General features: G+C 42.8%; 3 protein-coding genes and 1 non-coding gene across 6 annotated transcripts in view; 3 read left to right on the forward strand and 1 right to left on the reverse strand.

Annotated features, from left to right (window-relative positions):
- The first annotated feature begins 116,105 nt into the window (after positions 1-116,105).
- PHF21A (PHD finger protein 21A) lies at positions 116,106-223,201 on the forward strand. 3 transcript variants are annotated; one of them, XM_056851620.1, is made up of 16 exons: positions 116,106-116,231; positions 122,106-122,138; positions 123,402-123,467; positions 188,171-188,338; positions 193,991-194,245; positions 195,451-195,540; positions 196,811-197,110; positions 199,426-199,524; positions 206,810-206,861; positions 207,785-207,864; positions 208,422-208,482; positions 210,999-211,162; positions 218,736-218,891; positions 220,255-220,330; positions 220,615-220,718; positions 222,343-223,201. In XM_056851620.1, the coding sequence occupies exons 1-16, from the start codon at positions 116,178-116,180 to the stop codon at positions 222,595-222,597; spliced, it is 2,013 nt and encodes a 670-aa protein (XP_056707598.1). In that variant the 5' UTR covers positions 116,106-116,177; the 3' UTR covers positions 222,598-223,201. The 3 variants fall into 3 exon arrangements, with proteins under 3 accessions (XP_056707598.1, XP_056707599.1, XP_056707600.1); XM_056851621.1 differs by having other exon boundaries at positions 195,454-195,540; XM_056851622.1 differs by having other exon boundaries at positions 193,994-194,245.
- A 10,856-nt stretch (positions 223,202-234,057) lies between these two features.
- Positions 234,058-247,022, reverse strand: LARGE2 (LARGE xylosyl- and glucuronyltransferase 2). Its single transcript, XM_056851161.1, has 14 exons — positions 246,874-247,022; positions 244,282-244,541; positions 243,655-243,737; positions 243,112-243,235; positions 242,346-242,517; positions 241,951-242,055; positions 240,077-240,189; positions 239,504-239,629; positions 239,149-239,304; positions 238,413-238,576; positions 236,189-236,467; positions 235,616-235,762; positions 234,372-234,567; positions 234,058-234,266 (listed from the first exon to the last, which is right to left on the reverse strand). Exons 1-14 carry the CDS (start codon positions 246,989-246,991, stop codon positions 234,069-234,071), a joined length of 2,241 nt encoding a protein of 746 aa, XP_056707139.1. The 5' UTR covers positions 246,992-247,022; the 3' UTR covers positions 234,058-234,068.
- TRNAI-GAU (transfer RNA isoleucine (anticodon GAU)) lies at positions 238,888-238,958 on the forward strand. The gene has a single exon. It is a non-coding gene; the product is annotated as a tRNA-Ile (tRNA).
- Positions 247,023-283,560: 36,538 nt separating the features above from the next.
- PEX16 (peroxisomal biogenesis factor 16) overlaps positions 283,561-288,358 on the forward strand; it is a 13,091-nt gene continuing 8,293 nt past the window's right edge. Inside the window, exons 1-2 of the mRNA XM_056851430.1 lie at positions 283,561-283,690; positions 286,430-286,465. Of these exons, the coding sequence (XP_056707408.1) occupies positions 283,561-283,690; positions 286,430-286,465 (166 nt within the window). The remainder of the gene's footprint in view (positions 283,691-286,429; positions 286,466-288,358) is intronic.

Consider the following 288,358-nt stretch of genomic DNA (forward strand, 5'->3'; position numbering starts at 1 on the left):
AGGCTGACTGATTTGTTAAGCCTGGCCTTCTCAAGGACTTCATTCTGGAGTTCTGCCAAATTACTTTTTCACAGGTTCCTTAAGTTCCCCGTTCAAGAATATATATTCTTATGTTGCCCGAGCAATATAACTAATTAAGGTCAAATTGGTACGGTCCACTGTTGTGGAATTAGGTGCACTTTATTTTGAGGAGAATTGATTCTGCTGTGCATTGTATAAATAAGTATAAATGTACTTTATTATGCTACAATAAGAAGAAAATTACGCCATGCATGCTTGGATGCACACATACGAGCACGCGCACATGCACAAATGAACACACAAAGGATTAAATCTGTTGTTTTATCTGCCTATATAAGAAATTCCCTATTACTTTCATAGATTTGTTACAGGTAAGGTGGGGCTTATTAGAAGAGATCCAGATTTCTGCAATAACCATAAGAGGAAGTAGGAGAACATAGCATGATCTCCTGGCAAAAGAAAATTGATGAGCTCTCTCAATTAAACTGAACAGTCCCATCTACAAGCATCTGCAGGATATCGGTATCCAAGACAGAAGCCAGAGGTACAACCCTAGCAAATTCCAGTTTAGGTTTTTTAATTAATTCTGGTCGTCTTGTTCCCTTTTTGGTCCTGGGGTCAATCAGCCATTTACTGCCTGGGGAGAAGTTTAATTAAACTCAGATAGCATAAAAGAGCTTCCAAGAATGCAAGAATCTCCCTCTCCACCCCCAGTATATATGTCCCCTGTGCACATCTGGATAAAAGCTTGCACTCAAAAGGAACAACAGAAGCATTAGCTTTGGGCATCAGGCCCCCAGAACAAGGCAGCGCTCCCAAGTTCTTGCATTATATGGCAACTACACAAGGAAGAACTTCTAGGACAGCAGAAAGGGTCCCCTGGCAACTGCTCCTGCCACAGAGTATGATTGACTGAGCGATGGAAGGTGCTTTGTTTCACTGTTTTATTCATCGATCATCATTATTTATTTGCATTACATCAGACGGGAGATAAGATATCCGTCTCAGTCTTTAGAATGCTGATATTGCACGGAATAAAGGGCCAGCCACTCAAAACTGAACTGACAAACTGGGATGTGGCTACTCAGCTTTACTGATGCCCTAAAAAGGTGGGGTCCAGACACACTTCCTCCCCCATTCCCCCACAAGCATAGAAGGCATCAGTGGAATGTTCCTAAGGAATTATTCTCCATTGGTGGAAGTGTAATAAATTCCGTTGGCTATGATATGGCATTTATTCTGCGAAAATTGTTCAAAAGGCAAATGTGTATGACTGGCTTCAGCTCACAGGCAGTGCTGGCAGACAATAGAAAGCCCTGAAGAGAGTGTTTATTGACAATGAAGTCCTTGATTGAGCAAGTAATCAACCCTCTTTACAGTGCTTGTAAAATGCTGTTTTATGGTAATTTACTTTCTGGATGTCATTTATGGGATAGGAAATTCACAGGCACTGAAGGAACATAGCCACCATTGTGAAGAGCTTGCTCATCATTTATGAAGTGAGGTAGACTGAAGTTTGGCAAACCAACGTAATAATAGGTATTTTATGTAGATAAAAGACAAATGAGTATGGGAGAAGAGCCAATGAGGGCACCCACATTCCTTCCCATTTAAAAGTAGAAGTGATTTCATATTTCTGTTTCAACCTGAAAACCCCCATTTTGATCATCCTTCTCCCTTGTGCAAATTGAACACATTCTTTTATATATATCACTCCATTTTATTTCCTTGCACCAAATTTACCCCCATAAAATCTATGCATTTTTCAACATTATTTCCACATTAATGCATTATGTGTATATTGTAAATACAAATAACATGCACTGTGATGTAAATATCATATAACTTGCATGTTAAAACCATACAAGGTTCATAAAAACCATTAACAAAATATAAAAGAATATAAAAAGAATAGGGATGATTCTTACATTTCATAGAGATCTCTTTAATTAACATTCCCAGTTCTTTGCATGAATGCTACGCAAAGATGTTTATAGCTGTTCTGGATTTGTAAAGTGGAGCTTTGGTCAGACATTGTCATATCATGTGGGGGTGTACAATATCTTGTCAGTACTCTCCTAAAATACTATACTACTTATACATCCCAAATTGTAGTACTTGGCATCTCTGGATATGCAGGTGTGTGTGTGTGTGTGTGTGTGTGTGATACATGATGTGTGGCTAGTTTATCTTTTGCATAAATGCTATTTCATGTTAGTGTTCATAATTCACATTAGTAAAGGATAACAAGGTAAAGGGCAAAAATTAACCCTTGTTACTCATTCCTCTCCCAACCCAGGGCTACAGCATACATTGGATTAGAACCACAGGCACAGGAACCAACGTAGGATCTCTCTGTGGTCACAGTCTGGCAGAAGATAAATCTCCTGAAGTCAATTAATTTTTATGGATTTTGGTGCACTTAATTTTCTGTTGGATAGCACTTCCATAGGTCCAAATGTATTTGATTTCATCTTTTGTTTTTAGTCTAATCCAGCCTCATCTCAGTGTCTTGGAAGCAGACACAGGAAGAAGCCTGTTCGAGGAAGTTTCACATGAAATGGGGAATATGTGGACCAGCTGAAGCATTGAGTTCCCAGTAGCTGCTTTCTCCTTGTAGTTTCTTTGAGCTGGTTCCCTCTTGCAAATGCACTGTACAGATAAAGAAAGCTGGTGTGGTAGAAAATGGAGAAATTAAATATGGCTGTCTCTGCTGTCTCTTTTTGGCACACATGGAGCTAATGTGTATATGTGTATATTCATATGCCCAGAGGCACATGTCCATCTGGATATGTGTGACTGTGAGAGAAAGCACATTAATGTTCTTTAGTGCAATCCACTGGCCCATTTCACATTTGTGTTGTGGCTTCATGCTACGTTAAACAATGATAGGGTTTTGTAAAAAGGTAAAGGTCCCCTGTGCAAGCACCGGGTCATTCCTGACCCATGGGGCGACGTCACATCCCGACATTTTCTAGGCAGACTTTGTTTGCGTGGTGGTTTGCCATTGCCTTCCCCAGTCATCTTCCCTTTACCCCCAGAGAGCTGGGTACTCATTTTACCGACCTTGGAAGGATGGAAGGCTGAGTCAACCTTGAGCCGGCTACCTGAAACCAACTTCCGTTGGGATCGAACTCAGGTCGTGAGCAGAGCTTCGACTGCAGTACTGCAGCTTTACCACTCTGTGCCACAGGGTTTTGTAGTGATATAATTAATCACACATACGTTTAAGTTTGCATCACAATCAGAAATTGTTAGGCTGTTAATTGGGGCAGCTTTCCTATTTAGGCAATTTTACACTGGGTTTGGCTTCAGAGATTAACAGAGTAAAGCCAACCTATGTATGACACTGAGGTGTTTGTGGTTTTTCAGCAAATCCTTTTTTCCTCCAAATTCCAGTTGGAAAGGCTGTAATATGCTTCAGAAGACTAGCACATGGAGGAACAGTGGCTGTGAGGAGAGAAATACACTTCTTAACTGTTTCTGATATTTTTTGCACTAAAAATATCACCTCAACTGCTTTTTCCCTTAAGGGGAAAAATATACTGGGAGAGATTTTTCATGGAGGAAACCTCAAAAGGGTGAAGAACTTTAGAGATCTTCTGCAGCAAACCACAGCCTCTTCGGTTGTATTTTGCTTTTAAAAAACCTTGTTTTTTGGTGCTTAAATTCAAGCAATGATCAATCTGCTTTATGTGGGATTACTAGGATTTTAAAGTTTATACAGAGCTTGGAAACATGGTCTGTGCTTCTTTTTTATGAGAATATAGCCACCACATCCTGAATGTGCGGGAATTTTATAGGAACTTGGCATTGAGCGTGGTATCTGCTTGTCCCTGTGCTCTAAGACAACTGCACTACAGTCAGAACATTTAATAGGTTGGGGAGTTTGTTGTATGGCTTACTTAGCCTAATAGTTAATCCATCCCTGATGAGGACATTTCCATTAGCGGAAATGTATTAATTTAATAAGCAGACCCAGGAAGTTGAACTTATTGAAACTAGACTTGTATATAGGAGGCCCAGGGCTTCTTCAGTTCAGTGATTTATTTTTAGTTAATTTGCAACATCAGTGATTTCATCTATCAAAGTTGTGAAGATATATAAGCCATAGAAGTGTTTAAAATAACACGCCTTGGGGCAATATCTGTCATCTGCAAAATCAGGAGGCGGAGTGAAGCTTAGGGTACGTGAAGTTCACTTCATTTGTTGCGCTGTCTTTGAGTCCTCTTGCTGCCTCCTCAGGCACTTTTCCTCTGACGTTTTCTTCACATTTTATACCCCAGGAACAAAGCAGTCAGGAAAAATGAAGTAATCCTCATCAGACTTAATTAGATTTCCTTTACACAAAATAACTCTTGCGAAAGAAATTCACAGGTCACTTTCGTTTTCTTTTCCATCTCTTTGGAATGAGAGGAGATGAGAATTTTGGCTTTTTTTTTATTATTATTCCTATGCTGTCTCCTTCTTTCAAAGGGCAGTCACCTTACAAGAACCAGTCAAGAGCACAGCTGCTAGAGTAGATATAAGAAACTGTCTTTTGCTAAGTGGTAGCAATAGATCATCTAGCCCAGCCCTGTCTTCTCTTACTGGCAGCAGCTCTCCAAGACAAGACCTCAAGCAAGGAACATCCCCAGCCTTGAGACATGAACCTTCTAAAGCTTGAGATGTCAGATTCTGAACTAAGGACTGGATACGCATGTGCGTACAGCCTCCCTTTCTCCATTGCTCTATCCATGTACTCTTTTCTTGGCGCCAGCTGGCAACCAACAATGAGCTACTCTAGGGTTGCCAGATCCTTCTTTGTCACCGGTGGGAGGTTTTGGGGCGGAGCTTGAGGAGGGTGGGGTTTGGGGAGGGGAGGGACTTCAATGCCATAGAGTCCAATTGCCAAAGCGGCCATTTTCTTCAGGTGAATTGATCTCTATCGGCTGGAGATCAGTTGTAATAGCAGGAGATCTACACCTAGTACCTAGAGGTTGGCAACCCTAAGTTATTCCCAAGTAACAATAGACATGTTTAGTGGCAGGTGAGCCTTTGGCAGTAAAGAGTTTGGGAGAAGGTATTTTAAACAATTGGATTAACTTCTTGTGAAATGGATTTGTGTATTTACTAACAGCTCAATGCAGATGTTCCTCAAATGTACAAAACAGTCAAACAGGTCTCGTTAAGTATAATTCAATCTGAAATTCATGGTTTTAGGTGTGGCTGATTCCATGTTGGATTGCACTCACTGTCTTTTATTTATATATTCACATCCCATCTCTCCTCATGGTTCAAGGCAGCTTACAAGCCATAGTTTAAACATGACAATTTAAAACCAATAGAATAAACCTTGAGATGCCCAACTCCCTCCCCCAAAAGATGCCTAAGCTTTGTACCCCATTAAAAGCCCTAGTGGATAAAATGGCCTGCTGCAACTCATGAAGGTTTTTAATGACAGTGTTTCTCTCACCCCCTCAGGGAGCCCATTCCACAAAGTGGGGAGCTACATTTGAAAAAAGGGCAAACCTGATGGGCCACCTTAAGTAGGGGAACAGCCATTAGGCAGCAGCCTGAAGACTGTAATTGGTGCACAGAGATATATGGGAAGAGATGGTCCCTTGGATAGGTGGGTCCTTGGCTACAGGCTTTAAAAGATCATACCTTGCATTGAACTTGGAAGCAAACAGCAGCCAATGTAGCTGTGTTGGCCAGCACCTGACAATTATCAGGGTGCCACATTCTGAACCGACTGTAGTTTTCAGATTGTGTTCAAGAACAGCCTAATATAGAGCACATTACAGTGATCTAACTATGAGGTTACTAAAGCATGGGCCAGTGTGGCCAGATTGGCTGAGGAAGGGCGGAAAGAACTGGAAAACCAGGTGCAAATGATAGAAGGCTCTCTTGGCCGTTATGCCAACCTGCTTTTCTAACAGCAAGGCTGTGTCCATCAGCTCTTCCAAACTCTAACCGGCTCTGCAAAAGCCAATTCCACTCCAACCACTACTACTGCAGAATACATACACAAGAGACAGACTGCCATCTCTTGGTAGATAAATCTAATGGATGACTAGAGCCAAATGAAACTCTAAATGACCTCAATCTTGGATAAAAAGGAGTGCAATCACCACAAGTTCCTACTGTTATGGACACTCATGCAGTGAATTTGGAGAACAGGAGCTTCAGAAGTTTTGTGTATGATAACTTCATATGAAAGAGCTAGTAACACTGCAGACGTTTGTGGATTGCCAGCCTTTTAATTTCTGAGTATGAGATCCCAACACTATCTTAATGAAACTGAATGAACACATGCACATACATGTGATGGCGACTGATCCTTGAAATTCAATGGAATATACTAAGTATATTAAATGGAATATACTAGGAGGGTTCCCCAGTTTAGTGCAGAAGTATAGAAAAGCTGCCCTCTGCTGGCTGGACAAGGCACACATCACATTGCTCTTGTCTCTGGAGGCATATGGTCACCAAGGGTTACATATGAAGTTTTCCTGCATGGAAATTTAAAAGAACAAACTCTGTATGCTGTCATTTCTGAAATGTAGCACAAATGTTTATTTTGCATGATCACGAGGATCAAGAGGCTTGTGTGCACGGGACACAGTATACAATCTTTGCACACAGCAGTTAGCTCTGTGTAAGAAAAACATTCTACGGGTAGCATCCTTGGCCCTTTCCGACTTACGAATTTTCTGCTGGTGATAAATTTTGGAATGATGTTCAAATAATTGAGGCTTTCAATATTTTATTACAATCACAATAGCGCAGGAATAATGTCCTCAATTGTTCACTAATGCTAATTGATTCTCAGTTCTTAGTTAATACAAGAAATTTACTGAACAGAAAGGATTCTGAACTTCGTATATCAAACCCAAAGAACACAGGAGAATTTGAAGGGGACATGTGAAAGAATATTACCGGTAAGCAATATTCGAGTGCTTCTAAAATGTAGAATAAGTTGGAGAATAGCTCTTGTGGCAGCTCCCCCACTCCCAACTCATATACTGTTAGGGCAGGCGTGTAACCAGCTCAGTCTGCCCCCAGTGCCCTCATTCACTTGACTCTGATGGGCAAAACTTACAATACAGTTATTTATTCTATGTTACTTGGCCACTTGCAACTACATAGCTGCAAAAGTCTTGACAGGGAACGGGTGACAGCTAAATACGCTTAGGAACAGCGGTGGTGGTAGGGGAAAGGAATAAAGCACTGTATGTGCAAAAAACATATCCTTAGCTGCCTGCTTTTAAGACTTTTTAACATTAAACTAACCTTGGGGGAACATCAGATTTTCCTGGCTCAGTTTGAGCATGTTCAGCTCTACTTTCCTTGGCTCTTATTACACAGTTCTTCAAGTGCCAGAAATGGAGACATTCAAAACCTTTTTAAAACAAAAGCAGAATAAATACTTCTTGTTCCAATGGCTTGGGGGATGTTGATTAAGTAGACACTGCAAGATATGGGCCTTTTTAAAAAAATTAAAAAATGTAAATGGTCTTTTGGGAGCTTTTAAATGTGCAGGTACTATAAAGTGTGATAAGCCTGACCAATCACACAAATAATAATAAAAAAGAGGGTATCCCTTCATGAGATTTTTAATCCTGTTTGTTCCAACTTTTACCAGTAACAAAAGCCCTTGCTCTTTACCTTGGGCTTTGATCCCAGTAATAAATTCATAAAAAGAGATGTTCAGTGGTAGTAATTAGAGTTTCAGACTAAGACCTGGGAGATCCAGGTTCAAATCTCCACTCTACAGTGGAAGCTCATTGTGTGACCTTGGGTCAGTGACACATTCTCAGTCTGGCCTACCCAACAGGGTTGTTGTGAGAATAAAATGAAGGCGAGGAGAATGATGTACAATACTTTCGGTTCACATTGTGGTGGGTAGGAAGGAGAGAAGGTTATGGTGACTAGCTGCTATGTGATTTGCATGACTCACCCAGGCCAAGCTGCTTGCTACTGTTCAACAGCAGCCACTCCATGACAGCCAGTGTAGTGTGATGGCTAGAGTATCAACCTAGTATCGCAGAGACCCAGGTTCAAATCCCCACCCTGCCATGGAATCTTGTTGGGTGACCTTGGGCCACTCATACACTCTCAGCCTAACCTACCTTATAGGGTTGTTGTGAAGATAAAATGGAGAAGAGAATTATATATGCTGCTTTGGGTCCCCTTGGTGGAGAAAGGTAGGATATAAATGAATTCAATAAATAATTATGACTGAAAATGAGGGGGCAGATAAAAGGTAGGTTGGCTGGTGGGTAGGAAGAAGAGCAGGAAGCAGGAAAAGTGAGAGGTTATGGGGGCTTTCAGAGAGATGAGAGAGGAAATAGTGGGAGAGGGTAAAATGAAATGACCCCCCCCCCCCATGTCCCTTTGAGTCTGCTGCCTGCATACTCATATTCGCCACAGTTCTGATTGGACACACCACGAATAGATGGTGTTTCCTTAGATAGCTGTTTCCTCTTTTGACAACTGGTGGGGGGAGAAGCATTTTTTTTTTAATTCAAGGTTTTTCTTTTCTTTTTTTAAATGCTTCTATGTACTGCAATTTGAAAATCAGTGGGAACAGTTTTTGAACACCACAGAGAGCCCCAAGTATTACTGCGTTCCAAAGCGGCAGGCTTGCCTCTGAAATGTCTGGAAAATTCTGAGAAAGCCCTCTAGAATCCTCCAACCGACCACGTTCCAAAGGCAGGACTGACAGCATGTGCCCTAGACTGTGGTCACGGACCTTTAAGGCTGCAATCTTAAGCACACTTACTAGAGAGTAAGTCCCATTGAGCACAGTGGGATTTGCTTCTGAGTAAACATGCTTACAATTGCACATCTCCCAGCGCAGCAGGAGGGCAGGCAGCTGCAAATCCTCTGTAGTTTGCCATCCATCCTCCACCTTTACCTGCTGTGTGACATACCTGGAGTTGTACTTACCCAGCAGGTGAGGGAGAGGGGCAAATGACAGAACAGGGGAGGTAATAAGCAGGAGGAGCCATGGCTGTCTTCTCTCTTGCTGCTTTGGGGAATGTAATAGCTTGTATCCAGCATCTGCGTTCTAAGGTGGCAAACCTATATAAAGGGTCCCCTTAGCTGTCAGGGTATGTTAGATGGATTTTGCAGAGTAACAGTCCTGTTTCTTCACTAGTAGAACAAACAGACAAAAAGGCTTGGTAGGTCATGTCCCCAGCTCTGCTGCTTTTTGGGGGGCGGGGGGAGCTATTTGATGGCACTGCAGGCAGAAGCAGTGGCAGAAGCTGATAAGGAACTGCTGTTTCCTTATCAGATAGAACTGTGTTTCCCAACTTCCTGACAGCTGAAACACACTCTGCCCCCCCCCCCAATTAAAAGTGGAGGAACGCTACCCAGTTACACTCTCCATGCTTTATTTTTAGAGCGGGCCACAGCCATCCTCTGTTTCAGTGCTTCCCCCTACCTGGAAGAAAGCCAGCCCAGGGCAGGACAGAGGCCCAATGGGTAGGCTCCTCTAAGGGAGACCATTTCTATCTCTAGATTAGTGAGTTGTTAGTAGTTAGGGTTGGTGGTTGAATGATCCATGCTGTTGCAGAGGCACAACAGAATAACTACTCCAACAGAGGCTAAGTGGAAGAAGGTACATTTGGGGGAGTAAACCCTACAGAGAGCAGCAGGCAGCCTTATCTATAGGCTAATAATTTTGGGGTCGCAGGAGCCTTTAATGGTTTTGTGGATTTCCTACAGCATTGCTCTTCTGACAACGTTTTATGTGTTCTGTCACACAGTCTAAGAATTATTGAAAGCTAGGCTTGCCCACTCCAGGTTGGGAAAGACCTGGAGATTTGAAGGTGAAGCCTGTGGGGTGGGGTTTGGAGAAGAGAGAAGAAGAGAGGAGAGGGAACTCAGTGGGTATGATTTTATGTCTGTATTGACTTCACTTATACTCCGCCTTTCTTCCCAATGGGGAGTCAAAGTGGTGGACATCAATCTCCTCTCTTCCATTTTATCCTCACAGTAACCCTGTAAGGTAGGTTGGGCCGAGAGGGTGTGACTGGCCCAAGGTCACCCAGCAAGCTTCCGTGGCACAAGTTGGGATTCGAACCTGTGTCTCCCACATACTAGTCCCACACTCTTAACCACCACACCACACTGACTCTTGGCCAGTTTGCCGGAAAGTCCACAGAGTCTAACTTCCAAAGCAGCCATTTTCTCTAGGGAAAAGGATGTCTGTAGTCTGGAGACCATCTGCAATTCCCTAGAGGTCGGCAGTCCTAGGAAATGAAGGCCAGTGTACTCATTACATTAGTGTAGCTTGTCTCCAATCTTGCCAGATTCACCTAAAGCAGCTGGGGAGGGGGTTAATGTGCAGTACAACATCCGAGCCGCTTCCTGCCACCCCCACCCCGCCTTATTTCCCCGCCAAAACTGCTTTTCCTCAGCTATTTTTCTCCCAGAGTGTGGACATGGAAGGCTCACTTATGCCCGGGGCCGGTGCCGCCATTAGGTGAACTAGGCGGCCGCCTAGGGCGCGGACCTCAGAGGGATGCAGAATTGGCCTGAGGGGCACAGTTTCAAACAGATTCGTTTCTTGAAAAAAATGCAACTGACAATTTATATATTTTTTTTAATTTTAAGATAAGTACCACAACAGTTGCAGAGGAAGGCACTGGCAAACCACCTGTTAGTCTCTTGCCATGAAAACCCAAAAAAAGGGGTCGCCATAAGTCGGCTGCGACTCGACGGCACTTCACACACACACACACACCACAACAGTGCTATGGAATATAATTAATCATAACGTCTTATAAAAAGTTTTGCAGGAATGCATCAGGCTTTTATTTTTTCCTACAAGACATCTGTTTTTGAAAATGGGTTAGCAATGGCGGGGGGGGGGCACAAGTAGTTAGCCTTGCCTGGGGCGCAAAAAAGACTGGCCCCGACCCTGCTTATTCCTGCCCCTGATGCACTTTAAATGCCACCTCGCTCATTCCGCTAGATATAAATTCGGCAGTGGCCCTCGTTTTACAGACTTTTCCTGCCGCCGTGATGCCTGTACACACAAGGGCAAACCGAGGCATGGCTTCTTGCTACCATTTCAGCACATTCCCCCCGCTGCTGTTCTTAATACTTTTTGTTTGTCTCGTCATGTGTTATCAGCAACAGCCAACAGAGGGCACCAAAAGAGTGGAAATTGTGACACCCCCCCCCCACACACACACACAAAGTGTGTAGGGGGGGAAAGGGGTCGGAGAGAGTATAGTGGAGCTTTGTTCTGTGTAATCTGCTCCCTGCTTGATTCAGCAGACTGCTGCGCTTGCCTTGTCTTTCAAGTTAGGGTTTGCAGTGTCACTGAGTGCCAATTTCTGTCTGTCAACACTTGTGCTTTTTCATATGGAAACTCATCTTATCCCATTGAATATTCAGACATTCTGGACCAAGAGCCCTGCAATCTCTTGGCGCCGAAGAAAAGCGACCTCACAGTGGCACAGTTTCGGCCTGTGCTTCTTCCCCACAGTGGAAACATGAGCGGAGCACCTTTGGGCCTTGTTTGCCCCCAGCACCTTCTGCAGCTGCCTGTGCAATGAATTTGGGCCTTTCAACTCTGGGGTGCAGTGGAAAAGTAGCAATCAGAGTTCATGAAAACACAAAGATGCTTTAAGTGTTGGGGGTGGTTTGCCTGCCTTGACTGCGCAACACACACACACACCCCTTCCAGTTATAAAGTATAATCTAACCCCACCTTTCTAAAAGCTGTATCACTTTAGCCAGGGTTTATGGGGACTAAAATGCGGAACCTGTTTTGTATATCAAGTTTCAGCCTAGGGTTGCCAGGTCCCTCTTCGCCACCGGCTGGAGGTTTTTTGGGGCGGGGAGGGGCTTGAGGAGGGCAGGGTCTGGGGAGGGGAGGGACTTCAATGCCATAGAGTCCAATTGCCAAAGCGGCTATTTTCTCCAGGTGAACTGATTTCTATCGGCTGGAGATCAGTTGTAATAGCAGGAGATCGCCAGCTACTACCTATTTCAGCCTCAGAATATAAAGTTGCTACAAAAGATTGGGATAGGGTTGCCAACCTCCAGGTGGAGCCTGGAGATGTCCTAGAATTATAACTGATATCCAGACTACATAGATCAGATCCCCTGGAGAAAATGGCAGCCTTGAAAGGTGAACGCTATGGCTTTACATCCTCACTGAGCAATGTCCCTTTCCCAAACCCTGCCCTTTCCAGGCTCCACCCACAAATCTTCAGGTATTTCCCATTGGGGAGCTGGCAACCCTAGACTGGGATCTCCTTCATAAGGCCTCTCACACAGGGCCACATTAGTTGAAATGTGATGTCTAGAGCTGCCAACTCTGGGTGAGGAAATTCCTGGAGATTTGGGAAGGGTGGAGTTTGGGGAGGGACCTCAACAGAGTATAACGCCATAGAGTCCATCCTCCAAATCAGATGTTTTCTCCAGGGAAACTGATCTCTGTAATTTGGAGATGTGATTCTGGGAGAACTCAGGGGACCCACCTGGAAGGGTGGTGACCCTATTTGCTTCTCCACCCTGATCATTTAGACCATTACTGCTTCATCCTGATAAATGTTTCCTTATTTTCATCTTGTTTAGAATAACTGTGATATGCACTTGCAAAACAAATTCCATGGAATTAGAGTGAAGAAGGGAAGCTTTATGGACCCTCATACAAGTAGGCAGGTACAAATTAAGGAGTCTCTCAGCATCCTACCAGGGCTTTCTTTTCAGGCCCTTGAGGGCTTGCCCCACTACAGTTGGTCAAGCTACCACTGCCCACTGACTCACAGTTTACCTTTAAGGCTTCCTGACCAGACACCTATCCTTGTTGAATCTTCAGCCAAGGAGGCCGTAAGTACATGCCTCATGCCATGGTGTGGCTTTTAATGTCAGTTCCCGGACACTGGCAGGAGTTGAAATGTAGCTCTCACATGCAGTGAGAATCACTTCTTATTGTTTTACCATGTTTGGCAAAACATACATTGTGTTGATTTTAGAAAAGTTAATAATGAAACATTGTGCCACTGGTGCCCTGTACGTTAGATCAGACTGTGATCCAGTTATGGGTCTTAACCCAGCAGTTAAAGACTAAAGGCCTAACCCAACCCTATGCAGTGTCTTCCACTTTTCTGCATGTGACTTGTCTACTAGATCTCTTCAGCGCCATCTTCTGAACTGTTTACAATTTGCGATCTTGAATTGTAGCACTTAAAACTAAACAGTACTCCCAATTGACCTCTTGGTAGAGAAAGGCTACTAAATGGAGCGGTAGCACCATTTCCTGAGTTGGATACAAAGCTTCTCTCTGACATGAGCTTTTTAATGCAAAGTTACTGCTGGCACATTATCCATGCTATGCTTACGTATATGTTTTTCCTTCTGGGTAACACTCTACATTTCTCGTTGCTCGCACTTTATCTGAAGCATAACATCATCTGAGAAACAACACCAGAAACAATGGAAATGGCACAGTAATCCCTAACATCATGCTTCAGGACTGATTCTGTAGTGTCTCAGAATCACCTCTACTGAATCATCACCCAGATTTCCTGATGCACTCATGTGTTCACTCTGAATTACCAACACAGTGCAGTCATAGTTTGCAAAATTTGCATGAATCATGGGAGTTTGGGATGATGGCAAATTTCCCTGTGAAGAAGCATCTGAAGCATCAGCTGATAGAACTTCAGACTTTAACTGAGGAGTCCTGGAAAATGCTCTGGCTCCAAATACTTTGTTACACCATCTGGAATTATTTAGCATGGAAAGATCACTACCATATTTACATTTTAAAAAAAGAAAACCACTTGGATGGCTTCGACCCACAGAAGTTTGAAGAATCACTGGTTGCAGATGTCTGAGGGTACCACCAATCCCAAGACTTCCTTGTTCCTTGTGCGTGTTCCTACAGTTGTGATTTCCGCAGTGAGAGGACAGATCAAAAAGACAGAGTGCTCCTTCCTCCCCCCACTCTCTACCTGTTTGGATTTCCATGCATTGCACAATGTATATTAATCTGTGCCCATCACAGCAGATATCTTGCAGCAAAGCAATCCCAAAGAAGCAAACATTGCTGACTGATACCTAGTGCAATTGTTACAACAAATAACTTCTTTGTCCCATTTTACACAGATTAGAAACAGTTCCACAACGTAACAGACGGAATGCAAAACTGCAGCAAGCAAGAACACGAAAATGCTCAGTCCTAACTATTCAGCCAGAAGCTGTAAAAGAAGAGTAGCCTTCTATCAAAGACCCAGGACAAGTATACACACATACCTTGTATACAGCGTATCAATATCTGTCATCCAGATTGCACAAGCTACACTCTTTCAATTAAACTGACAATGATTTTCTACAACTTGGTTGGTTTAACCAGAGAGCAAGGGGAAGAAGAAAACGGGAAGGAAATGGCTATGCCACAGATGCCAACAGTCATTCAAAAGGTGGAGGAATCAGATAAGAGGACCAGGCTCTGCCAGTTAGTAGTGTCAAACATGGTGCTTCTGTACAGTGAGGATGAGTTAAAATGTGTGTCGGGGGGTAGAAAGTACAACTGTATGGGGAAAGAATGGTAGATGAGAACTAACAATCCAATTCAGATAGAATGAACTGGTGTTTTAAAATGCAGGAAGACTGAGGTACATTTATAAATCCACTTTCCTGCATGGCCATCAATAGATTAAAAAAACTGATTTAAGCACATCTAAAGCTATATGCCTGTCTTTTGCAGTATATACCAACAGTGGGAGAGGAGCACCTTTTGTGAAATTTGTCTTTGACATAGAAGTTAAGTTGGGACTGTATATGAAGAAGAAGAAGAGTTGGTTTTTATATGCTGATTTTCTCTACCTTTTAAGGAGAATCAAACCGCCTTACAATCTCCTTCCCTTCCTCTCCCCACAACAGACACCTTGCAAGGTAGGTGAGGATGAGAGAGCTCTAAGAGAACTGTAACTAGCCCAAGGTCACTCAGCTGGCTTCATGTGTAGGAGTGGGGAAACCATCCTGGTTCATCAGATTAGAGTCCACCACTCATATGGAGGAATGGGGAATCAAACCCGGTTCTCCAGAACAGAGTCCACCACTCTTAACCACTGCACCACGCTGGCACACTATTCTTTCTAAGGAGGTTTGTGTGGTTATTAGAGGAAGCATGAGCTGTTATCTTGTTGAATCAGATGTAAATCAAAGCCCAAAACAGGGTGTTTTTTCCTATTAAATAATGGGGAAAAATAAAGACGTAAATGAACAAATTAACAAATATTGGGAAATGAAAATTGCACATCCTTAATCATTCCCAATTTCTTCTTTTAGCCCTGCAGATACGGATAGTTTATATGCCATAAATGTCCTTCTGCCTGGTGGACAGGGTTAGAAAGTGGCATTGAGAGCTAGCATGGACTAACAGATCAAGCATCAGAATGGTACCATGATTAACAGGACCAAATCTGTATTAAACCATGATGCCATGGTCAGCCTGGCCTTACAAAGTTGTTGTGGATGGGAAAATCCCACATATGCCACTCAGAGCTTCTTGGCAGAACTCAAATAAATTAGCATTTGAAAAAGACTATCCTAAACATCTCTGGGATTGGCACACCATATTATACACAGTTTCAAATTAAATGTCAACTGAACCTTGAATGTAAGTTTCCAGACACCTAGTGGGTGGGAACTGAAATCTTTCCAGAACATTGAAAAATGTACCTTTTACATGTCCTCCATGGTGTTACACAAACAAGTACCAGGTAGTTAAATATATACACACACAAACATACATATTTCAAAACTGTTCCTTTGTTTCAGATATCTAAAGAAGATAGACATATGTTTAAAATGGATGTGAGAAGGAAGTCTGGTCTCCACACTGAAGGACAATGTTAAGAAAATTATCTCATAAACATGGAACAATGTCACCTTTGCCACAATAAATAATCGTTTTTCCTTTGAAGCAAAAATGACAGTCCACCTCATACTCAAGAGCATAAGAAGAACCCTGCTGGATCAGACCAGTGGTCCAGCTAGTCCAGCATCCTGTCTCACACAGTGGCCAACCAATTATTCTGGAGGCCCAACAACAGGGCACAAAGGCTGAGGCCTTCCCCTGATGTTATCTACAAGTTTACTGCCTCTGAATGTGGAGGTTCTCTTTAGTTACTATGGCCACTGATAGCCCTATCCTCCATGAATCTGTCTAATCTCTTTTTAAGGTAAAAAACAAAATAGTAATACCTATAATAAAATATTTATGCATATATATTCAAAACATAAATCACTGTTGGTTTATACAGTATATAGATTTCCAATGTTTAACACAAGTATACACTATTAAAAAATAACCATTGATTTATTCAGTATAAAGGCTTCCAATGTTTAACACAGTTTGTTAATATAGATACAACTTATATATTTCTTTAAATCTATCAAACATCTTTTTGTTAGTTATACAAAAGAAAATGCAAAATACAAAGTAAATCCTAATAGTATACAAATTCAAAATGATATATTCTCTTATTGGCTTGGAATTTCTAATCAAATTGAAATCTTATTTGCTAAATTCATCAGGTAGTTAATTAATCAGGTAGAGTTCAGAAGGTCAAATTGCTATAGTTTCTTTTCCAGCTTAAAGTCTGTATTATTCTAAATATTCTATTATAAAATGGAAGTCTGTGTCTGCTGTTAATTTCAAGTAGTGAAATCACCAGGTAAAATCAACTTCAGGTAGTGAGATCATCAGGTCAAGACAAGTTCCCAGGTTGCACTTGTTTTGTTGGATTACTTCATCAGTGAATTATCATCTATTCCTAATAAAATATGTTTTAAGTAAATTTATTCTATAAGTATTTTTTTAAATAAATGGAATGGTAAAAGGTTTTTTACCTTATTGAAAACATGGTAGGGCGTGTTAATAGGGCAATTGCTGCTCTGTAATTCTTTCAAAACATTGCTATCTGTAAAAAATGATCTTAATAAGATGATCATTAAACAAAATAAATTCTTATGTAAATAGATCAAATTGTTAACTATAGTACCTGAGGTTATATGGTATGCTTCTATAGCATCTCTCATGCAGCAACGTCCTTCTTAGCACCTTAATTACTGATTCATCATCTGTGTTTTAAGGTTTCATGGTTTCTACTTGGTACAGGTGGGATTATTTAACATAAGGATGGTGTAATTAGGGTTACATAATTGTGATGCAAAATAGTTTTTTACTTATAAGTAGCGAGATAAACCAAATGATGCATTTAAGCCCATAGGTTCCAGACTACGCCAACTAAAAATTAAAACATTCAATAAAATGCAATAAATCTAGATTTAAAAATTAGAAAATGATTCAGTAAAATGGCACAGTATATAAAATAAGCAATGCAACAAAACTCAGTTTTTTTCATGAATGACAGCTATACTCCCTTTATGAAAATGGCCTCCTAAATACTTCTGTTTTACACTAGGAATACATAAAGGCTTGCCTCTACCCCCACCTTCCGAAACTCAAACAGGAGTAGGAGTCAGCAACAACTACAGAAGTGTGATTGATAAATTCCATCCCCCAAATTATAATTTTAACTGAGCTAAGTAGCCATTTAACAACCAAAGCAGAAAATCACACCCAAACTCAGGACACAAGCCTTTTTTTTTTGTTATTGTTATTGTTGTTTGCAATTTCCATTTTAGCAATAAAACACTAAACATATAAATAAAAATGAAGAGAAGAGCAGTTGAAGGAAAGACCAGCACTCCCTCTCCCCCCCCCCATTTGGATAACTCGGTGGTAAATTGCCCGAATTGGGGGGGGGTCGAGGGAGCACTGGGTCTTTCCCTCAGCTGCTCTTCATTTCTATTTATATATTTAGTGTTTTATTGCTAAAATAGAACTCACAGAAAATAAACAGGCTTGTGTCCCGAGTTTGGGTGTGATTCTCTGCTTTGGTTGTTAAATGGCTACTTGGCTCAGTTTAAAAAAATCCCCCCTTGGTCAGTTTCACAGCAAGAGTTTTCAGACTTTGGGGATTGAACACAGGCTGATTTCTTCCTGCCCCCCACCCCCCAGTCACTTTCACAGTGAGGGTTTTCAGACCTCAGGGATTGAGTAGAGCCTGGCTGATTCCCACCCCCTTTATGTGTGTCCTCTATCAGGCCTGAAAGCCTGTGTGTGTGTGTGTGTGTGTGTGTGTGAGTGATTACCGATGGAACGATTAAATGGAAATGACCATGCAAGTGTTTTTATTTTCTTATGACCCTTGTACTGTGATAGCCAGAAACAAATTGGTTGGGTGTGTGTATTTATCTAGACCTTTCTCTGCTTTGGCTGTAAAATGGCCACTCGGTTCATTTCAAATGAAAGAATCCCACTGTGGGGCTGGCAGGGGCTGGTGATGTATTTTTTAAAAATACACTCCAGCCAATTACAAAGCAGTGTTGTCAGGGGGAAAGACTCAGAAGCTCTGCATTTTCACTGGGGATGCATAATTAATCACAAGGTGCTCCTGGAATTTCTTCAGGGCAAAAAGACCCCATGCCTAGAGTTTTTAGAATTCAGTTGAGAAAACTGTGCATCTAGAGAGTGGCAAACCGAACACAAACTTCCCATGTATAAAAGGCCTGAGAGGGAAAAAGAGACAGGATGCTGGACTAGATGGATCACTGGTCTGATCCAACAGGCTCTTCTTATGTTCTTACATTACCTGAAGAGCTCCTGGTGATAACCAGCATAGAGAAATTGCAGGATTGTAATTGCATTGTTTAATCATACACCAAATTGTAGAAGATTTATATAAACTCAGGTTCACTTTAATTTGGCTCAGGATGAAGATTTTGTGCAAATTGCCCCATTGATTAACTATCCATCAGCCATTACAGAGATTGGTCTTTGTTGCATTTTGTGGATTTCCAGATCTAGCTGGTATTTGGCAGATTAACCAGGGGTTGTCATATGGACATTTTGTGACTTTGTAATACAGATTTCATTTTGCAACCTGGGTATCAGGTTTTTGTATATTATATTAATGGATCCTATAAAATAAATGTGATCACCCCCCAACTTCATACCCCAATTGAAACCATTATTTCCAATTATTACTGTTGCTGGCATTTTTCACCTTCTGGCTTACAGTTCATGGAAGACAATCTCCTCTTTGTGTTTTGGTTTGAGTCTTCTCAACAGCCTTCTCAGCACAGCATGTTCCTGCTGTATGCAGCCTCTCAAAGCTCTGGAACGCTCCAAGCCAGACCCTTACCACTGACAGCAGCTATAGATGTAGGGATGGCAAAATGTTGCGAGGGCCTCTGCCGTAGGTCCTCACCTGGATGCCCACCAGCTTGAGCAGCATTTGACTACTGAACTCCTGGCTGGGAAACACTGCTTTGTACCATGTATATGGGGGGTGGTTAGTTTGTTTTCTGCCTCACTGTAGTGCCAGGAGTTAAAAATACATCTTTTTAAATATATATATATTGAAAATTTAAACATTACAAACACATACACATACATACAGTCTAGACCTCCTTCCAAGGAAATCGGTAAATAATTATAAGTGAACCAGTAAATAATCAGAGAACGCTCGTTTAAGTCACACAGTGGATTTATCTTAATGATGAACTACTCTAAATTACATATACCGTATAAGCATCTTGCTCTTTAACTAGACCAATCTTCTAGTTAACCAAAACTCTAAATTATAAAATTATAAACAGTATCAAGTATTGCTACACTTGGCTATACTTGCCATCCCTATTTTGATTCTACTGTAAATATTTTCTCCACATTTTACTGCCTACTTTTCCCATTCATTTCTTGTTCAACTATCTTCATCTATCCTCTACACACACTATACTTGGAGTACAAATTATCTTATTTTACACTTTCACCTGGATGCCCATCAGCTTGAGCAGCATTTGACTATTGAACTCCTGGCTGGGATACACTGCTTTGCACTATGTATATGGGGGGGGGGGATGGGATTTAGTTTGTTTTCTGCCTCATTGTAGTGCCAGGAGTTAAAAATACATCTTGTGGATGTGGAAATAGCAGTAGAAAGTTGAGCATCTGGAAAATCTGATTACAGGCATGTAGTATCCTTCTATTATGCCACCGATTTGAGGGACAAAGTCCATGGTGCATACAAACGTTTTTTCTTTAAACCCCTTTCCCAACTACCTTTCTGACACAACACAAGTCTTCCCTCCCCGCCCCCACACCCCTATCCATTTTTTCCCTTCCAGATATTTTCAGCAAACACATAGCTGGAACCCTGTATGAGGATAAAATGGCTTGGGGGAAGTTGAAATGGAAAAGTGATGAGCAGGAACAAGGTTAAGCATTTCCTCTTCTTTGCTGAAAACTGTGCCTTCCTGAAAGTACTATGCCTTAAAAAATAACCTGCAGGTTTTTTTAATACATGCATTTATGTTTAACATATAGTTTGAACCTCATATTTATGCTCTGGGTTCTATAAATTACTTTGGTAATTCTTGTATTTATTATTTACATTGTTTATAGTCTGCCTTTCTGAGACTTGAAGCATATTACATAATGAAGCGGCTTGATCCCAAGGGCCTCCGTGGCAGAGGTACCCAGCCGCTGGTGCCACAGTGGCCCTGCAAGGCCATGCTCGCAGCCTCCACACAAACCCTTTAAGGACACACCTCCACCAAACAGAACAGCAACAGCAACATGGGGAGGGGAAAGGGGCCCCTATCACTCTGCACACTGCTGTCACCCAAGGCATGCCTGCACCCCCAGGCCTGTCTGGGCCCAGCCCACTAAGTGCCGTCCCAGGGCCACAAGGGGGCCAGCCATGGGTGCCTGGTGATCAATGGTGGGGGTGCAACACAGGCACATTGGCAACTCTGGCCTCAGGGGCTGCCTCTGGGGTCCCCAGCTGCCATCGTCGATGGAGAGGGAGGTGGGGGCCACAGGTGTGAGACCTGCTACAAGCCCACAAAGCACTGCTGACATGTCCATGAACAGCCCCTTGGTGCCCGCCTGCTGCCTGTCTGTGTCCTCGGGGACAAGCACAAACCACTCAAGGTGGCCAGTAGCTGACCCCTGAACTGCTGCAAGGCCATCCAAACACTACTGATCCTGGAGCATAGCATCCCTCCACTTGTGCCTGGTCCCCAGCTTCTTCCTGTCAGTGGCTGCCCATATGGATGAAAAGAAGAAGAGTTGGTTTTTATATGCCGACTTTCTCTACCACTTAAGGAAGAATCAAACCAGCTTACAATCACCTCCCCTTTCCCTCCCTGTGAGGTAGGTGGGGCTGAGAGAACTGTGAATAGCCCAAGGTCCCCAACTGGCTTCATGTGTAGGAGTGGGGAACAAATCCAGTTCACCTGATTAGCATCTGCCACTCATGTGGAGGAGTGGGGAATCAAACCTGGTTCTCCAGATCAGAGTCCACTGCTCCAAACCATCGCTCTTAAACACTACACCACGCTGGTTCTCAAGGTTGGGGGATGTTCTGAGCAGGCTGCATGTCTCATGCCTGAGGCTGGTCAGCAACCTCAAGACCACAGCTCCACCAGGGACAGCACCTGGGACCAGCCCAGGGCACTGCAACATCTCACCAGGTTCCCCATCACCCACAACTCCCACCCCCATCCGAGGACATGGAATCTCCTCACTGCGACACCTTGGCCACGCACATGTACCATGCAGAGTCCTTGATGCCCAAGGTCTGGAGGATGACCAACTGAGCTTCCATGGCCCATATTGAAGGGGGGAAGGCAAGAAGATGCTCCATGACACTAGCAGAGGACAAAATAGCTGTGTGTGTGTGGGGGGGGGCAACACATCAGTTGGAGGAGCCTACCTGTGCCACATGTGGGCCAACAGACAAATTGGGAACAAATGGGATGTGTGGATGGGGGGGGGGGCTTTGAGCTGACCTTGCTCCATGCTGGGGCATCCATGCCATGACTCCTAGTCAAGGTTCTGCTGTTGGGTGGTGGGCTGCTTCCTTTGCTCCTCTGGGCCAGCAAACCTGCAGAAAAGGCCTGGAGTGTGTCCTTGGGTACTCTCTCCATGGGGGGAATCAGGTCTGCAGTGGACTAATGGTCCTGTGCAACTGGTTCCCCCCCCTCACACACACCATCCTGTCAGTGAGTTGTATGGTACCCTCATTCCCCCAGTGTGTGTTTGAGCCCCCACATGGTGTGAGATGCCTAAGTCCTGTGGTCACAGAGCTGATGGACATGGGCCAGTGCCACATGACTGGCCTGCCTGTGCATGGACTGAAGTTCGTATTGACCTCTAGGAGTCAGCATTGGCCATGTTGGGGGGGGGGGGCAGGGGTTCATTTGGAGGCCAATGGGTGTGGGCTCTGGTGCCAGTCAGCCTCTTGTGGTCCTTAGGGCAGCAAGGTAGTGGTGGCTGGTCAGGAGTTGTTTTTTTCAGACTCAGTGGGCACTTACGGGGTATGCTGCAGTGCTTGTGGGTGTAGCTCTATGATTTTGCTGGGTGGGGGGGGCATTCTTGGACTGAGGCAGCTCAGTGTGCTTATTAATTCTTGCCCACTCCCTCAACAACTGGTGTAGAGGTTTGCGCCGGTGGAGCGCTCCGGCAGGGGGTCCAGCATCGCTGCACCAGCGCTTGGCAACAGTGTGGTTAGCACGGGGTGGCTTCACTGGCATATCTTTGGGTTTCACTGGCATATCATAGGGATACGTTGGCATGGCAGCTGATCAGCTCCCAGAGCTCCTTCAGCACCCTATCAGGATTGCCCTGTTAGTAAGTACAATCAACAGGATAAGGAGACATCTGATAAACAATGCAATAGGATTGGATTGCAGAAATCTGCAACAAGGCGTAAGTATTAAACATGACTTTGTAAACAATGCAATAAATGATATTACATAGGTAGAAATATAATGCAGCGAGACCAAGTTAAAAAAATACATGGCAACATATAACACATATTAATAGTATGGTCCACAGTCACATTCCCTCTACTGAAACATCTGAATTAACTGAACTAATTAAGTTGATTCTGAAGGGAGACCTACTGTAGGTAAAGTGCGTTAGAGTTGCCAGTCTGTGTTACCATGACATGGATCCAGATGGCCAGGATATCTGGGAAGCACAGTGCAGCAATGCCATTGCATTAGGGGGCGTTCCCAGGCTAAAAGGGGTCAGGAAGCTGCCTAATGGCGGTTCCACCCCCCAGAACGCCTTGGGAATGTCTCCCGGCATGCTGGCATGGGGGACTTGCACCGAGAGAACATCGGTGAGAGGCAGCGCTGGTGTCAGGAGGCCATGCTGCTGCTGCATTCCAGGGGGTCCAGCATAAGTGCCCCTACACCAGCATCCATGCCAGTTTGCATGGCCCAAGCGACACAGACACTGGCATAGGGGTCCTGCAGCCTCATAAGACCATTTGCCCCCCCTTCAGGAATGCACTGTTTTTGTTTCAGCCACTAAAACAACTATTCACTTGAATTTAATTGTTATTGTTAGTTTTATGATTAAAAATTTTTTAACATTGATTTGGGTGCTATTCTGCTGCTAGAAAATGTGATATGTTCAGTTAAGTCAAATAGAGGCTGAAACATCATGATTACTTATATATGTGAAGGAGCAATCATAGGTTAAACACCACAGAAAACAGATTCATATCACTTCCAATATAATACTTTCAAACAGAGGAAGGTCAGACATTCAGCTGCAAGACATCAAGTATTAAATAGTCAAGCAACAAGAGATCAAATAATACATAGACATGTCTGAACTGGCCATTGTAGCAACCACAAAGCACAAATGTTGTGACTAATGATTCATTCCTGTGCTATATTACTGTGCTGTGAGAAAGCATAACATTACTATTGAACAGGCAAAGGGAGCTGACCCAAACCCCTTGATGTTCTTGCATGAACGTGTTATGTTACAGGCATTTAGGTACCATAAATGCCTGTAACATGTCCAATGTAAAGATGGTAAAGGTATTATCAATATAACCATCATTCAAGTTTATGCCCCCACTACAGATGCTGACTAGGAAGAAATTAAAAGCTTTTATGCAAGTGTTCAGGAAGAAATTGATCACACACCTAAACAAGATGTGCTGATAATCATAGGTGGCTGGAATGCAAAAGTAGGAAACAAAGCAGAATCAAATATTGTTGGCAGATTTGGGGCTAGGAGCATGAAATGAAGCAGGAGAACTACTCATAGAATTCTGTGAAGACAACCATTTGTTCATTTTGAACATGTTTCAGGCAACCGAACAATTGTATACATGTACATCACTGGACGGCCAATCTTAGTCTTAGTTCTTAGTCTAAGTACTTGTTGGCAGGGATTTTCCTGACAGGGAGAAGACCAGTCATCTGCTCCATATATGTGCTCTCTCTCTCTTTTTTTAAAGGTGTATTGACACAAGGTCTCATATCTGTTGTGGCAAAGAGGATGTTTAGCATTGGGCTCTCAACTACCTTATCTGCAGAAGTAGACAACTCCTTTGTGGCCCACTACACAGAGCCAGTCCTCTCAAGATGTCATGATACAGGTTTAAGAAAACTAGTGAAGCCATATAGACATCTGAAGAATTTAGGTGATACTTCTATATTTTTCTACACAACTGCTCAGATAACAAGGACTGCACTGAGACTGTATCTGAAGAAGTGAGCTGTGACTCACGAAAGCTCATACCCTGCCAGAAATTTCATTAGTCTTTTAGGTGCTACTGGACTCTTGCTCGTTTCTTCTGTATAAGGAAAAACAGGTATTCTGTAGTGGAGAGTTTGCTTTGTGCTGTGCTGTAGATACACAAACTGTGAAAACAGTTTTCTGTATTGAAAAATGAAATGTATGAAGCAACCCAGGCAACAACATTTGAAAGAATGAATTGCAGCTGAAGCAAACGTTGCTCACAAGTCATAGGACAAGGGAGATGCAGCATAAGAAGATACAGCATGAGTGTCTAGGATTCTTCTGGGTCATAGAGGCCTGGAATGGTCTTTAGAACCTGAGCATCTCCCTTTAAGAGAGAACATGTTTTTGGCCTTCATGGTGCAAAGAATATACACTTTCAGTTTCTCCAACATGTTTCGTGATTAAAGGTTGTCTGGCTGATGGCTTCAGGTCCCACAGTTGTGTGCTTCTGCCACAGTACATTGCTAGTGCCATCCTAAGCAACATCACACCTGCTAAGTCCACTAAAGTCCATAGAAGGGAAGAACTGTACTTAGCATTACACTATTAGTCTCTGCTTTTGTCCTTTGTCCCAACCATTCTTCTCTTATCGTCAGAAAAAAAGAATAATTCTAAAACCTATAATTCAAACCACTAAATTTGGATTGTGTGTGTCTCTCTGTGTGTAACATGGTAGTACTATGCTTGGGGAGGGGCTGCATCTGCTCGGCATGCAGAGGTTCCCAGGTTCATTCCCTGGCATCTTCAGTTAAAGGGACTAGGCAAGTAGGTGATGTGAAAGCCCTCTACCTGAGACCCTGGACAGCCGCTGCCAGTCTGAGTAGACAATACTGACTTTGATTGACCAAGGGTCTGATTCAGTATAAGGCATCTTATAGAGGACATGTTAATCTCAAAATATTAGGTTACAATCTAATGTTGCTTTTCCGTGATATTTTCTTTACAATATGTAGCCATGGAACCTTCCATCTGCAGCAAAAGACCAGTGCGGAGAGGGAGAGGGGTTTCTTAATCCTCTCCGCATTATGATTCTTCTGCTAAAACTTGCTCCCCTAAGCTGCTTTTCTCTCCATGGTGAAAATGTTAAGTCATTTGCTCTATGACCTCTAGTGGGAGAGAGGAAGCATGCAGAACTAAGAGACAGAGAGTAAGCAATTGTGTTGTTGTACGGGGAAGATGATATCATTGCTTGTGCGTGTGTGTTTTGAAAAGGCTAGATATAAAGGAGTAGGCAAATCCAGGGTACGGCAATAATCAGTTCTACAATTCCATGAATTGGTTTACGAATTATCAAATAAAACTTTTAGGAATGCAAATAATGTAGACACAGGAGGGGCGGCAATTGTGTCACTAGTGACATCACAAGCTAAAGTCAATTGGTACCCATGACACATGAACATAACTCACAGTGTTCTTACAGTTACTATGAGGAGCCTGTCATTTCCCCCAAAATGTAATGGTCTCTGTTTTGAGTTCTGGGAAAGTGCAGATCTGCTGTTGTGGGGGAACAACTGGATTTACACTGTATTTTCTACATGGAAAAAACATTCCATGATTTGGAAAGGCCACAAGCATACAATTTGCCTGCTATAGTTCACAGGCAGAGAGAAAACTCTTCTTGAAATCTAGTCATGTAGTGAACACAAAAAGGAACACAGAGAAGTCAGGAATAGAGACAAACCATTCTAGGAGAAAAGTCATCACTGAGTCATGTATTACATTTTGCAACAGTGATTCATATATCTACTGTCTTTAAAAGTTTCACAAATTTGGATAGAAAAAAAATGTTATCAGTATATAACTTCACAACCTTTCTGGTGATGCCCCTTGAGACATGGAGAGAACTGTAGGGATGTGACCAGTGTCTCATAATCAGAAGATCATGATTGGAAAGGGATATCGAGAGAACACAAGAGTTGTATATCTAAGGGCTCATTTCTTTTAAAATGGCAGGCAGAGCCATAGAATAAAAACAACACACTACAGCCAGGATGAATCAGGGATGGGCAATTTCTGCATCCTTAGTTTTCACCACTCTGTTTCTTCAGAAATTATTGGGGCGGGGGTGGGGTGAGATAACCATTTTTGCAATGTGACCCAAACTCCTTCTGGGTAGTCAGGATCTAACAAAACTGAGAAAGAATAGAAGCAAGGGGTTTCAGGGAAGCTAAGCACAAGCTTCTGGCCATGATGAGGACATCACACAGGACAATGAGCTTTGCACTAAAAAAATTGGCTGTTCAAATTCATGTGTGAAACCCACACTGCTGAGTGGCAGGAGATGCCACAACTGACAGAATCCCCCTTTTGCACAGCTTTTAAATGCACAGCATTTCTTTTCAGGGTCTAGATTCTTAACACAGCTACTTTATTGCCCCTTTGCTCCCTGGCCAGCAGTCCCCATCCTTCCAAATTTCCTGTCTTTGAATTTCCTTCTTGACCAGTGAAAGGTTTTTACACTAACCTCATTTTTTCCTCAGCTCTTCTTGTCTTTATGTTCCCACCACTAATAGTTTCTTCATGTTCTTGTTTTTCATTTCCTTGCCTACTTTGTCCTGCATCTGTTAGCCACAGTCTCTTGGCCAGCCTCTCTGCCCTCTAGCATGCAACACCTCCTGACTTAAGTGTGAGACAACTTCTGCAGAGCCCCTTATTTCATTCATTCATTCAGAACATCTTCACACCATTCTCTTTCACCACTCCTTTTCAGGTTCTATTGCCTCCCAACTTTTAGCATCTCATTGTTCCTTAGTTTTGCTACCATCTGAGATTCTCTCTTCCCAATCATCAGCTCCCCCCATAAAATTAACCTGGGCTCACTGATTTGTATGAAGTGTCAGTCCCATCCCAATTGAGAATCCCCCCCCCCGACTCTAGATTGCAAACATTTGTTGTTTTTTGAGTAACCGGAATGTTTGTGAATATTCCATGTCAGTACACCAACAGAGCAAATCTATACCAGAAGCTTTCCACCAAGAGTACAATACAATATAAATGAAGCTTTAGGAAAGTCCTAACAAAGTTTGAAGGCAATTTCCTTTTCCTTTGTAGTGATACAGTGGGCAAACATTTTTTCACACCTGGAATAAAATGTGACAAGGCTACTGTGGGTCAAAATGATTAGTTCTGCTCATAGGTCAACAATTGTTACTCCTCTGCATAAAATATGTTCTTTATTTCAAAATGCCACTCTTCATCAGAGGATTCCAAATAGCCACACTAGACTCACATAGAAAGAACACTCAGTTTCTCTAGAGTGTCCTTCAATTTAGAAATGTTGATTTGTCTATTCTAATAGTGATTTCAACCATCAAGTCCATGCAAAATAAAACTAACTAGGTGCCAGCCATTGGAACATAGCAAATTGGGACTGAGATCACTTTATTGACTATTTGTGTATTCTTGGAGAGACTGTAACATCTGTATTATAACAACAGACCAGTGGGATCAGACCAGTCCAGCGTACTGTTTAGCACAGCAGCCAACCAGTTGCCCTGATCAGGGCATAGAAGCCAATGCCTTCTCCTAATGCTGGCTCCCAGCAATTGTATTCAGAGATTTGCTGCCTCTGTATATGGAGGTTCTCTTAACATGCTATGACTAGTAGCTATTGATAGACCTCTCCTCCATGAATCTGTCTAACCCCCTTTTAAAGCCATCAACACTCCTGGCCATCACTATGTCCATTGGCCGTGAATTCTACAATTTACTTATTTGTTTAACGATAAACGTGCTTGGTTGTATGTCTGTGTTCTGTGAGTTGATCCACCGAGAGAAGCTCTTGATCTTGAAAACAAGAGGGTGAGATGTTGCTCTCAGCTTCCTCACAGCTCGAGATACACAAGTCCAATGAACGAGGGTGAGGTCATAAGAACATAAGAAAAGCCATGCTGGATCAGACCAAGGCCCATCAAGTACAGCAGTCTGTTCACACAGTGGCCAACCAGGTGCCTCTAGGAAGCCTACAAAACAAGACAACTGCAGCAGCACCATCCTGCCTGTGTTCCACAGCACCCAATATAGTCAGCATGCTCCTCTGATCCTGGAGAGAATAGGTATGCATCATGACTAGTATCCATTTTTACTAGTAGCCATGAATACCCCTCTTCCATGATCATCCCCACCCTTTGCCCTAGTGTGGAAGGCTAATTACAAAAAGGTAAGGCCTTTGACTGCAAAGGACAGACAGTACTGAATGCCCCACTCCTACGCACATTGGCTTGGGACAATTCCTTACACTTAGGAGTGGGCTGTAATTTACATAGTCATTAATATCTAGTTTGCAAGTTCAGGCAAGTGAACATGGCTGGTAACTCTGGTTAGTTGACTCCTTCCTCTTCCCTGTGTTTAAGACTGAACTGACTGAGAGGTGGTGGCATTGTCTGCAGATCTGTGAAGACAGCCTGCTTACTGGACAAATGGGTCTTCTGTCCTGCAGGCTGGCCAGGACCTTTGACCTCTCCACCACAGCTATTCTCTTTGACTGCTTTTCTATATGATTTGGACCTGCTGTTCACACCTTCCACCTCCACCACTGCTAGCTTCCCTTTCAGCTGCAGCAATGGAACAGACACACAATTCAGTCCCTGTTCATGGTGCCCTGATTTCAGGAACATGTGTGTGCACGGCCAACAGTGAAGGAAAATGGAAAGGCAGGAACATACAGGGGACTTTTTGGATAAATGCTAACAAGCCTCATTTACTCAAATGCATTCTTTCAAGATTTGGACAATTTCACAGAGCTCTGACTCATGATTATTGAACACTTCGGGCTTGCAACACTGAAATAAATATCTGTGCACTTCTGCAAAACACCTCAGCATGATGTGGGAAGACTCAAATTAAAGAGTCTAATTAGCATGTTGACCAGGCATGTATTATTCGCACACACTGAAATGTAAAGAGTACATGTTTTAACATTTTCTTACTTTGCGACACCACCATTTACTTTGTGTCATTCTAATGATGCAATCAACTGATACTTGCTGAGTTTAATCATAATCTTACTCAGTCCTCCTTGGGTAAGTTAACCAAGCTGCAGAGGATGGAGATGATGGGCTAATCCGCCTATTCCTGATTCCCCCCCCCCTTTTTGAAAGAGATTTGAAATTCTATGGCAGCCTACAAGCACCAATAATACTCTGCACAATCCTGACAACAGCTGTGCAAAGTAGGCCAGCATTATTACCTTTCCAGGGGAGAAAGCTGAGGTAAAAATGTTTTAATTGAAAAATTATGCCCATATTACAGATGGGAGGAACAAAATATGAACCAATGACCACCTAAAGCAAAGCTCTTACAGTGCAATCCTAACCAGAGGTACACTCTGCTAAGTCCATTAAAGTCATCTTGGCACAGTGGGGATTTGAACTTGGGTTACTGCACCATGTATCATAACAAAGTAGCAATCATAATTTTAAAGTACAGGAATCACAGTTCCCTTCTGTTACAGTCCTTTAGATTGTGCTGAGTTTATTCCTTCACCGTCAATATCAATGTGTAGATCTTCAGTTATTTATAGAGGTGGTCCATTCTCTTATAAAAATAATTTTGACTATGTGCAGAGACTGCTCCATGCTTCTGCTTACAATGCTATTGTGTGAAAAATGGAGGGGATTGGAAGACGTCCCTAGGGGATGGCAAACAACAACAACAACAACACAGAAGAGGTTTTTGTAAGATTAGAACAACTCTTTCCAAATAAAAGGAGAGAAATTGGTCATCTACATGTGAGGAATGCCTAATAGGTAGATATATACAAAGTCAGCTGTTTTTATTCTCATTTATTTACTTATTTATCATATTTATAAGCCCACCTTTCTCTTTAGCATCGCAGGATCCGTCAGGTAACAGCAATGTAAAAACTATTTTATAAGACAGACATTAAAACAACAGATATAAGAATACATTAAAACTTATTGTAAACCCATTTCATGCCATCCCACCAATGAATATCCCCAGTTTGTCCAGGCTCAGGCATGGTAGAAAGGAACTCAAGTGAAGAAGGAAGGGCAGAATAAAGGGGCATTATGTGAAGTTGGTCCAGATCAAGGAACAGCCCTGCAAAGCGAGGCCCTTCTTGATGGATAAAAACACTGATACTGTGAAACCAGAAAGTGAAGCACTAACTGGAAAATGACAGAATAAGTTGTAGACTTCAGAAGCTATCTTTGGTATTTTCAGACATATATCAGATGAAGTGGAAACATACCCATGTCTGTGTGTAAAGTGCTGTCAAGTTGCAGCCGACTTATCGTGCCCCCTTATAGGGTTTTCAAGACAAATGACTAACAGAGGTGGTTTGCCAGTGGATTCCTCTCCATAGCAATCCTGGTATTCCTTGGTGGTCTCCCATCCAAATACTAACCAAGGCTGACCCTGCTTAGCTTCCAATATCTGATGAGATTGGGCTATACCATGCTGCCTTCCCTCCCTCCAAACATACCCATAAAGGACTACAACATGGAGGCCAAGATGGATGTGATGGATACAGGGTTAAATGTAAGCACTGAGACTAAGGAGTTCTGTCAGTCAATGCCAGAAGGCAATGGGAGGAGTCTGGTGAGCCAACAGGAGTCTTCTTGGAGGGAGAGAGAAGTTCTTGATCCTTTAGCTCTGAGCTCCTGAACTATGTAGTTGTGTGTAGAGATTCTAAGAACCTGTGTGTTCATATATTACCTAGCGTGTATAAACCAAACCTGAGTGGTGACAAGGGGAAGATTGTGGTAGAGAGATAACCCTTTCTTCAGTCACTAAGTGGGAGGTGGCTCCTGAAACAGAGAGACTCTCCTGGTTTGGAGAGAAAGATTTGTTTTCCACAGGAAATGGGCAAATCTGAGGAGTGTGAAAGGTTGTGGATAAACCTCCACTCTCTGGTATTCTCTGTGTTTTACTAAGCGATAGGGACCCCAAGGCTACATTGTCAGTGGCAAGATTTGTTTCAATCCTTATATCCCTCCAACACTAGATATATGCTGCTCAAGATCAATTGATCAAGGAGCTTCTAAGGGATAAAAGGAAGAAAAAAAAGGTATTCTGTGTGCTAGGGTAAATTGAGTCTACACTTATATTGAGTATATGAATATATTGAACAACATCTGAGTATTTTACTGAATAACCTGAAGAAACTGTACTGAGAACTAAGTGCTGTGCCTGTAACCATTTAAGATTTGAACTGCTCGTAACAAACTAAGCGTTGTGCCTCTCTTGAAGACAATCTAACTACCTCTCTGTAAATAAACTTCAATTTATATTAATTACTATATAATCAGTTACAGCCTCTAAGCCTCTCAATTTCACCTGGGGGGAGGAAAGGGAAGCTTTCTCCTCATGCAAACAAAGGTGACAAGGTGTGTGGTTTAAGAAATACTAAAAACCCTCACAGTTATTGGTAACAGCAGAAAAATTTGTGAGGGTTCAAAAGGGAAGGAGGACCCCTCACATGGACATTCCCTTTTTTCTTTATTTTTTTATTTCTAGAAACCCCATCCTCTCATCCTCAGACTTTTAAGGGGTTTGCTACTTATAGTATCTCAACCTATAGTCAACCCAATGACCTTTCCTATGTGGAGGTTCTTCAATCATGTGCCAATTCTGACAATGAACCTCCTTTTGAAGTACAAAGACAAGGTTCCCCCCCCCCAGCAGTTTTCCTTATAAAGGCAAAGTTCCAAGGAAAAAAAGAAACAAAATAATATTTATTTTCCATAGAGACTCATGTGGATGTTCACTTGGAAGGCTAAAGCTACTGTCATTGAGCACTGCTCAAGGGGGAAGGGGATTTGGAGGGAATCATAAGGGAGAGAGAAAAGGCACTGGGGCTGCAATGTACAGGTTTTTAGCTACTGGGTGGATAATAGTATCTGAGGTGGATGCTACTACTGATCACATCACTTGCCTGTGCTTTGTTTACCACTTAGTAGCTGTGCATCTGCAATGCTCTGCTGCAACAGTACTAGTGTTTCTTTAATGATTCTGCTCGAATGACCAATAGGTCTTAAGCAGGACCACACTGAAGCACAAAGGCCAAAATATTTAATATATTCTCCTTATCCTTTAAAACAGACAGCCAATATCTATATTTATATATTATATATTTATATATATATATATATTGCAATCTTTACCATCTCCAATTTATTTGGTATTTTAAAAAATTCAGGAAGGGTGAACGCCTTCTTTCCATTATCAAATGACTCCACCAGTCTCTGTCTATCGCCCTCAAATAACAGACAATGAAAAAAACATTGTACCTATACTGCCAGACCCACAAGGGCAGATCTTATTGGAAAATGGAACTTGCCATTGTTTCTGTTGCCATGTGCAGATGCCCTCCAATAAAACCCCCCAATTCCTTTCTCCCTTAGTGGCCGCAGCATCCTGCTGAATTACCACATAAGCTGATCCTGTTGGAGGAATTAAACAGTGTGTTTTTTAAAGAAAATAAAATTTACCATCCTATCTGCATTATCAAGGAGCCCTGTGGCGCAGAGTGGTAAGCTGCAGTACTGCAGTCCAAGCTCTGCTCGTGACCTGAGTTCGATCCCAATGGAAGTTGGTTTCAGGTAGTCGGCTCAAGGTTGACTCAGCCTTCCATCCTTCCGAGATCAGTAAAATGAGTACCCAGCTTGCTGGGGGTAAGGGGAAGATGACTGGAGAAGGCACTGGCAAACCACCCCGTAAACAAAGTCTGCCTAGGAAATGACGGGATGTGACGTCACCCCATGGGTCAGGAATGACCCGGTGCTTGCACAGGGGACCTTTACCTTACTTATCTGTATTATGTGAACTTAATTTCACAGGAGGTCCAGTTAAAAGTGTATCAAGTAACAGGGCTGTGAACAACTCCTGCCCAAGTCTTTTGGGAGAGCTTCTGCCAGAAAGTAGATAGTACTCAGCTAGATGGATGTCTTGGGGTGGTAGTCCTATTCCACCACTCACCTGCTCCAAAAGAAGGGAACGGTCTTGCCAATTACCACTGAGGCTGCCAGCTCAACCAGAGGCTGTGGGGAAGGAAGCTAAGATGAGGCCACACCCAGAAATCCACCAGCAGTAGCCTCAGAGCCTGGCAGGCCCAGTACATGCCTCAGAAGGGAGCTGGGGCTCAGTCAATGGATAACACCCGGGAACAGGCCAGATGAGAAGACTACCAGAAGCTGGGTCCTCTTGGGGCCTGTAAAGGCAGGCAGAACAGCCTCTTAAAACCTTAGGGGAGGGCAGGGCAGGAGAAAGGAGGCAAGGCAGCCATTGGCAAAGATTCCCTTCACTCATCCTAAAGAGAGGGCATTGGGTGACACCCACCCCTAGATAATCCTTTATTAGGCCAGCCCACTGCCAAGGTATTCTGGGAGAGGCATTTGGGGGAAAGAATGAAATGAATACCACCACCCCAGCTCTAGACTTCTCCTCCTCCTCCAACATGGCTGGAGAAAGGGATACTGGAGGGCATTGCAGCCCTGGACTTTGTCCCAGCATTCCATCTCAGCACTAGGGGAGTCTGACAATGGCTCAGTGGTCTGACTCAGTATAAGGCAGATTCAGTTTTTTTCATACTCCCATACATATAGGCCTCCTCCCTGGTTTTTGGTGTTATGTGTGTTTATATGATTTTGTCAAACTATTGTATTGTATTCATGCCATCACATACCCTATTACTATGTATGGGTGTAAAAGCTGGACAATGAAGAAAGCTGATAGGAAGAAAGTAGATTCCTTTAAAATGTGGTGTTGGAAGAGAGTGTTACGGATACTGTGGACTGTGGGTTATAGGTCAAATCAAGCCCTAACTGACCCTAGAAGCTAAAATGACTAACTGAGGCTATCGTACTTTGATCACATTATGAGAAGACAAGACACACTGGAAAGGACAATCATGCTAGGAAAAGTTGAGGGCAGCAGGAAAAGAGGAAGACCCAACAAGAGATGGATTGACTCTATAAAGGACGCCACAGCCCTCAATTTGCAAGACTGTTAAAGATAGGATATTTTGAAGGACATTGATTCATAGGCTTGCCATGAGTCGGAAGCAACTTGACGGCACTTAACACACACACACACACACATATGTGTGTGTTTTAAATGTTTCTCATATTGAAATGTTTTAATGGTTGATGTTTGCCATGGGGACCCTATTTAGGTGGAATGGCAACATAGGAATGTTTTAAATAAATAACATGAATGCATCTTGTCTGAGGAAGAGTATAATCCCTGCTACAGAGGAAATAGCCACTGTTGTCCAACCTCTTAAAAACCTGACTCAGTGTGTGCTTCACATTCCCCAGTGCCTGCTGGGCTAGCAGCCCATGCAGCACTGAGCGAGGCCAGAGCTGAGAGTCATCTGGAGATGGGAGTCATCTGGCACTGGATGGCGGCAGGCATTAGGTACTAAGCAACAAACGTCAGATCCCCAGATAGCGAGGTCAAATTCTGTAGGACCTGGGACAGCTCCTAAGCCTGATAGATGCTGATTTAACTGTCGCCACAGAGCTCAACAGAACTTATTTATTGTGAAGGAGACCTGTTGAGTGCCCCAGACAATTCCTTATGTGTGAGCTAGCAGGAATCTAAAGAGCCCTGGCTTGGAGCTATGCACTCTGGCATTACTGGGTGTCTTTCAAGTGTATCTTCTATATTTTCAGTAGGGAATTTACTGAGAAGTCTTGGAAGAAGAGAGCTCTTAATAGAACTGAGACTAGCCCAAGGTCACCCAGCTGGCTTCATGTGTAGGAGTGGGGAAAACAACCTGGTCCATCAGATTAGCGTCCGCCACTCATGTGGAGGAGTGGGGAATCGAACCCGGTTCTCCAGGTCAGAGTCCACCACTCCAAACCACCACTCTTAACCACTACACCATGCTGGATGGTTTGTTGCATATCTGTTTGTTACAGCTCTTTCTGCCGAGGAGCTCAGAGTAGTGTACATGGTCCTTCTCCCTATTTTATTCCCACAACAACTCTGTGAAGTAGGTTCGCATGAGAGAGAGAGAGAGGCTTCAATCCAGTGGTGATCTCTTCAACCGGTGAGATTTCTCTAGTGGAGCAGTCCTTCCTCACCCACTGTTGCTTCAATCCAAAATGGCCCCCAAAATGGTACTCATGGAGGATGGGGGACCCAAAGGACAGAAAGGGGTCAGTTGGAGGTCTGCAGCATGAGGGAGAATTAGTAATAATCACCCCTCTCATTCATGGAAATCCTTTGCTGGATCTAAGTGGGTAATTGTCCCAGTTTCACCCAGTGAGCTTTGTGGCTGAGTGGGAATGCCAGTGTGGGATTCCCTGCTACTGGCTCAAAGCTATAACTACTAAACAACACTGATTCCCTCACCAAGTACTAGGGGTACAGGAGGTGCAAATTCTGGTCCCTCACATAAAGAGTCAAGGGCAGAGTCAGAAATCAAGTCTCTTTCCTCAAGGCAGCCTTCAGAATATTCATCTCAGATTCCTCCATGATCCCCAAAGGAGACTCCCAATGACCTATCTTGGAGAACCATTTGGAGAAAAGTCAGGTTTATAAATGTTCTTAAATAAATCAACAGGCAAGCAAATCTGGATTCCTCAGAGGACTAGTTTTCATAATCAGCAGACAATGTGATAAAGTGGTGTCTGGACTTCTCCACTTTAGACCAGATGTGGGGGCTCCAATAATTGAATCTATAAAAATAGCATGGATAAGGAAAGCTAGTTTTTGAAAGAATGGTTGCAGCCTTCTCTCTGCCACATTACTTTTCTATGTGTAGGATTCCCCACCCCCCCATGGTAGAGCATTCCATCATGTGAGCTCCCTCTTGAAGTCTGGAATGGTACAGTCCATAGGCAGGTTCACTATTTCAACTGCTTTTTTGTGAGACTTAGTCTAGGGACCCCGTCTGTGGTATGACACAAAACAGGAGAGGAGAAACCCATATTGCTAAAGTACTAAAAATAGTAATTTAAAATTACAAAATATTGAAGGCATTGAATAGATGGGTGTATCCTTATAGCCCATCATTAATTATGTCAGCGACTGTATCCTAGGGTCTTGTGACATTTCTAACAGGCCACACAGCAACTGCAACGAAAGCACTTGAATCAGGGAAGAAAGAACTGCATTTCCCCAGGTACCAAATACTGTGCTTGAAGTCTTTGAAAAGATGCGATGTCCCTTGAAGAAGTGCAATCTCAAAGGAAACATATGCAGCAAAAAAAGAAACAAATATGAGATTATTTCACAGTAAACTACTTATGCGGCAAAGCTTTAAGGAAGACTTAGCTTGAGGACTAATTGCCTTATCTGAAGGTTGGCAAACTTTTCCTTCTTGCTTATATTATTGATTTGTAATCGGTGGCTCATATATTGCAAATATCTGAACTCCGCAAAGTGCTCTGCCCTATGGAATTTTGTTGTTGTTGATTGTCATGCAAAACACAGCGGACTCCGTACATTCTGGAAGGGCCTGTTGAACTCTCCGTTGCAGCAGACCATTACAGACTTGTGTGGAGACCTCGTTCACTTTGAAATGTGGTGATAAACTTTTTGGCAGGCACCAAAATCAAACAGTTCTTGGCAGCTCACAATAGTGTGACATAGTAGGGAGCCTATTCCAGGCATAGAATTTGTCCTCCTCTCCCCATTGGATTCCAGAGCAGGTTTCATATTGTCTGACCTCAAAATCTGCCTCTAAAAGCCAAACTAGCAAACCTTTGCAGCTGCTTACCATGACCTCTCTCTACCCTTGAGCCCATCTCTCCCTTCGACTTTCCCCTGTCTTCTTGCCTGGGGTAGAAATGACATTTAAGTGCTATTCAAAACATGTTGGTTTCCTTGTATCTTAATAACTTTTGATACTAATGATTGAAGTTGTCCCGTGACGGGACTCCAGACGGGAGTCGCGGGACTTGAGACAGCCGTCTGGCCCCCCTCTGAGGGCGGCACCTCCGACGCCGGCAGCAGGAGGGGCGTCGGGGAGGGAGTTAGTGGGCCAGAGGGAGGGAGGCAAGTCGGGGAAAGCAACGCGAGCTTACCTGATCCCCCTCCTGTCCCTGCAGGCCGACGGACTCGGGGAGAGACCGGCGGATGCGAGCGGGCGGAGCCGGGGAACCATGGAGATGGAGGCGGGCGAGCCAGGGAGCTAGCGGGGCGGGGCCCGCCTGGAAGACAGCTGAGTGGCGGCCGGGCGCAAGCCGGGAGAGGGCGGGGCCGGCCAACAGCCAAGGAAGGGAACACCCAGGAGGCGGGCTCGGAGGCGGGACTCTTATGGGCTCGGGGGCGGGCTCCAGGGTGGAGGCAGACCCTAAATAGGTGAGGGGCGGAGGCCAATGAGGAAGCTGCGGCTGGACTGAAGCTAAGCCCAGAACGCTGGCGGACTCCGGCGAGGAAGGGAGCACAGAATCCTCAACGGAGTGGTCTGAGGCCGAGGAAGCCCCTTTCCTGAGGGGGGTGCGAGAAGGGGGGACTGGGGGGGCAACGGCGAGAAGCCCCAGTCCTTCCACAGTGGTGGAGAATGCGGGCAGTAAGGTGGGGCCAGCGACAGTAGCCCCACCCTTACCGCGGATCCCGGCACCGCCCGGCTGGAAAAGCAACTGACCGCTCCTTCAGCCGCCCCGCCTCCTGCTACAAACGAAGGCTACTGCCACGATGATGGACCCACCCGACCCCAGCGGGGGCACCCCAGCGGACGTAGGGCAAGTGGGGAAATGGCTGGCTGAACAACAGGGTCGCCTGATGCAGGAGTTGATGGGCCAACAACAGGATGCCCAACTACGTCTCATCAGAGAGCTGTCCCTGCAACAACAAGAAGCCCAGGCAGCCCTGATGAGGGACATGTATAAGATCCTAGAAGTAGGGAGGGGCTCTGGAGGAAGTGGCGGCACGGAAGGACTCCCCAGCCGGATGCCGCCCATACCCCTGGCAAAGCTAGGGCCTGACAACGACATAGATGGTTATCTGGACGCTTTCGAGAGGACCGCAGAGGCATCCGGTTGGCCCAAGGAACGCTGGGCCTTCATTATAGGGCCTCACCTTACGGGCCCAGCACAGGCCGCACTGAGAGCCATGTCCAAAACAGACAGCGCCAACTACGACCGGTTAAAAGCTTCAGTGTTAGAGCGGTACGCCATCTACGAGGAGACCTACCAGCAGCGGTTCCGGTCCATGACGTGGAAAAAGGGGGATGTCCCCTGTTTCGACAGGCCCAGAATCAGGATCCGACACTGGCCGCCCTACGGAACATGGTTGCAGTGAGTGAGGGACAAATCCGAGACCCACAGCGGGCGGGGAGGTGGCCCCATATTGAGGTGAAAAATGGGAACTGGTACCGTATGGTGCAGACCGCCGGTGGGGAAATAGGCCAATTGTTGGTGCCGCAGGGGTACTGGGGAGAGGTTTTACGCTTAGGGCATGACCACTCTTGGGCCGGACACCAAGGGGTCAAAAACACTCTTATAAGGATCACAGCACAATTTTTCTGGCCCTCCATATCCCGGGATGTCAAGGCCTTCTGCCGCTCCTGCCCTCGGTGCCAGCAGTGGACGCGGCAAGCCCCCGCTAGAGCTCCTCTCCAACCGTTGCCGGTCATCCAGACCCCCTTTGACCGCATCGGGATGGATTTCGTGGGGCCCCTGGCCCGGACGGCCCGAGGTTTCCGCTTCGTGCTCGTTATAGTCGATTACGCTACCCGATTCCCGGAAGCGGTGCCCTTAAGGACAATGCAAGCCTCTGGGGTGTGCAGAGCGCTAATTAACCTTTTTTCAAGGGTGGGATTGCCCAGAGAGATCCTGACAGATCGGGGCGCCTCGTTTACGGGATCCCTCACGCGGCAGTTATGTAAGGTCCTGGGAATTCGTCAAATTTTCACGTCAGTGGCCCACCCTCAAACGGATGGGCTGGTGGAACGGTTTAATCAAACCCTCAAGGGTATGTTGCGGAAATTAGCAGGGGAAAGGCCGCAGCAGTGGGATCTCTTTCTTGACCTGGTCTTGTTCGCCGTGTGAGAAACGTCGCAGGCTTCCACAGGATTCTCCCCGTTTGAATTATTGTATGGACGGAACCCTCGGGGAATACTGGCTGTCATGGAAGGGCAGTGGGCAGGGCAAGGGACAACCGAGGAAGGGCAAGACACCCCAGAATACGTGCGGCAATTGCAGGAGCGACTTCAGGTGGCCCAAGAAGCAGCAGCCCAGAACCTGGCCGAGGCACAACAGACTCAGAAGAGGGCCTACGACCGTAACACACGAACCCGTGAATTCCAAATAGGGACCCAAGTGCTGGTCCAGAGTAGGGTGTTCGGGCCCGCGACGGGGAAGCCTTGGTGGGGTCCTTTCGAGATCACAAAAGTACTGGGCCCTTGTACATATGAGGTCCAATGTGGGCCTACCCGGCGGCAGCGGAAACAAATACACATCAACGACCTCCGAGAGTGGGTACCCCGACATGACAATGCCGACTACTGTGGGTTGGAAGGGGATGTATTGGAGCTGCCAGAGGGCGACTTGCCCTGGGGGAACGACAGGAAGGGAGATCGTCTGCCCCAAATAGACGACGGCTTAACCAAAACGCAATGGGTACAAGCCCTGGAAATGTTACAGCGGCAAGCCGCCGTATTTTCTCTTGTCCCGGGCCGTACCTCAGTGGTGGAGCACATGATACGAACCCCCAAGGGGACGGTGGTGAGGGCCCCCTGGAGGCCCATACCCCGAAAACGATGGCAAGCGGTCGAAGGCGAGGTGACGAAAATGTTGAATATGGGAGTCATTGAACCCTCTTACAGCGCCTGGCGCAGCCCCATCGTGTTGGTCCCAAAACCGGACGGCAGTATCAGGTTTTGCATCGACTACCGGGAGGTTAACAAAACGGCCCAGTTTGATGCCTACCCTATACCCCGGGCAGACCTCCTGATAGACCAACTGTGTACGGCCCAGTATGTGTCAGCCCTAGATCTTACCAAAGGGTACTGGCAAATCCCCATGCGGGCGGAGGACCAGGAGAAGACAGCGTTCGCCACCCCTTCGGGCCTGTATCAATTCAAGGTCATGCCATTCGGCTTGCATGGGGCGGCCGATACGTTCCAACGCTTGGTAGATAGGGTCTTGGCACGTTGTCACCAATACCCCTTGGCCTATATCGACGACATCGTGATATTCAGCCCCACATGGGAAGACCATCTGCAGCACTTGACGATTGTCTTGCAGGCATTGGCCAAGGCGGGGCTAAACGTTAACCCATCCAAGAGCCGCATCGGGTTTCGCGAATTGAGAAATTTAGGGTACGTCGTCGGACAGGGGATGTTGAAGCCTCTGCCGGATAAGGTGGCGTCTTTGGAAACCATCCCGGTCCCGCACACAAAACGGCAATTACGGAGGTTCCTCGGCATCGTCGGCTATTACAGTCGATTTATTCCCCACTTTGCCAGTAGAGCAGCCTCCCTCACGGACTGCCTTCAGAAGACACAGCCCCAACGGATACAGTGGTCAGCCCAACGGTTACGGGCCTTCCGAGATTTGCAACAGGCCTTGTCTCAACAGCCAGTCTTGTGAAACCCCGACTTCGAGCGGCCCTTCATCGTTCACACCGATGCTTCCGCGACAGGTTTAGGAGCAGCCTTGTTGCAAAGGCATGAGGGGCAGGAACACCCGGTCTTATACCTCAGTAGGAAGTTGCAGCCGACGGAACGGCGCTATGCCACCGTAGAACGCGAAGCTCTCGCCATTTACTGGGCTGTCGGGGCCCTTCGCTACTACCTGACTGATAACCCTTTTTCCTTGGTGACCGACCATGCTCCCCTCCAGTGGCTCAGTAGGATGAAGGACCACAATGCGCGGGTCCTACATTGGTATGTGGCATTGTTGCCATTTCGCTTCACGATTCAGCATCGTCCGGGCACACAGAACATCCTTGCCGACTACCTATCTCGGGCCTTCGATGACTCGATTGTCGCCTCCAACAGGGACCCCGGAAGGGGGGAGCTGTGTCCCGCGACGGGACTCCAGACGGGAGTCGCGGGACTTGAGGCAGCCGTCTGGCCCCCCTCTGAGGGCGGCACCTCCGACGCCGGCAGCAGGAGGGGCGTCGGGGAGGGAGTTAGTGGGCCCGAGGGAGGGAGGCAAGTCGGGGAAAGCAACGCGAGCTTACCTGATCCCCCTCCTGTCCCTGCAGGCCGACGGACTCGGGGAGAGACCGGCGGATGCGAGCGGGCGGAGCCGGGGAACCATGGAGATGGTGGCGGGCGAGCCAGGGAGCCGGAGGGGCGGGGCCCGCTCGGAAGACAGCTGAGCGGCGGCTGGGCGCGAGCCGGGAGAGGGCGTGGCCGGCCGACAGCCAACGAAGGGAACACCCAGGAGGCGGGCTCGGAGGCGGGACTCTTATGGGCTCGGGGGCGGGCTCCAGGGTGGAGGCAGACCCTAAATAGGTGAGGGGCGGAGGCCAATGAGGAAGCTGCGGCTGGACTGAAGCTAAGCCCAGAACGCTGGCGGACTCCGGCGAGGAAGGGAGCACAGAATCCTCAACGGAGTGGTCTGAGGCCGAGGAAGCCCCTTTCCTGAGGGGGGGTGCGAGAAGGGGGGACTGGGGGGGCAACGGCGAGAAGCCCCAGTCCTTCCACAGAAGTGTCCTTCAGAATTGCCTTTCTGAAATTAGACTAGGTGGGGTTCAGCCCTTTGCAGAGGGGAGATTCCAGAATGTGCTGCTTGGAAAGTGCTGCTCTGCTCTATGCTTTTATGGTTACAGTGGCCACAGGGTCCCATATTGTCTTCCTTGCTACATGAAACTACTGGTGAAATTTTCTAGAGATTTAGGATGTGTATTGGTGACACTGAACTCTACGTCTCCTCTACCTTTCATTAAATTATTGGGGGGGGGGGTTTGAGGCATGGAACAGGTGCCCACGATCTGTGATGAGCTAGAATGGAGGCTAACACACTGATGGTGAATCCAGACAAGAAGCAAGCATTGCTAAATGGGTTGATCCAAGAATAACTGTACAATCTGGCTAGGTGGGGTTGCATTTTCCCTTGGGTATCCACAACTGCATCTGGATTTTCAGGTGGCAAAAGTTACCATCTTAGGGTGCTTTACCAGATGTGTCCCTTATATGACAATTTATGCCCTTTGTGCTGTCTTTACTAGACTATTGTAACATGTTATGCACGGGGCTGCCTTTGAAGAGTGTCCTCAGCTGGTTCAGAGTTTGGTTGCCAAAGATATTAATAGAGCATACTGCTAGGTGGAATGTAGGGCATAGCAAGTTCATGAGCTTCATGAGATTGTTTCTGGGCCCAGTTTAGTTTTTGCCTTTAAAAGTTAAATGGTCTGTGTCTAGAATATCTAAAGCAGGGTGTCAAACTCAATCATTACAAGGGCCAGATATGACATAAATGTCATTTGGTCGGGCCGGGCTATGCCTCGCCAGCCCAGACCAGGACTGGTGGAGGGGAGGTGGCTGCCTCGGATGTCTCACGGGCCGGATAAGAGCTGTCAAGGGGCCAATGGGTCTTATGTTTGACACCCCTAATCTAAAGGATCTATCGCACAATAAAATCTTCTTTAGAGGACCTGCTCCACAGATTCCTGCCATCTACAACATGGTGAGGGTATGGAGCCCTCTCCATGCTGGAACCTCCTGGCTTGAGGGCCCTGCTGGCTTGGGGGGGGGGGCAGTGCTGACTCGGTATCCCTTTGGGGAGGCCCCGAGACACCGAACTCACAGGGAAGGTCTGCCAAGATAGAGCTTGGAGACAGGTTGTCCTTCTCTTCTGATTAAGACTCAACTTCCCATGCTAAACCAACCCTGTTCATCCGCTGTCATGTTCACTTTTTCTGTTTTTATTGCTTTTAACTTGTGCTGGAGTTTTTAATTGGCTTTTCTGGTCTACCTTCTGGGTTCTTCAACTGGAAGACATGATATAAATATTTTAATAAATTATATTGTTGTGACAGAAAGAACTTTCTGGGCACATTTAAATTGTTAACAAAAGTTTCTGCTTTTTTTTTCTTTTCCCCCTTCTGTCTGTCTTTCCTTCAAGTTTTCCACACTGTTCACCAACGTGCCTTTCAGGGATGCTCAGCCAACCCTCTGTTCAGATCATAAATTGTTCCAAAACTGAAAGAAAAATTATTGCTGTCTTCTGGTTTTAAATACCTTGTGATCTGCCTTGAGTGTCCTTTGAGAAAGGTGGATTATAAACACTGTAAACGAAAACAAAAAAATAAACAACCTTGAACAAATGTTTGGTTGGTACTCCAGCATCTGAAATAGGATTGAAAGCATTCAGCATATGCATGTTCTCATGCCCCTTTCTCCATTCTTGACCTCACCCATTTTCTTTGACATATGTTAAAAATCATTTGCAAATAAATAATTGTTACAGTTTTGTGGGTGGTGGGTGGGTGGTTAGGACTTCTGTGGCTTGTCTCTTTGTTCTTATCTGGCCTCTTTGCTGCCTCGATGTTTGCCAGGCTCTAGCTGCAAATACTTTGCCAAGGATGTTCCCCTTCCCTTCTGCTCACCAAATGCATCAATCAGGAACAAAATTTCAACTTACAAAAGAGGTGGCTTCCTTCATGATCTCAGTCCTGCTTTGGTGGGTGAAGCTGTGTGGCTTGTCCCACTCGTGCCTCCCTGCCTGACTCCCAGGCTTGTTCTGTTTATCTGTATAAATTGGATTCATGTGTTTTGCACTGTCCTGTGGGAACTGTAGTTTGATCCTGTCAGTTCTGAGGATGCGTCAGAATGATGAATGCAGCCAACTGTGTAAGTGCAAAAACAGCACATACACTGTGATATAGTTGATTGAAAAATGGTGCACGGTTTGCCCATGATGACCCTGAGATATATGTCACCCAAGCAAGGCAGCAACCTGAGATTCTGCATCAGCAGTGCCTACCCAGTCAGCCATGCTGAAGGCCACCACTGTGCAGACTCGGAGCTTCTTGAATGCTGTCATCGGTTTGGAGTTGCAGCAAATTGTTGCAGTGACCCTCGTGCTCACGATCTGGGCTAGTGGCCTGACCAAGTGACATTTATGTCATATCTGTTCCTTGTAACAAAATGAGTTTGACACCCTTGATGTAGAGGATAGAGCACTGGAATAAGACTGGGGAGACTCAGGTTCATATTCCCTCTTGCCACAAAGCTCACTTAGTGATCTTGGCCCACTCACTTTCTCTAAGTTTAACCCGCCACCCAAAGTTATTATTTGACTAAAAGGAAGGAGGGGAGATGTACACTGACCTTAGCGTTTTGGAGGAAGGGTGGGATAAAATGTGACAGACAGGAGGTAAGTTCCTTAATTCCAACAAAACAGAGATGCTACTCGTGGGAGGAAGGCCTGTCCCAGGAAGTAAGGTGTCTCCTGTTCTGGATGAGGTTGCATTCCCCCTAAAAGAGCAGGTTCATAGTTTGGGGGTATTGCTGGATCACGGCCTCCTGTTGGATAAGCAGGTGTTGGTAGTGGCTAGGAGCATCTGTGGCTGGTGAGCAGCTGCAAACTTTCCTAGGCAAAAAAGATCTTGCCACTGTGATGTATGCCCTGGCAACATCAAGATTTGATTACTCCAATGTACTCTACGCGGTGCTACCCTTGAAGAGTATCCAGAAGCTATACGGTAATTACTATGGAATGGTGTGGCCAGAATGCTGACTGGACCTTCAGCATACCTGAAAGACTGCCTATTCCCTTACGAACCTACCCAGGCAGTGTGGTCATCTTCTGAGGACCTGCCTTCTGATATTAGGTGGGTGGCAACCCAGGAGACAGCTTTCTTGGTCATGGCACCAAACCCCTTCTGCTGCCATCTTCTGCCGGTGGGTGAAAACTTTTTTGTTTCATCTGGCATTCCCTCAGTGATCCTTCCTTCCTGCCCTGTGTTTTGTCGTTTTTCTTTTTACATGTATATTTTAGCTTTGGTTTTAATTGTTCTGTTTGGTATTAATAGTTTTTAAGGTGTTCTAAGAGTGCTGGACTAGGATCAAGGAGACCCAGGTTTGAATCCCGACTCTGCTGTGGAAGCTCGGTGGGTGACTTTGGGCCAATCGCACCCTCTCAGCCAATTAAAATGGAGGCGAGGAGAAAGATGTGAGCCACTTTGGGTCCTTGTCCTGGGAGAAAGGCAGGGTATAAATGAAGTAACTAAAATAAAATAAATTATGTATGTTTTAAATCTGATAGCAGCCATGGTAGACCTGATGTGGGCAGAAAGGTGGGGTATAAATGTCGTAAATAAATAAATAATACATAAAGCAGCTTATAACCATGAAAAATTAAATATAAACAAGCCAGCCAACAAAAGCAACAACAAAACAATCTGAATCTTGGGCCATTCCTGGAATCAGTGGCTGGTTCTTCCAAAGGCCCAGGCTGTAAACCATTTGGCTCAAGCCCAAGGGCTCATGACTCTGGTCATGTCCAAGTGCCTCTGGGAACTTCTCACCACTCAGAGAAGTGAGAAGAAGAAGAAGAAGAAGAAGAAGAAGAGTTGGTTTTTATATGCCAACTTTGTCCACCACTTAAGGACGAATCAAACCGACTTACAATCACCTTTCCTTCCTCTCCCCACAACAGACACCCTGTGAGGTAGGTGGGGCTGGGAGAGTGTGACTAGCCCAAGGTCACCCAGCTGGCTTCATGTGTAGGAGTGGGGAAACAAATCCAGTTCACCAGTTTAGCCTCCACCACTCATTATTCTATAGCTTGGAACAGAGGGGTTGGGGACTGAAAAGAACACTTATGGCTGAGGAATGGTAGAAAGTGTGCACTCTTAAAAAGAAAGGCAAAGGAATATTCACATGAAAGCAATTTTAGCCTAGAAACTGGGGGGTGAGTGGGAGGGAAGCAAGAGAGCTGAATGGTCCTGATTGATTAGAATAAGTATTCAATAAGGGAGCTTTCACTCTCGCATGCTTATACCCCAAAAATCTTGTTGGTCTCTAAGGTGCTACTGGACTCAAATCTAACTGTTCTATGGCAGACCAACATGGGTACCTTCTGAAACTTATTTCTTTCTTGCATCTCTTGATACCAGAGGTAGTAAGCTGCACACCCAATGTGTAAATATGTGTATCTTTATAAGATTTTGATGGGATACATCAATAAGGAGTCACTATAAAAACCTGAAGATGGGCCTAAAATGCCTTAAGGCCGTGGATCTCCAACTGCATTGAGATGGGTTGCAAAATCAGGGGAAAGGAACAGTGTGAGCCGGGAGAAGAGGCACAACAGCAAACTGGGTGCCTTCGTTCACTACACAAAATGGCTGTGAAGTACACTTGTTGCTTGGTAATGCTATATATTTGTATCTACAACAAATGAAAAAATGTCCAGTGTTAATTGATATGGGATTCTTCAGCTTTTATGTTGTGGATGGAGAAAGTAAAGTGGCCCCCCAAAAGTACAGTATGTGTAGTTGCGTAACCCACTTCAAAAAATTTGACAGCAACTTCCTTAAGGCAATTTCTCTCATGCTTCTTCAAAATCATTACAGTCTGCTGGGGGAGCCTTCAATATCTTCCTTCATGTAGCAAATGAAATGGTAAGAACATGAAGAAATGTGTTTTCAGAGGTGGAAGGTGCTACACATCCTGTTTCATCAAAGTTTATGCCTGAACCTTTTCATCAGTTTATATGGTGGCCTGTATATCTGTTTCGTCCAGCGCTTGCTGGAGTGAGGAAATGATACTATGCCAGAATAAAGAAGCCCAGCAACTTTTAACATCTCTTCAGGAACAGCACCCTGGCAAAGAATTCTGTAGACTGAATGAATTTGTGTTGTTACCGTTGTTCCTTTTTCCTGACAGGGGCTTTGTGTCTCTAGCTACTGGAAACTGGACAGAAATACCACAGGGGCAGCTTTCCCCTGGCAGGTCAATACAACGGTAGGGAAAACTACATCTGTTGAATCAGCCTGTCCCACTAGAGGCTGAAGGCCACTCAAGGAAAAAAGATGACAGGCCTAGCTTGTGTTGTGAGGAGGATCCATGAACTACATGGGCATGGCCTCTGCTACAGGAATATCGAATAGCGGAATGATTTTTTGGGGGAAATGCTATGAAACGAGACTCTGCTTGACCTCTTGTTGCAATTATCTCTGTGTGAAACTGGCCGTCTCCTGCCTTAGATGTTAGCAGCCCCACTGTGGGAGACACCATTTATTATTTTGCAGGTGGTATCAGAATGTTTAGTCAATCAACGTGAGTGAGTATTCTAGGATAATTTGTACTAATCCTTAATTCATGAGTGGATAAATATAAATTTGCTAGGGGGGAAAAATACAGTTTAAAATGCAAAAAGTTAAAAAAGAAACACCAGGCAGTTTAAAAATAATGCCCCCTTACAGACATACCCATATTATCAATTCAATTTACTCAACGGAATTTGAATAATTTAAAAACAATTTAATGTGTGAATGCAGTCAATAGTATTGATCTTTACTATATGAAAGTTATTATTTGATAATGGGAACACATTCATATTTGGTGAAATGTCAGTGGTTAAAGCACTGCTCAGTATGCTGCAGTAAGTCATGGCTAAGGTTGTCAAGTGATCAGAAAGTAACAAGCCTGCCCTGCTCTTGTGCCTTTGACAGCTGTTTGAGGCATAGAAATATGGAGATAACTTTTACTGCCTGCTAATGTCTGCAGTTAAAGGTTCAGGACAAGGAAGCTTGGGGGAGGGACATTTCTCTCACAGAAAGAACTAGAGCCAATTACAAAGCGTGTCAAGAGGCAGGGATTCACATGTTTCCTGCTTCCTGGGAGTTCTTTCTGAGCAGAAGAGAGGCATTTAGAAACCAGGGTTGGGTTTCTCCCCCTCCCATTCCTTTTAGGGAGCTCCATTTTGGTTTTGGTTTTTAAAATGCTTTTTGACCTGGCACTTGGGTTTCTTTGGTGGGGAGGGTGACTTTTAAGCTCTACAGCCAACTACAAAGTGGCATTTCAAGGGGCGAGGGCTCACAAGCTTCTTGTTTTGAGCTTGGAGGCTGCTGGTGCATAGCTTCGCGAGAAGAAAGTGTGGGTCCAGCAAGCAACGAATTTCAGGTAAAACTCCCATGAATGAGTGACCTTAGTATCCCTGTAAATAGTGTTCTGTCTATGACAGAGGAACTTTGGATCCCTTTATGGAGAAAAGCAGAATACAAAACATTAAATACACAATTAAATACATGGATCATGGATAGATTGACCCATAGTGATCAAAAGCCAAGGCTGCAACAAGTTCCACAATGGACAAATAAGACAAACACTTTTGGAAACATACATATCATGCAGGTATACTAATCTGACAGCCAGGGCTGACTGCAGCTCCCTGTGTTTTCTGACATGTAATACAAAAAAATATCTTATATGCAAGCAGTTCAAAATGTATTGTGTTTATTTTATAATTTAAAGTGAACTATTATTATACATTTCTTTTGATCTTGAAATAAGATCTACATATTTTAAAAATGTGTCTTTGCTATTGTTTGGAGCATTAAAAGTGCATCCAGTGGTGCCTACTCACAAAAAACTGCATAGATTTGTAGCCCCAGTATATGTCTTAGCTTTTTTTAAAGAGTAAAGATGAAAACAAAATTCAGAGAAAGAAGGCAACTAAAGTTTATGTTGTATTTAATAATCCACAGTACAATCAGATTAAATTGGAGACAGAATTAATGGCAAAACTGACTTTCCTAGTAAAAAGAGACATTTAAACTTTGATACAGTATGGTTTGTCACACAAGCACATAAAAAAACACAAAACCACACACTAAGTAATACATTGTTTTTTTATTTTATATAGAAAGCACAAGCACAATACAGAATACAGTTCTTGCAGCCCAGTTCTAAAACCCTGATGCTGGCAGGGTACCAGGTTAGGTGGGCGCCAATACAATTTTCATTATAATTTTGGATCTGGAATTTGGGGATGACACCTTTACAATTTGTTCCTGATGTTTGAGTAGGACAGTACCAGTCTGCAATCCAAATCCGTGTTTGGGGGGGTGTCTAGAATTTTAGGACTTTTATTTTCTATGGGGGAACCTATTTGAGGGTTTGATGTAGCTGTTTTTAAAAACAGAGGCACCAAATTTGCACCACCCTTCCCATCCCATCACTGCAATCTTTGAAACAGTTCAATTTTTTTAAAAAAAAGAGAACATATGTATGCATGATTGCATTTGTTGAATCAATCATCCAATTGCTATGAAACATGTCTTCATGCTGGGCTGTGTGTGTCTGTTAAGTGTCATCAAGTCGCTTCCAACTTATGATGACCCTATGAATTAATGAACTCCAAAATGTCCTATTGTTAACAGCCTTGCTCAGGTCTTGCAAACTGAGGGCCATCACTTCCTTTATTGAGTCAATCCATCTCATGTTGGGTCTTCCTCTTTTCCTGCTACATTCAGCTTTTCCTAGCACTATTGTCTTTTCCAGTGACTCTTGTTTTCTCTTAATGTGACCAAAGTATGATAGCTTCTAGGGAGAGTTCAAGAGTTCTTGATAGGTAGGGGTCTCACATTCTTCAGAAAATGTTACGCAGCTCAGGGCAGCAGCTGTGAGCCTTAATAATTCCTTTTCTGGGGCTTTTCTCCAATGTTGACTGGCTAGGAGAGTTCTCCTGATCCCCACAAGGATCTGATTGGAAAGGAGAAATCAGAAGAATCAAAGCAAAACAAGTTGCCTGCTGGTGCTAATGATGGAAAGCACCCAAACATGAAAAACAAAACAGATTGTTTTGGATGGAGGTGCTGTTGGGAGGGAAAAATGAAGCTGGGGAGAACTATGTATTCCACCCTGAGCTCCTTGGAGGAAGACAAGGTAACATTAAGGGGATAGATTTTAGGCTGGTTCAGTGCTGATCTTTCATAGCCTTTTAGCCTAATCAAATGGAGCAGATAGATGAAAATATATAGCCAAGATGAAGACATTATAGGTGATACAATTCAGATAAGTTTCTATATCTCCACCACAACAAGGTCATAATGCAGTGTGGCCAGGTTTGCATAGAATTGGGCTGACAGTAAGAATGTTTAAGGGGCGTGGAACTCAGTGGGCTTGCATAGGTCTTCAGGAGAGGGAATTTCCACAGTGGTGAGAAATTGAGAAGATCACCCTTATGGCTCAATCATTAAAAACTTACAAAATACAACAAAATCCCTTTAACTCTGTTTCCAAGAAAATTCCAGAAGCTTAAACCCCATTAAAAGTCCTTGCAAAAAAAGTGACCTTTCAGTGCATCCTAAAAACTTGTAAAGCCAGTACCCCACTCACCTCATCAGGGAGCCCATTCTACAAGGTGGGAGCCTCTATAGAGACCAAGTGACCCACTTTAAGTGGAGGAATGCCTAGAAGGTGGTGCGCTCTTGATATCTTGATGGGGCCCATATTGTTAGGAGGCTGCTTTTGCCGTGAATGTGAGGTAGCCAGCATGGTGTAGTGGTTAAGGTATCGAACTAGGGTCTGGGAAACCCAGGTTCAAATCCCCACTCTGCCATGGAAACTCGCTGGGTGACCTGGCCAGTCACACACTCTCAGCCTTGACCCTGGAAAGTATTTGGATGGGAGACCTCCAAGGAATACCGGGAACATGGAGGCAGGCAATGGCAAAACACTTCTGAAAGTCTCTTGAAAACCCTCCAGGGTCACCATAAGTCAGCTGTGACTTAATGGCAGAGAGAGAGAGAGAGAGAGAGAGAGAGAGGTTCCAATGTTTCAGCTTGGCCTGTATATCTCTGACAGCAGCTTGATCTGCAGACATGAGCTGATGTGGTTTATCTCCATGTTGTGACATTTTTTAACCTGCAGATCAAGCTGCTGCTGTTAAAGTCACAACAACAGGCTAAATAGGTTTTTCTCTGGTAAGTTGGCAATTTTTGGAGAGCTCACTGAAGATGTCTACGGCCTCTATTTATGTACAAATATACTGGCTGCAAAAGTATCACAGCAGCACAGAAACAAGTGCACACGCTAGCAATGCTAGTCCCAAAGCAACATCAGGGTTATAAACTCCAAAAACTGCTTCTGTGCATTTTAAACAACTAACTCTGCTGGGCAACAAACCAAACGGCTGCTTTTCAGCTCTCTGTGCCCATGTTTTCCAGGGCAAAATCAGTTCCCAGACCCATCCTGGCATGTGGCTTTTATTTTCATCGCAGGTGCTTAGAATAGCCAACTGCCCATTGCCCCTGCCCTGAACAAATACATTATAAGACAGCCTGAAATGAGGGCCACATTGTACAACAAAGGACCATATGACTGGCAACAATGTGTTGGGAAACAGCCTAGAAATAAACGTATATGGCAAATATAGCAAAGTTCTAATAGCCTGATCTTCAAAGAGTCTTCACTGTCACAATATGTGCTGATGGCTGTGGACATTAAATATGCCAAACAGCTCTTAAAGTTGTGAGGGGTTTTTGCATAAGTAGAACTCCATATGCAGCAAACAGAAAGACACCTGCAGCCCCATCCTAACTATATTTTCACAGATGCAAGCATCGTCAGACTAAGTGGTCTCCAGATCATGAAGCTTATGCCACAATATCTTCACTAGTCTTAAGAAGCCATAAGACTCTGTGATTTAGGCTACAGTGGCCTCTAGAATTGAAATCAATGATACATTTCCAAGTGTGCTTAGGATTGCAGCCTTACTGGTTACCAGTGGGAATTGCTGCCTAATTATCTTACTCTGCAGCCTTAGTTTTCTTATTTTGGATTATGTGAGCATGCTGCCTGACCCTACAGATGTTTCCTTGGGAGTAGATTCCACTGAGTTCAACGCGACTTACTTGCAAGCATGCGTGTTTAAAATTGCATTTCTAAGATAATGACCTTGTACTGTAATCTTTGAGCTATTTATTTTAGAAAAATACCCTTGAAATGAATGAGTTAAATCCATGTAGGGTTTTGAAGTTGTGGCCTTAGAAAATTCCATCCCAAACAAAACCCACTTGGATTAACTGCAGCAAGATCAACACAGTAAGAAATGTTTATATCTGCAAGTGTAGATTATTTCCCAATACACGACTGCTTCAAAATGGTGAAGAGATCGCTTTTATAGACAGTTGGAAAAGATATGGTACCAGATGGATAGACAATTGTAAAAAATACATATTTTATTTTATTTTATTGAAAGGGAGATAAATTGTAACAATGCGTCTTGAGCGATTATTTTAAAATTTTCAATGGTCAGAATAAAATTATAATAGAAAACAGAAAAAATATTTGCAAGAAACCTGTGGCCAGCTGAATGACCCCATGGGGACTGGATGGTAGGATTGTCAGGTAACCCCTGGCCTCTGGTGGGGGATGGGGGTAGGGTTGCTAGATCCAGGTTAGGAAACTCCTGGAGATTTGGGGATAGAGTCTGGGGAGGGCAGGGACCTTACTGGGGTACAATGCCATGCAGTCCACCCTCTGAAGCATCCATTTTCTCCAGAGGAACTGCTCTCTGTAGTCTAGAGATGAGCTATAATTCTGGGGGCTCCCCAGGTCCCATCTGGATGCTGGAATCCCTACTGGGTGGTGTTGGGGCACACAGCTGACTCAGCTGGAAATAAACATGGCTGGATTGGGGGGGAACATTAGGATGCTGCTGGAAGGGCGGGCTTCATTCTGGCCACCTGCAACGTTAAAGGCAGCTGTGGGTCAGAAGCAAGAGGGAGGAATGCCGAGGAGGCAACAGAGGGGTGATGCAGGCCAGAAGAAAGCAATGTCAACCCAGGAAAGGGCAAGATGGTTGTGGAAGGGGTAGCACACACACCTCCTCCTAAGGAGACATGGCAGGAGCCAAGGAAGGTTTCAGGGAACAGGGTGATTGGAACACCTGGGCTGGAAGCCTCAGAAGCTGGGTGGAATGGCTTGGGGAGAGCCGGCCGGAATAAGGACAGCTGTGGTTCAGGACAATCCTTGGAACACCCAGGCAAGCGTAGAAAGGCAACAGCATCTGGAGACTCCTAGTGGCAATCCAGCAATAGAACAATTGGGGCACAGATGTATGAGGGAGCACAAGGAGAACTGTATAGCCAAACAGATGATGGGCAGAGAGGCTGAGGAAGAACCTGGGAGGGAACCCAGTTACAATATGGGTGAAGGGTCCCTGTTCTGAGGCCCTGAGTGTCAGTGACAAAACCCTTTAATTACCGTAATTAACAGTCTGGGAGACTGTGAGAAATCATGACAAATGATGGAGAATTTCCCTTCTCTCCCAACTCCAACACAGGATTTTGTAAGCGTTTAGTGGCTTGAACAAATCCATTTCCTCACCTCTTTATTTTTCCCCTTTAACTAACTCAAGACTTTTGTCAGCTTTCTAAGGGCAATGAGCGTGCTCAGTTGTCACTAGGCTGATTTTGTGTGTGTGTGTGTGTGTGTGTGTGTTTGTGTGTGTGTGTTATTTTTAAATATATTTTTTCTGAATACACTGAGCATGCAGCACCCCAACTTTGTCTGCATGATGACAACTTTAGGGGCTTTCATGATAGCACTTGGCCATGATGTTTCTTTTACAGGGAATAGATTGAGGCCAAGAGGAATCACGAAGAAAATAAATTATTTGGAACCCCACCCCCAACCAGCTTGTGTATACCAATGTCCCTATTACCCTTTATTTATTTATTTTTCTCCTTTAACTGCTTGGCTTCTCCAAGTGTTTGTGCCTGCTAGAGCATGCTCAGTCATCTTCAGGTCATTTTTGAGCATTGGTCTCCCTTTTTTAAAATGCATGTCTAGGGAGCCACTGATTATGAAGAAACCTTCAACTTGTTTATGGGAGATTCTTTTTGCTGCCTTCATGACAGGAACTAGTTTTGCAAATAGACCTGGAGAAAAATGCCCTGTCTCTTTAATGGCAGCTTAATGTGTGGAAGCCCCGAACTGGATAGCCCAGGCTAGCTCAATCTTGTCAGATCTCGGAAGCTAACCGAGGGTCGGCCTTGGTTAGTATTTGGAAACCACCTAGGATTATCAGGGGTGCTACGCAGAGGTACAGCACATTCCTAACTTCTGAGGACAAATGTCCTCAGGAGGCCAATAAGGTGTCCTGGCTACTTACGCTGCCATAAGTGGCCCCAACGCTGGTGGGGAGGCCCGGATGCCTGTCCCCTGGCACTGCCATGGCAGTGCCAACCTGGGATGCCGACGGGGCCTTCTGCTGGTGTAAAGGCCCATGCCGGTGTTCTGGGGTGTGTGTGTGCCAGTGTCCCCGGGGGTGTTCCCGGGGTGTGCCGGGGGGCGGGAGCTGCCTGTATGCAGCTCCCTGTGCCCTTTCAGCCCAGCATGCTGGAGGCGAGAACGGCATTCCTGTGCCTGCTTTTTAGCAGGCGCAGCATCGCTCTTCTCAATGGAGCGAAAAGCCCCATTAAAAAGAAGAAAGACACAAAGGCTTTTTCCAAGGTTTTGGCAGGTGGGGAACTGCTTAGGAGGTGCCGTGGCAGCACCTCTGCCACGCCGTCCCTGCACGCCGAAAGCTCAGGAATGAGCTGGTAGGCAATGGCCAACCACCTCTGAATGTCTCTTGCCTTGAAAACCCTGTAGGGTCACCATAAGTCAGCTGCGACAAGATGGCAAAAAAAAAAAAGTGTGGAAATGGGTGACTGAAACATTTTATGATATGGAGGTAAGTCCCCATTAAAGGAACAGGTTGCCTATCAGCAACCTTAGCACTAAACCGTGGAGTTTTCTTTTGGAGGGAAGAAGAAGTTCCTTGAAGAACTGAGAGAAAAGAGAAAAGTTGGAAATTCTCCCTTTCCAGGAAACTGATTTCTCCTTCCACTGTTTCTTTTAACGAACACTTCGCTGCTACCAACATTCTGTCCCTTCTGGAGTGTTAATTTTGTTACCACCTGTCCTTTTTTTAAGCTTCTCTCTTTTGGTTAATTTACAGTAACATTTTTTCTGCATGCCTGATGAGTTCCTCAAATATGTGAGGAACTACACCTTGTCTGTGCAGGGCCTGTGGTATGGCTTTCTTTATCCAAAGAGGGGGTTGTCAATCTACTACTAGTTACAGCAATGATGATCTACCACCTAAATAGCAAGCAAGACACAAGGCATATACCATGTTGGGTAACTAGTAGTTTTAAGAGCGAGTGCTACCTCTGCATTCACAGGATAGTCAGTTGTAATATATAAGTTATTAACATTGCAAAAGCAATCTTTTCATAGACCTGCCTTTTTAAACATTAACAGAAATTCTATAATTATAACTTTAGTATTTTCATCAAATCCCTACCATCCCTAATTCATCATGACTGCATTATAGCTCTTGTTTCACAACTTAGTAATATGTTCAATTTTGCTCCTTGGGTCATCTACAGTGATTACGTGGCCACAATAAATTTACAAAAACAAAGATCAGGCTTTGCTACTGAGATACTAGAGTATATACAATGTTACTCTTTCTTCTGAAGAGTAGAATTTGTCAAATATTCGAGCTCAGAATTTATGGTTGCTTCCCAAAATGCTGTGACTAGTTGAATTGAATGAATTGAATGGTTTTATTTGCATTTAGCCATAGGCCATTACAAACATATCAAGGATACCACAAATACATAATAAAATATTAGATTAATAACATACTGGATTAATAATAAATATACATAATAAAACTTTGCTAAAACAATGCATACAAAACAACAAAATAATAGCTAAAAATTGTGGTGGTGTCCCAATTGGCCAATGGGACCTAGTGACCATTAAAATCAACTTGAAGGATCTACTCCCTTAGCAGCCATAGTGACCCTTATTTTCTTAGCTGCCAGAGCTTTTGTATCTTTTAACAAAAATACTAGTTTCTCGGCTCTAGGACAGGTGTTTAGGCCAGAAACCAACCCGGCAAGAAATTTAGCCCTGGGTTCCAGATATAGAGGGCATTCAAATAAGTAGTGGTATAAATTTTCTAGAGCAGATGTTCCACAGATGCAAAAACGCTGGTCTTTTGGAATTCGGCAATAACGCCCGGACAGAACAGCCGTTGGCATTGTTTGAAACCGCAGGGATGTAAAGGCTGCTCTAAGCTTGGGGTTTGGTATATTGACTAAATAAGTAGTTCTAAGATGGTCAGTTTTGAAAAGTTTAAACTAAGGAGCAGTTCCTGATTTCAGAATCTGTGTTCTGTCCATCAGGGCATCTAATTTGTTGGGAAAAATCTGCTGATAGCCCTAAAAGGTCATCTGGAATTGAGTACTGAGATAATATCTTATTTAAGAAATTAAGGCGCGATGGATCTTTGTGACTAGTTTAGCAATTACTGGACCTCTGTTGTCTTCATCCTATACTTGCCATTGCCTCATTGGGTCTCTTTGGATCCTGCCTATTGGCATATTTGTCTACAAACTAGAATAGAATAATTCAAACAGTGTCACAAATTGTGACAATACATAACCTCAAGTACCCAACATTTTAAGGGAGACTCCACCAGAAAGCTGCTGAGCTTCATATGTAGATTTGGTTTAGCTCACTAAAGAAAATTCATCTCCTTAATTTATGTACACTATTCATTTATGTACACTTATTATTTATGTACGCTATTACATCCTTAATATGTACACTATTATCTCCTTAATTTATGTACACTATTCAGGCTCACCTTACTTCTTTTACAGGTGGGAGAGGATTTATCCATTCTGTTTCATTTACTCTTCTGACTGGATTTAAAAAAAATCTGTACTCTGTAATGTAACACACCCATATATTGAGAAACTGGGTCTTCTGCCACCTTGGTGCAAACACATGTCACCACTGCCCCACTCTTCTGTTGCTTGAATCTTTGTGTGTGTGTGTTTGCATCTCTGCCTACTGAATGTCACTCTTCAAACAGCTCATGAAGTTACCTCTGATTCACAAAACCTATGCCACACACAGAGAAGGTTGTCTTTAAGGTGCCACAAGATTCTTTTTGCCAGCATTTGAAGGCTCGTTATACACACCAACAAGTCTTAGGGCACTTAAAAGTCTTAACAAGTTTAGATGCATGCAGGTAAAGAAAGATCAGATTCAGATGCTTCTGGAGTAGGCTGCAACGTTGACCATGCCATCCTTCTAAATCATTTGAAGTCAATGGGGTTACAGAAGTATAAGTCTGCTTAGGATAGCACTGTAAATCTGTAAGTCTTTGAGCTGCCAAAAGGCTCTGTTATTTTTGCTGCAACAAACTCAGCTACTCTCTTAGATGTCCTAGACAATCCTTTCCACAAATAATAAATGTGCCCTGGTACCCAGAGATGTTTTCTTAAGATGATGCTAATGCTGCCAGGTTATCACTTTTTTGAGTTCTTGATCTGTGACTCTTCTTCCTTAGTGCCTTTATCATTAGGGTTGCCAGCTCCAGGTTTGGAAATATCTGGAGATTTTGGGGGTGGAGCCTGAGGAGGGTGGGGTTCAGGGAAGGGAAGGACTTCAATGGAGTATAATGCCATCAAGTCCACCTTCCAAAGCAGCCATTTTCTCCAGATTAACTGATCTCTATTGTCTGGAGATCAGTTACATATAGTGGAGATCAGATATATACACACATATATCTGGAGATCATATATATATATATACACATCCTTATTTACAACATAAATTTATTGTAAATTATAAATTGTTGAAAACTTTGTGCTATGGCCAGTCCTACTAAGTTTCTCAACACTCTTAAATCATAAAACAAGTTAATATGAAAAAATTAACCATATGTATGTCCCACTAAAAACAATGGAATAGGATTTTAGTAGCAACCATCTTAAAGCCCACTGATTTCTTTTTACCGAATTACCATTTAACTAAAATGGGTCTCTTAGCATGTAATTCAGAATTAGCTACCTACCACACAGCCTGTTTAAAATTAAATAGTAAACTACAAGAAAAGCTGTCTATATTTTTATGCCGTTATCTATAATATGCAAATTTTGGAACAACTTTACCACATCACACTTTGCATAGAAGTTATACCTTCAAGTTTAAACTTTCAATATTTTTTTTAAAATGGCATGCATCTAGAGACACTTGAGGGGCGGGTTTTCCATTCTTCATGGAGTCCATGAACAAAAACAGAATGACTAAATAGAACATTTTAAATAAATCCAGCCCCCGGTATTTTAATGGCATCAGGAAGGAAAAGAATATTGATAAAAGGAAAGACACTAGATTTTGCCTTATAGCCGCATAAAGTATAGACTTTAATTCTGGATCGAACGACAACAGCTGTAGTTGGGGCTGAGACTGTTATGATCCGTCCCTTCTATTTCGCTTTGGCACCTCAGCCAACTACCTCACATTGGTTTGAGATGACGTTGACGATCCCGCCCCCTGGTTTAATTTCTACCAAGCACATTTGCCCTGTAGTAAGTTCCATTAATGTTAGTGGTGTTGACATTTTCCACTATGTAGGTTTCGGACTGAAGTCCCGCCGCCTAAGAAAGCTCTTCTCATTTGTGAGGATGGTATGTATAGTTATTTTGGTTCCTCCCCCCCTCCTCACCCGCTTGCTGCCCTGTTGCATCAACTTCCTGTGCAAAGCTCCTCGCTTTGGGATGATGCTGATTCTTGTGCTTTCCTCACACCCCTTTCCCTCCTCTGGTATGTCCGCTTCCTGTGCAAAATCCCGTACGTTAGGCGAAGGATGCTTGTGTGGCTGCTGCTTTGGTGCATTCAACTTCCTGTGCAAAGCCCCTTGCATTGGGGTGATCATTCATGCTTCGACTTCTGCCCTTGGTGCATCAACTTCCTGTGCAGAATCTTTTGCAAATGGGGAGGGGGGGAGGTGAGAAGGGCTGCATGTTTATCGGACTACTGTGTGCTTTGGTGGGGGGGGGGCGATTGCCCTGGTGCACTAGCTTCCTGTGCAGAATCCCTTGCACTTGGGGCGGGGTGGGGAGGGGGGGGTGAGCGACTGAGGATGCTTGGCCGTGCTTCTCCTCATTCCTCGGTGTATCCGCTTCCTGCGCAGAACCTCTCGCATTGGGAAAGGGGGGGGAAAGAAAAAGAAGATGCAGGCGCTTCTGGTCTCCTATCGCTGTCGCCACTGCCTGCCCTGGTGCATGATCCCTCCCCCGCCACCGCTACTGCTGCTCTACTAGAGTTTGCTGCCCTACTTCACTCTACTTTAGTTTCACTCACTTTACATCCGGGTTTTTTCCCTAGGCAATGGGGGCCGCAGCACAGCCCGTTCCTTAGGCAAAGGGAAATAAATTCGCCGCACCGACACGTCAAGTAGTCCCTCAGGAGAAGCCTTGAGGCGCCCCCTCCTCTTCCCGAGGAGGCCGGCCACCCCTCCCTCCTCATTCACAGGGAGAGAGGGTGGGGAGCCTGGTCGGGGGTGGGGGGGGGGAACCCGCCTCGCTCTTAGCTTTTGTCCCCTCCCCAGTCTCCTCCTCCTCTCCGAAGAGCGGCCGGAGTAGCAGTGTGCGCGAGAGGAGTTGTGTCGGGGCCGCGCGGCGAGCGGGTCGGGAGCGCGCGCCTCCGGCAGGCCAGGCCTAGCGCGGCGAAGGGAGGCCGGTGGCGGAGTGATCCAGGCGTGCGGGTGCTGCGGCCGGGCCGGGTGAATGGGATTGAAGAAGAGTTCAGCTTCTCGGCTTGTTTTTGTGTCACAGTTTCTCTCCTCCTGCGCCTCTCCTGCCTCGTTCCTTTCTTCCTGCCCGTCCCCTCCTCCGGCTGCAGGAGGAGGCCCCCCGGGGACAGGGGGAGGAAAAGGACCCCCTCAGAGGAGAGAGAAGAGGAGGAGGAGGAGGAGGAAAAGGGAGCAACCAACCAACCATCTTCCACTCCCAGCTTAGATTAAAGAAAGTGAGAGGAGGAGGAGGAGAGAGGAGCCAAGAAGAGGGGGACAGGGAGGCCCAGAGGAGCAGCTGCACCACCTTCTCCCTATGAAGAGGAGCCCTTTCCCCTCAAAGAGAGGTCCTGCCAGGGGGACCCCAGCCAGACATCAGCAGCAACATCACCACCACCAGCAGGGTGTAGTATCCCACCTTTTGGATTCTCTCCTCCTCCTCCTCCTCCCTGTTTTCTCTTTCTGTTCTCTCTTTTCTCTCTCTCTCTTCTCTCTCCCCCCCCCCTTTGAGTAGGGTTAGTCCGCCCCCCTCCCATTCTGTTTTAGGGAGTTTATTGGGGATGGCTTTTTTTTTTTAAAAAATAGAAGGATGTGGGGGGAGGGGGAGGGCGCAGTCCACCATGTAAGACTCCTGAGCCAACTTGGAGACAAGGAGCAACAACTTCAGTTTAAGGCTCCCCACCCTGATCTGTATCGCCCAGGGATGCGGGGAAGGGGGCTTGTTCTTTCTCTTGTCACCTGTAAGGATTGAAGTAAGTTTCTGAGAGGAGGAGGGAGGGGGGGGGTCAGTGACACATTGGATGGGGGAGAAGAGATGACACATTTGAAGAGGGGAGGAGAGAAAGATTTCTCCCATCTGGTTTTCCTCGGGGTTATTATTTTTTTCCCCCAGGCCATTTTCCCCCCCCTGTTGGGTTGATTTTTCCCCTGTAATGCTGCTGGGGAAGTTTTATTATCTTGGAAATGATGCTGCTTTGATGATTGAGGATTCGTAGTAAAGCTGCTGCGGCGGCGGTTTCCCCCCCCCCCTTCTCCCTCCCCCTTCTTCCCTTTGCCTTTAATTTGTCTTGGTGGCCCGAGTAGTGCTGGGAAAAATTCCGTTTCTTCAGCAACTTGTTATTCTGAAGTCTCGGTTGCCCCTCTCACCCTGGGGCAGCCCTTTCTGCACAGATATAAAGCTCGGTGCAAGGACACCTTTGGGATTTCACACTCCTACTCTGGCACATGTTTGCAGTGACTGGAGATGCATCTCCCCCCCCACCCCACAATTTCTCTGTGTGTTATGTAGGAGGAGTGGGATTGTATGTGGGATGCCATTTAGTATAGTCCTGTTGTGCATGCGGATCTCGTTACTTTTCTCGCTGTTTGCTTCTTTGTTATTCTGAGCCTTGCTACGGATGGGATTCTTTTTCTCCTTGACCGTGTTTGCAGTATGGTTGATGCTTTCAGGACTGCACTGTTAGACTTTTTATTGTTGTGGATTGGATCAACACGGTTCACTCAGCTGTCGCAGAATGTGGTTTGCATTGGTTGGGATACAAATATACATTTACAGGGAGTGCTTTTTAGAGATTGGAGTGGGGGAAGGTAGCAAGGTGATTGTTTTGTTGTGCGAGAATGCCATTGCGTTAAAGTTACAATCTGTAATAGTCTTGATTTTAGACAACAAATTCGGATATTCAGACCTGCTTTGGAATAAGTCCTAATACAACCAGTGGGACATACTCTCCATTAAACATGGTTACGCCATAGGGCTATATTTTTCCATGTTGTATATTGTATGTGATGAACTTCGCCTCTGTGTGATTTGTAAACTTATTTTTAAAGTTATCAATTTTTTAAATTCCCTGTGTTGAGGCCCATGTACTTGACAATGCATTTAGTTTTATTTACCGGGTTCTTAAAATATGTTTCAAATAGGGGTATAATGGAAGTTGTAGGTATATTATGAAAGTTATGGGTAATAGGTCTCTAGTTTGAGGTAGGTCACTTTTGAAATAGTAGTGTTGACAAAACTTTATCACTGATTAATATTGGGCTCATAATCAAGTACACTTGATTGTGTCAATCACAGCAAGACTGTTATGTTTGAGGAGGAGCTGTTCATCACTGCATAATATAGAACCTTGGCCAAACAAAAACAAAAAAGTAAAGGGCAGAAACTATGAAAAAGGGATTGCGAACCCTCTGCTCTTAGAATACCAAAATCTATGTTGTTAACAAAATATCATAGGCCAAGACTTTTAACACATACTATAGCATGTTTACTAAAGCATGTTTACATTGAAGTCAGTTCCACTGAGTTCAATAGGACTTTCTAACAGCATTGTTTAGGGTTACAGTATTACTTGAAAATAAACTACTCTGAAGTCAAAAGGTTTTACAGCAACAGTTGAATATTAGGGACTCTGGTTTGTTAAATAAAACATGTAAGCAAGCAAATGTATCATTTGTTTTGCGATACTTAGGTGTTTAGTTTCACTTTGTGGGCAACTTAATTTCTTGTATTTCCATGTAGCATTCACCAAAATCTGACATTCTTTAGTTCCCTGCAGAACCAGGGAATGATTAAGTTTTCCTTGTATCACATGCAAGGTAAAATGAAGAAATGAGGCTGAATTCATTTGAATATAACATATTTGGGGTGGGGGAAGCTGAAGGTCAGTGTTATAAACCACTTTATAATCTCATTGAAAATGTGAGGTTACTTTAGACAACCTTGCTGATCCTGAACCTTGACAGTAATACATGCTATTTAACATAATGTACTTGACAGTACATGCTTTTTAACATACTTTTAAACAACTTTCTGCATTATGTTTAATGGCTTAAAAAAACTTCTTAACTTTCTATTTTCAACTTCTTATTAAGTATACTGATATTTAATAGGCATTCTGTTAAAAAAGGAAGATCACCATTATTGTGTTTCTTGATGAACAGGTTCTTAGAATGAACAACTTAGAGCTCTAGGTTTTTGTAGTGCGTAGAACACTGAGTTTTCTGGGAGTAAGCCCCATTTATTACGTTTCAGAAGGATTGTGGGTAGACCTTTGAGTAATATTTCAAGGCAATGGTGTCACTTGAATATCTAAAATGAATATCAAAAATAAATACGTTATACTTAAATGTCTTATCTCAGTATAAGATTTTATTAACTTAGCTCCAGTTTTCTGAAATTAGAAACTTTCATGTTTAAGATTCAGTTCTATTGCATAACAGTAAATGCATTAACTGTTAGGAGTGAGAAACACATATTTGTGTTGTGCTTTGAGAAACTAGTCATTTTCCATTTTTTTAATATGCAGTTTTGTTCTTGTTGGTTGGTATAGTAACTTCTGTAAATTTAAATAACTGGTTATTGGAGAGTTTATGGAGAAATAAAGGGCAAAGTCCACCCTTATGCTGCCTGGCATACGTACCAGATGTTAGGAGAGTTACTTGTTTTAGTAAATGAGCATCATCAGCTGGAGGTCTAGTGCATTTCACCACTTGTATACTCTGGTCTGCAAAGCTGAGTATCAACAAATGGTAAGCTTCCTTACATGGCAGACTCTTTTCTCTCTCCTTTATTTAAGCTGTGTCCTATCAGTAAGATTAAGTGTGCATGGAGGAATGCTTTTGCATCATAAGCACAAATATTAGTGGTAGTGCTGAGAAATATTTTCTAGATTATATTGGAAAGATTGATCAAATGAAGGGATTGACCCGTTTCTCTCTTCAAGTATGTCACTTGCCCTCTTTATAAGCACTTATAACCAATATGTATATTGTTTCAAGTTCAATAGTGCTGTTAAGCTTCCTAATGATTTTCTAGCAGTGAACGTGTTCCCTCTTGGAGTGAATTTTCCATATAATTCAAAGTTTTTGAATTTGAGGGAAAGTATTTGGATTCTGATCCATAGCGTTGCCAACTGCCTGGAGGAAAAAAGTTCCATCCCTTTAATAGATGCCTAATAGGATACTAATAGGGAGCCCAGTGGCGCAGAGTGTTAAGCTGCAGTACTGCAGTCAAAAGCTCTGCTCACGACCTGAGTTCGATCCCGACAGAAGTCGGTTTCAGGTAGCCTGCTCAAGGTTGACTCAGCCTTCCATCCTTCCAAGGTCGGTCAAATGAGTACACACTTGCTGGGGGTAAAGGGAAGATGACTGGGGAAGGCACTGGCAAACCACCCCACGAACAAAGTCTGCCTAGAAAACATTGGGATGTGACGTCTCCCCATGGGTCAGGAATGACCCAGTGCTTGCACAGGGGACCTTTACCTTTACCTTTTTAATAGGATATTATTTACCAAGTGATAATGTTTATCTCCATGTTGTTTATCTCCATGTTGTATAAAGCTGATTTTCACACATTAAACCTCTGTTACTAGAACAGGACACTTTTCTCCAGGCCTGTTGGCAATTCCACTTTAAAGTAAATTTAATCATGTTCTAATTTCCTTTTATTTCAGTGGGAGAGATGTGAGCACATGCTGAACTTGCCCATTTAAATAAGTGGAACATTAATAAAGGAGTTATTGTTCCTGTTGTGTAGAATATATATGTGTACTTTAAAAGTACTGTAGAATTTGAAGAGCAATCCTATGCATGTTTTCTTGAACATAAGGACCTTTGTGTTCTTTTGTGTTGGCTTCAAGGGAAGTATGTACAGGACTTTAAACTATAGTCTTATGAACTTGTTTGTCTTAAACTGGAGGAACTCTGCCTAGGATTGCACTTTGTCACACTTACCGGTAGGTTCTGTGTACCAATACTAAGTTGTACTGTTGTATTGTTTCAGTTGAGTGTGCAGTGGAACAACAGTTGTAGTAACTACTAAGAGTTCCCTTGAAATTTTTGTACTCCCTGTCATGAAAAACAAGAATGGGACAAGCTGCTTTACTATCATAGAAATTTCCTTACCACTGGAATTACTTGATGGTTTTAAGTTTTTAGGGATACTTCATTGTACAGTTCTAGGGGAAAAGGTTAGAATTAATATGAAGGGGATTAAAGTTAATATTTTAAAGAGAATACCTGAAAACCTGTAAATTAAAATGAAGCTACATTGTGCCATTGTGTATGCTTGTTATTGCATTGCAATTGGGCAAACTGTGGCAATTAACTTCTAGAGAAGAATTCTGCTGATGGTTTTAAAGTATGGGCGCCATTTTAAAACTTTATCGCCTTCAGTATCTCCCTCTATCTTTGTCTTCCACTGGTGCTTAAAGACTTTTTTGTTTTGCCTTTTCTTACTAATTCTTATTAGCCCTCCTTCCTATCTGTGTGTCATCATGTGTGTGTTTTTTTTAAATACCTTATATACATTTTTGTATTTTTAAATGTTTTAATGTTTGAAATGTTCATAGCCTTGGGGGCCCCGAGCTAGGTGGAAAGGTAGCATCGAAATGTTTAAAATAAATATTTAAAAATTAAAAAGTGATTATTGAACTTTAAGGGTGTATATAGTTTTACCCATTTTTGATATACAGAGCATTTAACATGTTCGGACATAAAGTACTGAACTTCATAACACTACTTTGAAAATAAGGTGGCGGTTGCTTTACATAGTTCCAAGGGAATCTTGTAGGGCAGATTTGGTCCCTTATCTCTTATTGTGGATATGCCTTGACCATATACATTTCTTTCCCTAGTATGTGCAGTGCAGAATAGTGCTAGATGATGGACTTGCACTTTTATTTGCAAAACTACATAATATTTTGGACGAGGAGCCAGAGTGACTGTGCAAAACCTATTTTGTGTGTATGTGGTGTGAGTGAGGGTGATTACTTCAGTTCTGAGTAGTATCTACATTTATGAGGCCAAAGTTGTAGCTCAGAACTTGGGGTGGTATACTCTGATTCAAAAGTACATGTTGGGATATAGCTGTGTGTATTGGTTGCAAGTAAAGGATGTTGCCATATCTTTCCTCTCAGCTGAACATATTTGAGTACAGCATGTTGTAGGCCACACATATAGCTGCTATGGTTGCAAGCGTATATCTTGGTGCATGGGCAGGTAGCTTTGGAAATATGGATCAGTAACTGAATAAGGATGTTGGTTCACATTTGGAAGGTGTTTCTTCAACTGTGTTTAATGTCAGTTTGGTGTGGAATGAGACAGTGGTTCTTTTGAGAAAGAGATAAGTGCAGCAATGAATGAATCAAACCGAAAAGAGACTTCAAGCTCTTATGGCACAGCTTTATCTGCTCAAGTCTCCTAGGCCTCTGAAATAAGGCCATATGGCAATTCCAGGAGTAGAAAGTTGAATTAGAGATGCCATTTAATAACTCATTGTCTGTATTACTGACATCTACATTCTGATCCAGGCCTGCTGCTTTATTTAAACTTTGCATCCATCTCATGTTTAAATGAAAGCTGAGACTCTCAGTTAAAAATGTCTGCTTGCCTGTATGAGAAAAGGTACCCGATGTATGGAATACAGTTACTTTACTTTTTTGTTCTGTTTTCAGATATTCAAACACTGTTTTCAACAGTATATCAAATTTAGGATTCAATGTTACATTATTTTCAGCAAAATTGAAATACAGTTGGCACTGTTACTTTATTGACCCAGAGTAGTACCAAACTTGCTTCAGGTTTAGGCAACTGCTGACTTCCCCTCCAGTTATATGTTCACTACGTAAACATTTTGTGTGTTTTACTTCTAGAATTTAATGTGGAGTTTTATATGTATATTGCTGTGATTTAAAATGTAGGCCCGTAGAATAAAAAAGGAAGAGCCCCGTGGCGCAGAGTGGTAACCTGCTGTACTGCAGTCAAAAGCTCTGCTCACAACTTGAGTTCGATCCCAACAGAAGTTAGTTTCAGGTAGCCGGCTCAAGGTTGACTTAACCTCCCATCCTTCCGAGGTCGGTAAAATGAGCACCCAGCTTGCTGTAGGAGTAAAGTCCAGGGGAAGGCAATGACAAATCACCCCGTAAACATAGTCGGCCTAGTAAACGTCGGGATGTGACTTCACCCCATGGGTCAGTAATGACCTTATGCTTGCACAGGGGACTACCTTTACCTTTTTAAAGTAAGAAAGGTGATGCTGGATGGGTTATTGAAGTGTGTTATGATTGGATGGTGGCTGTACCCTAGGGGGTGGAGTTGACTGGTTGGTTCTGTGAAGCTTTGTGTGAGGGACAGTTAGTGGGGTTTTGTGTGGAGGGTAGAGATTGAATGAGGCATTGTAGCATATGAGAAAAATCTGTGTTCAGTTCTAAGTGGCAAGTGAAGAAAATAAGTCTTTGTGGCTGGGCATATTTAAGGAACTTTAGAGAAACAAGAATAACTGTACCCCTATCTGAAACCATTACACTTATTACATTATATAGAAACTGTTATACTTCTAAATAAACTCTGTTTGTGTTTAAAAGAGAACAACTTTTATTTAGAGCAAGGATCCCCTTTTGCCTCTGAGCCACCCCCACATACTGACTGTTCTGTCATTCTACTAATTATAACTAATCCATCCTGTTCTTTAGGTCCAAATAAGAATTCTAAGGCAAGAGCCTTTGGTAGCAGTGAAAATAAGCGGGGAATGCTAAGGAAGACAAGGTGGCAGCATAATAATATGTCACCTCAGAATACTACAGAGAGGTGCCTTTACATGTGTTCCATATAAGGGGTAGCTGAAAAAAAGAGCAAAAATATTACACCTCCCAACACCAAATTTTATGCTTCCTTGCTGTCATCCTTCAGTGATTAAAAATTTAGTAATGACATGTGTTTAATATCTTGTTGCTTTTTCTTGCTTTAAATAGCTGTACTCTCCATGCATTTGGAATGGGTCTTTAAAATATCTGTTGATTAAACAAGAAAACCATGTGGAACTATTAAATGCATAAATGCTAAAATGGAGCACTGAAGAGGATGGTGCCTAATATGTTGAAGCTTAACACTCCGATAGCACTTTTTGGACTTTGTCAGTAGGCCTAGGAAAAAGCTGTGACATCTAAGCCATGGTGGGTATCTGTTGTTTTGTTTTGGCTACATACAGAACACAAACTGTCAGTACTTGAAAAGAAGGAGCACTAGCAGAAAAGCATTGATTTCTTTTTTCCTCTTCACCTCCTGCTGTGTATCCAAGTATTGTTAACCATGTGCTACTCTACAGCAATGTACTTGCATGCAAAATAATAGTTGATCTCCTCAGTCAATTAGCAATCCAAGTCTAGTACCTTTTAAACCCAAACTTCTGAGCAATCGTAATATTTTTTTCTGATAAACTGACTTATAGTAGCCATGGCAACAGCTGTCTTGGCTTTTTATGGACAGTACTGTTGCTGCATCTGCAGGCTTCATCAATACTTCTGCTGCCTACAGAGGGAAGTGCAATAGAATGTCTTTCTGATGGTTTTAACAGTATTGCATTGTGTGCCTTTCATATCCCAAAACTTTATGGAACCTTGTTTCTTTTTTCTCTTTTTTGCTAAACGGTTGTACAAATACTGATGATGCCACTCTGACAGAGTGTTGAGACAACTGTCATACTTTCCAATATAGATTCTTCATTAGCCATGAAATGGTTATTTCAAATGAATTTGCTGGGAGTATGTAGCAAACATGTTACTTCCTTTGGTGGAAACATAAAAATGGCTAGCCAAGGGGAACTTCCCTTTCATCTGATGGACCAGAATTCAGCAAACACTTCTAGAACTTTCAGTAATGCTACGTGCCTTTTTTTATTACACAAAACCCAGATTCCTATGTGTTATTGATGTTGACATTATTAGGCCAAAGGTTGCACGAATCTCTCAACAATGATTGTTGGATATTATAGCAACCCAGGCAAGACTGCACTGACAGCGCATTCCTGACTTCTGAGGACGAAAGTCCTCAGGAGGCCAAGAAGGGGCTGCGCTGGCATTGGGGGTCGCCACGCCGGCTTCTGGGCTACTAGCCCCACCATAAGTAGCCCCAATGCTGGCGGGGAGGCCCAAACGCTGGTCTCCCAGTGCTGCCATTGCAGCACCACCCCGAGACGCTGACGGGGCCTTCTAATGGCATCCCACCAGCATGAAGGCCTGCGCCGGCGTTCCAAGGGTTGTGCCAGCGTCCCTGAGTGTGTTTCTGGGGCGTGCCAGGGGCAGAGCTGCCTGTAGGCAGCTCCCTGTGCTTTTTCAGCCCAGCACACCGGCGGCGAGAATGGCGTTGCTGCGCCTGCTTTTTAGCAGGTGCAGCATCACTCTTCTCAATGGGGTGAAAAACCCCATTTAAAAAGAAAAAAGCAGCAAAAAGGCTTTTTTCAAGTTTTTGGCGGGCAGGGAACTGCTTAGGATGCGCCATGGCGCCGCCTCTGCCACGCCATCCCCACTCGCCGGAAGCTCAGGAATGAGCTGTGAGATAGTTAAAATTCAAATAAGCTGAGAGGCTTCTTCCAGGGAGGATTGTCTGTTAATGGTGAAGGCAACTTGTTCTGCATCAAGAGCCATTGTGAAGTTGCTCTTGAATTGGAGAACTCCATGTAATGTATAGCTTCATCTGCAAATTGTGAACCCTTTTGTATCATTGATATGAATGTGATTTATGGTAAACTCTTGTGTATTCGTGACAGTTATTATATATGTTTGGAAATCCAAGTCTGCTTTTCATATATGAAATGGTGAAATTAGAGAAGCAATGTGTTGGTGCTTTTTTAAATTGCCTTTTGATAATTTTCCCTTTAGCAGAGATGGCTACTGAGATTAGTTTTAAGAAAAATTGTTACTCTGCATAATGCTACAAACAACTTAAAAATGAAACTAAAGTTTCCAAGCTGTGGATTCTCTCATCTTGCAGAAATTACTTGGAAATATTCTATCTAACAATTCATGAGGTTAACAAAAATTTTGAAGTTCAAAAATGCTGTAGCAGTTGTCTACTTGGGGGGCACACATAGTCTTCCTATGCTGTACCCTTTGGAGTTAGTAGAAGTTAATGTTTCTGTTCGTTAGGAAGTTTTGAGTAACATATGTTAATGCTAGCATTTAATTTAATTAATAATAGGAAAAGGTGCTTAACTGCCTAGGTATATAGCAATTTCAAATAGTGTTCCAGCCCTAGTGAACTTGTTCAGTTTATAAGATGTTGATAGACAAGTAAAATTGGTATGGAAGTAGACACTGATGCATCTGGACTCTTGCCTTGAAAACGTGGACCATTGCAGCTACGAGTCATATTCTTCATTTAACATAAACAGCTGGCTTAGATAAAAGTGAACTACTGTTTTTTTGAAGCATGGTGTTCTAATGGGCTAAAACATATAGCAGTCTGAAAATAAAATAACTTGGCTGTATTTTTAAAATAGATGTAGCTATGAAGTTCTGAGCAAACTGCTTAAAGAGCTATCAGCTAGGCAGTTTGGAAATTCTTACAGCATATTAAATGCAAAATTTCCTTATGTTCAGGCTCAGGGGACTAGCCAGTTGAAAGCAATTACTTGTAGAACTTATCATTAATCGCTATAACCTGTTTTATTTTTATTTTATTATAAATTTACAGATATTTTTATGTGTTTAAGTAATCCATGTTATGGATGGTGAGCATAGTACACACTGCTCAACTAGAAAGGTAAAACTTCTGGAGATTTTGAAGTAATTTGGGGGGAAATGGAATTTTTGGGAAGAATTGAAATGCAGATAATACTTAACCATCTAACATTATTTCTATATCAAAATATATCACATAACTTACCATAAAATTGTACTACTTGACAATTTATAGTATTTAAAGTATATCAGTTCTTCCCATATATTAGAGAGAGCTGCAAACTGCTATACTCTATGCTACCTTAGCATGTGTTGTTGCCATCTGAGAGGCTGAAAGTAGAAAACAATTTGTTGGTAGCAAACAAGAGTGTATTGGGACTGAACTGGTTTCATATAGTCATAATAGAAATAACAGCATATTTGGCTATCTAGTTAAACTTGTTAGTATTGATTTTAAAAACCTGTTTAGTGGTGTGCATACATTATTATGTAGTTAACAGCCAACTGTACCCCGATCTGTGGATTATTAAATCTGCAGATCAGGGCCCGATGGAGAGCAGGAAGTTTTTCCTGCAGACTTGGGAGGGACAGGTTTGCAAAAAAATCTAAAAATCCAGGGGGGATAGTGTGTGTGTTTGTGTGTCTGCGCGCGCAAAATGCTGTCAAGTCACAGTAGGGTTTTTAAGGCAAGAGACTAACAGAGGTGGTTTGCCATTGCCTTCCTCTTCATAGTGACCCTGATATTCCTTGATGGTCTCCCATTCAAGTACTAGCCAGGACTGACCCTGCTTAGCTTCTGAGATCTGATGAGATCAGGCTAGCATGGGCTATCCCGGGCAGGGGGGAAAGTAAGGAGGGTTTAAATCCCCCAAAACAGAGGATCATTGTCTGCACATGTGCAGATAACACTTCTCTGTTGGAGCTGCTGTGAGAAGGGCCATAGGCACATGATGAGGCCAACACAACTTTACCTGGCTTTGATGACAATGCCCCCGGGCCTAGTGCTGCTCTCGCTGCCATGGCTCTTGCCATCACTGTCATGGTCCCCTGGCCCACTGTGGTTCTCACCATCACCAGGACAATCCTAGCTGCAGCCAGAGACACAGAAAGAGGCTGGCCCTCCCTCCCCTTGGATGGGGGTCAAGCAGCTGGGCAAAGTGCAGAAGTTTGGGGGAGAAGGTAGGCAGAGCACTGACAATGGGGTGGGTGGTAGAGGTAATTGGAGGGACTGTGCAGGTAGAGCAGTGAAGATGGGGGTGAGAGAGGAGAGGAAGGAAAAGTAGGGGGAATGGAATGCCCCCTGCCAACAAGTTCCTTGCAAGTCCTTGCTTGTAGCATACTAAATATGGCCAAAGTTAGTTAATAAATGTATATACAGTACACCTGAATCTTCATGCTACACACTTTCAGTAAAAACAAAAAAGCATTTCATTCAATTCAAAAAAGAATATTCCATAGGATTTGTTGCAGTTCTTGAATACGACAGGGTAGCCATCTATTGCAGATGATCTAGCTTTGGATTTCCTGCCTTGAGCAAGGAATATTAAATGGCATATAAGGTCCCTTCCAGTGCTTTGTATGAGGATATTTCTATACAATTCTTAAACTGTACACTGAGGTGTTTGGAAGCAGAAGTAGGTAGGAAAGTATGTATCCTGGGCTGGTTTAAATTGTTCTTCATGGATTGGACTCAGAATTGCTGTTGGAGAACAGCGACCTTCAGTGTGGGAGCTGTCTTGTGGGGTTCCACAGGGCGCCATCTTATCTCCCTTGTTGTTCAGCCTCTATGTAAAGCCTGGAGGAGAAATCATTCATAGCTTTGGAATTGGATGTCATCCGTATGCTGACGACACCCAGTATTATATCTCTCTAGCCAAATCCCCTGGTGATGTGGTAGGGGTCTTGAGCCAATGCTTTACTGGTGTGACTAAATGGCTGAAACTGAACAAACTGAAATTGAACCCAGACAAGATGGAAGTGAGGCAGGTGGGAAAGGCAGAGATCCTGAAGGACACTGTGCTTTCCATTTTTGATGGGGTTCAGCTGACCCTTGTGACTTGGTTAAGAGCCTAGGGTTTATACTGGATCCGGCATTGCTGTTAATGCAGCTGCAAAAAACACTATCTTCCAGCTCAATCTAGCCTGGAGGATGGCCCCCTACCATGACATGGCTGATACGGCCATATAGATCCACACTACGGATATCCCATTCTGTCAATTGTGTTCCATCTTGAGTCTCCATGAGAAAGGTGGACTTCAAATAAATAAATAACTATCTTGATTGAAGCCCATTAACAGTCACGGGAGTATGTTTAAATGAATCAAATTCAACCTCTAATATTGGTGTTTGTATTTCAGTTTTTTCAAGGTTAGGCATTCAAGAATTAAGGACTACCATAATTATCCAATTCTATAGTTGCGTTGGGTAGATAGGTACATTCATTTTAAGGTCTGTTTTCTGACTCTGCTGCTTGGAATTAAAAAGCTATTGAAAAGTTTCTTCTTTGTTTGGAAGAACTCTTTATGTTTAATGTGTCTCTTGTAAATGCTTGCAGAACTGATAGTTTATTCCTAGAAGGATGGCTAACTTCTGTACTGTTAGGACCACTCAATTCTCCAGGCTTCATAAGTAAATTGGTGTCATCTAGTAGAAAGGGCTTCACAGTAATAGAATTATGTACTCAAGCACATAATTCCATTATATTACACACACACTCTTATGTTTGCATTACATACAACATAAAAAGATGTGATATAATCAGGCAATTGTTATACATGCCTTTAATAAACTTCAGTATTAGTCTACTATAATATGTTCTTACATGGAGCGCCCTTTGAAGACAGCTTGAAAACTTCATTTGGTTCAGGATATGATCACATGTTTATTAGCATGTGTGAAGTTGGGGTATATGATGTGCTGAAAAAGTAGCACTGATTTCAGAGTGCAGTTCAAAGTACTGGTGAGCATTTAGTAGTTTGCATTATTTATTTATTTAAAACATTTATTAGCCGCCTTTCTTCCTTATGGAGCCCAAGGTGGCTTAAAATTAATAAATTGGTTACATAAAAAAACTTAACCCCAAAATTTAAAATCACAATTCTGGACTGCTGTAATCAGAGGCAGTCCCAAATCTGTCTTCAGCTGCCTCCTGAAGATTGAAAGTGAGCGAGGGGGCCAGGTGCACCTCCTTGGGGAGGTTGTTCCATAATTATTGTTCCATTATTGTGCAAAGACATGGATCTTTTGCATTCTTTTAAAGATGGAATGAAATATTGTAGAATTACGTATTTGTCATATATTATAATTTTTTAAATGAACATGCAATTAAACTATCTGTGTGTGTGTGTGTGTGTGTGTGTTAAGTGCCATCAAGTCGCTTCCAACTCATGGCGACCCTATGAATGAAAGTCCTCCAAAATGTCCTATCTTTGACAGCCTGCTCAGATCTTGCAAATTGAGGGCCGTGGCTTCCTTTATTGAGTCAGTCCATCTCTTGTTGGGTCTTCCTCTTTTCCTGCTGCCCTCAACTTTTCCTAGCATGACTGTCTTTTCCAGTGACTCTTGTCGTCTCATGATGTGACCAAAATACGACAGCCTCAGTTTAGTCATTTTAGCTTCTAGGGTCAGTTCAGGCTTGATTTGATCTATAACCCACTGATTTGTTTTTTTGGCAGTCCACAGTATCCGTAACACTCTCCTCCATCACCACATTTCAAAGGAATCTATTTTCTTCCTATCAGCTTTCTTCACTGTCCATATTTCACACCCATACATAGTAATAGGGAATACGATGGAATGAATTAATCTAGTCTTGGTGGCCAGTGACACATCCTTACACTTCAAAATATTTTCTAGCTCCTTCATGGCTGCCCTTCCTAGTCTCAATCTCTTTCTGATTTCTTGGCTGCAGTCTCCCTTCTGGTTGATAGTGAAGCCAAAGAATAGGAAGTCTTCAACAATGTCAATTTCCTCATTGTCATTCCTCATTGTGTAATTCTTCTGTAGTCATTACTTTTGTTTTCTTGATGTTCAGCTGTAGTCCTGCTTTGGCACTTTCTCTTTTAAATTTCACAAAACTTAGACTATAGAAATTATATAGACCTTTAAAAATTCGCTTGTATCTTACCATCCCATTAACAAAAGACACTTTTCTGTTTCTATTCATGCAGCCCTTTCTGACTCCTAGGAAGATCATCCTGGGGTTGTAAGACTCACACAAGATAACTACCGTATATACTTGTGTATAAGCCGACCCGCGTATAAGCCGAGGTGCCTAATTTCACCCCAAAAATGGGGGAAAATTAAGCACCCACGTATAAGCTGAGGGTCAGCTTATACAACGCCCCTGCCCCGGGTCGCCCTGCCGCTCGGGCCCTCCAGTCCCACCCCGACCCCAGCGCCAACCCCTCCCGGGCCCTCCAGACCCACCCCGACCCCAGCGCCACCCTGGGGGGGAGAGGGAAGAGCCCCTGAACCCCCTACTCACCGGGAGAGGCAGGAGGCGATCAGCTTGAGGCGGTGGTGGGGGCGGCGGCGGGGCCCTGCCTCCGCGCAGGAAGGCCCCGCTGGCCGCTCCAGGCCGCAGGGAAGGCGCGCGGGCCAGCGGTGGGGCCCTGCCTGCACGCAGGAAGGCCCCGCTGACCACTCCCAGGCCGCAGGGAAGGCGCGCGGGCCGGCGGCGGGGCCCTGCCTGCTGGCAGGAAGGCCCCGCTGGCCGCTCCCAGGCCGCAGGGAAGGCGCGCGGGTCAGCGGTGGGGGTGGGGCCCTGCCTGCGCGCAGGAAGGCCCTGCTGGCCGCTCCCAGGCCGCAGGGAAGGCACGCGGGCCAGCGGCCTGGGAGCGGTAAGTGGTGGTGGTAAGTTCCCCCTCCCTCCCCCCCTCCCCCCTACCATATTGACCCGCGTTTAAGCCGGGTTGGGTTTTTTCAGCCCTTTTTTTGGGCTGAAAAACTCGGCTTATACGCGAGTATATATGGTATTTGATGGAGAAATCAACAGAGCTTCATTGATGGAGCAGCTTCACACCCTTCTACAGTTGATGCCCATTTTGCATAGCTAGTTTTCTGCATGGGTCCTTTGACCTCAAGAATTATCTTTCTGCAGACCATAAGGGCTCTAGGAACAGTGAGGAACACTGGAAAATCACTCTTCTCATGCCCAGGTGGTAGGATATAGGCAAGTTTTTTGTTCATTGTTGAACAAAAAAATATGCAGCGTGGACATTAGGAAAGTGAAACACATAACAAAGGAAATGTTTTTGAACAGTTGCAAAGCAAACTTTTAAAAGAGTGAAGTGTGTAAAACAGATAATTTGCCTTACAATGCAAACTATTCACATCATTCTGTTCAAGCTGGTCCTGTTGCATTAATTGCAGATGAAACTAAAGACATATGTAAACAAACAAATTTCAGTAGTCCTGTTATTGCTATAATGGTAGTGTAGTTTTAATGTTTTACTGGCTTCTGTCCATTTCATTCACTTGAAGCTTCTTAAATTAGATAGCTACACAAAGAACACTTGAGCATGTTTGTGATATAAATGTCAAACAGTGATAGCATAAACCTGTGATGGAGTGCAGGCACTATTTCTGAAAGAGGCAGCCCAAATAGCCTGTTGGTTTCAACCAAAGGTTGAACTTAATTGTTGTTGTTGTAAATTTCTTTAATCTGCTTCAACAACTGTATGTATTTGTATCACACTCATTTGTGTATTCAAGTTTCACTGAATTGCAAGGAGAAACAGAACTATTGAAATGAAAAATTTGTCAGACCCTTGTGGGGGTACATCAGATTGCATCTTGCTAAGCTGTTAAATCAACATTTCTATAATTGTTTCTGAATATAATCAGTAATGAATTGAATTTTGAAAAGTGGTGAAACTTATCGAATTCTAAATTGTATTTTGGCTTTCTGTCTTGTTCTTGGATCTTTTTAGTGAGATTACTTGCCGAAATCAGTTTTTTGCTTGTTTGTGGCAAGCTTATTGGTTAATTCTTTGATTAAATTGCAAAATCGGAGGGCTCAGGAGATTTTCAGCAAAATTTTGGTTGTTCAGATTCTTATAGAATAAAATTCCCATCAGAATGGCAACCAAAGAAAAGATAATTCATTGGCCTGGGTCCAACAATGCAGTTCCAAAAATTTAAAGGCATTTCAAAGAGAGCATCAATTTTCACCAAGTCCCCTGTCACTCCTCCTCTAAAATGTTCCTGGTGGCCAACATAAGCAAAGTGGAAGTCTGCAAAGGTAGGGGGAATCAGCAGAAACTGCCACCCTCTTGGCAGAAATTTTACCCCTTTTGAAGAAAACATAAGTGTCCTTATCTTCATGATGTGTGGTTGGCTGCAGGTCAAATTTATATGAGCTCCTTCTACTCACTCTGATGGATCTGACCCAAAGTTCTTCTTTATATGGTTGAGCACACAGTTAGTGAACTTTAAAATGTTTGTAGACAACTCAAATGTTTTGAATGACTTAGTGCTTTAAATCCTGAGTGCCAGTATTTTCTTGATCCAGTAAAACTTACACATTTTGCAAGGAATTCCATGTATGATGTAGATGGACATGAAGCACACCTCAGTCTACTTCTATGAGCTCTGTAGCCATATGGATGAGAGAGACACAAAGGCCATTTATGCATGGCTGTTTCCTCGCAGTCACCCCACCAACTATTTCTGGGCTTTGCTTTGATTATGCTTGCATTTTCTGACCATCAGAGGTTGCCTCGCTCTTCCAGCACATTTTCCCCATGTTTTCTGGATGCTGGCTAAACACAAATACAAAAAACGTGGGCAAAATAGGCAGAAATGCACAGGGAGAGTGGGGCGACCTCTGACGGTAAGAAAATCCAAGCATAATCAAAACAAAGCCCCGAAGTAGTCAGTGGGGTGACCTTGAGGAAACAGCTGTGCATAAATGGCCTAACTGTCAAAAAGAACTAAGTGATTAATCTTCTTGAAGGACTGAAAGCACCTTTCCATGAACTCCACAGTTTGTGTAAGGTTGCTGTTAAGATATCTCCATCAAGTGCAGACTGTAAACAAGTATTTTCTTGCCTCTGGCAAATTAAAGCCTATTTGAGGAAGAGTATAGGTACAGCATTGTGATACTGTCAGTAGAAAAGAGCTCAAGACCATGCAGCTTTAAACCATTTTTGCCCACTTGCATAAGAATTGGTGGTTTCAACTTCTGTAGGTCATCTATACATGATGCTTTGCTTCAGGTTACTCTCCTTTTAAAGGAAATGCTTGATATGGGAGCATTCATGTGAAATACACTATTGTTTATCTTTCAAAAATACCCCCCCCCCCGCAATACTGAGAAATCTTACTCTCTTTCTGTGCAATGTTGGTGTTTCCCTAGGCCTGTTTCTAGAACATTTTTTAAAATTCTAAGCTAAGTATCTGGGGGTGGCTTTGCCTCCCCATCCTTGTACTTACCACCGCAGGAGCAGCCCCAAGCTTGGGGAGCCCCTGGGGAACTCAGCAGAGCAGGGGATGGTGGAGAGGCGATCAAACCTGGCACTGCTGCAGGACATGGGAGGGCGAACAGGGTCAGTGCTGGCAGTGGCAAGGAGTCAAATGCAGCTGCTCAGCACGCAGAAGGCAGGGAAAGTGGTTGGGAAAGAGGAGGAAGTGGGAAACTTCTGGGAGGGCAGACTGTGGCACCTGAGAGGTGTGTTGCCTTGCCCTTCCTAGGCTGAGGCTGGCCTGAAGCTTGGCCCTTTAGAGGTGCATGGGAGGCGGTGGAGGGAAGCTGCAGGTGCAGTTAGCTGGCTTCTCATGAGCCCAGGAGTGTACCAGTCAGGTGGGCCCTGTCTCCCAAGAAGGGACAGTGAGCAAACCTGGGAGGCTCCACCTCAAGGAGGGGCTTTAAAAGCTGGGATGGGGCCAGGCCTAGGCGGGAGAGCTAGGCCACAGCCCAGAAGAGATTGGGGAGTGTGCTGGAGTGAGCAGGAAAGAGGGAACTGGTTGAGATCCCCCTCCCCCTTTTGCTTTCTGAGGCTTGCCAATCAACCTGTCGGGGGAAAAAGTGAACCCTGGAAGGCTCAGTCTCATCAACTCATGCTGGAACCCCCAGATGCTGACACTAAAATACAAATAAGTACCATTATAACTGAATATTAGTCACTTACCTTGAACATTCTTTAGAGCTGTGTTCTGGGACCCTCTGGTTTGTTTTTTTTAATGAGGTGAGGGGGAAGGTTCTGCCCCTTTTTATACTGGCTACCCTGAGACAGGCACTCATGCTCAGTAGGAAAAACGGCAACAGGTGTCAAGATGCTTCCTACTGCTCTGGTTTTAGAGGCACAATTTGCAACTGTACCAAGGACAGTTTATTTTATATACGACATCCATATTTAATAGTGGAAGCTGACACTGGTGGAGGATCTTTCGTAGACAACAGCAGTTCCACTTCAGCTAACCCTGGTTAGTACTGCACGGAGGAAAACAATGGTAAACCAGTTCTGATATTCTCTTACTTGAAAACCCAATGATGAGACAATCCAAAATAAAAAGAGATCTAGTGCTGGAAGACGGAACCCCCAGGTTGGATGGTACTGAATCAGCTATTGGGGAAGAGTGGAGGACAACTACGAGTAGCGCTATTCGTAATAACACACAAAGTCCAAAGCTGTTTGATGCATATAATGGGAACATGGAATGTGGGAAGTATGAATCAAAGTAAGCTTGAAATAGTATAATGAGAAATGAAACATTTAAACATTGCAATCCAGGGAGTGAGTAAACTAGAATAGATGGGATTAGGACATGCTCAGTGAGAAAATTCTTCTGTGTTTTCATTTCTCAAATAAAACACTTGGTAAACAGAGTTGATCTAATAGTGAGGTGAGATGTAGCGCAAGCAGTTGGGCTATAATGCAAAGTCTGACCAAATATCAATCAGACTTCATGGAAAGCCTATCAATATAACCATCATTCAAGTTTACACCCCAGCTACAGATGCTGAAGAGGAAGAAATTGAAAGATTTTATGCACGTGTCCAGGAAGAAATTGATCACACACCTAAACAAGATGCGCTGATAATCATAGGTGAATTGAGCACCAAAGTAGGAAGCAAAGCAGAATCAAATACTGATGGAAGATTTGGACTAGGAGCACAAAATGAAGCAGGAGAGTGACTTATAGAATTCATAGAATTAAGAGTTTAAAGACCACATAAAGAGCAAATTTGCATTACTATGTTCAAGTGAACATGAACCAGAAGAACTATGGGTTGAAACCATAGATATTCTCAAGGAAGAATGTGTAAAGACTATTCCTGTAGCCCCCCCCCCCCATTAAAAGCCTTGATTGCTGGCTGATGAAACTCTTAAAATTGCTAAAGATAGACAAGAAGCAAAAGTAAAAGGTAACAAATAAAATCAGGTCCAAATGCAGTGTTCCAGCGACTGACATGGAGAGGCAAAGAGAACTATTATAATAACCAGTGTAAAGAAATACAGAACAAACAAAAAAAGGAAGAACGAGAGATCTGTTGCACAAGATCCAGGAATCAAATTTAAAAGCGTGGTTAGGCGTGCTGAAAGATCAACATGGAAATTCATTAATTTAACAGTATAAAATAAAAATGGGATCAGTATACAGAAGAGATGAAAGAATGACAGATTCCTTCAAAACAGAAACTTTTGATGGAGAAACTAGAGTTTTAGGAAGTGAAGTGAAAGCAGCACTGAACACCATTGGTAGAAACAAATCACCAGGAACAGATGGGAAGTCAATAGAGCTATTCCAAGTCACAGAAATGAAGACTATCAAAATATTAACAAGGCTATGCCAACAAATATAGAAAATAAAACAATGGCCCACAGACTGGAAATGGTCACTTTACATTCCAATACCCAAAAAAGGAATGTCAAAGACTACAGCAACTATCAAACCATCACATTAATATCTCATGCGAGTAAAATGATGCTCAAAATCTTACAACAAAGACTGTTACCATATATGGAGCAAGAAATGCCAGATGGGCAAGCTGGATTCAGAAAAGGAAGAGGCACTAGACATCATAATCCAAATTTATGTTGGTTGTTGGAGAAAATTTCAGAAGAAAATCAGCTTGTTTCGTAGATTGTAGCAAAGCTTTTGATTGTGTGGATCGTGAAAAGCTATGGTTGATTTTAAAACAAATTGGTGTGCCTCAATATGTGATTGTTTTGATGCACAACCTGTTCTGTGGACAGGAGGCTACTGTTAGGACAGAATATAGGGAAATAGCATGGTTTCTAATTGGGGAAGGTATCAGACAAGGATGTATTTTATCTCTCTGTCTGTTCAATCCCGACCTGGGTGATTCAGTCTAGCCAGATCTCATCAGATCTCAGAAGCTAAGCAGTGTCAGCCCTGGCTAGTAGTTGGATGGGAGACCACCAAGGAATACCAGGGCTGCTGTGCAGAGGAAGGCAATGGCAAACCATCTATGTTAGTCTCTAACATAGAACCTTACTTGGTTGCCATAAGTCGGCCATAAGTCCCCTGCCACGGAGAAACTGCCAGCCCCCAATCGCAGCAGTAATAGGCTGCCTGCTGAGGGTGGGTAGATCAACTCTGGCCAGTGTGCGGGCAGGGCAAAAGCAGCCAGGGAGAAGATGGAGTGCAATTGGTGGAAGGAACATTAACAATTTGAGATATGTACATGACACCACATTACTGGCAGAAAATAGTGAAGACTTGAAATGACTGCTGATGGAGGTTAAAGCAGAAAGCATCAAAGCAGGATCATAGCTAAACACAGACAAAAGTAATGACTACTAAGGAATTACACAGCACAGCAATAAGGTTGACGATGAAGAAACTTAAATTGTTAAAGATTTTCTATTCCTTGTCTCTCTCATCAACCAAGTGGGAGCCTGCAACCAAGAAATCAAAAGGAGACTGGGAAGGGCAGCAGTGGAGGAGCTAGAAAAGATTCTGAAGTGTAAGGACATGTAGTTGGTGACCGAGATAATTCATCCCATAGTATTCCACATTACTAAGTATGGGTGAAAAAGCTGGACCATGAAAAAGGCTGACAGGAACAAAAGTCGAATCCTTTGAAGTGTGGTGTTGGGACAGTTTTACATGTACGGTGGACCACCAAAAAAAAAAAGTGGGTTCTTGATCAAATCGAGTCTCAACTCTCATTAGAAGCATAAATGACTAAACTGAGCCTATCCTACTTTGGTCACTTTTTTTTCTCAGTGCGTAATTTGGCTTCTGTGAAATATGGGGAAAGGCAAGACTGAAGTGTTTCCCTGACTCTTGGAGTACTCTCCCTCCCACAAGGTTTTTTAAAAAATATTTCGATAGCTATTGGCTATTCACTGGCCAAGCCTATTTTCATACTCATAAGGGTAAGAGACCTGCTGCTTCTAAGAAAATTTGTGATCTAGTGCTTAATTTGCCTTGGACTCTTACAGAATCATGGCAACACGCACGGGGTTGAATACAGCCAACTTTTCCATTCATCCCAATTTCCATCCTTACTACAGCTCCCATTCCACATGGCCTTTGTACATGCAGTCCCATGAATCCCCAACATAGCCTTTTTTTTGTAGTCAGTGGGGGCACCGCCTTATGTTTCCATGAGCAGAAAGCTGATTGAACCCAACCCATAACCTCTGCTTCGGTTTTACTTTCCTTTTGTTCCAATAGGATAGCCCAATGTTGGGAGCCTTGTAACAATTGCCAACTGGTCATAAGCGTGATCTTTTAAATTGCTTAGAGATTTGTCTGACAGGTTTCTTGTAGCGCTTCATACTCTCAAACAGTCACTCTGATCAGAGAAGTATTTCTTGAACTAAGTTCTGGAAATGCCTGTGATCTATGAGGATAATTTAGGAGTGGGAGAGTCCTTTGTAAGTATACATGGTTCATGTATACTTTGTAAGTATACATGGTTCATGTATACCTCTCATGTTCATCCAGCTAAAGTAGAAATGGAACCTCTCGCTTTTCTAGGTTTGGGGGACATGGGACGATCTGTTGGTCTGCATTCAACCTGTTTGAGTACTGTACTTATTATCATTAGCCCCTTTGACCTTTTCTGTTGAAAACGAAAGGTGACTATATTTCACCTTCTGTTTTCAACAGAGAAGGTCAAACAGGCTAATCTCTTTGATTCAAGAGCCATATTTGATTCAAGGGTGGGAGGGGCCTTGGCTTGGCACTAAAGCATCTGTTTGAGAATGTCCCTGGTTCAATCCTCAGCATCTTCAGTTGAAACGATCAAGTAGTGGGTGATGTGAAAGACCTCTCCCTGAGACCCTGGAGAGGCACCGCCCGCCTGAGTAGACAATACTGACCTTGATGGACCAAGAGTCTGATTCAGTATAAGTTCATAGTTTAGTTCATAGTTGAGTTCTGACTTGGTTAGATTCTTATTTGCAGATTGTTTGGGGTTTCAGTACCTCTTGGATTTCCTTCATGTGTGAACTGGCCATATGTATGGAAAATTATTTCATTAATTTTGTACGTCTCTGTGGTACAGTATATGGCTTAGAGATCAAGTTAGTCCTTGAGCAGATATGTTTATATCATTGGAACTGTCTTTTTATGTATTATTTTCTGGCAGCTGTGTATTTCTATGGAGGCAACATTTGGATAAACAAAGTCTTGCTATAGAAATGTTTGAAGTAAAACTCTTTATAGGGAAGAGTAGAAAGTAAAAAATCTCTATTGCATAAAGGATGCTGAAGATCATGATCTGAGTTGTGGGATAACTGTAAAATGTGCATGTAGTTGAAAGAGAAGCTATTATGTGATATTTGTTTCTTAAGTCTATTAAAATACAAACAAGTTAAATTACTTACATGCAGCATTTGTGGTCACAATCTGAATTAGTCCCCACTCACCGAGGAATTAACTTTTTAAAAAATCACTGAGAGCTCTAGACATGGAACTCTCCAGTGCACATCTATTTTGACTGTTGGCTGAATATAACAGCTGTATGCTCTCTGGCCACCCTCCCTAGCCATTGTGCAGAGAGGTTCATATTGTGTTATCTATATATGTTCAGTGTTAATTGGTTAAACAATCGTATGGCTCAGTTTATGCATCGTACCTAACCATATAGTCTGTGAAGGTAACTTAAAATCCAAACTGCAGTTTGAATTTACTTACATGTAACTGGCAAACAGTAATTTAGAACATCTTTCTTGCTTTCATTTTTCTGTCCCCTCCACATGTAGCTTCGTAGGGTTCAATGTAGTTCCCATTGCAGCAGCCTTTGGAGGTAGTGTGATGGCAATAAAAGTTTGTTTATTTAGACGTTATTGCAAATCATTCTTAGCACAAACCATGATTTGCAGTCCAATGTATTGTTCAGGTTCTGGTTTGCTGGCTGATTTGCGTTGTCCATTCAGAGAGACTAGACATCATACCACATCATGGTTTCACGTTATGTCTGGATTGAGCCTTGTAACTTAAAACTAGAAATGTGTACACAAAGCCAATAACAGAAGTTGCTGTGGTAAAGCCATCACTTCCTCTAGTCTGCCTCTTGCATGTTATTTGATTGCTTTTTGAGTTTTTTTTTTCCTGTTTGGTGTGTTTTTGGGAAGGCAATGTATAAGATGTTTAAAAAGTTTAAAAATTGGGCTGCATAACAACTGTATTCTTACTGCTTTGTTTCTGAAACATGTATTCTGCACTATTAATATATGGTATAGTTTAATCCAATTCATGAACATACACTTATCAGTTTTCATAGAGGGCGGAGTTAAGAGTTGTATTCCTACTGACTGAAGAATGTTGTGAAAACAAGATCACTGAATCAAATTGGGTATGGCAAGTTATTTGCTATGTATGTTAATTATGAATACAGGTAGAATCGCTAAAACTTCAGAACAGCAAAGAAGCATACAAACACTAAGAAGTAACTAAAGTGTTCGGTATTCCTATGGCAATGTGCTATTGGCTATTAAGGCTCTTAAAAGTGATTTTAAAAGAGAAATCAAGTTGTACAGCTGAATAAAATAAAGCACACAGTAAAACATTATCTCGATGAAGAAGAAACTGTGTTATACTAAGGAGGTCAAATTTAACTAATTACAGTCTTGGTGCCATCAACAAATACACAATTGGCATGTGTGCAGTATGTTTTGGCTTGCATAAAATGTAATTATGATCTTTAATTATACTCTGTAGGGATTGGTGTGTATGTATTTTTTTGTCATGTTTGGAGAACGGAAACTTCTTATGGCAGTGCAGAATCCTTCAACTCTGGTTACCTATTACATGGGGATAGCCATTTATGCCCTTACCTCTTGGGAGAGGGGACTGCACGTGGATTAAAAATACACTTTTAACTTTTGAAGGATTGTTTGCATCCTTGATTACCTAACATAGAATTGTAGGTGCATAGGCTCTGTATAACCCATAATGTAGCCCTGGTCATTCTGTGTTCACGTCTATCTGTTATGTGATCCCATTGCCTGTTGTTTTTATGTGGTTCTATTGTCCATCGTAATTTACCTGGTTTAGAGAAGTCAGAGTTAGAAAATAGAATGTATTGAGAACTGAGATTCAAGGCAGCTCCTCTTCATCTGGCAAGGAGCTGGTTCTCTTTGTGATGCCAGCAAACTGCCTATCTTAGCCCCTTTAGAAAGCATACTGGGAGGAATTTACAATTCCATTGTAGCTTAAATGGCTTATCTCACTGCAGGTCTAAAACTGATTCTGAATCCCAGTAAAATAATGCTTTACTTAAATTAGAGCTGGAAGAATTTAATATTTCTGAGGACTTGTATGTATGTATTTGCTGCATTTATATCCTGCCTTCTTTGCATTAAGGGATCTAAAGCAGCATGCATATGGTTCCCAAACTGAGCAGACCCTTACTTGCTTAACTTTAGCAAAGTCCTTAGCATATATCAATGCCATTGATATATGCTACATCATAATGTGTACATCATCTGAACTTCCTGACACAGGGAATATTAAAAGTGGCCATTGGGGGGGGGGGGAGTGCAGAATGCACCATATCTGTAGTTTCTACTAGTGACAGTAGGGAAATGGGCTTGATAAAACTGTCCCTTGAATATGGGTGACTGGGCCAAAAATTGACTTTAAAAAAAAATCCTTAAATGATAGTACTCATTTAGCCTATAGGTTTTGAGTAGGTACACATTAGTTCGGCCTAGTTTATGTGGATTCTATAATCTTAAAATAATTTTTGACTTGCTATAGCGTATGGAAAAAAATTGACATCTGATGAATATTTGTTGTTTCCCTCTTAGACTACTTCTGCTGCTCACATAAGCTGCAGCGTCTTCTCAGCTCACACTGCTGATGACAAAGAACCTTTAATTTTACTGAGAGCAGACTGAGGTCAGGACTTGTCCTCTTCCCACCCTCTGCTTCTTAAGGAGCAGAGAGCCATGAGTGTTCTTTCTTCCAAGAAGGAGCCAGACCTGACGACCACACCTGAAACCAGGTTTTGCCCCTTGGGAGTAGCTATAATTGATCATATTCTTGGTGACTATCCTTGTTCTCTGTGTTGACTTGCATAGATGGAATTGAACACAAGAGTAAACATTCCTCTGACATATGTAATGGTTCAGTGATGTTGAGATGTAGTGTGATGTGTTTCGGGGGGAGGTGCTGTTTAGGCCATCAGGAAACCCACATGGGTTGAATTTCACCAAAATAAAACAAGTTCGGTGACACCTTAAAGACTAATAAAATTTATTTCAGAATGAGTTTCTGTCAGTCAGAGTTCACCTCTTCGGATGCTTGTGAGTCGTGACTTATGAAAGCTGGTGCTGGAATTAACTTGGTTAGTTTTTCCGGACTTCTACTGGACTTCTGTTTTATTTTGCTTCTGTAGACTAACACAGCTAACCTCGGGAATTACTTGAATTTTACCAGTCAGTTTGAGTAGTGCTAGTGTACTCTGCTGGTGGAAGATCCTCTTCCACTCCAAAATGGGCCCCCCTGATTCTGTGTTGAACAACTACTGAAATATTGAGTGAAGTCAAAACCTAAGGAGGTTTAAATGGCTTTAGTTGTATTAAGCATAAGGGAAATAGTTGTTCATCCTTTGTGACACAAAACTACTGTTGACTTGTCCATGGTCTCCCTCAGCGACATATTATGTGCAGTTCCCTTGAACCATTTAGGACCATAGTGTTTTTGGTGCAGAACGTGTAATGTTAGGTCCTTCAAAGCCAGGGTACCACATCAACTGAGACATCATTCCCTCTGCATAAATAACCACCTGTGCTTCACGAGTCCAATTTTAAATGGCATTATTGGAACATCTATTTCAGGTTGTTTCCAAGCATGATTCGACTCTTTCAAAGTGTTTCTAGGCATTAGTTTTTGAGCAATATGACAGTATGTTTAAAAAAATTGAATACATATGGACAAATACCACTTCTGCACCAATTTTAAGAAGACCCCATGAGGACACCGTAAGCTAGGTGAAACAAGGAATCGTAGAAACCCTGAAATATTGCCTTGGAGTCATTAAAGCATTCTTAAATTGCTTTGTAGTAAATTTTGTGTAGTGTAAATAGGGCAGATAGTATTTTGCCAGAAGCTAACCCAAATTCTACATCAAGCAGAATTTGCAAGGTACATTATAGACCATAGTACAACCAAAGAGTAAATTACTTTTTTTGTTAGTGTTTGTGTAAGACACTTCAATTAAATAGAAATACTGTTAGGTGCTTAGATATCAAATGACCAGTTTTGTTAACCTTGTACTTTCCAGTGCTACTGAACTATGCTGAAAAGTCTTGTGATTACTTTGGGTTTTTTTAAAGGAGAAAGTGGGCTTTCAGAACTAGGCTGTTATTGACAGATTACTGAACTGATGATAACCCAATCAGTTTCTGATTAGGAAAGCCTGAGATGGAAAGGTCTGCACTGTTCTTCTGCTCAATGATAACTTTTTCTGTTTATATAGTCATAGACTGTTATATGATTCTGCTCTCACATGGAGAATATGAACTGCATATTACAGCAGGAGGGAAAGTTGCAGCTGGTTCCTGCACCTATAAGGAAGTAACAGTTCATTTTTGATTGCGCGGGGGGATGTCATAAAGTTGTAACACAGCTTGGCAAAATCTCATTTGTATTTAATAAGCAAGAGAGTTGGGTACTGGTAACAGTATAGCTGTTAGGCAGCATCTGTAGAGGATGGAAATGAACACACAGAAGGGAGGAAGTGCAAAACTACTTGCATCAAAGAATTAACTCTTCAGCAAATGCATGAAAAAAAGTTAATCTTGCCTGGTCTGGTAGCCCAGGGGGTTACTGCATTATGTATTCCCAGCGATGTATTAAGAGTTTGAAACTGTTAAAATACTGTTTGCACCTTGTTTGGCCCCTTTAGCTGTGAAGACGTCTTCCAAGCATTTTTTAGTTGTGGCGTCCAAAAACCCTTTTAAAGCGATGTTTTTTATAACATTTTCAAACTCTTGATACATCGCTGGGAATACATAATGCGGTAAACCCCCCCCCCCAAGTTGTTAATTGGAACTTCATCCCACTATCTGTTATGTGTAATAGTATACATGAGCTGTTCTGACTTGCTTGGAGCTTGAGATAACTTTGGGAATCCTATGATAGCCCCACACATTTGTTATTTTTTGATTAAGTGTACCATGTACGCTTCCTTACCCTTCTTTATTGGAGTAAGCTGTTCTCACCTGAACTCTGAGCAACTCAGCACCTTAAATAGCTTGAAGTATACAATAACTGCTATTTCTCACTCTGAGGGGGAGGGCATGTTGACACGGGTGATTCCCATCTGTCCATCAAAGTGGCAGGCCAAACATTTTCCAGACTTACTGGCCTTTTATGCATGGGTTGTTTCCATTGCGCTTACCCCCTGACTACTTGGGGCTGTGTTTTCATTATGCATGTCTTTTTCAATCTTTAGAACCCACTTTGCTCTCTTCCCGCATTTCCCTGTGTTTCCCCCGCGTTTTCTGGATGCTGCCAGAAACAGCAACCAGAAAATGCGGGGAAAACACGAGGAGAGAGCAAAGTGACTTCTAAAGGTTGGGAAAGACGTGCATAATGAAAATGAAGCCCTGACGTAGTTGGGGGTGGGGGTGATCGCCACAAAAACAACCCATGCATAAAAGGCTGCTGTGTCCTGGGCGGAGTTGCCCACTTTCCTCAGTTCTCTTCCTGCCTTGTTAAAGAGAGTAGGCTTTTGTAGGAGCTGCTCAGCAAAATCCCTGCAACTCGGCAGAAGGCACCTAATACTACTATTTCTAGAGTTTTATACCTACTTCTAATTTCTTTATATACCTCAATTCCTCCTTTTGGCCTACTCCTCGACCCTCTTTGAGGGTGGAGTGGTTGAGATAATAGCGAAACAACAAAAGAGAGGATGATGCCAGATCCCCACAAGTGGGAGGAAGATTATCCCATTTCCTCTCCCTGTGGAGTTGGTCCAACATGGACTAGTGGGTAATGGCCATAATAAAAATGGGATGTCTAGTAGGAGTCAAATGTTTTCCATCAGACAGGTTTCTTCTTTCTCCAGAATCCAAACACAGGAAGAAACACTTGCCAACTATGGAAGCCATTTGTCATCTAGTAAAGATTGAGGCCACAGAACATGTTCCTGACTGCGAAGCATCATCAGGGGTTTAAGCCATTTTTTTCACAGTCCCTAAGAGAAATGGGGACTGGAAGGAGATTCTAGATTTAAAGTAAAAGCATATTATGGGCCACAAACTCTTCAAAATGGAGACACTCAGATCTATCATGGAAGTACTTCTCCCGCAAGACTTCATGGCTTCCATAGGTCTCACTGAGGTATATCTCCACTGTTAGGTGGATCTGTAACTGGTTGACAGATCACACCCAAACAGTGCTTGTTAATGGTTCCTTATCCTCTTAGAGAGGAGTGAAAAATGGAGTAACTCAGGGATCTGTCCTGGGCCCTGTGTTGTTGAACATCGTTATAATATGGAGGAATAGAGGGGATTCTGATTAAATTTGCAGATGATACTAAATTGGGAGGAGAAGCAAATACAGTAGAATACAGAATCAAGATACAGGATGATTTTGACGGGCTAGAAAACTGGGCTAAAACTAACAAAATGAATTTCAACAGAGATAAATGTAAAGTTTTGCATTTAGGTAGAAAAAATCAAATGTAAAATTATAGGATGGGGGAGGCTTGCCTTGTCAGTAGTACATGCGAAAAGGTCTTAGGAGTCTTAGTAGACCAAACACTGAACATGAGTCAGCAGTGTGATACAGTAGCTAAATGCAATTTTGGCTGTATCAACAGAAGTATAGTGTCCAGATCACACGAAGTGATGGTATCGCTTTACTGTGTTCTGGTTAGACCTCACTTGGAGTCTTGTGTTCAGTTTGGACACCACAGTTTAAGAAGGATGTAGACAAGCTGGAATGTGTCCTGAAGAGGGCAACTAAAATGGTTAGGGGTCTGGAGACAAAGTCCTGTCAGGAAAGGTTGAAGGAGCTGGGTATTTTTAGCTGGGAGAGAAGATGACTGAGAGGTGGTATGATAGCTATCTTCAAGTATTTGAAGGGCTATCCTATAAAGGATGGTCAAAGTTATTTTCTGTTGCCCCAGAAAGTCGGGTCAGAACTAACAGGTTGAAATTAAAAGAGTTTTTGTCTGAACATTAGGAAGAACTTCTTGACAGCTAGAGTGGTTCCTCAGTGGATCAGGCTTTCTTAGGAGGTGGTGGGCTCTCTAGAGGTTTTAAAGCAGAGGCTAATTGGTGGCCATCTGAGAGCAATGCTGATTCTGTGAACTTAGGCAGATCGTGAGAGGGAGGGAAGGGATGAATCAGTGCTCGGCTCTCCTGGCCCTTTCTTACATGGCCAGGGTAATAATGATTGCCACTTTGGGGTCAGGAAGGATTTTCCCACTAGGCCAGATTGGCAAGGGATCCTAGAGGTTTTTTGCCTTCCTCTGGGCATAGAGCAGGGGTCAGTGAGGGAGGTGGGGGGGGGACCTAGTTGTGAACTTCTTGCGTTGTGTAGAGGATTGCATGAGATGACCGTCAAGGTCCCGTCCAGCTCTTTCTTTGTTTCTACATTCCCATTTTTCCAGCTCACCTCAGGTTCCCGAGACCACCCTACAACAAGATACACTGCAGGTTCAATGCCCTACCCAAGGGAGTTCTGCAAAGTAATGGTGACCTTGGCAGCTCTTCTCTGTCATCAGGGAATCCATGTTCATCCATACCTGGATGACCTGTTGATCAGCTCTGCAACCCCAATACAAGTGCACATGGACATTCTGTCCACCACTCAATACCTAGCCCTCTATAGGTTCCTTATCAATTAGTCCAAGAGCAATCTAATTTCATTACAGTGGTTGGAACAACTGGGATCACAACAGATTCCCCTGTAAACAGGCTGTACCTGCCAGAGGAGAAGATGCAGAAAATCTCAGGCATGGCAAGACAACTGATACATTTCAGGTCATCATCATTAAAGACTCTGGCCCAATGATCACTTGTCTGGACTGGGTTTCTTGGGAGGGCAAGGTTTCTCTCCCATCCTATGCAGGGGTTCCTGAGATGTTTCCAGCTACATCTTTCAGATGACAGACATTCCTTTGCCCAGGCTAACCTGATCCCGTCAGATCTCAGAAGCTACGCAGGGTTGACCCTGGCTAGTATTTGGATGGGAGATCACCAAGGAATACCAGGATTACAACACAGAGGCAGGCAATGTCAAACCACCTCTGAATGTCTCTTGCCTTGAAAAGCCCTATGGACTTGACAGCAAAAAAAAAACAAAAACAAAAAAACCTCTTTGACAGGACCTCAAATGGTGTACCCAATGATCCAGTCTGACCAAGGGAAGGAACTCATCAAACCCAACTTAATCCAGGATATTAACAGATGCAAGCTTATTCCATTAATACCAAAGATGCTGAGGAAACCGAGACAAGAAAAAACAACCCTGATCTGCATAGCCCCCAACTGGCCATGCAGTTTTCAACATTTGTGAAGTTAATAGAAGATCCTTGGCAGATTCCAGTTTGTCTGGACATTCTTCAGCAAGGGCCACTGTGGTACCCAGACCCAATATGGCTACACTTGACTGCATGGAAATCAAAAGGGAAATGCTAGGCTATTCTACAAGGGTCATGAGCATCATGCTGGCCTCTAGAAGAGTTTCTGTAAGAGTGAATAACTCTTCATGGAAGGTGTATGCCAGATGGTACAAATGGAAAGACCTACTCATTCAACTCTACGTTACACCAAATCCTAGAGTTCCTTCCCTCAGCTGATGCAGCCTTTGGAAGGAGAGTATTACAGCAAGCGGTACAGGTGGACTGATTTTCCCACCTGATGTCAAGATGCCTTCCTCTCAGAGTGAGAAAGGAACATTGGCACTTACCATGAAGGTTCCTTCTGCTCTGAGAAAGGGAGGGTATCTCATCCCACCCTTATTTAACCAGCTGTTTGTCCATGTTAATATCTTCTTGTTTCCTGCCCTAACATTGCTCCTGTTTCCTAAAATGTGAAATGGTTTATTTAGTATTTTAGTATGGATACTGCTTCAGGAGTTACCAAACTGAGGAGAGTAGGTGACTGTACCCAGGAGACAGGAAGTGTGGAAGAATTTTAGTCCTGCCTCCTTGATGGGCAAATGGGAACCATACATGTCAAGATGCCCTCCCTTTCTCAGAGCAGAAGGGAACTCTCAAGTGTCAATGTTCCTTTTGTACTTATTGAAATATTAATTTCTCTGTTTTTAGAAGAGAATTAATAAAGTAGATTAACTCATTGATAAAAAAATCTCAAAAGTATACATTTAATTGTGTTAAACTGTTAACTTGATACCCATGCTTAAAGTAGTTTTTAAAATATATGAATAGAATTTGATGTGTTTAAAAAACTATTTTCAGTTACTGAAAAAAGGAATCCACAAGACTGCTTTTTTCATTTTTCCTTCTTATGCATATAGCTTCTAATAATTGGAGTATGATTCAACATCTTGTTTGTGTGTGCTTTTGTGTTTTGAAGCAGTTGAAGAAAGTCATCTTAACAACATGAACAAGTGGGGGACCCATGAGGGCTTGCTTTTTTATTTATGTCATTTATAGTTCACCTTTCTCACTTGGACTCAAGGCAGATTACACTGAGTGAGTCAATACAATTGACAGGGTGGGGTATTCAGTAAACAGTGCAGTAGGATTAGGGCTGTAGAGTCAATCAGAAATCTAAAAACAGAATTGAAGCAAAGCATAAGTTTTCACATAATACATTAAATGTTGCAAAGATTACATAGTAGGACCCTAGTAACAGCAAGCTAAACAGTAGTATAGATCACAGTCCTTAATAATTTAAGTAACTTTGTGAATTATTTACTCTATTGCCTGTGTAGAAAAGCCCTCTTGAATAGTTCAGTTTTTCATAGTTTGCAGAAAGCCAGGAGAATGGGAGCCTTCCAGACCTCTACTGGCAGGCCATTCCATAAGGTGGGGGCCACAGCAGAGAAGGCATGTGCACTGTCAGTTCATTTTTGATCTTCAGTCCCAGCTGCGCATGAGCAGACCTGCCTCAGAGCAGTTGTAAGCTACAAAAACCACCAGGGGGCGCTTTGCATCAGAGCCACGGGGAGTCTTTTCCTGCCCAGCCGTCACATGCTCCAGCACACACATACCCCTTCCCTCAGTTCCATTTTCACAACCTTAGTAGTTGGAGCTAGCTCCCTTTGTGTTGGAATTGGTTCTTGGAGGCTGCAGGGTTTTCTCTCTCTCCATGGTCTCTGGAGTTTGTTGAGTCGAATGGAAAGGGGGTAGGATTGTGATTTACCCATCCCTTTTTTCTCTGCCTTTCAGCTCCCCTACTTTGATACGGCGGGTTGTGGGGTCTGTTGCGTCAAAATGCCCCGAAAAGTACTGTTCAAGAAGTGCAGGAACTATAATGCCAAGATGACCCAGACTGATGAATATGAACTGTTCCTACCGTGTCTGGGTGAAGGCTGTAATGTTTCGTTATGTAGGGTTTCCTGTAGTCTCCTTCTCTACGCGCACCTGTATGAGGATTTCAGTTTCAGCCTGCAGTGGCAAATGTATAGTAGGAAGGGAATGGTTTCAGATTGTTCTCTGCTTGCTGGCTACTATATTGGTTAATCAAACATGTGCAGCCACTATGGCTTGTGTTTTTCCATAAAAAGAAATGACACTAGTCACATTTGCATCCTTTAGTGTTATGAATTGTTCCATTATGCTAACAAAATAGCAGAACAATATATTACAGTCTATGTTGCACCATGAAATGTACGTGCAACCCCAATTCACACATTGTATAATAACACACAATCTTCACAATTGATTCAACACGGTGTAAAGGTACAATCTAACAACGATGATACTATATTGGAGCAAACCTCACTGTATAAGGTTCTGTTTAACCTTCCTAATTTGTTTAACCTTCCTAATTTGCCTCACTGAATGGATAAATAGTCTTAAGTAAAATAAGAGATGCTATACAGAATGCATTTTAAAAAGAGATAAAGTCGCTTCTAGTGAAAACACCAAGATTTAATAGTTAAATCTGTAAAGCCCAGCACAAAAAGTCTTGTTCATGTGACGTGATGCGGTGTTTCCAGACTTGCACGTGGGAGAGTTTGGGAACAGGCCTTAGGCTCACATGCTTTACCCTCTGCTCCTGTCATAGTGCAGAGAAGTGAACAAACTAGGGGAACTTTCATTCAGGTAGACATGATGTGGTTCATTTCTCCTCTGGTGAGAGAAACAGGGGAGGGAGTATGTGAACTTGAGATCTGCTTCTTTTACGCCCCCAGGTACAATCCCAGGAGTAAAATATCCTCCAAAAGGGCCCAGTGAATCATTTTGTTTAGTTAAATGTTTACTTGTCTTTTTCTATTTGGTTGGTTAGAGTTAGCTAGTTGCTGAAGGGTGCTTATCAAATATATATTATACATATAGTAATATAGCCTTTTGTCTAACCTTGAAGTTTGCACATGAAAGCTACTAGCTTTCTGAAAACTGACTTTCTCTGCTAATTATACCATCAAAGATTTGGTAGAATTAGTGTGTGGGGGGGTTAGTTAGCATATAAGAAACTAAAAATCAAAGTCTGGAAAATATAACTAATCTTATCTACACGTCATAGTGAAATGGGTATCCTCACTTGGGACTAGGGGTCCCTTACAGGACAGCCTGTAAGAACTTACCTTCCCGCTCTGAAGGAAGGTCATCTTGTGATCATTGGGTGTTTCTCGCTCCCATTACTTGGAGAGGCAGGACGAAGTTAAAATTGACTTCCTGTCTCGGGGCGAGGAACGCCCACAGATCCAGTTTTTCTCCTGCCTCCACGGAGAGAGGACGCCCCAGCCTTTGCTGGGACTAGCATTGCAATTTAAAAAAGAATTTCTCCTACTCCTTTCTTCTCTGGAATTGTTCCCCCCCCCTCCCTCCTTCTGTCTTTCCCTGTCTGCGTTCCCCCCCCCCCGTTTGTCTTTAGCGCCCGCCCGGACCTTAGCGGCTTCGGCTGCATTGCTCCGGCGTCAGGGCAGAGCCGGCTGTGGGAGAGAGGCCAAGATGGCCGCCTCCGCCGGTCGTTCGGAAGAAGTTGAGCTTCTTTCCGATAATGATAGGGACGCAGCCCTTAAAGTTATTTCTGCCGCCGGCCGCCCTGGCGGACTCGCGGCTCGCGATTCAGGGGAAGATGTTCCAGCCCCCCCCAAGCCCGACAATGGCGGCGCCGCTCCGGATGCGGCTGGGAAGAAAAAAGACAAAAAGAGCGGGAACAGGACGACCCGCCGCCGCCATCTTAAAAGGAGTGCCGCATCGACCTCTAAGGTCCTTGCCGGCTCCTCCTCCAACAAGCGGGCAGACTCTTCAAAGGGTAAAGTACCCCCCCCCTCAGCCGAGGGTGGGGCCCCTGTTAATGCCCCTTTGACTGAGGAAAGGGTTCAATCTTTAATTAAAAGCACCTTTGAGGATCATTTTCTTAAGCTGCAAGCCCTTGTCCTCACGGCCCAGAAGGGAGAATCTAGCACCCAGGTTGGGGATCCCCATAACTTGGAATCCTCCTCCCAATCCCCTTCCCAATCCTCTTCATCCTCTCAAGAGGATCCAGTCTGCAGCCAACCCAAACCACAATGGTTAACTAAGGCTGCCCTCAAGTCTAAGTCTAAGAGACCCGACCTGACCATTAGAGATGATGATTCTGTGGCCAGCCGGGAATTTTTACCCGAGGAATTGGAGGAGGGAGAATTCATTTCAGATGAAGAGCTTCCCTCCACTCAACAACAGCAACCCAGACTTTTTCAACTTGAAGACTACCAGTCTCTCTTGGCTAAGGCCTTATTTGCCCTAGACCTCCTAAGTGAGCCTGAAACCCCTGAAGAACCTCAATCCAAGGTCAAACGCAGGGGGTGCAAGGATTATTTTCCTCAGGGAGATTCTCATATTGTTAAGGTTCCTCTCCCTGTGCATTTTGAAAATCTTATAAGAGCAGAATGGGATAAACCCCTACACAATAAGCAGTTTTCAGGCTCTACCAAAAAATTATATGACCTGGCTCCATATGCCATGGAGCTGTTAGAGCTCCCCGTAGTGGACGCCGCAGTAACTGCGCTCCAAACATCAGATTTTTTCACAGAGGATGGAGGAGGATTTATCAAGGATATGTTAGATAGAAAGATGGATTTCCTTTCTAGAAAGGTACATGAGACATCCGCACTAGCCATACAGGTTAACACTACCACTGCCCTGATGGCCCGAGCAACTAATGCTTGGACCAAGAAGCTAATCAAACTCCTCCCCTCTGCTGATAAGAGAGTAGCCGAGGGCTTATCTAGAGTTCTGCAAGCATCTGCCTTCATGGCAGACGCCTCCCTGGATGCTCTCATCCTTTCCTCCAGAGCAATAGCTTCTAATACAGCCATACGCCGTGCTCTATGGCTCAGACCGTGGCAAGTGGATTACCGTTCCAAGGCCTTACTTTTGGCTCACCCCTTCAAGGGAGGCAAATTGTTCGGGGAAAGGCTAGACAAAATGTTGGCAGATACCAAAGACAAAAACAGATACATGCTAAAGAACCAACGAAAAGAATCCAGACCCACTCATTATCCTACAACCTTTCGTTCCTCCCATACCCTCCAAAGGTTCAGGCAAGATCAGAGGCGTCCCTCCTGGCCCTCCCAGCGTGGTTCCTTTCGCAGATTTAACCGATTCGGAAGACCACCTCCCTCACAGGCCTTCAAAGGGGACAAGTTTGACAAATTTGACAAGTTCCCCAGAAACAACAAACAATAAGGATCCCGTCGTGGGAGGTAGGCTCCAGGCCTTCCTTCCTCAGTGGATCACCTCTCAGGCTGACTCCTGGGTTCTACAATCCATTCAATCCGGCTACCTCATAGAATTTAAGTCTCTTCCCAGAGACAAGTTCCAAATCTCCCCAGTTTATAAAAAACCAGACAAACATAGGATTACCCTAAGGGCCATATCTCACCTACTTCACATAGGGGCAATTGAGGAGGTCCCACTCCCTGAAAGGTCCACTGGAATATATTCCATATTCTTTACCGTCCCTAAGAGGAACGGCGACTGGAGAGCGATCCTTGATCTTAAATACCTAAACCGCTTTGTCCAGAAGAAAAAATTCCGTATGGAAACCCTCTGGTCCATTCTGGAAGCCCTCCGTCCTGGTGCCCACATGTCTTCAATAGATTTGACCGAAGCTTATCTTCACATTCCCATTCATCCTGCTCATAGGAGGTTTCTCCGCTTCAATTACTCGGACTTGCACCTCCAGTTTAGAGCTTTACCTTTTGGTTTGGCTTCTGCACCACGTGTCTTTTCCAAAATATTAGTCACCATCATAGCCTCGCTTCGAAGAGATGGAATTCAATTACACCCGTATCTTGATGACATCTTAATCTGTGCGCCATCGGCCGCCCTAGCTTCTGATCACACAAAACGCGTAGTTGAATCTCTACAACAACACGGTTTCATTATCAATAAATCCAAAAGCTCCTTGGTCCCATCTCAACGCATCCGCCATCTAGGAGCCATTATAGACTCCAACCTAAACAAAGTGTTTCTTCCACAGGACAAGGCATCCAATTTGGCCCTGACAGCAAGGGCATTGGCCAGAGCACCTCATCATCGTCTCATGACTCTTGCAAGATTCCTTGGTTCGATGATTTCCTGCATCGACTTGGGTCCATGGATCCGCTTCCGCTCCAGACCTCTGCAGAACGCCCTTCAGCCCTTTCAGCTCTTCATCGCCCACAAGATAGACAAACAAATCAACCTGACCACCGATGCCAGAATCTGCCTAAATTGGTGGTCCAACCCCAACAATCTTACAGGCGGCCAATTTTACCTTCATCCTCCACCGATACAGGTATTCACCGACGCCAGCCTCGTGGGCTGGGGAGCGACCGTCGCGGGCACCTTTACCCAGGGCACCTGGTCTCCCTCGGAGTCCAAGATGCATATCAATCTCCTCGAGCTGAAAGCTATCCATCTGGCCCTTCTAAAATTTCAATCCATACTACACCATCAACACGTCCTCATCAGAACGGACAACGTGGCCTCCAAGGCCCATATAAACAAGCAGGGTGGGTCAAGATCCAGAACACTGAACAAAGAAGCCACCGCCATCCTCACCTGGGCGGAGAAGCATCTCCTTTCTCTAAAAGCGGAACACATTCAGGGGACCCACAACCTCGAGGCAGATTGGCTGAGTCGACAACCGATCATCGAAGGAGAGTGGTCCTTGGATCCCCAGACCTTCCATCAAGTAGCGGAGCTTTTCGGAACACCAGTCCTGGACCTGTTTGCCACCGCTCAGAACCGTCAGGTTCCTCGCTTTTTCTCCAGATTCTTCCACATGAAAGCGGAGCAAGTGGATGCCCTACTGTCCCCATGGCCGAAGGGACTTCTCTACGCCTTCCCTCCTCTTCCCATCCTTCCCAAGGTAATACGGAAGATTCGCCAAGAGAAGGCGGACATCATACTAATAGCTCCCAACTGGCCGCGCCGCCCTTGGTTTCCAGCCTTGATGGAACTGTCGGTTCAACCTCCATGGCACATACCAACCATTCGCACTCTTCTCAGACAGGGCCCCATGTACCATCCGGACCCAGGATGGTTTCAATTAACCGCCTGGAGATTGAAAGGAACAGGCTTTTAGCCCTGGGCCTCTCCCAAGAGGTTATCTCTACAGGCTAGACGTCCGTCAACCAACAGAATCTACAATTACACATGGAAGACCTTTGCTAGATGGTGCCTCCGCAAACATACCGACCCTACCTCCCCTTCCCTTCCACAATTACTCCAATTCTTACAGGACGGCGTCCAACAAAAGCTCAGAGCTGCTACTCTTCGTAAACAGATTGCGGCCATCGCATCAATCTGCCCTTCTATCGATGGAATCCCCATTTCTTCTCATCCTCAAGTCAAAGCCTTCATAAAAGGAGTAGAACAGTCCACCCCTCCGGCAACGCACCGTTTTCCCACCTGGAGACTCAATACAGTGTTAACGGCCCTCACTTCCAAACCTTTTGAACCTCTGAGGGAAGTTCCTCTAAAATTTCTTAGAATGAAAACCCTTTTCCTAATAGCTATCACATCTGCCAGACGAGTCTCGGAACTGAAAGCCCTCTCCGTCCGCAAAGACTTATGTGTCTTCCACAAAGATAGAGTGGTTCTCCGAACTGATCCCTCCTTTACTCCCAAAGTCCAATCACGTTTCCATCTAACACAGGACATTAATCTTCCTTCTTTCTGTCCTAACCCTTCCAACCCCAAGGAAGCAGTCTGGCATACTCTGGATCTGCGACGGGCCTTACATGTATATATCTCCAGAACAGCCTCCCTTAGGAAAACTGAATTTCTCTTCATTTCCCTCAACGGCCCCAACAGAGGCCTTCCTATGTCTCGTCAATCGATCAGTTCAACCCTTAGGGACTGCATCAAAGAAGCTTACCTAGCTTCTGGCACCCCGGTGCCTCGGGGCATCACGGCACACTCCTTACGAAGTACCTCCACATCAGCCGCCTTCTTCAAACAGGCATCAATTGAAGAAATTTGTAGGGCCGCCACCTGGTCCAACCCTTCCACATTCATTAGGCACTACCGTATAAACACCTTAGCTTCCGCAGAGGCGGCATTTGGTAGACGCATTCTTCAGCATGTAGTGGAAGATGAGGATTCAGCTCCCCACCCAGAATAAGGGCTCTTGGATATCCCAATGATCACAAGATGACCTTCCTTCAGAGCGGGAAAGGTACATTGTTTACTCACCGAGAAGGTCCTTTCCGCTCTGAAGTAGAAGGTCATCTTGCCCACCCGGAGATGTACCTCATCTTCCAAGGGTGGCTATCTGTTAGTTAGCCCAACTTCTCTACCTTGTTACACAATTATGTTTAAGACTTTACAAGTTTGTAGTAGTTCATGACATTGATAAGACAACATACAGCCCAGGAGGTGTTTTTTCTGTCTCTTTGTTTAATCTGTTACTTGTTTGATTGTCTCTCGTGAGCTCTTAGTAGTAAACTGGATCTGTGGGCGTTCCTCGCCCCGAGACAGGAAGTCAATTTTAACTTCGTCCTGCCTCTCCAAGTAATGGGAGCGAGAAACACCCAATGATCACAAGATGACCTTCTACTTCAGAGCGGAAAGGACCTTCTCGGTGAGTAAACAATGTACCTTGTTGTTACTAGCTTGTAATGTACAAAAAGAGTATTTAGTAATTTAGGACCAAGGTAGTCAAGTTATTAAATTAAGAATGTCTCATTATCCTGTCAGTTTTATTTGGAGCAGAAAATACTTTTAGATATAAATTCATCCATTTAACAGGTATTCATTTAAATGTGTTTCATTGTACTTGGTTTCCATGGAAATGGTGTACAGCCAATGTTATTTATAAGGTGGAAGTAAAATAGGGTGTCTAATGGGACCCCCTGCTGCTCTGATGAGGAGACTTTAGGGGGAGAAATGAAGGCTCATGGGATTTTGAACAAAGTTTAATGGTAGTCTCTTATAACTGCTTGTAAAAGGCCAGCATTAGCAGTAAACAAATATGTCTTGGTTAATGCAAGAGTAACTTCCCTTATCCCTTTTTGAATTCCTATCATCTGATTTTCAAAACTTGTAGTCTGCAGGTATATAACTAAAATGTTTATGAGAAGTTAAGAAAAGCTTTCAAACACTGTGTGTGTATGAAAGTTAGAGTTTCAGACTTTGCCATTATGGCCATCTGTTTTCGCATGTGTATAATTGACTGAAATACTTGTTTTAGCTGATGTTCTCATTTATGGCTGTAATATTTAAGTAGCTTTTATATAAACAGAACTAAACTTTCAGTCATCAATTGCACACATGAAAAGTACTCCTCTGAAGTATTTCTACCTTGTCAGCCCTGTAGTTCTTTGTATTTTTTCCATTGTGTTCTGCTGTTCTTCTGCATTTAAGTGGAAGTTTTTTTAACTTAATCCTCCTTCTATCCGTCCTTGTCCCTAAATGCATACTGTGATACAAATGTAACACATTAACCCTTTTGCTGCTGTACTATAAGGAAAGTCATGTGTGCTTTATAATAGTTCCTCTTCCTTTCTGGATTGTCCTCCTCTCCATGTTGTTAGCAATTTGTTCTTGAGCTAGCCAGTCCTTCATTTGTTCCAAATATATTGCTTAAGAAGCAAAATGGCTTCCACTATGCTTGCCATATGCAAGATCCTGTACTGCTGTCCCATTGTATAATACTTTTAAGCTGTAAGCTTTTTGTGTATTGGCATTTTTTCAAAGATCTTGATATGGGTGGATTTTTCTGGAAGGAACACCATATCAGATAAGTAGTAAAGAAGTTTGAGGAATTGTGTAATTCATTCTCAAAGTGCAGTAACAGCAGCCTCTTAAAGTGTTTTCTGCCCCACAGAAAATACAGCCTCTAGTGTTACTCCTTTGTGGCTACCTGTTCTAAATTGCTCTGTTCATCCAGGGACCCAATGGAGATTCCCAGTGCAGGAATGCCTTTGAAAACATCATGGAAGGCAAAGCTTATTACTTTGGTTAGCAAAGAGATAATTCCAACCCCACAGCCTCCCATAGTTTGAAGCCATACAGTTAATAAGGTGTTTGTGATAAATACTATTCCTGGTGTTGCCATCGTCCCTTGTGGAACATCTTTTTTTTTAAATGTAAGAGTGCACCCTTGGGATTGATAAGCTCATTCTCCCACAGTAAGTAAGCATATGAAACCAAAACCTCTGCTCTGTTAAGGTACTTAGATCTTATACTCGATTTCTGGTTGTTAACAGTTACCGCCTGTTTACAAAAAAAATTGCAATTGCTAGTCTCCCACCAGCATATCCCCAGGAGGGAAACTGAAGAAGAAGGGAGTGATTTCATCCCCTTCTCCCTTCCCACTGTAGCCTCCTGACCTGCATGGCTGTTATTTTATATGGGTCCCACAACCCAAGAAATCAACTGTCCTAGGATCAGAATGGCTGCTGGGTTGTTGAGAAAGCTTGGAAGGTCTGCGATCCTTTGTGCGTTTCTTTAGCTGAATCCAATCCCTGGTCTAGATGTTCAGTTCTATTAAACACTGATATTGAGCTGCTGCTGCTTCAGTGCATTCTTGAAATGTGGTCCCATAGTTAGGCCGGAGTTAGACATCACTGAAGATGTTTGCTTACCACCACCAGAAATAGCTTTGACCATCCTCCCTCTTCACCTCACATTCATATCTAGTGATACAAAATTTGTTAGGTCACCAGCTTGAGAATTCTCCTGTCCTGGCAAACCATTTCTGAACATCTCTTGCCTTGAAAACCCCACCAGGGATCGCCATAAGTTGGATGTGACTTGAAACAGCAACAACAACAAAAAAGTATTTTAAAAAGTTGGTTTAAAATGTCTTGAATGTTAAAGGCCGTACTCATATCTTAAAACTGAATCAACCAAACAGCATGTACAGTTACTTCCATGTTACAGAGAGACACTTTCTGCCCATGAATTACCCATTGCTTTTGGAAAGTTCTGTGTACTTGTTCAGATTGGTGATCTTGCTCTGTGTGGTGACTATAGTTATATAGTTCAGTGGTCTTCAACCTTCCCAGACCCAGGACCCGCCACCTTTGTCTTCACGTGATAACTTGGTACCTATTGAGCTGCAAGCACGTGACAAAGAGAACTGGAGCCAGAGACTCAGAACCTGCTTGTGCTAAAAAGGAGTCATTTCCACTGCTGAGTGACCTCGAATGGTTGTCCTGCTGCTCCTCTAAATGTGTGCAAAGAGAGGCAGGAGATGTGACACTTTTCTCTCTCAATGGCAGCACATCCTTCCAGAAAGCAGGAAGAAATGACAGCTCAGTAGAGGCCCATGACCCAGCAGGTGGATTCTGCAATCCACCTGAGGTTTTTGATCCATGAGTTGAAGATGATTGGTGCAATGCAAAGGCCTGCCAACCCTCTGATCAGAGGTAGATTGAAATGCTTTCTATTTAGTGATGGATATACTTTATCTTTTATACCAACTGATTATAGTGTATTCTTCATGTATTAGTAAGCTGGATATATAATTTAAACCAATAGTTTACCTGTTTTAAGTTGACTGTTTTTCTTGATAACTTTTTAACTTTGATTTAAATCTGTCTACTCCATAGAGCAGCAGCAGAACATGCAAGTTCAAGCTCTCTAGCTGTATTAGTATTCCTGCTGCAGTACTGCCTTTCTGGTATCTATACTTATTAAAGTAACATTTTGCAGTGAATGGTATCAGAGTATTTCTTCTACCTTTCTCATAGACTGCTTTTTTTGTTGATCATTCTGGCTGCTGTAGTAGGTGGCTCTGAAAGAGTAGGAAGCAAATCTGGAGGCCAAAATAGTTATGAATGAGATCATGGATCTCTATCAGACTGCAAATAGTAAAATATATACATATGCAGCTGTGATCTGCATGCATGAAGGGCCGGAAGAGTATTATAACCCTTCAAGCCCTGGTCAGTTTTGCTAGTTGAAACTGGCTTCCATGTCTGCTAAGAGATTTAGAGGTAAAAACAGATGCACTTTTAAGAACTACTTTTGTTTCCCTTTAAAATTAAGTGAAAGCAAGTGGGGGTTGAAGTACTGTATTTATATTCCCTCTTCTTTTTCCATTCAGCCCCAATCCAAATTGTGATGTTATGTGCCATTTACATCATGACGAAGATCCATGATATCCGTCACTTGCATTTTGGTGCTCATATTATTCACTGTGCATTTTCAGAGTGATACTGTGGCGAAGTGTGGCTCAACACAAAAAAAAGTATGTTTGTGGGGAATATAAGGCCTGCAGCAGAGGACCAGGCATTAGTGCCCATAGAGGAAAGAGCTCTTTTGCTATAGTATAATTCCAGCTGCTTTGCCAATAGCCCAGGGTAGATGAGATGAAAAGAATTCATTTATTTAATATCTCTGTTTTAGTGAAAAATAATTAATTTATTTTAATATCTCTATTTTAGTGGAACGGAATAGGCTTAAGCTTCATTGCAGGGACTCAAATTAAAATTCAGATATTTTAACTCTTATTTTTTTCATTGTCTAAAATATGTTGCTTGTTTGCTAGATAATTAGCTTAGAAGTGTTTTTTCCAAGTTGCATTTGAATGTCAATTGAAATTCAATTAAAATGCTGAAAAGCACCATTTTAAAATTTCTTGCTATTAAATAAAATTGCGTTAAAATGTGTTGGATTGTACATAAATGAAAGGAGAAATGTTTCTGTTAAGCAGAAGCTGACAATAGTAATTAAGGCAAAGGCTTTTTCTGTAGAAGGAAAAAAATGGAAGTCCAGCTATCTTGGATGTGAAAACAATTTAATATTGGCCCTTTCTATTTATAAAAGCTAGCTGCCAGCTTTCTCACTCATCAGGTTGGATTCATGGAGCCATTGTGATGTCTATATGTTCTTCAAAAAATTGCAAAAGCCCACTTCCTGCCTGCACCCAAACCATCCTTTGTTTCTTTGGCAAGTATGCCATCTTACAAAGTTAGCTGTCTGATGGTAAAAACTTAGATGGTGAGGACGCATCTTGGACCCATTTGAATACTGTAACTAAAAGCACTGCAAAGGTACATTGTGTCACCTCCAGTAGTAGCTACCCAGAACAAGACTGCTGCATATGGATTCAGAGGGATCAGTGTGTGTAGTTTTGCCCATTAACCTATTGCAACCTTACTAACTTACTGTCCCACCCAGGCGGTTTCTGATACCTGAGCCAGAATTAATATAGTTTTAAACTTGTTTTTGCAGCAAAAAGCAAGAGGCCCCCGGAGAAGTGGTGGTGGTGGGGAATCCCATCCTCTCACTTGTCCGTCAGGCCAGCCCACCTGCAGCACTGTTGCTGCTCCCCCTCCCATTCTCCTGACTCATGTGGTGGTGAGGGGGGAGCAGCAGTCACCTTGGTTGATGACCTCTACCGAGAACTAAACAGGAGTGTGTGACCCTGCTAGTTCTGCTGCATCTCTTTACAGCCTTTGATAACCATTGCTGATGGTATCCTACTGGACAGCCTCTTGGTGCTGGAACAAAGGAGCATCGTGTAATGGTGACTTGAGTCCTGTCTGGAAGGTTGGTCTCAGAAGTTGGTGCTAGGAGATTGCTGCTCTGTCCCACGGCCTTTGGTCTGAAGGGTTCTGCAGGGTTCAATCTTATGCCTCATGCTGTTAATGTCTACATGAAGCCGCTGGAGGGAGGTCATCAAGAGGTTTGGGTTGTGGTGTCACCAATATGCAGATGATACCCAGTTCTACCTTTATTTCCCCCTAATTCTGAGGAAGCTGTTGATGATCTAAACTGGTACTTGAAGTCAGCAATGGGCTGGATGAGGGTGAACAAGCTGAAATTTAATCCTGACAAGACAAAGATGCTGTGAGTTAGCAGAAAGGCAGGTCAGGGACTTGAGAGCTCCCCTGTCTTGGATGGGGTTACACTCCCCTTGAAAAGTCCCCTTGGACTTCCGGTGCTGACGCTGGGCTGAGTGCCACGTCCTCCCAGGGGCTCCTGGGGGGAATCCAAGTTTGCGTGTAATTTGGGGTGATTTACCGCACCCCAATCCAGCCCTTGCAAATGGGCTGGGAAGCAGGAATTCCCTGCAGCCATCCATGCGGTTTGATCTCCTGAATACCCCGAGGGAGCTTTATTAAGTCCCCCGGAGATTCAGACGTTGATCCCGTGGGCACGAAGGGATTGAAATCGCCAGAGCGCAACTTCGGCATTAGACTCTACCCTCCAGCACCTTATAAACATCATAAGGACTGCATTAAGATTAGAACCTCACCTCCAGACGCCCAAGTGAGTAGATAAGAATCTTTCATTTTTCACTGGCGTTATCGAATAACGGGGTAGAAGAAAACATTCCTGGTAACCGTGTTACTCCCTTAATTGAACTGGATGATTTTGCTGCATGAGATCCATCAGACAAAGCAGCAGGAGCCTTATCAAACTGATCAGCTTAAACTAAAACAACGAGCTTGAATGATTGACTTAAGATCTGCCAATCCGACGCGTCCTTAAAGGAAGGGGAGGGAGAAACCTTTGAGAATTTATCCGGTGTAAAAAAGGTCCTCCAGCCACGTTTTACAACAAAGAGGATATCTTGGACCGGAAGACTCTGTGTTTCATTCAATATCCCTCTCTATTGTTCTGCAAGCAAATCAACAGGAAGCAGGTCGTAGGACCGGAAATTCGTCTTACTCGTGTTACACTAAAACCATTCCTGAAGGTAACAACCATAGAGAAGAGACGATAGAAGGTCCGCGATGAGGTAATTCCTGGAATACTTCCTGGTTCTGCCGATCTAGAGCGTCTAGTAAAACTCGTTGGTATTTTCAACTTTAAAAAGTTATTTTAAGCCTAAATACTTATTTCTTCAACCCGAAAAAGATATTAAGCTGGTCAATGAAATATTCTTTATCAACTACATGTAATGGACTCCTGCTAGACGACCATCAATTTCTTAACTAAGTTACTTATGTAAATGTCTGGAACCTCTCCCTGATCTGGCTTAATTCATAGCCCTGCTTTACGAAATTAAAGGAAACTTTACAGAATCTAACCATGGAAAAAAAAGTGCAGGACATGCTTGCTAAACATTCTGAGGCGACAATTAAACAATTAAAACAGATATCAACACAGATGGCTCAACTGATTTCAATGATGACGACTCTTGACCAATCATCACAGATATGTAATCAGAAGTTGGATCTGGTTACAGAAGACATAAAAGATATGAAGGTTCAAATGATGGCTACCAATACAGACATGCAAGTAATGGATTCTTCTGTCAAAAAAGTTATGGAAGAATACAAGGATATAAAGAAGAAGACAGAAGTCCAAGAAGGTAACCAGCTTGTGACAATGAGAACAAACATGCAAGAAATGGACTTTTCATCTAAAAAAGTTATGGAAGGACGTGTGGATATAAGGAAGAAGAGAGCAGGTCAAGGAAAACAGATTGAAGCCATGACGGAGATGAAGGCCAGAAAGAATTATCTTTGGTTACGCAACCTGCCTGAGGAAATGAGAGAGAATAAAGAGATCCTGTGCCCATACCTGACTGACTTATTTCAGTTGCAGAAGGAAGTATTAGACCATGGTTAAAGGACTGGTTTAAATATGATTGCTGGATTTGGAAGGCTTTGACAGTGTGGATGGGTGGCATGGCTATTTACGGTGTAGTGGAATTAAGATTTAGACATCATTTTGGGATTATGTAAACAAGTCCTCCTTATATAGACTACCGATGAGATATAAATGTATATTGGAATTATCAATATTAATGTGATTATCATTTCAAGGAAAATGTTGGAATGTAGTAAGGATATTGGTTTTTTCTTTTCCTTTTTTATAAGGGGCGGACTTGTGATATGGATTTGGGATATGATTTACAATGAAATAAGATTGATTAAACAGAAAAATATCCCTAAAATATTGGAGATGATGTTACTTAGCATGATTAAATTTATGTTATAATGGCTGCAAGATCATCTTATGCAGCCAAATGGAAGGGACAAATGTTTCAGAATAAAGGGATTAAATCATTTAAATGTTAGAACTGGTGGAGTTGGGGAAATGGGAGGCTTGGATGAATTATTGTGAAAATGTATAAGATCTGGGAAAAATGGAAGGTTACTTTTTACTCTGATCCAGAATGTAAAATTTTATATAACATGAAACTTTAGAATAAGATTAATATTAGGATCAGAATATGTTAACGAAGGATAGTAACACTTTATTAAGAGGTAGATGGAGGTGATGGGGAAGTCGATTTATTTTTTATGTTTATTGGAAATTAAGACAACAATTGATGTAATTGTGATTTTGACATTATTTTTACATTGTTGTTAAAATTATGAAGAATTTATAGTTTTAAAAAACCAATAAAATTTATAAAAAAAAGAAAAGAAAAGTCAGGTTTGCAGCTTGGGGAGTGCTGCTTGTCACAGTGGTCACCTTAGAAAATCAGGTGGCTGCTGTTGGTTAGGACTGTGCCAGCCACACCCATTCCTGGTCCAGTCTGATCTAGTGACAGTGATCCATGCCTTATAGTTATATCTAGACTGGACTATTGCAATATGTTCTACTTGGGGCTACCCTTAAAGAGTGTTTGGAAGGTTCAGCTAGTGCAGAATGCATCTCTGGTCAGGGCCAATTATTAGGTTCACGTGACCTCAGTATTACAGCAATTACACTGGCTTCCAATCTGCTCCAGAGCCCAGTTCAAGGTGTTGTTTGTGACCTCTAAAGCCCTATGTGGTTTGGGTCCAAGGTATCTGAAGGACTGTCTTCCTCCATATGTCCCTGCCCAGATACTAAGATCACAAGGAGAGTTCCTCTTGACTGTCCCATCAGTCAAAGAAGGTTGCCTGGTAGGTACATGAGAGAGAGCCTTTTCAGTGATGGCCCTATGATTATGGGTTAGGGAGGTGTGCCTGGCCCATTCACTCTCAACCTTTTGGAGGCAGCTGAAGACAGTTTTTTTCATGATGGCATTTGATTTCAGTAGTTCTGTCTATCAGCATTTTTAATTGACTGATCTTGAATTAGTGGTTTTCTGTAATATATTGAGTATTATTGCTTTTTTATATTGTTAAGACACCTTGAGTCCTGTAAGATAGAAAGGTGGCTAATAAATGCTTTAAATAAATTGATCGATACAGTGCTGCTACCTTGGGAGGAAGGGGCAGAGGGTAGCTCCCATGATGGATTCTCTTACATGATGTCTGCTGTGTCTGTCCTGTGGCAGGAAACTCCTTTCCACTCTTAGGAAGCCTGCAGAGCAAGGAGCCAGCTCTCCTCAGTTTGTTATTTTCCCTTCTGTTTAGCAATGGTGATTCTATGACCTTAGGGAGATCATGAGAGGGAAGACAGGAAGGTTTGCATCAGTGTTTGGCTCTTGTGGCCCTTTCTTGCATGCCAATAGCCACTTTGGGGTCAGAAGGCAATTTTCCTCCAGGCCAGTTTGGCCAGGGACCCTGGAGGGTTTTTTTTTTTTTTTTGCCATCTTCTGGGCGTGGAATAGGGGTAACTAGGGGTGTGGGGGGGAGGTAGTTGAGAATTGCCTGCATTGTGCAGGGGATTGGAGTAGATGACCCTCGTGATCCCTTCCAACTCTATGATTCTGTCTGCCATCTGAACACAACTGAACCATCTGATAAAATAGACTATAGTCCATTAAAAGTATGTTACAATAAATATATTAATCTTTAAAGTGCTACAGGCTAACATGGCTATCCCTCTGGAATGAAGTGTGTGTGTGTTTGTTAGAAAGAAATGATTTTGTACATTCTTATTTAAATTCTGAAGAACAATTCCACTTCTGAAATTTGTTGGATCTTGTTCTGTTGTACAATACATTGATTTAGCACTTGCTGTTTTGACGTTTTAAAAATCACTTAGTTGACTGACTTTAGCAGATTATAGTTTTGCACAGAGTATCCTAGGGGGTTAAGATTATCAAAATAGAAGGGAACTTGTTATTAAATTGTACATTGGTGTGTATGCTGAACTTAGGGAGCCTCACTGAGGATGTATTTCAGCATCAAATTTTTGGGGGGGAACCAACTCTGGGTAAGCTGTGTGCCTGCATTTGTACATCATAGTGGAGTTAGCGTTAAAATAATAATAATCTATCATATTCTGTGTACAAGAGGGTGAGAGCTCAGGTTTGTGTGTATTTTTATTTAACCATGGTTAAACTTGATGTCTGGATGTAGCTTATAAAAATTTGAGAACTTTTTCTGAGACGCTTTAAAGCCAACACATCTTACAGATATGGTACAGAAAGACTTAATTTTTAGTGATCATTGTGAACCTCAGAATTTTGTTTTTATTACTAAGATAATGTATAATTGGCATCTAGGTCAATTGACTGGTCCAAAAAACAACATCAACTGGAAGCCAAGAACCTCAATGCTTTTTTTTACTGTTAGTTTAAAAATGTTATAAATGTAAGCTCACCCTGGTGAGCAGTCCTAAGTAGTGGTTTTTAAATTTTGGCATTTATATTTTAACGTCTTTTATCTATGTTTGCAAGCCACCTTGAGCTCCATAAGGAAGAAAGGCAGCTAATAAATGTTTTAAATAAATAAATTCAACTTTTAACATTGTTAAAAGTGAAAATTAATTTTTAAGTTAATTTCATTGTTTCACAATAAGTTGTTTCTGTAATAGCATAGTTTTCAAATCTCCTGATGAACATAGTATCTTCTATTATCCCTAACAACTAAAATGCTTCATTAGAACATTTTATGTGTTTCTTTTTAATTTTAAAATAAATATTTGACCGTTATTTTACTGTCATGTGCAGTCCTTACTCACTGGAAGGGCATTGAAAATGACTGTAGATCTGGTCTTATCCTTAAATTAGTTCACTGGGCTTCAGCATAACACCTTATTTAATATTCTGGTCAGTGATAGACTTAAAAAAACAGAATTACAGCAATAAGAAAATTATTTTTAAAGTGCATTGGTAGGTACTTTAATAAATGTTATAACACAGTTGTCTGTATCTGGATGTTGTGTTTTTGTGTTAAAAATTTTTGTGTCCTGCCTTTCTGTTATCTAGTAACACTCAAAGCAGCTCACAAAGATAATTAAAACCAGTCAAATATAATAAAAGGGGTGATTAGTAAATTGGGGTTGAACAGTGGATGATACGAAATTATTCAGAATACTGAAATCCAAGATCAATTGTGAAGAAGGCCGGGAGAATCTCTCTAAATTGGGTGAGTGGGCAACAGTGAAGTTTAATGTTAAAAATGTAGTTCAGTGTAGGGAAGTCTAAGATGATATACACTGAAACAAAAAATTCCTAACTTCATGGGGTGTGACATTGCTGAGACCAAGATTGAAAGAGATCTTCAGGCTGCAGTAGATAGTTTGATAGAAATGTCAACTCGGTGTGTAGCTGCGGTGAAAGAGGCAAAGTCCATGCTGGGGATTATTAGGAAAAGGATTAAAAATCTGCCAAGAACATAGAGCTATAATGTTAGAATACTGTGTGTAGTTTAGGTCACAGATATTCCAGAAAAAGGCAACCATGATGACTAAGGGGTTGGAGTATTTTCCCTCTGAGGAAAGGCTGAAGAGTCAGTGGCTTTCTGTTTCTAGAAAATAAGATGACTAAGAGAGGGCATATATGATACAGGTTTATAAAATTATAAAATTATGCATGCTATAGAGAAATACCATAATACTAGAACTCAGGGGCACCCAATGAAGTTAATAGGCAATAGGCTCAGGACAGACAAAAAGAATTACTACTTTACTCAACAGATAATTAAATTGTGGAGGTCATTGCCAGTGAACAATGATGGTTAGGACCACAGATGGCTTTAAAGAGTAATTAGACATATTTATGGAAAATAGGTCCATCAATGGCTGCTAGCCATCATGACTAAAAGGAACCTGTACAGCCAGAGGCAGTAATTCTCTGAATACCTGTGCTAGCAGACAACATCTGGAGAAGCCCTTGGCCTCCTCCGCCCCTTCTGTTGGCCCTCCAGGGCAACTGGTTGGCCACTATATGAGGCACTATTCTGGACTTGATAACCACTGTTGTGGTCCAACAGAGCTGTCTTTATGTTATGATCTTAAATATAATAAAAGCCATCAATAAAATAAAAAGCAGCTACCACTCTTAAAACCAGCCTCAGCAGAAAGCCAGTCTAACAGATTTAAATTCTACCAATTAATGGAGTAAAACTGCTCTCTGGAATAAGATTTTTTTAAACTATCTTTGGAAAGAACAAGTAGTAAATGTGTATGGCAAACAACCTGTGATAGGAAGTTTGCTGTCATGTGTAACTCTGCCAGTCTTAACAGAGGCACGCAGGGCGCTAGCTACCAGTCTTAGATCATAGGCAGGTTTATCTAGACCGAGGCGGGGCATCAAGTAACCTGGTCCTAAGCCATTTAGGGCTTTTAAAGTTAATGTAGTGCTTTAAATTGGGCCCAGAAGCAAATTGGCAATCAGTACAGTTGACATAGCAATGATGTGATGTGATTGCTGTGACAGGTTTTAGTTACAACCTTCACAGCTGGATGAGTTGAAGTTCCTTGCATATTTTATTTTACATTACAGATTATGGTGGCCTTTGACTATGAAGAATGAAATTTCAAAAATTAATAACTAGGTGGTCAAATGTAAATTAAAAATAATTATAATATAAGGGCCAGAACTGAAGTTACACTTTTGTGGTAGCTGTGGTGTTTGCTTATGACACACAGAAAGAACTTGCAAGGGTATGAAATATTCTGGTTCTTCATTTTTTCCAGAAAGTTCAGGGACAGATAGTTTGCTTACATGGTATGATGCATGAAATAGGACTGAGTCTTTTCATAAACTACTTCATTTCAGCGGTCAGGTCTACTCTTGACATGATTCCCTACTGTAATGGTTTGACAAGGGCTTGAGCCAGGACTGTGCCTGGGGGGTGGGGGGCGGGGCTTGCCACAATCTTGTTCATTCTACATGTGATAGTGGAGTAGGTCCAATAATGTAGTGTTAGGTTTGCTCTTCTGGAATTTGAATGAAAACTTACTAAGGCTGTATGTATACGCTTCTTTGAAGTTTCCAGAGTAAGAAAGAAAAAGATACTTCAATATTAAATGTGTTAGCTGCTGCCTTTAAAAAGTTTGAGAACCAAAATGTATTGTTTAGTCCTCGTGCTCCCATTTTTGTTCCTGGAATAATGCATATTTTATATGAAATGTCTAAATGGCCTCAGCTGAATGTGTATGAAGTTGCAAAGGCTGCCATTGGTTTTGAATGTAAGGTAACCACCATGAGGTCCTTTTTCAGTTATGAAACCCTCTGGCTTTGGATAAGGTAGCTCCCCGCCCCCAGCCTAATTTAATTCCAAACATTTTATACCTTGTAGAGAGGAGTAATGGCAAGACTATATTGTAAACTCTTTGCCTGCCTGTGATAAGGTTTGAGAAAAATACAAAAGTTTGTTTCTTTGAATTTGTATCCGGTTTCCTTAAAAAAGTGAAGGTCCCCTGTGCAAGCACCGGGTCATTCCTGACCCATGGGGTGATGTCACATCCCAACGTTTCCAAGGCAGACTTTGTTTGCGGGGTGGTTTTCCAGTGCCTTCCTCAGTCATCTTCCTTTTACCCCCAGCAAGCTGGGTCCTCATTTTACCGACCTCGGAAGGATGGAAGGCTGAGTCAACCTTGAGCCGGCTACCTGAAACCGACTTCCTTCGGGATCGAACTCAGGTCGTGAGCAGAGCTTTTGACTGCAGTACTGCAGCTTAACACTGCGCTACGGGGCTCTATATCAGCTTTCCTTAGGGTTAAGTTATGGGGAAAACAAAGGTTCAGCAACTCCCCCCCCCCAAGAGTAAATGTAAACTACACACATTTTAGAATAATTGTCCATACAATAAATACCCAGCATCTTAATGCTTGTGTGGGCTAGTTGTGAACTTTAAATGTAAGAGTCTTGAAAATAGTCACTATTGCTAATTGCTATTCAGGGACGGTGCAGACATGACACCAAATAATATTTTAGCACAATGTAAATGGATTCTGTGCTCAGTCAGTTGATGGCTTTTCCTTTAACACAGTCCCCTCTGAACCAGGATTATAAACCATTGCAATTGGCTTTCTGTCCTTGATTGTGGGGGAAGGGGGAGGATAAACTGATTGGTATGTGTGGGTTGAACCCAGCGACATGTGAATAAAAAGGGAAATGTACTTAACACAGTTCTACCTGTGTACACGGTAGTGCAATGGTAGCAACAATACATAGCACTTCCATGTACAAAACAATTTGCATATGAAGCAATAGGAGGTACAACAGATGGTTCACATTATTTCATTTAATTGGGTTTTGAAATTGTATCAGAAGAAATGCCTTGTGCAGTACCTTCCACACGTAGAAAAGATGGTAGGGGATAAAATTGTTTTCACTTAGCAAAGGAGAAAACCGAAAAGCAATCATAGTGCTTCTGCTTGCACAAAAACTGTTATGCACATGGAAATCTTCTATTGGATTCAACTCAGTGGTTTGCACTGAATTGGAAGTCTCCAGAGCTCATTCAAAAAATGCCAAATAATAGTTTGCTGATTTCTGAACCCACCCATAGTTGCAGCTAACACCCAAGAGTTTTGACCTCAGCTATGCAATAGGGTTTGTTCAATCATTTCATATGTTTTCTCACAGCTCGTCGCTACACCAGGACCCAAATTCCATTTGTATTCCACCCCTATGTACCTTGAGCCAGAATAACTACAGAGCTATTTACGTAAAGTTTGAATAAGTTAGAAAAGCAAAGATTAGTTGGACCTTGAAGAGTAGTGGGTAGAGTGATGACGACCATAGAGAACTGGGTTTGAAACCTTGCTCAGTGAATGACTCTCTCTGCCTTACTTGTCTCATGGGATTATTGGTGTGTGTTGTGTGTTACGTGCCGTCAAGTCGCTTCTGACTCATGGTGACCCTATGAATGAAAGTCCTCCAAAATGTCCTATCTTTGATAGGATTGTTGGTACCATTTGGCAAAGAAATGTTGAGCTCCATTCTAGTTTAGCACAAACTGTAATCGAGTGTTTCCTTATTCATTTCCTTCTCTCTCCTTATTTTTTACTGTTGTATATTTAAAAAAAATGTTTTGCAGTCTGTCTTCTGAATGCTTTTTCTGTTGCAAACCCATGCTATTAAATGTACTGTCCGTTGATTCTTTTTTATTTCTTCTTTGTAGGGTGGATATAGAGCTGAAGACAGTACTTGTTTTCCAAAACTGGTAAGTTTTTTTAAATGGCCAAAGTGAATTCTAGATAAGCATATTAATCAGAAAATCTATTTTGTCAAGTAGGTATCCATAAAACAAGAAGTGAAGATTTGTTGTATGAAATTATGATTTCTAGATAAAATAATCAGAAGTGGAGCTTAAAACTTTAGTACATGTTTGACAAATACGTATCAAACTTGAAAAAGTTAATAAAGTGAGAGAGGTTCAGTATTATTACTTTTTAATATCAGGCTTTTTATTTGTACAATTGATTTAGTTGGCTATTAAAACTGTTTTTTAAAAAGTTGGCTTGGCTCTTGCAATAAGCTACCTCTGATGGAAGGATTTATGTCACTGGAGGGCAACTTTTTCCCCCCTACCCCTTCCACTGCAGCTCAAAATGCCCCCTGACATGCTGTTCTTGAGGGGCAGGAGACCCGCAGGAACATCAGGGGGCTCAGAGGTCTGGAGCAGTAGGGAGGAAAATCAATGAAAATGGCCACACATTATCCCTGCAGAAATGCTAGATGGAAGCCCATGTTTATTTTAGCATGTTTTCCAGTTCAGATCTTGTCAGCCTCTTGTAAAAAGTAATTCTGTTTTCGGGAAAATAGTAATGAGTTGTAGTTATCCCCATATGAGCCCAGCTGAAGCTTAAGATCCTCACAAAAAAGGTTGCTCTCTTTCCCCTCCTTAAATGAGGTGAGATCTGTGACTGCCAGGGAAAGGTTTTTTTCTGTGGCCTCCCCGATTTTGTAGAGTGAGTGGCCAGTTGAAGTAAGGGCTACCTCCTCTTTGATTCAATTTAGGCAGCTGTATTATTTAGACAGGGTCTTTTCTGACTGGGTCTAATGTTGCTTTACTTTTTAAAAGTTTTTAATGCATCATGTTTCTGGTCACATTTATTTGTATTGTAAACTGGTTTGAGCAGTGAGGAAAAGCAGTATAGAAATACAGTAAAAAAATGATGCTACACCACTTTGCGTAATCCTTAGTGTGTATATTTTATGTTACTACTCTGTGGTCTCTGCTATGCACACTTACTAAGAAGCAAGTTCAGTTTAACTCAGTGGGACCAACTTACAAGAGAACATGACACGCTACTAAACTACAACTTCTAAAAAGCATCAAGATAAAAGGCAAGGATCGTGTTCTTGTGAAACTGAATGTTGTATTATAAATGACAGTGTTTACAAATTGGGTTTTCAAGTTTTACTTTCTCTCACAATAACCATAAAAATATATTGTTCTTCAGCAATAGAAGAAACCTTTTCCGTTGTTCTGAAGTAAGCGTCTGAAGGTGGTGGGGATTTAATAATCTTGACAGCTCAAGAAAGTGGAGAAGTTAGAGAATGGAGTTGCAGACTCTGCAGGAGGCTCTAAAAGTGGAAATTCAAATTCACCAGGTGAGTGGTATTCTCTGCTGTGTGTACTTTACTAGTAGAGTGTAGTGAAGATAGTTTGTCTTCAATGAGATCTCGAGGAGCAGACACTATAAAGTGGGAGTTCCTGCTGCAGCCCACTGAGCCCCCTAAAATATTGTTCCCTTGTGTGCATGGAGACTCAAGGTGAACATAAGGGGCAAAGTAGGGTCAGCAGTGAGACGTGGAAATTGCCCACAGCTAAAAAAGTCACAATGTTCCCCCTCTTCTATTTGTGAATTATAGCTGTTATGTAGTAGACATCATCCTACTTAACCCTTCTTGTACAACTCGTACGCATAATATCAAGAATGAAAATAAGTAGACCACAAAATCCACTACAACAGTCAACGCAGGGGGCTTGCACACTTTCCTTAACAAGGGTATATATGCAGGTGGTATGCGATGCTTGGAGCTGTGAAGGTTAAAAAAAACGATGCCTTATTAGTCTTTTGATTTCAAAACTCAGGGGTATGATCCTGCCACATTAATAAGCTTTCCTCCTCAAGAGCTAAAACATTAAATTTTAGAACAGTGGGTCAGTTGATTTGCATATTGATTGTCAGTAAAATGATTTTCCTAGAATATAGTCAGTGTGACTAACTCCAGACAATAGGTGGCAGGCATGATTTACTTATTTCATAAAATTCTATCTTTTAAAATTGATACTTTAATTGATACTTTAAAATTGATTAAAAACTTCAGCCTATCCTTGGAGTCAAATATTTAAACTAATATTCCTGTCCTGACCACATCATTTGAGTAGGTCAAATTTCAGCGCAGCTCTAAGTAATTTACTGTGATACCTCCTTAATACAGAAATACAGTAAAAGCTTTATTATCCAGTACCCAAGGGGAAATATTTAAATACTTGTTACTCAACCAGTATTAAATTGTGGAGTTCACTGTTAGTGGACGTTGCGATTACTGTGACCATAGATGTTGGATGGATTCATGGAGGATAGATTCATCAATGGCTACTAGTTATTGAGTAAAGGGAACCTCCATATACAGAAGCAGCAACCCTCTGAATACCAGTTCTAGGGGGTAGTTTCAGCCTTTTGTCTCTATGCTCTGCTTGTTTGGCCCTCCTGGGGTACTGTTTGGGTCCTGTGTGAAACATGAGGGTGGACTAGATAGACCCCTGGTCTGATAAGAAGGGCTGTTCTTATGTTCTCTTCATCCTGATGAAACTGGTGATGAATTAGGCAAGATCTTTCATGTGAGTTTGGTTGACATTATAGGAGCTTTTATAAACTGTACTTGATGATGATGACTCTAAATTCAAATTATTGAAGACTATATAATGGATACATTTAAAAAGATTTGATCACCTAAAAGCAGGTGATGTGAGTCTGTACATATGAACAACCAGCTCAATGATGAACGACTCATATGCAGATTGAGAACTGTTGCATGGAATTCTTAACAAAAGCAAAAAATAAAGACAAGTCAAAACTAAATATGGATAGTTCTTCATGATAAATCATTGTTAGTGAATTGTTTCTCTAATGCAGGACATAAACATAACTCCCAGTTATCAAATCATGGAAAACTCTTCATGACATTCTCCCCAAATTTGGTTTTGGTATCCTCATCCGCTGATAGCGACCGGGTGTCAAGGATAAAGGTGTCAAGGATAAATGCTGCCATTCGGGAAAAGGCGCTCTTATCAGCCAAAGTATCTAAGTCATCCAGTGGTTCCTAGCATTACTCGAGACCAGCATCGGTTTGCTTGGTTCTGTGATCGGTTTGCTTGGTTCTGTCAGTACTGGCAATGGAGCTTCCAAGGCAACACTGACCCTTGTAGTGGTTCCTTGAAGTGCTTTCGGACTGCCTGCAAAAAAAGTCTAAGCTGAAAACCAAGCATAACGAAAGGTCAAAATCAGTGTTGAAGGAGCACTGACCTCCTCCACCTTCCACCCTGGTTCTGGCTGCTGAACTACAGGAAATGATTCTGGTTCTGCCATGCATACTTTGTCTACATTCTAATTCACCAGAGCTTGATGTGGATCCAGTTCCAGCCACTACTAAAGAGCCCTGTTTGGTTCAGCACCCATATCTGGCGGTTCCAATGTCATGGCTCTAGCCATTCCCTCCTATGCCTTGGCATCCTTACTACATGTCACCAGCCTATGCCCCTGAATGCTAAGATGGATCCAAATTCCAGGCACTGATGGAACTGACAGCATTCATCAGGCCTGATGGAACTCGATCCTGCATCCCAATTCTTTTATCACCCTACTATAGAATCTGAAGGTGAGGCAGAGGGTTCTGTTGGGTCCAGCCACAGTTCTGAAACACCCCAAGAACCTTCCCTTGATGAGAGGGTTGGGGATCCATCGCTGATCTCATCTAATGAGGATCTAGAGCTGTACACTGAACAGATGCTCAGGATGGCCAGGTTGCTTGAGATTGATGTGACCACCGAAGATAACTGGCCAACGGACAAAATCCTTAGTCAGTTGTCTTCTGACTCACCTGGAATTGCAGTATTTCCAGTGTTGGAGGGGTTCACTAATGTAACATCATCTGTATGGAAGAAGCCCTCTTCAGTGCCTGCAACACCAAGAAAGAATGAAAATCTGTATCGAATTTAACAGGATTACTATAATTTTCTGTTACCTCATCCCCCACCGTCTTCACTCATCACTGAGGAAATGTAACTCAGGCAGTGCCAAAGCTCTCATGCTGCTCCCTCAGACAAAGAAAGCAGATGCATTGATTCTCTGGGCAGAAAGCTTTACTCATCACTGCGCATTGCCAGTTATCAGGCCATGATGGGGGTGGGGGATATTAACTGTTTCTTTGGGTTAAGTTCTTTCCGTACTTGGATGTTCTGCCAGAGGATAAAAGGTCTCTTGTAAAAATTATCCGAATGGAGGCTATCCACCTTTCCAAGCAAGAGATTAATGCTGGTCACCACGTAGTGGACTCCTCAGTAAGGTCAGTGGCGTGTGCTAAGTTCCTGCATTGGCATTTGTGGCTACGAACAACGGCCCTTCCTTTGGACAGCCATTGCCGAGTAGAAGATTTACCATTTGAGGGGCAATCCCTTTTCTCAACCATGACAGATGACTCTCTGTCTACAATGAAAAAGAAGACAGGCTGCGAGGTCATTGTGTGTTATACCCACTCCTTCATACCCTGATTGCCAGAGGTTCCTGCCCTACCAACAGAGCCTCCCATCCACCTACCAGAAGAGTTGGAAATACTTCTAGTCACACCACCAGTATCCTCCACAAAAGGAGCACCAGCCACCTTCTTCCCAGGGACAAAGGGGATCCACTAGGCCAAAAGCGGGAGCTCAGCCTCAGTCTTCTAAAGAACCTCAACAACCCCTAGTTCTGACTAAAACCTGATACTACTGTTGGCCCTCTGAATTTTAGGGACAGGCTTGTGCCCTTCTTGTCTGAGTGGTATGAAATTTGTTAGACTCTTGGGTTTTGTTTATAGTGGAAAACCCATCATTTAGAGTTTAAAACTACCATGTGAGCTGTCATTGCTTGCAGTGGACAACCCTTTTCCTTAATTACAGTTACAGTTATTGACCAGAAAAGCAGATGAACCTGTCCCAGAGGGGTCCACTCTGTAAGGCTTTCATCCCAGATTTTTTTTCCCTGGTAGATAAAAAGGATGGGGCACTAGGCCCACCCCCTGACATTTGTAGGTTAAGCAAGTTTTTACAATTAACCAAGTTCTGTATGAGTTTCCTATAATAAATATGTGGTTTGTTGAAGGATACTGATTTTCATGCCTCTTTACAAGAGGCACAGCAGGTATCTTCAGATATGGTGTCAATATTTTTCAGTATACTGCACTCCCTTTTGGTTTAGCAATGATACCTAAAATCTTTACAAAGTGTATGCTGCAGTGATAACCTATTTGAGGACAAAGTTCTGCTCAGTCTTCCCTTATTTGGATGACTTGCTCATCACAGCATCCTCAAGGGATGAACTTATGTCTCAGATACATCTGACGCTCCACATCAGTCAGCATCTGGGTTTGATTGTCAACTGGGATAAATCTAGGTTATAGCCTGCACAGATAGTTCAGTTTATTGGTGCAGTCCTGAATTCTATGAAAGCAAAGGAAGGCCTTCCTGCCAACAGACAGAGGAGCTGCCCTCAAATTACTGGTAGACTGTATTTTACTGTTAGGCCTAATGGCATCTACCACTGCTGTTACTCAATGTGCCAGGTTGAACCATGTTTCCCCTGCAAAACTGGTTCATTAGGAAGTTCGACCCTGGTACTCATGCACAACGTCACTGTTTATCAGTCCTCAGATATGTTCAAAAGTCCCTCCTTTTGTGGAAGGAGGATTCTTACCTTTTTTAAAGGGTTCCTTTTGGGTTTTGGGTCCCCCAGATTACCGTGACTAGAGATGCTTCCTTCCTTGGATGAGGGGGCACACTGTGAGGGTTTATCTACCCAGGGTAACTGGTCTGCATTTCAAGGGAAGTTGCATATTAACATTTTTGAACTGTGTTTTATTCATTCTGCCCTTACCTGATTTGCAGATATCTTGCAGAGCAGGAGGGTACTGATACAGACCAAGAATACTACTGCTATGTTTTCCATCAGTGGTTCCCAAACTTTTCGGGCCACCGCCCCCTTGGTTCCACAAACTCAGCCCCAGCGCCCCCTACCCTATCCAACAACACAGTTGAAGGGGCTCACGACTAGCACCCCTGCCGCCCCTTGCCTCTTAGTGCCCCCCTAGGTAATCCCACCACTTCCCAGGGAGTGGTACTACCCACTTTGGGAACCACTGTTTTACATGAACTAACAAGGGGACATTGATTTTCTGGCTTTCTGTTCAGAAACCCTTGCTACTTGGAACGTAGCAATGTGCCATCATGTCACTCAGAGCTATCATGAATGGACCTTAAAGGATCAATACCTGCAACTCATTTTTGACCTTTGGGGTATGCAGCATGTTTAGGTTGGCCAAACATGTGACAGTGAAGCCCCCAACTTTTTGTTCTGTAGCAGGCAGGTGCCCCCATTCGATAGGGGATGCATTGCAGATTCCTTGAACGAAGGCCCTTTATTATGCATTCCCACCTTTTCCACCAACCAGCAGGGTGCTTGGCAATTTGGATTGTATCCTTGTAACACCTTTTTGGCTTCACAGGTCTTGTTCTCAGAACTATATCAGCTGGTGAGGGGGAGGTTTGTTCATTTCTCACATGCATGGGATCTTCTATCCAGGGGACCACTCCTGCATCATTATATACCTTGGCTGCATCTGACAGCATGGAAAATCCACCCGCTAAATATAGTTTTTTTGGAGGAATTTGGGAGGTCTTGACACAATCAAGGAAGCCCTCCATGTGATATTCTTATTCTAACAAGCTGAAGTGTTTCTCTTCTTGGGCTAGGACAAGAAGTCTATTTCCAGCCTCATGCCTGTTCCTGGGGGTACTAAATTCAGGGAGCTAGCTACCTTCTCAATCAAGCTACATCTAGTAGCCATGTCCACTTATCACAAGTTGAGCTTCTTCCTTAAATGTTGAAAAATTACTATGAGAGTTACATATAACATCACTCCCTGGTATTTTGTGGTTGGTTCCACCTCCTGTGGCAGCCGTTTTGTTGTTGTGCCCAACATCCTGTGTCAGAATTCCAAAGGTACCTGCAGGCTCAAAAAAGGTGGGGACCCTTGATGTAGATGATGGTGGTTAGAATAGGATCTCAACTTTTAAGGAAAGCAATGCATATATAAGATTTTGAAGTTATTTCTGAACACAATAAACTCTGATTTAAAATCCCACAATGAAAGTGCCATTGTACAAATTAACTTTTAGTAAGCTGTTCAAAATAGTAATGTCTGTCTTTTCCTTTTCCTCTCTAGAAACTGGTTGCCCAAATGAAACAGGATCCACAGGTAAATCTGCTTATGCTACTGCTCAAGCTGGAATAAAAGAGTTCTTCTGGTTGCATTTGATTTGAGCATTTTTTTAAAGTGAAATAGAAAAATATGGCATATTCACTGTATTATGATAGCATTGTAAGTGAGGCAGCTGGTTCTTTCTGACATAACATTCCTCTTGTGTTTATATGAAGACTATTGAAAATTCATGATTACATTCAAGTACATTATCCCGTAACTTTTTCACAGATGATCCTGTAAGCAGGGTTGCCTATTACTGGTAGATTCTGCTTAATAAATTAGTCCTGGAAATGTAGATAGAGAATATTTCCACCTGTTGTATGTTCTCTGTTGTATGTTTACCAGAGTTGTGTATCTGGTATAATATATCAGAGTTGGGCCTTTATTAAATGTCAAAATAATAAATCATTGAAAAATAACACCAGTATTGTCAAAATACATTAGACAAATTCATACTATATTATTGTGATTGTAGAGCACAATGGTATATTAAGTAAACATTATGAGCAGTTGCTATTTCCTAGAAATGAGAGAGCACATTAACTGCTGGGGAACTATCATGTATAATGTGTTGTAAAGAGGACTGTAGTAATCTGTAGCTTTTAAAAATATAAACAAAAACCTAAAAAAGAGATGGATGTTCCAGTTATGTGTTTTGTATGGATTATTAATGTGTATCGATTTATGTGTTCACTTTTCTAAGACTTGTATGAGTATATATCAAATGCTGTGTGCGTCCTAGAACTATAACATTTGAAGTCCATACTCTCCCCCCTTCATACACATGGGAGACACACATGCTGAGGTGCCTGGAAGACATGAGAGGTGTCTGTAACGTGTACCTGTTAACATTTAGGGGGAGAGGCAGCAGCCCTTGGAGGCAGGATGGCTCTTTTCTGCCTATAAAAGCTTTTATGTTAAACATCTCTTGAAATAATTTCATTTTTCTTTAGCACAGTCTATCAAATTAAGAAAAACTCTTGCTCTCAATATATTATAAAGCACTTTGAATGTTTGTTAGTTAAGTCTTTTTAGTAAATGACCATAGCATGACTACTCCACCAACCAGCACAATATCTTTAAACATTGAAAAGAACTAAACTGAGTGTGAGCAGCTCAAGTATGCTTCAATATCGAGCTGATTTAGCAGTCTGATGAGCTTGCAACTACAGGATTGTTTTGTTATTTATAGTATGTTTCGTTTGTTTAAAATCTTACTATGGTCTGTTAACAAAACTTGTATTTCTTTCTAATCAGAATGCTGATTTAAAGAAGCAGCTTCATGAACTTCAAGCCAAAATCACAGCTTTGAGTGAGAAACAGGTAGGGAAACTGGTATATTTTTAACACCATGTTCTAAAGATATATCTCCCCCCCCCCCCCCCGGCTGCCCTGCTATCAAAAGAACTGCTAAATTTCTTCATGTGTGAAAATAAGTGTGGGCAGCCAAACACTTTGCATAGTATTTGATGTATTTAGCAAAACAAAAAATAAGTATTGATTCTGGATTAATGCAGTTTAATGCTATTTGGCATTGAAAGATGTGGTGTTAGAAAGATGTCCTTTGTGAAAATACCGTATTTTCCGGCGTATAAGATGACTTTTTAACCCCGGAAAATCCTCTCAAAAGTCGGGGGTCGTCTTATACGCCGGATGTATGAGGGCGGGTGCTGAATTCCGAGCCGGACTGGAGAATGCTGAAACAGGGTTGAGACTCCGGGGCCTTGCCAGCCTGCATGCTGGCTGCGCCGCCGGCTTAGTGGGCCCCTGTGTGCCTGGCCGGGTTCATGTAGGAAGGAACCTGGGACCTTCTGCAAGCGGGTGGGTGCCTTTGTGTGTGTACGGGGGAGGGGCATGAACCGGGAACTAACCTGGGACCTTTTGTAAGCCGGTGCGTGCCTTTGTGTTTGCGGGGAGGGGGGACCGGGAAGGAACTTAGGGCCTTTTGCAAGCAGGTGCGTGCCTGTGTGTGTGTGTGTGCGCGCAGGGGAGGGGGGGAACCGGGAAGGATTCCATGTTCCTTCTCGGCTCCCCCCCTCCCCTGCACACACGCACGCACGCACCCGCTTGCAGAAGGTCCCAGGTTCCTTCCAAGTGGTGGGGGGAGGGAGAAAGACGCTTCCCCCAAGGCTGCCCCTACAGCCGCAGTGTGCAGGAACGTCGCGGCACACTTCAAAAAACCCTTTCACTGCCTCAGCTGTTCCTGTACGCCGCGGCGGCATGCGCAACCGGGCTTCACCCTTCCCGCCTCCCTACCCCGCCCGCAGAGTCGCCTAATCGCCTCCCGTGCGGATACTCCGCCGCCCGGAGCTGCTTGGCTTCTTCCCTTCTTCCCCCCTCCCTCTTGCCACTCAACAGCTGACAGGCGGTGAGGGGGGGGTAGAAGAAGAAGCCAGCCGCTCCCGGGAGCTGATTAGGCACTCTGGGGGTGGGGTGGGGTGGGGCGGGGAGGCGGGAAAGTTGAAGTCCAGTTGCGCGGGTTTGCACGTGCCGCCAGGTGTGTGTGTGTGTGTGTGTGTGTGTGTGAAGGCTTTTCTCTCTTTTCTTCCTTTTTCTGTCACTCCTTTCTCTCCCTTTCTTTCTCCCTCTTTTTCTGTCTCTTTCTTGGTCTGTCACACTCTGTCCTTTTCTTTTTCTCTGTCCTTTTCTTTCTTCCCCATCCATCTCTCTCTCTCTCTCTCTCTCTCTCTCTCTCTCTCTCTCTATCTCTCTCTCTCTCTCTCTTTCTTTCTTTCCCTCTCTTTCTCCCTCCCTCCCTCCCTCCCTCCTTCCTTCCTTCTTTCATTTATGCATGGGAGGTTTTGTCTTGGATTTGCCACTCTACAGACTAGATGCACATTTTCCCAATCTGAATTCTCAAAACTCAACAATAAATCCCATGCAGAGTTTTGAGAATTCAAATGGGAAAAATGTGCATCTAGAGAGTAGCAAATCCAAGGCAAAACCTCCCATGCATAAATGGCCTTTCTTTCTTTCTTTCTTTCTTTCTTTCTTTCTTTCTTTCTTTCTTTCTTTCTTTCTTTCTTTCTTTCTTTCTTTCTTTCTTTCTTTCTTTCTTTCTTTCTTTCTTTCTCCCCAAAAACCTCCCTAGCGTTGACCCCCCCGACCCCCCACCCCCCGCTGGGAGATCTACAACTGGTATGGCATTGGTATGGCCCCCAATGATGTGATAAATATGCAAATTGCCCTTGGCAGAAAAAAGGTTCCCCACCCCTGCCATAGAGAAACTGCCTCTAGCAGTCGCAGCCGGGCAGATGATCACCCGTGCAAATCTCCTGCCGCAAAGAGTTTCTCTGACACCATAGGGGTGGGACCTTCTGCACGCTGAGCGGGTGCTCTGCCATTGAGCCATGGCCCCTCCCCTATGGGGTCAGAGAAACTCTTTGGGGCAGGAGATTTTCACGGGTGATCATCTGCCCGGCTGCGACTGCTAGAGGCAGTTTCTCTACGGGCGCTTCTACCCACTCGCCTCGCTCTGGGCTCAGAACCCGGCCGGGGCAGAGCGCGAACTACACTTCCCAGCGTGCCTCGGTTTCTCTTCGGGCGCTTCTACCCACTCGCCTCGCTCTCGGCTCAGAACCTGGCCACCATTTAACTGTGCGTTGTGTGAAAAAAACACAACAACTTCTGTTTTGAATCTCTCCCCCTCCAGCTTGAGCAGATGGCCCCGCCTTCTAGTATTATGGGAGAGGGTAGTCTTATACGGCGAGTATATCCCAAACTCTATATTTTAGCTTGAAAAGTTGGGGGTCGTCTTATACGCCCAGTCGTCTTATACGCCGGAAAATACGGTACCTTAATTGTACAGTAAGAATAGAATATAATTCTATGAGTTTCATGTAGATCCTAAACTCTTAGAATATGCTTGCAGGAAATTACTTGTTTTAATTCTTGAGCAGCAAATTTGTTTTGGTTCTTAACAGCTCTCCTTCCGTGGAGGTTTTTAAGAAGAGGCTAGATGACCATCTGTCAGCAATGCTGATTCTATGACCTTAGGCAGATCATGAGAGGGAAGGCATTTTGGCCATCTTCTGGGCATGGAGTATGGGTCACTGGGGGTGTGGGGGGTAGTTCTGAATGTCCTGCATTGTGCAGGGGGATGGACTAGATGACCCTGGTGGTCCCTTCCAACTCTATGATTCTGAAAACGTAAAATCTGATTATTTTGACAGTTAATCATTTACTAATCTTTAAATTTCACTCACATTTTGTATGTATGCTGCATGTTTGTTGCACTCTGCAAGGGATTGTGGGTTATGCAAATGATGCAACAAATAATACATTATTGCACACTATGAATATTGAACTTAACAGCCAGTCATTGTACATAATTACTTTTTATATCCTGAAGAAACATGGTTCTGCCCAGTATCTCTTAGCTTCTGCTAAGTTCTGATTACATAGACCAGAATACAAAGGAGTGTTGGGCTCATACAAGAAACTTGAGCAAGAGCAATGGAACTTTTTACTTTGAAGCTGATTTCACACACACCCCGACCCCCATAAACTATTTTTGAAACTGCCCTCACTTTCAAAGTGCTTAACCATGTGGTGTTGGTGCTTTTTAAAGTAAACAAATCAAAAGCTCCCTTTGCTCACTGGAACTGAATTTGGGAATTGTTGTTGTTGAAGTAATTGATTTGTTTGGTAGCCTTGTATTGAAACCATAATGCTTTGAAACCATAATGCTTTACAATAGGCAAGGGTGTTGCATGACCGCAAGTTTGGAGTGTGCTCCCAGGTAGTATTAAGGCTCTGTTTAGTTATGAATCAATACATCTTAATTCCTCTAGTGTGGCTGAAGAGCAGCATTGCCTAGGGGTGAGAGAAGGTGAAATTTTAGAACTAACAAACAAATTTAACATCAGTGGAGCCAGATAGCATCAACATGAGAGATCCTAGAAGAGCTGATGTGGAAAAAAACCATTAAAACTGGTTTCCTTATTGAAGGATCAGAAGGTAATCAATGTTACACCAGTCTTGATTTGGAGGTAATACAGGACATTGCCTTGACATGTTCCATACAGATTGATGGGAAGCATTAATAAGGCTATGTCAGCGAGGGCACCCAGTCGGACCCGGGATGAGCAAGCTCCGTGTTCTCCCCCCCCCATCTCGTGGGAAAGTTCCCTTCAGTTTGGGAAGAGGGGACGAAGGCCGGAGACAGTAACACTTCCACTTCAAAGCCTTCCTATTGTAAATCAACTATCTGTTCTCAAGGTGTCAATTCTGCCAGAACCCTGGCACCTCTAGAAGCTTGAAAGAAACCTGATGTTTTGCATTTCAAAGATTACGTGTAATCAATTCTACTGTGTGTTCTCTATATAGTTAGCCTGTATCCTTCCCATCGGCATTCTAACCTTAAGTTTGTATAAACTACTGAACCCGTTCTCTTTCTTAATAAAACTTTAAACTCTCTGCAACGTCTGGAGTGGAGTTTATATTGCTGGAATGCAACGAGGTACTGAAGCCTGATAGGCTAGAACTGTTAAATACATAAAACAAGGAAGCATCAGCATGGCTTGTAAAAATTGGGAAGTCTTAGCTTTTAGAATTCTGTGTTGTGTCAAACATCTAGCAAGGGAGTGACATGATAAAAAGGCTTACATAATTATGAACACAGGAAATAACAGGATCCCCCCTCTCTACGGATTTTCAATTTGGGTCACATATTGAAGCTGATCAACAGTAGGTTCAGTGCAGTCAGAAGAAAGTACTTTCATTGGGTAATTAACAGATGGAATGCTTTGCTTAAATCCCTTTAAAAGGGAGCAGAGAAATCATGGAATATAAGCCTAATCAACATGATAGCAAATGATAGCAAACGTCCTATTCCGGCAAAGTACGCTCCTGAATACCAGTAAACAGGGCAGGACTTTTGCCTTCATACCCTGCTTGTGAGTTCCCAGAGCCATTTAAATGAGATTGCCAGATATTTGGCCACTGTTGGAATTGAAATGCTGGGTTAGATAGGCGGTTTACAAATGGGTCTCATTGTTTTTTGCCTCCTCTGACACTATAGATTAGTAGGATTTATTTATTTAATTAAATTTATAATCCACCCTTCCCAGCCAAAGCTGGGCTTAGGGTGACTCACATAAATATAAATTATATAATAAAACACAATAAAACTATTAAACAATGGTTAAAACCAGCCCGTAACATTAACGACAAGTGATAGCATACATCCAGAGGCTCAGTAATGTGATAAATAGGCCACAACAGAAACTGATATATGTCTCCCTCACCATGGTGGGGGGCTTGGCCAGGCACTGCCCCCTGCCTCACCTTGTATGGGCCTCGGCTGGGTGTTGCCCTCATCCCTGCCTTACCTTGCACAAGCGAGGCCAGGCACTGCCATCTGCCTTGCCTCACAAGGAAGTTGGTCAGGCTGGACATTGCCATCTGCTTTGCCTTGCTCAGGATTTGGCCAAGGGCCGGACACTGCCATCTGCCTTGCCTTACCTTGTGCTGGGTTCAGCTAGGCAGGGTGCCACCATCTGCCTCACCTTGCATGGGCGGAGCCTCTCATGCAGAGCTCTGGTGAGTCGGGCTCTATCTCCCCTGATTGGCTGGATGCCATCTCTCTCAACTTGTTCTGGGTTTTTCTGGGCTGGGTGCTGCCATCTGCCTTGCCTTGTTTGTGTCTCAGCGGACTTGGGCATAAGTGCCTGCTTTGTGTGGGCTGAGCCAGGTGCCACCACCTCCCCTGTCTCACCTCTCGCGTGGGGCTCTGGCTGAGTCTCCCCTTGGCTGACTGGGCACCATTTATCCTGCCTTTTGCGTGGCTTGGGTAGGTCAGGCTCAGTTTTTCAATCAGAGGGCTGGCCGGCCCAGATGGAGCAAAAGGGAGGCCATTAGCCCAGGTGTCCAGGTGCTCTTAATCTTGGTCCTGCCTATATTAGGTAAGTTAGGCGGAAAATGGGTAACTGGCCCAATGTCACTCAATGAGTGTCCAGGGTAGAATAGGAATTCAACATCCTAGTCTGATACTCTAACCACTCCACCACGCTGGCTTTTGTGGGGTGGGTGGTGTATAGCATTAGCAAGCAGCCAGACCTATGTGAGTCATTTAAGTCGTGTAGTATCAAGTTGCCCAGATGGGTCCTCCCTCAAAGACCAAAGCAGTCCTGAAAAGAGCTCTGTCCCTTTTCCCTGCCTTTTACTGACAGAAACCAAGTGTGTTGTGCTTACCTTGAAAATGTGACTGAAGGCATCCATTTGTTAAAGCTACAATCACTCCTTTTGTGATTTTGGGGTTTTATAACCCCCGTTTGTTTTTTGTTTTTAGATTTCAGATTTTTCTGCAAATCTGGGGTGTTTTTCAGGTTTGTGGAAAGATCTGTCTTGGCCCTTCACAGGTCCAGTCTCTGGATTTAAGTATCCTCAATTTGGCCAACTTTGTGATTAGAATATACAAGTGTGGGCCTGCGAGACTCGTGGAGGGAAATCCCATTCCCCTCACTTCCTCTGCTGCGGTTCCCGGGCTCTGCACAGCTCCCAGGCTCTGCTGCTGCCACCAATGATCATGCTGGAGGTAGGTGCGTTCTCTGTACTTGTGCAGAGAATGCTTGTTTATTGGGGGGGGGTTTAAACCCCCCCCATGTATTTAAGACTTCAGGTTTTTCTGCAAGCTTGGGAGGGTCCCCCAAGTTTGCAGAAACATCAGTTTAGCATCAATGTGGCTCTGATCCACAGATTGAGATATCTGCAGATGGGGGTCACATTTGAGAAATAGCTATATTGTTGATGGGACAATCCAGAAGGGCACCTTTAGAATGGATTAGGATTGTAGTGCATTTCTACTTTTATTGTATCACCTGCTTTTAATGCATTGCTTTATACCTTGTAATACACTTTCTTTATTGTTTCTACTATACCTTGTTTTAGTTTGTTGATCACATAGTTTTCTAATTCTGTTACTCCTGTTGCATTGTTCAGTGGTTGTCTTAAACTGTATGATTGTACTGGTTTATATCCTGTAATCTGCTTTGCAATTGAACAAGAAAGATGGATTATAAATAAAGTAAATAATAATGTCTACCGCTTTAGTCACTCTCCTCAGTTTCATCTGTTTTGTTCTTCAGTTCAGTGTCATGAACTGCATTGGTCCCAAGGAAAGAACCAGGAGGAGTTGGATAGCATTTGTTCTAAAACTTTAAAGAGGCCACAGATTTAATTTGTTGTCCTGTCACATTTTCAGACTCTTAAAAGACAATGAGATATTTCACTGAATGAATGAATAGTATTATAACAACCAGTTGTGCTTAGAAGGCAAATTCAGACTGTAACTTAGGTTTTTTTTGTTTAGGTTAATATTGGTGAATTGTTCTCTGAAGTCAGCATGATAATGCATGTGTCAGTAAATTCCTCAGCTAGTTTAGAAGGCCTCTGATAGTTTCAGGGTAATTTGAAGTGATGCCAATGAATGAGTCATATTAACTTACAAATTCATATGTTGAGGCAGGGAGGGAAGGTTATATATTGATGAAGAGCTAAGTGGTAGGAGCAGAGCAAGGTTTAATAAGGTCTGTAGTGCTGTTATAGGACAATTGTATAATGCTTTGACGGTATTCTTTTAATACTATAATGAAAAAGACAAAATTAAAAACTTGGCATAGCTGTGCAATGAAAGTGTAATGGGTGTTAGTTTGCTATCTGTTTCCTACTAGAGAAATATTAAGCGATTTTATTTTAAAATTAACTCATACCCTGAGTTTGTGGATCTTCCCTCCCATCTTCCAGCAGCCCTTTATGATCCCTGAAAAGATGCTGCTGGCTGAGGAGTGAGCAGCATGTGTACCATGAAAATTGTTTATTAAAGATAAAGGTAAAGTGAGATGTCACTGCGACCCGCTTATGGTGACCCCACCATGGGGTTTTCAAGGTAAGAGATGAGCAGTTTGCCATTGCCTTCCTTTGTGAAGCAACCCTCCTCTCCCTTGGTGGTCTCTCCACCAAGTATTAACCATGGCTGATCCTGCATAGTCTCATGATCATTCCTGTGTATACTAGGTTCAGAGTCTGCAGTAGAACAGCTAGATTTGAGTCCAGTAGCACCTTAGAGACCGAGATTTTTTGGGTATAAGCTTTCAAGAGTCAAAGCTCCCTTCATCAGATATGTGGCGAGGGGAGCTTTAACTCTCCAAAGCTTATACTCAAAAAATCCCCCCATACCTAAAAAATCTTTTTGGTCTCTAAGGTGCTAATGGACTTGAATCTAGCCATTCCCATGTATATATTCTTAAGGAAAATAAGCTTAGGTTTGATAGGAAAGTAAATTTTGCAGTATTTTCAATTAACCCCCAGATTTCCATTCTCCCCTCGCTCCAGAAGGGGACTTTTCCTTTTCCCCCCCCCCTTTTTTTTTTTTTTTTTGAAAATCTTACATTTCTAGGGATTGGGCAAAATTGCCATTCCTTCCTTTTCCACTAGCAAGGGCCTCTGCTTACTACAGCCTAGTAGCTCTTTTTAGAGGTGAGGTCCTCTGACCCTGGCAATGCCTCTTCCGGGATTGTCGAGTTGCTGTGGGATGGAGAAGGTAGGGGGAAAGGTGTTAAATAAATAAAGGAGCAGAGGCTGATCTCTAGACCCCCCTCTTACTTTCCAAACCAAGTAGTGACCTTTAATATATTGGCTCCCCCACTGAGTCTCATTGTCATTTATCCAGACTGGTACACCACAGGCAGGATGCAGAAGTGAGGGAAAAGCTGGTGTAGCATAGTGACTGTAAGAAAGAACTACGATCCAGGAGGCCTTCCACTTCAGATCTCATCACAGTTACAAAAATCACAAGGTAGTCTCAGGGAAACTACTTTCTCTTTCAGCTTCAGACTGACATCTGTCGTTTGGGGATGATAATACTGGCCTACTTCACAAGGCTGTTGTGTGTGAACTGAACATACATGAAACTGCCTTAGTGCACAGGACCCTCCCCCCAAATACAATAAGTAGGCACTTCATATTAGTAGTTTGGTCATGTATTAAGTGGTAAATTAAACTCTTAGTGAAAAAATTACTTAAGCTTTGGAGTTCCTGAATTGATCACATGGAAAAATGTACGATTTAATATTCTGCTATAAACTGGCCTGAAATCTTAAGTTTTTTTTAGATTGCTTAATATCATAATAAGATAGGAGAGTGTTCAAGATTCTCAAAATAAACAGGAAACACTTTATCTTTGTAAGTTCTTAGTTTTCTGTACTTGGAGGTGGCCTAGTTAAAATAGGAAAATTAGAGTTGGTGGATAAGGAGTTAAAATAACTGTACAACAATATTGCAGTTCTTATACATTGTAGGAACAGGTCTTCATATATTAATACATAACGCTATGTATCTAGGGCAGTTTTGTTTACTGTCCCTTTGAATTTCTGATCTGTTGACATGAACAGCTCTTGTTTTGTGAAATTCGTGCAGTTTTCTTATAGCAGGTGTTGGTACGGAGCCTTTTTGTTTTCTCTTATGTTTCAAGACTGCAGTCCTGCCCATTCTTACTTGAGAGTAAGACTAATTGAACTGTGAGACTTCTGAGTAAACTTATCAGTGATTGGGCTATAAATCATGGGATTGCCTCTTTACAGGGAATGAGGCACAATATTCATGCATGGCCACTAAACCAAACTGCTGTGTTGCCCCTTGTTTATCAGAATGTGTTTTTGAGCTAAGCACTCCTTACTGAAGAGTTTTTTTAATCTTCAAGGCAACAATACTTAAAGTCCTAGCTAGAGGGAGTCATTACTCAGTTACAACTTCAGTGAGAATGAAGAACTGAAAGTATGCTTTCCCCCTTTTCTCTTGATTTCCTAAAATCACCAAACACTATATATGGTTTTGGCAGAGAAATAGGGAAAAGGCACAAAATTTCAATTGCAGAAATAATATTTATTGTTTGTTCTCAGTCTTGTTTCCCCCTCTCCCAATTTTCTATGGAAAGAGCTCCTGTGGGCTGGAAAGAAGCAATAGAATGAACAGTTCTTGAACCAAGGATTTGGAGGCATGTTCAGAAAGCTATTTGGAAGAGGGCTGCTTGAATGAAATGTTTGGCTGCATATTTTACTATACCTGGTAGGATGAAGTAAAGCTTTCCACTTGCCATAATCATTCATAATTTGAAAAAAGTTTAGAGTTGAAATGGATATACTGGATTAATTCCAGGACAACTGCACCTGTTCTGAACCTCAGCCTCCAGAATTCTCCAGGATAACAACTTGTATACTCTCTCATTATGAAAGATGTTGACTTTATATGCCAAGCCTCCTCCATTGCAGTCAATATCACATAGGTAATGAATACAAGTTAGGTTTGCCATGCTGGTTGATCAGTCAACAGTATTTGACCAAATGTGCTGTGAAGCCAAGGATGTCACTATGAAGGTCATGGCTTCCCAACCCTGAACTTATTCATAGAGCCCTTTTAATTTGCAAAATGTTTTACAATGCTCATTGTGTGTATGCCTTCATGTACAGTATCCGATGAAGTAGACAACTGCTATTTTGATCTTGCAAAGGGAGTTGTTGAGGGGGAACGGTAGTAACATGGCCAGAATAACATGACTGTATAATAGAACTCTGTAGTGCTATCCACGGAAGGGCACTGGCTCTTTTAATCATGTGTCTTCTCAATCTGTGCGTTGCTACAGCCTGTTTCTCTTTCAACACACAGTCCTGTGACATTTCAAAGTGTCTGCCACTAGACCAATAATATATTATGTTTCAGTCATTTAGCAGGAAGGTCTGCATTTTTCTAGTAGTTCTGCATAGTGGGATAACCTCAGGGTGGCACTAGTCTAAGCGATACCTGAAGTTCTTAAAAGAGTGTGCTGTTTTTCAGTCAGACTTGATCTTCATCAAATAGAAAGAAGAATTGTCCGACTTGGAGACTTGTACACTCTTTCATTAAGAAATGTTTATCTTAAAGAGCACTTATTACTTCTGTGTATCCCATTCACGTGTTGCAGGAAATAAATATATTTGGGATCCTTCTGTTTTGGTATCTGATGCAAGGAAGTCAGAGGTTGAGGGCAGGTCAGAGATTGAATTTACTGCTTGCTTTGTCTGTGCCGCAGAAAAAGAGGAACTGCGAGTGCACGGCCACACATGCCTGTCCATCTTCATCCTAGCAAGTATATCAGAAAAGCATTGCTTGTGCTGGGAGTGCCCAGTTTTGTCTACTTGGAAATAGTAATTACTCCCCAGTAATTCTTTGAACCTTACTTTTTCTATATACTATTTGTGACCTCTTAGGGGGAAAATAAAGCCTATTGTATTTTCTGCCATTTCTTGTCAAGATGTTTGATTTGGCCCTGAACTTCTAGCTGGGCAACATGTTTTGAGCAAGTTATTGCTACATGATGCTATTGATGTTGACTTGAGAAATGAAGCTCCGATGATCCAATGACATATAATAAAAAAGCAACAAAATAAAGGGCAGAAATTTGATTTGAAATGTGGAAAATTCCTGAATAATAAAGTACAAAAAAGATAACACTAGTATTGTCTGCATGTGGCATTTTTTTATTTAAAAAATTTATATCCCACCTTTCTGCCCAGTCAGAGCTATCAAGGTGGTCAACAATGAAAACAGAACATCATACAAAAAGATCATAAAGCCAAATAAGTAAAAACACAGTTAACAGCAATTAAAATGGACATGGGTCATTGACAAACAACAAAGTATTTGCTCACTGGCAGAATGGCACAGATGAATATTCCTGGAGAGAAAGTTCCATAATTTTGGTGCCATTTAGACTCTCTAACTCTGGGTTTGGACGTTCCCCTAGACCTGTAATCTGCATCTCTTTAGTCTTGCGATCAAAGGAACAATTTTTGTTGCTCTGTGATTAAGTGAGGTATGAATGGAAAGGGTGTCATTTTCTCAATACCTTGAAGCTTGCTTATCTGGACAAGACGTTTTAGCCAAGCGATATTTAATCAAGTATTCTGAAAATCATTTACACTATTTTCCTTGCAGAAGAAGAAAACAAATTAAGTAATTGGCTGTTTCTTTACAAGGAAGCATTTGGGAATTTCTCATCTTAAAAGCAAAAATTGTAATTGAGGAAGCTGTGCCCTTGAATAAAAGCAAGAGCAGCAAATAATGTTACAGCAGCAGGTTAAGGAAGAACCTTGCTGTTGACACAGAATAGGCTACTTTTCTTGTTCTTTTTCCTACATAACACAGATCTGTAGAAAATAATATGCTTTCTGGCATACCTAACCTGTGTTTCCAGTGGTGGAAGGCATTTCAAACATTGTTTGTGTTAACAATGGGTTGGATCCAATTCATCCATCTATGGTGTGAGTTAATTGAAAATTCTGCAATAGTGTGGATAAATATACAAAAGGATATTTTATATTTCAGTTTGGTTCTTCAGCCAGAGCTTAGTTATTTTGTTACTGACTATGAGTTGTAGACCAGGACTTCCTTAAAGCAGCTACCTAACATCTTTTTCAAGTCTTAACTTCTATTCACCCAAGTGTGCACAACAGGATTTAGTGCAAGCAGAGCAAACTAGTTGGGTTAAAGTATTTCAAACCAGACTGAATTGTGCCATTGACCTTTGGCATAACAAGGATAGCACCACTGCTGAAGCTTCTCATGCCCAAACCAAAGCCATGCCTTCCCAACCTTAAGGATCTCAATTTGTGTTCATGTGTATCATATAAACACCATTAACCTTATGTACAGAAGAATTTGGGCTGCCTCCTAAGTAAACAATGAAGCACTTACAGGGGCCGGGGGATGGTTTGAGGAAGTTATTGAGACTCCCTTGGACTGTCACAGCAATTCTGAATCTATTCTCCATGTATCTGTTGGAGGATTTTTGCTTGAACTGTCTTCACTCTGGGAAGACACTGCCTCATTTGCCTCTCTAGCTCAAGGTGGAGTAGGGAATCCCAGATGCTAATGGACACAGTTTGTGGCCATGTGAAATGTTATTGGAGAGCCCTGTACATGCTGTTGGACACTGAAAGAGGCTTGGTAGAGGATGTTTGTAGTAATACATCCCTATTTTTTATATACTTTCTGGGATGCAGGTAAGCCAATAGTGGGAGGTTGGTTTTGTTGGGCACTGCAGTGTTGACTGGGATACTAGATGGGTCTACATAAGGGAAGCATGGGAGAAGGCAGAGGCACTGAAACCAGTATTTGTTAGGATCAGGAGTCCCCAACATGGTACTTGTGGGTGCCTTAGCACCCACTGACTCCTTTCCTGGTGCCCACCAAGTATTTGTAGAAAGTGGGTGCGGCCTGGTGAGGCTTTTGCCCAGCAGGGATTCTGATTGGCCATTGGAGATTTGATTGGCTGTGCAGATTTTTTTTTTTTAAAAATTGCTTTGGCAAAAGTTGCCACCACAGCACAAGGATCTTCACTGTGTGACTGAAGGTAAGCTATGGCAGCCATTTTGTGGCTGCGCCACCACCCTGTGTCAGAATTCCAAAGATGCCCAAAGTCTTAAAAAGGTTGGGGACCCCTGCCAAGATAAATCAAGAATTTGAATGACCAGATCCTAGATTCACAAACTAACCATAATTACATTGATCCATAATTTGCACAATATGTCAGGACCTACCGCAACCCAGCCTTAGTGTTGAGGAGGAAAAAGAAGATTCATTGAAGTGATAGAAGCCCTGTATGGTCCCTGATACACCCAAGGCTTCTATCACTTCAGGATCTCCAGGGGAAGATCCTTGCCTGCTCTGCCACAGTTGGCTCTCATACAAGAGCCAGATGTACAGATTCATCAGGAGTTGCCCCCCCCCCTCAAGTGGTCCCTTCTACTTCTGTCTTGTCTTCCTCAGGACTGGAGAAGGTGAAGAGACAGAGCAGAAGGAAAGCACATTTGGAAAATTGATGTCTTCCAGATTCCAATGATGGTCAAGAGAAAGATAACCTCTCTAGGGGATGGAAGGGTTAGGTCCCTAACTCTAGCGACAGGAAAGGGAGGAAACCTTAATTCCTTTTATAAGCCTTCAGTCGAACTTCATCCTTCACAAAGAGTTCAGAAAAACGGTGCAAAGAGAAAATCTTTGGGGAATTCAGGTAGGAGAAACACCCCAGTGAAGAATGTAGAGGAAAACATTCAGGAATAAAGGCAGTCTGGTGTTTCATCAGAACATCCATATGGGAGAAAAGTTTTATGTGCTTTAAATAAGAAAAAAGGTGTACCTCGGAGAATATTAGAAGATATACCTTGAACAGAAGCCCTACCTTTACAGTGACTGCAGCGAAAGATTTGTTTACAAAATTGCCTCGCAAAGCACTAGAAAGTTCACTCTATTCCTAAAGTGATTGTTGGAGGCTTTTAAAGCTTTAGAATAGCATCAGAGAATCTGCACACAGAGAATCTGAGATTTACTCAGATTTTTTTGGTGGTTTGTGGTTTTTTTCCACCAACACCCCAACATTGTCATAGTTCCCCTGTATCCTTTAGGATTATATGCTGAAATGAATGGCTTTTATGGGCCTATGGGAGGTGGTTGTTTAAACATTTATACTCAAGCTTCCTAAAAAAGCATGTTCAAAGCAGTTCAGAATAATCATAACACACAGTATAAAACCAATACAATCAAACTCAGTAAAATTTCTGCTGCAGCAGCAGCAAAATGAGCCTCACCTTGCTACCTTGTTTGCAGGTTGCAAAGCTGAAGCCGTGAGATTTGATTATATAATTATGTCTCAAGGAAGAGCAGAATGAGGACATACTGGCATCTTTTGGGTAAAGAAAAAGGTGGTGGTGGGAATGCTGCCAGAACTGGGAAACATAATTACTACCATTGCCAAAATTACATGAGTAAGTTGCAGCAGCACCCCCCCCCCCCCAAAGCAGGGGCTGTGGTTTCATAAAGACTTTGTGGCTTGGCTGTGATCTCTTTCAAATGAAATAATTTTCATGAGCCATTTTAATGCTCCCTCCTTTACTCCATTTGTAGTGCAAATTTATATAGTTTTTCACTACAGCACTGGTAAAACTAAGCAGACCTCTCTTGAAAGGGGTGTTCAATTTCTGTGTTCTTTTTAGTTGCCTTTTTGCACTTGTTTCAGTTTGAATTCATTCCTCTTGAAGTAGTTATCAACAATTGGGTATAGCTTTCCCAGTGAAGCCTTGTCAATATATTTTGCCAGTGGGGGTTGGTGCCCAGTGAAGCTAGTAGTGCAGGGCAAGGCAGCAAACAGTGGGTGGAGCCAAAGCAAATTAACTCTGATTTTGTCCCCATCCTTCTCCTTGGCAACACTAAGAACACTCAGGAATGAAACTTGACATACATTGCTGCCACTGTAAAGACATTTTTAAATACTGCGACTTGTCATCTCCCCCCCCCCATGGCAACTTTGGCTCTTGAAAAGGTGGGGGTGGGGAAGAGTGCCACACTGCAAGCCCTATCAGTGTCTTAACAGATAACATCTAAATGAACTTAAGAGTCTCTTGCCTTGCTTCAGTAGGCTTGTGTCCTGTTATACTTGATTCTCTTAGGGGGAAATAGTTTGGCCTCCACAACCCCTTCAAACCACCTCTGCCCATACCCCTTCCTCCAACCACTTGGTAATACCATTCATCCAACCCAGTTAGGCTTCTCTCGCAATTTTGTACTTAATTTTTTTTCTACATATAATAGTAATAAGCATTGTTAATAAAAAGCTCCAGACTGCAATTCAATGCATGCTTACTTGAGAACAAAACCTATTGAATTTAGTTTACTTCCAAGTAAATAACTATATGACTGGCTTGACAAGTCAAAGAGATGCTGGGGAGAGGGAACAGCCCTTAAAATCTGAGCCACAGCACAAATCTCCAAATGTTAAGGATTTTAGGTTATGATCCCTGTCTTTGTTTGAAACTTGGGCTCATTTTCATGGGCTTTTTGGACTGCCACTTTACTATTTCCAAATACTATATTACAATAAAGGCCCTCAGACATGCTTTAGAAATATGAGTTCTTGAATAAAACAAAAGGAGTGCATAGAAAAGGGTTCAGATTTGAGTGTGTGATATAATTTTAAAATATTGTATTTAAAAATATTCAAAAAACATAACCAAAGCCACGCTATACTGATATTGTTAATAATAATCAACATAATACAGCATGGTATGCAGGCTTTCAAGCTCTTCATAATTCTTCATCAGGCTGGATGTTAAAAAGCAAATAAAGAGGCAGAGAAAAGAGGCAGTCTAATGGAGGTAGGGGAGGCAGTACAATCCTAAGCATTTTTTGGACTCTGAAGTCCAATTGAGCTCACTGAAGTTTACTTAGTAGTAGGTGTACTTAGCTTTGCAGGCTTTGTGTACTACATCTAGAAGGAAACTAATTATATCCTAGGATACACACACACACCCTTGATTACAGCAGAATAACAAAGCACCCCCACCATATTTCTAGATAAAGTATTCTTGCTTTTTTTTAAAAAGCCAAGGTCTGCATAGATCCCTAGTTTTTTAAAACATACTCCCTCTGAAGTCTGCATCAGATCATAGATCAACTCAGTCTCTATTATTTTTAATTTTACCATAAAAAATCACATCACATCTTCCAGATAAGTTGCTTTGCTCTTTCTCTCCCTCATCAGATCATATCTAAGAGCCAGGAAACAATCATCTCCACAGATCAACATCCACCTCTCCAGTTCCCCCCATTTTTTTACCACACTATAGTTAGGCAATAGAGGCCTGGCCCTCCCTGAACGAAATCATGCTGACTGACAGCCTTCAGGTACTACTCACTGACCCAGTTGGATGCCAGGTGTTGTGGCCTGTTGCCCTTTGTGAATTTCTGATTGGTCAATTATTTTCTTCAGACTCCATTGACCAAGCCTGTTGATCTTTCTCAGCATTCCTTGGCTTGTCTTCCTATATTTTTCTATGAACAACTGTGGGTTTTACCCCAGAAAAGAGCCTGTACACCTTAAGAAGAACGGGGGTGGGGAGAAAGCCCCCCTGCCTCATCACCATTGGAACTGTCTGTTCTCTTCTGCTGATGTGGCTCTTGATCCCTGATAGAGATGGGTGGATCTTAGTCTGGTGTCTCAGCTGCAACCATTCTGCCTTGAGTTATTCTGCTAGGAGTTGATTCTCCGGACAGAGCCTCTGAACAGAGAATAAACTCCTTATGACACTGCTCTCAGCTTTGCTGACACACTCAAACCCCCTGTTTAAGGGGTGCATCCGAGGGGTGTATGTGTCAAATGATTATACAAGGATCAAAATCTTCATGAATGATGGGAATAAGGACCATTTAAAAGAGAGGTGGAACAGTGATAGGAAAATGCAAGAGTTACTTTTTCCCAAGATTGTGACAATTTTAACCAAAATACGCCGTAACTGACTGTTCCAAATGATAAAATACTGGCTTGGATCTACTGGAGCTTTTCCCTGGGCAGTCATTCTTGCAGCCACCTTTTGTAAGTTCTTTGCAGCTTTCTAGTATAAATGGAAGTGTTGTCCACTTGATTTGCAGCGTTTCAGTTTTGCTTTGTCCATCTCCATACAGCAAGATTTGTTATGCCAGGCTGGCGTAGTGCTGACTGGGCCCACCTGTTGTGCTTTTACAGGGCAACCCATGTTGATGAAATGCCAGCACAACTTCTGCTTACTGGCAAATAGTTCTAGGCTTGCATCATTGACCTGTATAGCTCTAGTAGTGGACATGTCATGCATCATGACTACAGAGCTATCCAAGATGCTGAAGTCTTCATTTTCAATTGTTGCTGAGTTCTGACTATGCTTTGTGAATTTACCTGTTGCTTCTGTGAATAATTTAGATAGTAATGTCAGGATCACAATGAAAATGAACTTTCTTACCAGTAGAGCAGGTCTGTGGAATATTTGTGAATTTTTACAGAATGTATTTGTCAAAAGGAGAAATGGAAGATGTTTTGGATGTGCACAGATTGGTTGCAAATATTCAGCACCTTACAGATAGAGGCATTTAAAAATACTGTTATAACTTGGCCATTTATTAAATTTTGCTGAAATTTGGCCCAGCTGCACTCCTGTTCAATTGGGTTCTCCATGTCAGATTTCAGGCTGAATCAACCGAGCACTTTGAGGAAAAAACAGCATGTCTTAACTACAGCTACTGTAGCAGCATTTGTGTATTCAAGAATTCCCACATATCTGCACTTTAGCACTTTCTTATTTGGGGAAGAATTTAAACCCTCCTTTAAAAAACTTTTTTGGATTTTTCTTTAAACCTAGGGAATCCCTCGAATCTGTAGAAAAACCCTTTGAGGGGAAGCTATCCGCTGGCAGGGGGCACATGTGGGCATTAGATATATAGAAAAGTAAACGAACTTCTTCCATCCTAAATTATTAACCATGATATAGTGATGTGCAAATTTGAGAACTGTATAATAGGACTGCTAGTATTTGAAGTAAAATACATAGAAATGAATGTGACATATTTATTCAGGAGACATGAGATCAGATCTATACAGAATTGGTTAACACGAATCACTAACTTGTTTGACACCCTTCAAGGGACAAATGTTCCTTTACTACTTTTATTTTCAGTTTAAAGGATTATCATTTTTATTCGATTTTTTTCTACCACCTACTTCAGGATAAACTATTTTTTTAAGATTAATGAGTAAAATCTAGCATTGTGAGCTGTTCTTGGTTTCTGACTTGATCTTTTCTGTGTAAAGAGGAGAGCAGACAAGTTCCACTGCAGTGCATATCTGATTTTCAGAAACTCTTTAGTTGGTCAGATTTTTGTAATTCATTCTAAGTTTTTCATGTTTATTGTGTATTATGTATTGGTCGTTAAAGCAAGAAACTGTGGAACATTCAGTTGATCAGAATTATAGCATGTTGAGGTATATGTCTGACTACTGAAGCAAACCCTTTTTTTAGATGAAATACGCTGAAAGCAATCTAGGACTTGCATTAAATGTCAGTAATCGAGCTCTTCACAGGAACTCAATATGAATTCTTTTGAAGAAAATCTGACCTGAACATCCTAGCTAATGCTGCTCTTGAGTCTGTAGGAACATAACATTTTGTAAAAGCTGATTTTTCCCTATAGGATTAGATTGAATTTAGAGTAGATAACTTCAGAAGAAACTGTATTTTGTAAATCTTTCATTGTTCTCAGTGGAGCAGTTCTTGATGTAACTAATAGACAGAATTTGTCTCTTCGTGGAAACCTGTGTTCTAAACACCCTTATTGATTATAAGCCATAAGGCAGAGCTTTTTTTCTGAACTAGCTGTGGGAGATGGATTGCAAATGAAATGGAACTATGTGCTGTTTTGGGTCATCTCTCCTATGGTTACTTTTCCAGTAAGGAACAACCTTGGATTGTTTTGGACAGTCTTGTAATTTGGCTTTTACTTTAGTGCCTGTGTCCGGTTGCAAACCTTTGTTTAGAGTGCCACTGCAAACTCCCAGCCATCCTAGTTGTTGCTGTGATTGCCAAGCATTGCATGGTACTGGTTCTTTAATGCCAGCAGGGAGGTGGCAGCAAGAATAGAGCATTGTGCACAACCACTATTGGGCTGCCCTGTGTTTAATACATGGCTCATTTTTTAGTTTTAAAGAATAACTGGCCCTTTAAAGGAGAGGGGAAGGTAACGTGCACACTTAGTTTGTTCCTACCCTGGTGATGGAGGATTACTAATATCAATTGCACTGGTAGGTGGAAGAGAGAGAAGGAACAGAGCAAGCTCAGTAAGATACTCCCTGAGTATCTGCTAGCAGTCGTGCCTTTAAAGATGATGGACATGACCCCAAGAGTACTGTGGTCTAATCATGGAGGCTATGTAGGCCACCTTGCATATAAATAGGCAGGGTATGGTTGCTCAGTACGATTGCCTACAGGAATTGGGAAATTCCTGTAGATTTTGGGGGTGGAGCCTGGGAAGGGCAGGGTTTGGAGAGGGAAGGGACCTCAACAGGGTATAATGTCATGGAGTCCACCATCCAAAGCTGCCATGTCCTCCAAGGGAACTGATCTCTGTAGTCTAGAGATAAGTTATATTTCTGGGAGATCTCCAGGTCCCACCTGGAGGTTGACAACCCATCCCTGATCTTTGTTACCTGAACCTTACTTTCTGCTCATCTTCTTCTCCCCCACTCCAAGAATACAGGGATAAAGCAAAAATGAGAAGTTACCATTACACTGAGCTGTATCAATTATCATACACTGTTAAATAAAAATACTGTAAGAGTATTATTGTTTTAAGCATGTTTCTATTTTAAGTAAAAAATAATGTCATCAATTGGCTTTGCCTGTGTCTTCTATAAAGTTTGTATCTATGGTACCTGGCATTAAATTTTATGATACACATGGCCCGGCCAAGTGACATTTATGTCATATCTGGCCCTCCTAACAAATGAGTTCGACACCCCTGCTATAAATAATCTGGCCCTGGGATCCTTGAAGGACTGTTTGCTTATCGTTGAACCTGTCTGCCAGTTACAGTCAGCATCTGATAGCCTCGCTCCATCTTTGCAGTAAGAATGGGTGATAACTAAAGACAGGGCCTTCTTTGTAGAGACATCTTGGTTAAGGAATGCACTCCCCCTTTTGGCTTGCCTGGCCCCCAGCCTTTTAAGCGGAAGGCAACAGCCATAATATTTTTTATGCAGCTAGTCATTTTGCTGATCTTGCCTTTTATTTTACTTTTTGCTCTCTGTCCTCAGTGTTTTAATTAGTTTTAGTAATCAATGCTGTGTTTTTTAAATTGCCCGGTTTGAAGCTGTTAAATTATTTGAAGTCATTTTATCTGACTGGCTGTGTGGCTGGGTTGTTTTAATGTGGATTTTGATTTACAGTTTTATTTTAATGTAGTGATTTTTCTGATAATACAGTTTTTGGAGCTAATATATTTTATGTCTTTGTAATTTTGTGATGTTGTGCTTCACTTTGGGCATACAGTGGCACCTTAAAGACTAACAACATTTATTCCAGCGTAAGCTAACATGGCTACCACGTAGAATAAATGTTGCTGGTCTTTAAATTGCCATTGGTCTCCTGTTACATTTTGGTGCTGTATGCTAACCTGGCAATGCCTCTGGAGTTATCTCTAACAAAATAATTCTGAAACATGCTAGCATAATTAAGTTTTACTAATGAACAAACTTAATAAAGAAGTTCTTGCAGGGGTGTTAGCCGAACCCACCATTAATCCATATTATGAAAACATTTTCTCTCTCTTTATATCAGTGTCCAGGGGAACGTTTAGGGACAAGCTGACCCTGACAAATTAGATGGATTCCACTAGTACTGAAAGGAAATAAACTGCTGCGGCTTAATATTTAAAAAATTGTCACAGAGTAGCTTTTAAACTAAATGCTCAGGGAAGGTGAGAAGGAAGTGTGGTGCATGTTCTTAGAGATCACCCATTCTTTAGGGATGATGTTATCCAAATAGGGACAGGCTAGAAATCTACAGAGAGCATATGGTAGGAAATTACAGGTGTTTTAAAAACATCATGGGGGAAAATGCACATGCCAAGTATAATTGAAGTTCCATCCTAAGCAGAAATACAGAAAGCTCCTCTTTGCAATGGATTTAGGAGGGTGTTACTCTGCTTAGGATGGCACTGTTGGAAACAGGTAGCTGCTGGAAGCCTCCAAGCTAAAATGAGGGAGAAGGGGTGCTTGGCAGTGATTGATAGCATACACAGAGGTAGTTTATCCTGTTGCACACTCATTGTATTCTTTGGTTTAGTTTTCACTTAAAAAAACGTGGGGTAAGTTACCTATGATGGAAGTTTTTTTTCCAGGACCACTCCCATCATAGTGAAGTGAAATAAAGATGAGGTTCTAGTGATAATTGATAGATTACACTAATAAGTCACCAGGTCCAGACGGCATATTCTCAAATTGGGTGGTGTTGTTTTTAAATAAAGACATGAAATGCAGAATTTTGTTCTTCTGCCATAATCCTGGAACTCAGGGCTCCCAGTGAAGTTGGTGGGCAGTAGTTTCAGGACAAACCAAAGGAAGTGCTGTTTCAGTCAGAAATTAAAGTGTGTGATTCACTGCCACAGGATGTACTGATGGCCACTAACAAATTGCATTAAAAGGGGATTTGACAAATTCATGGAGGATAGGGTATCAGTGACTATTAGCCATGATGTGTAAGTGAAACTTTCATACTCAGGCAGTAACCGTCTGAATAAAGTTCTAGGGGACAACAGTGGGGGAGCACTCGCCCCCTCCATATTTTGGTTGCAGGCCATCCAAAGGCGTATGTGTGGGGGTAATATTGACAAGAAGAGGAGGGATAGAAAGAGGGTGGATTATCAAAGGAGATAGGGGAGAATTAGAGAGGGTGGGGTGGGGCAGAAGGGAGAGGGGGGTAGGTTGACAGATAAGGGGAGGGGGAGAAAGGGGGGAGAATTAGAGAAAGGAGTATGTTACCAGATTAAGGGAGGGGTGAAGAAAGGGGGATAGTCTTAGAAGGGGGGAGAAATAGGGGGTAGGTTGACAGAGAAGGGGTGGGGGGGAGAAAAAGGCAGAAGTGTGTTAGAGAAAAGGGAAGGGAAGCAAAGTGGGGAAAGGTATGCACCCTCCCTGCAAGTTCCTTGTGGGCTGCCACTTGTAACTTGATAGCGTAAGAGAGATGGAAAGCTCTCATAGAACAAAAGTGGTAAGATTCAAACAGAAAAAAATGTATATAAAATGTTAGCAAGGAATGTTTTGTAATTGCTCTTCCCTTCTTTTTGATAGTCTTTCATTCTGTTTAGTTTCTTGTATATATTGTCAGTTGAAAGAAATTTAGTTAGAAGCTATAACAAAGGGTATCTTCATTCAGTTTAATGAGGCTCATTATGATGTGGCTGGAGGAAGAATTCTCTGTAGCAGTTTTGACACTGGCTTACTATTATACATTGCAGAGTTACTTGAGGTTTCTTTTTTAGTGTCGGTTTTGTTGTGGCTTAGATCATAACAGTTTCCACTGGTTCAGTACTAGGGTTGCCAGGTCCCTCTTCACCACTGGTGGAGGTTTTGGGGGAAGGGCCTGATGAAGGCAGGGTTTGGGGAGGGGAGGGACTTCAACACAATAGAGTCCAATTGCCAAAGTGGCCATTTTCTCCAGGTGAACTGATCTCTATCTGCTGGAGATCAGTTGTAAAAGCAGGAGATCTCCAGCTGGTACCAGGAGGTTGGCAACCCTATTCAGTACCCTTTTGACACACACCCCCTCAAAAGGTTATGCCTAAGTGAAACATTTAATGTCAGGGCTATTGTGTGGAGCACAATCCTTTTAGGTCAGCATCAGGTGAATGTTACAATATGCAGGCTGGGTTTTTGTTAAGTCATATTTCAACTAAAAGAGAATGCTACTGGATTATTTCGGTGGCTCGTGGTTCTGGTTGTTTTGAAATGATCCTTTTGAACCATTTTGTGTGTGTGAATGCTATCCTAGGCCTGGGAAATTGCTTGGGTGTGTTTAACTGCTTCTGTCTCTGTTCACATTAATCTCAGATAGTTTGATGAAATCATCTTGGTATGAATTAAAATTTTTTAGAGAGTCCATGTGTCCAAGAATACATGTTAAAGGGAGCACATGTGGTAACAATGCAGGACCTTAATCAGGGCCTCAGATGTGCTGTGCATGAGGCTACCTATTGAGACATACAATGAAATGAAGGTAATTGTAAGATGCAATGGTCTACTTAGTGAGCAAATTTCAGCCTCAGAATCCTTTTACATACGGGAATGTCTGGGAAGATTCTGACTGTGACTGGTTTTGTAAGTTGAATTTATGTTGCAGTTAGAACTATAACTGCATGGTAGTTTGGGATACCTGTTACCCACAGGGCTGCCTTTCTCTCAAGACTGTATTCTAAAATTGCCATCAAAACAAATTAAAGCAAAATCCCTAAGCATTGCAGGCCAGAGTTTCTTATAGGCAAGTAAAGGCAATTCCCATGGTGAAAGGTGTGTGCAATGAGTCTGTACTAAGCAAGAAGGGGTTTTACAGAGAAACATCTGAGAGTAAAACTAATGCAATAGACCACTGCTGGTTATGTCATTCAAATTTAGGCCCCCTCTCCACCCCAACCTGCCCTGCCCCCGGATGCAGCATGGGCCCCATTCTACTGTAGTCTTCCATCAACCATTAGAGTAGTTGGGGTGGTTGGTAGCAGTACTTGTATCTCCTTGAATTATTGCATGAAAGCCATTTGGATTTCTGGTAAATTTAAGAAATTTAGATTTCCTAAAGCTGCATCTTGAAATCTTTGTAATGCTCTCCATCATCTGTGTGTACTCATCAGGCTTGCATTGTGCTAAGTTGCTGTTGGGTCCAGGAAGAAATTTTCCAGACTCTGAGACCAGACTCAGACTTGTGTCTGACACCACTTTTATTAAACGTCTAAATGATGTGATCAAAGAATAAATAGCAAGGTGACTTCTACTTTCTGTTCAAATGAAGGACAAGAAAATCATAGGTTTATTTTAATGCAGACATTATGATCCTCTTATCACTAACAGAAAGAAGAATCTTTCCAAAATTAAGTGCTCCATAATGTTGCCATAAAGCCAAGTAAATAGTGTTAAATATAGTCCAGCTCTCTCAGACCTCCCCATTAAAAAAAACCTGTACAGCGCACAATAGTCTTATGAATAGTGAACTGCAGCAGGGCTATGTATTGCATTAGACAAAGTACAATAAAACAATGTATTTTGTCAGAAGGTATTTTTAAGAACTATAGCCGTACTGCCATTATGGAAACCTGTTGAGTTCATTAGTCTTCAGGGTCTGACCAACTTATTTGTCTCCCACCTTGTCATTAAAAATAGGTTGTTACTGTATCAGGAAAACACTGTATGTTTATTATACATGGTGTTGTACCCAAGGAAAAATACAACTGGGACAGGGAGTAAAATTTTTAAGAACGGGCTAAGTAATGGAACTTAATATGCAGCAAACAGCAAAATAAAATATGAGCCACTTTACATATTAAGCATTTTCACAGAATGACTAATATGCTGAAACCTGGATAAAAATAAGACAACTATAATTCTTTAAAATATTCCCTGAATGCTAATTATGATAGGTGTTGCTTATAGCATTTCAACAAACGTTGGGCTGCAAGAAGCAAATGCTTAATCATAATCTTTTGGAGATTAAAATACAAACTGAAAAATGCTTCACACTTGGCTCCATTTTACTGTTTGAAAATTCTTAGGGAAATCAGTTGATCTCATTGGTTTGTGGGCATGCAAACCTTTGCCACTGTTAAAATAAATAAAATGGATTTTGAAAAAATACCTAGTTTTTGTGGTTCAAGCACTTTTTACATGCTAGAAAAGAAACAGTTGCTCAGGTGATGTTGATAAAGCCAAGATTTTTGGTCGACTGTGTGAGTGAGTGCTGATTTACAATGCTGAATGCTTAATTCATAACTCAAGATGCAATTTTGCAGGCCTGTAAATCTGTTTGTACACAAATAACACAAAGAGAGGTAGATTGGTATGGAATTCGATTTGAATAATCATGAAAACAAATGTAATTGTGCCTGTTGTGGATATCGTATCTATTACAACACAAGAAAAACTATCCAGAAATCTCTGTCGTGTAGGAAATCAGAGTGAGCATGAAAAGCAGAATGGGGGGAAAGCTGCCACTGTTGCCTGGAATGGCAGCCTATTTATAATCACAGAGGCTGGTAGCTGAATTACTGTGCTGTAACGTTTTAGATAGGAGTGATTGTACATATTACCAGCATTCTAATTTTAAAGAAAAGGGTACACTTTAGAACAAAATTACATTGCATTGACAAAAGCAAGTTCTGAAGTTCAAAACTAGTAACTTTTAAAAACCTAGTGTGATGCTTTTCTTTTCCGGACAAAGTCATTTAACATTGTCACTCATGTTAGCCATTGAACAGCAAAGCGATACCCTGGTTTGTTTGAAATGCTTTTGGCTATGTATAAAAGATGGCATGTTAGTAATGGTTTTCAAAGTTACCTATTTCTATATTTTGACAAATTCTAAATTGAAATTTATTTATTTGGGATTCCAAGCAGCACTGTTTGTTATGTGATTTATTTATATATTTATTTTTATTTGAGCTAGATCCATTTCCTGCTCATGCCAAAATCATGCAAGGTACTTGGGATGGTTAGTCTGCTGGATTTCTTTAAAATGTCCAGGTGAATATAAAATATAGCTAGGCTGATCTGTATGAGAATGAATGTACCAAAAACCTACAAAAATACAAACAGTCCGCTTAAGTGCCCTAACCTGCTCTGAACGTTGAGTTTTGTAGCACAAATTTATATATGTTAATCTATAATACGTTGTATATGCAGAAAATATAGCTTCTAAGTCTCACTACTCACAAACAGAGAGAGAGAGAAGCAGAGTACTGTGGGGGAGGGAAAGGCTTATGGTGGGTTTAACAGAAGTTTAGCCAAGATTACATTGTGACAGCTCGTATAGCCTTGCACGCACTGCACTCTCTATTGCATTTTAACTTTGGAATTTTTTCCACGTGTCTTCTATTATCTTGCTGCAAACCCCATCTTTAATTATGCCGGTCACAAGAAAAGGTTTCTGAGAATGGGACAAATGCTTGATTTGAGAAGAGCAAAATAAGAAGAGGAGTTGGTCTTTTTCTCTACCTTTTAAGGAGAATCAAACCTGTTTACAGTCTCCTTCCCTTCCTCTCCCCACAACAGAAACCTTGTGAAGTAGGTGAGGATGAGAGAGCTCTAAGAGAACTGTGACTAGCCCCAGGTCACCCAGCTGTCTTCATGAGTAGGAGCGCAGAAACCAGTTCAGTTGACCAGATTAGAGTCTGCTGCTCATGTGGAAGAGTGGGGAATCAAACCCGGTTCTCCAGATTAGAGTCCATTGCTCTTAACCATTACACCACACTGGCTCTCCTACACTATGCTTTTCCTGTTCAGATCAATGAATTCTGTGTAGGTGAATAGTTTGTTTTTACTATTTTAGATTTCTATCCCTACCACTCATTTCCTATTAGTGAAACAAATACAGATGTTTTGTGGAAAAACTCAGTTGGAGTGGTGGCTGTTCCAAATGTTTTAAAGCAAAAAAAAAAAAAAATCAAGATTAGATGAAAAGTTTGGGGATGCTTTTGGACCCAGCCTGATTGATGGATGAACAGGTTGGCACTGTTGCTAAGAGTGACTTTTTTTCAGTTACATCTTGCTTGCAAGCTGGGCCTTTATTTAGCCACACTGGTTCATGCTGCCGTAGCCTCCAGATTGGACTACTGTAGTGCACTCTGTGTGGAGCTGCTTTTGAAGACCTCTTGGAAGCTTCAGTTGGTACAAAATATGGCAGCGAGATTCTTATCGGGTCAGCCATTCAGAACACATCACTGCAGTGCTGCATCGATTGCACTGATTACCTGTTTGCTTCTAGGCCCAATTCAAAGTGCTTGCTTGTGTTACTACCTTTACAGCCCTTCTTGGCCTAGGGCCCTTATTCAACTGCATTTGCCAGTTACGCTCCTCAGACAACCTTCTTGTGGTATCCTCTCAGTACTGTCCACCCAGCAATAGCTAGTTCTCAAGCTTTGTGTGGTAGGTCTAGTCTCCTGGAATGGCCTACCAGAGTGGGTACAGAGGGCACTTTTCCTGGCTACATTTAGGAAATGGGCATGACAATTCTATTTCAGAGGGCATTTAGAAGAGAAACTGTCTCAGCAAATATAGCTATGTGTTTTAAAATCTGTGTGTGATGTTGTGTGTGCATTAATGTTTATCTCTTAATGGAGTTCTGTGTTTTATGTCTTTGCAACTTTTTGTTGTACTGTTAGCCACCTTGAGTCCAAGGGAATGAGGTGGGATAAAAATATTTTAAACAAACAACTAGCAGCCTTTCCTGATGGTAATGGCATTTGTGCAACATTTTTAATTGTTGTTTTTTGAAAGTATTTGCTGAATATTATGTGTTAATGGAAATAGTTGTCAGGATATTGGCATAGTTCAATATGTGGAAGAAATGAGAGGTATGACCTGCTTCTCATTAATTTATGGCCTATTAAGGTTCCTTTGAGGAGCCCCGTGGCGCAGTGGTAAGCTGCAGTACTGCAGTCCAAGCTCTGCTCATGACCTGAGTTCGATCCCAACGAAAGTTGGTTTCAGGTAGCTGGCTCAAGGTTGACTCAGCCTTCCATCCTTCCAACGTCAGTAAAATGAGTACCCAGCTTGCTGGGCGTAAAGGGAAGATGACTGGGGAAGGCACTGGCAAACCACCCCGTAAACAAAGTCTGTCTAGTAAACGTCGGGATGTGACGTCACCCCATGGGTCAGGAAAGACCTGGTGCTTGCACAGGGGACCTTTACCTTTTTAAGGTTCCTTTTGGGGTTGGTACTGGGGCTGTCTTCTACAAATTCTGGCAAGGCTGCAACAGATTTTTGTTAGCAGTCTTGGTTGTTCTGTTTCCAGTGTCTGGATGGCAGCTGGAAGGCAGATTTCTAGATTATTGCTTTTGCTACTGCTGTGGAGAACTCTCTTCTGATTTTGAGAGCTAAATGCCAAGATCATACAGTGGTAAAGCTGTGACAGTTTAGAGCCTGATAGCAGTTTAGAACCAAACAACATCATAGTAAATGTTGCTATTGCGTTATAAAAAAAAAAAACTCCAGTCCATGTTGTACGCTCTTTAACACATTTGAGAAGTCAATAATTACAGGCACATCCCAAATTTGCAATTCTAAACATAGCTTGTGTTCTTCACACTTTCTTGGAGTTAACCAAGATAACCCATCAAAGTGTATTTCAGCTGTTATGGACAGGTGTACAGTTTCCTGCTCAAAAACAATAGCACAGTGTCTTGTCCAAATATAATAGGAAGATGGGGTGGCAAGCCATGTTGCATTTTAGCCTCTCTCTCTCCAGTCAGAGCAGGAGGTTCCAACTCCCCAAAACAATAGATTTAGAAGAAAGCAACAGATTCACAGTATACCAGGGCTCCTTTTTGTGTTGTACTATGTGTGAACATCAAGCTTGTAATTTTTTTAAAGTGCAATTTTAAAAGGTCACAAAACAATGCAGGGAGGTGCTGTTGTTTTTCATTAGTGGTAGCACAAGTACACTCTAGCAATTTCTTCAATTTGTTTAATCATTACACTTTTCAGTTCAAATGGTATTTTCAATTTGAGCAGTTTTTTTTCCTATAGGGCATTTGGAAAAGGATGTGCACAGTGTGCAGTAGCAGTGAGTCTGTGACAAATCATGGCCCTGTTTTACTGCTGGCAGACTGTTAACACAAGATTTGCATGTCAGCATGTCTGCTATTCATATTGCCAATAAGTGTTTACTTACTTCAATGGCCACTTGCTTGTTACAAGCCGAGTCTAAAATAAGTGGCCATTTATACTGGAGAGCAATTCAGTCAGTTCAGTACATGCTAAATCATTTTCTTTATTCAGTGGGAGGGATTACAATTTAGTTTGCTTTTGAGATGCTGTATAAATTAAAAGTGTTGCATATTTTGCATTTTTAGGTACCTGATTTAATCACACATGTTCTTGAATAACTAACAGTTGATTTGCATTTCCTTTAACTTTTTAGCTCCAATGCCAAGCTTATCAGAAAGTGCATGCAAACAGTCATTTCTTCCCCTAGAAGCTACTTAAGTGAGCTCTTTCTACATTCAGCAAAGTTATTAAAAAAAAAACATTCCTTGTCCCAACTTTTGCAGTTCCTAATTTTCAGCGTACTGTGTATCTTAGCCTTCAGCAATGAAAATGTCCTATTAAAGTTTTAATCTGAGCCATTAAAGACATGCTGATTCTGCAAGAGAAACTTATAGCTGTGCTACCACTCAAGGTTGCATCAACAATTTTCTTTAAAGTAGAAAATGATTTGTAATCAGACAACCATGTGAACTAGTATCTAAGAAAAGCAGAGTTCTATAATGCAAGTTGCCCACATGTATTTCAGTTAACTATATGTGTGTATGAACTGTGTGGCCCTTGTTCCTTTCCTGATTTCATGATGTTTTTAAGAAGAACTAATTTCCTTTTAACCTAGGTTCTAGAATCACATAAGAACTAATTGTCTTTTAACCTAGGTTCTAGAATCTTACATTTGACTTATGCTTTAGATCAAAGCTTCTTAAACTGTGGGTCGGGACCCCGTATGGGTTTGCATAACTAAATGTGGGGGTCGTGAAAATTTGGCAACAGTATGCAAATTTGCTTTCGTCTTTAATAAACGGTAAAATTATATGTATACCAAAGAATTGTTTTAAAATAGATTTCTTTATGATTTATTGTCAGTAGATGTTTGATTTGTATACCTATTCTATATACCTATATACCCGGGTTGCATAAAAATTTCCTGGGCAAAAAGGGGTCGCGAGTGGAAAAGTTTAAGAAGCCCTGCTTTAGATAATAAGCATTATATTGATGGTCTTTTTTCTTATTGCTTGTGTGTATGTATGTGTATACGTGTGTATGTGATTTGGCCTTCTACCATCTGTTGTAAGTTTAATACTGTTCATGATGATGGATTCTTCCCCCTGGCCGAATCTGCCTTTATCTAAACTGAACATTACTTACCCGTAATAATATACCAATAGTATTGTAACATGACAGATAATTTTCTTCAATACTGAATGTGCAGCATTTTAAGGAATGTAGTACCAGGTGCAGAATCTGTAACATCCAAACCATATTAAAAAGATAGGCTGTTTTATTATTATTCACACATATTTGAAAGAACATGAGCGTTGCTTACAAAAGTATTTATAGTGTGGCATTTCTGTTCACCTTGCCCTGTCCTGCCCTTCCTCATTCCTTTTGTCATATTTTTTTATGCACTCCTAGTGACCTTTACTTGGTAATGCCTTTCCTGCTATCTCCAGAAATGTGTGTGTTGGGACTCGTTCATTATATGTTGGCCAAGCATTGTTCTTTTAAGCCATTGATCTTGGTGCCAGCTCCTAAAAGCAACTCATGGTAGCAAGAGTTGGATTAAATAAATCCTTTCCTCTAATTTACTACTCTGTGGTCATGAGTGATTCTGCCTTCTTGAATAGAGTGTAGCACGTTAGGTGCTGGGCTTGCCTGGGAACAGGTTTACAAGACCACAGCTTGCCAGGCCTGCAAAAAACTGCTATGTCTGATTATCATAAACTGTCAGATATGCTTAGAGAAAACGTCATCTTGTTGAAGTGGTGTTGGAGCTGCTAACCAGTGGTCTAGCACCTTGCTGCTCAAATACTATCCACATAGGGAATGGTTATTTATTTATTTGCTTTATTTATATCCTGCCTTTCTCCTCAATGTGGGGACCCAAAGTAGCTTACATCGTCCTCCGCTCCTCCATTTCATCCTCACAACGATCCAATGAGGTAGGTTAGGCCGAGAGTGTGTGACTGGCCCAAGGTCACCCAGTGTTCTTCCATGGCAGAGTGGGGATTTGAACCTGTGTTTCCCAGATCCTGGTCCCACACTTTAACCACTACACCACGCTGACTCTGACATGTCGCCTTCCCAGCCAGTTTTTTCTCTGGCTAGAAATGCTGATGTGTGGAAAGGAAGCACAGCATTTAACAGACTCACGTCGTTCCTCCTAAACTAGGTTAGTCGTAGTTTACTCTTCTCCTTGATGTGCTAGGCACAGGTATGTGATCCCTCAGCCGCAGTCGGTTCAGGAAGGGTGTTACCATATGGTTTGAAGCATGTAGTTTGTCTCAGGCGAGCAAAAGACTTTGTGTTATCTCTCTTGGCTTTTTCATGCTTTTGTGCCCTTAATAAACAGATTCAGACAAGAGTACCTCAAGGAATCAAAATAATAGTCTGTGGCTGCAGTCCTAATGGACTTGCTTCTGAGTCGACTTGCTTAGGATTGTGCTCCAAATCTCTCCCTCAGTGTTTCATCACAGCCAACATTTTAAAACACCGCAAAGCTTAGGAGGCTTATTGTGTGTTATGGGGTGGTCTTTGTGAAAAGAACATGTTGCTGTGCATATTCCGTTTTGGAGCTAATTGGACTGTAACTTAAGTTTCCATATTGTCTGAGGACTTCCATGACCTCATGAATGGACAATTTTCAGTTAATCTTGAAAGACAGTTAAAATCTCTCTTCCCTTTTTGTTTGACAATAACCTACTGTGTCCCATCTTGAATATCTCATTGGAAGGCTGTTGAGATCAGCACTAAGAGTTTGGAAAATATATCTGCTGCATCTAGTCTTTCTGACTACCTGAGAACATGCATCTTCCAGCCCGCAGTTCAGTGGCCTTCTAGCAGACGTCAACTGTTTTATATTTTCTCAACCCTAATAGAAGAATCTTTTCAAAAAGAAACAAGCAAGTGACTTTTGCTCTATTAGCTTTTCAGCTTTAGTGTAAATTAACTCATGTAAAGACATTAAAACATAACAACAAATCTTACTAGAGGTCATAGCTCGGTTTAGTTCATTATTCTTTTTCAAACAGTAGCCACTAAGATGTTTCAAGACACTCACAACTGTGCATGACAGAGAGAGAGCTGTCACATAAGAACATAAGAAAAGTCATGCTGGATCAGACCAAGGTCCATCAAGTCCAGCAGTCTGTTCACACAGTGGCCAACCAGGTGCCTTGAGGAAGCCCACAAACAAGATGGTCGCAGCAGCAGCATCCTGCCTGTGTTCCACAACACCTAATATAATAGGCCTGCTCCTCCAGTACTAGAGGAAATAGGTGTGCATCGTGACTAGTATCCCATTTTTCCATGTTGTGAATCAGTAAACTGTTATTAAACATGGAGGTTCCTTTTTAATTAATTCCTAAAATCCACTGATAGACCCTCAGTTAAGTTATCCAATAGTTTTTTTAAAAAATCTTGAGCTAGTGGCCATCACATCATCTGGTAGCAATATATTTTATGTGTTTATTATGTTCTGCTATGTTTATTACTTACCGCTAATCATTTTCAATAGTTGGCCCCAAATTCTTGGGTTGAATATGTATGTGAAATCTTTTCATATGCTCATTTTGTTTCACAAATCTAAGGAAGTACCAATGAGGTATAGTGGTTAGGAGCGGTGGACTCTAAACTGGAAAACCGGGTTTGATTCCCCACTCCTCCACATGAGTGGCTGACTCTAATCTGGTGAACAGGGTTTTTCCCCCCACCCCTACACATGAAGCCTGCTGGGTGACCTTGGGCTAGTCACAGTTCTCTCCTAACTCAGCTCCACCTACCTTATAAGGTGTCTGTTGCGAGGAGAGGCGGGAAGGAGATTGTAAACTAGTTTGATTCTCCTTAAAAGGTAGAGAAAATCAGAACATAAAAACCAACTCTTCTTCTTCTACCCATGAAAGCTGAAGTCACAATAAACCAGTTGGCCTGGATAGCCCAGGATAGCCCAATCTCATTAGATCTTGGAAGCTAAGCAGGGTGTGCCCTGGTTAGTTGTTGGATGGGAGACCACCATGGAAGTCTAGGCTCACTACATAGACGTAGGCAATGGCAATGCCAGAAATACAGCAGAGAGGAAGGGGAGTTCAGTGGCAGAATGATTTGGCTGGATCACAGGTACTTTTCTCCTAAGAAAACTCTTGCCCATCTCTCTCATATCATTGAACCCCTAGCTCAGATCCTGTCGATTTGTGAAGGCTTTAGCTTAACAACAAAGCTAGAATACATTTAACTGAATTTACTTGCAACCATTGTTCAGGTTAGGTATTTGGTCAAAAAAGTTCTGGTCAGTTGACAAATCAGATATTGGTTAAATATTTTCAAATATGTTACTCTTCTGAAGATGCCTGCCACAGCTGCTGGCGAAACATCAGGAAAGAAAATACCAAGACCATGGTCACACAGCCTGGATAACCTACAAGAACCAATGAGAGCTGTGGCTTCCTTGATTGTGTGAATCCATATCATGTCGGGTCCTCTTCTGTTCCTGCTGCCTTCAACTTTTCCTAGCGTCATTATCTTTTCCAATGACTCTTGTCTTCTCGTAATTTGGCCAAAGTGTGGTCATTGGACAATTTGGTCATTGTAGCTTCTAGTGTGGTCATTGGACAGTTTGGTCATGTAGCTTCTAGGGAGAGTTCAGGCTTGATTTGATGTAGAACCCACTTATTTGTCCTTTTGGTGGACCATGATATCTGTAACACACTCCTCCAACATCAACTCTCCTCCAACCTTCTTCCTGTCAGCTTTCTTCATTGTTAAATGTTCACATCCATACAGTACATAGTAAAGGAGAAAATGAATTGCCTTGATCTTGGTCTCCAGTAACAAATCCTTATACTTAAGGTTCTTTTCTAGCTCCTACATAGCTGCATTTTCCAAAATCAATCTCCTTCTGATTTCTTGGTTGCAGTCTCCCTTTTGCTTGGTGATTGTGCCAGATGAATAGAAAATCATTAGCAATTTCAATTTCTTCATCATCAACCTTAAAGTTATGTAATTCCTGAGTATACTTTTGTCTTCATGACATTCAGCTGTAATCCTGCTTTGGCACTTTTAACCTTTATCAGTAGTCATTTCAGGTCTTCACTATTTTTTTTCTTTTTTATTGTTATTATTGTTTAAAGTTAAAAACAAAATAAAAAACCATGGGTCTAAAATACAAAATTATAGAATACAATACTTCTATAGACATCAATTATACGTTCTCAAACTTAATTTCTCATTCTGGACAGAAAACCGTTTCATTTTTCAAACTTATTGGACATTTGGCATTTGAAGATGAAATACATCCTTATCTGACACTTTTGCCAATTGGAAACCATTCTGTTTCTCTATATTCTATCCTAGCAGAAGCCTCTCGTCCAGAGTACACACACATGAACACACCTGAAGTTGCCTTGGTCCATCAAAGTCAATATTGACTACTTAGGCTGGCAGCAGCTCTCCAGGGTCTCAGGATGAGGTCTTTCACATCACCTATTTGCCTAGTCCCTTTAACTGGAGATGCTGGGGATTGAGCCTGGGACCTTCTGCATGGCAAGCAGATGTTCTACCACTGAGCCACAGCCCTTCCCCTGTATAGCTTATGCATCAATACAATCAGATATTGTTGCATTCTCATTCTTTTTAAACCAACCATAGCTTTCTATGATCCACACAGTCAAAATCTTTGCTGTAATTTGTGAATCACAAGCTGATTTTTTTCTGAAATTCTTTTGTATGCTCCAGTAACCACCATACATTTGTAATATGATCTCTAGTGCCTCATCCTTTTCTGAATCCAGCTTGAACATGTGGCATTAAACCATTAAAGAAGCTGGTTTCCTTCTGTGGATGACCATAGAGAACAAATTCCAGTAATGTAATAACAAAAGTTGGTTTTAGCAGTAGTTTTGATAGAGGTAGTTCAGTAATTTTTAATATAACCTGGTTTAGTTGTAAATCTTAAAATTCCCACTAGATGGCAATCTCAACAACTGCTGCTGTAATACTTTGCCCGTCCTGCTCAAGGTGGCTGGAATTCATGGGCAAAAGTTAATTTTGTATTCGTTTTGTACTTTGATGTTCAAGACACGCAGTGCAAAGATCTGACACTCATACAGTAGTATATGAATGACACATAAAAGGAGCATTGAATCTGGCATGCCTCTGCCTTTCTTGTATTTTGGAGTATAATATTAAAGCAGCATTGCTCACCTGATTTTAACTTATAAAAATAAAGTTGGGATTTACCTGCAGAAGCTAATGTGTTGGAATAATAACAAATCAGAAATTTGTTATTAATTTCATTGTTAATCCTGTTTGGCTACAGTGCAAAAAAGTTGAATCCTAGATCTTAAATTACTTTCCTCACCTGATGTTTTCTTTCATTTCTAAACATTTTCTGCAGCATTCATTTCTCAAGGTGACTTGAAAGCTGTTGCTTTCTGGCCTTCTACACGCTTGTCTTTGAGTTATTCGTGTTTGTTCGTACATACAAAGTTATGGCCTTTAAAATGCTGTTCTTAAGAGATCTCACTGTGTAGAATTTCAAACTTCTTCTTCTTTTTTGGCTCATGTTCTTCCAGACCATATAACATGGTCAACAAAAGTAGGGTATTCTTACACAGTTTGGAACATCCAACATTGATGAAGCTAAGCCGGTACAGTCTTTGTCAGTGCCTGGACACACACCCATACACCCTTGAGGTCCACGATGGAAGAAAAGCAGGATATAAATATAAATAAATTTGAGAATTCTGATTGGTGCCTATACTGTTTTGAAGTTCCTAGTGATCTGCTGTCGCTGGGAGGGTCTTCATGTGAGTTGGTTGTTTCCACATTAATTGATAAATGATAGACAGAACCTCTAGGATGGATGTTGTTGAGTAGTGCTTAATTTTTCAACCAGAAGGCTTGATCCTGATGGGGTGTTCAAGCAGCATAACAGCTACAAACTTTTATCTGTTTGTGAGCCTGATCATAAACAGCTGCTTTAACTGCAGCGGTTCAGACAGGATTTTGCCCTATACCTAATTTCAAGCAAATGTCTTTCTGTTTAGAGCAGCAGTCAGCTGCCACATTCATCTCTGTTCACTGAAAAGCCTTAACCCCCCTTACACACACATACATTAGCAGTTCCTTAGTGTAGCTTTATGCTCATGCATCAGATTTATATGATTGTCTTTGCCCTTTAAGATTCTTGGGTCGAGGGTGGCACAGATTGCGCCTTTGTGCTGCTGTTAGGGGCTTTACCATCCGAGTTTCGAAGCAGCTTGTGTGCAGTGGCTTATAGGACTGTTTAACACTAATTTTGGATAGTGTTACTTGACAGGAAGCCCCGTTAATTTCTGTAAAGTGTGCTTCCAGATAGTTAACTGTGAAAGCTGCTGTGTACTGCTGATAGTCCGTTCTGAGTGGAACCTTCAACACTTCTATAACGTTTCGACAAACTGTAATACAGTGTTGCCCATGAATCAGAAGCCTGACTAGTCTTCCATCTACACTTGTCACATGACATTTTGAGCAAGCTCTGCAACAAGTTTAGGGCTGGTGATTTGGGGCAGGAAAGCTGCATGAGGGAAAATAATGTAATGCTCTTTCTTTCCCCGTGCTGGTATTTCCTTTTAAATCGCAGCCCCTGTGGCTGCATTTTCCTTTAGACAAAATTAACTACATATAATGGCTTGTGTTCCACCATTCCATTCAGTGAAGTAGTAGAAGAGCTGCTTCCTTCAGAGGAAGGCTCCTTAGGCTGGAGGAAAGCTTCAGACCTTGCTGAATGGAGTGGTAGGATGCAAGTTTACATGTAGTCTCTCTCCCCCCCCCCCCACGCATAGCCAGTGTGTTTTAGAAAGACAGTTAAGTGGTTTTACCTTAATCAGGAAGAGGAAGGGTTTGAATCTAGTTGTTACAAAAACTGTGGGAAGCTTTATATGAAACTGGGAAGGACATTGCAAACTGTTGTTCACCCATTTGTCAACTGGCATAAAATCTAATTTTTGATAGCTAGAGAAATATAAAAACTTCACTATATGAATTGCTTATGGAAGTATCAACAAAAGCTTTTCATGCTATATTTCAAAGTTTTATTACTTCCTGAAACATTATATACTATAGTTTGTTTTTAAAGAGTACACACGTAGTCTCAACTGTGCCAGGGCAAGGTCACACAGGCACATTCCTCCCTTGATGACAATATGCATGCATGAATAAAATGTCACAGATTTAGCATCGTAAGAGAGAATCATCATTGTGCAGTGGTGAGAGTGTTGGACTAGGATCTTTGAGACCCAGGATTGAATCCCTGCTCTTCCATGTGAAAGCTTACTGGGTGACCGGGAGCCATTCACACACTCTTGGCCTAGCCTACCTCATAGGGTGGCTGCCGTGAGGATAAAATGGTAGGGGGTTATGTTATAAGCCTGTTTAGGTTCCCATTGGAAAGAAAAGCAGGGTGTAAATATCTCCATAAATAAAACTCTTACTTCACTAGTGTCACTTTAGGTATCGTAATTCTTTCTTAAGTGAATTCACACATTCAGCTGCCAGTCAGGTAGTAAGAAATCCAGTTGTGTACATGCATGTGTGACCCAGCACTTGGTATACATTTTAAGAAGTCCCCCCCCCAACTGTGTAGAAAAGGCTGTATTTCAGGTATTATCCTCAGCAGCTGGCCTGCTAGTATATTTAAAGGAGTCATTAAAATTATCCATTGTGGTGCTGGTTGTTTGCCAAAGCATTTTATGTGCTCATTTCTTGAGCTGAAATGGTGGTTAGTGCTCTTTCCGTAGAAAGGTCATGAAGCACTCGTGTAGATTTTGTAAAAAATGTGACAGCACTGTTGCTAGAACAAAGCAAATAATGGGGGGAAAACCCCCAAATGAGTATTAATGTGACAGCTATAGATTTTGGGGAGTATAATCTTGTAGTCAAACTAAGAGGGTATATTATGCTGAAGCTTATATTGGTGTAATTAACCAGGATCCTGTGTTTTCACAGCAGCAAAGTTTAAAACATAACAATAGCTGTGGAAATACATAACTTATCACCAGCAGCCACTCACACAGATGATAACACCATCATCACCCATCACAAAGTCACTCCTGACAGCGCTCCCACATTGGTGCCTCCCCTGTATTTCTAGTACGTACTTAATGCCATGATGATGTCATTTAACTTACTCCATACCTGTTCCACAGTTTACAAACCCACTACCAAAAAAGTCCACTTCGCCTTTTTAAGCTCAGCTGCAGTACTGCAGTCAAAAGCTCTGCTTACGACCTGAGTTCGATCCCGATGGAAGTAGGTTTCAGGTAGCCGACTCAAGGTTGACTCAGCCGTCCATCCTTCCGAGGTCGGTGAAATGAGGACCCAGCTTGCTGGGGGTAAAGGGAAGAAGACTGGGGAAGGCACTGGCAAACCACCCCGCAAACAAAGTCTGCCTTGGAAACGTCGGGAGGTGACGTCACCCCATGGGTCAGGAATGACCCTGTGCTTGCACAGGGGACCTTTACCTTTTTAATATGATAGGTCAGTGGCTAAGTGGAACTGTAACATCCAAAGGTCTCTTGAATCAGGTGTTTGAATTCCCTGGTGGCAGCAGAGCAGCCTTTTTGTCAAGACCTCATCTGGGACTGGACCACACAGAGAAAGAAGAACTGACATTCCATTCACAATGCTCTTAAAGGGTATTTGTTTTAAGCAGGATATGTACTGAACTAATTCTTTTTTTGGCAGGAGATCAGTCTGTTGTGGTGATGCTCTCTGTTTGAACTTTGTGCAGTTGTATATTGTAATTTTATATTATGTTTTAATTGTATTTGTTGGCCTTGAATTCTTTTTTTTTTTTTTAACCTCTTAGACTAAAAAGAAAAGGCTGGATATAAAATAAATAGCCATCTCCAAAGCTCAGGCCTCTCAGGGGAACTATTGGATTCTGACTGTGAGTCTAAGGATACCACATAGATAGTAGTAGTAACACTATAGAATACATGCCTGAGATGGATTCCATGAAATGAGAACAAGCTTTTTTGAAAGGATGAGGGCTGGCAAGGATGAATAGAAACTAAACCACATGCTCACAGGAGGCAGATCCATGGAGCTGCCCTTGATAGTTTAATGAGAAAGGATAAGTGAGAAGTAAGGGAGGGTGATTAAAGTTGCATCTGTAGGATGTGGAAATGCAACATCCGTAAGGAAAAGTCTTCCTCTTGGGCATATGGGTGGCAACAATAGTTTTAATGAAAAAGGGGAAGCCAGAAGGAACAAATCCCAAACTTCATACTTCATAGAACAACACTGCCTATACAGCCACAGGATCAGATGGAAGAGAAGCTCATGATGGGAGTCTCCCAGTAACTTGATGCTTGGCATGTCCCCTTCCCTATAGCCTCACACATAGGACAGTCCCAGCCATGTAGACTAGTACTTGGGGAGGGGCTGTGTAAAGCTGCAGTTAAATGGGGCAGCATTGGATCAGCTGGCAAGGGACTTTTAAGTTGAATACCTAGCTGCGGACTCCCAGATCAAAGTGGTTGAAAGAAAGAGATTCCCCCCACCCCAGGGAATGCTGCAGGATATAATATTATCAGTGTGCTCTTTCATACTCTTAGTCATGAGGATAGAGTGATATAAGGGTGTACATGCCCTGGCTGGGGCTGATACTATGGTGTGCTTTGACTGGCTGCAAACTGGAACCCTGTCCTTGCTAGCAGGGAGGTAGGAGGTGGCAGAGCTGTCATGCTTAGCTCTCCATCGACCCCTGAAGAGTAGTATAACTTACACCATCTCTTTCAGAGGGGTAATATTAGACCATGGGGGGAACCAGCATCTCCCCATTGGATTCTAATTAAACCCTATATTCCAGTCACTTTGACCTTTGCACTGGTGGTGTTTGTCTGTCTGAGTATTCATTTATTTTTGCAGAATATTCTACATTGATTTGGAATATTTATATACCTCGCCTTTCTCCTGACGCAGGCAGGACCACCTGTGCAGTAGTTACACTGCTGCAAACCCAACACCATTGCATTGGTATAATTCACAATCGTATCTTTGCATTCTACCAGAGAACATAACTCAAAAGCAGGATTGCACTACTGGTAAATTAAGTTATATTTATGTGCCTGATATTTTTACAATACCAATTTATGTATATTGTTTAAAAACATTCAAGGGGAAACACTCATTTTTTCTTAAAACGATTCAGCCATTATAGTGCAAAAGCAATTCCTTACACTCACGTGTGATGTTACTCTTAATTTTAATGTTTAGCTTCTACAAAGTAGTGAAAACTCTCTTGTTTAATTTGTTTTTGCATTTCAGCATTTGAACATTTTTAAGGATCTTGTATTGTGGCCCATCTGGGTTACCATAGAAACCAGAGACCTTCATCCTCCTTGTTATTAGAAATGGAATGCAAACAGGGCATCAAAGTGATGTTTTTCTTATATGAATGGCATCCCCTGTGAAGACACAAATTGAGAGGTTTCTTATTGGTTCTCTCCTGTCAAGAATGTAATATTTAAGAATCTGGCAACTGCATACTTTTAACAAAGAATAAAGTAAACATTGTGAAAGCCAAATGTGTGGTGTAAAAAGCTGTTCCTTTCCCCCTTTCCTGTGTGTACTGTAATGTAACTTCTGAATTAGCCTTTTCACCTAACGAAAAAGGGTTTTATTGCCAGTTTAAGGGGTTCTAAGTAATGTACGATGCAAATAACTATGACTTCACAAGTTAGCAGCTTTGGATAATTTTTACCCATTGCAAAGGCTAGTTCATATATATACATATTCTTTAACAAGCCGAAATATTTTAATGATTCAGAACATTATCTAATTTGTTTATAGGAATACATACACATTTTCTTGCTCTGTGTATGAATCAACTGTGAATTCAGCAGTATTTCAGAGGATGTTAATGTCTGGTCTCCCAGACAAAGAACCGCTGAAACCTTTCTGCTCTCAGAGTGCATTTCCAATATAGACTACAAATTTCTTCCTGAACAAGTTGCTCATCAGTGAACAGGCAACCTCAGCAAGCATAATGTGTGGGGATAGGAACATTTTAAATCCATGTGGGAGAACTATCTTGGGAGACTTCACATATGGTACTTTTTCTAAATTGATGCTACTTCTGTGTAGGACAGAGGCACACAGCTGAAATCATTCTTAAGGCTGATTCAGTCTGTCTCAATCCAAGAAGGCTGAATTGCTTTGTTATTGATAGAAAAGCATTTTGGTACAGTTTTAACTCCCCCTCTGCCTTGAACACTGTCTGTTCCCTTTTCTGTCTGAACTCTATAGTCCACACTCTTCTCCTTCTCCATCGCCCCCTGGTTCCCTATCCCAGAGCTCTCTGTGCCTCCCTTTTAACCCTTTCTTCTATGTTTGTCCCCATTGTGTGCTTTTTTTCTCTGTGCCTCCCATCTGTTACCCCTTTTCTTTTTTGTCACCCAAGAGATGTTCCAGCATTGAAAGTTTTCCCCTTTTTCTGTGATTGGTCTCTCCCTTTTTGTTCAGTTTCTGTTCCCCTGCACCCCCCCATTTGTACTCCTTCTTGCCAAGTTTTGCAGCAGCCACACAAAAGGCTTTCTCTCTTTTAACACTTCATACACTGAAAGAGCCTCAGATATAGGTAGGCTGTGCAGCATGGTTCACTGGCTGACACAGGCTGGAAAAATGTGCTCTGTCTTGATTGTGTAGCTCTGAACCCAGGGAGAGAAGCAATAGTGAAATAGGAATTATCCTGTCCCCACCCTTGCTTTTTATGGGCTTGTTTGGGCCTTGAACGCCCCCACAAACATATCATTATAGAATAGATAATGAATATACACACAACTATTTTTTCCAAAAGGGATGTAGTTTACCCAGGGGGTTAGAGAAAGGAAAAGGGATGCAGCCATCCCTCAGACTGATTGTTGTGCTGCAGAGCCTGTGGCAGAGAGACATGTCTGTATTGTTTCACATGATACAGTGTACATATTTTTCCCCCTGTATGGAAGCAATAGCTGTGTGGGAAAATTGTCATGTGTGTGCAGGCTGTGCCTGGTTATAGTTTCTTTCTGTGATCCCCACATAATAGGTGTTGGTGACATGCTGTGTGATTTGGACATGGTTATCCATGCAGTGATCACAACCAGGTTGGACTGCTGTCATGTGCTGTAGTTGGGGCTCTCCTGGAACACAATTTAGCAGTTCTAATTGGCAGATTTCTAACTGGTACCTGTTATAGAGAACACCTTTTGCCTGTCTTGAAACAAGATTGCTGGCTCTCAATTTGCTTATGAGTCCATTTCAAGATACTGGTTTTGACTTTCAAATACCTAAATAGTCAGGACCCAGGATATTAAAAGGACTGCTTGCTTCCATCCTTTCCTGGCTATTGTTTAAGATCCTGAGCACAGGCCCTGCTTTGTTTCCCATCCGTAATGAAAGTAAAACAGTTCATTACTAGAACCAGTTGTGGAATGCCTTTTCCCCAGCTATTCACGTAGTTCCAGACCTGATGTCATTTTTGCATTGGATAAAGACATTTGTGTTCACCTAAGTCTTCTATTAAATGGTTGCCTGGGTTATAGTTTACTCTGTTGGTTAGATTTATTGACGGTCTTATAGTCTGTAGTGGGTTGGTTAGTTTTATTGTAGTCTTTTGTACTGTTTCTTGCTTGGCTGTTCTCCTTGTGTTTAAATTTTGTTGCTTTGCTATTCTATATTTTATATGTTAGGTTTTTAATCTTAAATTAATTAGAATTGTTCTTAAGATTTCAATTGCTTTTAGTGTGGTTATGCTGTATTACAGTTGGTATTGTAGTTTTTAGCGGGATCTAACATTTGTGTCTCTTATGCTGTAATCTGCCCCCAAAGCCTTTGGACATCACAATGGTCTCCAAAGGGTGAGCAATATTTTTTTAAAAAATAAATAAATAAGAAGCTCCTTTCAGAAATAAGCTGGATCTGTTCTTTTAGGGTCTGCTGCTGGCTTCTTCAACAAGATATTGGCTTCATTCAGACATCACAAAAAGCTCCAGTTAATATGAAGCTTGCAACAACAAGGCTTGTTAGCACAGGACTTGACAAATTCCAGGTGCCAGCTCCCCCTAGAAATTTCATTGCAGCGCCTAGTATTTTCAGCTATGATTTTACTGTAGCATCTCTTGGCAGTCTTTGGTAGAAATGCAAATCTTATTTATCATTTCATATAAGAATGTATTTTGATTGTGGTATACCGTATATACTCGCGTATAAGCCGAGTTTTTCAGCCCAAAAAAAGGGCTGAAAAAGCCGGCCTCGGCTTATACGCGGATCAATACGGTAGAGGAGGGAGGGAGGAGGGAGGGGGGAAATTACCGCAGCCGGGCCCGTGTCGTTTTCTGCCGCCGGGAGTGGCCTCCTGAGGCTGCACGGAGGCTGCCCCGGCCCCCGCCCGGCCGCGCCGCCGCTTCTCGCGGCCGGGAGCGGCCTGGGGCGTCCTCCTGCGGCTGCAGGGAGGCTGCCCCTGCCCCCGCCTGGCCGCGCCACCTCTTCTCGCGGCCGGGAGCGGCCTGGGGCGGCCTCCTGCGGCTGCACGGAGGCTGCCCCGGCCCCCGCCCGGCCACGCCACCGCTTCCTGGGGCCGGGAGCGGCCTGGGGCGGCCTCCTGCGGCTGCAGGGAGGCTGCCCCAGCCCCCGCCCGGGTGCGCCGCCGCTTCTCGCGGCCAGGAGCGGCCTGGGGCGGCCTCCTGCAGCTGCACGGAGGCTGCCCCGACCCCCGGCCGGCCGCGCCACCGCTTCCTGGGGCCGGGAGCGGCCTGGGGCGGCCTCCTGCAACTGCAGGGAGGCTGCCCCGGCCTTCCGGGTGCACCACCACCGCCACCAGGCCCGCGCCGCTTGCTCCCGGGAGCCCGGTCAGGTAAGTCTGCGGGGGGGGAGGGGTTATAAGCCGACCCTCGGCTTATATGCGGGTGCCTAATTTTTCCCCATTTTTGGGGAGAAATTAGGCACCTCGGCTTATACGCGGGTCGGCTTATACACGGGTATATACGGTAAATACACGTGCATCAAATTCTTGACCTTCCTTCTTTATATGTTAACTTTACACAATTCAGTATTTTATTGTTTATTTGCTTCATTTATACCCTGCCTTTCTCCCCAGTGGGGACCGAAAGCACCCTTCCCCTCTCCTCCATTTTATCCTCACAACAGCCCTGTGAGGTAGGTTAGGCTGAGTGTATATGCCTGGCTCAAGGTCACCCAGCGAGCTTCCATGGCACAGTAGCGATTCGAACCTGGGTCTCCCAGATCCTGTTCCAAGACTCTGACTACTACAGCACACTGGTAGAGGCTGATGACTCAATTTCTTAATAAGTAGCTTTCTGTACTGGCTCTAGTAGTCAACTAAATGGAGCTTTGTAAAGAAATAATGCAATTAAGAGAAACTGGGGAGAAGTTTAGGATTAGAGGTTAGCTTTTTTCGTGGTAAATTTATTTTGTGATTACCTCATATTTATTTATATACTCCAATTCTTTTATCACAACTTTAATAAAATCATGAGAAACTGAGAGTTTAAAATTAGGTTTTGTGGTATGCGGTCATTAAAAATGAAATACAAAACCCTGAAGGCTGAAAAAGGAGTCTGGCTCCTAAATTTTGGCACTGACTCTTAGGACCAAAGAAAATTTGTCAAGTCATGTACAGTGTATGTACTTCACTCTTCCTTCTCCCTTTTTGCATGGAGTACAATTATGGACTTTGGGTTCCAAAGAAACTCAGATTTTCTGTGGTGTACAAATGCTGAATCAGAGTATTTCTTCCACAAACCAGGATTCTAATCCTGAATTAGAAACAAACTCTAATTGAGCAGGGTGCCTGAGTTAGAGCTTGTTTCAAATCTAGAATCCATAATTGTGTGAGAGGGGAGTGGGAAGGAGCAAGGACTATGAGCGAGCATGGCCACAAGTTGTGTTTGTATCAGTCTTGGATTAATTTTAATTTATTGTAACATCTGAAGGCAGTCTTAGTTCGGTCAACTTGGTGTCCTGGCTGTCTTTTGCTAAAAGACAGCCAGTAAACAAAAAAGTTTATTGCTAACCATAACATTGAGAAGCTGGATTTGCTCCCCAGAGGTTGCCATACACACAGCAAGGATTCTCCATTTAACATTATTTGTCACTGGAAAGGCATTCACGTCAGCAAAGCACCTGGAAAGGATTTTTCTGCATACTTTCCTTGATCAGCTGCCATCTCTCCTGTATGTCCCCTTTCCCAATGCACCACTGTAGGGGTTTTTGAAGGCCTTAAAAAAATGGTAATTTCTGTAATTTTAAAACAATTACCAGGTGTGTTTTTTTTAAGTCCCCAAAATCCTTCTGGTGGTGGCTGAATGGAACTGTGGCTGAATGGAACTGACCAAAAGAAAAGGGCAGCAATGTGGATGGGACCTTCAAAACTACAAACTTCTCCATCCTGATGGCATGCTAACATGCTTCAACTATGCTGTTTCCAAAAAAAATCATACTAAAGCAGTTTTGAGAGCGAAAGAGCACACACCAGGGATGAACACATGAACACATGAAGCTGCCTTATGACTTGGTCCATCAAAGTCAGTAATGTCTACTCAGACTGGCAGTGGCTCTCCAAGGTCTCCAGGGTCTCACCTACTTGCCTAGTCCCTTTTAACTGGAGATGCCGGAGATTGAACCTGGGACCTTCTGCATGCTAAGCAGATGTTCTACCACTGAGCTACGGCCCTTCTCCAGAGAAACCAGAAACATGAGCAATTAAAGGATGGTCTGATGCGAGTGTTCCAAAAAAGGAAGCAAAGACAGAAAAACAGCTGTGTGGAAGCAGCCATTATCAATCTTGCAACCCGATTTAAATTTGCTGATTTTTCACACATTTTTTTTTTAGGTCACAGGGTATACAAAAATTTGTGAACTATAATTATTTGCAAATTACCTAGGGCATGATTCGCTGTCATGTGAGTTAGTCTGTTGGGATCCATGGTTTGACTCACAAGCTCCCCCGACCCCCACTCGCAGCCAAGTAATGAATTACTTATTTCCACTTTTGTAATAAACAATAATTTGCCATTCACTCCAAGTGGAGAACTCTGGTTTGTGCTTTCTCTGAAATCCAGAATTCTAAGAAGTCTTAAACAACTGTTTGGAATCTGTTCTGCAGGGAAAGTATACATGTCTACCATTTGGGATGTTAAAATAATCTGTAGCTTGATATGAAAGTGAAAATAGCATAGCTATGCACAAAGGGAGAAGAAAAGCTGTGAGCCTAAGGATCCCATGCCTCATTTACAAAACAAATCATAGTTTACCATGTGTCAGCTACACCTAAGGCATACTTCTACTTACCACTCTTTGAAACATTGCTCGTCTTCCTGACAATTCTGTGCATTCTCAGAAGACTTGGGATCCCTTCTGCAATGCATTATTAGACAAGAAATTTTTCAGCTGGTTAATACTGCAAAGTTGTGTAACATCTATTTAAATAAAAGTGGTGAATGTTGAGTTAAATATCTCCTAGGACTTTGGTTTTCCATTATAGCACAAGCCAATTCTGTCCCCTTCCTGATTTAGTTCAGTGCCTTAGAGCATTCATGAAAGGTCTGCTGGATAAGCAGTATGTGAAATGCAGTAATAGAATTCATAGGACTTTTTGTGACTGCATATATTGTATCTTTGCTTGTATATCTGTTGAATATACATATACACATTCATTAGATATACCTTTGAACGTTGACATTTATTGTGTAACGGTTAGTTTATAGTATTTTGTATATAACAGCAAGTTTGCAACAAGAATGATATTATTAGCAATTATCTTCCAGTGCTCTGGAATAAAAAAATGTAAAACAATTTTTAAAAGATGAAAGGCTGAAGTTGGTATTGCCTGTTTACTTTTCACAATATTAAGTAACATTTTAATATTTAGGGTATTTCTGGCTGGTGATGGACTATTAATGCAAGGAATGAATCTTGAGAAACTGAAAGAGAGTAGCGACTTACAGAGTATCTTTAAAACTAGTTTTGGCAGTTTAGAAAATCTTTTATTCCTTGCATACATTTTCCAGATGTTTAGCACTTTCTTTTTAAGAATCTGTGCGGACCATTTACAATAAGAGGCTGGCTTCACCCATGCTGTGACACACCTGCATTCATCACTGTATTGCTGCCAAAAATATAGATTAAGGGTTTTTTAAAATAAGTGCTATTTTCAGCTGCTACGATACGATGAACTGCATGTATTGGCATGTTATGTGTTAAAATTTGTACTAGGAACAAGTGGCTCTGTGTTTAAGTGCTTATGCAAAGCTGTCCTTGAACACAGATGTGGCAGTGGGAGGTGCTGATTCAAATCCCTGCATAGCCATGGAATAACTAACTGATCTTGGACAAGTAACTGTGCATCATTTCTTCCTCCCATCCATTCCTATCCAAAAGGATACACACATTTATATATTACAGCCCCCAACTTTCATTCCCTGGGTACATCTGCGCCTGTTAAAACATATGTTCGTTAAAAAACAATTCAAAGCCCTCTGATCTATTTTCAGAAAGTTCTTCTAAAAAATTCAAAAAATTCTTTATTAAGAATGTCATGGATACCATCCCAGTTATTTTAAATCTTCTTTTCTTATACTGAATAATGTGAAGCACCCTTTTCACTCTGAGATGTGCAACTCCCACAGGCAGTAGAGGTACATTGGACCATCATACCCGGGTACAGGAATTTTAAAATAGACAAAGTTTTGCTAAATACTTTCAAACATGTCTTACGTGCTGCCAAGATGTCCATTATTTATAACTGCAACCAGCCTAATTTGGACAATTCTGCTCACTTGCAGTAAGGAACTATTATTTTGTATGCTGCCATAAGCCCTCCAGCATTACACATTTTAAATTCACACTAGATGGAGAGTGGGCACAGGTAAAATGGTCCCATTTCAGGTTTCTCAAAGGATTTTATTCCACAAAACCAATTAGGAAACACCTTATAGCAAAATGGAAAAACAAGCATAAAAACAGTGCTAGCTAGAGTTAACTCACACTCGGTTTAACATACTCCTGGTCCTCCTTGTCTGAGAGGGGATGTACCAGTCCCCGTGCTCTGTTGGGTGAGCTTACTGAGGCCCTGTTCCCACGAGTGTTTCAGGACCAGACAAAAGGCACGTGGTTGTACATTCCTTTTACCTGACTGCAGATTGGGCGTTTTCCCCATGCTAGAACCAATAACAACTTTGGGGGCTCGCTCTCCAATTGCCACCACAAAAACATTCACCAATATTATTCCTAATTAGAGATCAGAAGCTTGCTAGCCTCACCCCCGGTTTGGAGTCTGGGCATTTTTAGCTCTTGGTGTCCACAAGGCAAGAGCAGGATCTTTCCTCAGAGAAAGGTGACAGCTGGTGGATGCTTCACTGCCTCTGGCCTGCCTTTCCCAGGTCATGCATCCATCCCACTAAGCTTTCCACTGTATTCTTTGGAGTGCAACTGAAGATCTAATTACCCCTTCCAGCAGATACCCCTGTGCACTCTTGTGAAAGGGTGAGGTGTAAATATAAACAGGATTTCAAATGGTTGTAAGCCATGCATCAGTTACTGAACCCATGCTTGATGCTGCTGGTACAAATGTAACCCAGATAGCCCCAGCCTTTGATAATTAAGCCTGGTGCTAACCACCCTTTCATTTGCATACTCCCATCCCAAGTTTTGTGCCTTGGTCATGCAAACGTACATTGGAATCTTGTGTAATGGTTTTTACATACATAGAGATAGTTGGTTCTAACAACATGTAACATTTCCATTTTCTACAAAAAATCAGATTGTGTTCCAGATTGATTACTTCAGATTCTACCATGTTAAATTTGTTTCACTTAATCTCTCTAAAGAAGTGCCAGCAGCACTTTATTGTTGATGCTTTGTCTACTTCTTTGCACAAGGAAAAGAGCAGACTTGGCACAGATTTATGTACTTATGGAGGATACATTTATTAACAGAACCAACTTTAAGAAAGGTTGTCATTTATGTAGTCACTCCAGAAAAGGCTGCACATCTAATGTTGCTTGCAAACCAGTTTTCGTTTAGGATTTTTTTTACAGGAATTAATATGAAAGGAGTCAACTTAGTCTTCATTCCTTTTTATAGTCAGTTACCCTGGAATGTGATATAATGCATGGCTATTTCCTTGTGTATAACCCTGTCTATTTATATGCTGATAACTCTTCTATTTGGAAGTTTCCCTGGAGAACACAGTGAATATGCATTGCAATATGGTAAATAGCTACTCACTTGTTTAAAACTTTGTTTTTGTGCCTGAGTTATTTGTTTGAAGCTTCATGGAAAAGAAAGTGAGGGGCTGGGCAGAGCCTTACATAACTGAGCTAAATATGTTTCCTGTGATGAAACGGAACAATGTGTTGGTTTGTGCTTAAGTCTGCACTATTAAAGTGTTTCTTCTGTTACACTTGCCGGTTCTGCAGACTCCATAGAGCCTTATCAAACATGGGCAGTTGCTGCAGTTGATATGAAAACGCAGGGGAGCTCTCATGTAGAAGGTTAATGGGGTGTAATTATAAAGAAAAATAGACTGTTCACCCACTCTATCTCACTGTACCTGCTCTGAGAGTGACAAGTACTTGCTCTTTTATAAACCCTAGAGCAGAGGTTCAGCCATATGAAATTATGACAGTGTGATTGGCAAACACACACACACACACACTATAGACATAAATGCAGACTTGATAGGAATGTTTTCATTTCCCTGGGCAGAGTCTCTATTAGGAACAGCATTCTAAGAAAAGCTGTTATAAACTATAGACACCCCCTTTATTCTATTCTGCTTTTCTCTTATTGTATTCCATTCTTTTAAGGGATTCTTCATTTATGTTGGTGTCCACAGATAGTTTTTTTCTGTAGTATCTGGACTGTGAGAATCCACATTTCCTCTTGAAATCCCTGTTGTCATGACAGTATGCCTTCCCGCTGGGAAGAAAACAATAGATTCTTTCAAGACACCATACCCAAGTCAGTTTAAAGATTAGTTTTTAACAGACACAAATGTAGTGACATTGTTACCTCTTGTTTCTCATTTTCCTCAGTGGCACAACACTAGGCAGAATGCAACTCCTAATCACAGGGGTGGAAGCAACCAGAAAGCCATACCCTGCCCTTCCTCATGCAAGTTCTCAACACACTAGTCACCTGTAGATGAACTCTCTGTGATTAAGATGATAGTGTGTAACAAGCAAAATCCAAAAGTAAATAAAATACCTGTAGACAGTGGCAGATCTTCTATGAAACTAATGAAGCTTAAGCTTCAGGGCCCCTAATCCCAGAGGGACTCTGAAGGAACTTTTTTTTTTTATGAGTGAATTTTTCAACAAGATGGAGTTGTTTAAAGTGTTTGCTATTAAAATAAGGCTATTTTAGTGATAGCATCATAAGTTGAAGTACTTAATACTGACCTTACAATATGCTCTAATACCCATTTCATATGGCCTCAAAATGTCCCTGTAACTGGTCGAATTTCAAAATTTTCTCGGGGCTTGCAGCGGCTGAACCCCTAGCTGTATGGGCTTGCTTAACTTGCCAGAATCTATTCATAGCAAAAGGATCCTCGAATCCTTCGTTGGTGCATGGCTTAATAGTTCTATAGCTCAGCCCTTGGGCTAGAGCCAATCAGAACCATAAAAAGACATCTGAATTCTCGATTCAGGCTGCTCCCGCTTGTGCATTTTAACACCAAAAATCAGATTTTCACCTCTTTATCCTAATCAGTCCTCTCTGGTGACCTTCTACCTCTCTATTAGAATGAACCAGAACATCTGCCATAGGACAACCCCATTGGAGAAGATAACAGTGGTTACCCAGATCTCGTTGCTGATGGGAAGGGGCTCACTGTATGGCCCCTTTTCAAGGACTCCACCTCACCACCCTGTTCTCTGCCATTTACCTATAGTGCAGAATGTAAAGAAAGCACGTAGGGGTACAAAGGGGGAGCAGAGGAAATTCTTCCTTGATGTCGCCTGAATTGACAGGTTTCAGGTAATTGTGACAGCTGACCCCCCCCCCCCCAATCCAGGATATTCATGTGCTTTGGCTATTTGGAATTTGTGGTTCAGCTGAAAACTTGCATAGAACTTGGCTAGAACTCCATCTGTCCACAATTAGAGCTCTGATTTCACCAGTTCTTTTGGCCCTTGTGAAGACCTTGAGGAAGAAATAATTCCGACTCCCAACAGTCCACAACTAAAGTACCAGGGACCACAATTAGAATGTACACTTTCTAAAACTAGAGTTTAACCTTTCTAACTTTAAAAAATGTATTCAAATTTTTCTCAACTTGTTTATCAGAGATACGCAGAATCTTCAATTGCTTTTTAAGCTTCTCCCAGATTCACCATTTATGTGGTGAGATCTCATAAAATGAGAAATTAGGGCAAGGGAAGTGGGACTGTATGCACATTAGCAGTATCTCTTGTATAAAAAGCTGTTGTTGGCTTTGGTATTCTTTGAACTGGGGAGTTTGTTCAGCACTTTCTGAGATGAAACCTCTGAAAGGGTGCTGCTGCCACCTTCTTGAAACCTGTTAGTTTATTTTGCTCCTCTGGCTATTCAAGACTATTCCCATTTATACTTCTAATATGTATCCATTTAAAATATTTATATTCCACTATATCTATTTAGACTCAAGGCGGCTAAAGAAGCAAGCACATAAAACACAATAAAATCCACCTGCAAGATAAAAACAACACCCAGCATAAAAACAGCACAGCCTTATCTGCAAAACAGTGTAACTTCCACTAAATGAAATAAAACTATTTTACATGCCTTCCTCAGTGCAGAAAGTGAAGGTGCTGCCTTCACCCACTCCAAATAACTTGGTGGTAGTCAAATGGACAGTTCTAAGAGAAGGAACCACAAAGAGGAAGCTATTTCAAGACCACAGCTGGTGTGTGAGAATATACTGGGAGATGCACTTCTATAAGTATGTGAGCCCTAGACCATCATATGTTTAAAGAGCATGCCTATTATTTTGGGTGCGGTGGAACACAGGCAGGATGGTGCTGCTGCAGTCGTCTTGTTTGTGGCTTCCTAGAGGCACCTGGTTGGCCACTGTGTGAACAGACTGCTGGACTTGTTGGGCCTTGGTCTGATCCAGCAGGGCCTTTCTTATGTTCTTAAGATAATAATGTGACAACTAAGGGAGCTTTGACTCTTGACAGCTTATACCTCCAAAATCTTGTTGGTCTCTAAGGGGCTATTGGACTCAAACCTAAAGGTAATAGTGAGCTCTTTGAATTGGGTGTGGAAGCAAATGGACAGTTTGCGCAGTTGATGGAGCACCAAAGTTATGAGTTCCAAGCATTTGGTCCCAGATGGGAGCCTCGTTTCCACATTTTGTACCAATTGAAGCTTCCAAAATGTTTTCAAAGGCAGACCCATATAGGGCATATTACAAAAGTCCAGTCTGAAGGTTAGTGTGGATCAGCATGGCTAGGTCAGCAGTGTCTAAACAAGTGGCCAGGTCTCAAGCTACCTTTAATTGGAAAAGGTGCTTTTAGCAACAGTGCTGACCAGTTTATCAACAAGGCCTGGTCCAAGCTCTTAATCTGATCTACTAAAAGAAACTTTAACTTTAACCCCTTTTAAGGCTGGTAAATCAATACCAGCCGAACACACTGCTTTCACAACCAGTGTCATTTCTGTCTTGTCTGGTAAGTACTAAATATCCTTTTCACTTAGGCTGATCAGTAATTTATTCAGTCTGTATCCATTAGTTTTACCTACTGATTCCCTCGCAAGGCAGCTCCTCCCAAATGGCCTAGTCTTTTTTTGCCTTGGCTAATAACATAGGTTCTTTTTTCCTGTAAACTCTTCATCTTTATCATCTTAAATACAAAACTTGACCCAGTATAGGTAACCAAAACTTGACCTAGTATTCCAGATGAAGCATAACACATAGGGTTTTTTTTTGGGGGGGGGGTCTTTCTTAATAATGCTGTGCCTGAGTGGAAGTTAGGCAGAATTTCAAGTAATTAGTATGCAAGTCAGAACAGCCTTGACTTAGAAGTAACTTACAGTGCAATCCTAAACAGACTGATTTCAGTGATTTTTGAAGAGAGCAGTTTTGCTTAGGATGGCACAGTTGGCAACTTTTGAAATCTAGTCTTCAGTGACCATGCTGCCAAGCCACTTGCTTTGCGGAACATTTTGTAGCTACGTATTACTATGTATTAATGTTAAAACTCACATTTTAAAATGTTTTCCTGTTGAGAATAAGAATCTGTGGAGTCGTCGTTTTTTAACCTTGGATACTGAACAGAGAAAGTGGCATGGGACCAAATGAGATTTCTTGCAGGAGTTTGATTGCATCCCCAAAATAAGGCATTCTGGAGTTATGCGTACCGGTTGTGTCATAGTTAGTGAGGGAACGAGCACAAAGCAATCATTTGGTAAATACGTGGGGACCTACATAATGATTGTTCTAATTGTTGGATGTTTTGAAGGTTCTTGCCTGATAGGTGCTGTTCTGTCATGAGAAATTACATTTCTAGGGTAGATTTGTAGAAGAGTTCAGTGTGTAAAGAACAAATATTCTTGTTCCCTCCTCCCCCAGTGTGGAAATCCATGATTGGTATTTCATTTAATATTATTCAGTATTTACTCCAAACCTTTTAAAAATATTTCCTTTGTTCCCAAGGTATTTCATCTCCATGGGCTAATGGCATTTGCTTGCAGTATTTTATCTTCGTCTGTTCCCTCCCCATCAGAGTTTCAATTGTGCTGCGTCCGTCTTCACATCTCCACATGTTCCCCCTATTTTGACTTACTCTTCACTCTACAAAGAGAGCACATTAGGGATGGTGTTTATTTTACTTTTAAAATATATTACTCTTTTCTCCCTAACCCAGTGCATCTTACATTGTTCTTCTTTCCTATGCTGTGTCCTCACAACAACCCTGTGAGGTAGATTAAGTATAGTTATGTGACTCACTTCCATGGGTGAATGGGGATTTTGACTTGACTAAACCTGGAAGGCAGCAGGAAAAGAGGAAGACCCAACATGAGGTGGATTGACTGTATAAAGGAAGCCACAGCCCACAGTGTCCAAGACCTGAGCAAGGCTTTTAATGATAGGACATTTTGGAGGTCATTAATTCGTAGGGTCACCATGAGTTGGAAGCAACTTGACGGCCCTTAACACAGAGAGAGACCTGTTCTGGGTATATGCAATATATCAAAACCTACTTTTCCCTGGCAAGGGAGAAAATAGAGACAGCTATGAAGAGGGGAACATGATAGTATCAAGTAGTAAAGGGGAAAACTGAAGACAAGAGATGTTTAAAACCATAGACAACATCTTCAGCTCAGTTGCTTAGAAAGAAAAATTTCCATTATTTAAAGTTTTTGTAATGCTGTTTTCAAATGTTACCTTTACAAATAGTTTTACTTAACTTACATCTTCTAATTATGTTCTTTCTGCATTCATGACAGCCTACATGTATTGAAATGTTTTTAACCATACATTAATTCATCTGCTATGTTATTTTTTTAATCCAAACTCAGATAGAGGTAAGCAGAATGAAAAATGCTGAAAATCAGAACAGAATTCTGCACCTATAAAATAGTTCCCAACTATTGCCAGTAGCAGTGGTGTTTCTGAAATCAGAACCTAGCTGGCTATTCTAATGGTGGTACATGAATTACTTTATACCTCTGTTCTGTATTATATCTAATTATGATTACTTAATTATTGTAAACAAAAATATATGTGAAAGGCAGAAATGAACAGCAGCAAATGGGATTTAGTGATAGTTGAAAACTGAGAATTCAGAGAGCATGGCAATAGAATGTTCATCCTAGCTTTTGCAATAGCAATTAAAAAAAAAACACCCTCCAAATGCCCTCTGGTGGCACAGCAGGGAAAATGGCAGCCATGGCTGCAGGAAAAGCTGATTATGCTATAGTGCACTGTTAGGAAAGAATACAGTGAAGCACCCTGTTGAACAAAGGGCCTGAAGAACAGCTGAACTGATTGGCAGAAAATTGACTCCCTCTTCACATCCAGCAAACAGGACATGAGCTGAACTGGTGGGTATTCAAGCATCCTTATGGGCAGTGGCACATTTCTGGGTGAAAAACATACTGTCCTGCTTCTTATCATTACCTTTGAGTTTGATGGACAGTCTCCCTAGAATGTTTACAGTGGCTTTACAGTTAGGGTTGCCAACCTCCAGGTGGTGGCTGGAAATCTCCCACCACTACAACTGATCTCCAGGCGACAGAGATCAGTTTACCTGGAGAAAATGGCCACTTTGGAAGGTGGACTCTATGGCATTATTCTGCATTGAAATCTCTTCCCTTCCCACATCGCTCCCTCCTCAGGCTGCACCACCAAACCTCCAGGTATTTCCCAACCTAGAGCAGGCAACCCTATTTACAGTGGTGTTTCTGAAAGTAAAACAGCATGTTACTTATAACACTCAGGATGGCTAATAACATTTCTGCACAGATTCAGCAACTGGGAGTATCTTAGCCTTCTGTTTCCAAACACTCTTCCATTGTGGGGTTAGATAGCTTGGGATCTTTTACTTGTCTTCTAAAAATGAATTTTAAGTGCACCTTTTCACTTTCAAGTATTTTCAGAGACTATTTTTCCAACTGGTATTGACTATTTGTAGCTAGATCTTCTGATAAAAGAATGTTAGAAATTTTCCTAGAATAGACACAGATGATTTTCCATGGAAATAAAATCTATCTTGTTCAAGATGGAGGATCTGGATCAGATCACATTGTGGTCTTAGGACCACAGTAGCAATGGTTTTGTTCAAAAGTTTAAAAAAATTAAACATTCAACATTTGTTAATTCCTTAGTTTTTTTTTTTTTTAAAAAATACTACATTTAGCCAAATTACTTTTGGGGATGAATTTCAAAGTGATGTTCTTGTATAACATTTATGTGGCTTTAAAAAAAATCCAGATAAAGTGGTAAACATAGATATCAAAATAATTTGATTCATGAAATATGAGAAATTGACTTTCTCCATTTCAGAAAGAAGAGAATATTTTATGTCCCTTAGTGGAAATGTAAATGAAATACGAGTATTGCTGAATGTTACAATATTGTTTTATATCTGCTTTGTCAAAGACAGCCACATGTCAAGAGCTGTGTGAACCTTTTATTGTGAACATATCTTGATGAGGGCTAATGATCAAGAGACTGTGAAATGGATAAAGAGCCTAAAAATTGTGCTTCGTGACTGTATTTGATAAATGGATTTTAAAGTGGGATGTTCTAACCATAGCTAGTGAGTTCCTTTTATTTCTAAAATACAGGAGCAAGAGCAAAGTACATAAACATGAACTTATTTTTCCAAGGATAGAAAGTGACCAGGGCTATTGTTCACATAGTAAATCACTGTAAATAGTGTGATTAGAAACTTTTTGTTATACTAATAAATGTTAACATGCGGGGATACAATAAGTTTGACTTAGCGCAAGTGGTTACCCGGTCTTTTGTGTGTGTTTGTGTGTTTCTGCTTATGCAAAAGCTCTGGTGCAAGAAGAATTTTGCGCTGGATCCAACCCAGTGTGTCTAAATTGATCTGGTATTGTTGAATTGATCTTAACAGTGCCTGTACATTCTGTAGCACAAACAGTGTTTACAGAGACAGCACAACACAAATAAAATCCTGGTAGATTTCGCCCCAGACTGTTCATGAACACAGTGTTCTGCTGGCTTGATAGTGAAACTGTGCCCAAAGACCTGTGTTTCCTGATTAATTCAATTATAACTATGAAATAGGAGTGAGGAAAAATGAAACTGAGGAATGAGCATACAGTTGAAGATTATCTGTGGAGAAACAACCTGTGTTTACCACATGCATAATAGAAGATACAAGTGGGAACCTGCAAGGACTCTCCTCTTTCCCTTTCTTGAAAGCCTGCAAAGCCTCTTCCTTTTCCTGCTTTCTTCTCTCCTTCTAGGGTTGCCAATCTCCAGGTGGGGCCCAGAGATCTTCTGGAATAGCAACTGATCTCCCAACTACAGAGATCAGTTGCCCCGTAGGGTTGCCAGCTCCAGGTTGGGAAATTCCTGAAAATTTGGGGGTGGAGCCTTGGGAAGGTGAGGTTTGGGGAGGGAAACAACTTCAGCAGGGTACAATGCCATAGAATCCACCTTCCAAAGCCGCCATTTTCTCCAGGGGAACTGATCTCTGTCATCTGGAGAGCAGTTGTAATTCCAGGTGATCTCTAGCCCCCCTCCTGAAAGTTGGCAATCCTAGTTCCTCTGGAGAAAGTAGCTGCTTTGGAGGGTGGAGTCTGTGGCATTGTACCCTTCTGAGGTCCCTCCCCTCCTCAAACCCCACCCCCCACATTCTCCACCCCCCAAATCTCTAGGAATTTCCTAACCTGGAATTGGCAACCTAGCCAACAGCCAACCTACCGGTATGTGCCCCTCTGTCTTAAGCTTTCCCTCATCCACCAACCCCAGCAGCCTCTATGCAAGAAAAATGTGGCCCAGTTATGTGGTGCTGGCCACTTGCATGGTAGGGAACCCTGAAGTACTTGTGTGTGTGGGAGGGGGGTACCTCACTTTTCCCTGTATCCCCCACCCCACACTATTTCCTCTTTCCACCCTCCTGGCAACCTCCATATCTTCTCCCCTTTCCCCACCTTATTCTCTCCTTGTCAGCAATTCTTCAACCTACCTTTTATCTGTCTCCCATTTCCAGCTATATTTATTGTTTAGCTACTTCATTTATACACCACCTTTCTCCATAGTGGGGACCAAAGCAGTTTACATTATTCTCCAGCATGGTGTAGTGGTTAAGAGTGGCGGACTCTAATCTGGAGAACCAGGTTTGATTCCCCACTCCTCCACATGAGCATCTGACTCTAATCTGATGAACTGGAATTGTTTTCCCACTCCTCCACATGAAGCTTGCTGGGTGACCTTGGGTTCGTCACAGTTCTCTATGCTCTCAGCCCCACATACCTCACAAGGTGTCTGTTGTGGGGAAGAGAAGGCAATCGTAAGCCACTTTGAGACTCCTTAAAAGTAAAGAAAAGTGGTATAAAAGCCAGCTCTTCTCCTCCTGCTCCGCACAACAACCTTGTGAGGTACGTTTGAAAGTATGTGACTGGCCCAAAATTACTCAGTGAGCTTCCACAGCAAGATGGGGATTAAAACCTGTGTCTTCCAGACCCTACTGTGAAGCTCTAACTGCTATACCGCACTGGCTTTCATAAGGTGAACAGTAGAAAGCAGCCATGCCTAGTAGAGTCAAGCAAGTTGGGTGGTATCAAGTCACCCAGAGTTTGCTGCCAGGCCTAGGGTTGCCAGCCTTCAGGTGGGACCTGGAGATCTCCCAAAATTATAACTAAACTCTCTGGAGAAAATGGCACTCTATGGCATTATATTCATCTGAGGCCTCTCCCCTCCCCAAACCCTGTCCTCCTGAGACTCCACCACGAATTTCCCAACCTGGAGCTGGAAACCCTAGTCGGTTCTGGCCCCAAGGTACCCTCCCTCAAGGTCCAAAATAGGCCTGGAAAGGGCCCTGTCCCTCCCCCTACCTTTTACTCACAGAAACTGAAGACTTGGAATTAGGGTTACAAATCTCCAGGTGGTGCCTGGAGATCCCCCAGACTTACAACTGATCTCCAGGCTACAGAGATCAGTCTCCCTGGAGAAAATGGCTGCCTTGAAGAGTAGACTCTATGACATTATACCCTGCTGTGGTCGCTCCCCTCCCAAAACCAAACCTTCCCTACGCTTCACCCCCAAATCCCCAGGAATTTCTCAACTTGGAGTTGGCACCCCTACTTGGAATGCTGTGGTTGCCTAGCAACAGCCACTGAGGGAATCCATTGCTTAAAGCTACAGGCACTCCTTTTATCATGTTTTTTTTAAAAAAAACACCTGATGAATATTTCACATTTTCTGCAAACCTGGGGCCTTTTTCAGATTTGCAGAAATTTCTTGCCTGTTCACAGCTGCAGTCACCAGATTTCAGTATCCTCAGATTTGGCCGACTTTGCTATTAGTACATAGATTATATACGAACAATTAGGTTCAGAATCCTCAACCAGTTTTCATTTTCAAGGTGTCCTTCAAAAACGTATGTATACTAAAAGGTGAAAGATTTATACGATCTGAACAGAAACTGCAGTATTTATCAGTAAACATGTACCAGGGTCATAATCAGCAGTAACTTTTAAAGAAGTGTATGTATAGTTTATTTTTTAAAGGTGCTCATGGGCCTTAGTAGTCCCTATTTAGTACTCATCTCTTGTTCATCGGTTGTAGCTGCACAATAGAAATCAGAGATGAGAGGTGTCAGTGTTATTGTAGTAATTTTAGGCTGCGAGAAACATTAATATGGCTGTGTTTTTGCGCCACTGGAACAGCTAAACCTGAAGTACATAATACACAACCTATGAACCCCATGTGGCCTGGTAGAGCCATGATACGTAGTCTGTAGCTGACCCCCCTCCCCCAATTCTTCATCACATCTCACCTGTTTACTGACCTTCATCTACCCCATTACCTCCTTCCAGCATTTGTCCTGGAGTGGATATTCTCCAGGAACTTATCAAGGATTTGTTCATTTGGAGTGCTGCCATGGATGGCACAGGTTTAAGAGCTTTAGAAGCAAGCATGGTGTAGCAGTTAAGAGCAGCATACTCTAACCTGGAGACCCGAGATTGATTCCCCACTCCTCCAAATGAAGCCTGACCTTGGGCCAGTCACAGTTCTCTCAGAACTCTCTCAGCCCCACCTACCTCACAAGATGCCTGTTGTGTGGGAGAGGAAGGGTTTATAATTGTAAGCCACTTTGAGACTCCTGAAGGTAAAGAAAAATGGGGTATAAAAACCAACTCTTCTGCTAGGAGCAGATAATATCCTTCTGCAGTTCCTCATTCACCAGAAAGACATTTTCAAGGGTTAAGAACATTTTACTGATTTTTGCTTGACATTGACTATTATATTTAAGAGTCTGTCTTGGTAATGATTCAGAAACAGGTAGGACTACTTGACTTCAGGAGATAAACGAACTGTAATTTATTAAAACCAGGTAATATTGAAGAACATCTTGACTGTCTTATACCAAGTCAAGCCATTGGTCTAATCTTGCTCAGTACTGTCTACTCTAACTGGCATCAGCTCTCTAAAGAAAAGCCTTTCCCTATACTTGAGTTGCTTTATCTGGAAATTTCATTTGGTTTTTATGCTGCTTTATAACCATAACACTGTTGAGGTATAGAAACAAAGTTATGTTATACAACAACTAACAGTAATAACACAATTCAAATCAACAAAGCCTGCCGTGGTAACACTAAAAATGATCAACAGTGGCCTGTAGCCTACCAATCCACTCAGTAGAGTCTGAAGCCTTCTTTCAACTTAAGAGTCTGTTTCTCTGGAGGATGATTCCTTATACTGGAAAAATCCTTCAGACTTTGTTGTGCAGTGTGTTAGGATACAGCCAGTAAAAATTTAAGACAATATTCAAATCTGTTTAGCAGCATATAAAAGTGTATTGAAAAACTATTTAATGAAAAAGCAGAGCCAGGCTTCTCAAAACCATATCGCGCAAATTACCAAATGCCTGAAATGTTGCTAGTTGGCATCTAGAGGGTAACAAAGAAGGCACCAGATGAATAGGAGTGAAGTCCCATAAATGAGATGCTAGCAAAGAGAATACTCTTCCCCTCATGGCTACACTGTCAATTAATAAAAGAGGCATAATAATGAGGCATCCAGAGAATATCTCAGTGTAGGAGTAGGTTCATGTGGGGGGAGGTCCTTAAGGAACCTGAGTTCTATCGCTTTGAATTGTGCTTGGAAATAAATTGACAGCATTTTTATACTGGTCAGATGTGTTTTTCTGAAGAATGCAAAGTTCCTAAATGGACTTCAAAGGCAGTCCTATGTGTTAAAATAATCTTTCTAGATGTGATCAGAGTATGGCTAATTGGACAGATCTCACTGTCCCCAAAATTGCCAAACCAAGCAAAGTTTGTTAAAGCCTAGACAGATGAAGTTTCCAGACATTTTAAAGCCATGAGTGAAACAAGGGTTTTTTCCCCTACTGTTTTTTTGGGGGGTGAGATGGGGTGGAAATTTTGGGATAAATTGAAACATTTACAACACAAAAACACAATTGAAACATTTACATTTATCAAACCAAAACTTATTTTATTGTTTTAACAATGTATAATACATAATTTATGACTTCGTTAAAAAGGGGTCCTCGTACTCGAAAAGGTTAGGAACCACTAGCTTAGAACATAAATAGTGTTCAGAAAATATCCACAACTTGGTTGGGTCCAGCCTTGTGTAAATGGAGAAGTTCATGGAAGAGGATCTTTCCTGCTTTCCCTGCCAGCAACTCCATTCATCAACAGCTGTGGATATTCCATGAGGCATGGAGGAAGAATCAGCCAAAATCACTCCCTTAGTCTTGCACAGGTCTTGCTCCATAAGCATGTAAAACGTGCATTCTGAGGCAGGCTTGGACAGGTGTGCAGCTATCAAGAATCAACAGTGTCAGTGTGTTTGTGTGTAGCTGCTTCTGTAGAACTCAGTTATTCAGACAGAAGTGATAAAAGGAGCTAGGGTTGTGTATGGGAGACCATTCTGGTTTTCTTTGTACCCACTTCCTAAATTATAAATTTTAAACATCCCACTATTAGTAGGCTAGAAGTCTCTATGAGATGGTATGACTCGATAAAGGAAGCAACAGTCCTCAGTTTGCAAGACCTGAGCAAGGCAGTTTACAACAGGACATTCCGGGAGGTCATTAATGTATAGGGTTGCCATAGGTCAGAAGCGATGTGACAGCACTTAACACACACACACACACACACACACAAGTCTCTGTTTACTGTTCCCACTGTTTGTGCACAAAAGTTTTCTTGTGATCCCCTCATTCCTTCCCCATTCATTCTTTTTCTCTGCTGCTGAGTATTGCCACCATAGTCACTGAGCTGTTACTTCTCAGAATTGACTCTGCCTTCTGCCACCGTACCAATTTCCCCTCGATACTCTTACCAGCCCCGTAGTTAGCTCACGTTTTCATGCTGCTCTGTAGCATCTGCTCTGAATGTAGTGCATGCCTGTGTGGAATTGTTTCAAACCAGTCCTTTAAGAGCTTTCCTCAACCAGTGAATATGTGACCCTTTTGGAAGTAAGGGGAAGATATAAGTTTTTGTTCCCAATTAAGTTTTAAAAAGAAAACCTGAGAAACTCGATCCACTATAAATTTTATGTAGTGGTCAGCAGTCATTTTATTTGTGACCCCCGTGCATGTTGCCTCCCTCAAACCTAAACACACAGGCTAGTTGAATAGCCTCGTATTTGAATGGGGGCAGCAGGAATCACTGCCGCCAAACAAGCCTCATCCTTCTCAAAAGGCCACGGTTAGAGCACAGAAATAACTTTTCCCACTCCGTTTTTGCGTGTTCTGTGTGTAAGTATGCAGGCCTTTTGTTCTTCTGGCAAAACTAATGAAAGTTTGCAGGTGTTTTTGTTCCTGTTTTTCTCCACAGCTTCCCTGGGCTTTGTTTCAGCGCCTGGGGGAGGAAGAGTTGTGAATGTGAGGTGACTCACTTGACTCCTACTCTCCGTAATTCCAGTTCTGATTGTCTCTCGCTTTTTATAGCAGTCTGGCTCGGGAGTACTCAGGCTTAGCTTCCCCTTCTTTCTCCTTTCCCTGCTGTTGTGTTGTGTTGTGAAGGACATCGAAGCGAATGAATTCCACCTCTCTGGTGCTAGTTTCCTTGAACTAGAGAACTGGTAGAAAATCACCATTATCCCTGAACTTCATAAGCACAGCTACTGAAAAGAAAAACTATCCTGCCTGATTTTGTCAGGTACGGTAATGTAGTCTCCCATGCCGTTAATAGGTGGGGGTTTTGTTTGGCAGGTGTCACTGGTTTCTGTTCTGTTTCCTCTTCGTTTCTCTGCCTTCTGGAAACATTCCTGACTCTGCTTGCTGACAGAGCATTTTAAATTGCTTTATAACAGTTGATGTTTTCAGAAAGCAACCTTAAATGACTGTTCAGTGGTTGAATGTATAAAGTGAAATATGAAGCAGATTCTGTGCTTTTTGAGTAAACCCTTATTGTTGTAATTTTTAAATGTATATTTCCAGATAAACTAGAGTAAGAAGTTAGAATAGCAAATGGTCCTATATAAAATATAAACAAGGCTTTAAAATAACTACAGGTGCCTGATAAACATTGCTGTAGGCAAGGAAGCTATTGTAAAATGAAAGAGATGCTTCTTTAATTGTAAAATGAAAGAGATGCTTCTTTAATTCTAAGCCATCACTGTGCCCCAGAAGACCAACACAAGTATAAGTGGACATGTGGGCTGGTATGGTAAACTAGTGGCTTTGAGACCTTCCTTGATACGTTGAAATAAGTAATAATTTTGGAGTACCAGTTACCCAGAAGAGAGACCAGGCAGCCACAGAGTTTTAGAAGAGGGGGCAGGAATCTGAAATTTAGACCACTTTAGACTGCTATGTTTGACAGATATCTGAAGAATTATCTGACAAGACCATACCTAAGCAGTTATAACAGTTAACCACTGAATGGGTAGATTTGGCATCCAAAGTGCCTGAAACATGATTCTTTCTGTTTTCCTGTTCTGTGAAACTATGACAGAAAACTATCGTTGGTAGAGATGGAGATGCTGTAATAGTTAATCCAGGGCTATTGTTACTGAAAAATTTTAAGCTGTTTTGAGATATGGTAGGGATCCCCAACATGGGGTCCCAACCATGGTGCCCAATGACACCTTTCCTGGCGCCCGCCAAGTGTTTTTAGAAAGTGGGTGGGCCCAGGTGGGGCTTTTGACTAGCAAGACTTCTGATTGGCCACTGGGGAGATTCAGTTGGGGGCAGATTCTTTAAAACATTGCTTTGATGGCAGCTGCCACCACAGCACAAGGATCTTCACTGTGCGACTGAAGGTAAGTTGCATCTGTCTTGTGGCTGGGTCCGCCTCACATGGTGGTTATTTTGTGGCTGTGCCCATCCTGCTGTGTCAGAATTCTAAATGTGCCCACAGGCTCAAAAAGTTTGGGACCCCTGGAGATATGGTATTAAAATCCTAGCGGAAGGTTTGAACTGTGAATTTCTCATATCCTGAAAGCTGCTAGATTTAGCATTTTTAAAATTTTATTTGTTTTCTTAACATATACATAACATTCAAATTTTAAAACTTCGTAACTATTTAAGTATTTGCAGTTCCAGATTTGTGGGCTCTAATGAAATGCCAACTTGGACTTCAGCTTTCTATAGGGAGTAACAAAATATTCTGAAGAATTTCAGCCACATAAATCACCATATGTTTTGGCGCGTATTTTGCCGATCAGACACAGTAAAGCACATTACCTTATTCTCAAGTCTGTTTATTAATATCCCCGGAAACATCTGGAAGTAGGATAAAGCACCATTTATGATGATCCTACATACGTGTGCAGCTGCACTGCCACTAGAAGTTGTTTACATTAATAGAGCTATAATGATATCTCTGTTTGAAAGTACATTCCACCATGTTGCTTGTCATTAATGCACCCATATAGGAGCTAATATATCAGCTTGACATCCTTGTGTGTTTTATCAAGTTGACATCCTTTGTGCATTGCACTCATATGTATTGCTTTTGTGTTCCTTTCTAGAAAAGAGTGGTTGAACAGCTGCGGAAGAATCTTATGGTAAAGCAGGAACAGCCAGACAGCAAGTTTCAAATACAGCCATTGGCAGAAAATAAAATTCCAACGCCACAGTCCCTACAGCTACAGCAGCAGCAGACTACGGCACCCTCTCCAAACCTGATTGGATCACAGGTAAAGTGCGGAAGGTTATTCAAAATGTGTTTATTACTTACAATGGGGTTTAGATAATGCATAAAATAGTCATATAGCAATTCCTAATTATTATTTTTTAAGCCTGAAAAAGGCACAGCAAGGGGGAAATGCATAGTGGTCTGAGACAAGGAAAATGGTACCGATGTGGGTGGGACCTTGAAAGACACACACCCTCCTGTCCAGGTGGACTGAAAACACAATTTGATTCCTGTTTTTCTAAGAAGATTATATCAAACCAAGTTTGGGAAAGATCAGAGCAAAACAGGAAAAAACCTGGGAAGTGGACAATTAGGGAATGATGCTGGGTCAATGCTAAAAAAAAGCTCCAGTTTTGATGTTAAACCAGAGCAAAACTTCCATATGGAAGCACCCCAAGATAGCAAAAATTTGAACAGATGATGTTTATCTGGCTTCAATTTATTTGTGAATTAAAATACATATTTTCTTTAATCTCTTCGTTCAAATGCTAAAAGTTAGTAAGTTTTGATTTTCTTTCTTTCTTTCTTTCTTTCTTTTCTTTCTTTCTTTCTTTCTTTGAAATGTAAGCCAACTCCTTGTTTAGCCTACTTAGTGCCTAGAGATCTTGATGAAAATAAGGTGCTGTGGAGAGGTTCACAGAAGCACACTGTTCGTAAATGGTGCTTGTTTGAGATTCTCCTCTGATTTTTATCACAAATATTTGACATCTTCCTTCCTGCTGCTTTGATCAGGAAACTTACAGAGTTTAGACACTAGGTGGACTCAGATGCTGTTCCTCACTAGAGGAGGAAAAACTTGTATCTACTAAACATAAAGCATCACTCAAAACTCAAGTCAAGAAACTACCTCAGTGATTCAGGGTTTTTCCTGCTGAATCTTTTAGAGGAGAAACAGGACCAAACAGGACCAAACAAAACAAGCAACATGTGGCTGCCAGTGAAAATAGTCTCTCATTTAATCTCCTTCTCAGTCTCTCATTTAATCTCCTTCTCAGTTTCTGTAACATTTGGTAAAATTTAATCCATGGGTTGTTTTCGAGACTTTGTATGTTCCCCAGCCAGCGTCAAGCAGTGATGGGGAGCAGGGGTGGGGAATGTTTTTTATTTAAATAAGTGGTAATGCACAGTATAATAATATCAGCACACATGGCAAGATGTACTTGATCAGGGCTCCCAAACCTTGTTGGGCCTGTGGACACTTCTGGAATTTTGACAAAGGGTAGTGGGTAACACTTAGGATTGTCATCCATTTAGAGTTGCCTCAGGGCCTGGGAAATTGCTGGAGATTTGGAGGTGGTGTTTGTGAGGGGGGGATTTGCGGAAGGATTTCAGCTAGAATATACGGTATATTGTAAAGTTTGCCCTCTGAAGTTGCCATTTTCTCCAGTGGAACTAATCTAGGTAGTCTAGAGATCAGTTGTAATTCCAAGAGAACTCCAGGCCCCACCTGGAGATTGGCAACTCTAGTACCACTACAAAGGCGTGCCATGGGGAGGCAGGTTCAAGCCAAGCATCCTCCGCACCAGAGGCAGCTTCTTCTGAGTGGGCAACCCCTGCAAATGCAAAACCAGTGCTCATGGACTCTTCTGAAACACCTTCTGTGTTAAGGAGGTGGAGGAAAGCTAGGATAGGCCCTGTGCTCTGAGGTTTGCCTCCTGTTTAGCCACAGGGAGAGATTTCCAAGCTCCAGTGTCTGTGCCCAAGCCAAGGGCGTGCAATTGTGATGTGGCTACCTGAGATGACCTCTTCATTTTTCTTATCAGTCATCTGGTAGGGAGTGATTTAAAGCTCCCTATTTTTTTTCCTGCTCCATTCAGGATTTTTGGATTTTATCCGCAGGCCCCAAGAAGCAAGTGGATGCCAGGAAACACTGGTGGGCATTGTGGTGCTCCTAGGCAATATATCAGGAATCTCTGATTTAGTTTTTAAAGATAAAAGGGATTTCACATGGAGCTGATGATTTTGACATTAAGTTAATGTAAAATGAGTACTCAGCTTGCTGGGGATAGAATCATAGAGTTGGAAGGGACCATAAGGGTCATCTAGTCCAAAGGAACTAGGTGAAGTGTAGATGACTGGGCAAGGCAATGGCAAACCACCCCGTAAACATAGTCTGCCTGGTAAATGTTGGGATGTGACGTCACCCCATGGGTCAGTAATGACCCGGTGCTTTTAATGCAGATCTACCCTCAGAATTTTTTAAAAATTTAATTTATAAGGATCTACTCGGTGAGAGTTTTTATCCTAGAATTAGAGACTTTAGTGGCTTTGGTCAGATGGAGGGTTTTTCCAGACCTGCGTTTTAAGAAAAGAATGCCATTATGTCACGAACAATTTGTGGACTGGAAATTCTGCTTGTGAAAAAGTGCTTTTTAAAGAAGTTGACACAAATTGAAAGTCGAACATAAAAGGGGTAATATGCATGAATATCTCTGAGCACTTTTTTGAGTAGACTGAATCATTGTTTATGATTTACTCTTGCTTTTGCAAAAAGAATTTCATCTTCTTTGCCTTAATGCTCTGTACTTTGACATTAACTTCCAGGTCATTTGCTGTGTTTGTAGAAAGTTATGTTCAAAGTTAAAGAGCCCTCTAGTGAAACTGCCTTGAAATTGCTCCCATTCTTTCTGGCAAATTTCCAGTTAGAATAGTTCTTATAAAACACTGAACTACAGCCCGTGCCTTTCATATGTGGAGAGAATTGTTTGTGTTCTCAGATTATAATGGCCCAACACATGAAAAAGAACATATGCTGGACCTTCTTTTCTACCCCAGGTGGTTTGATTAGGGGCCTGGAGGTGTGGCCTTTGTTGTGGTCAGATCACTGTCTTTGGAAGCCACGGTTGAGCTTGCTGCCTCCTCCCTGTGGGGACAGTGGACTGATTTGGATGGTCTGCTCTTGGACGTTAATAGATCCTGTTGGTTTTCAGGTGGCTCTGGGGGATTTTGAGAGTCTCCCCAAGTGACTCTGTGGAGGCCCTTGTAGCTGCACAGAATGATGGGGTGACTGTGGGCATAAATAGAGTTGCTCTTTGGCGTCCTCTTCCATGCTCTGTGAGGCTCTCAGCTCCTTGGTTTCCCAAGGTGTTACCACATGTACTTCCTTTCACATGTATTCTTAGACACGTGTGGACTTTTTAACTTGGGTTCAGGACGTTCGCCTGATGCAGTTTTGGGGGAATTAAGCTCTGTGTCAGAGGGAAACCTCTTCCCACTTCCACAGCCTGGCTTGCTTGGAAAACTGACATACCAGTTAGGGAGAGCAAAACATGTGATTTTGGCATCTTTTATCTGGTTAGTGTACAATCAAGCCCAAAATGCCTCCAATAACCTTTCAGTAATTGTGAAAAAATCAGGTCTTTTCCAAAGCAAGCTTTACAATTTATTGAGGGAAATAGAGAGGTACAGGAATTGTAAAGGTACTCTACCATAAGAACAATGAGATGGTTGTGTTCAGAAGGACTTGCATATGAAGAGTTGCCTATTTTTTTTAGATGATGATGATCAAATTAAAATGTATGAAATAGAGGCTGCTCCATTTGCAGAGCCATATTGCAAGAAATGGTGATTTTGGAGAGAGTGCAGAAATAGAAAAATTATGTAAGCACGTGTGTTTACAGAAGCAAAGTGTACAACATTCATTCTTATTTGCACAAGCCATATTTGGGAATAGGAATCAGACTTACCCAACCATAAGTTTAATGCACAATAAATTGATTTTTTTGTCATTGATGCACACATTCTACACAGTTTTCTTCAAGGTTGTGCTCGTGGTGGGAGTCTATCACATTTTCACAATGCTCAAAGGCACATTTGTTTTAATTTGAAAAACAAGATTCTTCCTCTAGATAACATATTTATGACCATTGTAATTAAGACGTGGAATGAGGTTACACAAGTGTGCTAGACTTTTTTGTGATGATGTGATGAACCACAGTTCGTTCTCTTTCACTCACCTCTGTCTGCATCATTTATCTGAGCTTTGAGCTTTTAGTTTTATTATTGGGATTTCCCCCCCAGAAATTGGAAATTGTGTGTGCCACTTCCTGTACAGGGCTACCCATCCAGTCAAATTTTTATTTTAAAGGAATGATACAAAAAGCAGCTCAATTACTCCTTCCAAAATCTGTCATTGTTGAAAAGAAGCTTGTAGAAGTATCCAACAAAAAGCTAAAATTTCAGTATTCAGGTGTGCTTTACCCAAATGTTGAAAGGCCATCACAGTGTTATGTTCCACTGATTTTAAAAATATTTCTACTCATCCATCTAACATTGTAAATGTCTTACAATATGTGTTACGTATTCAGCAATACGAAATTCCATAAAATATGAAGAGAGAAAGGTTCAGCAGCACTAAATCTAGCCTTGGATCCCCTGAAGAATGCTACTAAAACAAAACCCCTCTGATCCCATTCACTGCTCCCAATTGCATTAGTGCTGGACCCCTCCCCTGCAAACTGTGGCTTTCTTCCACTGCTTGGCAGAAAGATTAGTGTAGCATTCCCAGACTCATGTATTCCAGTGAACATCTAGTGCAGCCTTTTATCAGGCTAACCAATACCTCCCTAAAAACATCCGAATTCCCTACTAATTTCCATCCTGTCTTGATTTAATTTCAGCCTATTAATCCTCATCCACTTGAACTCAGCCTCCAAGCACTAGTTCGCTGTCATTAGTGTGTTTAGTGTGAGAAAACCTAGGTTCAAATCGCCATGGCATTCCTTGGGGAACCTTGTGACAGTCACACTCTCTCACCTTAACCTGTCTCAGAGGATTGTTGTGAGAATAAAACAGGGAGAACTGTGTCTGCAGCCCTGAGTTCCTTAGAGAAAGGGTGAGATAAAATCTGATAGATCAAGACAAAGCAAGTTCACACTTTATGCTACATCATAGTTACATTGATGTTTTGAATGGTATGCTGAATAAAGTATTAAAGACAAGGTGGGCCTTCCCAAACATCTGAGGACATGGAATGAATGTGTGGGGTTGTATTTTGCCACTGCAGGGGCACATTCCATCAGTGCAAGTTGTGTCCCACCTAAGGTTGCCAGCCTTCGTGTGGGGCCTGGAGATCTCCCGGAATTACAACCAATCTCAAGATAACAGAAGTCTGTTCCCTTGGAGAAAATGGCTTCTTTGAATGGTGGAATCTATGATATATACCATGCTAAGGTCCTTCCCAAATCCTTCCCCCAAATCTCCAGGAATTTTCCAAGCTAGAATTAGCAACCCTAGTCCCACCCACTTTGAGGCATTCCTCTGTTTTGGGGTGCACCTTGTGCCAACAGAAAAAGTCTTGCCCCAACAGAATGTAGCAGCGTTCGCTGAGCAGGTTGGTAGTCTACAACCCATTATATGTCGAAGAAAATGTTGCAGGATTAATTTTGCAACTTTTTCATCTACTGTGTGACTCAAGCCATGACTTAATTATTCCTCCTTGATTGCAAGTTTATATGTGAAAGAGTTACTGAAGCGTTTTTGTAAATTAGTGGATTTTTTCATACCAGATTCACTGATAGCTTATCAGTGTAAAAAATCTTGCCCATTGTCTCCCCCATTGTCTCAGCAGTGAACATGAGAAGAAACTGTTTTCAGTTCTTAAATAAACTGTTTTCAGATCTTAAAGTAAAGTGTACTTTATGTTCCTTTTTAGAAGACTGTGACAACGGCATCTATGATCACCACTAAGACACTACCTCTAGTCCTAAAAGCAGCAACAGCAACCATGCCTGCCTCTGTTGTGGGTCAAAGGCCTACAATTGCCATGGTGACTGCCATCAACAGCAGCCAGAAAACTGTCCTTAGCACTGATGCACAGAACACACCCGTCAACCTCCAGACAACAAATAAAGTTACTGGTCCAGGAACAGAGGCAGTCCAAATAGTGGCAAAAAACACAGTCACATTGGTAAGCAGGTTCTGTGGGTATGCACCTCAGAAGACTTTTAAGGCTAATTTTGCATAAAGTATATGAACACAGGGGTTAAGAAATTACTCTTATGCGAAAATGTATTTAAATAATTTTATATAATTTACAGTTTGAATAACTGATTTATGTCATGGCTGTCCTAATCACTCAGCCATGTGTCTTTGGCACATGGTGAGAACGAATGTGAAATGAATTTCACTATATGAGATTTTACAATGCTCTTCTTGCCAAGGAGGTACCTTTGTGATTCTGGTTTGGAGGCTTATGGGCAGATTTCCCTTGTCTTGCTTTGGGTGGTTTTTCACCTGGATTTCTGTTTTGAATCTGGGCTGCTTTCACCGCTCATGTGAAAAAATTGAGACTTATGTTTGCTGTTCTTTCATTGTTGCTGGGCCCGTAAATGCAACATCCCGCATAATGGGATCCTGCCAGTGTTTCCTCATTCTGCAGAGCATGTTTTCTCAGGGTTGTTGTTGTGACTGTATGGTTTCTCTGAGAATGAGTCTCATGAACTACCAAGCAGTTGAAACATGTAAAAATGTGAAAAGTAATTTGAATTTAATATAGCACCTCATGAGTAAGACCAAACATTAGACAGAGATATCTGAAGTGGAACCTTGTTATTTAAATAAAAATTGATTCAGAGCTGCAGGTATAAGTAAATTCAATTACTGCTTTAAATATCACATTCTAAAAGTAAATGGCTTAGGATGCAAACAGTATTCTTGCTCATTCCAGAGAGAACCAAACTTGTGTACTTGTCTTTATTAAGTACATAGTACCGATTTCTCTTGGGCTAGCAGTTCTGAATATTACTTTTTATCAATGTTTCACAACATTTCCCCAAGTTATTAAGCTGTAAAGCATTTTATGAAGTAAGCATTGTGTGAAGCTCAATTTGAATGGGCAGCCGCCAGCCAAATCCAGTTTTACTTTTTACTATATGAAGAGGAGTTTGGCTCATAAAACAAAATGAGAATTCAGAAGCTTCAGATATATCTGATTTGTTTTTTAAACCTTACATCTAAGTGAAAAGATCCATTTCACTTTTCAGAAGGGCTCTTCAGAGTGTGGGTTGTGGGAAAGGCCAGCTTGTGCTTTGGGATCTTTGAAATCACTCATCAAACCCATTCCTTTGCTAAACTTTTTTCCCTTCCCCATCTGGCCCTGTTCTTGTTGTTTAGCAGGTTCAAGCTACGCCTCCTCAGCCCATCAAAGTGCCACAGTTTATTCCTCCTCCTAGACTCACACCTCGTCCAAATTTCCTTCCACAGGTGAGTTTTTCCAATACAGATAGAGGGGAAGCTTGACCTATAGGAAACAACTGTAAAATGCTCCAGCTGCATATGTCGGAAGAACAACAGACTATGTACAGCTGTGAAAGGTGTATTTTTAATGAAGGAGAACACCAGATATTCCATGTAGTCAGTAATTCTCTTTTATTGAACTATATCCAGTATGCCTTCCAAATTAAATCTCCAGCTTTGCTAGCATATTTGCTCCATCAGTTCTCCTTTACAGTGGTTCAGTAAGAACCAAATGACAGTAAAAATAATATAGAAATGCCGTACTTTTTGTTAAGTATTTAGGTGTTAAATATTTTTAAAGCTGTTTAATGTGAATTTTCAATCTTTTTGCCGAACAAAACTACTGTTTGTAATCTAATTAATGCAGTTTAGTTTCCTGGTCCTTTGTTCTACAGACCAAATGTTGAAGCTAAAAAATAAACATTACTTGAGCAAATAAAATCAAGTACCTATATTTGATGAAGTAGAGAATGTATGATAGCTCACATATAGTATTTCTAATGACAGGTATCAGTTTGCTTGATGTTTTTCTTCTAGAAGTTGCCATCCACATTTCACTGAATCTACATCTCCTTCTCTTCCCCCACCCCACCAATTTTACTTGAGGACAGGAACCAGAGAGACCTGGGTTTAAATCCCCTCAGCTGCCCCCTGGGTGACCTACCTCATAGGGTTGTTGTGAGACTACAATAGGAGATGAGGAACCATGTATGCCACCCTGAGCTCTGTGGAGGAAGAGCAGGATTGAAATAATGTAATTGATAGCTATCCAAATGCTTAAAGACCAGAAATTGTTGAAATATTCTTCTGCTGCACGTTCTACAATATATGTATGCCCTTCCAGTACTTTGGTTACTATTACTGGTCTTGATAAAAGTGTATGGGTTGTTAAACCTGTATACCCCCTTTAAAATGTGAGCAGTATAATTTTTTCCCTATAAAATAAATGCATTCTTTCAAAAAGGTGCAAGTATTGTAGAAATGTGTGTCGATTTATAACATTTCTGAGAGCCTTGTGGATAGGATTAAACAAGCCTTGACACTGTTTTCAGTTTCTTTAGGAGCTGATGCATATGGCATGGTAAATATTTTTGAAAACTACCATAATCTAGAGTCACAATTATGTTTGTGTTAATTAAAAAAGCTATTTAAATGATGAATGCATTAGGTTCTTTTTTAAAACATAGTTTCTCTCTCTCTCTCTCTCTCTCTCTCTCTCTCTCTCTCTCTTTTACAGGTTCGACCTAAACCAGTTGCCCAGAACAACATCCCTATAGCCCCAGCCCCACCTCCTCCTATGCTTGCTGCCCCTCAACTGATTCAGAGGCCTGTGATGTTGACAACAAAGTTCACATCCACCTCCTTACCTTCCTCACAGAACTCCATACACCCAGTCCGTGTGGTGAATGGGCAAACAGCAACCATAGCCAAAACTTTCCCAATGGCTCAACTCACCAGCATTGTTATAGCAGCCCCAGGTACCAGGCTTGCTGGGCCTCAGACTCTACAGATCAGCAAACCAAATGTTGAGAAACAGGTACAGATGGAGAAAGATAGCCTCTGTAAATAGTTCATTGTCTTTACTACTTCTGGTGTGCTTAGTTAATGGGGTGAGGTGAAAGCTCAGATGACTCTGACTTCTGTTAATAATGCCGTGTTTTGCACAACGGTCTTGGGAGCATAACAGAAGTTTGTATGGGCAGATGGTTGATTTGTGTTATTATTTAAAATACTTTTTAATAATTATAACTGGATACTGCCGCATCAGTATATAACCTGCAAGAATATTTCCCCACAACCTTGCTGACATTTTTGCTGAAGGTGACGTGCACATGAGATCATAAACTTAAAGGCCTTCTCAAACTCATTGTTATTGGTTACAGCTCACTTTTTGTAAGCAATAAATATAGAACACTGGACTATAGAAAGAAAAATAATGTAAGATACAAAAAGTTGCCATTTCTGGCGAATACAGGCCGTTTAAGCTGCTTTTTGGACCTGCCGACTTAACTATTTCAAAAATTTACCTGCCTTCAAACCTCTTAAGCTAGACAAGATTTCTGTGTCTGATCAGGCATGAATAAATGGAAAGAGAAGGTGACTCATTTTTGCAATATGTATTCTGTGAATACCTGCTCCTTCTTAAAAACAAGTAGCAGCCCAATTAAGTTTTCCACTGATGCAGAATTACAACTAGTGAGACATGATGAAACTCGTAACAGCCTCATGATTGATGTTTATTTATTTCTCTAAAACATTTGTATTCTGCCTTCTACCCAAACAAGGCCCTCAAGGCAGTGGGTGTCAAAACATTAAAATATTTAAAGCAGCATTTAAAATAAGGTATATATAAAATGTTTAAATAATTCAATAAAAATATATAGACATATAAACATATGTAGCAACACAACTCAAGGAGAGCCAGTAAGAGTTACTAGTACAGGTACTGGTATACAGACAAGGACTTCTAGTGCACAAATTCCATGAAAAAGCACTTATCCTCTGGGCTAGCCAGAGTGGAGAAACCAAGGACTTTGTGTATGTATTGTCTAAAGGGTTGCCAACCTCCAGGTGGTGGCTGGAGATCTCCCGCTATTACAACTGATCTCCAGGCAACAGAAATCACTTCTCCTGGAGAAAATGGCTACTTTGGCAATTGGACTCTATGGCATTGAAGTCCCTTTCCACTCTAAATCGTGCCCTCCTCAGGCTCCACCCCCCAAAAAAAAATCTCCTGGTATTTCCCAACTTGGATCTGGCAACCGTAGTTGTCTCAGAGGTATACTCTGTGGACATGGGAAAGCTGACCCAAGTCACAGCATGTCCTTTCTGGCTGTAAATGACCAGGTAGTAGAAAGCGTGTTTAGGTAAAGACAGAACAAGACAGTCTGCCCCACTGGCCAGACTTAACGATGCTGCTGTAGCTGCATTAGGGCAAGCCATTATGTATAGCAGCATAGCTGGTACAGACTGACAGGATCAGGTTATCTATAGCAAATCAGAGCAAGGGATAGTAAAAAATAATATACCATTTCCAGATGATTTGTTCAAGATGCTTTATATGTGTTTCTCCTGTTTTGAAATATGCCTACCAGTGTTTTTAATTTTAAGTAGTGGTTTTAATGTATTTTATGGTATTTTATTGTTATTTACATTGTAAGCCATCTTGAGTTCCTATAAGGAAGAAAGGCGACCAATAAATGTTTAAAAGAATCAAATCAAATAAATAAGAAAACTGAAAGTAATTTTCAGTCTTTCTGGAACAAACATGTTTTATGACTTCATAGCCATGTCATAAAGTGAGGGTCATTGTGCAGGCTTTTATGATTCTACTTGCAGAGGATTTAGACATGAAGGCGCAACTGATCTTCAGGAAAACCCACATTCTCAGGGGCTACAGAGAGTTACTTTTCAGGAAAATTCTTGTTATAATGAACCATGAGTGAAAGAAGTGAAGGATACATCTCCCTAGATAGAATGGTGTCTAGACTTTTCATGGAATGTTACTCTGTAAGGCATCACCTGATCTATAACCATTCTGCTTATCATATCGACTCTAAAGGCAAAACTATCTTGGTATGGCTGCCGGACTGGGTTTCTAAACTTCTTAGAAGGGCATATTTTCTCAGTGTTCCAGATTAGTTATTTGGTTTGGACAGTTTGCATTGTTTAAAATGTGCCACATTGTTTTAAGTATTTCACAGGGAAGGGTTTTTTGGTGTGATGTTAAAATTTTTCCATTACTTGCTTCATTTTTTTAGTACATGAAAATACTGGTAAGTGTTTTCATTTGTTTGCTTTGCTAAAATAAGAAACACATCTTCTGTTCATATGCTGCTGTTTCATTTTCAGACTATCAAGCCCCAAGCAGAAGTAGAGGAGAAGCCAACAGAGACTCGTACAGTTACACCCCCTGCACCACCCAAGCCAAAACGAGAAGAAAACCCACAGGTATTATTATTTTTAAAAAGTCACAGTATTCTATGCAGCAAAGGGTACTCCCTTACCACATCTCATATATTCCTTCTCTCTTGCCTCCCTCCCATTTTAACAGAGATTCACATGCTTCATAATAATCTTACTGAAATGCAGAGGGTAATAATATTAAAGAATGCTAAATCTACTTGCATATTGTTTACCAAATATTTTCATAACTGAAAGAACAAGGGCTTCTACGCTGCTTATAATGACAATAATTCTTGATATTTATATAGCACTTCAGAGTTTTCTGAGAGTTGCATATAGTCTCGGTAGTCTTTGCAAAACCCCTAAATGGGAAGCTAAGGTTGTTATCCCGTATCTCAGAATGGAGACCAAGAGAAAAGTGATTTACCTTAAGGTCCCTGGTAAGTTCTCAGCCTGACTTCCCAGCAACTCATGCTGTTAGTCACTGTGCTGTGTAATGTCTATTTTTATCCTGCCCTTCCTCCAAGGAGATTGGGATGGTTGGCATGTATATATACTGTTTTATACTCACAACAGTCTTGGAGTTAGGGTAAACTGAGAGCAAGTGAATGATCTAAAGTCATTCTCCAATGAACTTCATGGTTGAATGGGGATTTCAACCCAGGACTCCCTAATCTGACTGGTTAATCTTGCCTTTTTGAGAAAGTCAGAATCCCATTATCCTCACCGGCTTCTGCAATCTCAAAACTTCTTTTAGAATAGGAGATTCATCTTTGTTCTCCTGTGCAGTCCCGCAGGGCAGCTGCGGTGAACAACTTCTTAGCTAAAAAGAACTAAAAAAAGGTGGCACCTCCCCTTGGCGCATGCGGAAGCATTTTCCCACTGAAACTGTGGTACACTGTAAGGGAGAGGTGCAATTTTCCCTCTGTTCTCTTTTTGCCGCTGATTGGATGCTTTTCTGTGGAGAAGGTGGGGTGACCCTTTCAGAGCCCCATAATATTGGTCCCAAACTTTACCAATCTTTGGGGTTTATGTAAGGGGGGGGATCCCTTACAGCTACCCTGAAAATTTGGTAACTCTACTTCAAAAAATGCCCCCCAAGCTTCTCAAAAAAAGCTCCCATAGAGAAAAGCCTTTAGAAAGCCGATTCACTATCCGGCGTAGGCTTGATTCTCTGCTTTAGTATTCGGCCAGAAATAAACCCAAATAAAGCCGAAATGCCTTTTTACAGGTTTATTTTCAGTTCGGGTTTACCAGTATCCACAGGCCTATTGCCAACCTTCCATTCATTCCCCAAATGGAGCTTGTTCCTAGGCTCGTCTTGTTTTTGCCCCCTTTGAACCACTGGGTATGTGTTCCCCTGCCTTATTGTCTATGGTTGTGTTTTTAGTAGCTATCATGTCTGCTAGAAGGGTGGGTAAGTTAGCTGCAATAATGGTGGACCCCCCTTTCACTCTGTTTTTTCTGGACAAGATAACTTTGAGGCCTGGTATTAGATTCCGCCTTAAGGTTGTATCATACTTTCACTTTTCCCAGACCATCAGTCTACCAGTATTTTCCCCCAAATCCTTCCTCTAAAGCAGAAAGAGCCTTGCGCACTCTAGATGTTCAAAGAGCTTTATTGTTTGTGTTTTTTTGGCAAAAGTCCAATAGTTTTTGCAAAGACAAAATTTTGTTCATTTGTCACTTGGGCCCTAGAAAGGCATTCTCAGCCTTGCCTCAGACTTCATCTCATTGGATAGTTACAGCCGTAAAACTTTGTTATCAGTTCACTAGTGTCTCCTGTCCTTTGTCCAACTGGGCCCACTCGACCAGAGCTCAGGCTTCCTCTGTTGTCTTCCTGAATGGAGTTCCACTGATTGACATCTGCAAAGCTTCCACTTGGTCTTCATCAGTTATTCTTGTTCACTACAATGCTGTAGATAGAGATACCAGAAGAGAATCAGCTTTCAGGAAAGCTGTCTTGCATTCCTTCTTCAATTAGAGAACTCACCCCTACCCCTAGGGAGTAGCTTGCTATTCTCCCAATGTGGAACTGCACAAAAAAATGAAGAAGAAAACAAGGTTGCACTTACCTGTAACTGTTGTTCATCAAGTGCCTTCTGTGCAGGCACACATTCCCTCCCTCCTGCCCCATTGTGAGTCCTCCTTTCGCTTTAATGGTTTCTTTAACCCCTCCCACAGCTAAGGAGAACTGAGGGGAAATGGCACCTCTCCCTCACAGTGCGCAGTGATTTCAGTGGGAAAAGGCCTTCATGCACTCTGAGGGAAGGGGTGCCTTTTCAGTTCTTTTTAGCTAGAAAGTTCTTCTCTGCAGCCAGCCTGTGCATGCACAGTCCCAGTGGGTGCCTGCATAGAAGACACCTGATGAACAACAGTTACAGGTAAGTGTATTGGGTTTCTAGTTTTTGTGTTATAAAAGCCATACAAATAGATTATGCCAATAAATGAAACAAGTTGTCAAAAATTTGAAGTGTACCCTAGAATGTTCCAGCTCTGTTTGTGATAGTCGTTACTCAAACCATCCTTGTACTTTTTATGGAAAATATTTATCATGAGTGTGATTATCTGTATATGCACTTCTGTAAGGACTATATAGGGAGGGAAGGCAGCATGGTATAGTCCGATCTCGTCAGATCTCGGAAGCTAAGCAGGGTCAGCCCTGGTTAGTATTTGGATGGGAGACCACCAAGGAATACCAGGGTTGCTGTGCAGAGGAAGGCACTGGCAAGCCATCTCTGTTAGTCTCTTGCCTTGAAAACCTCGTAAGTGGTCACCATAAGTTGGCTGCAACTTGATGGCACTTCACACACATACAAGGACTATATGGGATTATTTCATTTTATCCTCTGAACAACCCGGTAAGGTAAGTCCAAGATCACCTGTGAGTTTCATGGATGAGCAGGAATTTGAGATTTCCACATCCAAAGGCAAGACTGTAGCTGTAACACTGTTCTTGAAAAATTATGTTGTCTATCCATAACGCTGATTATTTTGAAGTCTATAAAAGCGTTCCTGTATATCAGATAAATATACCTTATGAAAATAAAAACAGAATGTTAGTTCACACTGAATTATAAAGGCCTATAAATTCTGCAACAGAAGAATACCAGAACCTGGAAATAATGAAGCGTTCCACCATTTAATATGCAAAGCTAGGATTTCCAAACTGCCCAGCTGATTGCTGCATAAGCACTTTGCTCAGAACATTGTGGCTGTATGCATTTTTAAAAGGCAGTCAAGTTATTCTATTCTTAGATTGCTATAAAGGGTATATGTAATGATAAGTTTCAGAAAGCCATATCTAAGTGGGCTGTTCAGGTCAAGTATTTACAGGACAGGCTTTCTCATGATCATAATTTAGAATCCAGGAAGTCAGATTTCTCCGATAATGTTTGGTCTAGTATCATTTTCACTGTTCATTAGTATCACATGAGATGCAAAACAGTATCTTCAGCAGAGCTGAGAAAGTATTTCTAATTTCAAGCATCCTAAGTAATCAGTAAAATTAGTAAACAGGGATAGTCTCCCTGTAGGGAAGGGAAGGCATGAATGCAAGTCCTTCTCCTGATTTCCCACCACCCCATTCCCTAGTATAATTTTGAGGGTGGGAAACCATCTGAAGAAGCTGTAAAAGATAGTTACTTGACCAAGTTCTCTCAGTTTAGACTGCAGGCTACTAAAATGCTAATTTCACAGCTCATACTCCTTTCTTTTACTAAAAACCTGATGCAGAAGATTCCTTTTCAAATGTCATCAATTGTAAGCCTGACTTTGAGAATGTGTGCCTGAGTTTTTTCTGCATAATAAAGGTTTATCTTCATGGCTTCTGTGCAGTCCCTCACGGGACCATGCATACACAGGCCAGCCACAGTGATGAAGGTTCATCTTCTGTCTTCAGTGCAGCCCCACATTGGGACTGCGCCTGCATGCAGGCCTGCCATTGGGAGAATTTTCTAGCCTCCAAGCCATGGAGGGGCTCCGTGGACGGTTTTCCTGCTGAAAGAGTCACATGCTTCGGAGAGGTGTGCCCCCTTTCCTCAGTTCTCTTCTTGCTGCCACCACGAGTAGAGGTCTTTGTCCTCTGCTGTTGTTTCTCCAGCCGTAATTGGAGATCGTCATTGTTCTTTTCCTCTGGAATTCCGATGTGAGTCTTAAGACTGTATCAGCCATTTCACTGGGTGCCTGAGGTAGCTTTTGCTGACCTAGCCCCTGCCCACCCCCATGGATCTTGGAAGATCGGATTGAGGTTCAGACACGAACAGAATAGTAGATCATGGCATCCAAAGTGCTCTTCAGAAAATGCGCTGTATGTGCCACTAAAATAATCCATAGCAATGAGCACAATTCCTGCTCTGTTTGGGAAAAGCTCACAATGTTCAGGCATGCAAGATCTGCCAGAAGATTACCCTGAAGGCTAGGTCTGACAGAGCCTTCAGACTGAAAGCAGCGCTATGGGAGAGGGCACTTGTCTCTATGTTCCCCCAGCGTGGTTCTGAAACACTGCGCAGACCGTCTTCAACGCATTTGGTTCCTTCCGTTCCAACCTTGGAACCTTAGCCTGAATCATCATTTGTTCACTCCATTCTGGCAGCCCTTTCTTCAGTACCAACCCCATCCAACTTATCGGTTCTGATGACCTCGTGCTTGATTGTGTCAAGCCTCCTCAGCCCCAAGCCCCTGTGCCTCTGAACCACCTGCTAAGAAGCAGAAGGTTAAGCATAAAGCCAAAGACCCCAAAAAGTCTAAGAAGGGCTCCATTCCTCTGGTTCCCATGTCAGATCCAGATGTCATCTTGGCCCCTCCAAAAACTCCTCTGTTTGGAATCACCTGAGAGGTCGTTTTCAGAAGCTGAACAGGATTCTCCTATAAGCATTGGAACCCCAGCTTACACTATCCGATCTGAAAGCAGTTCTGTGGCCACAAACCCCTTCGATGCCCTCTCTCTTTATGTCTCTGACGGATATTCAGAACTGGATTGATTTTTGCCAATGGAAACAACTGTATCTCTCAGGTCAGGCCCAAAGGCAACCATCAGAACAGAAGGGCCCTGCCTTTCATCTACCTTTTACACAGGTTCCAACATCTATGGACTCAGAACTAGAGGAGGAGATGGAAGCATCCCTCTACAGTTCCGAGGGACAGTGAGACCTCCCCTGATGAGAAGGTTGGGGATCCAACCCCTGTTTCACCGAATGAGGACCTATGCCTATGTGGGGAATGAATGCTCAGGATGGCAAAGGCCCTTGATATTGTTGTGGCTACCACTGATAATAAACCAAAGACAAGATACTAAGCAGATTGTATCCTGATTCTCTGGGATCATGGCCTTTCTCATCCTAGAAGGCCTGTCAGATCTTACTGCTCCTTTTTGGAAGAAACCAGCTTCCGTTCAGGCTACCTCCTGCAAAGTGGAGAATCTTGATAAGATCAAACAAGATTCCTCGATGAACAGCAGTTACACAGAAGATCTGTGATTTATCCACCCTATGCTATGCATTCTTGCTCACCATCACATCACATCAGCATGCAGAGTGGGACAAGAAGAAGAAGAGTTGGTTTTTATATGCTGACTTTCTCTGCCACTTAAGGAAGAATCAAACCGGCTTACAATCACCTTCCCTTCCCCACAACAGACACCTTGTGAGGTAGGTGGGGCTGAGAGAGCTCCAAGAGAGCTGTGACTAGCCCAAGGTCACCTAGCTGGCTTCAAGTGTAGGAGTGGGGAAACCAACTCGGTTCACCAGATTAGCCTCCACCGTGCATGTGGAGGAGTGGGGAATCAAACCCGGTTCTCCAGATCAGAGTCCACTGCTCCAAACCACTGCTCTTCACTACTACACCACACTGGCTCTCCAGGGGACTGTGCTATAAGGGGATAAGGTTGTTCTTCAGTCAAGCTTGGACTTCCTGCCTAAGGTACTGTCCAGTTTTCACCTATCCCAGGTCAATCATTATTTTGGTTTTTCCCCCTCTCCCACCTACCTGTCAGAACATACGCTACATATACTTGGTGTGAGGAGAACTTTACTTTTTTATTTGCAGAGAACTAAGGAATTCTGTAAAGATGATACCTTGTTTTTTGTGTTTCTCAGGGCCCAAAAGGGGACATGCCGTTTTCACCCAGATACTCTCTTGCTGTGTTGTTTCTGCGATTAAGCTTACCTGTTCTTTTTCAAAAGTAGAATGTTCTTTTCCTGTCAGGGCACATTTGACTAGAGCACAGTCTTCCTCAGCTATTTTCTAGGTAGAATGTCCTTTCTAGATATCTGCTGGGCAGCAACGTGCTCCTCGCCCTCAACCTTCATAAAGCGCTACTCCATCAGCGTGGACTCTAGAACTGATGTGGCTGTGGGGAAAGCAGTTTCCAGTCTTTGTTCTGCTGAGTAGCCTACACCCACCTCCTTGATAAGTGAGCTTTCTATTCTCCCATGTGGGACTGCACAGAAGCCATTAAGATGAAAACAGGTTTGCACTTACCTATAACGGTTTTTCATTGAGTGGTCTTCTGTGCAGACACGCATACCTCCCTCCTTTCCCCTCTGTGGGCTTCTCCACTGGGGGACCTATCTTCTCAACAGCAGTGAAGGGAGGACTGAGGGAGGAGCGCTGTCCCCACCTCCATCATGTGCCAGTTTGGGCAGGAAACACCAGCATACACAGGTCGGTAGGGAGAGCACTCCAAGCATCTTGGAAAGTGGTAGAAAGCTTTGGAACTTTCAGCTTTGCTGCCGGCCTGTGCATGCACAGTCCCACTTGTACCTGCACAGAAGACCACTCAATGAACAACAGTTACAGGTAACTGCAATCCTGTTTTTCTCTGTACTTTACATGTCAGCTGTGTTTCTTGCATGTTCTCCTGTGTTAATATTTTTTCCCCTGCAGCAGGCATGTAATAGATGATACACATTTGATCCTGTTTTCCTTTACAGGCTTCTCCGAACTCTGACCCAATCAAGGTTTCCATATATGGGCGTTTAAACATGTATATATATTGATATGATGTCCGTATTTTATGTATTTGCTGCATACCAGCAGCAGATTGCTCTGTAAAGTATAGAGGTGCTTTGAATGGTAGTCCCACAAGTTAGTGCTTACTGTCCCTCATACTCACACAAATGATGTTCATGTTGTATCAAAATACATAGCACCGTGTTTGCTTTTTCCCCCCCTTTATGAAACACTTCAGAGATGCACCAATGATAAACATTAAAAGAAAAAATAATAATGCCATTTCCATTAATGTGCTACTTACTGTTTCACCTCAGTATGAATTTCATATCTCTTACATTTGTGAGTGAATAGAGGTTTTCTTCTTTGTCTTATACAGAAGCTTGCCTTCATGGTGTCTCTTGGATTGGTTACACATGATCATCTAGAAGGTAAGAAAAATAACCAAGGCTTCCCTTTGCATACTTTCTGAAAATAAATCTTGTGCAATATAGCAGGGTATACTTCCAAATAAAAGTGCATATTATAGTGCTGAATAAATTATTTCTGAGCTCTGAACTTGAAGGAAAAGATTTAAGATATTTCTGCTTAGAATACATACTTTCCCATATGTCAGAGTATAAAATCTTGGAAGAGTGTGTTCACACTTTTGCTAAACACATGTGCAATATTTTCTCTTCTGGGATGAAAATAGAACAGATGTTTACATTGCCAGGATTAGTGATTTCAGAGTGTAAGCATGCAGTGTTGACTGGAAAGGGAAACGCCTGCTACTCAGCACCTGACTTTGAAAAACTGACCTAAAAGGTCAGTAGACCTATTAGAATTATAGGCTATAAATATGATTTGTTCAGTATCTGAATTACTGCAGCATATCTGTGGTATAAATATTGAAACACTCTTCAGGCTTGTCAATAGGAAGAATAGTGGAGTATAAAGAAAGTAAAATAAAATAATAGATCCTAGATCTGTCTACTGCCATACTGCCTTTTTTATTACAATATGTATCTGTATGTATGATAGGGCCCCGTGTCCTTGTTGTTTGTCCTAGAGTAAACTGTCATCAGCAAATCTTTTTGTAACTCAGAAAATGAAAGAGAAAAAATCTTGGCTGACAACTGTTTCTTTTCAGTGTGAAGGCAGCCCTTTCTAAAGCTAAGCTGGCAAAACATTTAGTTTGTTTATTTATTTTCACTTCAGCTTATGTAACATTTATATGGTTGTGTGGCACTAACTTTGCATAGAGCATATTAGAAACAGTGTCTCCTCATTCTGACTTGCTCAGGCTACATAATGCGGCCTTTGTTATTTCTCAAGTGCTTTTATTTCTAACCTAATTACTTCTTTCCTTAAGAAATACAAAGTAAGAGGCAAGAGAGGAAACGAAGAACAACAGCAAATCCAGTGTACAGTGGAGCAGTTTTTGAACCTGAGGTATAAATCTGTTGCAAGAAGGAATTTTGCTCTGTGGTCATGTCTTAGGTCACTGAAAGCTATCAAAGGCTAACATAGCTTGAGAAACCCACTGCAGCAGCCTGATCTTCAATTGTAAACAAAAGAAGTTATTTCGGCTTTATACTTCTTCCCTTATCTCTTCCATCCCTTTCTCTGGAGTGGTTACAGATTTGGTATTGGATTATCCAGCCTTTGCTAATGAGATGATCTTCTTCAGCCTCCTGCTTCTGTCCAGATATCAGTATTAGCATGAAAAGCTTGCCTTTCTGTATGGCTGGATCAGAACACATAGTGACCAAAATCCAAACGATGTTTTGAGCACTCTTAAATCCACTTGAAATTAATGGAAGTAAAACAACTATTCAGCAACTATTCGGTATGCGGTGGAACTTCGGTGTACTTACTTTCTCTGGTTTGTACGCAAAAATGTCCATATTCTTAAAAGTGAAATGTAATGTTATACATGCGTTTGCTGAAGATTTTACTTGGTAACTTATTTATCCATTTTATTCTTTTTTTCCTTTTCTTTTGTAAAGCGCAAGAAGAGCGCGGTCACATATCTGAACAGCACAATGCATCCTGGGACACGCAAAAGAGGTAAGTGTCTCATTAGTATCTTGTTCGCTTATTTCTCTTTCTTTTAGCATGAGAATTTTTCTGATTCTGAATACTCACAGTAAGCATGATGCAGCCATGCACGCAGCTGATAACATCATGTGGCTCAGTGTCATGTGTAAGTCAGCTGATCTACAGAAGTATGCTACTATTAGACTTGGGAAGTGGTGAGAAGGTAATGATGGATAAGGTTATAAAAAAAGGGATATTCCTGTGTGAAGAATATCTTAGGCAATTGAAGAATTCCTTCCTGTGGTGGTTGCCATCAGTATGGCTCTGCTTTGTGCATCCCTGAATCTTAGATTGCCAGGCAATGTAGATAACCAGCAATCAGACAGGGATTACACTATGAATAGTGTGTGCTGCTAAAACATCTACAGGTATTTAGTTCTTGTGTCTGAGACAAGATAATAGTTTTGATCTGCTGTAATGTTTGTTGTGTTCTTAGAGCTGGCCAGTTGCCTAGTAATAGCTGAGCTTGGATTTGGGATTGATTTCTGTTGCAGTACTGAAATTGTGACTAAAAGAAATGGTCATGTTTTGAATGTGGTACGATAAACTCGAGACACTGTGGCTTGGATCCTAAGCAGCGTTAGTGGAGTCACGAAGGCAACTTTTCCCCCTCCCTCCTCTAACTGCAGCCTTCTGTGCCCCCTGAAATTGTCCTCTTGCAAGTTAGTGGATCTGAAGGAACAATGTGTAGGGCAACTTGGGGGTCTACAGCCGTAAGGGGGGGATTGGCAAAAAATCCCCCTCCCTTTCTCTGCAGACAGAAAAGCCATTTCACCAAAGGGGCTGGGGCAGGCTATGGCTCAGTGATAAAACATCTGCATTGCATGCATAAGAACCCTTGTGCAGTCCCCAGCATCTCCTAAAGACGCTACGAGAAACCTCTGTCTAAGATCTGGAGAGCCACTTGTCTCCAGTAAGGCATTACTGACATTGATGGACCAAAAGGTCTGATTCAGTATAAGGCAGTTTCATGTGTGTGAGTTGCTGCTGTGGCAACAGAATAGCACTTCATGATTCAAGCCATTGTGTGCCTTAGCCGTGCAGTAGAAAGTGTGCACTCGTGTGCATGAGCAAGTGGCTGGATGAGTGATTAGGTCACTGTATTGTCTTTGATTCTCACCAGATTTGAATTCCACCTTGAAAAACAGTGACAAAGTCTTTCAGTCTTTGGTAGCATTTGACATCTTGAAAATTAAAGGATGGTCTCATTGCAGGTCACATCCAGCGGGCCACATTCCTTTTTCATAAATTATCACTGTAATTGACACTGAGCAATTGAATCATAAGTATATTTGATTGTGAGACCAGATGTTCATATACTCCTTTCGTTCCCTGAAGAATCTGATTCTGGTCTGAAACAAAATAGAGCAACATGGATGTGTTGCAGTTTTGCCCTGCTGTTGGCATTCTGTCCCTGCGCAAGTAGAGAACATTGGCATTTTGTGCCACCTTGACCTGTCAAGTATCAGCTGCAGAGAGTCTGGTTCTAGACTTCAGCCTGTTTCCTCCATCTCTAGTTATGCTTTAATTCTTTTTTGTAACCCTTTGGACATGGGCATCTCTCGTAATAGTAAACCCAGAACAAAAAGTGCACTGTATTAATCAGGCGTATAGATTAAATGATTTGAGGCAAGGGTTAGAAAGGGGTAATATACAAAACAAAAGATTTATGTCTCCTGTAATATTAGGATTTTATTCCCATTTCATTGTGAGATGTTACTGCAGCCATTGGCAAGGTTTCAATGGAACCGTCACACTTCCAAATTTGGTATGATGATGGTCCCTCCCATCTAGGTTACTGCAAAGCTCCTCCATGTGCTGATAGAGAATTGGCTGTCTGTGGAGGTTGGTCCATCTCATGGGCGACACTTGTAAAACCCTCTATCTCGTCTTGCCAAAAGGGTAGCTTTTACATTTATGTCCTACCTGAAGGCTCAGGATGATGTGTGGCTTTTAAAATATTATTAAAATATTTGTTAATTCTAGAGTAAAACTAAAATTATCTCCCATTTTTCCCCATCTGTTGCATTTATGCTTATGAAACATATATAGTCTCCAAACATCATACATAGTCTCCAAAAATGTTTAGAATTGTCAGATCTCTAGAGGAAAGTGAACTTAGATTGTGTTATCAAAACTAGATTTACCCCCTATCTATCATAAGATAATATGATGTGTTTGTGGAGGGGGGGTACAGTTCTAAAGTGTTGACGCATGATACAGGTATGTCAGAGATAGTGCTCTTTTACCCTCTTAAAAGCTGTTTCCTCTCTTGTGGTATGCTCTTTTCTTGCGCAGTTTTCTTTTTATGTATCCTGACAATAACTTACAATCTTCTCTTGGCTTTCTTTCACTTGTGACTCTTGCACTAACTTCCTTTCTGTACTGCACCGCTTCCTTTTCCATGCTAGCCAATGAGGAGCACTGGCCAAAGGTATGTAAGATTGTTTTCCCCCCTTTTTTTGTTCCCTCTTGTTAATGTGTAGGTCGTCCTCCTAAATACAACTCGGTGTTGGGGTTTGGGGCTCTGACCCCTACGTCCCCTATATCCAGTCATCCTGACTCCCCAGAAAATGAAAAGACAGAGACCACATTCACTTTCCCTGCAACTGTTCAGCCTGTGTCCATGCCCAGCCCCAGCTCCACAGACGTAAGTAACTCTTGCCGAAAGGTTTGCTGTTCAAAGAGACCCTTCCAAGCGAGCCAGACTAAGGCGTCAGACTTTTGTTTCTTAGCAGGCACCCGACCCTTCTTCTTCAGGCCCTTCTACTTCTTGCCCTTATGTTCTCTTCCCTCTGAGTGATTAAATACTTTCTGTGATCGGTACATCCACAGGAGGTACTTCCCCCCCCCCGCTCCCACCCCCGGCCCACAAGTGAAGGGAATGCAGTGAAATAACAGTGTTTGCTTGCCCTGCTTGTCTGCGAGGCAGGGTAAAAATAAGTTAAATGAATAAATGGTACTCGGTGGTGTAATGGCAGGAGGTGAATAAAGTGTGTCACATGAAAGCCTTAAAACAACTGCTGATTGTGATTAGGAAGGGAAGGGGGTTTGGAAAACCACACAAAGTTGCTCAGGTTAACTTGACACAGGATCAGTGGACTGTAAGAGAATTGCCTTAACTGATGCCCAGCAGAGCTTCTTGTCCTCTGTAGATTCCTTCATACATAACAGCTTGGAACCAAGCATTGTTGTGTTCTTTCCGATCTAGTAATAATATACCGCTATCACTTTATGGTGCTCGGACTCTGTGGAGCTGTCTGCTCTACTGGTTTACCACAAGCTATTGTTGAGCCAACCCTCAGCTGATTTACAACACATTTTCTAGTAACTCTAATTACTGGGGGGGAGGGGGAATCCATCATCCGTATGACGTATGGCCTGGAACAAATTGTTCTGGGCTCGCAAACTTATTCGAGCAGCAGCCCTTCCCTGTGTCTTTGCTTCCTCATCTGGAGTAGCTCAGTGGCTGTTGTAAGGCTAAACTAATGAACACCTTTAACATGCAATCAAAGATTCGTAACCTCAGTTATAGCAGAAGGCCTCCAGTGTACTGCTTAAACTGCTGAGCGGAGGGCCTGCCCTGTTCATTCATTAAATAAGCCGCTAAAGGATTGTTTTAAGTTGCGTGAATGTATCGATGACCTTAGTGGTGCAGCCAAGAATATCCAAATCAGTGACTGCATCAGCATCTATTCTGCATCACTGAGTGTTGCAAACAGTAATGAAGAATTGTTCTTTGTGGCCTCTCTACAGTCCTATATGTGGGTTCTGTGCAGGTGCAGAAGGCAACTCCAAAAAGTTCTAGGCCACTTTTGTATGGTCAATTTTGATGCTCCTTCGAAGCTCTTTTTTAAAATGCGACTTTAAAAATACCTTTCCATGGCCCCCCCCACTACTCCCCCCACTCGCCTGCTCCTTTGTTCCTGCTTGCATAGCTATTAGCATATGCATAGCTAATGCGCCTCTGTTGTTTTGCATTGTTCCTTGAGGGGGAATCTTTGGGGCAAACACCAAAGGTCTCGTTAAGTGGGCTCTTTTGTAATGTGAAGCAGGTATGTGCCGGCTTCTCAGTCACTTCCGGAATGACGGTTCAGCATGCAAAATTAAAAAAAAAAAATATGCGGGCCAATTCAGCCTGGAACACACTGCTAATTACCATGCAAAAATGGTGCTAGAGTTTTTGCCAAAGAATTGGTGGTCTAATCTCCCTGGCTTGAGAGAGACTCTTTCCCATGCAGTTCTGTCCTGCTACATAGTAAGCAGCTCTGCTACAGTTCTCTGGTGAATTCTCCTCCCGTTCGCTTTTTCTTCAGCATTAGCTGTTAGAATTTCTGTTTCTTCATCCCCTTTTCCTATCCCTTGTATACATCTAGCTGGTTGCCCCAACTTTCCTCCCCTTTATCCTTGGTAGGCTTACAGAAAAGTTTTTAAACAGTGCTGCATGTGCAGAAGGAAGCCAACAGTCTCTGATGACCACAACCTCTGCCTGTTGTTGTTAGGAAAAAAAGATGGGGGAGAAACCTCTGATAGAAGACAGAAAAAAAAATGTGCCCAGCAACAGAGGCTGCAAGGCATTTATCTTAACAACTTTTGTAGCTACTACAAAATTATACAAAATAGTAGTAACAAAGGGTCAAAGAAATTGCGAAACATGTGTTGCAGTATACATATAATGAGCAGAAACTAATACAAATATCACAAAATAAACTAGTTATATGTAATTATTTTGTGATATTTGTATTAGTTATATGTCTGTTTGTTGTTGAATTCCAAGATTACAGTCCGAAGAAGAGATATCGAAATGGGATACTAGCTAGCAGACCTGTCACTGTTGTGGTTTGTGTTATCTACACTTTTGTTTTTGCTCATTATATGTATACTGCGATACATGTCTCACAGTTTCTTTGAACCTTTGTTACTACTATTTTGTATAATTTTGTAGTAGCACCAAGTTGTTAGATAAACGCCTTGCAACCTCTGTTGCTGGGCACATTTTTCTTGTTGTTAGGAAAAAGCTATAAAGCCTTGCTCCTGTTGTGGGAACAACCATGGACAAACCCATAGCTCCAGACTTAGGGCCCTACTTTCGAGGCAATCTGTCAGTGGTAAAAATGCTTCATCGGTCCTGAGCTGGCCCAGTTTACCTCCATCGTCCTCTGCTGTCAGAGCCAGGGCTCCTCAAAGAGCTTCTGCATGTCCAGTTCAGACTCTAACTGTAGGAATCAAAGATTTGTCAACAGGTCAACAGCCTCCATCCTGACCACTTTTGAACCTGGCCAAGTATCACTGTGAGCTGAGTGAACTGACCCCAGCAAGAACTAAGATGAGCAACAGTATGAATTGGCAGCATGCCACATCTGGAACATCAGCTGATATTATGGAGGAACCTGCTCCATCCATTCTGGCACCAGCTTTACCACCTGAAGTGGTACCAGTGCTGCCACCTACGTCAGGACTGACATTGAACATATTACTGGTACGAGTTGAGCCTGAAACAGTGCCACATGGATTTTTAAAATGCCTCTCTCCACATAACATAGCCTCTGCATTACAGTGTACTCAGTTGGGGAAATAGTTTGCACCACTTCTCTCATGCCTATCACCTCAATCTCTGTAAAGATTGAGTACATCATCAGTAGGATTCGTGTCACTGCACCAGCAGTCTCCAGACAGGCAACAGGATCAGCTCCCTTGTCGTCCAACTGGTGATTGAACTTGGCACAACAGTGGTAATCAGTATCAAGATTGACTTGACAACAGTTGGGAAGTTTGGTCCCAGTGTTTAGCCTTATGGTCCAGATCTCCTTATCAGTACTATCAGGACATGATATCACCTACTATCTGCTCCTTGAAATCTACATATTACAGTATCCATCCCTCCTTTGGTCTCTACAAACTTGGTTCTGGCACAGCTTAATCCTTCTACTGCCTCTGCTGCAGAACCACTGCCATTTGTTGACATTTATGTAATTAGTAGTTATTCATGCTCTGCCTCTCACCACAATATGATTCCACATCAGTCCTCCTTTTTCTTGTTCACTGCTGTCTTGGCAATGGTAATATCCCTTGCTGCCACTCAAATGGATCAAGAAGCAACCACTATTATGCAATTCAAATCACTCATAATTCTCCATCCATTCACTCTGATGATTAATTTCAGGATTCCATTTCTTTGGTTTCACCTTTTTCTGATACTTCAAGAGAGGTCTCTTCAGACCACATTATAGGGACCAAAGTCCTTTTTTATAGTCAGGGAACCTAAAAGTTTGGTGGATCTTTTGTGTAGACTGTGCTGTGTTGTATCTTTTTGCAGTCTGATGCCAGCACTCTTTACTAAGTACATCGCTTGCTGATTGTCTGTATATGGGACTGCACAGAGACCATGCAGAAGAAAAACAGTTTGCTTAAAAGTGGTGTTCTTTGAATGATCATCTGTGCAGTCGCCCTCCTTCACTGCTGCTGGCATCTCTCTGTTCTTTTTATGGGAGCTACTGAAAGAACTGAACAGAAAGGTACTCCACCAGAGCATTCTCAGAAGACTGCAGCCCTCTGTCGGGAAGGGTTTTTTAGCACTAATTCTTTGGCTTGAGCTGTAGGACATCCCAAATACCTTCAGTGCAGGTGCAGAACACATATGTAGGACTGCACAGATGACCACTTGAGGAGCATCAGTTACAGGTAAAGAACCTGTTTTTCCTGAAGATTCTGGGTCACTTGCTATTGAGAGCCAGATTCATTAGTTCTCTGGGTACTACATTATTGATGGGATCTTCAGAATTGTTTATTTAAAATAGAAATTATATCCTGACTCTATTTTGTATGAGAACTAACAATCAAAATAACATTAAAAATGCAACAATCTAAGCAGCTTGAAGTTGCCCAAAGGCAGTAATAAAAACTTATCAGATCAAAAAAGACTAGCTTTTCTGTTTAAGCTGTATGTATTAATGGCAGTCGGGATACAAAGAATTCCTAAGAGTTAAGAAGTTTGGAGAACTTATTTTTGCATTTGTGTTCTAAGTAAAACACTTTCATGTATTGCCGTTCTAGTTACAGTCTGTAGCTCAGTTTTAAATAATGTTCTCACCTTTCAGTAGTGGTATAACTCAGATTATCCTTCAACATTCAAGCCTAGAATGTTCATTATATATCTCCAAAACACATAATATGATTATGTCAGACCTTCAAGAAACATACCTGGTATCTCCCTGCTTGGTGATGATTTGGAGAGGTTCATATTTCATGCTACTTGAGAAGTCGAATCCAGTACTTTATATCTTCAACTGCCACAGTAGCCAGTTCATGAAGAAGTTGCTCAGAACTGAGATGCTCAGTTACAAAATGCAGGACGCAGAGGAAGTCTTTCTGAGGCCTGGTGTACACGTGCAGCAGAATGAGATGGTAATGAAGTAGTAGAATACAGTGTACCATTTCAGATTGCTTGTGAGGGATTACATTTTGAAAGTTCCCCTGTAATTGGAAAATTAGCACAGCATATGAAAAGCTAGACTAGAACCTTTTTCCTATTTTTTTTTTAATTGTATGGTGTTTTTACATTGGGGAGCAAAAAAAAAAAGTGATCTTCCCACAGCAGTCTGAAAATATTATTTTGCCACTTGAAAATTCTACCACCTCAGTCTATTGAATGTGTAGGCCAGGCTTAACTCTGTGTGTGTTAAGTGCCATCAAGTTGCTTCTGACTCATGGCGACCCTATGAATGAAAGTCCTCCAAAATGTCCTATCTTTGACAGCCTTGCTCAGATCTTGCAAATTGAGGGCTGTGGCTTCCTTTATTGAGTCAGTCCATCTCTTGTTGGGTCTTCCTCTTTTCCTGCTGCCCTCAACAGGCTTAACTCTAAGTAGTCATAATTATTCAAGAGGCGCATAGAAAGTTAACTGGGTTGAATCAACAGTAAAAAGGATGCTATTATTAACATCGCACATATAGAAGATATTATTCATCTGACAAATCGAAGTATTCCATATCGTAGAGATTCAAGGGAGATTCAGAAGTATAGTAATCTTTGGAATTAAATTTGAAATATGTTTCCAGAAGAGTAAAGCTTTGGCTTTCACAGGTTCTGGAAGTTTAAGTCGCTGCTGATAGGTAACTTTTTCAGCAGTTGGTACTCTGAGTTAAAACATTTTAATATTTTATCATTAGTGAAGATATACTTAAGAAGGCTGTGGAAAACATGTGGCTTAATTTATAACAAATGTTCACTATGTGATTTAATTCCATTGCTGCTCAGGTTGAGATAGAAGATTCAATGTTGTATTTTAAGGAAAGCAGGATGTTAATTTTTCTTACAAATGGTATTTTTCTGTATATGAAAAAATTGGAGAGAGCTTGAGAAATTGGGCCATATGTGTAATGTTGCCATCTTTTCCCTCAGCTGATCAAAATGTTGGCTCCCTTTCTGTAATCTGTCCTTTTTGGACCCTTTTTTCTTTATATCTCTGAATGCTACAAATAAAAATAGCAACCATTTAGATGTCAATGACAGGAGAAAATAGGGGGACAGAAATAAATAAAAGCACTTTGCTGTGAATTCTGTTCCAGGAAAATGCATCTAAAGTAAATAGTTGGGAACAATATGGTCTCCCACAGTAAAGCAAAATGAGTAACTCTGGCTATTAAGCTGAAACTATTAACTCGACCTTTCAGTTATTGTTAACATTTTACACTAGAGAATGACATTTTGATGTCTTTGTGATCTGGTTTGGCCTTTTCTGTTAAATGGACCAGGTTGGTTGAGATAAATCAGAATTGGGCATGGATAACATTGGACTGGAGTTGAAAACATTCTAATCCAAATAGCTACTTGGCAGTGCCTACACCAAGACTAAAGTATCTCATGGATCAAAGAATGTGTTAACTTCAATTTTGCAAATAAAAGCAATTTAATTCCAGAATATTTAAAAGATGCTGCATGTGAATGTTCTCTTAAAGCTACATAAGGTTCCCTTATATTTTTATAAGTGGGTCAAAGGTACAATCCAGATGGAGCTATGTTTATTGTGTCCACATGTCAAGTGGTTCTAAGGTTTCAGTCTGTGGGGTCTTCACAGTCAATAAGAAGTTCTTATTTGTTGCTGAGGCTTTTTCTGAAGTAGCAGAGCTGGTGAAAGGGATATCCACTTTTCAGATCGTACATCACTGGATCTTAATAAAAAGTAATGTTCCCCCTGCTCCAACATCTAATTTCTCTGTTTTGATTTGGTGTTGGAATGCATTCAGGCAAATGTCACAGGCACCTGTTTAATGGCTATGACATCACTGGTCACAATATACTTCCTCTTCCCAGTATGGGCACTATTTTTTAGGAATGCTTATTCTGCCACTAAAAAAAAACAACAGAAACACTGGCAAACACCAGTACAACTTCCTGCTCTTCTTCAGCTGTGAACTGTTTTTTTTTTTGGGGGGGGTGTCTTTTTTTGTTTGTTTCTTTAATTCTAGGTGGTAAGTACTTCCTTTTCAGTGCTATAACATGTATCTCCCCTGTTTAAGGGTCAAAAAGTTCAGTGCTCTTCCTCCCACATGCTAAGATATCCATATCACTCTATTAATGTGCTAGGATATTGTGCTATTAGTGCTGGATCAGTGCTAGAACCACGATAGTACTAAAAAAATAAAATAAAGGTAATAAGTCACTTATTTGATATTTGGGGCTTAGGTCTTGCATTGAGCCAGTGATCTGTCTGCAGAAGATCCTGACCTTCTGACCCTGGAAAATACAGTAGCCCTCCAACCCAATGGTTGTTACTCCACATGTGTCCCATAACCCTAGGAATCAACTTCCCAGGGTCAGAACTCAGTGGGACTGCTGTGAAGAAGGAAAAGTGGGGGAGATCTGCAAACCTTGCATGAACTAATGACTGGATCCAACTCCCTACTATTAAACACGTGCATTGTGGAAGTAAGACAAATAAGATTCTTAGGGATATTAACAGTTTGCAGTTGTACTAAGGAAGCGATAGGATCATTTCAAGAAATTGTGTCTACAAGATTTTACTATGATTTTTAATCTGAGTAAAGTAGGAGTAGTTACAATTCAGACATTTTGGTAGTTTTCTTTCTGTATCCCACAGAAAGGACAAGTATCTGGTATCAAACTGGATTGTATAGATTACTTTATACTGAACTGGAAAACAAATTTCAAAAATTAAAATTTCACCTTTTAAAACTTTTTTATCCCTTTCATCAATTTTATAGGGTGATATCCATGAAGATTTTTGCAGTGTTTGCAGAAAAAGTGGGCAGTTACTGATGTGTGATACATGTTCACGTGTGTATCATCTGGACTGCCTGGACCCGCCTCTGAAAACTATTCCCAAGGGCATGTGGATTTGTCCCAAATGTCAAGACCAGGTATTGTTTGCCACCAAAAGCTCTCTGCATTGGACGTAATGGTTGGATCACATGGTTTACATGGACTTGGAGAGGTTGACGACATTCCAGTTTATTTGATCTGTGATTAAGCTTTTGTAAAATGAGCCAGTTAACATAGCCTCATAAAGACAAAGACATTAAATGTTTGCTGCTGTAATTCAGACCTTGGAGTGTGTTCTCTCACTCATGCTGATATGTTAAAACAAATGCCTTTCCGTGGCAAGCACAAATAATTTAGGAAAAGTTCCTCTTGACTCATAGGTGTTGTATTTTTCTTCCACAGGGGAAGAGATTAGAGACTTTTAAAATATTTGGGAATTCCGAGAGCATATTGTTATAATATTATAAAGATATAGCAATATGTCCATTGCAATTTTTTTAAAAAAGACAAAGCCCTCTGGTGGCAGGATAAATGGCATTGTGGGGGACTGGGGCAAATAAAATGTGGGAAACCTGCCCTCCAGAAGCCCCATTGCTGCTGCGTTGTATTGGCAGCCACAGCAGCAACAGTAAAAGCACACAATCCTTTGTGGAAAACACCTTAGACGAGCAGGCCGTATGTGAATCTGAAAGCGACAAATGCTTTCTTTAGGCAGATATAAGATCAGATGTATTGTCTTTTCATTCCTCTTCATTTGGTTAATATTTTATCAGCAGAAAGCAATTGCAGAGGCAAGAACATGTAGAAAGTTGCTGACACTATGATTAAGCAGGCTTCCTTCGTGGGAGATTTAGCACAGATGTGTATGTTTATTTCACACTGTTAAATCTTAGTCCTTTCCAAATGATTGTGGGATTTTTTAATGCATAGTATATTAAATGTTTATTTCATTTGGAGAAGCCTCGTGGCCCAGACATCTTCCCCCTCCCCCAAGTACTGCTACTGTTGAGAAAAATTAGTTTTCACCCACTCAAAAAGCACTGGGGACCCCCCCCAGACCACTGTTGAAATGCTAGTTGAGTCTGAGCACTGGGCATGAACACATGATCACAGGCACATACTGATATTAGCAACCAGCAGCCTGGTTCCCCTCACTCCCCCCCTCCCCAATGCCAGTGTAAAAAAGAGGTATGTCTGTTCTCTCAGCCAAGGCTGCTTTCCTCCCTTCAGTCTGTGCAGACAGGGTGTTGTGCAACTCATGCTGGATAGGAACTAGCAGCAGTGCAGGTGGGATGCCAAAGGAAAACAAAGGTTATGTATTTTCTTGGAATGTCCTAATAAGGAAACTGCAAAGAGACATTTTAAAAATTGGTTTAATGATAACTGTTCAAGAAACTCTTATGTCTGTCCCCACCTGCGTGTAGAACATGTCAGCCAAATATTCACATTATTTTCTTTTAGATGCTAAAGAAGGAAGAAGCAATTCCATGGCCGGGGACTTTAGCAATTGTTCATTCATATATTGCATACAAAGCAGGTAGGAAAACAGTTCCTTCCTTCCTTCCTTCCTGTCTGTCTGTTATTTTGAGAGAGGCAGTCAGATGTTTGTTTTCAAAAGGGAATTAAGGACTGAATGTATGATACCCCACACAATCAAGTAGGATGAGGCAGCCTCATATCTCTTTGTGTATGGACTTGCGCCCTCAGGTATGGTCCTGTGTGAGAACTCCTGGCTTTTTATGGGGTGAGCCATTGTGGAAAAACAGCTGGGAGATCACATCTACACAGGGTATAATTGAGGCAACTGATTCCTTTTCACAGCAAAAGAAGAAGAAAAACAGAAATTACTGAAATGGAGTTCAGATTTAAAACAGGAACGGGAACAGCTAGAACAGAAGGTCAAACAGCTCAGCAATTCTATAACAGTAAGTACTGCTTTACCAAATGATTGTTTATACTCTCTATGCATTGTGCTAGAAGCTACAGCCGTGAATCCTAGCACATTGCCACCAATCACAATATCAGTTCTAAGCCATTCTCCAAACACAGCTTTGTGTGTATGTTAAAAAAAAAAAAACTCCTTCCTTTTAAAAATATTGTGCTAGAGCCAATGTTATGTCAGTAATGTGCCCTGTTTTATAAAGATTACAGTGGTGGAAATGGCAGCTCAATTAAATTAAGCACAACACACACATAAGAAAACTACAGTGAGTATACATCTTCTTTTAAGAGTAAGTATATTACTAGGACAAGTTGCAGAAATATTAGCTCAAGATCTCTTTATTCCCTGGAAAAAATCTGTTTCCACACCATACACAAGTTTAAGGTCTCTTGAACACTACCTTTATTTCAAGAAAACACCATAGCTTCTCCCACACATTATGATTACTGTATGTGCATTTTATAGACCTGTTTTCAATCGTTTTAAGTGTAATGGGTTCCCTCCGAGGAACTTTGGGAAATGTAGTGGTTCTTAGGGTGTTAAGGCTTTTATGTTAGAGGTCTCTAGGCTATTGCAAAACTACAATTTCAGTGTTGCTTATAAGGGTGGGAGAAACTGTGAAGAGTAAACTAATGTAAGGCCCTGATCCAGAGACATCACCCCTTCCTACCACCAAACTCTTGAGGCTGAGGAGAACTTTTATTCTGCCCCCTCTTCCAGAGTAGGAAACTGACACAGTCAAGGCAGTTCCATTTGTGAGCTCAGCAGCACACATAGAGTACAGCAGCATCCCAGTGCTGGGTGTGTCCGTCCGACATCCCACTATCCTTTGCAGGTGTAGATCAGATAGAATAATCTGCATGCTTGATGTGAGAATCCATCACAAGACATGGACAAAGATGGTATTTCAGGCATTCCCAAACAGAGGAATCACTCTGTACAGTTCTTTTAAGTTTGAGAATGAAAGTTAATGATTAGTTACAGTTGTGTGGTATTTATGATACCATCATATGTCTAATTATCTTATTACCAGTAGAAAAGAGCAAGAGCCCAGTAGCGCCTTAAAGACTAACAAAATTACTGACAGGGTATGAGCTTTCGGGAGTCACAGCTCACTTCTTTAGATACAGCTAGAATGAAGAAGTGAGCTGTGACTCACAAATGCTCATATCCTGCCGTAAATTTTGCTAATCTTTAAAGCGCTGCTGGAATCTTGCTCTTTTCTACTGCTGTAGACAGACTAACATGGCTACCCATCGTGATCTTTCTTAACACCAAATGTATTTATGTAAATAAAGTACTATAATTAAAGTCCTGGGTTTGCCGGTAGTATGGCCTACATAATCTAGAATCTAGTTGTCACTGTGAAATCCCAAGGAAAGGGGTTGATCGCACTCTGTTAGATCTGAATTCTATGTATCCCCCAAATTATAAGTGATACGTCAGCCATACACTATATTATTTCATATCCACCAAGTGCTTGGTAGACTTATTTTAGCAGTTAAAGGTGATGGATAGATTTTTGGGATCCATTTATTTAAGTTTTAATTCCAAGGCCCTGTTTAGCGCAATCATCACATTTTAAACCTTGTTCCTGTTTGCTTCAGAAATGTATGGAAATGAAGAACACCATCCTGGCAAAACAGAAGGAAATGCACAGTTCACTGGAGAAGGTAAAACAGTTAATCCGCCTCATCCAGGGCATCAACCTTTCAAAACCAATAAACTCGGAGGGCAGTTCATTAGCCATCTCCAATGGCATGGACTCTGCTAATAATGTGAATGCTGCCACCTCCACCCCAGCCTCTTCCCCCTCCCAGAGCTGCATGGTGAACTGTAACAAGGCTGAGGAGACTAAATAACACAGCACAGTCAGAAGGAGCCGGGGGGAAGGCGGCAAGGAGACAGAGCGAAACAATAAAACTCTCTAGAAAAGCAAAGCTGGATTTCTTCTGGAAAGCGCAGAACTCTTGGTTCCAGAAAGAGCGCGAAGATGCTTGTGCCAGGCGGCACCTGAGTTGCCAATCGATCCTCCTTATTCTGTGTGTGCGTGCAAAGTTTGGACCATGTTACATGAATAGTGCCAGCTGGAGGTTCTTAGCCAGCACCATGCCAAGTTAAATAATATATTTACTCTCTCTATATTTTACACCAGTGTGTGCCTGCAGCAGCCTCCACAGCCACTATAGGTTTGTTTTATTTTTATTTGGGGGTGGGGAGCAGGGAGGAGGAGCAGGTTTCAAATCCTATCTGCAGACCAGTTTGTTTAGCTAGGGAATGTCAAAAGTCCAAAGAGCCTGTGGGCTTTTCCTGTTTCTAAATTATCCGTACTACTAAACCAAAAATCCAGTAATATGAATGAACAAGTCCCAGTGTCCTGAGGGGCAGGTGGGACCAAGCCTATCAAATAAGCAGTATTCACTATTGGTTAGATGGGAGACACAAAAAGGAACGGGGAAGGCTTTTTCCACTTAAGTACCTGGCACATGTTTAAGCTGGGGGGTTGCTTGACTGGCAGTTTTTGGGTTATCCCGTTTTTACAAATCGACAAACAAAACTCATTGCTGATTTGGTCACCAGGTTGATTCAGGAAGCCTTTGCTGAAGAAAAGGGGGGGCAGGGACTAATGCGATCAGCATGGGGGGGTATTTGGAAGAACGTGCCATGACTGAAAAGAAAATCCCAACCTTGTCTTATACATTGATCAAGCCAATGTGGTAATCCCAGCACATGTCCCAGGCATCCAACCCAAGCAGATAAAATGCCTGTTTCCTTCGTTTCCTTTCTCCTCGGGTTACAAATGTAAGGAATAGAAAAGCTGTTTTTTCAGGCTGACAGTCCAATTAAAGAGGTAGATGGGACCTTGCATGGTATAGATTAGAAGTAATAGTGTCAGTGAGATACAGTGAGTCTTTGTGAGTCCGTGTGTCATCGTTTTGGGCACTGTTTTTTATGCAAGGGCAAAATCTTTGTATCTGGGGGAAAAAACAACTTTTTTAAATTAAAAAGAAAAAAAAAGATATTGAGGTCTTCCTAGTGTTACTTAAAAATAAGATCAAGGTAAGAAACATTGTAAAAATTACAAAAGTGCTATTTGTTTCCTAAACAAGTGATTTCTATTAAAAAGGTGTCAGAACTGGAGAAAATACTGTGTACTTAGAATTTTTTTAAAAAACACAGATTTTGCTTATGATGTTGCCATTCTGCTGTGTTTCTGTTTGAAAGTGCATAGAGGGTGGCTGTCCAGAGATTATATCCAATCTACAAACTTCCCTCTAATGGAGAAAACTGTCATTCTTGTTTCATCTGTTATTTCACTAAATTTTCTCGTGTGCTTAAGAACTAAGAACAGGAGGGGGCGGGAAGCACTGGCAGCATTATTTATCAACAGTTTTCTTCTATTGTATTACAGAACCATAGATTTGGGCACTAAGGAGTTTTGCCTTGAGGCTTAGGGGTAAAACAGCTTGTCTGATTTAGGCAGATTGCCGTGATAATTTCATATTATAAAGAAAAAGCAGATGCCAGGCATCAAATGGATGAGTCTGAAATATACCCTTTTGCATACCCGAGTGCAATAAGCCAACAGTTTGTACCCATTTAAATCCTGTTACCCACAGTCACACAAAAGTTGGCCCCTGCACTACCAAGATAAACATAAGCAGAACTCCTCTTGCGGAAACAGATGTAGCCAACCAGATCTCCTGTAATGGGAATGACATCTTTTAACTATCCTGTTGTAAAGAACTATGCATCCCAAAGCACTTTATGTACCTACTCCTCTGGATCTCATTCTTAACCCATCTACATTATTGTAGCCATTCCTTAACTTTCTTCTAGTCTTTGTTCTTTTTCCTCAAGGACTCTTTCAGCTTCAGTGACACTCCTTATGTTCACTGTTTTGAAAATCCAGCTGCTAATCTTCTGCTTTTATGCTTATCGGTTAAGTAGGATCCTTGCTTGGTGGCCTTAGCTTTAAATTTGAAGAAGGCAGGCTTTATCATCACCTGCTAATTTATAGTAAATAAATTAGTATGGTAAAACTTGAAGGCAGCCAGTTGGAGACCTTGAAAACTGTTCAAAGAAAATGCAGGGTACAGCCCAAAATATTATTGAGACCAAAAGTTTGGTGTGCCTGTACAATTTGTGGTGCAGCAAGCCAAACACAGCCCACCAGCCAGGTATGGCCAGCTCACCAAGCGCTCAGTTAAACCACCAAATTTAGTTGCAGACAAGAGGGAATAGCAACAAAATGTGTCTAGAGGGCTGCATAAGATGATTTTGAGAGTAATAGGTGAAGCATAATGCAGGTAAAGGAAGAAGCTCTTTTCTGAACCCTAGAGTTGTCCCCTATGGCTGATCGCTGGCAGCAGCAGGCTAGTGAACTGTGCCAAGTTCCAGTCAGCTGAGCTTGCAATTCTTCCGTGCCCTTCCTTGTCCTCACCTCACACTCTCTCATGTGCACACGCATGCATCATCGTTGTGTGTGTTTTCTTGTACTACTGGGAGCACCATTTCATTCAGGATGGCAAAATATTTATGAATTCATGAGTGGGCCATGATGACCAGTCAGCCTATGATGGTGAGTTGGGGAAGCAACTTGGGGAAGCAGCCAAAAAGTGGCACCCTGTCTATCAACTTCTCCCCTTATTGTATGTGCAGTAAAAATTGTACAATTTGATGGTGTTGCAAATCAGGTATGCACTACTATATGTTATGGGGGGGGGAAGGAAAACTCTACATAGGACTGTAGTGTCTGATGCCAGCCCCACATTTAGTGCAGCTCGCAGTCCCACCCTGAGGTAAGGTCAAACTGTGTGTTACCATACCTTTCGCTCGAGAATTTGAAAGCAGTGCCTCAGCAAGGAGGCATTAACACAGGGGTTAGAATCTGGCTCTTTCCTTAACTAATTACACTTCTAGTACAATAAAATCTACTCATGTGTTAGAAGTCTGCATTAGCTTGAATCAAGATCATGCAAAGGCATTTCTCTCTTTTTGCCTATTGGTTATTTGGCTCATACGATGACTATTGATATCAGTAATAACTTTGCTAAGCCTACAGCTCTGGAGTGCAGTGGTTTTTAAATAGCCAGAAGTGTGGCTGCCTGCCTGCTGTTTTGTGAACTGTGTGGTTTTACAGTCCCTCTGATATTATGTGCTTTCTCCTCTTCTGTCCTGGAATCACAACTAGCTAAGTTAAAGGGGGAACGAACAGTACTCAGCTCTTTCTTTTTCCTATGAATGTCATACGGATGAAATACTGTTTCTTGATCCAGCTTTTTTGGAATATAGGGCAAAAGACAAAGTCTAGTTGGGACTTGTTTGTTTGGCTGAAAGGACCTTTGTATACACTGATTAAATATAAGGTTTGCCAAACCGAAAAACTGTAATGTGTAATGCCTTATAGTCTGTCTCTCACATTAGAGAGAGTTTTAAAATTAATACTTAAAGTTGTTATTTTATGATTGATCAGAACACATAATTAATGTTTTGGATCATTCAGTTTGGGTCTTAAAATTGTCACTGAGTCAGGGGGAAATATTAATTTAACCTGCAGATACTAAAATGTATATTCATTTTTAAAAGTTGGCAAGTTGACGCAACAAAGTCAAAAGAAGACACTAAGAGGTTATAAACAAAGTAACTCTAGGTCCAAGTTTAACCTGTTAAGTAGACCCAACTTCCATTCTTTACTGCTAATGTACAATAGAAGTAGAATTGCAGCAGTAGCATGGAGAAGATCTGCCATAAACTATGGCTCAGAGCAAAACAAGAAAGGCTTTCTTGCTGGAAAATATTGCCATCCTAACCACTGTTTACTGGGACTGCCCCATGGTGCAGACAAACAGTAGTAAGAATTTAATTGGCAGCCAAAGAAACATTTAGAAATATCCTTTGTACTGCGAGACATCATGCTTTATAGAATCCTACATGACAAGTTCTTTCCAAGTGAAATTCTAATCTTGATCATGTACGACTTCTTCCTAAACATTCTGCCTGTTGTACTTTTTTGTGTGTGGTGACATGTTGTGTAAGCACAAGAGTGTACCCCAACTAAACAAAAAGTGGTGCAACAAGTCTTAGAACTGGTATTTGAGGGTACAGCTGGTAATTTCAATCTGCCTACTTGTAAAATAAAGGCAGAATTGATTGTGTGAGCTGATCCATTAGTTATACTGTAAGAAGGAGCCTTTCTGGGCTATCTGATTTTTACGCCGTGCTTAAAAGGAACGTTTCAATCTTCCCCTCTTTTTAATTTTTTTTATAATTGCACACTTGCTGAACCTAGCATTGCTGAAAACATCCACACTAACACCCTTCTTCCAAACCTGAAGCAAACAGGATTTCATAGGCCATCATCTGCAGAAGAACTCCCTCCCTCTTGCAGCAAAACTAAACTTCATTCCTAAGTGGAAACGGGAAGCCCTGCAGTTTGGACTGCATTGGGCTAAGCACAAATGCAAGCACTAAAAAATAAATTACAAAATCCTGTGTTTTCCAAGATTGACTGAAGCTTTGTGCTAAAGCTACAGGTAGCACTTCTAGGGTACCTGCAAAAGAGGCTGCAGGCTGAGCACAAAAGCAAAAGAGCCTAAACTAAAAAACAAAACAAAAAACCGTAACAGTAGTTTCTTCCAATTACTGAGAATACTTCTTTGTTAAAGTTTTATAATGTCCCACAAGTGTTAAATATTTCTTTGCAACACGAAACCCATTGCCTAGTAAGCTAAGCTGTTCATTACCATCTGCATCAATCTTGGCAGCTTCTAATTTTAATTCTTATTGGTGTAAATAGCTAACTTCAGCATTTTCTCCTCCTCCTCTTTCTCCCTGCCAGTACTTACTCTGCCTGAGTTTCATACTCTGCCTTTCTGCTTTCTATTATTGGTAACTTTTATAACTTTACTACAAAGTTACCATCTACCATCCTCCTCCAGACATATCCACTTACCTAATAGTGAGTCCATTCATGTCACACTTTAACACCTGTATGCCTTCCCATTACGACCCTGGTGTTAAGGCAAAGGGCTTGCTCAGAGAGTCTTAAACTTCAGTGAAAAGCAGGCTGAACTTTTCATTTATTGCTGCTGTTTCACGTCCCATCTGGGCTGAACGTAGCAAGGGCAACTCACTCCTACATCCTTCCTCCTACATTTTCAACCTTTCCAGCGTTGAAGCCCAAGCACATGACATCACAATCACAAGGCAGGAAAAGGGGATATTATGACACACACACCCCCAATGAGTGTCAAAGTCAGGGAAGCCAACAAAGACAGCCAGGGACAAGAATCACAAGCCAAGAACCAGGAGATACACCACTGTAAGGAACAAGCCAAAGGTCTGAGCCTTGGAGAAATCCTCTCCACCACTGAATGACCAATGCCTTACTGTCCTGCTGCTCCTCCCAGCATGAACACACAGACAAACAGGAGCCCTGATACCCTTGTCCTCTATGCACATGCACCAGCAGCAGGTCTTTCCCAAAAGCAGAAAAAATGTTAGCTGTAGAGGGGCTCATGACCGAGCGAGAGAGGCTCGCCTGGGGGCCTCTGGGGGGTCCTGACCCCGAAAGTGTTGAAAAACCACTGCTTTATGTTAACACAATTGTGGAAAAGACAGTTCATGCCCATTTCTTTTAACACCATCAGGCCAGTGGGAACTGAACAGAGACACTATTTTGGCATCCTAGATACAGTTACATTTGGAAACTGTGTGTCACTTTGGTCATAATAGAACTATCACCTACTGAACAGTCTTATCTTAGCTTTCTGAATCTGTGTTCAATGTTACATCCATCTGTGGTCAATTTTGTCGCCCCATTCCATCTTGCAGTAGCAGACAAACTGCTTTGGGCTGCCTGCCATTCCTGTGACAAGGGCAGCCGTGGCTGTTTAGGCCAGAATAATTCTGCTCTGGGGAATAGGTCTCTGGGGAGAGCTGTATATGAGAAGTTTCTGCCCAAACTTCAAAAAAGGTCTAAATGGTTAGAGAGGGCCTTTGACACGTTAGGGCAGAGGCCCTTCCACCCAGCGACTGTGTTTTACAGGGGAACTCAGCCTCACAAGCAGCCATGTTTATACTGGATCACTGAAGCCCTGTAGCCTCAATCCCCACATTGTTTGTAAGGCCTTCTTGAAATGATTTTGGTGCAGCTATACTGTCACAGATCACCACCCTGTGGATACTGCGTGGCTGCATGACTTCATGTGGTTGGAGGGTTTCTTGTTGCGGCCGGGAGGGTGGGGGAGTGTTTAAAAAACAGGCTGGTTCTCATCATGATTTGCAATCTCTTTGCTGCCTTCTTTCTGTAGCCTTCCAGTCCCTTGTGGGTTCAGTACTATTGTGTTTAGGTTTAGTCTATTAAAGTGGGAAGAAAAAGAAGGGGGGTGCAGAGTAAATGATTAATTTGTATTTATTTAACATTTTACTAAATAAAACAATAAAATTTCTTGTCTCTTTTAGTTGTGTTTATCATGCAGCTATGGAGGGGTGGCTCTGTAACTTTGCTGGGCCCTACAAAGGGACTTGACCAGGGGAAGCCTCAGTTTAAAGCGCAGCTTCTTTGGAGCCACCCTGAACCTTTGGCTACGCTCAGGAATGTTAGGATCTGCAAAAAATAAAAATAAAAGTGCAAACGTCACGGCCAAGTCACGTAAAGAAACTCCTGTGAGATGTGGAAGACTGGTGCTATTTTAGATTGGGATTGACATTGATGAAGCAAGGTCTGATGTTGGATTCAAATGTTACATTTTTAGTATGTGGGCTACACACTCATGCAAAAAAAATATATATATATATATAAAAGGCAGATAAGGCTGCCGGCTAAAAGAAGTATACTTGTGTGTCAGGAAACCAGTTGCTGGTTTGGGTTCCCTGCCAACTCTTATCTTCTTCTTTTTTTAAAAAAAACATGAATATGTCTCCTGGAATGAGGTCCTCACAGCAAAGAAAAGCTCACAGCATCTTCAAAGAGAACCAAGTGATTATTTGCACCCTTGGAATAAGTACCAAGCGGTATGTAATACTGACATGACCTAGCCCCACTGAAACCTGTCAACATAGGGTAAGGCAACGCTTCAAAGCAAAGCCTATGTAAAAAGAGTTGAACCACGTTCCCCAGCTGCACATTTCTCCCTAAAATTGCTTTTTTGTGGTTTTAAAAGTTGTTCTCTCGCCTTGTAGGGATTATTTTGTGACCTGGGGTTCCACTGGGAGAAAAGTAGGCCTTGGGTTTTGGGAACATTGTCCTGTGTTGTGAGAGGCATTTTCCATCTTCTTCCAGCAACCTGGCTTAAATTATTGGTGCCCTGTGTAATCCTTAGCTCAGTGACCCTCCCAATGCGGTACCACCCATGGGCCTGACAATGGGTTTCCTGGTGCCCATTTGCTTCTTCAACCAAACTTCTCTTCCCCATAGCAAAGAGCCAGTTCTGCTTCTCCTCCACCTTGCTTGGGTAGATAGTTCTTCAGAACAACACAGGAGGCATCATCTTTATGCATGCAGGTCCCACCCTTTCAGAAATGGCTGCCTCCAGCACAGGAGAGTGCTTGGCTTGTAGCCTCTGGGGCAGCCATTTTGTGATCGCCCACCACAGAAGCCATTACATGTTGACACCCAGTCCCCAGCCTCAAAATTTCACAGTGCCCATAGGGGAGGGGCCGTGGCTCAGTGGTAAAGCATCTGCTTGGCATGCAGAAAGTCCCAGGTTCAATCCCCGGCATCTCCAGTTAAAGAGACTAGGCAAGTAGGTGATGGGAAACACCCCTGGCCTGAGACCCTGAAGAGCTGCTGCCAGTCTGAGTGCACAATACTGACTTTGATGGACCAAGGGTCTGATTCAGTATAAGGCAGCTTCACGTGTTCGTGTGCTCAGTAAGATTGGCGACCCTTGTTTTAGTCATAAGTCTAAAAGAGTTTCTTTTAGAACTCAGCCCCTCATTTTTATGATTGTCACTTTAAGTTGCCTTGTGGTGGCGGTTGCTCATAGGTTGCCATTGAGGGGAGGGGGAAAGAGAAGTAGAAAACTCATCAGTGAGAGCAGAGAATGGTACTCATAAAGGTCCCAGCAGCCAGATGAACAAAACACCTTTTATAAGAGAAATGGAAAAAGCAGAGACACTTGGCCATTGCTTGTTAAGATATCCCAGTAACAAAATGGCACAGAAAGTATTGGTGACAAAATAACCACACAACTCTCTGAGGCTTGAAAAAGAATTTTACATTTTTTAATAAAAAAGGACAGAGACAGTTGTTCCCACTCCGTACAATGCTCAGCTTCAAGCAATTGTTAACATTTGCCTCAGCCTGCCTCAGCTTGGGACAGAGAACTCCAATTACCACAAAACCAAAGGCAGAAGAAATAGTTTAGCAGCTGGAGATGCTCTTGTCCCAAAGGAGATAAAAATGAACTATTGGGGGGGGGACCTTAAGTGGACACCCAAATCATATACACCTTGTAACAAATCACCTTAAATTATATAAATAGCAAGCAAGGAAAGTGCTTGCAGGTTGTGCCCTTCTCCTTGTGCTCCAGTGTTTAATAACTGTGGACTGATAGTCGGCTGAAGTTGCTTCTAGCGCAGGGGCCCAGCCCCAGCCTTCATTTACCACGGCATCTTGTTCCATCCTCATCTGGCAGTTGCATATCTGGATTCCTTCCTTCCATAATCAGAATGTGCCCCTTGGAAGATCAGAACTGCCGAGACCGGCAGCCTACACAAGAAGATCTCCCTCCAGTGGTGCAAAGACACTCTCAGCAGTTGAGGTGGAAAGACAGTCCACCCCAACTATGGATACCTGAGTAAAACTCAAACAGGAGTTTCCTACTTGTACTAGCCAGAAGAGAATCTGTGTAGATATTATTGAAGAAAGCAGCACTTCAAAGTCATATTCCATCAGATTGCAAAGGAAGGACAGAACTTCATGTTCCTCCATGGAAGAAAGAAGATGCTTAAATGACTCTTGTGCCGGAGAGGGTAATGTTGGGTAGATAAAGCAAGCAGAGAGAGCTAAACAGAATCTCTCTGCTCAGAAGCAGTATACCTGTATGTTCGAGTTTGCTTGGCTAAGGACAGCAAACAAGGTTGCTATCTCTATCACGCTCTGCTTATAAAGCACCTGGGTGGCCACTGTGTAACAGAAATCAGGTTTTGATGGAATTTAGGTAGAGTAATAGCAATGAGGGGTTATAGCAACACATTTAACAAAAAACAAGAACATCAGAACATATCAAGCATATGCACAAAAGGTTTCCAGGTAAAGATCCATTTCAATCTGTTCCTTTGTCAGGTATTGTTGACAATAGTTGTATTTATACTACCAGAACAGTTTGGAAATGAAATTGTTTAGAAAACCTGAAGTCACTTTTTTCCCAGGGCATTATGCACATTTTCCAACTAAAGGAAATATCAACTCTGATGTCAAGACTGAATGTATGAAGCTTATCTCGTGTAATACTGATATTAAATGAGTAATAGCTACAATTACCAAAATTGCATTATGGAGGATAGTGGTCACTTATGCTGTATTGATTTGCAATAATATATAATTTTTTAACATTTATTAATATTCTTATTACATTTTTATTCTGCCTTTCTCCACAAAAGGGCTCAAGGTAGATTACAATGTTAATTAAAAAAATAGATCAAACTTGACCATTACAACAAAATCACTTTCAACAAAATCAATACAGCAAAAGAAGAAGAAGAAGGACCAAATCCAAGAAGCCAGAGTATTACAAGGTCAACAATAGTTGACAAAGAAACAATGTAGAATGGGTCTTTGCCTGGAGAGTTGTTGCATACATACAACAACTTGTGTGTGCTCGTTATTTTTTGTGTTCTTGTACAGGGTGTTAACTCTGCTTCAGACTTCAATCTAAGCTCTCTACTTGCAGCAGTACAGACATTTGTGCCACACTTTATCCATGACTCTTCTTTAAGCTGCCTGTTACTCTGAAGCAGCCTACAAGCAGTTTCCAGCTAAGGCATCATAGTATCCTGTTGCACATTCGTTTTGAGGAGGCGCCATGTTCACACCACGTGAGGGGAAACAGGAATGAATTGGGAGGGGGCAGGGCAGGCACAGCATAAGCCTCTGCTGGGGCAGCGCTTTTAAGAAGCCCAATTTCCCATCCAAAGTGTCAAAAAAATCTGATCCATTGACTGTCACGTAGGCATGTCTTCCATATTTTTTTTAAAAAAGAGCCATACATACAGTCCCTCTTGAATACATCTATGAATAGCTATATACAAGGTATTCAGGAGGTGAAAATTCTTCACTAAAAATAACTGACCTTTCCTAACTAGTTAATTGCACAGTCTAGTTTGCCAATTTTCAAATTTGGTTTCAAGGTATAGCAAAAAGAAAACAAGGGAAGGCATGATGATGGAAATAAGATATGCAGAAGCAGAGGAACAAGGACTATGGAGAGAGTTAGGAACAGCAGCGACAGTAATAGCTGTGATCTTTGATTGAACTGGAGACATTACATGAGTAGAGGGTTGAATTCCATGCCTGTAATTGCACCGCAGCACTGACCTGGATGGCTCAGGCTAGCCAGATCTTGGGAGCTAAGCAGGGTTTAGCCCTATGGTCAGTACTCTGAACGTCTCTTGCCTTGAAAACCCCATGGGGTCACCATAAGTCGGCTGTGACTTGATGGCACTTTACACACACACAAACACAGCACTTGGATGGGAGGCCATGAAGGATGTCCAGGGTTGCTATGCAGAGGCAGGCAATGGCAAACCACCTCTGAACATCTCTTGCCTTGAAAAACCTACAGGGTTGCCATAAGTCAGCTGCGACTTGACAACAAATAATAATAATAATTGCAGCACAAGCTGTAAAATCCACCATTCCAGCAACGGATTAGGTGAAGGTATTCTGAGGACAGGAGCTTTAGTGGATTTCCAGGTGGGGATTCAAGTCCCACAGCAAAGCTACATGTGCTACTTTCCCACCCTCCCATTCCTTGTTGCTTCCAAATCCTCATCCCCCCATCTCCCCCACCCCAAGAAAAAACCCTGAATTGTTAGAAAACCTCAACTTGAAAGTGACAATATGCAATGAAGCAGATGACAAGGAATGTATATATTTTTTTTACCTAATTTAGCCTGGGAGCAGAATTTAAATTAGTTTGCCACAGATTCTGCAAGGCCCTGAATGGTGGTGTATGTCACATTCATACCTGCTGCTCAGGTAGAGCGTACCGCCAAGCTATCAGCAAAAGATGGACTTTGAATGTCTCCTGGAAACAAGGGCCTTTTCCCTCCAGCAGGCCCCTTATAGTGTTCATGCCGACAAGTCGAGAGTTCCAGCCACCACTCACAGGTTCCTCTCAGCAGTGAGGTATTTCAGTGCGGCAGCACCATACTTGCGTGACAGGTCCTGGTGGAACTCTTCCCTCAGGGTTTCCAGACAGTCCCGGTAGCTGGAGCTCAGGCGGAACTTGGAGATGTCAAAACTGGGGGCGTGAGGCATGTGGATGATGAAGGCATTGGGCAGCACCAGCAACTTGTACTCCTGCAAAAAGGCATGAGGATGCTGACAGGAGCATCTTCCTTGGAAGCCAACCTTGGCTATTGGGGAACAGAAAGATCAACAGTGGAGGACCTGGCTGACACTCACCTGGGCATCAAGTTCCATCACGTGGGACACTTTGTTCCAGCCGAAGCCAACAAATCTCTGGTCATACAAGGGGCAGTCACGCCTTACTACAACGTAAGGCTCAAAGTGTGACTGCCACTCTACACGATATGGCACTGTGGCTGTCCGCCACTTGGCATAGTCTGTTGGGGCGTGGCCCTGCGGCCACACGTGGTACCTGTGCATGAAGACATACAGGGGTAGGAAGATTCTTTATCTAGGAGTTTTGTTCTGAGAGTCTGCTATGCTGAGAATTGAAGTACATACACAAGCTCCTCATGACACTGGACCATCTGATGCTCTCCTCGTTATTCCGGGATTTTGGCGGCAGCAACAAGACTCACAGAGTGAATATGCTTAAGGTACCACATTTTGAATGAAGAGGATAATGACTGCCACCTGGTTCTGTCCTAGCATCAGTGTTGAGTACAACAGAGCAATTCATACAAAAATGCAAACATGAAGAACCAGAATTGTAGGGAGTTGGGACACATGGGTTCAAGCAACTGTTTCACCATGAAAGCTATCATCTCACTTCAATGTGTTTTCCCACTGGTTTCCCAATGTTGATTTTTGATACCAAACAGGTCCGTCTGTGGACAACGGAGGGGAAAATGGACACCAACCTGGTATCCAAATGACAGCATTCAGAAACCAGTGGCTGAACAGTCCAATCTACCAGGACATTCTGCTCCTGTCCTGAACGTTTTCTTCAACAAAGGAAGACTCCAGCTCAAAACTGCTGAATTAGAATCCACCAGGAAGCCTGATAGTATCCAGTCAGGATTCAACCGCGATGGGTTTCTCTCACACTGCAGTTGTTACATCTGCTCAGAATGTATGTTAAGAGTGTGCCCTCGCATGTTGCTATGAATAGTCACAATGCTTCTCTTGCATTACACAGACATATCAGGCTGGATCTATTATTGCAATTCATGGGTTTTGACCTCACATTTTAATAATAGTTTCCTATCTTTATTAATATATCTAATAACTATGAACACATTTCAGGAATTTGATGAAGTGGGATCTAGTCTGCAAGTACTTATTGTCACAATATTAATATATACACACACAGAGGGAGCCAGGACCCGGATTTCACAGGCCTTTGCTGAACAACAGGCTGCAAATCCCTAATGAGATCGTACGGCACGAGGAGGCTGGTTGTGTGCTCTGGTCCAGAGAAGGAGCTGGCAGTCATGGACTTGTTCTAATCCAGCACCTACCTGAAGGTATAGAGGGAGCCCATGTCCAGCATGGAGAGCAGCTCCGCTTTGGATTTGGGGAAGGTGAGGCGATAGTGTAGAGTTTCAAATGCAGGCACAATTAGGGCGGCTTTCCTCTGGGACAGCTCCAGTTGCAGGATGGAGGCCCTGAAGCACAAAGGGAAGAAGTTGCTTGCTTGTTGCCAGACGGGGGGTTCCAAGAGTTATGCATCCCCTTCTGTGGTCAGAGTGTTGGATACCAGCATATTTCTTAGCCAAGGGCTGATGTTGGAATGACACAAACATCCTCCCGTCAGTATAATTGCATGATGGGGTGGGGAAACGCAACAACTTCACACCATTTGGGAAAGGACACATCAAGGGCAAGGTAGAGGAGAAAAATGAGGTGCAATCACCCTCTGAACAAATCAAGATCCCACCTAAAGGATATTTGGTTAATTTCCAAGTTTTTAAGGCCTGGGAAGGGCTGGGAAATGGAATTGCTCTTTGTCAGCTTTGGAGAATGATTTTGAGAACTACTTTTTGCTTTAATCCAGACTGCTCCAGAGAGCCTTTTCCCAATGAGTGACATACCTGAGGTAATCATAGAGGCCATACATAGGCAGGAAGTCAATGTCAGTCAGGAAGACATAAGGCGTTTGTGCATTTGTCAACGCTATGTTGCGCAAGAAGTTGATTGGGTAAAACTGCCCCTCCTTGTACACAATGTGATAGGCAACATTCCTGCGGCTACTCAGCACCTCTGAGGCCTGGGCATAGCGCAGGAATTGCTGGGCCTCTGCATCAGACATGTACAATGCCAGGCTGATGGGGCCAATCCAGTGCTTGCAAATGGCCTCCAACATCTGTAACCTGCAGACCAAAAGAGACAATCGGGATTAGGATACTGCCTTGCCATTGCAGATGGTCTCTCAGCAAAACAACCAACAGCAACAGAGTCAGGCCAGGCATAGTGACACCCCAATACTTTCTCACACCCAACTGCAACTATTTCTGAGTACCCCCCAAAAAACACTTTCCAGATGTTCCTCCATCCTGGTGGGGTGGGGGAATTTTCACAGCATTTTATGAAATTGAAACAGCAGCTGCATGATGACCTGGAAATGTAGTGCAAAGGAAAAGGGGTTTGACCTTTCACTTATATGCCGTTTCAATTGTGATCCCCACCCTGCACCCCTACTGGCTCTTATTAGCTCTGGAAGCCTAAAGGGGACAGGCATCCTCTTTTCCTGTCTTCCAGGCCTAGCCAGAGCCCCAGAGGGAAGGGTATTGGTTTGAATTGACAAAACTACCCAGTGGAGGGAGGAATTAAGCCTCCTCTGTCCTGCCCCACTGACCCAGTCTAAATCGGGGTGCCATGCTGTTTCCCCATAAAAAGACTAGGTAGCTCTGTTCAAGGATCTCTCAGCATCACATGCAGTTTGGGCCAAATTTTCACTGACTTTGCATTTTCTTATAGTGGGAACTAGATATCAACACAAAATTCACAAGATACCACTAACTTCCACCAATCTTTGTCATGCCTACATGGCCCAATAATAAAAGAAAGCTGCCCAAACTCCAAAGAGGGCACTCCCACGTCTTGTAGAAGGGAGAAGACCAACAGGTGAAGTGCAGTCATGGGAGAAGACACATTTGCAATACAATTGACAAAGGCACAGGAGAGCCTCTCAAGGCCAGATGCTGGCAAACCCCAATGTTGAAGCAAACGGTCAGGGCCCCTTCGTGTTTTAGCAAATGAGGTCTTTCCTACCTAGCAAAGTGCCAAGATGATGTATTAGCAAAAACTAAAACCAGTTCAGTCTAGTGAATTTTAACCAGGACCAGCTGCTTCCTACTTTCATTATTCCCAGTTTTCAGACATTAGCAAATACTCCCACAGAACTTTGTATCTATGTGTTTATATTGCCTTTGCTGTTACTCTAGTAGGGACAAATGGAATTCTTCCTGTAGGAAGATCCCTTTTTGGTTTTAGTCTTCAGTGGCCACACATATTTCTCTGCAGTTCTTAGTGCTAGGAAGCCAGTGTGGTACAGTGATTAGACCAAGATTTGAGAGAGCTGCGTTATAACCCCTGCTCGGCCAAGAAGCTCATTGGATGACCTTTGGCAAGTCATTCTCATCATAACCCACTTCAAACGATTGTTGTTATGATAGAAGAGGAGGAGGAAGAGGAAGAAGAAGAGTTGGTTTCTATATGCCGACTTTCTCTACAACTTAAGGAAGAATCAAACCGGCTTACAATCACCACCCCCCTCCCCACAGCAGACACCCTGTGAGGTAGGTGTAGCTGAGAGAGTGTGACTAGCCCAAGGTCACCAAGCTGGCTTCATGAGTTAGGAGTGGGGGAACAAATCCAGTTCACCAGATTAGTATCCACCACTCATGTGGAGGAGTGGGGAATCAAACTCGGTTCTCCAGATCAGACTCCATCGCTCCAAACCAGCGCTCTTAACCACCACACCACACTGGCACTACACCCCACCACATTGGGACTGAACCATGTACATGGCCCTTGATGGAAAGGTGGGATAAAAATGGGGTAGGCGGATAAATAGATCAGATAGACATCTGTTCTTTTTTTAAAATTAAGAAGTTTACATCTCCCAGAAGGCATGCGCTGCTGGATTGTGGTTTGTGTAGTGAAACTATAGGCATAGCTGTCTGCAGTGTTAGAAGTGTGATTCAAGAGACTTCCTGGGCCAAGGAACCCACGTAAAGAGCCACAAGTGGGCAAAGCAGTGGGATCTATGGCGAAAAATGCCACAGCTCCCCTACCAACTCTCCCATCAGGTACCTGTCCATAGACAGCTGAGCTACAAGGGTCACATCAGCTGCATCAGTCAAGGCTGGGGACTCGTACTGCAGAAAGAAGAGGTGCACCCGGTGCTGGATGAGGCTCTGCCTCCGGAAGTCATAGCAAGGATCGTCTTCATCCAGCTCTTCCAGGGCTTGCTGGAGCTGAAATTCACATGGGTGAGAAAAAGGGAAGAGAACCTTCTTTAGTTTTGCTGAATCACTAGTGAAGGACGGTGGAACATGGACAAAATATTGGGCCTATGCAAGGTCAAGAGGTACAAGGACAGAAAATCACCATCAAAACGGAGCAGGAATGAAGCTGTCCCATTTTTTTAAAATGCTGAGCTTGCCAAGATACCATGAAAGCCAACAGCATCATATTGCTTGTTTAAACAGAGGTTTTTTTTTTTTTTTTTGGAAGGGTACTCCCTCTCAGACCAGATATAGGGATTGTGGCTCAGTGTTAGAAGGGAGGGGCTGTGGCTCAGTGGTAGAGCATCTGCTTGATACGCAGAAGGCCCAGGTTCAAGCCCCGGCATCTCCAGTTAAAGGAACCAGGCAAGTAGATTATGTAAAAGACCTCTACCTGAAAACCTGGAAAGCCACTGCCTGTCTGAAAAGACAATGCTGACTTCGATGGACCAAGGGTCTGATTCACTACAAGGCAGCTTCATGTGTTCATGTGATTCTCCATGTCAAACATGCCAAGAAAAGAGAGCAACAGGCTCTATTACCTGCCCACTGGGCAAACTGGGCAGGTTGGCACAGCCAAAGAGTTCCCTGCGTAGCAAGTTGCCATCATATTCCAAAAAGGTCAGGTAAAGGTTCCGGAAGAACTCCACATGCTTATTCTTCACTCTCAGCTTCTTGGGAGAGTTCCAGTGAATTACCTGAGAATGTAAAACTGAAGCTTTAGCCCCGCTGCAGAAGCCAATTCTACTCCACATCCTAACCAAACTACAAGCCACTCCAGCAGCCAGTTTGTGCAGGCTGGATATGCAAGCCCACCCTTCCCAGGGGGCTCTGCAAGAACAAGTCCAGCTCAGAGATGCAGAGAAAATTCAGGAAGGCTGCAGGAGAAACACCCACCTTGAGATCAGACACCTCTGTGTAGCACTGTTCTGAACGAGTATGGTCAGAGAGCTGCACATTCCAGAAGCAAGGGAGCTGATACACAAGCGTCGGGCTTCGCTTAATTACTGCATTAAAGATGTCCTAGAAGAGAGATGGCAGTTTGCACCATGGATAAGTGGGCATTCTGAAAGGGGTGAAAAAGCCCCAGGCAGAAGCAACTAGAGCCAATTAAGAACAACACAAATGGATGATGAGCCAGCATGGTGTAATGGTTAAGAACAATAGACTCTAATCTGGAGAACTGGGTTTGATTCCCCACTCCTCCGCATGAAGCCTGCTGGGTGACGTTGGGCCAGTCACAGTTATCTCAGAACTCTCTCAGCCCCACCTACCTCACAAGGTGTCTGTTGTGGGGAGGGGAAGGGAAGAAAATTGTAAGCCGCTTTGAGACTCCTTAAAGGTAGAGAAAAGTGGGGTCTAAAAACCAACTCTTCTTCTTATGTAGGGACATTCAGTCACAGCAAAAAAAGAAATAAAGGGGGGTCCAAGTTGGAAGGACAACAAAACTCAGAAGGTCGGAACACCTGCCTGATCTGCCAGAGAGGTGGAGAGCATGCTCATGAGTTCCCGTTCTGCCGTCAGGCGCCACATCTGCTCCCAGCCAATTCGGCGCAGGCGGTCCAGCAGCAAGAGGATCACTCCTAGGGAAGACATGAGAGAAAGATGAGCACCCTGGGGAGGAGGGGAGATCTGTAACATTTGCTGCATCCCTGAACTCAGCACTGGAAAATGCAATTTATGTCTTTTGAAGAGAAAGCACTCAGTTTTCCTAGATCCCCAACCCTACGCCATCTTCCTTCTAAACTGTAAGGCCTTTCAGATGGGAATCCCCATGAGTGGATAGATCAAGTCTTCAATGTCCCACCAAGGCTGGGAGAATCTTCTTACGCATACAGAGAATGATAAATGTCCCAAGGGAAAGGATAGAATTTGCTCTTTTATAAACACTTTTACTAGATGGTAAGATGTGGGAATGGCTCTCCTCTCGTTCTGTATGGCTGTCCTCGTCCTGCTCCTTCCTCCCTTCCCCAGTTTCATAGTGAGTCCCCATTAGACAATCAAGATTGAAAATGTACAGGCCCCACCCCCATTTCTTACAAATTCATGAAGCAGCATGGGCTCCTTCACGCGAGGGGAAAGCCAATCAAATGGAAAAGAAGGGGGGAAGGCTGCAGCATGCTTTCAAGTGTCTGGAAGAGGGACCCTGGAAAGCAAAACCTGCAACAGAGGGCTGGGGCTGGACCTCAACATTGACTATCAAACCAACTGGAACGATAACCCAACTTCCCATATTGCAGCACCCCAGGCCCATCTGTGTTTGCCAGGAGGGAGGCCCACCTCACCTGAAGAACATAATTTTTCAGGTGAGCTCTTTGAATAAGCAGGTCTGTGGCCAGCCACCAGATGGTGCCAAGAAATCCTCTATCCTGTCAATGAGAACAGCAGCTGCCAGAATGCCTAAGCTTATGAAGCCGTTGTCTGGCCTAATGTGCAAAGCTGGCTTGCTTGCAGAACTAGAAGTGGGGAGGCACAAGCTTTCACTGTAGCTTTCTCTTTGTTTGCCCACATTCTGAAAATGTGTATTTACAGCTACTCAAGGCTGTATGAGGTAGCCCCTCCCGAAGTATGAAGGACTACAGCCAACACAAAAGGACTACACTGAAAAGAAAGAGAGAGAAAGAGCTGTTGGAGCAATTTGATGACGGCACCAGTGAGTGTCAGCCCCTTGCACCTAAACGTATAATGTCCAATGGACCTGAAGGCCTCCGCTCCACCCAAGAAACGCCTAATATTGAGAACTCCTCACCTTCCAAGAAGTCTATTTTGTGGAATAAACCAGTACAGTGCAAATGCTGAGTTCTTCTTTTCCATATGAATGCAAGTACTCGTGTTTGACTATGAAGGTGGAGACCAGGATTCAAATCTCCAACTCAGGCACAAAGCTCAAGCGCTGACCCTGAACTAGGTCACTCTCTACACTTCCTTCAAAGAGGTCAGTGTGTGAAGCAGCACAGGTTGAAACAAAGTATCCACATTACAAACTGTTTAAACCAATCATTCCCTTTCCCCAGGGCATCCTGGGAACTGTGGTTCTCAGGAACGGAGAAGGCTAGGCAGCTCTAAAGGAGACTTCTCACCAATACAATTCCCATGATTCTCTGGAGGAAGCCATGGTAGTTAAATAGGAATTAATTAAATGTGCAATGTACAGACAGCCGAAGTGGCTTGCCCAAGACTGCCTGGGGAGCTTCACCGATGACAGAGAACCTGGATTTCCAACACTCTAGAACAAGAGTCTGTGCAGGATTGGGGGGGGGGGGAGGGTGCTTATTCCAAACTATATACACCCCAAAAAACGTACCCTACATGCATACCATCCTCTTGGATATGTAGAAGCTCACCTGTGTTAAAGCCACGTCCCAATGCTGGCCATGGTTTATGGTTCTTCCAGAGATTCCCAAGGTACCAGTCACTTTGGTTTTCCACCAGCCCAATCACCTGTTTGTCTGGATTATGAGAAAAGACAAACAAGTCCCAAAGCAACTAGCAGAATGACTGACAAGTTCTGAGCTCTTTGGAATCCAATATGGACAATTTGAGTCCTATGAGCCAACATATCCATGTGTGTGCAGTAAAATCTGCCTCCTACCGGGTATCGATTTGCAAAGGAGCACAGTAACGAGAAAGATTACTCTTTCAGTATCAAAGGTCATAATCTCAGATGAAGAGGTCTGAGTACCTCTTCAAGAGGCTAGGCCCACTAGTAATCAAAAGGACTCCCCCATTTATCACTTACCTGAGAACTTCCCCAAGACAGCCCACAATTCAGCAATGTCAGTGGCAAAGGTGATGTCTGTGTCCAGGACAATGACCTTCGAGAGGTCAGAGGGAAGCGCCTTGGTGAGAGTCAGCTTCATCAGCCCATAGATCCCTGAGTAGTGCTTGTTAGGGATCCAGGACACCTCTGGCTGCAACAGAGAGACACAGACATTCAGGAATAGGAGAACAGGCAGGCCAATATCATGACCACATTCTAGCCTGTGGGTAAGGTCAAACCCTCAATTGCACTTCTTCAAGCCATGGAAACCACAGGACGATACCCAAATGGGAATGTGACACAGTCCTGATTAAGATTAATGAGTTCCTGGATTCAGATTTAGCCCCGCTGTGACTATGTAATGTTTTCCCAATTAAGCCTCTTGTGGCCCTAAGATGGAGACACAATTAAAGCTTCTGTGCCCTGCAACAAGCAAACTCACACCAACCCATTCACAGAAGGACCAAATGTAATGAATTCCTGCTGATTTCTACCAGAGGGGGTCTCAGTTCCAAAAGAAAGGACTTGGGCCAAATGAAGAGGTGCTCCCAACACCCAATGAATAACTAACGAGAGAACAGAAGAAGGGGAAACAATAGCTCCCATATCCAAGGTTCTCCTCCTTCCATGCAATTCCCATCCAAGCTTTCCTTAGGGATCTGATCACAGAAACCACAGCCTAGAAAGGGAAAAAAATCAAAGGAAGGGCAGAATGAGAAGACGAGTTGTGATCTATGTGTCCTGCCTTCAAATCATCAGCGTTGTAGAAGCTAACGTGGACCGAGGGCACCACCCAGGACTGGAACAGGGTCCGAAGGATCTGCTGCGCCACAAGGTCAGTAATGAGATGGAAGTGGAGAGGGTTCTTCCTGTCAAATGAGAAAGCAGTCAATGCTCACAAGCAAGGTATTTTATTTTTCCAAAACCCACCCCATCTCCTGCCATTCTCCTACCCTTATATTGCAACCAAGGCCATGGTGGCCAATCTTTTCCTTGCCTGTATGGCATAGTCATGTCATCTCAGGATTCCTCTCCTTACAAGCAACAAGGAATCATGGCAACTGAAACCAAGGCAAAGAGGAATGGGGACAAAGGACCCAACCAAACTGCCCCTCTCCTTCATTTGAGCATCTTATATAGCACCCCTTCCTCATCCAGAACTGGAGTTTGGAAGTCAAGGTTCAAAGAACCATCATAATATGAAAACTTATACTCCTAAGCCCTAGAAAGGCCCAAGGCCTCACTACCTGCTCAAATTAAAAGCAGCCCACCTTCCGCCTCCAGTTACCTGTGGAAGAGGATGGATTTCACCAGGGTGACTACATCACGACTTGCATTGTATCCAGCACACACAATTGCAACATGGATAAGCTGTGCAGAAACATAAGATGTCATCAGGGCTGACCCCTCCCCAACCACAATTTATCACAACTGGCCCTCTCCTCTTTCCTTTCTTTCCCCATAGAGCTTCTCTCGCCATTCTACATGCAGAATCACCCAACCTGTCCCGGTCCTCACACCTTGGCCTTGGTCTGCCCACATTGCTACTGACTCAGATGAGAAGTTAAAGGCTTTGTCCTGAGAGAATAACAGACAAAAAGCCAACTGGGCCAAAGCTGGCAATGGCGACCAGTACAAACCCGTTGGGCCTCCTTAAGTGCATTATCACCACAGGTGGCAGATGGTGGCAGATGGGAACACTGCAGTTTCTTTCCATCACAGATTCTATTGCAAAATAAGTCTCATAGTCTCCAAGGTAGGCAATAGCACAAAGGGAATATGGCCGCATCCAATATTTTGGGAAATGGAATCTGTCAAGGGACCTTGGGCTGCTACAACCGCCAAATCCCTCCCACTGTGGAAAGAGGGGCTTTGCTTACAAGTGCCTCAGCAGTGAGCAGAGCTTGAGCTTTACCTCACACTTCTGCACCATCCTCTGCTTGGGACAGCCAGTGTGATTGCTCCTTCTGTCACCAAGAACATCCTGGTCTTCCACAAAAGATGACCCCTGCTGGTTGCTGTCAGTCCCTTCTTGAGCCTGAGCCTGGACGAGCTGCAGCCGCAAGAGCTGGTTTTCCTCTTCAACTTTCCTCACCTGGGATACCAAAGCCTGGTGGTCAAGGTACCGCTTTGGCTGTTCCCCAAAGCAAGGGGAGGGCAGGAGGGAAGGCCCATCTGCAGAGATAAGCCCCACCCCAATACAAGGAGTTAGAATAGGGAAATGTAGGAGGAGAGGACAAATTAGGGGGATAAGCTGGAGGAGATTCTAACTTCAGTACCTCTTTATTCACTTTTGTAGTTTCCAGGTGAGAACTCAAAATTCAAGCCCTTACAAACTATTTGCCCAGTCTTTATCATGGTTTTCCATTTATTTATTTGGATTACACTGTATTAGTTGTTCCCTTCTACTGCTTTCCTTGGGTGAGTCACCTCCTTTTTATTCTGTGCCCACCTCTTTACACAGATTATTGTCTCAACCTACACCATATTCTGAGCTCAGCCCCTTGTTCCACAAGCAAAGCAATCCTCTATGACCTTTTCATTTCAACATCTCAATGATTTCCCCCTTGCTCATACTTGGCTTTCCACCTCCCCCTGGAGTCCATTACGCCAAGCCTCCTTCCCAGCTGTTTGCCTTCTTTCTCCATGCCTTATGAAGTGCACTGTCACATCATCTTCCTTGCTTCCTTCCTTCTGCATGTCACTTCCTAATCCTTACTCCTCCTTGTGAATGAAATTCGGTCCAACGCCCTCACTCCTCTCTCTGCTCCTTCACACTTCTCTTGGCTTCTCTGGGACACCATTTTCCATGAACCCAAAATGTACCCACCCTTCCCTTATGCCAGGTGCTCTTGCTGCTTCCTCTTATTGGAACTCTCTGCCTCCTGCCTGTTGTTTGGCACCATCCGCTGGTGTGTATTTAAACATGTGATAACTATTTACTTCTTCACTGCAGCATTTCATCGATTTCGTGCATCTCCCTTGCCCTTCCACATCACTTCCTGTGTGTCTTATCCTATTTACAGTGTTATACTGAGGGCAGAGCTATCTCTTCCTTTTTTATATACAGAGTGATTCTGTGGGGAAGCTGATTTCTCTCACATTTTATAGTTTATTGGACTATATTCCCCTTTCAGTTTCCTTAAAGAGCTGTCAGTTTCTGCCATACATTCATTGTCAAGCTCTATCTTGTCCATATTTTATGACCTGGGACATTTACTGGGTAAATCTACACACAGCCTGGTCTTGAAGGCAGTCTAGTACTAACAATCAATCACCACCACTATGTGGCGTGGAGGACTTGAAGTGAACAGACCAGCACTCAAGTTACCAACTCAGCCATGAAGACTAGCGGAGTCACCACCTCTCAGTCAAACTAACCTACTTCACAGTTGTGTAGTGAGGACAAAATGGGGTAACCGTATCTACACCACCCTGAACCCCTAGGAGGAAAAATTAGATACAAGCACGATAAGACAAACATTTCTTGAACTCACAGAAGAAAACACTCAAGGAGGAGAAAATGGGCATTTTTAGTCAATGAACTAAAGCTATTTGAAAGTATTGCCAGACTTTCATCACCAGCTGCCTTTTTTTCAGAAATGAATAAAAGAAAAACTCTTGAGGATGGGGAGTTTACAATACTTTCAAATACTGAGTCAGCTCCAAAAATACACAATTTCACCCATTATCTGCCTCTATAGTCAACTGTCAACTTTTGGATGTGGAATAGTTAGTTCCTTTAAAGTCTGAAAGAAAAAGAAACGGCACAATGTTCCTCAAGGGGTGAATCTGAAATTTGAACACTAATGGGAATAAATGCTCAACTTTGCTTCAGATTTGCAAGTCAGACCTGGGTAGTCGTAGCCATGCAAGGGCTTGGTTTTAATATCAAATCATATATATGAGCTAAGATTAATGGCCGTGGTAGGGCCTGGATACCACAGAATGCTTTGCTAAACAATCTGTAGCTGCCTTGAACCCTTCCAGCCACCACAGCCAAGAACAAGAAGAAGCAGAGTTGGTTTTTATATGCTGACTTTCTCTACCACTTAAGGGAGACTCATCACCTTCCCGTCCCCTCCCTACAACAGATACTCTGTGAGGTAGGTGGGGCTGAGAGAGCTCTACGAGAGCTGTAACTTGGGCTTTGTCTCCCAACCAGTCAGCAGCATAGCCACAACGTTCTACTGTCCCCATTCCCAACCATGCCTACAGCAAGCCAATCTCTGTTACAGATAGGGTTGCCAACCTCCAGATACTAGCTGGAGATCTCCTGCTATTACAACTGATCTCCAGCCAATACAGATCAGTTCACCCAGAGAAAATGGCCGCTTTGGTGATTGGACTTTATGGCATTGAAGTCCCTCCCCCCAAACCCTGCCCTGTTCAGGCTCCGCACCAAAAATCTCCAGGTATTTCCCAACCCGAAGCTGGCAACCCAAGGTACAGACTTCCCTCACTCCCTCCTGGGCCATCTCCACCAGCCATCCCCACCCTCACTCACATTCCAGATTGCCCAAAAGGAAATAGAGCCACGAGATGAGTACCACCAGCATCAGTGTGACAAACAACACCTTCAGCCTTCCCCTCCAGGGACACAGCATGATGGTGGCAAAGGTCATGGGGGCAGGCCAAGTCTCACCGGAACCAGCATTCTACACCCTGCGGGGGAAAAAACAAACAACATTCAGAAGGACTTCCCAGCTGCCTTGACCCCAAAGCGGGACCTATGGAGGGGGGGCGGTAGGGCCATTTGGCCCAGGTCTCACATTTATGGCCTCAAATGTAGACGTTTGATGCCATCTCCAGATGTACATACAGTCACAGAGATACACTGACAAGATTGAAAGAAGAAGACGTTTGTCATAAAACTTTAAACGTGTGACCCATGACTGGGCCACACCACCTGTAGTGTACACTGTGAATGAACATCCTCCTGTGTTGGCAGCAGCAAGGCCACGAGCTATGGCAGGCTCCCTGCCCCCACCCCCCACCATCGCCACTGCTACCAGGCCTCAGAAAACGGAAGCGGCCTATAACTCTCTCAGCCTCTGAATGCCCCTGACCTCACTCTAGAGTTGCCCGGTCCCCCCTTTCCACCAGTGAGGGATAGGGGGATGGTTTGCCGATCCAGGTTGGCGAACTGGAGATTTGGGAATGGAGCCTGGTGAGGACACAGACCTCAGTGGGGTATGATGCGGTACTGTCTACCCTCCAAAGCATCCATTTTCTCCAGGGGAACTGACTTCTGTACTCTGGAGATGAGCTGTAGTTCCAGGAGATTCCCAGGTCCCACCTGGAGGCTAGCATCCCTGTCTAACCCTCATATGGACACAGGGGACTTTACTAGCCGTGACTTTCCAAAACTGGAAATGTCCTAGAAGGAATATGTTATTTTCTTAGCATACTGATAAAAATAACGTGTCCACCCTTTCCCTCTCTGCACAAGAGAAAAAGCTTACACAGCCACCCACTTTCCAGCTTTCTACCGCTACATTCATCTTCGAAGAAAGCACTTCACTTTTCTCAAGATGTTAGAACAACAAGATCCTCCACACCTGCAGGCTTTGCGACTTTAGCCAACACTCCTTCATTCAGTAGACGCAGTCAGCAAACACTTTGGGCCCAAGAGAGATTTCCCGTTGAATAAATGAACAACAGCAAATGTGGGTTAATGGGTTAGTGGCTAGCATTTAGGCACTTGGAGATACACACCTGACTACAAAACTCCCTGAACAGCTATGGGCAAAATATTATCTCAAATTTAGTTCACAGAATTTTTGAGAAGACAAAAATAAGGACTTTATATGCTGATACATACTGTAAGAAACAAGAAGTCAACCAAACCTGAACAACAGCCCCAAACCCAGCTCGGCTAGGTCCCCCCCCCCAACAAACTAGAACTGAAACCAAACTGTTTCAGAGATTCTTAAATTGAACCATATCACTTTTGCTGTGTAGAAGCTCCATTCCAGTTCTTCTTTCTAAGACACACAAGAAATTTCAGGTATGGGTTCAGTTCCATTTCCCAGAAAAAAACTTTCAGAACCAGTTTTGGGCAAGGGTTCAGGTTCAGTCTGACTCCCTGTATAGAAGGGTTAGAAGTTAAAATCTAGAATGCCTGCAAGCATGTACAAAGTGACTGCCCCATATTATAATCTACAATTAGCAAACAGGTGGGGAGATATAATTAATATATGATGAAAAGGCAGAATTTTTAAAATGACTTCGTATTCTGTGATAGGACACAACCCATGACAGATCTGGGGCACATCCTGATGACTAGCTTTTGATGCGCTGGTCCAATGTGTTAGCTACCCTCCGAATAAATAGGCATGGTAGGATCTTTAGCCCTCTCCTAAGTTGCCTGCTTTTCCGCATAGCTGACAGGGTGAGCACAAAACTGTGTAGCACACATTGTTAATTTCACATGCTTGGAGGTATCCCAGGAAACGTGTACTTTGCTTTCTGTAAGACGCTACTTGCGATCCTAGACTTTGGTGTTCTTAATTTGATTCTATAGTGGATAAAACTGCCACCGAGACAGGCTGGTCGATGAAACGGGATCCCCAGAATAGAAGTGCAGACAAACAGAAGGGATCTCAATTTTTTTTTTAAAGAGTAAATAAAAACTGTATTCTCCTAAATGCAATCCACTTCAGATGCCAGGGCTCAGTAAGCCATACATCTTTCTACTTCATAGCCTGAATCAGCACTGGAAGGGTGGGGGAGGTTAACAATGGTACTGTTTCTATGACAAAAAAGACAGCATGGTGTAGTGGTTAGCAGAGGCAAACTCTGATCTGGAGATTTAGATTTGATTCCCCACTCCTCCACGTGAAGCCAGCTGGGTGACCTTGGGTTAGACACAGTTCTCTCTGAACTCTCTCAGCCCCACCTACCTCACAAGGTGTCTGTTGCGGGGAGGTGAAGGGAAGGCAATTGTAAACCGCTTTGAGGCTCCTCACAAAAGGTGGAGAAAAAGCAGGGTATAAAAACCAACTCTTCTTCCTCTTCTAAATCTCCATAAGGAAAAATCCTTGAGTTGAAGCCCTTCAACTATGCACCAATGTACAACTGAGCCAAGCAGTCTTCAGCGCACCACACATGCCTGCTGATACATAACTGAGCCGTGACACCTGAACCCCAGCCCAGCACAATTTCCATTATTTTTAATGTGCTGTTCTCTGACTGATGCCGGGAGTGGTGTCAGCAACGGTTCAAGCCATGCTCTACAGCGCTCAATTTGAGAGAGCTCCTGCTATTCCTCCTGCTGCTTCCTGCCACTTTGGAACTGCTACTACAGACACTACAACAGTCTTTGAGGCTAACAATTTAACTGCAAGTGTTCCAGGAACAGCCGCTTCATTCAGTTGACATGATGCAATTTAGGCATATGCTTCTGTTGTTGCATTATGCTAGGCAGTCTGCAGTGTCAGCTATACAGAAACACACTGCAGCTTTTTAAAATTTAAAGGTAAAGGTCCCCTGTGCAAGCACCGGGTCATTCCTGACCCATGGGGTGACGTCACATCCCGACGTTTCCAAGGCAGACTTTGTTTGCGGGGTGGTTTGCCAGTGCCTTCCCCAGTCATCTTCCCTTTACCCCCAGCAAGCTGGGTACTCATTTCACCGACCTCGGAAGGATGGAAGGCTGAGTCAACCTTGAGCCGGCTACCTGAAACCAACTTCCGTTGGGATCGAACTCAGGTCGTGAGCAGAGCTTTTGACTGCAGTACTGCAGATTAACACTCTGCGCCACGGGGCTCCTATTTTAAAATTTACTGCCATATTTAAGTTTTAATATTTAAGTTTTCCAACATATATTAAAAGTTCAACAAGTGAAGGGAATGTAACACAATTTAGGGGATGTAAAAGGGGACACATAAAGGAGGCAAAGGGAAGAATGGCTGGCAGAGAACCTTTATGGAAATATTGGATATTCTCATCTACTTGGTGAGACTCCAAAGGATATATGACCCAGACTTTGCTGTGGAACCTGGTCTTATAAAAACAGTGTATATCTCAACCACATTTTAAAAAAATCTTTAGGGAAGTGCTAACCACATCCCCCTCCCCAAATTATATTCTGTAACATCCCTACTGAGGTAAAGTGGGGCAGATGCCCGAGAACACCCACAAGTAGGGGCACAGAAATCAAAGCCTCAGCAACTGGTATTCAGAAGTATACTACTTCTGAACATGGAGGTTCCATTTAGCATCACAGCTAATAGCAACAGATGGATGGACCTATCCTGTATCTAAGCCTAAACCCCTTTCAAAGTAATCTAAGTCAGCAGTCATCACTAAATCCTGCGGCACTTAATTCTTGTATCTTTTCTGATTTTACTGCCTGTCAAGGATAACCAGGTGTTCTAATAACCTGGTACAGGAAGAAAAGGTTCCCTCTGTCCAATTTCTCCATCCCATGCATAAGCTGACAAACCACTATTGGGACTCCTTTAAATCATAAGTCCATAAGAAGAGCCCTGTTGGATCAGACCAGTGGTCCATGTAGTCCAGCATCCTGTCTCAAGCAGTGGCCAACCAGTTACTTTGGCGGGCCAACAGCAGGGCACAGAGGCTGAGGCCTTCCCCTTACGTTGCCTCCTGGCACTGGGATTCAGAGGCTGACTGCTTCTGAACATGGAGCTTCCCTTTAGTCACCATGGCTAGAAGCCGCTGTTCGACCTATCCTCCACAAATCTTTCTAATCCGTTTAAAGCCTGCAGCCATCACGACACCCTCTGGCACTAAAGTCCACATTTTAATCACTCTCTGTGTAAAGAAGTATTTTCTTTGGTCCGTCCTGAATCTATTGCCTATCAGCTTCACTGGGTGCCCTCGAGTTCTAGTATTTTGAGAGAGGAAGAAAAAGTTATCTTTGTCAACTCTCTCTACCCTGTGCATAATTTCATAAACCTGTCATATCCCCCCCTTAGTTGTCTCTTTTCTAAAGTGAAAAGTCCCAGACTCTTCAGCCTTTCCTCACAGAGAAGGTGCTCCAACCCTCTAATCATCTTGGTTACCCTCTTCTGTACTTTTTGCACCTTTGCAATCCTTTCTGAGATACTGTGACCCAAACTGTACACAGTATTCCAAATTAGGCTTGTACCACTAATCTATACAGGGGCATTATAATGTCGGCTGCTTTATTTTCAATCCCTTTCCTAATAATCTCTAACAAAGAATTTGCCTTTTTCACTGCTGCAGCACACTGGGTTGATACGTTCGTTGAGCTATCAAGTATGACCTGAAGTTCTTTTTCCATCCAAGTCTGAGCAAGTTTAGACCCCACTGGTCTATACTTTAAGTTGGGATTTTTGTCCCAATGTCCATCATGTTATTGGATTTCATTTGCCACATTTGTCACCCAATTTGTGGAGATCCTCCTGGAGCTCTTCGCAGTCATTTTGGTTTTCATCATCCTGAATAATTTTGTGTCGTCTGTAAACTTGGCCACTATACTCCTCACCCCTAGTTCCAGATCATTTATGAACAATTTAAATAGTACCGCCCCCAATATTGATCCTCGTGGGACCCCACTGCTTACTTCCCTCATTGTCAGTACTGTTCATTTATTCTTACTCTTTGTTCATGTCATTTAACCAATTTTTAATCCATGAGAGGCCCCTCCTCTTCTCCCGTGACTGCTAAATTTATTCAGGAGTCTTTGGTGAATCCACTTGTCAAAAGGCCTTTTATCAGTTGGCACTAGAACTCCACCACTTGTAATCTCGATTTCAATCAATTCTTCAGACATCCTCCCCCAAAACAGCAGCTCCAGCACGGACCACTGCCCCAGGTCTTCTGACACAAAGACCAACACAGAGAGTTCATTCAGCTTTTCTGGATTCTCTCTGTCATCTAAGGGCCCAACCGCCTCCCCGGCTGGTTTCCTGATTGTGATGTATTCTAATACATTATTATTGTTTGTCCTAAAGTGTTTGGCAATAGGTCCCTGGAATTCTCATTTTGCTCGCCTTCTTGTCACCTTTCGTTTATTTTGGCAGCATGCTGGCTCCTTCCAGTTCTTCTCCTTTGGACAAGGATGCCATTGTTTAAAGGAAGCTTTCTTGAACTTGCCCACTAAACGCACTGGCATCCTTTTAAGTTTTGATAGTACCTTTCCTAATCTGTGGTGCTTTCTAGCTGAGCTCAGTTATTTGGGATTTAAATAACTTTCAAATATTCTGAACCAATCTGGCCTTCTTTACTCTTCCTTTCAACTTCCTTTTGCCTAATCATAGAATCATAGAGTTGGAAGGGACCACCAGGGTCATCTAGTCCAACCCCCTGCACAATGCAGGAAACTCACAACTGCCTCCCCCACACACACTCCAGTGATCCCTTCTCCATGCCCAGAAGATGGCCAAGGTGTCCTCCCTCTCACGAACTGCCTAAGGTCGTAGAATCAGCATTGCTGACAGATGGCCATCTAGCCTCTTTTTAAAAACCTCCAGGGAAGGAGAGCTTACCACCTCCCGAGGAATCCTTTCATTTTCAAGACGTTTTGTCTTCTGAAAACAAAAATGGATGTGTTGGGTTTTTGGAGAAATTTCCCATTTACATAAATGATGAACTTAATAGTACTTTGGTCACTGTTCCTACTTGGTTCAATGAAGCTTATCTCTTGCACTGGGCTCTCAGCACCTCTCAGAACCAAGTCCAGGATGACCAAGGCACGGTCATTGACAGTGTTTAGAAATTTTGCTTTCGTTTTTCATGACCTGTACGGTGTAGTTTTGTGCTCCGACCACGTCTTCAAGGTTACCAGCTGCAATGTAGGGCCTGGTGTTTTCCTAGAATTGTATATGACCTCCAGGCTTCAGAGCTCACTCTCTGGAGAATACGTCAAGTTCAGAGGAGGGACTGTGTAGCACCACATCCCACTGAGCTCCCTCCCCAGGCAGTGCCTCCAAATCCCCAGGAATTTTCCAAGCTGGAGTTGGCAACCCTACACCCCCTTCAGTTCTTTTTCTACCTCAAGAGCACCTAGAGGGTCTGGTTCAGATTGGCAAAGCACGTCCCCAGCGTTCAATTGTCTTTCATTTCTGCTGTTCCCATCCAAAGCAATTCTGTGGGAGACTTTAAGTCTCTTACACATTCTAGTTTCTTGGACTCCTTGTCCTCTTTCGACACACAGTGCAATGCCATTCCAAAAATGTCCTTTCTAAAGCATTCGAAGTTAACCCTCCCTGTTCCACCAGGTTTCTAAAATGCCCACTATATCTATGTTCTCAATTAGCACCCCTGCTCCACCAACTTGGCTTGGAGCTTCGTGCCCAAACACCCCCACCCTTTACCTTTCCAAGTGTCCCCTGCTGGCAGGCACATTTCCCCTGTTAGCCTCCTTAAAGAGCTGCCATTTGCTGCCCTACACACGCTGTCAAGTTCTAGCCTGTCCATATTTAATGACCTGGAACACTTACCCCATCGTCCCTGAGGGATGAGTCATCCCAAACCAGATGTTCCCCAGCCCTCGTCAGCTTTCCCCATGTCAGTTTAAAAGCTGCTCTATGACCTTTTTGAATATTAAACACCAGCACTCTGCCTCCATTTTGGTTTAATCAAAGCTTGTCTGTTTTGCCAGGCTCAACATTTCCCAAAATATTCCCCTGAACCCAAAAAATTCCATCCTTATTCCCAACACCACTATCTCATACGTGCACCACCTGTAATCTCTAGCTATGTGTGGAACTGGTCCTTATCCTCTTGCCTAGCAATTTAGGTGCAACTGGGCCCGGACTGGAGTCACCTGCCTCCAAGTTAGGGTTGTCAGCCTCCAGATAGTAGCTGGAGATCTCCCGCTATTACAACTGATCTCCAGCTGATAGAGATCAGTTCACCTGGAGAAAGTGGCCGCTTTGGCAGTTGGACTCTATGGCATTGAAGTCCCTCCCCCCAAACCCCACCCTCCTCAGGCTCTGCCCCAAAAACCTCCCGCTGGTGGTAAAGAGGGACCTGGCAACCCTACTCCAACTAGGCCAGACTTTTTCCAGGGAGGGGCTGCCAGAGAGAGGGAAGGGGGGGAAGCTTAAGACAGGGAAGCAGATAAAGATAGGTTGGCTGGTGGGTGGAAAGGAGAGAAAAAAGCAGGAAAAATGAAAAGGCTATGGGGGCTGCCAGGGAAGGGAAAGAGGAAATAGTAGGGGTAGGGATGCAGAAGAAAATAAGATGCCCCTCACAAATCCTTGCAAGTCTTGCCTGCCTGCCTTGTTTCCACTAAAAGCTCCTCCTGCCCTCCACAAAGGTGTGTCCTCAGGGCAAAAATATTTTGGTTCATCATCTGAGCAATGAGGGATAACTTCTTTAGCTAAAGGCCTTCTTTGTTCTTCTTCAATTCCATTGATTAATCAACTGGTGAAAAAGGCAGATGTCAGGATTAGCCCAAAGGTATCTTATTTATTTTACTTTGTTTACAGCCCACTTTTCTCCCCAGTAGGAATCCCAAGTGGCTCACAACGTTCTCCCTTTCTTCATTTTATCCTCACAGCCAAATATGTGTTACTGGCTCAAGATCACCCAGCCAGCTTCCATGGCAGAGCGGAGATTTGAGCCTGGGTCGCTCAGATCATGGCCAAACATGCCAGCCACTACACAACGCTGGCTCTCTAATAATGTGTAACTAACACAGAATGAAATTCAGTTGCCTAGACCCGGAGGAAACTTCTGCCCATGCTCCTAAAGGGTTGCATCTGGCCTCTTTCTCCACTGACTGGCAAGAATTAGAGGCGGCAAGAATTCCTCATGTGATTTGTTTCTCTTTCCAGCTTAGCATCCCACTGTTCGCAACCCTAATCCGTAAGCCTTGCAGTCTCCAGTGAGACCAATGCATTCCTCAGAGACCTGCGAAGCAATTACCAACCAGACAGAGACCCCATTTAGGCTGAAGGGTCACTGGTCAAACCAAGTGGAAAACACATTCATGGCTCTTCCTCACTTCCCTGCCCACCAGAGTGCAAACGCCTCTTGTAACACTGTTCCCAGAGAAACTCCAGCCCAGACAGTCTCTGGGGGGTGGCGGGGGGAGGGGGGCTCCATGTCTTGTTTTACTTGCACATGTGCAAAATGCAAAATGTCAAAGGTTTGCCACCTGGCTGAAATCAGGCAGGTGGGCAGCGCTTGGGACTCGGCAAAAGGGACTGGGCAGGCACTGCCATGATCTCCATTTTCAACGGGAGAAAGAATTCCAAGCCTTGGAACAAAAACGGGAACTCCTTCTGTCAAAGCTGTAGGGAGGCACGAACACCACAGATGTGTTGCTGAAGACGGTCTCAGAGGAAACCTCCATTTTTATGGCAAGCCATCTGCATGGGTACCTCACCATTACATGGGTGGGGGAGGAGTTGTGGGGGGGGATCTCCAAAAACAGTAATGATTTCAGCCTTGTATTTTGCATGTCCCTTGGGGGGGGGGATACTGATTGCAAAGTCACACTTTGACCTTTTCCTCACTCACTAATTTGCCCAGTGTGTAAGTTCTTCCAAATGATAATATTTGCTAAATAATATATTTGTTTATCGGGGGAGGGGAAATAATCAGACTACTAAACATGGACATTCAAAGTATGAGAGCTGTATTCATCACTAACAGCTGAATCCTAGACCAAGTCATACCTTTCTAAGCCTGTGGACTTAGAAGGTTGTAACTCAACTTGGGACTGTGCTGTTCCTGACTTAAACAACATCTAAAACGGAACTGTTAGGCTACCATTTTAATGTCTATGAAAATTTTTAGGCAGTTTAACTGCACTGTTTACTGCAAGCAGTGATCTGTATTGTTTTAGTTGCCTTATTTTCCAGTTCTGCAATCAAGCTGTATTGCCTTATTGTACATATTACACTGTTTTTACTGCACTGTTACTGTTTTTAAAATGTTGTCAACATAGTCTCAGCAAGAAAGTTGGATTACAAATGAAGCAAATAAACAGAACAGCAAATAAAAAAAACTTATCAGCACACAAAGGGGAGGAAAAGGCATACATCAGGCAGAACCCACAAACCCAGATCAGCTGGACTGTTTGTAGCCACAAACTCCACCAAGACAAAAGCAATCCCAACGGCTTCCAGGGTGGTATGCCTTCTGTCCAATGGCTCTCCCCCTCCCCTAGCCAAACATAACTGCCATAAATCCCTAGCAAAGAGCTTTCGTGAAGCCCTTCCTTCCCACCCTTCAGTGCACTGGAACTGTCTGCAGAAGAGTTGTCACAGTCACATCGACTATACCCATTGGCCCACCAGTGCAGACATTAAATTACCATAAGTGGGACATACTTCAATGCACTTTGCTGAGGACAGCACTCAGATTAAAAGTCCCTTTTGCTTTTTGACACCATTCATCTCAGAGGAGGAAAGCAGAGAACCTTCATACCCACACTGTGAAACTGTTCACATGACTATGCATGAAAGACACATGATCGTTAAAAAATGCTCAGATTAAGAGGGTTAACACACAGGGGGTTTTCCCACCAGTTTTGTATCACCTGCAAACAATGGGATAAGATTAATGTCTAAGGGCTAGAGATGGTTATAAGAGCAACCTCCCTTTAGCCTTCTGATTGAACAGGCGTAGTTGACTAACTTCTCTTCCATTCAGACCTCCTGAGCCTACTGATGCGCAGACTCTTCCATTAGCCTCTAATCTAGATGGGGGAGGGAAGAGAAAAGGAAGGTTTGGAGGCAAGGGAACCACTTTCCCTATCCTTTGTCATGATTCCTCGGTGAGCAACCTACAGAGCTGCTGTTCAAACAAATAATGAAGCCCATCACGCAGCAGGTGATTGATTCTCTGAGACAACTGCAACCTCCCCTCCCTTCAGTAGACCCTCCCTCCAATACCCAGTTGCAGAAGCTATTAATGCTCACATTCTGAAAACATGAAAACCACCACAAAGAGAGAACAGAAGCAAAGTATTGCTGGATCAGACCAAAGGCCCGGCTACTTCAGCATCCTGTTTCCCACAGTGGCCAAACAAGCCGCCAGGAAATTCATAGACAGAGCGAGAAGGCAACTGATCTTCTCTTCACAAACTATGCTTGGCTGGAGTTCAGGTTTGTGCTTCTGAACATGAAGTTTCATCCAGCCATCATAGCTAACAGCTGCTGACCCTTTATGAATTTGTCAAGTCCCTTTCTACAGTCATCTAGCTACTATTGCCACATCTGGTGGCAGTGAGTTCCATAAACTGTGTGATGAAGTACTTTTGTCTGTCCCGAATCCACTGCCTGCCAATATAATTGAGTCATGCTGCACCACTGACATTAGGGTTGACTCCACCAAGCCCAAGGTAGCAACTCCTGCAGAGGAGACACCAAGCGCCCCTGCAGTTCCCAGCACTTAACTTCCTCCCTACTTGCCAATACTTTCCTGCTTGAGGGCATATGTACATGTGTTTAAAGTGCCATCAAGTTGCAGCTGACTTATGGTGACCCCACAGGGTTTTCAAGGCAAGGAACTAAGCATTGCCTTCCTCTGCAGAGCCTTCCCTACCTACCAAGTACTGACCCTGCTTAGCTTCTGAGATCTGACCAGATCGGGCTGCCCCTGCTGCCTCCCCCCCCCACCCCCAGGGCATACAAGCAGCAGAAATTCTCTCTGCTAAAAATCACAGGGCTGCCTTGACAGCATGGACCCCAAGAACAACACGTGCAAGAAGGCTGCACTTTCCATCCTGACCAGTCAGCGCGATCTCACAGGCAGGCTTGCTGGCCCTGGGGGCACTGCCCAGGACCGAAGAGTTTCTGGATCGTTTACACTTGCATTTTGACCTAGAGGGCTGGGGGAATGTCCCCCAGATCCCGACACAGGAGCCACAGGAGCAGCCTGCTGGTGGCCCCTCCACCCAGCCCTGCGCTCCCCAGCCTCAGCCCCGACGAGCGAGGCGAGGCGGCTCCTGGCGCCGCTCGCCCTGGGCCAGATCCTCGCCTCGCCTCCGTGTGGAGGGCACCGCCGGGCAGGGAGCGGATCGCCAGAGAGGCCATGTGGCCGCCCGCCTGGCCGCCTGCCTGCCCTTCACAGCCGGGTAAGCAGCTCTCGGCAAGGCGCCCGGCTTTTAATATGTAACCAGCGCCGCCGGGCAGCAACCCCTTCGCCGGGCCGGCTGGAAACTCCAGACAAAGCAAGCGGAGGAAAGTCTGCGCCGCCCTGCGCGGCCGCCGGCTCCCCGCCTCGGAGGTGCGCAGGACCGGGCAAGCCTCGTACGTCCAAGTCGCTTCTCCGCGCCCACCTGGGAAGCCCCCCAAAGCCGGGGAAAGTTGCCGGGAGGCGCAAGGCGTCCCCCCCCCCTGCCCGCCCGCCCCGACGGCCTCACCTGGCGCGCTCGACGGCCCCCTCGGCTCCCCGCCGCTGGCCTCCCCAACCCCACCCCGAAAGGAGGAGACGGCCCGAGCCCGGCCGCGGCCGCAACAAGAGGGAAGTCCGCCGAGCGCCCGGCCGTGCGGAGCCCGGGGGCACGAGGCCGCTCGCCCCGCCTCCGCCGCCCCAGCTCGGCCTCCCTCCGCGCCCCTCCACCTGCTCCGGCCGGGCTGCTGGGGGAGCGCCGACCCCCGCCGGCCTTGCAGACGCGCCGGGCGCCTTTCGGGCTGCAGCTCGGAGGAGCGCGCGCGGGGGGCCGCACGGCCCCGGGGCTGCCGAGGGCCGAGTTCGAATCTCGGCCCCTGCCGCCCGGGGAGGGGGAGCCTCTCCCGGGATCGCCGGGTTGCGGGGAGGTCGCCGTCTTCGCGCGGCGCACAACGCCTCGCCGCACCTTTCCAGACCCCACCGCTTCCTCCACGCTCCGGGTTCGGCCCCTCTGCTCCCATCGACTTCAGGGCGCTTCGGGGAGAGCCGCTCCTCCGGGGACGGCGCTGCACAGCCGGGCCCAAAAGGTCCCCGGGGGAGCCGCCTCAGCCCGCCCTTACAGGACTGGGAGGCATCTCCCCTTTCCCCCACCCAAAAAAGTACAACGGCAAGAAGGGCGACTGAAGGAGCGCGTCGCAGCCCCTGGGTCCAGCTGGGAAGGCGGGCAGCCGAGGCCCTCGCAGGAGACGGGCCCGCTGGAATGCCAGCTATGCCGCGGCTGCCTTTACCTGCCGCCACGGCCCCCCTCTCCTCCCTCCCCTCCCCGGCTGGCCAGGGCAGGAGAGCAGCGCCTGGATCGCGGGAAAGCCAGCGGCCCCCGGAAAGAGCGCGCGGGGAGGAATGGAGGGCTGGGCTGTCCCCCCACCACCCCACCCCCGCCGGAGCAGCAAGCGCCAGCACGCCCTGGCCCTCCCCGCCGAAATGCGGGCCCCGAGGCTGCAACTTTCTTCCACTCCGAAACTGCCGCTGCCTAGCCCGGGGGAGTTTCTTCTCACTCGCAGCCCCACCTCTAACGGCCGCGGAGGAGCCTCGGTGCTGTGCAGGGTGCCCCCCCCCCAGGTCCCTCTTTGCCACCGGCGGGAGGTTTTTTTTGGGCGGAGTCTGAGGGCGGGGTTTGGGGAGGGGAGGGACTTCAATGCCATAGAGTCCAATTGCAAAAGCGGCCATTCTCTCCGGGTGAACAGATCTCTACCGACTGGAGATCAGTTGTAATAGCGGGAGATCTCCAGCTAGTACCTGGAGGTTGGCAACCCTACATAGCAGTGCTTCCTTGACTGACACTAGTCGCTTCCATCAAGAGCCAGCATGGTGTAATGGTTAACAGCAGTGGTTTGGAGGAGTGGATTCTGATCTGGAGACCAGAGTTTGATTCCCCGCTCCTCCACATGAGCAGCGGAGGCTAATCGGGTGAACCAGATTGGTTTCCCCACTCCTACACATGAAGCCAGCTGGGTGACCTTGGGGCTAGTCACAGCTCTCTTAGAGCTCTCTGAGCCTCACCAGCTCACAGGGTGTCTGTTGTGGGGAGGGGAAAGCAAGGTGATTATAAGCTGGTTTAATTCTCCCTTAAGTGGTAGAGAAAGTTGGCATATAAAAACCAACTCCTAATCTTCTTTAAGAAACCCCCTCCTTCAAGGTAGGGAGCCTACAGCTGCTATGCTGTGAGCGTTTGACCTAGGAACAAAGCCCCACCCAGCATAGGGGGATTTACTTCTTAGTAAACATACACAGCATCTTTACCGCCCTGGAGACTTAACACTGTACAGGCATGATGCATAAGGAGATTTCGGGATCAGTAAAACTTTTAAGTGTGCTCAAAGGTATAAATGCTTTCTTATTGAGATGTAAAGTCTTGTACAGAACAGGAAGTCTGTTTTCCCTCTTCTGGACAAACTCTGAGACACCAGCCTATGGTGTGAGGGGCAAAAAATGTTTCTGGAAGAGATCACCATGAAGTGCTGGGCTCTGCTGTTACCACCCATGTAAAGATACTGAGGTCATAGTTCAGCGTTTTTATGCTCATCCATGTTACAGCACACTGGGAACACTTGCAAGAATCAGTGCAGATTGCAGTGGCTGACAAGAGGTGGACCGGAATGCCAGGGCTTTTGCCATCTGGGTGGGTCTTATTGCCAGTTTTATTAGGCCACAGATAGCTCACTCCCATCTCTAGGGACAGAGGCAACCAGCCACATGTGTGTGCACAAGCACCTTCTCTTTCATGTATCCCCAAGTGCTTTTGCTCCCATCCATTACCAAAGCATTTGGGAATGTTGCTTGGTTTGTCAGGACTTGTGCAGAGCAACCTCCAGGCAGAGGTAACTACCAGGAAATATAAGACAAACTTTTTCTGCTGTATAAGCTGACTTTTGTAACAGACAAAAAGTCTAGGCTGATGTGACTCCCCCAAGAGAAAGAATGTGTACTGTGGAGGGAATTGTACCAGGCCATATAAAAGGATACGCCCATCCCTGTACGACTCACATACTGCACACTTCTGCTACAGCTTTTATGGGGAAACCCTCACCATGTTATCAGCTCCTGTTGTTTTTCCTGGTGCAGGCTTTCCTCCTCAGCAGCTTCTTGTTTACTTCAGGCAAGCATCCCGATAAAAGCATTCTTTGTTCCCATTAAAAGGATATAGATAAGCACTGATTAGAGTATGTTATTGTTTTGTGCTGCCTTACAACTAATAGCATCTCACCCTATTTTATGCATTCTATGTAGAATTGTGGCTTGCTACCCAAGAGGACAGATAGCTTTCAGGTGATTAGGGTTGTTTTTTTTAATTCCCCAGTCTCTATTCTGGCATCTAAGACTCCCCATGACTGGCTGGCCTTGAAGTATCCCACATCACCATTTATGGGGCTTGGGGGATCTCCCCAGTTCAGTTCAAAATTATAGTACTACTCACAAGGGACTGATGTGGAGAATCACCTTCTATGTTTTGTACTATCATAACCTGCTCCTCTTTCAAACCAGGAAGGGCCTGCTTTTGATTTGTCTGTAGAGGAGGCGATGACAATTTAAGAATCTGAACCATTTAACAGCCCAAGACTGCAAAATTAGGTAAGGCTAAGGACTCTGGTTGCAGAGGGTTTCGGTAAAGATAAGTCCCCTGTGCAAACACCAGGTCATTCCTGACCCATGGGGTGATGTCACATCCCAACGCTTACTAGGCAGACTATGTTTACCATTGCCTTCCCCAGTCATCTACACTTTACCCCCAGCAAGCTGGGTACTCATTTTACTGACCTCGGAAGGATGGGAGGCTGAGTCAACCTTGAGCCGGCTACCTGAAACTGACTTCTGTTGGGATCGAACTCAAATCGTGAGCAGAGCTTGGACTGCAGTACTGCAGCTTACCACTCTGCAGAGGGTTTAGACACATCTTTCTCTGCCTAAAATCACACTGCTCATAGTTGGAACAGAAATGGGGTATTAGGCCCCTATGATTTCCTTCAGGGGCCATGAATGCATCTTCCTTTGCTGTAATGCATTCATTTACCGTTTACCAGTCTGCTTTCTACCCTTCCTTCTCTGAATTGTAATATTTGTAATACACACAAGCGTAGGTGGCTGGGGCTTTTTTGTTTGTAAACACTAGGTACTGGGATGACTCTAAATAAGTAATAAAAGCTGTCCATATTTTGAATATTTAATTCCCCTCCCTTTTTAGGCAGAACTGTCAGTACTGATATACCTACACATGCTAGGTCCTCAACTGGAAATAGTGTCTCTGCCTTAAAGAGTTCTGAGGCCCAGATCACAGCAGCTCCGCCCACTCTGAAGTTGCTCCTGGCTCCCTCCCAGGCTGAAAAGGAGAGTTGTTGAAGTGACCATTGACACAGCTGGCTCAGGAGCGGCTCTCTTTTATAGCTTGGCAGCTTTTAAAGGGACAGAAATCATATCTGCCTGTGAAGGTGACAAGCCTATTGCCATCCAAAGCTTATCAACTGACTTAATTACACATCTTCTCTTGGTTTTGCACAAGATGAAGACTGTTGAATTTAGAAGAAGAGTTGGTTTTTATATGCCGACTTTCTCTACCACTTAAGGGAGAATCAAACTGACTTACAATCACCTTCCCCTCCCCACAACAGACACCCTGTGAGGTAGGTGGGGCTGAGAGAGTGTGACTAGCCCAAGGTCACCCAGCTGGCTTCATGTGTAGGCGTGGGGAAACAAGTCCAGTTCACCAGATTAGCATCCGCCACTCATGTGGAGGAGTGGGGAATCAAACCCAGTTCTCCAGATCAGACTCCACCACTCCAAACCACCGCACTTAACCACTATACCACACCGACTCACCTGATAATAGCAGGGTGTTTGGACAGTGCAAGTTGCAAACATGAAATCTAGGTGGTTTTTTATTTTAAAAAATTAGGTTAGGAACCAAAAAGGCACAAGATGAGGTTGTTCTGAACATAAGTAGTCCAAGAGAAAAAAGGGATCCCATCCCCCAGACTTTAGCTTCTAGTTCTGCCTATGCTCATAATTTGCTTTGCAGAGGCAAACTTGGTAGGTACAGTGGGATGGGGAACATTCCATAGGGCTGGTTTCTCCCATTTCGGCACTCTTATAGAATGAAAAAAGTCACCAGTACTAGGATTCTGCAACCCTATCAATAGCCCTGCACTCTTGTTCCTAAATACCTACTGGCTACAATTGCAACTGTTGGCCTGCTCCCCAGAGCCTCTCTTTAATATACAGCCAGCCACTTGACACCTCCCCTTACATCTAGCTCCTCTGTATGGTCTACCCATAATCATTCCTGGTGTGGCGTGGGGGCAATGAAAAGTAGAAAGGGTTTATGGAAGACGACAGAGACTAACCCTCCCCTCCCATTTTATGCACTCTGCCACCAATATTTTGGTTCAGAATTAGTCACACATTTAGGATAGTGGTTTCAAGGACAAACAGTCGTTTAGCCACAAGGATTGCTGGTTGTTCTTCAAAATAGAACCCAGGACAATTGCCTTGGAATATAACCTGCCAACAATGTCCTGAACGGTCAAGAGGTATATTTGAAAACATGAGGCAAAACCCAGTAAAAGCCGCAGCTAATATTCACATACTTGCATGTGAACTGGCACACATATAACCCAGTGAATGTCAGCTGCCTATCCTCTGTCATCCTTGGGCAGAGTTATTTCTGGCTCTGGCCTTGGCACCATAGTATCCTAGCAATACACAAGCCTTCTGTCGGGCCCAGAGACAAGAAACCACACTAAAAATAGGGAAGTCTCAGTGACAGGGGACTGAGGAAAGAAGGTTAAAGCTATCCACTTGGTCCTGTACTAGTGAATCCACCTCTTGAGCAATAGATGTTTCACAAGCAGTACGTGATATACTCACTATTTAGAGGGGATAAGTAGTACATGCCAGCTTATCCCAACAGCCTTAACCAAAGTGAGCAGAAAAGTTAGCAGAGGACTCAGAAAAACTTGGGGTTCTGTTGGGGAAATGGATGCAGCAGCCATGTTACACATTTTACAGTACAATCCTAAACAGAGCTACAATCTTCTAAATCCACTGAAGTCAACGGCCTTAGATGCATGTAACTCTGCTTAGGATTGCGCTGCAAACCTTCAAAATCAGATTGTGACCATCCTCTTTTAAACGTGATGGGAGCATCAGAGCCTCTTTTCCGTGGCCTCATCCCTCACTGTTTATGTCATGTTTAAAGCATACCATGGAATATAAGGGAAGATGGTGGATAATCTGTCAGAACTTTGCTTATACGTTAGGGGCGCTTTAATCCTGCCAAACAAAAATAATTCCTAACATTAATGCTAATCACAATCAAAACAACCAATGGTAGCCTGGCCAGTAATGCAGCAGAACAAACAATAGAAAGTAGATTTACTTGTAGGTGCAGAGGTGTATTTCTATTGAACCACTAGCAAAGAGAGATGCCAATAGCAGGATATTGCAATATACTAGAGCAAGAACAATCTTGGTATGTGGGACACTCTGAGAAACGTGACTCGTTATTGCAATTTTGAAGCTAAAAGCCTTCTACTAGAATCCAGTCAATTCTATAGTGCCCAGCTACTATTTTCAGCATTAAAAGGGGGATAACATAGGTTAGAGCAAATTAGTCAGGCATAGAGAAGATATTAATATGTTTCATTGTGTATTGCTTATTCACCTTTGTTTACGCATGTATGATTTTATTTTATAAAACTGTAAGCCACCCTGAGAGCTTTAGCTGAGCAGAATTTAGAAAATAATATTAGTAAGAATAAAAATAGCCTAGATGGACTAAAACAGAGCTACATATAAGGAACATCTAGTTTTGTACCAAGAAAGCATGCTTTCACTGCTATTTTCCCCCTATGCTTTCTCACTTACATGCATTTATTTCAGTTTGTGTTTGAGTTTTTGCAGAATGTGTAATTATTTTGGTAAGGACCAACACAATGGTAGAGCATTAGAAAAGTATGTGCAAGAGGGTCAGCAGAAAGACAGGATTAGGGCAATGCAGCTGCAAGCAAGAAAGATAAGAAAGGTGCAGAATGAACCTCTTCATACAGAACTTTGCATTCACTGCTTTTCAAGGTAGGGCAAGGAAAACAAAATAAGCAGGCATAACAGCAAGGCTGGCAGATACCACCCATATTCCATATGGGCAGAACTGAAACAGAAAATGAGCCTCTCCTTGTCTCGATTCTCTAATAAATACTCCTAATACTTGTCTGTATTTTCTTCACATTCTTTTTTTTTTGGTAGTGTAATAGGATGCACTGCATGTTCATGTAACACCCAACTTAACAAAAGCATAACAGAAACTCTTCTGGTTTATTTTCCTTTGTCCCTGAGGCAGAGGGAAGAGCTGAGTGTCTGATGCCGAACGCTGTCTCCACAGACATCCGTAGAGGCATGTTGCTGCACAGGAACAGGAGAGGATGAAGTCTAAGGATAAGGGGTGGGGAATTAATAGCAGAGGGCACTAAAAGACCATAAATCCAAATGAAGTGGTGATAGAATCGCAAATCACAACTGAGCAGCCCAAGCATTTTACAACCTGCTGAACTGATTTATGCTGAACTGGGCTGCCTAATGCGGCAGCAGTGCTATGAAACAAGCTCATTGTGAAAAGATCCTTTCCATCCATGTGATTTGTATGGGAAAGCCCTCTGTAAAAATAAGCCATAAAAAGTACATGTTTCAGTGACCACTGTAGTGACCATCAACCCACCTAGCCCAGTGATTCCCATGGTGCACACTGATGTGTTTCCTGGCAAACATTTGCTTTACCCAAAAGGTGCCTTTTCTCCAACACAAAGATCCAATCCTGGGTTTCTTTCACTTCGTTGCAAGAGGTGGTGCTTCAGAAGAACCCAGGGGGCATCACCTTTGGGTCTGCAAAGAGTGCCCTTTCAGAATCAGCCATCCCCATCACAACAGGATGCTTTGCTTGGAACTTCTAAACATTTTGTGATTACACCTCCCCCATGTGAACCCTTTTGTGATCAGTCAAGCCTCCCATTGCAAGCTATTTTGCACCCACTACTCTTTGCAAAAAAATCTAGAAGTGCCCACATGCTTATCAGGGTAGGGGATACCCAAGCAGGCTTTATCCGGCCTCTATGTATACAGGCAGTGAAGGAATACCTCTCTGTATGGCCAATGATCCAACTAAAAAGTCCAAGTGAATAAAATTTACTGCTGAAATGTTATTGTTGCTGATACTATTGTACGTTTTTACTCTTGGTTCCATTTGAATGGTTAAAACTTAATGTTGTGGGTTTTGCTTCTTATTGTCATTAGCCATTGTGAGCATGGGAGGGGCGATATAGAAATTGCTAATAATAAATACCCATTCTTTTTGGAATCATAAGACACTATTCCAATCTTTATGTCTGCAGTGTAGTGAATTCTTCAGGAAAAGAGGCCATGATGGTATATAAGAGGTAAAGGTACAGATTTATTGTATAGCCAAAGGCCATTACAATAAATTAGACACAATAAAATCAGATTCAATATAAGATAAAAGTCAGTATTGGGGGGGGGGGAAGCATGCACAGTTTGGCCAAACAGGGTTGGGGGGGGATGGCCATGTCTAGAGGAGAAAGCAAATCTAGCCAAGCCTGACACAGGACCAAGAAACTGCCCAGAATTCTATGTTCTTTGTTACACTTCTGTATGCAGAAAGGACACCTCAGCAAATTATTAGCTCTAAGATCATCCCGTTCTTTTAATACCAGCTTCTGAAAAGCTATTCCATCTGTATTGCAACAGTACATGCACAGAAAGTGCTCCACATGATCATGTCACTATCGCAGAACTCTTCCACTAGCTTCCCACTATCAGGTGCAGGGGAGAGGGTAAATGGAGCGGCATTTTAAAAGGCTAGTTAAGACCCCTTTAACATTAATTTTGTGCTGGATACACATGCGTTTTATTCACTGTCTCTAAGAGTTTCAGACCAACTTTTAAAATTTGTTTGGATCTCTCGCCCTTCCTACCAAAGGATTTAAAAACAAAATCTGCTTTTAATCCCCTCTTCTACCCTGCCAGCCCCTTGAATTTAAAAAGCGTAAAATGCAAGGTGGAAGGAGAGAATGGAGGAGAACAGAGGAAGGGTTCAGTCATTGTACAGAAGACTACAGTCAGCACGAGGGTCACAAGCATCTTCCTTTTTGCCTGCTACTGCAAGTCAGGTGAGGTTTTTGAGGTGGCGATTTGCTGCACAGAAGGCCATTGTTCAGTCTTCTTATCTAGCTCAATGGTTGGGTTGGAGGGGGGGTGATATCGTTGCTGAGCGTTCAGTACAACTGGCAAAAGTCACCGGAACTCTGTGCCTGCCTGGCTAACCGGCTAAGAGGCCCCCTCGACTCCAGGCAACTAGGGACACAGCACAAGAGCATATTCAAACAAAGTAATAAAAATAGGGAATAATTATAGTGCTCAGTGCTTCAAGGCAGTTATTTTGTTTGGCCCTACAGAATCAGCATTGCTCAGCAATTGCCAGAAGTGGCAATGCATTAGATTAAAACCCAATCTGAAGTGTCTCAAATAGAAGGGCAGATGCTAAAACACTGGACTCCCAATTCCGGAGTGGGGAGACAGCCTCTAGAGGGGTTTACCACTGTTTTTAACCACTTCCCCCCTTCTGTTCTGTGGGATCAAAGGGATATCAGAATGTCTTCAGCATCTTTCTTTCTCTGGCTCAACTGGGCTCCTTTCTTCTTTCTGTTTCTTTTGTTTCAAAGTTCAATAAACAGGAAGAAAAGGGAAAGGGCCTTGACAAATCCCATCAAGGCTCAGGGGAAAGGCAGGCGGATTCCAGCTTGACATGCCAACCCCAGCACTAATAAGAGGTAAGGAGGCACCTCAGGAGAACAACAACAAACCCCTGAAGGAAGGGCTTAGAGAAGAAGCATTTCATGCTGAATGGAACAAAAGAGGGGGTTAAAGCAGAGCTACACACACACACAAAAAGGGACAAGTCCCAGATATCCCCTCCCTTCCCCCTCCCATGCTTGACTAGCACTTCTGCAACCTGCATTTCAAAAGAAGCGCCCAAAAGACTAAAAGCTGCTTCCAGCTAAGACTGGAATTTGCAGCTGAAGCAGTTTTGTAATGGATGTCCCCCACCAAACACACACACACACACACACACACACAAACAGCCAGGCAAACAAACCTGAGGGCCAGTTAACAATCTGCTCAGGGATCAAAAAAGGGACATCTTTAATGCATCTGCCATCAACTATAACCGGTCTGGTGTTGCAGTTTCACCAGAACCACAGTGGGCTTAGACTGTCTTCTCAGCTAAAAGGAGTGGTTTTCTAAACGTAAGTACTCAATATACCAACTTCCTTCCTTCTTATTCTCCAGAATACAAGACAACAGTTTCTCCACTATAAGAGTATGAAAACCAGCCTTTAAAGAACGACAAGGTAGCTGGGACCAGAAGACAACAACAAATGGATTTACTAGTGGCAACTCACAACAGTTGCAAGAGGCCTTGGTGGGTTACAAGTTGCTGAGAGCAGGCACTTTTTCTGTTCATCAGTGTACAAAACACATTTTTTCTGTTCAGCGGTGTACAAAACATACAACTGTAAACCTACAGCCCACAAAAACTCCTGCACAGAGGTCAAAACAGAAGTGATACATGGAGGCCTCTATGCCTGCCCAGCACCTAAAGTGCTAGCTTAGAATAAGAACATAAGAAGATGCCTGCTGGATCAGACCTGTGGTTCATCTAGTCCAACATCTGCTTTCACCCTGTGGCCAACCAACTGACCAGCAAACAGGGCACAGAGGCCAAGGCCTTCCCCTGACGTTGCCTCCTAACCCTGGGTTTCAGAGGTTTACTGCCTCTGAATACCGTTACTAATCATGGCTAGTGGCCATAGATGGTCCTAACCTCCATTAATCTGTCTTCTCCCCGCTTTAAAGCCATATAGAATTATTCAATTTAGATAATAAACTACAACTAGGGTTGCCAACCTCCAGGTGGTGGCTGGGGATCTCCTGCTATTACAACTGATCTCCAGCCAATAGTGATCAGTTCACCTGGAGAAAATGGCCGCTCTGGCCATTGAAGTCCCTCCCCTCCACAAACCCCTCCCTCCCCCAAAATCTCCAGGTATTTCCCAACCCAGAGCTGGCAACCCTACCTGCAACCAAACCATTTGGTCCAAACAGCTACACATTAACTCTGTCCATCCTATTTAGTTATTATGGAAAGTTCTGCTCAGACAAAAGGGGGGAAAAACCCTTTTGTCACATGGCAGTAACTCAGGGCTGATTCATGTTAACAGCTTTTATTCAGTGGACCGAAATAATTGTTCTATGCAGGAGATGCCCAACTTTCTAGTCAGTGCAGTCATTTTTGCAGCTTCAGTGTAGAAGGGCATAAATTGTCACCAGATTGGCCCATCTTCGGATAAGGAACCTAAAGCTAAAGCATATCAAAATTAGTAAGTGGAACGATGAGCAAGTATTGCTGCGATGGTTTGCACTGATGTTAAAGCTGAAAGGTCAAGAAATTCCCATATTTCAGTTTTCTGCCTCCTTACAGAGCCAGAAGCCAAGGGAAGGATTTAAAACTCACAGAATTATGGAAAACTTGTCAAACGAACAGTGCAATCCTATGCAGAGCTACTACCAGCCACTGAAATCAGAGTAACTCTCTATAGGCTTGCATTGCTGAAATCTCCTGCCATTCAGATGTGAAGTCCAAGCACCAAGCCTAGTCACTAGGTTGATTAGACATAGCCAGAAACAGAAAACACATCACCTCGTATTTCTTAGCAGTGTTGAAAATCATCCATATCTTTACAGGGCAAAAACTTCAACATCAGCATTAGCCACTCTGAAAGGAGTACTTTCTTTGGTTCTAGCAGATCATACATTTTGGATAATAATATATTCTTTTATACAGTGACACATGAAAAGGGTGGCAACCACGGAAGGCCAGTAACTAGCATGCTAATCAGTCATCATAGGGGCTGTGTGTGTGTGTGATGGTACTCATCAGTACTGAGTACTCGCCCCTTTTTCTGGGACTCTGAGACCTGAGCAAAAATTGGTGGCAATCAGTGCAACCTTAAGGTAAAGGTAAAGGTCCCCTGTGCAAGCACCGGGTCATTCCTGACCCATGGGGTGACGTCACATCCCGACGTTTCTAGGCAGACTTTGTTTACGGGATGGTTTGCCAGTGCCTTGCCCAGTCATCTTCCCTTTACCCCCAGCAAGCTGGGTACTCATTTTACCGACCTTGGAAGGATGGAAGGCTGAGTCAACCTTGAGCTGGCTACCTGAAACCAACTTCCATCGGGATCGAACTCAGGTAGTGAGCAGAAGCTTGGACTGCGGTACTGCAGCTTACCACTCTGCACCACAGGGCTCCTTTATATATGAGTACTGGTACCTTAAAAAACAAAAAAAAGCACTGGTCATCATAATATGAATCTGATACCTAAACTGCACTGGGTAACCACCAGCAGGCTGTACTTCCAGGCCTTGATACTAGAAAGTCGGTGCCTTATTAAAGCACTACTCATTTTCTGCAACATTCCTTGAGGTAGCTGGACAGATAACATCTCAAGGAATGCTATCTGCATTGCAAGCATGTAATCTAAATTGGAAGGCTAGTGCGCTGCTGAATAAACATGCAGGTAGATAGTCTAGTCTACCATATGAGTGTTAGGCAGGAATGCCCACCTGCCATTCACTCATTATTTCTGTGCTGAACTTTGTGAATCTATACTGCAACACTGTAAGAGATACACAGGAACAATGAGGGCAGGACATGGACAGTTGCAGGTAGATGTAGATACATTGTCTGATTGACAAAAGCAATTAGAAGTAGGGTCTTTCCTAGTACTCTGTAGCAAGTTAAAGAAGATTTATGTAGTTCTAATTGAAATTTTGCACAGTTCTGAATCAGTAATCAAATGAAAAAGGAGAAGAAAAGGTTATTGACTAAGCAAGGTGCAACACACAGCTTTTGTTGTTGTTTTCATGCTACTAAACCATCCAAGTTTCTTGGCTTTCATTTTGGGCTTAGAGCTCCTGTTGGCCTTTTCCTCAGAAGTGTCATGTTCAGTTTCTGGAAACTGCCTTGTAAAATTAATCTCAGGAAAGACACCAGGGAAATATGGTAGATCCTTTCCTTTTGCTTGTCAGTTACACATTATTTGACCACAAATAAGGAGATTCTGCCTACCTTCTTTTCCACCTTCCTCATACACAATAAAGAAATTACATATTTGCGCTGCCACTGCATTCTTTGTCTTAAAGCTGAAAATCTTCTTAGTAGCAAGACTTTATGCTAGCTTTCAAAATATGTTATATGAACCCAGTACGTTCTCCCAAATGCAGAAGTTAATTTGCGTCTATTCAAATGGATCCAAAGTTATAAAGTTTCAGAAAGTCTGCCAGTCACAGTGAAGATTTAACAGGGAGGCGCCACTGTTAATCCTAGTGGGGATCAGGCACAGAGCAACAGGGAATAGACATTTTGCAGAGAAAAACCCATTTACTCATTAACACCATGACAATTATTAAACACACAGTCATGTTCTGGCTAGAGAATTTTCAAATGCCGGATTATCCTTAAGGATGTTTCAAGCCATCCCAAAAAGTACCTTTCCAAAACTATGCAATCAACACATGCAGTTACTAGATTTTATGATGGAAGTCTTAATGTCAGTTCATTGAATGTCCTGAACTGTTGACACAGCATTATGGCTGATGAACAAATACCACCTCACAGTAGGGTTGCCAATCTCCAGGTACTATCTACCACAAATATAACCTATGCTGAAAGTACGATATTAGTATTCATAAACAACAGCACGAGGCTCCTCTTAAAGTAGGACAATGTTACTTACTCTCAATTGTAGAAAGTTTTCTCCTGATGAAATGATCTCTATTGGTTGGAGATCAGTTGTAATAGCAGGAGATCTCCAGCTAGTACCTGGAGGTTGGCAACCCTACCCCAAACTCCACCCCCAAAACCTCCTGCTGGTGGCGAAGAGGGACCTGGCAACCCTACCTCACAGCCTGACTGGGCACAAAGACAGTTTCTTTACCTTCTGAATAAGAGAAATAACCAGCCAGGACTTCAATGGCTAAATTTTGGCTTCAGAAGCCAAACAATTGCACTATTTACCTAGAAACTGCTAAAACAGCAAAACTGTATTCACCAGCTTTGTCGGGTTTTTTTTTTTTTTAACTTATTGGATATACAACAGGCCCAGTAAAGCTAACAGTCACTTTTGAAATGTTAAGAAAATGTAGTGGATGCCATTGAAAATGGCCGCCACAGAGAGCTTTCAACCCAAGCATCTTCCTATGATGGAGACAGAAGCTGCTTCTGAATTAGGATTGCCAGCTTCAGGCTGGAAAATACCTGGAGATTTTGGGGGAGGAGCCTGAGGAGGGTGGGGTTTGGAGAGGGGAGGGACTTCTATGGGATATAATGCAATAGAGTCTACCTCCCAAAGCGACCATTTTCTCCAGGTGAACTGATCTGTTGTGGGGAGATCAGTTGTAATAGTGGGAGATCTCCAGCCACCACCTTAGGGTTGCCAGGTCCCTCTTTGCCACCAGCAGGAGATTTTCGGGGCAGAGCCTGAGGAGGGCAGGGTTTGGGAAGGGGAGGGACTTCAATGCCATACAGTCCAATTGCCAAAGGGGCCACTTTCTCCAGGTGAACTAATCTCTATTGGCTGGAGATCAGTTGTAATAGCAGGAGATCCCCAGCTAGTACCTGGAGGTTGGAAATCCTATTCTGAATGGGGACCGCCTGCAGGAGTAAAAGAATGCCTCCTCGGCTCTTCATAAGCTACTCCTGCACCAAAGAGGCAAAGGATAGCAAAGATCAGCTTGTTGCTTTGGGAAAGGGGAATGTTTCCTCTCTGTGCAGGTACAGAGAGATGTTTCCAGGCCTAGAGACATAAGGAAATCTTTGTCCGTGGCCAAGCCTAGACCACATGTCTATAATACGCCTATCTGGGATGAGTTCAGTGTTTAACTAGTCAGCTGGTAGGAAACAACCCAAAACGATCTGGGTCTCCCCCACCCACCACCACTTCAATCAAGACAAGTTGAACATTATCCTTCAAGACTTAAGAAGGACTGTTCTGGTTGTTCAAGATGAGAATGCAAGTTCAGCAGGCACCAAAAAAAATCATTGTGTATTTTTCTGTCAGGTCACAGCTGACTCATGTTGTGACCCCCGTAGGGTTTTCAAGGCAAGAGATGTTCAGAGGCCGTTTGCCATTGCCTGTCTCTGCATTTTGACTATATATATAAAAATATAACGGCGATGCCTCTACAAATTATTTCATTTTATAGACATCACACCATAAAAGTGGTAAGGCAGTCAGTAGAGGAACAGCTTTACTCAGCCATGTCATAACACACAGCGTGCAGTATTAAAACAGCCTGATGCCATCAACACTTGAACCCAAAGAATGAAGTAAACATAACATTCCCAAGCTGTAAGGGATGGATTTAGACTAAACCGAAATCCTGGATCCAGCTTTTGATGGATCACCAGTGATACACTGTCTATTCAGAGAATCTTGTAATATTGCCAACTGGTGTCCACTGTCAATAAGCATGAGTCAGGGCTGAATTGGCAAGCAATGCCTTTCACTGGAGTCCTTTAATGGCTACCGGGGACCAACAAATGGAGCACATCTCATCAAGTTCTAGTCTAGGAAACAAGAGACAGTGCAATTATTGTACTGTTATCTATCTATGGATTGCAAGGCTGTAAGCAAAGCCTATTATCGTCTTTATCTTTTATAAAATGCCTGGATCATTATAGGGAATCAATACTTTCGTAAATGATTATGCTGTTATCTAAAGCACCACCAATTCCAGGTATCTGAACTCTAACTTTCAGAATAGTTTCAACCTGCTTCCTTGTTAGCATCAGGATTAGAAAGTTTATCCAACTAGCTTCTCTCCTTACAAAATGTCAGAGTTTGGATCAGCTTTCCTTCTCTGGGCAAAGCCTACAGTGATCAAACACAGATGTTATCTGTTTCCAGATGCTACCGGGAGATGCAAGCCAAACTCACATTTTTTGAAGCCATCAACTGAGCATCAATAATTGGGAAACCAACTTCTTGGTTATGCAGGCTCCCATGTAAACAGGGACTTTCACTTTGAACTGACCAAACACACAACACTAGCAGGAATAAAGGTGGAAATGCATGTTGAAAGGCAAACAAAGAATACTCAATCCTGTGTTTGGTTTGTAATGTTAATGTATGTGTGGGGTGTGTGTGGACTGTGGAGGCTCTCGGGGTTCTGAATCTAGAAATAAAGCTGGCTGCAAAAAAACCATCTTCAAGGAGGGGACTTCCAGGGCAGAAGAAGTGGGTGCAGGAGGGTGAAGCACCTCCACGTCCTACCTACCAATTTTCTGCTGTATATTTATACACACCCACCCCTGAGTTCTTGCTATTACCTCTGAAATCATGGGGTTGGCAACATGTGTTTGCCAAGGTAGAATGTAGTTCTGCCCTTGGGGGGGAACTCTGTGCAGTCTTTAAAAAAATAATTCATAATACCACAATGAAAGGGAGGTTAACCTTTTGGAAAGGAAGTACACATATGATTTAAATTACCCTGCCAGGTTGAACCAAACATCAAGAAAGTTATTTAAAACATTAATATGCCCACTTTTTCCCCTTCACCGAGTCAATGCCAAACCTTGGTGTGACATGATGAGCCTTAGGCTCATGTGCTCTCTCTTTCCCCTGGAGCTGCTATTTTATCCTTTCCTCCCATCATATTAGGTGACAAACTATAGTATGTTACTGCATTTGAACTGGCTAACCACGGGTTGTGCTTGTCCTCCAAACCAGAACTAGTGGCAACCACAGTTTGATTCTGGTGTTCTATGCTGGTTTGGACGGCAAGCACAAATCGTAATGTGATGGTTAATATGTAACAGCAAACTATTGAAAGGGGCATATTTGCAATAGGGCAGGGGATAAGCAAAGGGGGAGGAAGTGGGAAACTCACTCCTGCAATGCCAAACTATAGCATTATATATGAACAGAGCTAGTGAATCCCCCATACCATAGCCCTACCTAGCTGGTTAACTCACGTTCCAACACAGGTTTGTTGACAATGAAACTATACTAAACGGCAGAACATTAATTGGACTGCAGACTCATCTTGACCACAGGGAGTTCTTCTGTCACACAAAGATTAATGCAAAATTTCAACCCCTCTGCTTGACTCCCAATAATTACATAAACAGTAGCAGATGATTATCCAGGAAACTTCAGCTTTTACTACCTGGCTGGGCATTAACAATAAACAGACTTTGATAGCTTAGAAAAGTCTGGAATACACACAAAACTCCTGTACTGCCGGAAGGTGCCAAGATTCCAAAGCCCTCCCTAGCATACCTTTCACTGAAAGCATCAAAAACCTGGTTAAGTTTGTTTCTGTATTCTTCTCTCACATTTTGCTTTTAGGGGGTTACTGCACTTTGTATTCCCAGCAATGTATTAAGAGTTTGAAAATGTTGTAAAAAACATCGCTTTAAAAGGATTTTTGGATACCACGGCTTATAAATGGTTGGAAGACGTCTTCACAGCTAAAGGGGCCAAACAAAGTGCGAACAGTTCTTAATACATCGGTGGGAATACACAGAAAGTGCGAACAGTATTTTTTATAACATTTTCAAACTCTTAATACATCGCTGGGAATACAAGTGCGGTAACCCCCTTTTAGTTTTCTTCTCTGGCCCCACTGGGAAATGCTGAAGCCCCCCCCCCATTTTAGTCCGTCTTTCTCTTAGCAGCTAGCTAATGTGTACTGGGAAGCCAAGCCCTACCTTTCATCTTTTGCCAAATTTAGATAACATTTTAAGGACACGTTATTTTAATACCCTGCGTCACAATCAAACAGAGCTATGGAGAAAAAGTAATGGGAAAACAGGATGTAGCTGTTTACTCTAACTTTTATCCTTTTATATACTGCAGATTGTACTATGCCAATAAAGGTATTTGAAATTTGAATTTGGATGTAGCTGTAAATAACAGGGGAAACTTTCATTATGGAAAACTTGGAATGAGCACCCTCCCTCCCAAGTCATTTCATTCACAATGAGTTAGCAGTCAGTGGCTACACTCCCCTGCCATTTGTGGCTAGAAATGTCACTGGAGTCCAGTGCAAACACAGAGAATTTATCAGAATGTTGCTTTTTAAAACCCTGGTAAGCCCTAACATAGCACAAGATGTGATACGACTGTTACATTTTATTTATTTCTGTACTCTGAGACCGATGCAGTGTATGCATCTAAAATGGATTTTATTCTCTTTAATGTACAAAGTCACCTGGATATCCAGGAAGTCTCTAAAGACATAGGTGGCTTTGCTTTGCTGCTTGTATTACCAGCAGTGGACCAACCAGTTTATCATAGTAGTGGAATTCTTAACCTTTTGATAATACTATAGGTGGTGTTGGTGGGTGGTTAGATAGATATGAGAACCATTTTTCCTACTCAAGCACAAACTATAGCCCAGTGCCTTTTGTCAGAGATTGAGCCCAGTGACATCTGGCAAGTGTCAACATAAGCAGTAACAATGCATCCCACTCCCCACCTGCACAAAGTATGGTGTTAACTAAGCAATCAACCAAATTTCCTCTTTGCTCTGCAGAGGCACCTTCTGAAGAAAACAGATTGGTTCAAGAGGAAGAAAAAGGAATTCAGACTGTTTTGTGACATATTTGCTGTTTTGACTTTCTGCTGTGCTTCACAAAGGGATGGAAGCAAGTCACCATGACAATAAGCAGTATGCAGTCAATAAGCACTATACAATGCCACACACAACTCATCTCCCTCAGGGTATTCAACTACCAAGGAGCTGGGATAGATTCCTGACTACCAGGACTGCCTATGTTTTCAGGACTGCTATCATAATTAGCAAGGGTGTAAGAGTCTGTCTCTGTTCAGGCTCACTGGCTTGCTTTGGATAACTTGTCTGACACTCCCCATCTGTATGCTGGAAGTAACCATTCAGTTACCTGGATTGTCTAACCCCAAGAAGATGAAAGTAGCAGTTGTTCCAACTTGTGGCAAGATTCCCTCAAAGATAGGCCGAAAGATTGTCACAGCGACAGAGATGACTAATTCTGGTTTGTGTTATTTATCGAAACCTATTCCAAACTGCCTTTCTCCCCATGGGTCCCAAAGCAGTGAACCAAAAAAATAATAAAAAAAATTAAAAGAAAGTCACAATCAGCATTAAAAAAATCTTCAGAGCTGCAACTCAAACACACAGAGAAAAAGAGATTGCCCTTCAAATGCCTTTTAAAGCAGGTGCTCTGTACCACCTCCTTCCCAACTGCCTCTGGCATGTTGTTCTACAGTGCAGCTACAGAAAAGGCTCACACCCAAGGCAGTTTTCATGGCAGCTGAACAACAGACCTTACAGAGAAGAGCAGATTTTGCTGCATGGAATCACATGGTAGGGGAAAGAGTCTTGCGAGTATCCGGATCCCAAGGCTTAAAAGAGCATTGAACTGAAACCAGAAACAGCCATTTGAGAGAATGCAGAAGAGGCATAACACGAGCATAGATGTAAGTCCCAATTAATAATTGGGGAACCACCTTTTGAACCAGTTGCAGTTTCTGAGTTGTCTTCAAGGGCAGCCCCAGATAGAATGTGCACAGTGCAGTCTCAAGGCTACTGTAACATGGCTAGATTGGCTGAGTCCAAATGGGGAGATCACTTCTGGGCCAAGGCATAGCTGAAAAGTTGCGTTTGGGGCCACGTTCAACTGTTTTGTAGTAGAAAGACTGAACCTAACAAGGCTCCTAAGCTTGGAACTGGATCTATAAGAGGAAGGCTCAACACATCCAAACTAGGAATCCCAAGTCCCTCTCAGAGTTCAGCCTTACCAATTACCATCACTTTCATCTCATCTGTATTCAACCAGGCCATGTTAAGAAAAATGCGCTGTTGAGCGGCAACCAACTCATGGCAACCCCCTCGACAGGGAGTTCCAGCCAGAAGATGAGGAGAGGTAATCTGCCATCACCTTCCTCTGTGAAGCAACTCCAGTCTTCCTTGGTGGTCTCTTAGCCAAGTACTGACCACAGCTGACCCTGCTGAGCTCCCAAGCCCTGACAAGATTGGCCCAAACTGGGCTAATCGGGCTGCTTGAACCTTCAGTCAATTGACCACAGAACCAAGGGAATGGCTCAGTTGAGACAGCACAGCTTCCAACGACTAACAAAAACAAATGTGGAGCTGGCTCTGAACTGCATATTGGCAACACTTAGGGTCGCCAGCTGCTAGGTACTAACTGGAGATCTCCCGCTAATTACAACTGATCTCCAGCCGATAGAGATCAGACCTGGAGAAAAATGGCTGCTTTGGTAATTGAGCTCTATGGCATTGAAGTCCCTCCCCAAACCCCACCCTCATCAGGCTCCTCCCCAAAAATCTCCCGTTGGTGGCAAAGAGGGACCTGGCAACCCTAGCAACACTTAACTCCAAAGCTTCTGACAATCTTATGCCTTACATGAGTATTAACCAGGGAATAAAATCAAATCCTGTGGAGTCTCACAGAATACCTTCCAAAACAGGAAGTTCTGTGTCTCCAATAACAATGTTCAATACACTAGTTGATTTTTTAAAAAAGACTTGCGCCATTAAAGTGCTATTCCTTCAACAGTAACTCGATGCTCCAAGTACTTCAGCAAAATGACAGTGTACTATAAAATGACAGTGTACTATATTTACTATTTCCTTCTTATTGAGTCATTACTGTACTCAGCACTCTGAACACGAAGGGAACCATTTTACATACATACATTGAATTGGAAGTAAATCAGACTGAACTTTAGTGGGACTAACTTCTGGATGAATATGTATAGGGCCAGTCCACACAAGTGCTTGCATAAGGTACCAGAAGGACAGACAAACAGAACTGTAATCACGTAGACACCAGGAGCCATGCTACCAGCAGCAAAATAAAAAAAATGTACAGAGATTGAGCTACCACAAGGCAAAAAGGCTTGTGACACTTTGAAGACCAACTCATAATTGTGCGAAGATGTTTGTGCCTTGGGGCCCTTTTGAAGGCAGAAAAGAAGCACATAAGTTTAAAAATAAACACTGTTACAAGAAGGAAGCTTTAGCCCAGAAAGTTCATGCTACAATAAGGTATAACACAATTTTATCCATAATTACACAGAAGTAAATAGGATTATACCCCTACTCAGCTTAAGTGTGCCTGCACCCCCTAAAACCAGCAGGTCCAATTAAGTTATTAATTTATAAGATTCCATACTGTCATGCTCACAGTATAATCCTCTGCTCAATTACTCCAGTTTAAGGCCATTGAGATCAATTGGTTTAGACTGGCAAAATTTTGTATGGGATTTCACTTCATTCTTGTACATTTCAGGCACTTTACTTGCCCCCACCACATATTATTCGTAATCAAATAACTTGTCCCATCCATCTGAAATCTGGCAAGGAGAACCTACCCTGAAGAAGGGTATAATCTGACATTTGGTTAATGTACCATATTTTTCCAAAACAAAATTATTGGCTCTTGTACAGTTGAAAACGTGGGAGAGAGCCTGAGGCATAAAAGAAGAGCTGTTTATCTGCGCATAAAAATCTCAGGAGGAACAGATATGAGGTGGAAAAAAATGAATAAATCAGGCTACCACCATCAGTTTAAGAATTAGCGTACTTCACAATTCACTCATGCTCCAAAAAATAAACAATAGAAACCATAACTTCCACACCACAGAAACAGTACAGACAATGCACAATTGTGCTTGCTTGCAGTTTGGGTGTCATGCAAGAACCCTTTCCCTTGCTATTACCTCCATTCTTTCCTATGGGCATTCCACATCAATAATTTCCACCCGTAAGCAAATTCTTATTAAATATTTATATTGCACTGACATCAAGTTCAAAGTAAAAGAACTAGGGGGCTACAAAAGCAAGGAAAATGCGATGAGGAACATACCGGTAACTTGTAAGTGTGCCTGAAATGTCAGACTTGTAATTTTTGTATTGCTGATGCAACATGAACTGCCAACCTTAACTAAAATGTCCATGTTTATGGATCATAAGGGACTTTTAAAATGGCTTACCTCTTTAACCCAAGTTTTTTTTAAATTTTAGAATGTCCTTCAAATTAAGTATTTTGAAAATGGTTGATAAACTTTATATCCCCCTGTTAATGGGAAGGAGTAGAATAAAAGCGGGTGTGGGTGTGAGATGTGCAGTGGTTTTAAAGACGATAAAAGATTTTAATGATGTTTGAGAATAGGTCTTCACCAAAGCCACCCTGTTAATTCCCAAGAAAGCAGAATTCAAGCAGGATGGCCATGTTAATCTCTTGCAGCAAACACAAAGAGATGTCTTATGGTACTTTAAAGATAAACAGATTTACTGTAGCATTAGTTTCCATACCTTCCATCAAATGCAGAAGAGAAGAAAAAACTGTGAAGAGTAGTTTAATTACAAATTTGTGACATTTCTATGCAAAACTTTGAAATATACAAGGTGAGCACAATTACCATTTATAATAGCTGTACACAGCAAAAACAGAATGCAGAGGCCAAAAAAGGTGAGATATCTTTAATGCTATTACACCTATTGATAAAATTCTAATTCAGCAATTTCATGCTGGAAGTTCACTTTAAAATCCCTTTGTTGAAGAACACAGACTTTCAGGTCAGCAGTATAGTGTCCTACCCCTACACAGGGGGTTAAAATATTAAAATGTTTTGCCACTGGTTTGTGAATACTGCCATTTCAGCGCAATTCTACGGAGAGTTATGACAATCTAAACATTGATTTCAACAGGCTTGGACTAGAGTAACTCTGCACAGGATTGCACTGTTATCCACCTATGGGTGTTAAGCACCTATAATTAAGTACTCTGTGCTGTCACCAATTGTAACTGTTGCAAACAGGATGATAAGAAGCCTGAAACACCTGCCCCGCCCCCAAGACTTCTATTTGAACATCCAGCCCAATGAGTTCTAGAGAACTGTACACACAGTTTTGTTATTCAGTTCCTCTTAATGAAAGATACCACATACTTTTAAAAAATTGTGCTTTTCTTGTATACTTTTTAGTTTTTCATGTCAATCTCACCAAATGTAGCAATTCATGGCTGCTTAACCCACTGTTCAAAATGATCTCTCTTTCTACACACACATGGAATGTGGGAAGATGGGATTCTCTCTGAGATATGGCCATTGTTCCTTAAGAACCCCTGTCTCATCTTAAAAAAGGTAAAGGTCCCCTGTGCAAGCACAGGGTCATTCCTGACCCATGGGATGACGTCACATCCCGACGTTTTCTAGGCAGACTTTGTTTATGGGGTGGTTTGCCAGTACCTTCCCCAGTCATCTTCCCCTTACCTAAAAGATCAGGAGAGGTCCCAAATAAGTTTAACCACTCCCCCCTCTCTTTTTAAAAAGAAATTAACCACTGGAGAAGCAGATGAAACAGTGATTTGCAGTCCTGATTCCAAACAAATTTAGACACACTGATTTCGACCAGATCATCTTGCCCGTAATTACAGGGCCGGATTTGGGTTTGATGAGGCCCTACGCTACTGAAGGTAATGGGGCTCTTTATATGGCCAGCTGTCCTTGGCCAACAACAAATTGTTGCTGTTTTTTGTGTTGACTATGCGCTATATGGCAATTTATGGACCTAATAGGTATCTAAAGCCATTTGCACATAACAAAATATGTGTTTTATCAAAGTAATTGTTGATTTTGGAAATGTACATCCAGTTTTTTTCCCTTTAACTTTTTTTTGGGGGGGGGGCAAGACAGTGGGGCCCTAAGCTATATCTTGTTTAGCTTATACATAAATCCAGCACTGCGTAAGTGCACTGAAGACCGCAAGACTAAACACCATGAGAACAGGTCGATTAAAATAATTGGGATTAGTTCCGTTAGCAAAAGTTTATACAATTTAATTTTAGATGGAAGAGGGAGAGGGAGAGGGGGAAGTCATTTGATTGTTAAATTAGAAGTATTATTTGTTTTCTTCTTTTTATTATTACTAGTATATTGTTTCTGTTGCTATATTAAATGAGGAAAAATAAAAAAATATTATTATTATAAAAAAAAGAGACTAAACACCATGCGGTGGGCTCAAGCAGGAGGGGAAAGGCGACTTCCTAGAGATTGCCGACGTCGTGGTTTGTTTAGGAACACAACAAACAAGGAAACTGTTAATGCCTAGTAATAAACAGCACCACCACACTTACTGTATTACCTTTAGTAGAAAAGGGCCAGAGTCCAGGAGCACCTTAAAGACTAACACAAATATTTTCTGGTAGGGCATGAGCTTTCGTGAGCTGTCGCTCACGAAAGCTCATGCCCTACCAGAAAATATTTGTGTTAGTCTTTAAGGTGCTCCTGGACTCTGGCCCTTTTCTACTACTGCAGACAGACTAACTGAAAGTCTGCAGACTTCTACCACTGCAGACAGAAAGCTCACACCCTACCAGAAAATATTCTTGTTAGTCTTTAAGGTGCTCCTGGACTCTGGCCCTTTTCTACTACTGCAGACAGACTAACACGGCGACCCACCGCGAATTGTATTACCTTTACTAATTTAACACATGCGGCGGCGCCACCAAAAGGCGTGCTGGATGCTGTGAGGATTTTCTCCTTGTTTTAAGCCAGAGTAGCAAGGCATATGCTTCTTTTCAGGGCCAGGTGGTCGCCTCCAGGTCACACCGAGGGGCGGGACATTCCTGCCCGTCCAGACCACCCACCCCGAAGACGAGCTGGGAGCATCCGCCACCTGCCGCCACCAGGGGCAAGACGGCCGCCACAGCAGCCACAGCAGCTGCCACAGCAGCTGCCCCCTCGCCTGCCCCGTCGCTGCCCTCGCCTGCCCCACGAACCCAGCCCTCGCAGCCAGGAGCAACAGGCGCCGCGCGCAGCCCTGCCGCCGGGGAGACCCCCGACCCGGCGTCCCCCTGAGGGGCGCGCGAAGCCGTTGGAACTCCGCGGCGGCCAGCGGGGTAACGGCCGCTCCGCACAGGCGCGCACGCGCGCTACTCACGCCCGCCTCTCCGCCCTTTAAAACCGCCTCCTCTCCGCCGGCTCGCCCGACCCGCTCCGCCTTCGACTCGTCCTCCCTGCCGCTCATGGGGTCGGCGCTCGATTGGCTGGGCTCTCTCGGCCGCCGTCGCCTCTCGGCTTGCGCAGGCGCGGAAGCGAGCGGCCGAGGGTGTCCCTGCGCGCGCCCGGAAGCGCGTGGCTGGCTGGGGCTGACTGAGGAGGGTCAGTCTCTCTCTCTCTCTCTCTCTCTCCCTCTCCCCGCCCCTCACTTGGCCGCCATGGCTGGATCGGGGCCGGTAGGGAGGCTGCGGCACCTGTGCCACCGCTATCAGGAGTACGTGAAGCGGCACCCGGCGGCCACTGCCCAGCTGGAGAGCACCGTGCGCGGCCTCTCCTACCTGCTGCCAGGTACTGGGGGACTGGGAGGAGGAGAGGCGGCGAGCGGGCTCAGGCATCCCAGCTGGCCCTACTGCCTAGCCTGCTCTGCCGCGCGACAGGTTCTCGCCGGTGGGGGTGTCCTGTGCACCTGACGGCTGCGGGTCAGCTGCAGGTCCGGCTGGTGAGAGAGACCTGGGTGGGCAGATTCACCTGCTGAATTTCTGCAAAAAAAATTTTTTTCTGCAAAAAATTTTTCCTGAATTTCTGCAGAACAATTTTTTTTTTTTTTTTTTTTTTTGCAGTTGTTACATGCACGGGAATCCCGCCAGGACAAAAGGGGAGGGGTAATTCTTCGGGGTTGGTTGCAGGATCGCAACCATGATTTTGCAGAATTTTTGTTTTGTTTTCAATCCTCGCCCTGAGCTGATTTCCCAGTGTTTCAGTAAGCCTATGGTCGCCCCCCCCCCATGTGCAGAGTAAACACCTGGAAGATCAAAGCCAAATCTGTGAAAACTGAACATTGTCGCTGCCAGTTTGAAGAACCCAGATTAAACATTGCTTTTTCTTTCTCAGCTGGTCCGTACTGTTACAGTGGCTGAGGACAAGATAAAGAGGAATAAGCCCCCCTCAGTGTTTGATACTGTCTCTAAACATGGTGGTTCTGTTTAACTATCATGGTTAATAGAGCTGTCGTTTATAAATTTGTCTGCTCTCCTTTTTAAACTATCTTCTAAACCATTGATCATCCCTACATCTTGTCTCAGTATATTTAATAAGGCAGTTGTGCATGATGTCTTTTCTCAGCCCTGTAAATGCCAGTTGATTTTTATGGCGTGACTGATATTTTGGTGTTATATGACAGGGTAAAACATTTCTCTATTTACTTTCTCCACACTGTTCATATTTTTTATATACCTCTTATGATGGTTCTGTTAAGTTTCCACCAATAAAAGTCCCAAATAAATTAACCTATTGTTTTAGGGCTCAGCTCCTCTTGATCATTTTGGTTATACTTTTTATGGCTACGCAAGTTTTCTTTGTAATATAAGCATATGTAATGTTCCAAATGCTGCAACACTATAAGTCTATGAAATGGTGTAGGATTTATATAAAATTGCTGTTCTATTCTGAATTGCTTTTTGAATAATAACACAGAATTTTATCTGCTTTTCTGTCTTGATGTTTCTCTAGAGTTACCTACCATGACTCTCAAGATCCCTTTCCTGGTAAACCTCAGCTAGTTCAGGCCCCACCAGCAAGTGTCATATTTACATTTACTTACATTGAATCTGACTGTCCAATTTTGTTGTCCATTCAGCAGTTTGAAGAGATTCTTTTAGAGTTCTTCACGGTCCCCTTGTGCTTTCTCCATCCGCAATAATTTGGTGCCATCTGTAAACTTGGCCTGTCTCACTGCTTAATCCTGAATAAGCTAAATGAACCAACACAGATCCTTGGGGAACCCCATTGCTTTTTTACATCCATAGCAAAACTGTTTTTTCTGGCCCTCTGCTTCTTGTTCTTTAACCATTGGCTGTTCCACAAGGAGCCAGTCCTCTGATCTCATGACTTAGAAGTTTATTTAGGATCCTTTGTTGAGGAACACTGTCAAAGGTTTCTGAAAGACTATATACATTGAACGGGATCAGCCATATTCAGGTAGAAGGAGCATTGCATGATTCAAAATGTGACGGTCTCAGGGTAGTGTGATGATATAGTGTGGTTAAGATACAAACCATCTTCTAGCTAGGAGGTTTTCCTTCACCCCTTATAAGTGACATTTCCCTTTTGCATGCGAGAATCTGTTTCCAGTCTACTTTTCATATTAGGCCTCCTCTAGCTCTTTCAATTAATGGAACCAGATGACAGCTGCCACCTAGTCCATGTTAGCCATGAGTCTGATCACAAAAATATATCTAACAAGCTGCTGGTATTGATCTTTAAATGATTATATACCCGGAGGCCAGCATACCTGAATGACCACTTACTCCCATATGAACCTACCCAACCACTCCAGTCATCTTTGGAGGCTCTGCCATCTGAGGCTAGACAGGTGGCAACCTGAGAAAGGGCCTTCTTGGTTGTGAGGTTGAAACTTTGGAACTCTCTCCCCAGGGAGATAAATCTGTCTCCTTCTGTCTTTGTCTTCAGCCAGTAGGTTAAAAGAAATTCTATTTGGTTTGGTGTTCTCTCGCTAACACTTTTTAGCCCTCCCTTCTGTTTGTGTGTTTTCATATGTTTATGGGTTTATATATTTAATTTTTTAAAATTATGTGTATGTCTTTGTTAGTGTTGCCACCATGGGGACTCTGAATTGGGTGGTAAGGTAGCATACAAAAGGTTTAAATAAATAAAATAACAAAAAAGGAAATAATTTGCTAGTTTATCAAGAAAAACAGTGTAACCTATTTTTCTGATTGTATCATTTGAACCATGGGATCACTGCCCCAAATATCTGTCAAATGTGATGGAAAAACCTTGGGATTACTTTCCTAGAAAGCTAAGGCAAAAATACCCCAATTAAGGAAGAAGACCCCCAGAGAAAGTTCTCTCCTTATTGATGAGTCTGCATTAGCTCTCTTGAGGCATTAATGGAATTCAGAACTCTAGGGACATGAAGGGTTCTGTAGAGAACTTGACCCTCAGGACTGGTTGAATAATGTGTTGGCTTCTTTATATAAAAGGGTGATTTATCACAGAAGATCTGCTAGACTGCTTTTAGAAGATTATGGAATAGTGGCCCACACCTTGCTTATGCTTATTTTCCAGGACGGTTCTCTGACTCTCATGAACTTTCTGAGCTTGGTAAGTAAAGCTGGCAAATTTGCCTGCGTTTTTATTTACTTCATTTATACCTCACCTTTCTTCCCAGCGGAGACCCCAAGTGGCCTATATTGTTCTCTCCTATATTTTATCCTCACAACAATCCTGTGAGGTAGGCTGAGAGTGTTTGACTGGGCCCAGATCACCTAGCCAACTTCCATAGCAGAGTAGAGATCATAGAATCATAAGGTTGGAAGGCGCCATGCTGGCCATTTAGTCCAACCCCCTGGTCAATGCTGGATCAGCATATAGAGCATCCCTGGCAAGTGTTCATACAGCCACAGCTTGAAGACTGCCAGAGAAGGGGAACTCACCACCTCCCTAGGCAACTGATTCCACTTCTGAACTACTCTCACGGTAAATTTTTCCCCTAATGCCCAGCCAGTACCTTTCCACCCATAATTTATATCCATTATTGTGAGTCCTATCCTCTGCTGCCAACTGGAACAGCTCCGTGTCCTCCTGTAAGTGACAGCCTTTCAAATAATTAAAGAGAGCAATCAACCTCCTGTATTCCAGACTAAATATTCCCAAATCCCTAAATGTTCCCAAGTTTCCTTGTAGGACTTGGTCTCCAGGCCCCTGATCATCCTCGTCACCCTCCTCTGCACCCGCTCCATTCTGTCTGTATACATTTTGAAGTGAGCATCCTGAACTACACACAGTACTCCAGGTGTGGCCTGACCAGTGTGGTATACAGTGGGACTATGACATCTTGTGATTTGGATGTTTGCCCCTGTTGATACACCCCAAGACTGCATTAGCCTTTTTTACCACTGCACAATACTGACTGCTCATATTCAGCTTACAGTCCACGTGTACCCCTAGATCTTGTTCACACACAGTGTTACCCAGAAACGTATCCTCCATCCAGTATGTGTGTTTCTCATTTTTGGTACCCAGATGTAGAACTCTGCACTTGTCCTTGTTGAATTGCATCTTGTTCACAACTGCCCACTTTTCCAGTGCATTCAGATCTCGTTGAATTCTATCTTTATCTTTATGCAAATCTTGGTCTCCCAGATCCTAGCATAATACTCTAACCACTACACCACCACACTGGCTGCAGAGCCCCCAGACTCTCTTATGTAAATACTGCTGGGCATTATCAGGTGAGATAGGCATGAAGCAATTCTCCTAAGAAGAAAGAAAATGTGAAAGTCTAATGCATAGGCAGGATTATACAGTGGCTGCTAAAGGTTTGGAGTGAAGTGAGTATAATCTTGGCCTGGGACAAGGCGATTCTAGTTCATTCTTCCCCATGAAGTTCAGTGACTGACTTTTAGTAAGTACTGTTGTGAGTATGGTGCAGGGGAAACCCTTACCTATTCTGAGCTCCTAACCTCTTGGTCACATGAAACAGCTGTTTGAACTTAATAAAGCCTTAACAAGCTCATGTTGCCACTGAGATAGGAGTTAAAGAGAAGTTGCAGGAGTACGGATTCCTTTTTGAAAGGCGAATAAGTGAAAGTTCCCCAAGTAGGGCCACCATCTGTTGTATAGAGAGTAATTGCTTCCTGTCAAGAAAGCAGAGCCGAAGAGAACTTTGGGATATCCCAGTTTGCCTTCCTTGAATGTGAAGATCTGTATAAGGAATTGTACTTCTGTATGTATGGACGGTAGGAAATTATGGTGCCGTCTCCTGAATAACTGTTCTTTGTAGTTCTTTTAAAACTGTTGTGAGGCCCCTATCTGGATCGGATGCATGGCACAGTGCCCCCAGGAGCTTTTGTTTAGCATCCACACCTTTTCACGTGCAGAAACAGCCCTCCCATGGCTATTTTGGCACTTGAAAAGGTGCGGGAAGGGGAACAAGAGCTCCCGAGACTGCTGTGCCACCCCCCCTCCCCAGGTTTCTGCACTTTCCCCAGTGCT

The sequence above is a fragment of the Euleptes europaea genome, chromosome 6 (assembly GCF_029931775.1).
Source record: "Euleptes europaea isolate rEulEur1 chromosome 6, rEulEur1.hap1, whole genome shotgun sequence".
Lineage (NCBI taxonomy): Eukaryota > Metazoa > Chordata > Lepidosauria > Squamata > Sphaerodactylidae > Euleptes > Euleptes europaea.

Coding starts and splice junctions, on each gene's coding strand:
- LARGE2 (XM_056851161.1), bottom strand. CDS start 246,991: ATGACCTTTGCCACCATCATGCTGTGTCCCTGGAGGGGAAGGCTGAAG. Junction 239,305..239,503: donor CAGAGGTGTCTGATCTCAAG/GTGGGTGTTTCT, acceptor TTACATTCTCAG/GTAATTCACTGGAACTCTCC. Junction 234,267..234,371: donor TGATGGAACTTGATGCCCAG/GTGAGTGTCAGC, acceptor GCCTTTTTGCAG/GAGTACAAGTTGCTGGTGCT.
- PHF21A (XM_056851620.1), top strand. CDS start 116,178: ATGGAGTTGCAGACTCTGCAGGAGGCTCTAAAAGTGGAAATTCAAATT. Junction 122,139..123,401: donor AAATGAAACAGGATCCACAG/GTAAATCTGCTT, acceptor CTTTCTAATCAG/AATGCTGATTTAAAGAAGCA. Junction 188,339..193,990: donor CAAACCTGATTGGATCACAG/GTAAAGTGCGGA, acceptor GTTCCTTTTTAG/AAGACTGTGACAACGGCATC.